Source organism: Heptranchias perlo, chromosome 17 (genome assembly GCF_035084215.1).
Source record: "Heptranchias perlo isolate sHepPer1 chromosome 17, sHepPer1.hap1, whole genome shotgun sequence".
Classification (NCBI taxonomy): domain Eukaryota; kingdom Metazoa; phylum Chordata; class Chondrichthyes; order Hexanchiformes; family Hexanchidae; genus Heptranchias; species Heptranchias perlo.
This window is the reverse complement of record NC_090341.1, coordinates 1842894-2098639: the sequence shown is the minus strand read 5'-3', so window position 1 is coordinate 2098639 and position 255746 is coordinate 1842894. Positions and strand designations below refer to the sequence as shown.

The window sequence follows — 255746 nt, the reverse complement described above, 5'->3', positions numbered from 1 at the left end:
GTTTTCGTATTGTCTCTGTTCTCATTTCCTGCGTTCGCAGTCTCTCTCTCTTCCCTCGCAGTCTCACTCTCTCCCTCGCATTCTCTCTCTCTCTCTCGCAGTCTCTCTCTCTCCCTCGCAGTCTCTCTCTCTCGCAGTCTCTCTCTCTCTTCGCAGTCTCTCTCTCTCTCGCAGTCTCCTCTCTCTCTCGCAGTCTCTCTCTCTCTCTCGCAGTCTCTCTCTCTCTCTAGCAGTCTTCTCTCTCTCGCAGTCTCTCTCTCTCTTCGCTAGTCTCTCTCTCTCTCTCGCTCGTCTCTCCTCTCTCTCCTCGCTGTCTCTCTCTCTCTCTCGCAGTCTCTCTCTCTCGCTCGCAGTCACTCTCTCGCAGTCCTCTCTCGCAGTCACTCTCTCGCAGTCACTCTCTCGCAGTCCTCTCTCGCTGTCACTCTCTCGCTGTCACTCTCTCGCTGTCCTCTCTCGCTGTCACTCTCTCGCTGTCACTCTCTCGCTGTCACTCTCTCTCTCTCTCTCCCTCTCTCACAGTCTCCTCTCTCCCTCTCTCCCTCTTCCCTCTCCCTCTCTCCTCTCTCTCTCGCAGTCTCTCTCTCTCTCTCCCTCTCTCTCTCGCAGACTCCCTCTCCCTCTCCCTCTCCCTCTCCCTCTCCCTCTCTCTCTCTCCGTCCCTCTCTCTCTCTCTCTCTCGCTGTCTCTCTCTCTCTCCCTCTCTCTCTCCCTCTCTCACAGTCTCTCTCTCTCCCTCTCTCTCTCTCCCTCTCTCCCTCTCTCTCTCTCCCTCTCTCTCTCGCAGTCTCTCTCTCTCTCTCCCTCTCTCTCTCGCAGTCTCCCTCTCCCTCTCACTCTCCCTCTCTCTCTCTCCCTCTCCTCCCTCCTCTCTCTCTCTCTCTCTCTTCCTCTCTCTCCTCGCATCTCCCTCTCCTCTCCCTCTCCCTCTCCCTCTCCTCTCTCTCTCCCTCTCCCTCCTCTCTCTCTCCGCAGTCTCTCTCTCTCGCAGTCTCTCTCTCCGTCTCTCGCAGTCTCTCTCTCTCTCGCAGTCTCTCTCCTCTCGCAGTCTCTCTCTCTCTCGCAGTCTCTCTCTCTCTCGCAGTCTCTCTTCTCTCTCGCAGTCTCTCTCTCTCTCTCGCAGTCTCTCTCTCTCTCTCGCAGTCTCTCTCTCTCTCGCAGTCTCTCTCTCTCCTCGCAGTCTCTCTCTCCCTCTCCCTCTCCTCTCCCTCTCCCTCTCCCTCTCCCTCTCCTCTCCCTCTCTCTCTCCTCATCCTCCCTCTCTCTCTCGCAGTCTCTCTCTCTCTCGCAGTCTCTCTCTCTCTCGCTGTCTCTCTCTCTCTCGCAGTCTCTCTCTCTCTCGCAGTCTCTCTCTCTCTCGCAGTCTCTCTCTCTCGCAGTCTCTCTCTCTCTCTCGCAGTCTCTCTCTCTCTCTCGCAGTCTCTCTCTCTCTCGCAGTCTCTCTCTCTCTCGCAGTCTCTCTCTCTCTCGCAGTCTCTCTCTCTCTCGCAAGTCTCTCTCTCTCTCTCCTCTCTCCCTCTCCCCCTCCCCTCCTCCCTCTCCCCTCCCTCCTCTCTCTCCTCTCTCTCCTCCCTCTCTCTCCCTCTCTCTCTCTCGCAGTCTCTCTCTCTCCCTCTCTCTTGCAGTCTCTCTCTCTCTCTCTTGCAGTCTCTCTCTCTCTCTCTTGCCAGTCTCTCTCTCTCTCTCTTGCAGTCTCTCTCTCTCTCGCAGTCTCTCTCTCTCTCGCAGTCTCTCTCTCTCTCGCAGTCTCTCTCTCTCTCGCAGTCTCTCTCTCTCTCGCAGTCTCTCTCTCTCTCTCGCAGTCTCTCTCTCTCGCAGTCTCTCTCTCTCGCAGTCTCTCTCTCTCTCGCAGTCTCTCTCTCGCAGTCTCTCTCTCTCTCGCAGTCTCTCTCTCGCAGTCTCTCTCTCTCTCGCAGTCTCTCTCTCTCTCGCAGTCTCTCTCTCGCAGTCTCTCTCTCTCTCTTGCAGTCTCTCTCTCTCTCTCTCTCTTGCAGTCTCTCTCTCTCTCTCTTGCAGTCTCTCTCTCTCTCTCTCTTGCAGTCTCTCTCTCTCTCTCTTGCAGTCTCTCTCTCTCTCTCTTGCAGTCTCTCTCCCTCTCTCGCAGTCTCTCTCTCTCTCGCAGTCTCTCTCTCTCTCGCAGTCTCTCTCTCGCAGTCTCTCTCTCGCAGTCTCTCTCTCGCAGTCTCTCTCTTCGCAGTCTCTCTCTCGCAGTCTCTCTCTCGCAGTCTCTCTCTCAGTCTCTCTCTCGCAGTCTCTCTCTCGCAGTCTCGCAGTCTCTCTCTCTCTCTCGCAGTCTCTCTCTCTCTCGCAGTCTCTCTCTCTCTCGCAGTCTCTCTCTCTCTCGCAGTCTCTCTCTCTCTCTCTCGCAGTCTCTCTCTCTCTCTCGCTCTCTCTCTCTCTCTCGCAGTCTCTCTCTCTCTCTCTCGCAGTCTCTCTCTCTCTCTCTCGCAGTCTCTCTCTCTCTCTCTCGCAGTCTCTCTCTCTCTCTCCTCGCAGTCTCTCTCTCTCTCTCTCTCGCAGTCTCTCTCTCTCTCGCAGTCTCTCTCTCTCTCTCTCGCAGTCTCTCTCTCTCTCTCTCGCAGTCTCTCTCTCTCTCTCTCGCACTCTCTCTCTCCCTCTCTCGCACTCTCTCTCTCTCTCTCTCGCAGTCTCTCCTCTCTCGCAGTCTCTCTCTCTCGCAGTCTCTCTCTCTCGCAGTCTCTCTCGCTCTCTCTCTCGCTCTCTCTCTCGCTCTCTCTCTCGCTCTCTCTCTCGCTCTCTCTCTCTCTCGCAGTCTCTCTCTCTCTCTCTCGCTGTCTCTCTCTCTCGCTGTCTCTCTCTCTCGCTGTCTCTCTCTCTCGCTGTCTCTCTCTCTCGCAGTCTCTCTCTCTCGCAGTCTCTCTCTCTCTCTCTCTCGCAGTCTCTCTCTCTCTCTCTCTCGCAGTCTCTCTCTCTCTCGCACTCTCTCTCGCACTCTCTCTCGCACTCTCTCTCGCTCTCTCTCTCGCTCTCTCTCTCGCTCTCTCTCGCAGTCTCTCTCGCAGTCTCTCTCTCTCTCTCTCGCAGTCTCTCTCTCTCTCTCTCTCGCAGTCTCTCTCTCTCTCTCTCTCGCAGTCTCTCTCTCTCTCTCTCGCAGTCTCTCTCTCTCTCTCTTTCGCAGTCTCTCTCTCTCTCTCTCTCTCTCGCAGTCTCTCTCTCTCTCTCTCTCTCTGACTCACTGGGGGTAAAATCCATCTTGGGTGATAATGGAAAGGGAATCGGGCGAGTTATATAAGGTATTGGTGAGACCGCACCTGGAATACTGCATACAGTTTTGGTCTCCATACTTAAGAAAAGACATACTTGCTCTCGAGGCAGTACAAAGAAGGTTCACTCGGTTAATCCGGGGATGAGGGGGCGGACATATGAGGAGAGGTTGAGTAGATTGGGACTCTACTCATTGGAGTTCAGAAGAATGAGAGGCGATCTTATTGAAACATATAAGATTGTGAAGGGGCTTGATCGGGTGGATGCAGTAAGGATGTTCCCAAAGATGGGTGAAACTAGAACTAGGGGCATAATCTTAGAATAAGGGGCTGCTCTTTCAAAACTGAGATGAGGAGAAACTTCTTCACTCAGAGGGTGGTAGGTCTGTGGAATTTGCTGCCCCAGGAAGCTGTGGAAGCTACATCATTGAATAAATTTAAAACAGAAATAGACAGTTTCCTAGAAGTAAAGGGAATTAGGGGTTATGGGGAGCGGGCAGGAAATTGGACATGAAGCTGAGTTCGGATCGGTCAATGCCCTATGGGTGGCGGAGAGGGCCAGGGGCTATGTGGCCGGGTCCTGCTCCGACTTCTTGTGTTCTTTAGATTTGTGGTTGGGATCAGATCAGCCATGATCTTATTGAATGGCGGAGCAGGCTCGAGGGGCCGATTGGCCTACTCCTGCTCCAATTTCTTATGTTCTTATGTAGGTGTGGAACGGCCGGTCGATTTGCTATCACCTGTTCTGCACTATTGCCTGAGACCAATTTCACCCTGCTGTCTCTGTTTCTCTGGCTCTGTTCTCTGTCTGTCTGTCTCTCTCTCTCTATCTCTTTCTGCTCTTGCTGTCTGTCTCTCTTCTCCTCCTCCCTCCCTCTTGCTCTTGTGTATTCTTCATTAAAGTTCTGCTCTCGTATTGCTGACTCTTCCTGGGCTGTGATTCTATGGCGACTCATCACTCTCCAGCATCTGTTTGCCAGCTGTGAACCAGGGCAGTGAGTGTGGAAGACTATTTGACTATAGGAGACCTCACCTGCAGGATCTGATCCTGCTCTCGCCTGTTATCCCATGCAACCACCTCTTAGTAGGTGCCCTTGGACAGAGGCCAGTTGCAGGAACCCTGACTGATCTCACCCTTCACCCCTACCAAGGGTTCGAGCGACCCAGCTGAGTGGAGAGACGGGAGAAGCTGGGATTGTTCTCCTTAGAGCAGAGAAGGTCAAGGAGAGATTTAATAGAGGTGTTCAAAATCATGAGGGTTTTGATAGAGTAAATAAGGAGAAACTGTTTCCAGTGGTGGAGGGTCGGTAACCAGAGGACACAGATTTAAGGCGATTGGCAAAAGAAGCAGAGGGAGAAATGAAGAGAATTTGTTTTTATGCAGCGAGTTGTTATGATCTGGAATGCGCTGCCTGAAAGGGCGGTGGAAGCAGATTCAATAATAACTTTCAAAAGAGAATTGGATAAATACTTGAAAAGGAAAAAATTTACAGGGCCATGGGGAGAGAACGGAGAGTGGGAATAATTGGATAGCACTTTCAAAGAGCCGGAAAAGTTACAATGGGCCGAATGGCCTCCTGCGCTCCATGATGCTATGTCGTCTTATCCCACTGCACCTCCTGAATGAGACACCAGAGCACGAGGAAATTCAGGGATGAGAAAAGGCACAGGCACGATGGGCCGAATGGCAGCCTCCTGTGCTGTAAGATTCTATGATCAGCTAAATCAGAACAGATCAGGAACCTGGGACTTTCTTGGACTGGTGGCTCATTACCACACCGTGCAGGGCCTCTGCCAATCACGCCATTGAAGATTTAAAGTACTGTGGGCCTATTAGAGACCAAAAAGGTAACCTGTGTGTGGAGGTGGAAGATGTGGGGATGGTTCTTAATGAATACTTTGCGTCTGTCTTCACAAAAGAGGGGGAACGATGCAGAGATTGTCGTTAAGGAGGAGGAGTGTGAAATATTGGATGGATAAACATAGTGAGAGAGGAAATATTAAGGGGTTTAGCATCTTTGAAAGTAGATAAATCGCCAGGCCCGGATGAAATGTATCCCAGGTTGTTAAGAGAAGCAAGGGAGGAAATAGCGGAGGCTCTGACCACCATTTTCCAATCCTCCCTGGCTACAGGCATGGTGCCGGAGGATTGGAGGACTGCTAACGTTGTACCATTGTTTAAAAAGGGAGTGAGGGATAGACCGAGTAATTATAGGCCGGTCAGTCTAACCTCGGTGGTGGGCAAATTATTGGAATCAATTCTGAGGGTCAGGATAAATCGTCACTTGGAAAGGCACAGGTTAATCAAGGACAGTCAGCGTGGATTTGTTAAGGGAAGGTCGTGTCTGACTAACATGATTGAATTTTTTGAGGAAGTGACAAGGAGGGTCGATGAGGGTAGTGCATTTGATGTATTCTACATGGATTTTAGCAAGGCTTTTGACAATGTTCCACATGGCAGACTGGTCAGAAAAGTACAAGCCCATGGGATCCAAGGGAAAGTGGCAAGTTGGATCCAAAATTGGCTCAGTGGCAGGAAGCAAAGGGTAATGGTCGACGGGTGTTTTTGTGACTAGAAGGCTGTTTCCAGTGGGGTTCCGCAGGGCTCAGTACTAGGCCCTTTGCTTTTTGTGATATATATTAATGATTAGGATGTAAATGTAGGGGGCATGATCAAGATGTTTGCAGGTGATACAAAAATTGTCCGTGTGGTTGATAGTGAGGAGGAAAGCTGTAGACTGCAGGAAGATATCAATGGACTGGTCAGGTGGGCAGAAAAGTGGCAAATGGAATTCAATCCGGAGAGGTGTGAGGTCATGCATTTGGGGAGGGCAAACAAGGCAAGGGAATACACAATAAATGGGAGGATACTGAGAGGTGTAGAGGAAGTGAGGGACCTTGGAGTGCATGTCCACAGATCCCTGAAGGTAGCAGGACAGGTAGATAAGGTGGTTAAGAAGGCATACGGGATACTTTCCTTTATTAGCTGAGGCATAGAATAAAAGAGCAGTGAGGTTATGCTGGAACTGTATAAAACATTGGTTGGGCCACAGCTTGAGTACTGTGTACAGTTCTGGTCACCACATTACAGGAAAGATGTGATTGCACTAGAGAGGGTACAGAGGAGATTTACGAGGATGTTGCCAGGACTGGAGAATTTTAGTTATGAGAAAAGATTGGATAGGCTGGGGTTGTTCTCTTTGGAACAGAGGGGGCTGAGGGGAGATTTAATTGAGGTGTATAAAATTATGAGGGGCCTAGATAGAGTGGATAGGGAGGACCTATTTCCCTTAGCAGAGGGGTCAATAACCAGGGGGCATAGATTTAAAGTAATTGATAGAAGGATCAGAGGGGAGCTGAGGAAAAACTTTTTTCACCCAGAGGGTGGTGGGGGTCTGGAGCTCACTGCCTGAGAGGGTGGTAGAGGAAGAAACCCTCAACTCATTTAAGAAGTACCTGGATGTGCTCTTGAAGTGCCGTAACCTACAGGGCTACGGACCAAGTGCTGGAAAGCGGGATTGGGCTGGGGAGCTCTTTTTAGGCCGAATGGCCTCCTCCTGGGCTGTAAATTTTCTATGATTCAAAGTGCCAGCACAGGCATGATGGGCCGAATGGCCTCTTTCTGTGCTGTATGAGTCTATGATCTGACTGGAGTAGACTGCTGTACATCCCCTTGAGTACCAGGAGATTTTTAGCACAGTTAATACCTTTGGGTCTGTCAGTCACAAGATGTCTCCTTCAGGAGGCCGATGTTTTTTTTTTGAATGACTTGGTTTGTGTTTAAGAACTGACTGGAGTTAATAAACAGCATCAGCAGCTCCACATGTTCCACTGGATGACGGCCCGATATAACGGCCCCCTCTGGACAAGGTGGCCTAGTTCCTGCGAGGCCTTGTGCAGCTCCTACCCTCCCCCGTTACCATGGCAGCCCGTACGGCTGTCCCAGCAGTTGTGTTGTGCCTGAGGGAACGAAGATCTAATCACGAACTGCAGCTGGTTTTTGTAATTCATTCTCGGGATGTGGGCGTCGCAGGCAAGGCCGGCATTTAATGTCCATCTCCTAGTCACCCTGAGCAGGTGGATTTGATGCAACTGAGGGGCCACTTCAGAGGCCAGTTAAGAGTCAATCACATATAGGCCCAGAGTGGGTAAGGACGGCAGGTTTCCTTCCCTAAAGGGCATTAATGAACCAGTGGGGGTTTTACGACAATCTGACAGCTTCATGGTCACTTTTACTGATGCAAAGTTTTTATTTCCAGATTTTATTTAAACTGAATCCAAATTCTCAAACGGTCCTGGTGGTGATTTGAACTCATGTTCCCTGGATTATTAGTCCAGTAATAGAACCCCATACAATACTGCGCTTCAGTGTAAAATTCCATAAAATAATTCAGGGGAAAGCTCACTCTGAGTTCAGGGGAAATCAGACTCTTCACTCAACTGGAGATTGCACTGGTCGGGTCGGAGGAGCAAGTTGCTGAATCTTCGCGAAATCCTCGCTTGGAGATTAACTAGTTTCTTTCTGCGCCCTGTTTTCCCCTCTCTCCTGAAGACTGGTGGTGTGAGGGGTGGAGGGAGGGGGCTGAAGGTTTAACCCCTCCCGCCGGTCTCTGCTCGTTCTGTGCCTCGAGTGAAACTTGATTGGTTTTCACTGAGGCCCACTGGAAGGAGGGCGACCCAATGAATCTTCTTTCTCTTTCCCATTTACTGCCTTGTCGTCGGGACGTTTGTGGTTGGAAGCCTCCTTTTCGCTCTTCTCTGCCGCACTCCATAGAATCATAGATAGGTTACAGCACGGACGGAGGCCATTCGGCCCATCGAGTCCACGCCGGCATTATGCAAGAGCAATCCAGCTAGACCCACTCCCCTCCAATCTTTCACTCCCTCCACCAAAGCCTTGCTCTTTGCACACACTCACTCATCACAGGTCCCATTCACAAATGAATCTTCTCAGCCACTGGGGGCTTGTCTTCACTGACACTTTCTTGCCTAAATTTGCAGATAAATGCCCCTTGTTGATTCTATTTCAATGAATTAGCTGCTTCCTTTGCACCTTTTACTTAATGAGCTGAACTTGGTCTAATAGTCCCTGCTTCCATTCAATCATCTGATTGACTAATTATTTCCTTGGTTTCTGTTTGACCCTCGTGTGATTCCTCTTCACAAACTCGTTCTGGTTCTCCCCCCACACACTGTCCTGCTACTGGTCTTCCCTTTCCCCGGTGGTCACACGATCCCAGTCTTGCCGAGGATGGGCAGATTGTTTTTTTTATATATATATATATATATATATATATTTATATAATTGTTGATATACTGAGGCCCAGAGGGCTGGACACCAGCACAAGGTAAAGAGAGATGAAGAGGTAAACCATCAGGTTCTGGTTAGAGGGAATGCGAGTGTTTAAAATCATAAACTGTGTGGATCAGGGGATGATTGTGGGAGGGAGTCCACAGTTTTTGATGTCTTGGAAAGAACCTCCCTTTCACCACCTCAGGACGTCCCAAAGCGCTTTACAGACAATGAAGTACTTTTTGAAGTGTAGTCACTATTGTAATGTAGGAAACACGGCAGCCAATGTGCGCACAGCAAGATCCCACAAACAGCAATGAGGTAAATGACCAGATCATCTGTTTTAGTGATGTTGGTTGAGGGATAAATATTGACGAGAACACTGGGAGAAATGCTGTTCTTCGAACACTGGCTGTGGGATCTTTTACTTCCATCGAGAGGGCAGGCCGGACCTTGGGTTTAATGTCTCATCTGAAAGATGGCACCATGGACAGTGCAGCACTCAGTGCTGACCCTCCGACAGTGCGGCGCTCCCTCAGTACTGACCCTCCGACAGTGCGGCGCTCCCTCAGTGCTGACCCTCCGACAGTGCGGCGCTCCCTCAGTGCTGACCCTCCGACAGTGCGGCGCTCCCTCAGTGCTGACCCTCCGACAGTGCGGCGCTCCCTCAGTGCTGACCCTCCGACAGTGCGGCGCTCCCTCAGTGCTGACCCTCCGACAGTGCGGCGCTCCCTCAGTGCCGACCCTCCAACAGTGCGGCGCTCCCTCACTGCTGACCCTCCGACAGTGCGGCGCTCCCTCACTGCTGACCCTCCGACAGTGCGGCGCTCCCTCAGTGCTGACCCTCCGACAGTGCGGCGCTCCCTCATTGCTGACCCTCCGACAGTGCGGCGCTCCCTCAGTGCTGACCCTCCGACAGTGCGGCGCTCCCTCAGTACTGCACTGGAGCACTGAGTTTGATACTAGTCCTACATAAAAAGAATATGACAGAGCTCCAGTCACAGGGTCTGTGTATACTGGAGATAGTGGACTCTCCGAGCTCAGGAAATACAGATCAGGTCAGTCCGGATCCTCCCCAAGGCATTGGATGTATTTCTGGGAGGTTTCATCACATTACCTAAAGTAGACAGGGGAATGTCAATGACTGTTGGTTTATATGGATTTCCAAACGGCATTCGATAAAGTCCCTCATAAGAGACTGTTAGCTAAAGTTGAAGCTCATGGAGTTGAGGGCAAATTATTGACCTGGTTAGGAAATTGGCTGAGCGGCAGGAGACAGAGAGTAGGGATAATGGGTGGGTACTCAAATTGGCAGGGTGTGACTAGTGGAGTCCCACAGGGATCTGTGTTGGGGCCTCAACTATTCACTGTATTTATTAACGAATTAGATGACGGGCTAGAGAGCCACATATCCAAGTTTGCCAATGACACAAAGATAGGCAACATTGTAAACAGTGTAGATGGAAACATAAAATTACAGAGAGATATTAATAGATTAAGTGAATGGGTAAAACTGTGGCAAATGGATTTCAATGTAGGCAAGTGTGAGGTCATCCACTTTGGACCTAAAAAAGTTAGATCAGAGTACTTTCTAAATGGTGAAAAGCTCGAAACAGTGGAGGTCCAAAGAGACTTAGGGGTCCGTGTACATAGATCATTAAAATGTCATGGATTGGTACAGAAAATAATCAAAAAGGCTAATGGAATGCTGGTCTTTATATCTAGAGGACTAGAATACAAGGGGGTAGAAGTTATGCTACAGTTAGACCACACCTGGAGTACTGTGTTCAGTTCTGCGCACCGCACCTTAGGAAGGATATATTGGCCTTGGAGGGAGTGCAAATTCTCTAGTAAAATTGAAGTCAATGGGAATCAGGGGGAAAACTCTCCAGTGGCTGGAGTCATACCGAGCACAAAGGAAGATGGTAGTGGTTGTTGGAGGCCAATCATCTCAGCCCCACGACATTGCTGCAGGAGTTCCTCAGGGCAGTGTCCTAGGCCCAACCATCTTCAGCTGCTTCATCACTGACCTTCCCTCCATCATAAGGTCAGAAATGGGGATGTTTGCTGATGATTGCACAGTGTTCAGTTCCATTCGCAACCCCTCAGATAATGAAGCAGTCCGTGCCCGCATGCAGCAAGACCTGGACAACATCCAGGCTTGGGCTCATAAGTGGCAAGTAACATTCGCGTCAGACAAGAGCCAGACAATGACCATCTCCAGCAAGAGAGAGTCTAACCACCTCCCCTTGACATTCAACAGCATTACCATCGCCGAATCCCCCACAATCAACATCCTGGGGGTCACCATTGACCAGAAACTTAACTGAACCAGCCATATAAATACTGTGGCTACAAGAGCAGGTCAGAGGCTGGGTATTCTGCAGCGAGTGACTCACCTCCTGACTCCCCAAAGCCTTTCCACCATCTACAAGGCACAAGTCAAGAGTGTGATGGAAAACTCTCCACTTGCCTGGATGAGTGCAGCTCCAACAACACTCAAGAAGCTCGACATCATCCAGGACAAAGCAGCCTGCTTGATTGGCACCCCATCCACCACCCTAAACATTCACTCCCTTCACCACCACGCACTGTGGCTGCAGTGTGTACCATCCACAGGATGCACTGCAGCAACTCGCCAAGGCTTCTTCGACAGCACCTCCCAAACCCGTGACCTCTACCACCTAGAAGGACAAGAGCAGCAGGTACATGGGAACAACACCACCTACACGTTCCCCTCCAAGTCACACACCATCCCGACTTGGAAATATATCGCCATTCCTTCATCGTCACTGGGTCAAAATCCTGGAACTCCCTCCCTAACAGCACTGTGGGAGAACCTTCACCACACGGACTGCAGCGGCTCAAGAAGGCGGCTCACCACCACCTTCTCAAGGGAAATTAGGGATGGGCAATAAATGCCGGCCTCGCCAGCGACGCCCACATCCCATGAACGAATAAAAAAAAATGTCAATTTACTGGAATGATACCTGGACTCCAAGGATCGTAACAGACTTCAGGAGGACATAGACTGGTGAAATGGGCAGACACGTGGGGGATGAAATTTAACGCAGAGAAGTGTGAAGTGATGCATTTTGGTAGGAAGAATGAGGAGAGGCAATATAAACAAAATGGTACAATTTTAAAGGGGGTGCAGGAACAGGGAGGCTTTTGAAGGTGGCAGGACAAGTTGGGAAGGCTGTTAAAAAGGCATTCGGGATCCTTGGTTTTATAAATGGAAGCATAAAGTACAAAAGCAAGGAAATTATGCTGAACCTTTATAAATCACTGATTAGGCCTCAGCTGGTGTGCTGTATCCAACTCTGGGCACCACAATTTAGGAAGGATGTGAAGGCCTTAGAGAGGGTGCAGAAGAGATTTACTAGATTGGTGCCAGGGATGAGGGAATTCAGTTACGTGGATAAACTAGAGTGTTCATGAAGTGTTTTGATACAGTAAATAAGGAGAAACTGTTTCCAGTGGCACGAGGGTCGGTGACCAGAGGGCACAGATTTAAGATAATTGGCAAAAGAACCAGAGGGGCGATGAGGAGAATTTTTTTACGCAGTGAGTTGTTCTGATCTGGAATGCGCTGCCTGAAAGGGCGGTGGAAGCAGATTCAATAATAACTTTCAAAAGGGAATTGGATAAATACTTAAAGGGGGAAAATTTGCAGGGCTATGGGGTAAGAGCAGGGGAGTGGGACTAATTGGATAGCTCTTTCAAAGAGCTGGCACAGGCACGGTGGGCCGAATGGCCTCCTCCTGTGATATAAGATTCTATTATCCTATGAAATTCTATGTAATATTTCTGTATCAGACACTGATGTACCTGCTGAGCATTCCTGCCATCGAGTGTTTTTATTGCGTGTATTGTACTCTGGAATGAGGACATACCAAACCATCAATTCAACTGTGATCTTAAATTTCAAGTTTAAAAAAAAATCTTATTTTATTATTTTAGACTTGATCTTAAAGATGTGAAGCATTTATCTTGTGTGTTGCAGCACTGATTATGGTCTAATCCCTTCTCTCTGCAATCTAATCGTCCTGCCTTTGCTGCTTTTATTGTTGCAGTATTAGGCCTGTAGGTTACGCATTATTTTCTGTCTTTGTTGGGGAGCTTGGAGCTTGTGGTTTCAGTGTAAGGTCTCTGTAATCACAGATCTGCAAAAACAGCCACAGACTACAAGTTCCAGAGCGCAGCAGGAGCCAATGAGGAGGCTGGTGGGTGTTTCCCCAGCCTGAGCTGCTGTATGAAAGGCTAGTTGAGTGTTGTGTGAATGTGAGACAGTGTCTGATGGAGGACAGCGAAGGAGGCAGTACCAGATCCAGCAGCAGGACCAGCACCAACAGCACCTCTCGCTCGGCTCCGCAGTCTCTCGGTGTCACTCTTGCTGAGACGAGCATTCCCCCTCACCCCAGACTCCAGCTTCGATGAGATTCTTCAGGCTTACCTTCAAGTGTTTCGTCGATTGCTTCTGAAATCTTCCAACCCGCTGCCTTTGTGTTTAAATCATCTCAGACCCATTTTTGCACCATGTTATCAGCCCCAGACCAGCTTCATTCAGGTACGTGCTGTGCACAGGCTGTCTGTCCACAGCAATCACACCAGCACATTCTCACTGTCACGGATTGTAACTGAACAATATTTTTATGCTGACTCTCTAAATATATCTGGGTTTAATTTCCATGTAATTAATTAACAGCATTGTTTTAAATCAGAGGGAGTGGGAGAGCTGTTGTTTGGATTATTTGATTGATGCCAAGGGAAATTCCAGGGGAAATTAAGTCCCCCTTTTTTTTAAATATATGGTGTGGTTCTGTAGACGGTGCACTCACTGAGAAATAGGAGTCGAGTGAGTGTGATGGGCTGTTAAATACTCACAGCATTCTCACCTTTTGTGAGAGATCCATAAATACACCACAACACAGGTGCATCTCAAATCTGTCAGTTGGTGAATTAAAAAAAAACAGCATAAATATGAATTTCACTTGTCTGGAAATGATTGCACCCTTATTAGTATTTATACGGCAAATTCGCAAGGCTTGCCTGTTTAATGGTTTGAATGTTGCAGCAATTTCTCCTTGTCTGAATCGCTCGTGTGATGATCCTGAACCACTTTATAATCTCTGATTTTGTGGGCAGTTTTTGCACTCTGGCCTGTCTCCCTGCACCCTCCGTTAATGCAGTGCATCCTGATTTCACCTTCATACCGAGCACAGTCTAAAACCCAGTGGCAGCTTCAAAGTATTGTCAGTGCCTGCAGTCCGGTAACTGCCGGAGTTCCATTCATTACCTTCTCTCCTTTCCCCCCATTTTCCTCGTCCCCTCTGCCATTCCCAGCTCTGACTATACCCACCGAGCTAACCTCGACCTGTATCTCAACTCCATTTACCCTCCTTGATTCCGTAACCCTTAATCCCCTTACCCAACAAAAATTTATCAATCTCAGTTTTGAAATTTTCAATTGACCCCCAGCCTCAACAGCGTTTTGGGGGAGAGAGTTCCAGATTCCCACTCCCCTTTGTGTGAAGAAATGCTTCCTGACATCACCCCTGAATGGCCTGGCTCTAATTTTAAGATTATTCCCCCTTGTTCTGGACTCCCCCCACCAGAGGAAATAGTTTCTCTCTATCTCCCCTATCGAATCCTTTAATCATCATAAAAACCTCAATTAGATCACCCCTTAATCTTCTATACTCGAGGGAACACAAGCCCAGTCTCTGCAAACTGTCCTCATAATTTAACCCTTTAAGCCCCGGTATCATTGTGGTGAAGCTGCATTGCACCTCTTCCAAAGCCAGTATGTCCTTCCGGAGGTGCGGTGCCCAGAACAGAACACGGTATCTCCAGATGGGGTCTGACCAGAGCTCTGTACAACTGTTAGCTATAAGAGAGAGATCAGGGGACCAAGGTTCAAATCCAGCTCAGGATAAATGGGTGAAACTCTCTTCTGATGTTGGACTGCGATGGCCCAACATGACATGAGTTTAGCCAACTTCCATCCTGATCTTACTGGGCAGAGGCGCACAGCACAAAATGATCCCAAATTTACCATTAATTGGGAATGAATTTGGCAAACTTATCCAGAAAGGTCACAGGGTGTCGAGTGTGGAAGGGAGAAATTTGGAGCAATTGGGGAGGTCTTCTGAGTTTGAGATGAGATACAATGTTAGGCCAGCAGGAATGAAGTTTTCTTCTGCAGTTAATCTGTGATGTACCTGCCCTGGGAGTGTTTGATGGGACAGTATAGAGGGAGCTTTACTCTGTATCTAACCCGTGCTGTACCTACCCTGGGAGTGTTTGATGGGACATTGTAGAGGGAGCTTTACTCTGTATCTAACCCTATACCTGCCCTGGGAGTGTTTGATGGGACAGTGTAGAGGGAGCTTTACTCTGTATCTAACCCTGTACCTGCCCTGGGAGTGTGTGATGGGACAGTGTAGAGGGAGCTTTACTCTGTATCTAACCCTGTAGCTGCCCTGGGAGTGTTTGATGGGACAGTGTAGAGGGAGCTTTACTCTGTATCTAACCCTGTACCTGCCCTGAGAGTGTTTGATGGGACAGTGTAGAGGGAGCTTTACTCTATATCTAACCCTGTACCTGCCCTGGGAGTGTTTGATGGGACAGTGTAGAGGGAGCTTTACTCTGTATCTAACCCTGTAGCTGCCCTGGGAGTGTTTGATGGGACAGTGGATATCTGAAGTGGGAACGTGTTTGATTCCCTCACTTTAATAAACTTAGTGATTATCGCTCTAGTTGTAATTTTTCTTGGCTCTGCTGGTTGCTTCCCCTTAGATCAGGAGCTCAGCGCTGAGGAGACTCGAGGCACAAATCCCCAGCTCTGACTCACTGTACCTTGGTGGTATTGACAACACTTACACAGCTTTTTAATTCTCGTCATGATTTTCCAAGTAATGTCTGTTGGAGGAAAGACTTCCCAGTTTAGATGTCAGTGACGCAGTGGATGACGTGGATGGATGAGTGTTGGAGCATTTTCCCTTCCCTTCCAATGGTTTTGCACGGCTGATTTTGATTTCACGCAGTTCAAAGCTTTTATCTTCAAGGTCTCTCAGTCCCTCACCCACTGTCCACCATTTTCTTTCTCTCCCGATTTAATGCAGTTGAGTTTTGATATGGTGGATCAGTTCTGACGTGATTTTGGTAATAAGGACATCGACTGTAAAATTGTCAAGTTCCAGTGCAAAAATATAAAGCAGCAGTTACATTAGCAAGGGAAACGGGGCTGCCTGGATTGGGCCCTGGTTACAGGCTGTGGGCTCCGAAGAGTCGTAATCACTGCACACAAATAATCTCACAGGAGGTCCATAAATCAGGAGCTGGGACCTGCAGGGAGTTTCTCTGCTGCTCACTGGAACACACTCACTGCCTCTCACATCGAAACAGTGGGCTGTGACCCATTCCCAGTATCTCAACCCCAGCAGGGTACAGGCACTGCCAGATCCCTCAGTCAAAGCCCATCAAAGGGCTTCTTCAACCCTTGGCTGTTTCTGGGTTTTAGTTCCCATGAGGCGATGAGGTGTCCAAGCATCTCCGTTGGCACATACGCTGCCTGGTAAGGTCCTGAACCCTCCCACGCAGAGCAGGAGAGGTCCAGGCTGCATCCCCGGCCTGACCTGAGTGAGCTGATCTCAGTCAAGGCAGAAGTGGGAAGTCTACAATTGGTTTGGGAAACTGTGCATAATAGGGGAAAGACCAGCCAGGGTCCCTGCTCCTGATTCTTATCTGGTGACCCTCGCTGGAGAGGGCATGTACAGGCAAGGAAAGACTTGGCTGTGCTGCCTGCCATTGTTGGAAAGCCAGCCATCAGAGAGAGAGAGAGAGAGAGAGAAACAGAGAGACCGAGAGAGAGAGAGACTGAGACCAAGAGAGAGAGAGACTGAGACCGAGAGAGAGAGAGACTGAGACCGAGAGAGAGAGAGACTGAGACTGAGAGAGAGACACAGAGACAGAGAGAGAGAGACAGAAACAGAGAGACCGAGAGAGAGAGACTGAGACCGAGAGAGAGAGAGACTGAGACCGAGAGAGAGAGAGAGACTGAGACCGAGAGAGAGAGACTGAGACAGAGACAGAGAGAGAGAGACACACACAGAGAGACCGAGAGAGAGAGAGACTGAGACCGAGAGAGAGACTGAGACTGAGAGAGAGAGACACACACAGAGAGACCGAGAGAGAGAGACAGAGGGAGAGAGAGAGACAGAGACCGAGATAGAGAGGGAGAGGAAGAGAGAGAGATAGAGAAGTAAAGGAGGACTGAGAGACAGCCACAGAGAGAGAGGGGCACACAGAGACAAACAGACAGAGGCAGAGACACAGAGAGATAGAAATGAAGGAGGACAGAGACACAGAGAGTGAGAGAGAGAAGTGGAGAAAGAGAATTGAAGAAGAGAAGGAAAAGGACACAAGCAAAGAGGAGGGACAGAATTGAAGTAGGAGAGAGAAATGAAGGGCAGAGGAAAGTGGAGGTAGAGAGCGAGAGAGAGAAGCTGAAGAGAGAGAGAAATGAAGGAAGTGGATTTGGTCATGGTCCAAAGACTGCTGAGTAGATTGGGGCTGCCGTTTAATAATGATTCTGCCTGACGGGGAAATCACTCAATCAGTCGCAGCTCACTCACTATTTGAGACACAGCCCTCCTGCTCCGGGTTGCAGACTCCCGCTCTCCAATATCTACCTCCGTGATTGCCTTCCCGTTTAATAATACATTGAAAAGAATTAAAATGATGCAGCAATTCAGAGAGATTTGGTTGTGCTGCTTTCTGTCAGGCCGAGGTCTCCCATCACTCGGGTAAACATCTGGGAAATGAGCCTTACTAGACGGAGGATTTAGCATTCAAATCTCCAGAAAAGTCAGAGCTTTTGCAAAAAGTCATCCTGTTTACCATAAACCTGTCGACTCAAAGCTGTGGGGCTGAAACAACCAAATCTTCCAGCCTTATTTTAAAAAATTAATTCTGGGGATGTGGGCATCGCTGGCAAGGCTGGCATTTATTGCCCATCACCTAGTTACCCCTGAAAAGGTGGTGGTGGTGAGCTGCCTCCTTGCACCACTAGTAGCGGGTTTGATACAACTGAGGGGCCACTTCACAGGAGCAGTTAGGAATCAGCCATGTTGGGTCTGGGTCTGGAGTCACATAGAGGCCCAGACCGGGTAAGGACGGCAGGTTTCCTTCCCTAAAAGGGACATTAGTGAGCTTCTGACTCAGAGGCGAGAGTGCTACCACTGAGCCACTGTGTCACTGCCCAAGCTGAGAGCCAGTCGATGCTTTGCACCTAACGTTATGTGACAGACACTTAACATTGAAACTGTTCAACACAGCAACTCCTGCAGGCGGGACAGGCACTGCAGGGAAACGCTGACACTTTTCGAATGCAGTTTCCCACGGGGGCCGTCCGAGCTGGGAGTTTGCAATGTATTTTTAAATAGAACGTCACAACCCAATCAGAACTTTTAATATAGGGTAGAGGCCGAGAGGACGGTGAAGTGAATTTTCTTTCAGTGAGAAAGACGCATAATTGGAGATGTTCAGCAGGTCAGTCACATCTGGAAGGGAAGCCAGGAGTTGAGGTTTTGAATGGGACCCATTGTCAGAAACACTGATTGGGGAGGAAGGAGATTCAACCCCAAGCATTGATGGTGCTTCTCTCTCGGGCGCTGTGTATCTCCACCAGCCTGTAACCATTTACATCTGGTGCATGCGTCCTACTCCCCATCCCACCCTCCCCCTCAACCCCCCTCTCCCCACTCCCCCTCACCCTCCTCCCCTCACTCCCTCTGCCCCACTCCCTCTCCCTCACTCCCCCTCAACCCTCCTCTCCCCACTCCCCCTCACCCTCCTCCCCTCACTCCCTCTCCCTCACTCCCTCTCCCTCACTCCCCCTCCCCCACTCCCCCTCAACCCCCCTCTCCCCACTCCCCCTCACCCTCCTCCCCTCACTCCCTCTCCCCTCCCCCTCAACCCCCCTCTCCCCACTCCCCCTCTCCCCACTCCCCCTCACCCTCCTCCCCCACTCCCTCTGCCCCACTCCCTCTGCCCCACTCCCTCTGCCCCACTCCCTCTCCCCCACTCCCTCTCCCTCACTCCCTCTCCCTCACTCCCCCTCCCCCACTCCCCCTCCCCCTCAACCCCCCTCACCCTCCTCCCCTCACTCCCTCTCCCCCTCCCCCTCAACCCCCCTCTCCCCACTCCCCCTCCCCCTCCTCCCCCACTCCCTCTGCCCCACTCCCCCTCCCCCACTCCCCCTCCCCCACTCCCCCTCCCCCACTCCCCCTCAACCCCCCTCACCCTCAATCCCCCTCTCCCCACTCCCCCTCACCCTCGTCCCCTCACTCCCTTCTCCCCACACTCCCCCTCCACTCCATTCCCCCTCCACATTCACCCCCTCGCCCCCTCCCCTTCCCCATTCACCCCTCTCCTCCTCCCCCTCAACTCCTCTCCCTCCTCCAACCCTGCCCCCACTCCCTCTCCCCCACTCCCCCTCCCCCACTCCCACTCCCCCTACCGAACTCCCCTCCCCCACTGCCCCTCCTCCCACTGCCCCTCCTCCCACTCCCCCTCCTCCCACTCCTCCACCCCCACTCCCCCTCACTCCCTCCTCTCCCACTACCCCTGCCCTCACTTTCCCTCCCCTCACACCTCACCCCCACTCCCCCTTCCCCCCCACCCCATGAACCAATCAGGCTGTTGGTCCAGTCTAATCACAAATGAAGGTTTTTAAAGGGCGAGACGGTTCAGAGAATCTTTGTGGAATCTTAGTTTTTATCTGTCAAACGCCCTGTGGCCTAAATACAGCTGGAATGCAGCCTGAATCGTCTCAGGCCTATCAATATTGGTATTGAACGAATGGAGTCAGGGTTCAGGGCGGGCAGTCAGACATCTCTCTGGAGAATACTGGCAGCGGTGTTAACCCTTCAACAGCTGGTGTGGTACTGAGTTCCCCCAGACCAGAAGGTGCCTGGTCCAATCCCTGGTCTGGGAAGGTTGGCTGGTTGCAGCTAAGGTGGTAATAAGGCCGTGAGAACTCTCCAACCTCCAACCTCCACTCTCCACTCTACTCTCCACAGTCCTATCCACTCTCCACTCTCTACTCTCCACTCTCCACTCTCCTCTCTACACTCCACTCTCTATACTCCACTCTCTACACTCCACTCTCTACTCTCTACACTCCATTCTCTACTCTCCACTCCCCACTCTACACTCCGCTCTCTACACTCCACTGTCCACTCTCTACTGTCCACTCGCTACACTCCACTCTCCACTCGCGACACTCCACTCTCCACTCAACTCTCCACTCTCCTCTCCACTGTCCACTCTCTACTCTCTACTCTCCACTGTTCACTCTCCACTCTTTATTCTCCATTGTCCACTCTCCACTGTTCACTCTCTACTCTCTACTCTCCACATGCTAGAGATTGAATAATAATTTTCAAAAAGGGAATTGGATAAATACTTGAAAAGGAAAAATTTGCAGGGCTATGGGGAAAGAGCAGGGGAGTGGGACTAATTGGTTAGCTCTTTCAAAGAGCTGGCACAGGCACGATGGGCTGAATGGCCTCCCCCTGTGCTGTAAGATTCTATGATTCTACAAAATTCTAGGTATTATTTCTGCATCAGACACTGATTTACCTGCTGTGGATTTCTGGTATTTAGTGTTTTTAATATGTGTATTGTACTCTGAAATGAGGGTAGACCAGTCGAGGTGTATTGACTGTTGTTTTGTAGAAAGGAGGGAGAGAAAACAGGGAACTACAGGCCGGTTAGCCTGACATCAGTCGTTGGGAAAATGCTGGAATCCATTATTAAGGAAGTGGTAACAGGGCACTTCGAAAATCATAATATGATTAGGCAGAATCAACATGGTTTTATGAAAGGAAAATTGTGTTTAGAGTTTTTTTGAGGATGTAACTAGCAGGGTGGATAAAGGGGAACCAGTGGATGTCGTATATTTGGATTTCTAAAAGGCATTCGATAAAGTGCCACATAAAAGATTGTTACACAAGATAAGGGCTCATGGGGTTGAGGGTAATATATTAGCATGGATAGACAATTGGTTAACGGACAGAAAACAGAGAGTAGGGATAAATGGGTCATTTTCAGGTTGTCAGGCTGTAACTAGTGGGGTGCCGCAAGGATCAGTGCTTGGGCCTCAGCTATTTACAATCTATATTAATGACTTAGATGATGGGACCGAGTGTAATGTATCCAAGTTTGCTGACGATACAAAGCTAGGTGGGAAAGTAAGCTGTGAGGAGGACACAAAGAGTCTGCAAAGGGATATAGACAGGTTAAGTGAGTGGGCAAGAAGGTGGCAGATGGAGTATAATGTGGGGAAATGTGAGGTTATTCACTTTGGTAGGAAGAATAGAAAAACAGAATTTTTTTAAATGGTGAGAAACTATTAAATGTTGCTGTTCAAAGAGACTTGGGTATCCTCGTACAAGAAACACCAAAGTTAGCATGCAGATACATGCAAGCAATTAGGAAAGCAAATGGTATGTCGGCATTTATTGCAAGGGGCTGGAGTACAAGAGCAGGGAAGTCTTACTGCAATTGCACTGGGCTTTGGTGAGACCTCACCTGGGGTACTGTGTACAGTTTTGGTCTCCTTATCTAAGGCGGTGCAACGAAGGTTCACTAGATTGATTCCTGGGATGAGAGGATTGTCCTATAAGGAGAGATTGAGTAGAATGGGCCTATACTCTCTGGAGTTTAGAAGAATGAGAAGTGATGTCATTGAAACATATAAGATTCTGAGGGGGCTTGACAGGGTAGATGCTGAGAGGCTGTTTCCCCCGGCTGGAGAGTCTAGAACTAGGGGGCATAGTCTCAGGATAAGGGGTCGGACATTTAAGACTGAGATGAGTAGGAATTTCTTCACTCAGAGGGTTGTGAATATTTGGAATTCTCTACCCCAGAGGGCTGTGGATGCTGAGTCAGAGTATATTCAAGACTGAGATCGATTGATTTTTGGACTCTAAAGGAATCAGGGGATATGGGGATTGGACGGGAAAGTTGAGGTCAAAGATCAGCCATGATCTGATTGAATGGCGGAGCAGGCTCGAGGGGCCGTATGGCCTACTCCTGCTCCTATTTCTTATGTTTTATGTTCAAACATAGCAACCATTTTGCACACAACATCCCATAAACAGTCATTCTCCAGTTCTTGCTTCCTGTTTACTTGGGTCTATTTTTCTCATTGAAAGACAGAAAGACTTGCATTTTTATAGAGCCTTTCACGACCTCAGGACGTCCCAACACACTTCACAGCCAGTGAAGTACAGGCAAGAAGTGAGAGTGTGCAGTTTCCTTCAGTCTTGCCTAGAATTCCCCATCGTGTCGAAATGAGTAGCGAGGCTCGAGTTGAACAGAGTAAGTGTTTGCAATCGTTTGGTTTATTTTTCCAGCGCAGGCTGTTAACCAGTGGTTGGGAGTTCAGTTCCACGTCAAAGAGAACAAATCAGCTGATTAATTGAACTGAAAAATGAAGTGCAAGTAGAAGAATCCTGCAAAGACTGAGGAATAATGCTGGGAGAACAGAGGGGAAAATAGATGAAAACTTTCCCACAGAGGGTTATTAGAACAGGGGATGTTTTACCACAAAGGGGCTAGAGGGAGAATGAACCTCTACATCAGGGCATGAGACCTGACACCAGGTCTGTAACAACCTCTCTTGCCTCACTTTGCTTTGACCCCAGAATCAGCACAGAAGGAGGCCATTCAGCCCATCGTGCCTGTGCCAGCTCTTTGAAAGAGCTATCCAATTAGTCCCACTCCCACTAATAGAGTGTTGGCCTTTATCTCAAGAGGGGTGCAAGTGATGTTCCAGTTGTACAGAGCTCTGGTCAGACCCCTCCTGGAGACTGTGTTCAGTTCTGGGCACCGCCCCTCAGGAAGGATATATTGGCCTTGGAGGGGGTGCAGCGCAGATTCACCAGAATGATACCGGGGCTAAAAGGGTTAAATTACGAGGACAGGTTGCACAGACTGGGCTTGTATTCCCTCGAGTATAGAAGATTAAGGGGTGATCTAATTGAGGTGGTTAAGATGATTAAAGGATTTGATAGGGTAGATAGAGAGAAACTATTTCCTCTGGTGGGGGGAGTCCAGAACAAGGGGGCGTAACCTTAAAATTAGAGCCAGGCCGTTCAGGGGTGATGTCAGGAAGCACTTCTTCACACAAAGGGGAGTGGGAATCTGGAACTCTCTCCCCCAAAAAGCTGTTGAGGCTGGGGGGGGTCAATTGAAAATTTCAACACTGAGATGGATTGATTTTTGTTGGGTAAGGGGGATTAAGGGTTATGGAACCAAGGCGGGTAAATGGAGTTAAGATACAGATCAGCCATGATCTAACTGAATGACAGAACAGGCTCGAGGGGCTGAATGGCCTCCTCCTGCTCTTGTGTTCCTATGAGGAGGAGAAACAGAGAAGAGAAAGTTGGAGAGGAGAGAGACAGGGGAAGAGAGAGAGAGAGGGAGATATCCTGGAACATACGGCAAACTCTGCCTCCCAGTAGAATCTTTGCCCTGATTTAAAATTTTTTTGAAAGTCTAACCTAACTAGAAAGCTTTTTTAAAACTAAAACTGCTCCCGTCAGGGGAATAGTATTCCATCAGTTTCTGTGCTTTTGACTGAATGAGTTCAGGAACCCAATCCTTTTCAGACATACTGGATATGCTGCCCAGTCAGATGCTGAGACAATAAACCGCCTTGTTTCTGCTCTGTGCTATTTTCTGCCGTGTAACCTCAAACCTCCTGGAAATTAGTACCTGTACTCGGTCTAGAAACACTTTCGAATCAGATTCCTTTGACTCGGGGATTGGCTGCGTGAGCTGTTAAACAACGGGACAGAGGGGCAGTGAGAAGGTTTGCATTATCCCCACAATTACACATCGCCTTGTGACTGCACTGCAGATTATTGTGAGACTCACAGCCGCCTGTCTTGTGTGAGATTAGCAGAGGTGAGGAGGACGTCACAATGACTCGTGACCCACACTGCAGAGCTGTTCTACCTCCTGATTTATTTGGCTTTTATCTCTCAGTAAGTGACTGGGGAACGAGCAGTCTCCACACAGACTGAGCCTGTGATACCTCGCCCTGCGATTCCAGACACAGAATACAGTCAGAAACATCCTGCAAAATACTCACAGCGCCCGTCTGATTCACAAACACTCGACCTGTTTTATAAACAGACCAGGATCGAAATAATTTCTACATTTGTACTCATCACAGTTTAGAAAAACAGTACAACTAATTCCTTAAACTGTGTGGGGGAATCCCAGACACAGACCCCCGTCCCATCACTGGGGGAATCCCAGACACAGACCCCCGTCTCATCACTGTGTGTGGGGGAATCCCAGACACAGACCCCCATCCCATCACTGGGGGAATCCCAGACACAGACCCCCGTCTCATCACTGTGTGGGGGAATCACAGACACAGACTCCCGTCCCATCACTGAGGGAATCCCAGACACAGACCCCCATCCCATCACTGGGGGAATCCCAGACACAGACCCCCGTCCCATCACTGGGGGAATCCCAGACACAGACCCCCGTCCCATCACTGTGTGTGGGGGAATCCCAGACACAGACCCCCATCCCATCACTGGGGGAATCCCAGACACAGACCCCCGTCCCATCACTGGGGGAATCCCAGACACAGACCCCCGTCCCATCACTGGGGGAATCCCAGACACAGACCCCCGTCCCATCACTGGGGGAATCCCAGACACAGACCCCCGTCCCATCACTGGGGGAATCCCAGACACAGACCCCCGTCCCATCACTGGGGGAATCCCAGACACAGACCCCTGTCCCATCACTGGGGGAATCATGGACACATGGACTAATAGTCATGTACAATTGTTACAAGATCAAACCAAACATACTTTGCCTGAGTGTGTGTTGTTACCAAGGAATAACTCTTTCGAGGTACGTGCCCTGTGTCCTATGTGTAGCTCGACACCATCCAAGATAAAGCAGCCTGCTTGATAGGCACCCCATCCACCACCCTAAACATTCACTCCCTTCACCACCGGCGCACTGTGGCTGCAGTGTGTACCATCCACAGGATGCACTGCAGCAACTCGCCAAGGCTTCTTCGACAGCACCTCCCAAACCCACGACCTCCACCACCTAGAAGGACAAGAGCAGCAGGCACATGGGAACAACACCACCTGCACGTTCCCCTCCGAGTCACACACCATCCCGACTTGGAAATATATCGCCGTTCCTTCATCGTCGCTGGGTCAAAATCCTGGAACTCCCTTCCTAACAGCACTGTGGGAGAACCGTCACCACACGGACTGCAGCGGTTCAAGAAGGCGGCTCACCACCACCTTCTCAAGGGCAATTAGCGATGGGCAATAAATGCCGGCCTCGCCAGCGACGCCCACATCCCATGAACAAATAAAAAAAAAAAACTTGCCCCTGCGGTGCGAGGCAGCAACAAGTTTGAAAGGACGAGAAAAGGTGAAAAGGTACATCAGGAAATCACAGTCAGGCGACACCAAGTTTGGGTTTTAAGAACCTGGAGACTGCAGGGGGAGGGAAGGCTTTCAACAGGTTTGCAAAGCTGGGAAAGACCGAGTATAGGAGACAGTGCAACAAGTCTTGATTTCAACAGAGTGAAGGTAGGGAGTGAGGGTACGGAGTGAAGGTACAGAGCGACGATAGGGAGTGAGGGTATGGACTGAGGATAGGGAGTGAGGGTAGGGAGTGGCGGTAGGGAGTGAGGGTAGGGAGTGAGGGTACGAAGTGAGGGTGTGGAGCAAGGATACGGAGTGAGGATAGGGAGTCAGGGCGTGGAGTGAGGATAGGGAATGTGGATAGGGAATGCAGATACAGAGTGAGGATAGGGAGTTAGGACGTGGAGTGAGGACGTGGAGTGCAGATAGGGAGTGAGAATAGGGGGTGAGGAAAGGGATTGAGGATAGGGAGTGGGGTTGCGGAGTGAGGATAGGGAGTGAGGGTGCGGAGTGAGGGTACAGAGTGAGGGTGCGGAGTGAGAGTGAGGATAGGGAGTGAGGATAGGGAGTGGGGTGCAGAGTGAGGGTGCGGAGTGAGAGTGAGGATAGGGAGTGAGGATAGAGAGTGAGGGTAGGGAGTGGGGTGCAGAGTGAGGCTGTGGAGTGAGGATAGGGAGTGAGGGTATGGAGTGTGGATACAGGGTGAGCATAGGGAGTGAGGGTGGAGAGTAATGGTGCAGAGTGAGGACAGGGAGTGAGGGTGCAGAGTGAGGGAGTTAGGCTACGGAGTGAGGATAGGGAGTGAGGATAGGAACATAACATGAGAAATAGGAGCAGGAGTAGGCCATTCGGCCCCTCGAGCCTGCTCCGCCATTCAATCAGATCATGGCTGATCTTCAACCTCAACTCCACTTTCCCGCCCGATCCCCATATCCCTTGATTCCCCTCGAGTCCAAAAATCCATCGATCTCAGTCTTGAATATATTCAACAACTGAGTATCCACAGCCCTCTGGGGTAGAGAATTCCAAAGATTCACAACCCTCTGAGTGAAGAAATTCCTCCTCATCTCAGTCCTAAATGTCCGACCCCTTATCCTGAGACTACGCCCCCTGGTTCGAGACTCTCCAGCCAGGGGGAAACAGCCTCTCAGCATCTACCCTGTCAAGCCCCCTCAGAATCTTATATGTTTCAATGAGATCTGAGCTTGATATTCCTGTTTCCACACTGCCCTGTATCTAACGACACGATAGTATAACCCAGGGACACATCAACAGTTCCCGTTTTAAACTGAACTGGATATTCGTGTTTCTGGGCTGCCCTTTAACCTAACAATAAGAGAGAGTAAACCAGGGATACGACAATAATTCCCCTTATAATCTGAACTGGATTTTCATGTTTCTGCACCGTCCAATATCTAACAATACGACAGTGTAACCCAGGGGTGCAACAATAGTTCCCCCTTATAATCAGGGAGTGAGGACACGGAGGAAGATGGGGGTGAGGGTATGGAGCGAGGGTATGGAGCGAGGGTAGGGAGCGAGGGTATGGAGCGAGGGTATGGAGCGAGGGTAGGGAGCGAGGGTATGGAGCGAGGGTACAGAGCGAGGGGGGTAAGGAGCGAGGGTGCAGAGCGAGGGTAGGGAGCGAGGGTAGGGAGCGAGGGTAGGGAGCGAGGGTATGGAATGAGGGTGCAGAGCGAGGGTATGGAATGAGGGTGCGGAGCGAGGTTACGGAACGAGGGTGCGGAGCGAGGGTAGGGAACGAGGGTAGGGAACGAGAGAGCGGAGCGAGGGTATGGAACGAGGGTAGGGAGCGAGGGTGGGGAGCAAGGGTACAGAGCGAGGGTAGGGAGCGAGGGTAGGGAATGAGAGAGTGGAGCGAGGGTAGGGAGCGAGGGTACGGAGCGAGGGTGGGGAGCAAGGGTACGGAGCGAGGGTAGGGAGCGAGGGTACGGAGCGAGGGTGGGGAGCAAGGGTACGGAGCGAGGGTAGGGAGCGAGGGTAGGGAATGAGAGAGTGGAGCGAGGGTGGGGAGCGAGGGTGCGGTGCGAGGGTAGGGAGCGAGGGTAGGGAATGAGAGAGTGGAGCGAGGGTAGGGAGCGAGGGTAGGGAGCGAGGGTAAGGAATGAGAGAGTGGAGCGAGGGTAGGGAGCGAGGGTAGGGAGCGAGGGTAAGGAATGAGAGAGTGGAGCGAGGGTGGGGAGCAAGGGTGCGGTGCGAGGGTGGGGAGCGAGGGTGGGGAGCGAGGATGCGGAGCGAGGGTGCGGAGCGAGGGTGGGGAGCGAGGGTGCGGAGCGAGGGTGCGGAGCGAGGGTGCGGAGCGAGGGTGGGGAGCGAGGGTGCGGAGCGAGGGTGCGGAGCGAGGGTGGGGAGCGAGGGTGCGGAGCGAGGGTGGGGAGCGAGGGTACGGAACGAGGGTATAGAACGAGGGTATAGAACGAGGGTGGGGAGCGAAGGTGCGGAGCGAGGGTGGGGAGCGAGGGTGGGGAGCGAGGGTACGGAATGAGGGTGGGGAATGAGGGTGGGGAGCGAGGGTGGGGAGCGAGGGTGCGGAGCGAGGGTGGGGAGCAAGGGTGCGGAGCGAGGGTGGGGAGCGAGGGTACGGAGCGAGGGTACGGGGCGAGGGTACGGAGCGAGGGTGGGGGGCGAGGGTAGGGAGCGAGGGTGGGGAGCGAGGGTACGGAGCGAGGGTGGGGAGCGAGGGTACGGAGCGAGGGTGGGGAGCGAGGGTGCGGAGCGAGGGTGGGGAACGAGGGTACGGAACGAGGGTATAGAACGAGGGTATAGAACGAGGGTGGGGAGCGAAGGTACGGAACGAGGTGCGGAGCGAGGATATGAAACAAGGGTATGAAGCGAGGATAGGGAGTGAGGATAGGGAGTGAGGATAGGGAGTGAGGATAGGGAGTGAGGATGCAGATACGGAGTGAGGATACAGAGTGAGGATACGGAGTGAGGATATGGAGTGAGGAGGTCAGATATTGATCAAACAGAGAGCCAGCAATGGCTGCGATGGAGAGAGAGGCTGGAGACATGGGGTGAGAGTGTGATGGTCTATGAGATGTCGAGCTTCCTATATCCTGTCTAGAGGGGCAAGAGATACTAGAAGATCCTCATAGGAACAGGAAGAGGCCATTCAGCCCTTGTTCCGCCATTTAATTAGATCATGGCTGATCTGTATCTTATCTCCATTTACCGCCTTGGTTCCGTAACCCTTAATCCCCTTACCCAACAAAAATCGATCAATCTCAGTTTGGAAAATTTCAATTGACCCCCAGCCTCAACAGCTTTCTGGGGGAGAGAGTTCCAGATTCCCACTCCCCTTTGTGTGAGGAAGTGCTTCCTGACATCACCCCTGAACGGCCTGGCTCTAATTTTAAGGTTCTGCCCCCTTGTTCTGGACTCCCCCCACCAGAGGAAATAGTTTCTCTCTATCTACCCTATCAAATCCTTTAATCATTTTAAACACCTCGATTAGATCACCCCTTAATCTTCTATACTCGAGGGAATACAAGCCTCTTCTGTGGAACCTGTCCTCATAATTTAACCCTTTTAGCCCCCGATATGGGAGCAGAATTTAAGTTTTGGATGGTATCCGACTTTATGAAGAGTGAGCGAGAGGAAGAGAAACAGTTGGCACAAAAAAGGAAACCTGACATCTTGGAACGAGGCATTTAAGCAGCAATGACTGAGACATCGATGCTCGGCTGTGGGGCCCTCATTACTGAAAGAGCTGCAGGATTTCATTTTGACCTGACGTTTTCTAAACTAAAGCAACAGGACCCAATTTCTTCTCAATAATTTTAAAAATTATATAGTTGAAAAGAGATATATAGGTGCTGCAATACTAGAGGCCTGCTGGGAATTCTGGCCATTTAGAGGCCTGATTACAAAATGGCCGCCCTAGCAACGTCAAGGCAAATACATTGATTTGTGTTTTAGAAAGACTCACTGTGAGTAAGGATGATTCCTCTTAACACCAATTGTTCAGGCAGTGTCCAACATTGCAATAAGTTCCGGTTGTAGTGATTTTAATTAAATTGTATGACTGCTTCAGGCACATTTTAGTCAGGAGCACCTGCTGGTTTTAGCTGGTTTAACTAAACCAATCTGGGATTGATGCTGACGGGAGATAAGAGCCAGTAGCAGTGAGCGGCCTCTTGGTTGCTATGACTTTAATTATTGAGGCGTTTACTGATATTAACTTAAATAGCAGAAGAACTTGCTGTGTTTTGCATTCTGACACATCATGTGACACGCAGCCTTTAACAACATTTCCTCATCAATTATTCCCGCTCAGGTCACACACTGACTGTGCGTCGTCGGACGTCCAGCTCCCAGTCCTGACAGGGATGCTCTGAGCCGGAAGCCAGTGGGTTCCTCGAGCCCGACAATCCATCTTCCAGCTCTGGACTCTTGTGCATCACCAACTCCCTTTGCCCCACCATTGGCGGCCGTGCTTTCAGCCATCTAGGCCCCAAGCTCTGGAATTCCCTCCCTAAACCTCTCCACCACTCGACCTCTCTCTCCTCCTTTATGACCATCCTTAAAATTCATCTCTTTAACGAAGCTATCTCCTTCTTTGGCTCAATGTTGATTTTTTGTCTGATTACGCCTCTGTGAAGCACCTTGGGATGTTTTTCTAATTTAGAAGCACTATATAAATGCAAGTAGTTGTTCAGTATAGTGACAACTATCTCCAATTCCTCCACAATCCCTCGCCTCTATTCCCCCAACCCCCACAACATAAGTCGGTTCCTGACACATGCTTACACTCCCGCAGTAGAGGACTAGAGTACAAGGGGGTAGAAGTTATGCTACAGCTATACAAAGCCCTGGTTAGACCACACCTGGAGTACTGGGTTCAGTTCTGGGCACCGCATGATGGCACCTGGACTCTAAGCGTTAAATTACGAGGAGAGATTACACGAGCCTGAGTTGTATTCCCTGGAATTTAGAATCGTAGAATCATAGAATGGTTACAGCACGGAAGGAGGCCATTCAGCCCATCGAGCCTGCGTCGACTCTCTGCAAGAGCAATCCAGCTAGTCCCACTCCCCCGCCCTTTCCCCGTAGCCCTGCAAATTTTTGCCCCTCAAGTACTTATCCAGTTCCCTTTTGAAGGCCATGATTGAATCTGCCTCCACCACCCCCTCGGGCAGTGCATTCCAGATCCTAACCACTCACTGTGTGAAAAAGTTTTTCCTCATGTCACCTTTGGTTCTTTTGCCAATTACCTTAAATCTGTGTCCTCTGGTTCTTGACCCCTCCGCCAATGGGAACAGTTTCTCTCTATCTACTCTGCCTAGACCCTTCATGATTTTGAACACCTCGATCAAATCTCCTCTCAACCGTCTTTGTTCCAAGGAGAACAACCCCAGCTTCTCCAGTCTATCCACATAACTAAAGTCCCTCATCCCTGGAATCATTCCAGTAAATCTCTTCTGCACCCTCTCTAAGGCCTTCACATCTTTCCTAAAGTGTGGTGCCCAGAACTGGACACAATACTCCAGTTGTGGCCGAACCAGTGTTTTATGAAGGTTCATCATGACTTCCATACTTTTGTACTCTGTGCCTCTATTTATAAAGCCCAGGATCCCGTATGCTTTTCTAACCGCTTTCTCAACCTGCCCTGCCACTTTCAACAATTTGTGCACATATACTCCCAGATCTCTCTGTTCCTGTACCCCTTTTAGAATTGTGCCCTCTAGTTTATATTGCCTCTCCTCATTCTTCCTACCTGGAAGATTAGGCAGTGATTTGATCAAAGTTTTCAAGATATTAAGGGGAACTGATAGGGTAAATAGAGAGAAACTATTTCCGCTGGTTGAGGAGTCTAGGACTAGGCAACAGAGCCTGAAAATTAGAGCCAGGACTTTCTGGAGTGAAGTTAGGAAACACGCAAAGGGTGGGAGAAGTTTGGAACTCTCTTCTGCAAACGGCAGTTGATGCTCAATTGTTAATTTTAAAGCTGAGATTGATCGATTTTTGTTAACCAAAGGTATTAAAGGACATGGAGTTAGGTCACAGATCAGCCATGATCTCATTGAATGGTGGAACAGTCTCGAGGGGCCAAGTGGCCTCCTCCTGTTCCTATGTTCCTGTTCCTATTTTGCAGTCAAAACAGCAGACTGGAATGCTCATGCCTGCTCCACATAAACTTAGTACTGGTGCCCATTGCACTGCACCATCTGAAGACAGGTCCCTTCATATAGCAATGGATCTCAAAGTTCCATCACACACCCGTGCAGTGTGCAGCTCCTTATTGACTGAACCAGTCTGTCAGCAAGTGTCTGACGTGGTTATTCCTTCAGTTATTATTGAGCGTCTGGGGTGAGCTGTGGGCTCAGACATCACCCTGCTCGGTTCTTGATATCAGGTTAGGTTTGTCGTTTATTGAGACCTTGTAGATGGAGGACCAAGGCCCTAAGACACAGGAGATTGAAAAGTGTAGGAGGAAAGACAAGGAATAAGTAACAAGCAGGTGATGCAAGTTTGTTATTTTACCAGGAATGTTCAGGATGTGGGTGTCACTGGCAAGGCCCACATTTATTGTCCATCCCCAGTTACAACTGAGTCACTTGCTAGATCACTTCAGAGGGCAGTTAAGAGTCAACCAACCACATTGGTGCGGGGACTGGAGTCACATATAGGCCCAGACCGGGTAAGGACGGCAGGTTTCCTTTAGTGAATTAACATTGGTCAATGAGTTGGGTTTTTACAACAATCTGACAGCTTTTTATTTCCAGATTTTTTAAACTGAAGTCAAATTCTCAAACTGCCACTGGGTGGGATTTGAACTCATGTTCTCTGGATTATTAGTCCAGTAACATAATCACTACACCACCGTACACCATTATAAAATCACTGAGACTATAGGAGGAAAGCAGGACTGAGGGAGGAGAGGAGTTCCACAGTTCTGCTGTCCTGGGAAGGAACAAGTTAGGAACGGTGTGATGAACCTCGCTTGCACTGCAGGGCAGAGTGTGCAGGAGGAGGAAGATCGGCAGCTCAGAAGAAACCAGAGTGGAAAGTTCCAGAGGAGCAAACTGGGGCAAAGCCAGGATAGGTGGTGTGGGAGAGGCTGCAGGGAGAATCGGATGGGAATACCTGGCATTAAACCCTGGGGCCCCGTTAGTGCTGGTCGAATGGGTTGTGTTGACTACTCTTGAGTGGGTTGTCTCTTTCTCTCCTCAATCACTGACACGCAGCCTGGGAGTTGAGAGTTACGTGGGAGTGCTGCACTGTAGGAGGGTCAGTACTGAGGGAGCGCTGCACTGTCGGAGGGTCAGTACTGAGGGAGTGCTGCACTGTCGGAGGGTCAGTACTGAGGGAGTGCTGCACTGTCGGAGGGTCAGTACTGAGGGAGCGCTGCACTGTCGGAGGGTCAGTACTGAGGGAGCGCTGCACTGTCGGAGGGTCAGTACTGAGGGAGCGCTGCACTGCCGGAGGGTCAGTACTGAGGGAGCGCTGCACTGTCGGAGGGTCAGTACTGAGGGAGCGCTGCACTGTCGGAGGGTCAGTACTGAGGGAGCGCTGCACTGTCGGAGGGTCAGTACTGAGGGAGCGCTGCACTGTCGGAGGGTCAGTACTGAGGGAGCGCTGCACTGTCGGAGGGTCAGTACTGAGGGAGCGCTGCACTGTCGGAGGGTCAGTACTGAGGGAGCGCTGCACTGTCGGAGGGTCAGTACTGAGGGAGCGCTGCACTGTCGGAGGGTCAGTACGGAGGGAGCGCTGCACTGTCGGAGGGTCAGTACTGAGGGAGCGCTGCACTGTCGGAGGGTCAGTACTGAGGGAGCGCTGCACTGTCGGAGGGTCAGTACTGAGGGAGCGCTGCACTGTCGGAGGGTCAGTACTGAGGGAGCGCTGCACTGTCGGAGGGTCAGTACTGAGGGAGCGCTGCACTGTCGGAGGGTCAGTACTGAGGGAGCGCTGCACTGTCGGAGGGTCAGTACTGAGGGAGCGCTGCACTGTCGGAGGGTCAGTACTGAGGGAGCGCTGCACTGTCGGAGGGTCAGTACTGAGGGAGCGCTGCACTGTCGGAGGGTCAGTACTGAGGGAGCGCTGCACTGTCGGAGGGTCAGTACTGAGGGAGCGCTGCACTGTCGGAGGGTCAGTACTGAGGGAGCGCTGCACTGTCGGAGGGTCAGTACTGAGGGAGCGCCGCACTGTTGGAGGTGTCAGTACTGAGGGAGTGCAGCACTGTCGGAGGGTCAGTACTGAGGGAGTTCTGCACTGTCGGAGGGTCAGTACTGAGGGAGTGCTGCACCGTCGGAGGGTCAGTACTGAGGGAGTGCTGCACCGTCGGAGGGTCAGTACTGAGGGAGTGCTGCACTGTCGGAGGGTCAGTACTGAGGGAGCACTGCACTGTCGGAGGGTCAGTACTGAGGGAGTGCTGCACTGTCGGAGGGTCAGTATTGAGGGAGTGCTGCACTGTCGGAGGGTCAGTACTGAGGGAGTGCAGCACTGTCGGAGGGTCAGTACTGAGGGAGCGCTGCACTGTCGGAGGGTCAGTACTGAGGGAGCGCCGCACTGTCGGAGGGTCAGTACTGAGGGAGCGCTGCACTGTTGGAGGGTCAGTACTGAGGGAGGGCTGCACTGTCGGAGGGTCAGTACTGTGGGAGCGCTGCACTGTCGGAGGGTCAGTACTGAGGGAGGGCTGCACTGTCGGAGGGTCAGTACTGAGGGAGCGCTGCACTGTCGGAGGGTCAGTACTGAGGGAGTGCTGCACTGTCAAAGGTGGTTTCTTTCAGATGAGACATTAAACCAAGGCCCCCTGTCTGCCCCTCTCAGGTGGATGTAAAAGATCCCACGGCCATTATTCGAAGAAGAGCAGGGGAGTTCTCCCCGGTGTCCTGGGGCCAATATTTATCCCTCAACCAACATCACTAAAAACAGATTATCTGGTCATTATCACATTGCTGTTTGTGGGATCTTGCTGTGCACATATTTGGTTCCCGTATTTCCTACATTACAACAGTGACTACACTTCGAAAAGCCCTTCATTGGCTGAAAAGCGCTTCGGGGTATCCTGACGTCGTGAAAGGTGTTATAGAAATGGAAATCTTTCTTTGTTTCTTGATCACCTCTTTCATTGTCTCATGGTGTGTTCTTTTTTTGGGTCTAGGTGGAAATGGCTGTCCCAGTGTCCCTGAAGCAGAAAGCCTTGAACTGGTTGGAGATCCAGAGTCTGTTCATGAAGATAAATCTGTATTGACTCCTCTTGTTGTCACAAATGGTTGTGTCAAAGTTCCGGTCGTAGAACGTGAGACCTGGACCCGTCAGATGGACTTCATCATGTCCTGTGTGGGATTTGCAGTGGGATTGGGCAATGTCTGGCGATTCCCTTACCTATGTTATAAAAACGGAGGTGGTGAGTGCAATGTTAAAACTCTGACACTATCTGATTCCCCATTTTGTGGTGTAGGAATCCCATCTGTTCATTGTCCTCTGCTTTAATTCCACAAAGGCCCAGTGTGGAAATGAACTGCACAGTGTGTTACCAGGATATGTACATCGTCCCCCGGCTCCCAGCTCCAGTCTCCGCCCAAACACCAAACATTGAGCTCAAAGTCTCTCTGAATGTCATTCCATGATTGGTTCCCAACTTCTGCGTCTCGAGCTCCTATTCGGGGGGGATGGGTGCAGGGGTCAGGGTCAGCTTTGGCTGTAATGACTCTCCATGGTCAAAATATCCCGTCAACACCGTGATTATAATCCCCTCCCCCCACTCCCCCGAGCCTGACGAGAATGGGGAGTGGAGGGGGTTAAAATAGGGGGCAGAGTACTTACCTCCCGCTCTCCCGTCAGCTGCTATTTTAACCCCCGGGTTTCGGAAGGCGAGTGAGGCAATCGCCAGACAGTCGAGGGCCTTGCGAATATTCCAAAGTCGGGGTCTGATGCTGTCAATCAGACCTCAACGTGAATTGAACCCCTGTCTGTGGGACACTCACTGAACCCCTGTCTGCGGGACACTCACTGAACCCCTGTCTGCGGGACACTCACTGAACCCCTGTCTGCGGGACACTCACTGAACCCCTGTCTGCGGGACACTCACTGAACCCCTGTCTGCGGGACACTCACTGAACCCCTGTCTGCGGGACACTCACTGAACCCCTGTCTGCGGGACACTCACTGAACCCCTGTCTGCGGGACACTCACTGAACCCCTGTCTGTGGGACACTCACTGAACCCCTGTCTGCGGGACACTCACTGAACCCCTGTCTGCGGGACACTCACTGAACCCCCGTCTGCGGGACACTCACTGAACCCCTGTCTGCGGGACACTCACTGAACCCCTGTCTGCGGGACACTCACTGAACCCCTGTCTGCGGGACACTCACTGAACCCCTGTCTGCGGGACACTCACTGAACCCCTGTCTGCGGGACACTCACTGAACCCCGGACAGAAGAGGTCTGGTTTGTTCACATTTTTATTGTTTTCCTTGTGGGCCTAGAGAAGCAGATGGAGCTTCTCCAGACCCAGGGTTTAACCCCCTCCCCTGACCACACTTGCCTCCTGACCCTGTTCCCCCCCCTCCCCGATAAACATAGGAATGCCCGGACGGTGAAAGACCAAAGTCCATCTAGTTCACCTTCGACCACCAGGTAGTCTATGATATAACGATAATGGATTGTTGACCAATCCTAGCAATCAATCTCCATCAGTGAGTCTACAACAGACCCAGACATGAGGTGAGGAAAACCCCCAGTGGGGGAGAGCTTTGGGAACCAGAGGTCTAAAGTCACCTGTTCCTCCCGAGCCTGTTACACTCAACACACGTCATAAAGAAAGAAAGAACTTTCATTTCTATCGCACTTTTCACAATCTTAAGATGTCCCAAAGTGTTTTACAGCCAATGAAATACTTTTTGAAGTGTAGTCACTGTTGTAATGTTTGAAACGCGGCAGTCAATTTGTGCACAGCAAGATCCCACAAACAGCAATGAGATAAATGACCAGATAATCTGTTTTAGTGTTGTTAGTTGAGGGATAAATATTGGCCCCAGGACACCGGGGAGAACTCCCCTGCTCTTCTTTATATAGTGGCCGTGGGATCTTTTACATCCACCCGAGAGGGGCAGGCGGGGCCTCGGTTTAACGTCTCATCCAAAAGTCATGTCTCAAATTACTCATGTACTTATGACTTACCTTAGTGCCAGGCGGCGTTCCCTCAGGTCCCCTGTGACCTCCAGCTGCCTGGAATCCCGCTCCCGCTCCTGGCCTTCTGGTCATCTCCCCCTGGGATTGGGCGGGAGTCAGCTTCCACAAATCTCAGTCAGGCCCGGGGGTTTGAAAGCGGCCCAGGCCTCAGTCTGGTGTAAGCGCATCACTTGCTTCTGCCCAATTTGCACTGCACTTATACCCCAGTTACAGTCGGGCCTTTAATGTCCAGGCTCACAAATGAAGAACGGCCACTTGGGTGAGGGGCCAGAATACGGCCATAGGGCAGCACGGTGTCAAGGACAGGGAGAAAATAGAATAATAACCGGGAATTCTGACCATTGGAGGATGCAATGGATGCACACTGTGATTTGTGGCAGTTTTCTTGGTACCTGCCCTGGGATTCTGTATCTAACCCGTGCTGTACCTGACCTGAGAGTGTTTGATGGGACAGTGTAGAGGGAGCTTTACTCTGTATCTAACCCGTGCTGTACCTGTCCTGGGAGTGTTTGATGGGACAGTGTAGAGGGAGCTTTACTCTGTATCTAACCCGTGCTGTACCTGCCCTGCGAGTGTTTGATGGGACAGTGTAGAGGGAGCTTTACTCTGTATCTAACCCGTGCTGTACCTGCCCTGCGAGTGTTTGATGGGACAGTGTAGAGGGAGCTTTACTCTGTATCTAACCTGTGCTGTACCTGCCCTGGGAGTGTTTGATGGGACAGTGTAGAGGGAGCTTTACTCTGTATCTAACCTGTGCTGTACCTGCCCTGGGAGTGTTTGATGGGACAGTGTCGAGGGAGCTTTACTCTGTATCTAACCCGTGCTGTACCTACCCTGGGAGTGTTTGATGTTGAGGGTAAGTGTCTATGATGCAAAAGTGCCCCATCCCTCACCTTGATGTACAAGAGACTCATTAAGTGGTATAAATTTAAGGAAGAGCTGATGCAAGGCTGGCCTTGGGCTGGTAAAGTAAATGGTGCTATAGCCGGATGGACCTGTCCTAATTCAAACCTAACTGGACTCAGTCCCTGATCCACAGCTCGTTCCCTCAGTCCAGTTATACTGGTTGATTTTACTTTGGTTGCCAGTAATTTTCCATCAGGAGCATTAACTTCATTGAAAACACAAAAACATGAGTTAGGGATTGGTTGGGATCTGGCTCTCTATTGGATATAGTCTCCCTTTCTTATATTTGTTAGATATTGAAAGGATTTTATCCTTTTCTTTTTCAAAAAAGAGCAGGAATATTACAGACAATCATTCTTTGGTTTTATAATCTCATTTCCTTGTGATCATCTTTCTATTTATATATCATATACCATAAATCGCACAGTCCACGGACACTCTCCCCTATCACGAGTTCTACCCACCCATTTAATCTCCTCCCGCAGTCCATGTACACTCTCCCCTATCATGGGCTCTACCCACTCAATTAATATGTAAGTAAATATTTTATCAGCATTATAGACTTCAAGAGGATACAGACAGGCTGGTGGAATGGGCGGACACGTGGCAGATAAAATTTAACGCAGAAAAATGCGAAGTGCTGCATTTCGGTAGGAAGAACGAGGAGAGGCAATATAAACGAGAGGGCACAATTCTAAAAGGGGTACAGGAACAGAGAGATCGGGGGGTATATGTGCACAAATCATTGAAGGTGGCAGGGCAGGTTGAGAAAGCAGTTAAAAAAGCATACGGGATCCTGGGCTTTATAAATAGAGGCATAGAGTACAAAAGCAAGGAAGTCATGATGAAACTTTATACAACACTGGTTCGGCCACAACTGGAGTATTGTGTCCAGTTCTGGGGACTGCACTTTAGGAAAGATGTGAAGGCCTTAGAGAGGGTGCAGAAGAGATTTGCTAGAATGATTCCAGGGATCAGGGACTTTAGTTACGTGGATAGACTGGAGAAGCTGGGGTTGTTCTCCTTGGAACAGAGATGGTTGAGAGGAGATTTGATCGAGGTATTCAAAATCATGAAGGGTCTAGACAGAGTAGATAGAGAGAAACTGTTCCCATTGGTGGAAGGGTCAAGAACCAGAGGACACAGATTTAAGGTGATTGGCAAAAGAACCAAAGGTGACATGAGGAAAAACTTTTTTACACAGCGAGTGGTTAGGATCTGGAATGCACTGCCCGAGGGGGTGGTGGAGGCAGATTCAATCATGGCCTTCAAAAGGGAACTGGATAAGTACTTGAAAGGAAAAAATTTGCAGGGCTACGGGGAAAGAGTGGGGGAGTGGGACTAGCTGGATTGCTCTTGCATAGAGCCGGCACAGACTCGATGGGCTGAATGGCCTCCTTCAGTGCTGTAACCTTTCTATGATTCTATGATATTACTTTAGTTAATCGAGATGCTATCATGATGGCTTCCGGTCCGTGAGACAGTGGATAGTGAGTGTAATCCTATCCCTGAGCTTGTTCTTGCTCCGTCTACACAACGTAAAGCTGAAACAAACTGGCTCCGTGTCAGGAATTGGGGAAATTACAAATTTCCATTGACAATTGAATAACAGTGCAGCCAAGAACTGTGGCCGTGAGAGAGAGAGATTCAACCAGGATCCGGCCATTCAAACTTCAAGCCATGAACAGACCCCTAAAGGGACAGAATCTTTGTGAAAAAATGTATTTGGCAAATATTTTGTTTGGGGAGAGAGAGAAAAATGGTTGTAATTGCCTTGTGTCACCGAGGGATTAACTGGCAGTTGATGGAAGAGCTTGTTCCAGTACATTCTTTATTTCATATACACCAGGGAGAAGGTGAGTGAACGTGATCAGGATCATATTCCACTTCAACTGTGACCTTCCAAATTAATTCTTCCCTTCCTCTCATGATTAAATGCAGTGTTGTAGTTTGGCTGGTTCCTCACCATCCATGTTGTATAAGTTCCCAACACAGAGATTTCTGCCATGTTTAAGTTGTCGGCCGGGGCTCAGTGAGCAGCACTCTCACCTCTGAGTCAGAAAGTCGTGGGTTCAAGTCCCACTCCCGAGCCTTGAGCCCATAATCCAGGCTGACACTCCCAGTGCAGTACTGAGGGAGCACTGCACTGTCGGAGGGTCAGTACTGAGGGAGTGCTGCACTGTCGGAGGGTCAGTACTGAGGGAGTGCTGCACTGTCAGAGGGTCAGTACTGAGGGAGTGCTGCACTGTCAGAGGGTCAGTACTGAGGGAGTGCTGCACTGTCGGAGGGTCAGTACTGAGGGAGCGCTGCATTGTCGGAGGGTCAGTATTGAGGGAGCGCCGCACTGTCGGAGGGTCAGTACTGAGGGAGTGCTGCACTGTCGGAGGGTCAGTGCTGAGGGAGCGCCGCACTGTCGGAGGGTCAGTGCTGAGGGAGCGCCGCGCTGTCGGAGGGTCAGTGCTGAGGGAGCGCCGCGCTGTCGGAGGGTCAGTGCTGAGGGAGCGCTGCGCTGTCGGAGGGTCAGTACTGAGGGAGTGCTGCACTGTCGGAGGGTCAGTGCTGAGGGAGCGCTGCACTGTCGGAGGTGCTATCTTTCGTGCTGGGACATTAAACTGAGGGCCTGTCTGTCCTCTCAGGTGGATGTAAAAGATCCCATGCCACTATTTTGAAGAAGAGCAGGGAAGTTCTTCGAGGGGCCAATATTTATCCCTCAACCAACATCACTAAAAAAACAGATTATCTGGTCATTATCACATTGGGATCTTGCCTTGCACAAATTGGCTGCTGCGTTTCCTACATTACAAGAGTGACTACACTTCAAAAATACTTCATTGGCTGTGAAATGCTTTGGACCATCCTGAGGTCGGGAAGGGCTCTATATAAATACAAATCCTCTCCTTTTCCCACCTGCTCCTGGATTTGCACCAGGCATTTTCACACTGTCAGTTTGAAAGGAAAACAAATCGTCTTTTGACTTGCTGATGGATGTGACCACATCACCTTATGGAATGTCTCAATGCCAGATGTGGAGATGCCGGTGATGGACTGGGGTTGACAATTGTAAACAATTTTACAACACCAAGTTATAGTCCAGCAATTGTATTTTAAATTCACAATGCCAGAGATTGGGAACTTTCACAATCCACAATGCCAGAGATTGGGAACTTTCACAATCCCTCAATGCCAGAGATTGGGAACTTTCAAAAAGGGACGGGCTTTGTGGGGCCGAATGGCCTTTTCCTGTTCCTAATAATTCTTATAATGACAGTTCCACCCTGACTCAGTGATTGAAATGACGCTGTGGGATATTACCAACAAACACATGTTGTGTTTGCATGAAATTCTCTATCCATTATTTTAATAACAGTGAACCATTCGAGTGAACAGTTTGTGAACACAAGAAACACAGGAATTTATAAATAGCCCATTAACTGGTTTATTACTAATATTACACAGCATGATTTCAACCCCTTAACCTTCTTCGACGTGTATCAAAGCCACTGGTTTTAATATATTATATGTAGTACCGTTACCTCTGGAGTCCCCCAAGGATCTATCCTTGGTCCCCTCCTATTTCTTATCTGCATGCTGCCCCTTGGCGACATCATCCAAAAACACAATGTCAGGTTCCATGTGTACGCTGACGACAGCCAGCTCTCCCCACAAATACCTCCCTTGACCCCTAACTGTCTCTGATTTGTCACACTGCTTGTTCAACAGGCAGTACTGGATGAACAGAAATTTCCTCCAACTAAATATTGGAGGAACTGCCTCAAACTTCGTTCCGTAGCCACCGACTCCATCCCTCTCCCTGGCCACTGACTCCATCCCTCTCCCTGGCCACTGACTCCATCCCTCTCCCTGGCCACTGACTCCATCCCTCTCCCTGGCCACTGACTCCATCCCTCTCCCTGGCCACTGACTCCATCCCTCTCCCTGGCCACTGACTCCATCCCTCTCCCTGGCCACTGTGTGAGGCTGAACCAGACCGTTCGCAACCTTGGCGTCCTATTTGAACCTGTGATGAGCTTCTAACCCCATATCCGCTCCATCACCAAGACCGCCGACTTCCACCTCCATAACATCGCCCGTCTCCGCCTCTGCCTCAGCTCATCTGCTGCTGAAACACTCATCCATGTGATCTCATTAAAACATATCAGACTCTGAGAGCTCGCCAGGGTTCAAGAAGAAGGCTCACCAACACCTTCTCAGGGCAACTAGGGATGGGCAATAAATTCCGGCCACATCCCGAGAATGAATAAAGGTGATAAAGCCATGAACCATCACAACACATAGTAGAACAGGCTGGGGCTCGTTTCTCTGGAAAAGAGAAGGCTGATGGGTGACCTGATAGAGGTCTTTAAAATTATGAAAGGGTTTGATAGGGTAGATGGAGAGAAGATGTTTCCACTTGTGGGGGAGACCAGAACTAGGGGTCATAAATATAAGATAGTCACTAATAAATCCAATAGGGAATTCAGGACAAATTTCTTTACATAGAAACATAGAAAATAGGAGAAAGAGTAGGCCATTCGGCCCTTCGGGCCTGCTTCGCCATTGAAAATGATCATGGCTGATCGTCTAACTCAGTACCCTGTTCCCACTTTTTCCCCATATCCCTTGATCCCTTTAGCATTAAGAAATCTATCTACCTCCTTCTTGAATACATCTAATGACTTGGTCTCCACTGCCTTCTGTGGTAGAGAATTCCACAGGTTCACCACCCTCTGAGTGAAGAAATTTCTCCTCATCTCGGTTCTAAATGGCATACCCCGTATCCTGAGACTGTGACCCCTGGTTCTGGACTCCCCAGCCATCGGGAACATCCTCCCTGCATCTAGTCTGTCTAGTCCTGTTAGAATTTTATATGTTTCGATGAGATCACCTTTCATTCTTCTAAACTCTAGTGAATATAGGCCTAGTCGACCCAATCTCTCCTCATACGTCAGTCCTGCCATCCCAGGAATCAGTCTGGTAAACCTTCGTTGCACTCCCTCCATGGCAAGGACATCCTTCCTCAGATAAGGAGACCAAAACTGCACACAATACTCCAGATGTGGTCTCACCAAGGTCCCGTACAACTGCAGTAAGATATCCCTGCTCCTGCACTCAAATCCTCTTGCAATGAAGGCCAACATACCATTCGCCTTCCTAACTGCTTGCTGCACCTGAATGCTCGCTTTCAGCGACTGGTGTACAAGGACACCCAGGTCTCGTTGCACCTCCCCTTTTCCCAATCTATCACCATTCAGATAATGATCTGCCTTTCTGTTTTTACAACCAAAGTGAATAACCTCACATTTATCCACATTATACTGCATCTGCCATGTTCTTGCCCACTCACCCAATTTGTCTAAATCACATTGGAGCCTCTTTGCATCCTCCTCACAGCTCACATTCCACCCCAGCTTTGTGTCGTCTGCAAACTTGGAAATGTTACATCGGAACATAGGAACATAGGAACAGGAGTAGGCCATTCAGCCCCTCGTGCCTGCTCCGCCATTTGATAAGATCATGGCTGATCTGTGATCTAACTCCATATACCTGCCTTTGGCCCATATCCCTTAATACCTTTGGTTGCCAAAAAGCTATCTATCTCAGATTTAAATTTAGCAATTGAGCTAGTATCAATTGCCGTTTGCGGAAGAGAGTTCCAAACTTCTACCACCCTTTGTGTGTAGAAATGTTTTCTAATCTCACTCCTGAAAGGTCGGGCTCTAATTTTTAGACTGTGCCCCCTACTCCTAGAATCCCCAACCAGCGGAAATAGTTTCTCTCTATCCACCCTATCTGTTCCCCTTAATATCTTATAAACTTTGATCAGATCACCCCGTAACCTTCGAAACTCTAGAGAATACAACCCCAATTTGTGTAATCTCTCCTCGTAACTTAACCCTTGAAGTCCGGGTATCATTCTAGTAAACCTACGCTGCACTCCCTCCAAGGCCAATATGTCCTTCCGAAGGTGCGGTGCCCAGAACTGCTCTCAGTACTCCAGGTGCGGTCTAACCAGGGTTTTGTATAGCTGCAGCATAACTTCTGCCCCCTTGTACTCCAGTCCTCCAGATATAAAGGCCAGCATTCCATTAGCCTTATTGATTATTTTCTGCACCTGTTCATGACACTTCAATGATCTATGTACCTGAACCCCTAAGTCCCTTTGGACATCCACTGTTTTTAACTTTTTACCATTTAGAAAGTACCCTGTTCTATCCTTTTTTGATCCAAAGTGGATGACCTCACATTTGTCTACACTGAATTCCATTTGCCACAATTTTGCCCATTCACCTAATCTATCAATATCGCTTTGTAATTTTATGTTTTCATCTACACTGCTTACAATGCCACCAATCTTTGTGTCATCGGCAAACTTAGATATGAGACTTTCTATGCCTTCATCTAAGTCGTTAATAAATATTGTGAATAATTGAGGCCCCAAGACAAATCCCTGCGGGACTCCACTAGTCACATCCTGCCAATGTGAGTACCTTCCCATTATCCCTACTCTCTGTCGCCTTTCACTCAGCCAACTTCCTAACCAAGTCCGTACTTTTCCCTCGATTCCATGGGCTTCTATCTTAGCTAACAGTCTCTTATGTGGGACTTTATCAAATGCCTTCTGGAAGTCCATATAAATAACGTCCATTGACATGCCCCTGTCCACTACTTTAGTCACCTCTTCAAAAAATTCAATCAGGTTTGTCAGGCACGACCTACCTTTCATTTACATTCTGTTCCCGCATCAATATCATTGATATATATTGTGAATAGCTGGGGCCCAAGCACTGATCCCTGCAGTACCCCACTAGTCACTGCCTACCACCCCAAAAAAGACCCATTTATTCCTACTCTTTGTTTCCTGTCTGTCAACCAATTTTCAATCCATGCCAGTATATTCCCCCCAATCCCATGTGCTTTAATTTTGCACACTAACCTCTTGTGTGGGACCTTATCAAAAGCCTTCTGAAAATCCAAATACACCACATCCACTGGTTCTCCCCTATCTATTCTACTAATTACATCCTCAAAAAAACTCCAGCAGATTTGTTAAGCATGATTTCCCTTTCATAAACCCATGCTGACTTTGTCCAATTCCATTAATGCCCTCTAAGTGTTCTGTTATCACATCTTTTATGATAGACTCTAGCATTTTCCCCACTACTGATGTTAGGCTAACTGGTCTGTAATTCCCTGTTTTTTCTCTCCCTCCTTTTTTAAATAGTGGGGTTACATTTGCCACCCTCCAATCTGTAGGAACTGTTCCAGAGTCTATAGAATTTTGGAAGATGATCACCAATGCATCCACTATTTCCAGGGCCACTTCCTTCAGTACTCTGGGATGTAGATTATCAGGCCCTGGGGATTTGTCAGCTTTTAGCCCCATTAATTTCCCTGCACTATTTTTTTACTAATACTGGTTTCCTTCAGTTCCTCCCTCTCACTAGACCCTTGGTTCCCTAACATTTCCGGGAGGTTATTTGTGTCCTCCTTTGTGAAGACAGAACCAAAGTATGTGTTTAATTGTTCTGCCATTTCTTTGTTCCCCATTATAATTTCCCCCATTTCTGACTGTAAGGGACCGACATTTGTCTTCACTAATCTTTTTCTCTTGACATATTTATAGAAGCTTTTACAGTCAGTTTTTATGTTCCCTGCTAGTTTATTCTCATACTCTATTTTTCCCCTCTTAATCAATCTCTTTGTCCTCCTTTGCTGAATTCTGAACTGCTTCCAATCCTCAGGCTTGCCACCTTTTCTGGCAATTTTATGTCTCCTCTTTGGATCTAATACTATCCCTAATTTCTTTTGTAAGCCATGGTTGAGCCACCTTTCCTGTTTTATTTTTGCGCCAGACAGGAATGAATAATTGTTGTAATTCCTGCACACATTCTTTAAATATTAGCCATTGCCTATCCACCGTCATCCCTTTTAGTAAAGTTCCCCAATCTAGCCTAGCCCACTCACACCTCATACTTTCGTAATTTCCTTTATTTAGATTTACCCAGAGAGTGGTGAGAATGTGGAACTCACGAGCACAAGGAGTAGTTGAGGTGAATAGTGTAGATACATTTAAGGGGAAGCTGGATAAACACATGAGGGAGAAAGGAATAGAAGGATATGCTGATAGGGTGAGATGAAGTAGGGAGGGAGGAGGCTCATCTGGTGCATAAACACCAGCACAGACCAGTGGGGCCGAATGGCATGTTTCTGTGCTGTACATTCTGTGTAATTCTATGTAATATTTCAATGAAGAATTATTTAGAAAGTAAAGGCTAGCACAGGGGACAATATTTTAATCTACACAGGGATGTTTTGGTGATAGACTGATCAGTATATGGGGCTTATTCCAAGGAGATAGCGATTGATTCTAATGCAGCATTAATAGCGAGTTCACCACCTCAGTGTGCAAACAGAAAACAGCTCCAAAACCCACACACACAACACATCCCATCTGTCTCGAAACCCCATTGGTCAGTTAATATGCCAAGGTTGTGAGGCCAGCACACAAGGCAATGAAAACATCGGCAGATGGACTGGCTCACAAGGTGATCACAGAAAGAGGGGAAGTCATGTTAAAAACCAAAGCTTGGATCCGTAAACTGAATCTTAATCTTATTCAGCCCGAGTCCATCTCATCGGGAGCAGAGCCCGTCTCCAGACTCAGGTGTTCAAAGTCATTATTGAGGATAAAACTCTTGTATCAAATTTGAGGGACCTGACCCAAGTTTGAGGGGGGAGTGGAGAGTAAGTCCTTGACATCAAGGCAGCATTTGACCGAGTGTGGCACCAAGGAGCCCTAGTAAAATTGAAGTCAATGGGAATCAGGGGGTAAACTCTCCAGTGGCTGGAGTCATACCTAGCACAAAGGAAGATGGTAGTGGTTGTTGGAGGCCAATCATCTCAGCCCCACGACATTGCTGCAGGAGTTCCTCAGGGCAGTATCCTCGGCCCAACCATCTTCAGCTGCTTCGTCAATGACCTTCCCTCCATCATAAGGTCAGAAATGGGGATGTTCGCTGATGATTGCACAGTGTTCAGTTCCATTCGCAACCCCTCAAATAATGAAGCAGTCCGTGCCCGCATGCAACAAGACCTGGACAACATCCAGGCTTGGGCTCATAAGTGGCAAGTAACATTCGCGCCAGACAAGTGCCAGGCAATGACCATCTCCAACAAGAGAGAGTCTAACCACCTCCCCTTGACATTCAATGGCATTACCATCGCCGAATCCCCCACAATCAACATCCTGGGGGTCACCATTGACCAGAAACTTAACTGGACCAGCCACATAAATACTGTGGCTACAAGAGCAGGTCAGAGGCTGGGTATTCTGCGGCGAGTGACTCACCTCCTGGCTCCCCAAAGCCTTTCCACCATCTATAAGGCACAAGTCAGGAGTGTGATGGAATACTCTCCACTTGCCTCGATGAGTGCAGCTCCAACAACACTCAAGAAGCTCGACACCATCTAGGACAAAGTAGCCCGCTTGATTGGCACCCCATCCACCACCCTAAACATCCACTCCCTTCACCACCGGCGCACCGTGGCTGCAGTGTGTACCATCCACAGGATGCACTGCAGCAACTCGCCAAGGCTTCTTCGACAGCACCTCCCAAACCCGCGACCTCTACCACCTAGAAGGACAAGAGCAGCAGGCACATGGGAACAACACCACCTGCACGTTCCCCTCCAAGTCACACACCATCCCGACTTGGAAATATATCGCCGTTCCTTCATCGTCACTGGGTCAAAATCCTGGAACTCCCTTCCTAACAGCACTGTGGGAGAACCTTCACCACACGGACTGCAGCGGTTCAAGAAGGCGGCTCACCACCACCTTCTCAAGGGCAATTAGGGATGGGCAATAAATGCCGGCCTCGCCAGCGACGCCCACATCCCGTGAATGAATAAAAAAACCTGCCATCCTTACCTGGTCTGGGCCTATATGTGACTCCTGTCCCCACATCAACATGGTTAACTCTTAACTGCTCTCAGGGCAACTAGGGATGGGCAATCAATGTGGCCTTGCCAATGTCGCCCACATCCCAAGAATAAATAAATATAGAGAACATGTATAATTTATCAGTTAGATCGTGTAAAACGGGTGAGAGCGAGTCAGCAGTCCATTTTGTATTTTCAATGGAAATAAAAATCTGGAGATGTAAAACCAGCTGCCGACTCACTATCACTCGACTCACTATCACCCGACTCACTATCACTCGACTCACTATCACTCGACTCACTATCACCCGACTCACTATCACCCGTTTTACACTATCACCCAACTCACTATCACCCGACTCACTATCACCCGACTCACTATCACCCGACTCACTATCACCCGACTCACTATTACCCGTTTTACAGTACCACACAAAATCAAAATCAACCCCCAATGGCCTGAAATGGTGACTCTACCCCGAGAAAGTGGATTTAATAAACCTTAAACAGTATTGGTTTGGTTTTTATCTCTGTGTCTGAAGGTGTTATAACTTGACCTCGTTGTTGTACGAATTCAGATCTTGTGATTCACCATCACAGCTGTGGGACGCTGGGATGTTGTGATAGTCAGTGGACAAAGTCCCCCACAACCAGCACCGTGGCATCTCCGAAAGATGCAGAAAAATCTGGGGTTCTCCACAAACCCGTTTGGAATTTGCAGTGTGTGGGCACTGTGATCGGCCAATATCACAGTTTAGTTAATCGGTCATTGTCTGCTGCAACACCACTGAGATTTAAATCCACAAGACATTAAAGGCAAATCCTGCACATTGGTCGTTATCGGAACATTTCCATCTCCTTAGGATTGACTGGGTGGCATCAGTAATCTTTGTTTGTACCAATTTTCTCTCTCCAAAAGGCGCTGACTCTTGCTGGGATTCACTCCCATGTACACTCCCTGGCGGGGGGGGGGCCCTGGGGGTGGGGGGGTGAAGACTGAGCAGGGGTACAGGTCCATGGGCTCACACCCCCCCTCTCCTGATTGGTGCTGATTGAAGGGTCTGCAGGAGAGAGGGACATGGGACTGTACCCCCGAGAGAGTCAGCGTCAGCAGGAGAGAGGGACATGGGACTGTACCCCCGAGAGAGTCAGTGTCAGCAGGAGAGAGGGACATGGGACTGTACCCCCGAGAGAGTCAGCGTCAGCAGGAGAGAGGGACATGGGACTGTACCCCCGAGAGAGTCAGCGTCAGCAGGAGAGAGGGACATGGGACTGTACCCCCGAGAGAGTCAGCGTCAGCAGGAGAGGCGGAGAAAAAAGTGAGATAAAATAGTTACCCTCTATTCAGCCTTCCATTTCTAGCATATATATTTGAACCTGCTAAAATAATCTTCCCTTCATTATTGCTGTAATCTGTGTGGGTCCAAACCCCTCTGTGCTCACCTCGATCTACATTTCCATCAGTTTATGTCATGCTTAAAATATTAACACCTAATCTTTGCTGAAAGAATGAGTTTGTGTTTGATGAAAGGCCCTCAGGGTTGCTCTCAATAACATCTGTTCAATCACACCTTGTCTTTTATCACTTGACATCGTCACTCTGCCCTCAGATCAAAGACATGATGTGGAGATGCCGGTGATGGACTGGGGTGGACAAATGTAAGGAATCTTACAACACCAGGTTATAGTCCAACAGTTTTATTTGAAAATCACAAGCTTTCGGAGGCTTTCTCCTTCGTCAGGTGAGTGTCGAGATTCATTGAAAATCACCGCGTATATAGTCAGAGAACAATGCCTGGTGATTACAGATAATCTTTCCAACTGCCCGTTATCAAGGCCATCAAATTAATTGAATAATGTTCAGACAGAGAAACCTTAGATACCCCAGACAACTGAATATACAAACGGCCGGAACCAAAGAAAGAGAGGGAGAGAGAGAGAGAAACATCCGAAAGGAAGAGAAAGAGAGAGAATGTCCAGTTGTATTAAAAACAGATAACTTCTTTTTCCCGCTGGTGGGGTTACGTGTAGCGTGACATGAACCCAAGATCCCGGTTGAGGCCGTCCTCATGGGTGCGGAACTTGGCTATCAATTTCTGCTCGACGATTTTGCGTTGTCGTGTGTCTCGAAGGCCGCCTTGGAGAACGCTGACCCGAAGATCGGTGGCTGAATGTCCTTGACTGCTGAAGTGTTCCCCGACTGGGAGGGAACCCTCCTGTCTGGCGATTGTTACGCGGTGTCCGTTCATCCGTTGTCGCAGTGTTTGCATGGTCTCGCCAATGTACCATGCTCCGGGGCATCCTTTCCTGCAACGTATGGGGTAGCCAACGTTGGCCGAGTCACAGGAGTATGAACCATGTACCTGGTGGGTGGTGTCCTCTCGTGTGATGGTGGTATCCGTGTCGATGATCTGGCATGTCTTGCAGAGGTTGCCGTGGCAGGGTTGTGTGGTGTCGTGGACGCTGTTCTCCTGAAAGCTGGGTAATTTGCTGCGAACGATGGTCTGTTTGAGGTTGGGTGGCTGTTTGAAGGCGAGTAGTGGAGGCGTGGGGATGGCCTTAGCAAGGTGTTCGTCGTCATCGATGACATGTTGAAGGCATTGTTCTCTGACTATATATGCGGTGATTTTCAATGAATCTCAATCACTCACCTGACGAAGGAGAAAGCCTCCGAAAGCTTGTGATTTTCAAATAAAACTGTTGGACTATAACCTGGTGTTGTAAGATTCCTTACACTCAGATCAAACACTATCTGATCTTTTGCTTTTAACTGTGAAACACGAGCTTGTAGACTGTAGAGTGAGTGCGATCAGCTAACTACACTAACGCCAGTAATCTTCACCGGGATCTCCCCGTCTTCCGCCAAAATTACAGCGGAGGTTCTACCCCTTAATCTTCATCAATCTTAGAGACTCGATAATCAGATCATTAAGTACATTTCCTCCCCAATTTCCCCCCTCCCTCCCGCAGGCACTGGGGTCCAGTTCTGTGTCTCCCCCACTCTCCGGGAAGTGCTGACTCTTGTTGGGGTACAGTTCCATATCACAGTTTTCTGATTCCTGACATCACCCCTGAACGGCCTGGCTCTAATTTTAAGGTTCTGCCCCCTTGTTCTGGACTCCCCCCACCAGAGGAAATAGTTTCTCTCTATCCACCCTATCAAATCCCTTTATCATCTTAAACACCTCAATTAGATCTCCCCTCAACCTTCTATACTCGAGGGAATACAAGCCTAGTCTCTGCAACCTGTCCTCATAATTTAACCCTTTTAACCCCGGGTATCATTCTGGTGAATCTGCGCTGCACCCCCTCCAAAGTTAATATATCCTTCCTGAGGTGCGGTGCCCAAAATGGCCACAACACCACTGACCTTGGTTTATCAAACTGGAGGCGTACAGTAACACAATTATCCCTGGCCTTGTGGCAATCAAACCTGATACACTGAGAGGCAAAGTCTGAATCTGACCCACTTGGGACTTATTGCACTGAATCTGAATACTGCATTACTCGAGGTCAGTGTGTACTAAGCTGTTCCAGCTTGAATCTTATGAACTACAGCACAGAGATTTAAGGAGTGCGTGTGTGCACGTGTGCTTGTGAGTGAGTGAGTGTGTGTGTGTGTGAGTGAGTGTGAGTGTGTGTGCATGACTGAGACTGTGTGACTGAGTGAGTGTGTGTGTGAGTGTGTGAGTATGTGTGTGTGTGAGTGTGTGAGTGCATGTGAATGAGTCTGTGTGTGCATCTGTGAGTGTGAGTGAGTGTGTGTGAGTGAGTGAGTGAGTGTGTGTGTGTGAGTGCGTGTGCATGACTGAGACTGTGTGACTGAGTGTGTGTGTGAGTGAGTGTGTGAGTATGTGTGTGTGTGTGTGAGTGAGTGTGTGTGTGAGTGTGTGTGCATGACTGAGACTGTGTGACTGAGTGTGTGTGTGTGTGAGTGAGTGTGTGTGTGTGAGTGTGTGTGACTGAGTGTGTGTGTGTGAGTGAGTGTGTGTGTGAGTGAGTGTGAGTGTGTGTGCATGACTGAGACTGTGTGACTGAGTGAGTGTGTGTGTGAGTGTGTGTGCATGAGTGAGTGCATGTGAATGAGTCTGTGTGTGCATCTGTGAGTGTGAGTGAGTGTGTGTGAATGAGTCTGTGTGAGTGTGTGTATGTGTGTGCACGTGAGTGAGTGCGTGTGAGTGAGTGTGTGTGCACATGTGTGAGTGAGTGTGTGTGTGTGCATGTACGTTTGCACATACATAGAATTGCATCGAATTTACAGCACAGAAACAGGCCATTCGGCCCAACTGGTCTGTGCCGGTGTTTATGCTCCACACAATAAAGAATCACTGGATTGGGGGTAATATTCTGGCATGGGTAGAGGATTGGTTATCTAACAGGAAGCAGAGAGCTGGGATAAATGGTTCATTCTCGGACTGGCAACCAGTGGCCAGTGGTGTTCCGCAGGGGTCGGTGCTGGGTCCCCAACTCTTTACAATCTATATTAACGATTTGGAGGAGGGGACCAAGTGTAACATATCAAAGTTTGCAGATGATACAAAGATGGGAGGGAAAGTGGAGAGTGAGGAGGACATAAAAAACCTACAAGGGGATATAGACAGGCTGGGTGAGTGGGCGGAGATTTGGCAGATGCAATACAATGTTGGAAAATGTGAGGTTATGCACTTTGGCAGGAAAAATCAGAGAGCAAGTTATTATCTTAATGGCGAGAAACTGGAAAGTACTGCAGTGCAAAGGGATCTGGGGGTCCAAGTGCAAGAAAATCAAAAAGTTAGTATGCAGGTGCAGCAGGTGATCAAGAAGGCCAACGGAATGTTGGCTTTTATTGCTCGGGGGATAGAATATAAAAACAGGGGGGTATTGCTGCAGTTATATAAGGTATTGGTGAGACCGCACCTGGAATACTGCATACAGTTTTGGTGTCCATACTTAAGAAAAGACATACTTGCTCTCGAGGCAGTACAAAGAAGGTTCACTCGGTTAATCCCGGGGATGAGGGGGCAGACATATGAGGAGAGGTTGAGTAGATTGGGACTCTACTCATTGGAGTTCAGAAGAATGAGAGGCGATCTTATTGAAACATATAAGATTGTGAAGGGGCTTGATCGGGTGGATGCGGTAAGGATGTTCCCAAGGATGGGTGAAACTAGAACCAGAGGGCATAATCTTAGAATAAGGGGCTGCTCTTTCAAAACTGAGATGCGGAGAAACTTCTTCACTCAGAGGGTAGTAGGTCTGTGGAATTTGCTGCCCCAGGAAGCTGTGGAAGCTACATCATTAAATAAATTTAAAACAGAAATCGACAGTTTCCTAGAAGTAAAGGGAATTAGGGGTTACGGGGAGCGGGCAGGAAATTGGACATGAATTTAGATTTGAGGTTAGGATCAGATCAGCCATGATCTTATTGAATGGTGGAGCAGGCTCGAGGGGCCGATTGGCCGACTCCTGCTCCTATTTCTTATGTTCTTATGTTCACGAGCCTCCTCCCTCCCTACTTCATCTCACCCTATCCCCATATCCTTCTATTTCTTTCTCCCTCATGTGTTTATCGAGCTTCCCCTTAAATGTATCTATGCTGAGGACACAGGTTTAAGGTGATTGGCAAAAGAGCTAGAGGCAACATTTTTTACGCAGCGAGTTGTTCTGATCTGGAATTCACTGCCTGAAAGGGCGGTGGAAGCAGATTCAATAATAACTTTCAAAAGGGAATTGGATAAATACTTGAAGAGGAACAATTTGCTGGACTGTGGGGAAAGAGCAGGGGAGTGGGACTAATTGGATAGCTCTTTCAAAGAGCCAGCACAGGCACGATGGGCCGAATGACCTCCCGTTGTGCTGTACCGAATATGTATCTACACTAATCACCTCAACTACTCCATGTGGGAGTGAGTTCCACATTCTCACCACTCTCTGGGTAAAGAAGTTTCTCCTGAATTCCCCATTAGATTTATTAGTGACTGTCTTATATTTATGACCTCTAGTGCTGGTCTACCCCACAAGTGCAAACATCTTCTCTACGTCTACCCTATCAAACCCTTCCATAATCTTAAAGACTTCTATCGGGTCACCCCTCAGCCTTCTCTTTTCTAGAAAAAAGAGCCCCATCCTGAGGTTTGAGGGAAGTTCCCACTGGTCCAGCACTATGATGCACGTCAGCTGTTATATTTTGTGGGCTAGAATTTGCTTCGATTTTTGAGTTATAGAATCATAGAATCATAGAAGTTACAACATGGAAACAGGCCCTTCGGCCCAACATGTCCATGTCGCCCAGTTTATACCACTAAGCTAGTCCCAATTGCCTGCACTTGGCCCATATCCCTCTATACCCATCTTACCCATGTAACTGTCCAAATGCTTTTTAAAAGACAAAATTGTACCCGCCTCTACTACTGCCTCTGGCAGCTCGTTCCAGACACTCATCACCCTTTGAGTGAAAAAATTGCCCCTCTGGACCCTTTTGTATCTCTCCCCTCTCACCTTAAATCTATGCCCCCTCGTTATAGACTCCCCTACCTTTGGGAAAAGATTTTGACTATCGACCTTATCTATGCCCCTCATTATTTTATAGACTTCTATAAGATCACCCCTTAACCTCCTACTCTCCAGGGAAAAAAGTCCCAGTCTGTCTAACCTCTCCCTGTAAGTCAAACCATCAAGTCCCGGTAGCATCCTAGTAAATCTTTTCTGCACTCTTTCTAGTTTAATAATATCCTTTCTATAATAGGGTGACCAGAACTGTACACAGTATTCCAAGTGTGGCCTTACTAATGTCTTGTACAACTTCAACAAGACATCCCAACTCCTGCATTCAGTGTTCTGACCAATGAAACCAAGCATGCTGAATGCCTTCTTCACCACCCTATCCACCTGTGACTCCACTTTCAAGGAGCTATGAACCTGTACTCCCAGATCTCTTTGTTCTATAACTCTCCCCAACGCCCTACCATTAACGGAGTAGGTCCTGGCCCGATTCGATCTACCAAAATGCATCACCTCACATTTATCTAAATTAAACTCCATCTGCCATTCATCGGCCCACTGGCCCAATTTATCAAGATCCCGTTGCAATCCTAGATAACCTTCTTCACTGTCCACAATGCCACCAATCTTGGTGTCATCTGCAAACTTACTAACCATGCCTCCTAAATTCTCATCCAAATCATTAATATAAATAACAAATAACAGCGGACCCAGCACCGATCCCTGAGGCACACCGCTGGACACAGGCATCCAGTTTGAAAAACAACCCTCCACAACCACCCTCTGTCTTCTGTCGTCAAGCCAATTTTGTATCCAATTGGCTACCTCACCTTGGATCCCATGAGATTTAACCTTATGTAACAACCTACCATGCGGTACCTTGTCAAATGCTTTGCTGAAGTCCATGTAGACCACGTCTACTGCACAGCCCTCATCTATCTTCTTGGTTACCCCTTCAAAAAACTCAATCAAATTTGTGAGACATGATTTTCCTCTCACAAAACCATGCTGACTGTTCCTAATTAGTCCCTGCCTCTCCAAATGCCTGTAGATCCTGTCCCTCAGAATACCTTCTAACAACTTACCCACTACAGATGTCAGGCTCACTGGTCTGTAGTTCCCAGGCTTTTCCCTGCCGCCCTTCTTAAACAAAGGCACAACATTTGCTACCCTCCAATCTTCAGGCACCTCACCTGTAGCGGTGGATGATTCAAATATCTCTGCTAGGGGACCCGCAATTTCCTCCCTAACCTCCCATAACGTCCTGGGATACATTTCATCAGGTCCCGGAGATTTATCTACCTTGATGCGCGTTAAGACTTCCAGCACCTCCCTCTCTGTAATATGTACACTCCTCAAGACATCACTATTTATTTCCCCAAGTTCCCTAACATCCATGCCTTTCTCAACCATAAATACCGATGTGAAATATTCATTCAGGATCTCACCCATCTCTTGTGGTTCCGCACATAGATGACCTTGTTGATCCTTAAGAGGCCCTACTCTCTCCCTAGTTACCCTTTTGCCCTTTATGTATTTGTAGAAGCTCTTTGGATTCACCTTTGCCTGATCTGCCAAAGCAATCTCATATCCCCTTTTTGTCCTCCTGATTTCTCTCTTAACTCTACTCCGGCAATCTCTATACTCTTCAAGGGATCCACTTGATCCCAGCTGCCTATGCATGTCATATGCCTCCTTCTTCTTTTTGACTAGTGCCTCAATCTCCCGAGTCATCCAAGGTTCCCTACTTCTACCAGCCTTGCCCTTCACTTTATAAGGAATGTGCTTACCCTGAACCCTGGTTAACACACTTTTGAAAGCCTCCCACTTACCAGACGTCCCTTTGCCTGCCAACAGACTCTCCCAATCAACTTCTGAAAGTTCCTGTCTAATACCATCAAAATTGGCCTTTCCCCAATTTAGAATTTTAACTTTTGGGCCAGACCTATCCTTCTCCATAGCTATCTTAAAACTAATGGAATTATGATCACTGGTCCCAAAGTGATCCCTCACTAACACTTCTGTCACCTGCCCTTCCTTATTTCCCAAGAGGAGGTCAAGTTTTGCCCCCTCTCTAGTCGGGCCATCCACATACTGAATGAGAAATTCCTCCTGAATACACTCAACAAATTTCTCTCCATCCAAGCCCCTAATGCTATGGCTGTCTCAGTCAATGTTGGGAAAGTTAAAGTCCCCTACTATTACCACCCTATTTTTCTTGCAGCTGTCTGTAATCTCCTTACATATTTGCTCCTCAATTTCCCGTTGACTATTTGGGGGTCTGTAGTACAATCCTATCAAAGTGATCTCTCCCTTCTTATTTTTCAGTTCTACCCATATAGACTCAGTGGGCGAACCCTCGGATATATCCCCTCTCACTACTGCCATGATGTTCTCCCTAATCAAGAACGCAACTCCCCCTCCTCTCTTACCTCCTGCTCTATCTTTCCTATAGCATCTGTACCCTGGAACATTGAGCTGCCAGTCCTGCCCCTCCCTTAGCCATGTTTCAGTAATAGCTATAACATCCCAGTCCCATGTACCCATCCATGCCCTGAGTTCATCTGCCTTGCCCATCAGACTTCTTGCATTGAAATAAATGCAGTTTAATCTAGACTTCCCTTGGTCTTTGCCCTGCTTTCTCAGACCATCTGTCCGGTCATGTTCTGTACACTCTCCCTTACTGCCTTTTGTTTCTGTCACCACTTTATTTCCCACTGACTTCCTGCATCGGTTCCCATCCCCCTGCCACATTAGTTTAAACCCTCCCCAACAGCACTGGCAAACACTCCCCCTGGGACATTGGTTCCAGTCCTGCCCAGATGCAGACCGTCCAATTTGTACTGGTCCCACCTCCCCCAGAACCGGTTCCAATGGCCCAGGAATTTGAATCCCTCCCTCTTGCACCATCTCTCAAGCCACGTATTCATCCTAGCTATCCTGTCATTCCTACTCTGACTAACCTGTGGCACTGGTAGCAATCCTGAGATTACTACCTTTGAGGTCCTACTCTTTAGTTTAACTCCTAACTCCCTAAATTCAGCTTGTAGGACCTCATCCTGTTTTTTACCTATATCGTTGGTGCCTATATGCACCACGACAACTGGCTGTTCACCCTCCCCCTCCAGAATGTCCTGCAGCCGCTCCGAGACATCCTTGACCCTTGCACCAGGGAGGCAACATACCATCCTGGAGTCTCGGTTGCGTCCGCAGAAATGCCTGTCTATTCCCCTTACAATCGAGTCCCCTATCACTATAGCTCTGCCACTCTTTTTCCTGCCCTCCTGTGCAGCAGAGCCAGCCACGGTGCCATGAACCTGGCCGCTGTCACCTTCCCCTGGTGAGCCATCTCCCCCAACAGTATCCAAAACGGTATACCTGTTTTGGAGGGAGATGACCGCAGGGGACCCCTGCACTGCCTTCCTACTCTTCCTCTGTCTGTTGGTCACCCATTCACTATCTCCCTCAGTAATTTTTATCTGCGGTGTGACCAACTCACTGAACGTGCTATCCACGACTTTCTCAGCATCGCGGATGCTCCAAAGTGAGTCCATCCGCAGCTCCAGAGCCGTCAAGCGGTCAAACAATAGCTGCAGCTGGACACACTTCCCGCAGGTGAAGGAATCAGGGATACAGGAAGGAGCCCTGAATTCCCACATCCCACAAGAGGAACATGACACGGCCCTGGGATCTCCTGCCATGACTTAACCCTTAAATTAGCTTAAGAACAACTACAATGTCAAGAGAAAAAAAAGGAAAGAAAAACTACTTACCACTCCCTTTAAGGAGTTTACTCCTTTAAATTGTTCTTAATTTAGAGAATGTTAACTACACTAGGGACCTTGATTCACTAAAAAAAAACACTACTTGCTATAAGACCTGCAGACCTTCCCTTTCTTTTTACTTTAGTTACTGTAGATAAGGAGAAATACTCACCTGAACCTACTCACCAATCAGGTGCCTCCCCTGTGTCGCGTCCCGATCTGATTCCTGACGTCACTTCGAACTCGGTCGCAGCTCCGCTCGGCTCGGCTCCTCTCAGCACTCTGAAATCCCGCCTTTTATCAGACGCTCCCTCCGCTCGGCTCGGCTCCTCTCAGCTGTTCTCAGCACTCTGAAATCCCGCCTTTTATCGGACGCTCCCTCCGCTCGGCTCGGCTCCTCTCAGCTGTTCTCAGCGCTCTGAAATCCCGCCTTTTATCGGACGCTCCCTCCGCTCGGCTTGGCTCCTCTCAGCTGTAAAAGGTTTGTTGTTAAAATCCAAAGCATAAATATTGAAGAAAAGTTCTATAAACACTGGTTTATTGGTAGCACAGTGACCAATAAAGCTGCAGTTATTTTCCTACTGGGGAAATTAGCTGTCATATTTAAACCCTCAGATTTTCCTGTTTGCAAGAAAGAAATTCTTGTAGCCAGGCCTGGAGAGCCTGAGGATGCTTTGGGATTTAGGAGGAAGAAAAATTTTCATTTATATAGCAACTTTCACAACCTCAGGACATCCCAAAGCACTTTACAGCCAATGAAATACTTTTGAGGTTAAATTACTGTTGTAACGCAGTCAATCTGCCCACAACAAGATCCCACAAAAAGCAATGAGATAAATGACCAGATAGTCTGTTTTTTTAGTGATGTTGGTTGAGGGATAAATTATGGCCCAGGAGACCCCCCCCCTGCTCTTCGTTGAAATAGTGGCCATGGGATCTTTTACATCCACCCAAGAGGGCAGACAGGGCCTCAGTTTAATGTCTCATTCGAAAGATGGCACCTCCCCCTCAGTATCACACTGGGAGCGTTGGCCTGGATTATGTGTTTAAGTCCCATGGAGTGGAGCTTGGAACCCACGACCTTCTGAGTCAGGGGAGAGAGTGCTACCCACTGAGCCACACCTGACACCTAAAAGTAAAACACAATGTCTTCACCCAAATGTAACATGCGATGTGTCTTTTATAGACATGATAATGAGGAGACTGCATGCAGGCTTAAAATCATTGAATCATAAAAAGGTTACAGCTCAGAAGGAGGCCATTCAGCCCATCGAGTCCGTGCCAGCTCTATACAAGAGCAATCCAGCTAGTCCCACTCCCCCGCCCTATCCCTGTAGCCCTGCAATTTTTTTCCTTTCAAGTACTTATCCAGTTCCCTTTTGAAGACCATGATTGAATCTGCCTCCACCACCCCCTCGGGCAGTGCATTCCAGATCATAACCACTCGCTGTGTAAAAAGGTTTTTCCTCATGTCATCTTTAATTCTTTTGCCAATCACCTTAAATCTATGTCCTCTGGTTCTTGACCCTTCCACCAATGGGAACAGTTTCTCTCTATCTACTCTGTCTAGACCCTTCGTGATTTTGAATACCTCGATCAAATCTCCTCTCAACCTTCTCTGTTCCAAGGAGAACAACCCCAGCTTCTCCAGTCTCTCCACGTAACTGAAGTCCCTCATCCCTGGGATCATTCTAGTAAATCTCCTCTGCACCCTCTCTAAGGCCTTCACATCTTTCCTAGAGTGCGGTGCCCAGAACTGGACACAATACTCCAGTGTTTTATAAAGGTTCATCATGGCTTCCTTACTTTTGTACTCTATGCCTCTATTTATAAAGCCCAGGATCCTGTATGCTTTTCTAACCGCTTTCTCAACCTGCCCTGCCACCTTCAATGATTTGTGCACATATACCCCCAGATCTCTCTGTTCCTGTACCCCTTTTAGAATTGTGCCCTCTAGTTTATATTGCCTCTCCTCATTCTTCCTACCAAAATGTATCACCTCGCATTTTTCTGCGTTAAATTTCATCTGCCACGTGTCCGCCCATGCCACCAGCCTGTCTATATCCTCTTGAAGTCTATCATTATCCTTCTCACTGTACACCCAAGTCCAAGTCATTAATATATATCAAGAAAAGCAGTGGTCCCAGCACCGACCCCTGGGGAACACCACTGTACACCTCCCTCCAGTCCGAAAAACAACCATTCACCACTACTCTCTGTTTCCTGTCCCTTAGCCAATTCTGTATCCATGCTGCCACTGCCCCCTTTTATTCCACGGGCTTCAATCTTGATAATAAGCCTACCGTGCGGCACTTTATCAAACGCCTTTTGAAAGTCCATATAAACAACATCAACCGCACTGCCCTCATCGACTCTCTCCGTTACCTCATCAAAAAACTCTATCAAGTTAGGCTTGTTGTGGAGATTGCAAAGGATCTTTGAAGCCTCAATTTTAACCCCACGCGCCCGAAAGCAAGGGGTGGGGAGGAATGCAGGGGCGAGGGGAGGGGGTTTAAAACACATCCAACAACCTACTCACCCAATCTTCGCACCGCGCGCCCCTTCAACAGGCGCGTTCTGGTCACCAAGCAGGCGAGGGCCTCATTGAAATTCAAAAGTTGGTCTCTGATGACACCATTCAGACCCCAATGTTATTTTAACCCTCGGAGGCCTGATTTGACGCCCCGTCTGGGCCTCTCCAGGAGCACCGGGCGGGAAGAAGCAGCAGGCAGAGAAAGGGATGAAAAGGTAAGTCCATTTTGTTTTTCAACAGGTTTCCTTGTGAGGCTGGAGGAGCAGGAAAGCAGCTTCTGACACAGACGGGAAGGCTAGCACTAAGCCCAGGCTTATAGGAAGAGCAGGAGGCCATTCAGCCCCTCGAGCCTATTCCTCCATTCAATTAGATCATGGCTGATCTGTATCTTAACTCCATTTACCCGCCTTGGTTCCGTAACCCTTAATCCCCTTACCCAACAAAAATCGATCAATCTCAGCTTTGAAATTTTCAATTGACCCCCAGCCTCAACAGCTTTTTGGGGGAGAGAGTTCCAGATTTCCACTCCCCTTTGTGTGAAGAAGTGCTTCCTGACATCACCCCTGAACGGCCCGGCTCTAATTTTAAGGTTCTGCCCCCTTGTTCTGGACTCCCCCCACCAGCGGAAATAGTTTCTCTCTATCTACCCTATCAAATCCATCTTCCTGCCTCTTTGACCAAGCTTTTGGTCACCTGTCCTAATATCTCCTTATGTGGCTCAGTGTCAAATTTTGTTTGATAATCGCTCCTGTGAAGCGCCTTGGGACGTTTTACTACATTAAAGGCGCTATATAAATGCAAGTTGTTGTTGTTGTAAACTCAAGGGAACAGGAGCGTTATCACAAAAATTTGACACCGAGCCACGTAAGGAGATATTCGGTCAAATGAACAAAAGCTTGGGCAAATAGTTAGGTTTTAAGGACCATCTTAGATGGCCGCCAATGGTGGAGCGATTAAAATTGGGGATGTGCAAGAGGCCAGAATTGGAGGAGTGCAGAGATCTCGGAGGGTTGTAGGGCTGGAGGTGGTTAGAGAGATAGGGAGGGGCGAGGCCATGGATGGATTTGAAAACAAGGATGAGAATTTTAAAATCGAGGCGTTCCCGGACTGGGAGCCAATGTAGGTCAGCGAGCACGGGGGGTGATGGGTGAACGGGGCTTGGTGCGAGTTAGGATAGAGTTTTGGATGAGCTCAAGTTTATGGAGGGTGGAAAATGGGAGGCCGGCCAGGAGAGCATTGGAAGAGTTGAGTCTGAAGGTACCAAAGGCATGGATGAGGGTTTCAGCAGCAGATGAGCTGAGGCAGGGGCGGAGACGGGTGATGTTACAGAGGTGGAAGTAGGCGGTCTTGGTGATGGAGCGGATATGGGGTCGGAAGCTCAGCTCAGGGTCAAATAGGACGCCAAGGTTACGAACGGTCTGGTTCAAGCCTAGGTTATGCAACCTGTCCTGATAATTTAACCCTATCAGTCTCTGCTCGCTCCCCTGTGGCGCAGTGATTTTTTTTTTATCTTCTCTATGATGTGGAGAACAACTAAAAGGGTTTAAGAGCCAAACAAGAAACAAATCCTGTTGTGCTCGAGAACATTCTATGCCTGAATGTTTGAGGCAGTGGGTTAGAGAGGCCTCAGGCAGCCCTCAGCTCTGCAATAATTCAGCTCAGAGCAGCCTGAAGTCAGTTTAATCCCCGTTAGGTGAAGTCCTTGTGACAGTTGTCGGTTATGACGCACATTGAGCTCGAGAAACCTCTCAGGCGGTTAATCTTCCTCGACAGTTTAGTGCGAGTCCCTGAGTCGCAATGTGGATCCCCTCCAACATCCTGCTCCTTTATCAGCATCCATTACAGTCCTCAAATGGTTAGTGGCCCCTCGAAATCTCCAAAGTGCCTTCTGTACTTTAACATCAGCAGAATTTCTCCCCCCACCCACCCCACTGCCCCAAACACAACTCGCTTTACGTCAAGAAAAGATAAGTCATAATCCATCAGCTTCAGAAACACTCTCAGGGCAGGTACAGCACGGGTTAGATACAGAGTAAAGCTCCCTCTACACTGTCCCATCAAACACTCCCAGGGCAGGTACAGGATTAGATACAGAGTAAAGCTCCCTCTACACTGTCCCATCAAACACTCCCAGGGCAGGTACAGGGTTAGATACAGAGTAAAGCTCCCTCTACACTGTCCCATCAAACACTGACAGGGCAGGTACAGGGTTAGATACAGAGTAAAGCTCCCTCTACACTGTCCCAGATGAGTTCAACACTTATTGCCATTTGTTCCTTCGAACCCGAATTCTCTTGAGATCTCAAGGACACAGAGTGAGTCTGAGTTGCTTTGCGGCAGTAGAAAGGGTTATTGTCAAGGTGCCTGGGAAACTAATTTGATGGGTGTGCATCCTCGATCTGATGTAGTGGGAGGGGAAGAGTCAATATCTACATTTGCATTGTGTGATGGAATGAATCAGCATTCCGACTGGTAATTACTGCAGGTTGAAGCTGATATATTGGGGGGTAATTGTAATTCCAAAGAACGGGTTGTTTGGGGGTGGGTGGACAGTATAAACAGTTGATTTCTTGAGTGGGACCTCATCCAAAACCTCCACTTCAGGGTTCAACCCGGCATGTTCGGATGTGCACACGGGCAACAGAAATCCAGAAGTCCCGTTCCCACTTAAAGCCAGCAGGCTGATACTTAAAGGGGCAATGCACCTCATTACGATAGTTGAGGTACTTAACTTTTTGTGTATTAGAAATGTAAAACGAATTTAACCTTACCTGTTCAGGTTTCCCATCGCTTCTGATTCACATCAGCTGAAATCAGGCGAGAAGGTCCGCATCCATGAGGTGAGTGAGGGCCTTTATTGCACTGCTTGTGGGCCCAGGGGAGCAGGAGTGCTTCATCCAGGCTCAACAAGCTCACCTGGCTGACAGATCGGCGGACCCCCCCCCTCGATGCTGGACCCCTCCTTCCCCCTGATGCTGGACCCCCCGATCTCCAAGGCCCACCCGATGTCGTCCACGTCCCCCCACCTCCCCCAATTTGTTCCACGGCCCAGTCCCTCTCACCCTCCCTCTCCTCTCTCTAATTCGCGACTCCTTTTTCTTCCCTCAGGCGGCCAGCCTGGCGAGTTGGAAACCTGGAATCACAAATACTTTCCTTTAATTGAGTTGCGATCGCAGATTGCGACACACTCAATTCGGACGAGATGGGTTCCCGGCTCCCAGCTAAAATTAGACCCACCTTCACCAAACTTTGATGTGGCCCCAAATTGAGACTCTTCCCCCATTTTCACTGTTGGACCAGTCTGGCCACTTTTTTTGCTTGACTCTTCCTTTCTGTAGATCGAAACTCTCCCCAGCTCCTGGTGTTTCTCTCTGCAAGGATCATAAGACTCCCTCGAGTAAAGCAATGTATTACCACTCAACCCAACAGACGCTCTGAGCTATTCCTGCCCAATGAATATGGACCAATTGGCTCACAACAATTACGCATCAGAACCCACATCACTAAAGTTTTAGTCGCAGCTAGATAGTGATCAGAGATCTTGGCAAAGCCTCAGCTTTACTAGGATGGAGCGGTAATCCTGTGAAAGTGATTGGTAGAAAGACTCAGGGCTGTGTGAATAGTTACAGAGATAAATAGTTACAGAGATAGGGAGCCCAATTAGTTCTTATGAAGTAAAGTTGACCTATCATCTGAAGATGGCCTCCCCCCACCCCTATCTCTGGAACCTCCTCCAGCCCCTACAACCCTCCGAGATCTCTGCGCTCCTCCAATTCTGGCCTCTTGCGCATCACCGAGTTCCTTCGCCCCGCCATTGGCGGCCGTGCCTTCAGCTGCCTGAGCCCTAAGCTCTGGAATTCCCTCCCTAAACCCCTCCGCTTCTCTCTCCTCATTTAAGACACTTCTTAAAAACCACATCTTTGACCAAGCTTTTGGTCACCTGTCCTAATATCTCCTTATGTGGCTCGATGTCAAATTTTGTTTGATAATCGCTCCTGTGAAGCACCCTGGGACTTTTCACTACGTTAAAGGTGCTATATAAATGCGAGTTATAGAGTCATAGAGTCATAGAGTTATACAGCACGGATAGAGGCCCTTCGGCCCATCGTGTCCGCGCCGGCCATCAAGCCCAGTCTAATCTAATCCCATATTCCAGCATTTGGTCCGTAGCCTTGTATGCTATGGCATTTCAAGTGCTCATCCAAATGCTTCTTGTTGTTGTTGTTGTTGCTGCCCACCTCTACCTCAACCCACCTGCTGCTGAATCCCTGACCCACACCTTTAGGACCTCCAGACCCCTATTCCTATCCTCCATCCTCTGTAAATTTCAGATCATCCAAAACTCTGCTGCCCCGTATCCTAACTCGCACCAAGTCCCGTTCACCCATCACCCCTTGTGCTCGCTGACCTACATTGGCTCCCGGTCCCCCAGCATCTCATCCATGTATTTAAACCCCTCCCTACCTCTGTTACCTTCTCTGGTGCTGTAGCACCCCCCGCCCCCCCCATGAACTCTCTGCTCCTCTCACTCTGGCCTCCTTTGCCTCCCCTTTCCCTTCGTTCCACCAATGGCAGCCATATCTTTAGGCCCTAATCTCTGGAATTCCCTCCCTAAACCTCTCCACCTCTCTCTCCTCCTTTAAGACTCTCCTTAAAACCCACCTCTTTGACCGAGTTTTTGCTCGGAATTATCTCTCGATACCTCCTTTGGCTCAGCGTCCAATTATTCCTTGTTCCCGTGCCGAGCGCCTTGGGGCATTTTTCGATGTTGGAGGTGTTTTCTCGGTCCTTGTTGTGGGTATGTTGTGATTGGATTCAGAACGATGAACCTGTGCTGGTTTTCTCTCCATGTTTAGAGTTGATTGCTCCACAGATGAGATTCTCATCAGTCTCATCCTGTTGTGTTTTGAAGCGTGGACCCTATTGAGAGGCTGAGGCTCTCGTCTCCGATCACCTTGCAAATCCAAGCAGATGTGGGGGAGGGGAGGTCAGAAAGTTCACCGTCATTTCATTCACTGGGAAGAAACAACTTGTGGGCTGTGAGAGGGGACTGTGCGTGACAGGAATAACAATACCAGTTAAAGGAGCCGGGAGTCGGAATGAATAAATCATAGACAGACATGAGAAAGTGAAAGGATTTTAATGAGGACCTGCTCTCCAGTGGAACAAATCTGCCTTTTGCCAGTTGTATTGCCAGCCCTATCTCTATAACCTCCTCCAGACCAACACCCCTCCCTATCTCTGTAACCTCCTCCAGCCCAACACCCCTCCCTATCTCTGTAACCTCCTCCAGCCCTACACCCCTCCCTATCTCTGTAACCTCCTCCAGCCCTACACCCCTCCCTATCTCTGTAACCTCCTCCAGACCAACACCCCTCCCTATCTCTGTAACCTCCTCCAGCCCTACACCCCTCCCTATCTCTGTAACCTCCTCCAGCCCTACACCCCTCCCTATCTCTGTAACCTCCTCCAGACCAACACCCCTCCCTATCTCTGTAACCTCCTCCAGCCCTACACCCCTCCCTATCTCTGTAACCTCCTCCAGACCAACACCCCTCCCTATCTCTGTAACCTCCTCCAGCCCTACACCCCTCCCTATCTCTGTAACCTCCTCCAGCCCAACACCCCTCCCTATCTCTGTAACCTCCTCCAGCCCTACACCCCTCCCGATCTCTGTAACCTCCTCCAGCCCTACAACCCTCCGAGATCTCTGTGCTCCTCCAATTCTTTTTTTTTATTCATTCATGGGATGTGGGCGTCGCTGGCGAGGCGAGCATTTATTGCCCATCCCGAATTGCCCTTGAGAAGGTGGTGGTGAGCCGCCTTCTTGAACCGCTGCAGTCCGTGTGGTGACGGTTCTCCCACAGTGCTGTTCGGAAGGGAGTTCCAGGATTTTGACCCAGCGACGATGAAGGAACGGCGATATATTTCCAAGTCGGGATGGTTTGTGACTTGGAGGGGAACGTGCAGGTGGTGTTGTTCCCATGTGCCTGCTGCCCTTGTCCTTCTAGGTGGTAGAGGTCGCAGTTTTGGGAGGTGCTGTTGAAGAAACCTTGGCGAGTTGCTGCAGTGCATCCTGTGGATGGTGCACACTGCAGCCACGGTGCGCCGGTGGTGAAGGGAGTGAATGTTTAGGGTGGTGGATGGGGTGCCAATCAAGTGGGCTGCTTTGTCCTGGATGGTGTCAAGCTTCTTGAGTGTTGTTGGAGCTGCACTCATCCAGGCAAGTGGAGAGTATTCCATCACACTCCTGACTTGTGCCTTGTAGATGGTGGAAAGGCTTTGGGGAGTCAGGAGGTGAGTCACTCGCCGCAGAATACCCAGCCTCTGACCTGCTCTCGTAGCCACAGTATTTATATGGCTGGTCCAGTTAAGTTTCTAATCAATGGTGACCCCCAGGATTTTGATGGTGGGGGATTCGGCGATGGTAATGCTGTTGAATGTCAAGGGGAGGTGGTTAGACTCTCTCTTGTTGGAGATGGTCATTGCCTGGCACTTGTCTGGCGCAAATGTTACTTGCCACTTATCAGCCCAAGCCTGGATGTTGTCCAGGTCTTGCTGCATGCGGGCATGGACTACTTCATTTTTTGAGGGGTTGTGAATGCAACTGAATTCTGTGCAATCATCAGCGAACATCCCCATTTCTGACCTTATGATGGAGGGAAGGTCATTGACGAAGCAGCTGAAGATGGTTGGGCCTAGGACACTGCCCTGAGGAACTCTTGAAGCAATGCCCTGGGGCTGAGATGATTGGCCTCCAACAACCACTACCATCTTCCTTTGTGCTAGGTATGACTCCAGCCACTGGAGAGTTTTCCCCCTGATTCCCATTGACTTCAATTTTACTAGAGCTCCTTGGTGCCACACTCGATCAAATGCTGCCTCGATGTCAAGGGCAGTCACTCTCACCTCACCTCTGGAATTCAGCTCTTTTGTCCATGTTTGGACCAAGGCTGTGATGAGGTCTGGAGCCGAGTGGTCCTGGCAGAACCCAAACTGAGCATCGGTGAGCAGATTATTGGTGAGTAAGTGCCGCTTGATAGCACTGTCGACGACACCTTCCATCACTTTGTTGATGATTGAGAGTAGACTGATGGGGCGGTAATTGGCCGGATTGGATTTGTCCTGCTTTTTGTGGACAGGACATACCTGGGCAATTTTCCACGTTGTCGGGTGGATGCCAGTGTTGTAGCTGTACTGGAACAGTTTGGCTAGAGGCGCAGCTAGTTCTGGAGCACAAGTCCGGGACTACAGCTGGGATGTTGTCAGGGCCCATAGCTTTTGCTGTATCCAGTGCACTCAGCCGTTTCTTGATATCAGGTGGAGTGAATCGAATTGGCTGAAGGCTGGCTTCTGTGATGGTGGGGATATCGGGAGGAGGCCGAGATGGATCATCCACTCGGCACTTCTGGCTGAAGATGGTTGCAAACGCTTTAGCCTTGTCTTTTGCACTCACGTGCTGGACTCCGCCATCATTGAGGATGGGAATGTTTACAGAACCTCCTCCTCCCGTTAGTTGTTTAATTGTCTGCCACCATTCACGACTGGATGTGGCAGGACTGCAGAGCTTTGATCTGATCCGTTGGTTGTGGAATCGCTTAGCTCTGCAGATTTTAATCACTCCACCATTGGCGGCCGTGCCTTCAGCTGCCTCAGCCCTGAGCTCTGGAATTCCCTCCCTAAGCCTCTTTACCTCTCTCTCTTCCTTTAAGACGCTCCTTAAAACCTACCTCTTTGATCAAGCTTTTGATCACCTGTCCTAATATCTCCTTACTTGGCTCGGTGTCAAATTTTGTTTGATAATCGCTCCTGTGAAGCGCCTTGGGACATTTTACTACGTTAAAGGCGCTATATAAATGCAAATTGTTGTTGTTGATATGGGGGCAGGGTGGGAAGAGGTAATTAGGGAGGGAGGAGGCTCGTCTGCCGTACAAACACCAGCATGGACCAGTTGGGCAGAATGGCCTGTTTCTGCGCTGTAGATGCGATGTAACGAGTGTTAGGGCATCACATTCCTTGGAACAGTGTAACCAAGGTGTCAGCCATGTCTTGGTGGGTAAAACTCTTGCCTCTGAGTCCGAAGGCTTGTGGGTTCAAGTCCTGCTCCAGTGATGTAAGTATATATTTCTAGGCTGACACTCTCAGTACTGAGGGAGTGCTGCACTGCTGGAGGTGCCGCTTTTGGATGAGACGAGGCTCTGTCTCGGTTTAACATTTCATCCAGAAGCTCCCCTGACCACTATTTCAAAGAAGAGCAGGGGAGTTCTCCCCAGTGTCCTGGTTAACATTTATCCCTCAACCAACATCACTAAAAACCTTTTAATTGGTCATTTATCTCATTGCTGTTTGTGGGATCTTGCTGTGTGTAAATTGGCTGCCGCGTTTCCTACATTACAACAGTGACTACACTTCAAAAGCACTTCACGGGCTGTAAAACACTTTGGGACGTCCTGAGGTGGTGAAAAGTGCGATCGAAATGGGAGTTCTTTCTTTCTCCCACTTTTTCAAACAAAACATAATTATTGATTGGCTTTCAATAGAAGCCGTTTGTGGAGGTACAATGGGCAGACTGCTTCAGCTGGTGGATTGCTCCCTGCTGCCAAGTTGTCTGGTCCTGCACTCAAACAGGCCCTCGTTACAATCTCGTGACATTGAGCCATTGCCAAGTAAGCAAAGCGTTGGAAACAGGTCAAGTAGACACGGAGTCCGTTACTGGTCACTGCAGGGGCTGTGGGAAACTTGCCCAGTCCGAGAGGAGCTGGGAGATTAACAGGGATCAGGTTTTGTGAATGAGACGCAGCCAGTGACACGTGGGTTGGCTGCTTGCTCGTTCCCAAGGCAGAGCCAGACACCAAATGAAAGGGGAAGTATTGGCTGCTCGATAACAGAGTAGAGTCGAGCTTTGAGTAGCCATGGACCTGTACTGGATCAGTTTACACAGAGCCCGCACATGCTCAATATAATCGCCTCCCTTAATGCTAATCAGGCATCTTAAGCTTCAGAAATCTAGAAGAAAGTTACTGATTGTTAGACTTATGATGAGACATTAAAATCAAGGCCCCGCCAGCCATCTCAGTAAAATATCCCAGGGTGCTATTCGAAGAAGAGAGAGGGAGTCCTCCCCGGTGTCCTGGCCAATATTTACCCCTCAACCAACACCTCTAAAAACACAGTCTTTTATCGCATCGCGTTTCCTACATTACAACAGTGACTATACTTCAAAAAGTACTTCATTGGCTGTAAAGCGCTTTGGGACATCCTGAGGTCATGAAAGGTGCTGTAGAAATGCAAATCTTTCTTTTTTATTATGGTGCAGGTCAAAGGGGGATGTGAGAGGGAGTTTAAGAAAGTCAGAATGCAGTCAGGATATCGAGGGCAGAGTCACGCATAGGTTGTTGGGAACTATCTACCTGACAGGAACATCCTGTTAAGATTTTGGAAATGTACTCCCCTCTCCCATCCCCCATTGTAAGTGGCCTGGTGCTGAGACCCACAGTCTAGGGAGGTCCTGGGTTCCACTCCCCGTCTCTGACCTACGCCAGGATGGTGAAAGAGGGCTAGAATTGTCCCCCAGTTCCCCAGAGCTTGGTAAAGGAGCATCGAGGTCAGGATGGTTACTCCTAATTGCTCTCCAGTGCCTCAAGCTGGAAAGGGTCTGGACATCAGGCTGAGTTGTGAAGCCTCCATGGTCGAATAACCAGCCGGCACTGACTGTCTAGACTTGCAGGTTGCAGAATGGCCACTTGAGTCCAGTACCGGAGGATTGTTAGTGCCTGTGGAGATTACCCCAGAAAGAGTCTGTCCCTTCAGCTGAAGGGAGGACAAATCGCAAAGTCAGGCAGCTGCTCACTGCTTCTTAGTCACCGAGAGCTCTGGAATTGGGCGGCAGACCCGTCTGGAGGAGAACAGACCAGAGTCCGTCACTGAGCCGATCGACCCGTTCCCTTTCGGATGCTGATCGGCCTCTTTCTAATTTTATTCTGGGAGCTAATAGTGAGATACACACACTCACATTCACACACACACACACACACTCACACACATACACACACTCGCACACACACTCACACTCACACACGTACACGTACACACACAACCACACACACACTCACACACCTACACTCACACACACTCACACACACACTCACACTCACACACAAGTACACACACACTCACACACACTCACACTCACACTCACACACGTACACACTCACACACACGCTCACACACGCACACGCACACACTCACACACACACACACTCACACATGTACACACACACTCACACATGTACACACACTCACACTCTCACACACGCTCACACTCACACACGTACACACACTCACACTCACACACGTACACACACTCACACACACGTACACACACACACTCACACATGTACACACACTCACACACACACGTACACACACTCACACATGCACACACACACACGCACACACACTCACACTCACACACGTACACTCACACTCACACACGCACACACTCACACAAATACACACACACTCACAAATACACACACAATCACACTCACACACACAAATACACACTCACAGATACATACACGCACTCACAGATACACACTCACACTCTCACAGATACACACACACACAAATACACACACACGCTCACACACAAATACACACACACACAAATACACTCACACACACACTCACACACACAAGTACACACACACAAATACACACACACTCACACAAATACACACACACACACAAATACACACACAATCACACACACAAATACACACTCACAGATACACACTCACTCTCACAGATACACTCACACACACTCACAAAGACACACTCACACGCTCACTCACAGATACACACTCACACTCTCACAGATACACTCATACACGTGCATGCACACACTCACAGATACACACACATACACATTTACATATGCACATACTCACACACACATTCACATACACTCACACACAGGTATACACACACATACACACACACTCTCAGAAATGCACGCACACACCCACATACAAACACTCACACATAGAGACACACCCACTCACACACAAACTCACACGCGCACACACATATGCACAAACATGTGCACACAAACACATACTCACACACCTCCCCCACCCCACACACGCACACACACAGACTAACATACACACACGCACACAGTAAATCTCTGTGCTGTAGTTCATAAAATTCCAGCTGGAACAGGCTGAGCCCAGCAAATACTGACCTGGAGCAATACAGCAGTGAGCTGCAGTCGGACGTGAGCAGAAGTCCTGATTCGCATCTTGCCTGACCTCACTGTGGCTGCAGGGGACACAGATACCCTGGACTCTCTCCTTCACACGGCACTCCCAACAACTGACGCTACAGAGCGTCCGATTACAAAGTAGCACTCGCTCCAGGGTTTCTCTGAAGAGTGTTCTGTGTGTCCAATAAATTGGGCAGATGCATCTTTGTGTCTTGTAAGGAGCGTGGCAAACGGATATTTGATTATTGAAATAAGGAGAAATTTTTAAGTTACTTTTAAACCACTTTCTATATTTTATTCAGTTTACTCACTTCTTATGGAACTTGTCAAAAAAAAACAATCAGAAATCTCGAGTTCCCAAGTCTCAGCTGATACAAGCAGAGTGTGCTGTGGTACCCGGCATACAGAGCACAAGAGTCCAGTGTCTCTCTGTCTCTGTCTATCTGTCTGTCTCTCTCTCTGTCTGTATGTCTGTCTGTCTGTCTCTCTCTCTCTCCCCTTCTCTCTCTCCCTCTCTGTCTCTCTCCATCTCTCCCTGTCTCTGTCTGTCTGTCTGTCTCTCTCTCTCTCTCTGTCTCTCCCTGTCTCTGTCTGTCTGTCTGTCTGTCTCTCTCTGTGTCTAGGACTCTGTATCTGTTTCTGTCTCTGTGTTTGACTACTTACCTTCCTCTCTCAGCAATTAGTTAATAGTAAAAGAGATTGAAGTTTTGAGCACAACATATTGATACAATTTCTCCATAAATCAGTGAGGAAACGATCTCTCCAGGAGCCACATCACGTGATTTTAAGGAAATTAGACAATGACACAACTGAGTGCTCGACTCAAAATTTAGCCTCATGCATCACTTTCCATCTTTGCTGATCCAAGCAAGTTCTGGATTGCTTAAACATATCTCCACATCGATAAAAATAGTCTCAAAACACACACAAACACCATTAACTGAATAAAAATGCCGAGCAAACACTCCAAGGGCAGGTACAGCACGGGTGAGATACAGAGTAAAGCTCCCTCTACACTGTCCCATCAAACACTCCCAGGGCAGGTACAGGGTTAGATACAGAGTAAAGCTCCCTCTACACTGTCCCATCAAACACTCCCAGGGCAGGAACAGGGTTAGATACAGAGTAAAGCTCCCTCTACACTGTCCCAATAATGCGATTCATCCTCAACCTCAGAAATGTTACAGACTTATGATATTTCCATTTCTGATATCTGGCACTCAGAGTGAATACTGAAAAGTTTCTATAATTTTGCAAAAGTATGGAAATTTTTCTTTACAGCATTCACTTCAGTCCATTGAAACTTGGATTGAATCTGCCTGATCTCCTTTCACTTCTGTCCCCTGGACCTATTTGATTCGATGGAGTTGGATGTTGCTTTATTTATTGAGTTGCTTTCTTATCATTCCAGTGGGTTGCTGTCCAGGAGTGAGGAGATTAAGATGATACTTGGTTGCCTATTTTTGACATAATCCTGAGGGTATTTGGACGGTACAGTTAGGCTGATTGCCCCTGAGCTCGGGAGGAGGAAATATCAGCCACACACCCTGAATCTGACTGCTGTCTGTCCTGTCCGGCTGGGACCAGTGCATGTCCCGAGATTTGGTACAAACACAACCAGGCTCAGCAGCGACATCCCCCAAGGTCAGATGGCCGACTAACACTCAGTGTCCAGGCTGCCGATGTCTGTGGATCTGTGCCCCAGTGTGAGGAACTACCTTCAGGGAAGATTGAAGAGAGAGACGAAGGGGGAGTAAAGCAATGTGGGACTGGTGACTATATTCAGCTGAGGTTTGATAATCTTGTATTCTCGCCATTTTAGTGTAAAAGAAAGATGGAACTTGCATTTATAAAACACCTTTCATGGCCTCAGACGTCCCAAAGTGCATTCCAGCCAATGAAGTGGTTTTGAAGTGCAGTCACTGTTGTAATGTAGGAAACACGGCAGCCAGTTTGCGCACAGCAAGATCCCACAAACAGCAATGTGATAATGACCAGATAATCTGTTTTAATGATGTTGGTTGAGGGATAAATATTGCCGGGACACCGGGGAGAACTCCCCTGCTCTTCTTCCAATAGTGCCATGGGGAGTTTTACATCAACCCAAGAGGGCAGACGGGACCTCGGTATAATGTCTGATCTGAAAGACGGCACCTCCAACAGTGCAGCACTCCCTCAGTCCTGCCCCTCCGACAGTGCAGACTCTCTCAGTACTGACCCTCCGACAGTGAAGCACTCCCTCAGTACTGACCCTCCGACAGTGCAGCGCTCCCTCAGTACTGACCCTCCGACAGTGCAGCACTCCCTCAGTACTGCCCCTCCGACAGTGAAGCACTCCCTCAGTACTGACCCTCCGACAGTGCAGCTCTCCCTCAGTACTGACCCTCCGACAGTGCGGCGCTCCCTCAGTACTGACCCTCCGACAGTGCAGACTCTCTCAGTACTGACCCTCCGACAGTGAAGCACTCCCTCAGTACTGACCCTCCGACAGTGCAGCGCTCCCTCAGTACTGACCCTCCGACAGCGCAGCACTCCCTCAGTCCTGCCCCTCCGACAGTGCAGACTCTCTCAGTACTGACCCTCCGACAGTGAAGCACTCCCTCAGTACTGACCCTCCGACAGTGCAGCGCTCCCTCAGTACTGACCCTCCGACAGCGCAGCACTCCCTCAGTACTGACCCTCCGACAGTGCGGCGCTCCCTCAGTACTGACCCTCCGACAGTGCAGACTCTCTCAGTACTGACCCTCCGACAGTGAAGCACTCCCTCAGTACTGACCCTCCGACAGTGCAGCGCTCCCTCAGTACTGACCCTCCGACAGCGCAGCACTCCCTCAGTCCTGCCCCTCCGACAGTGCAGACTCTCTCAGTACTGACCCTCCGACAGTGCAGCGCTCCCTCAGTACTGACCCTCCGACAGTGCAGACTCCCTCAGTACTGACCCTCCGACAGTGCAGCACTCCCTCAGTACTGACCCTCCGACAGTGCAGCGCTCCCTCAGTACTGACCCTCCGACAGCGCAGCACTCCCTCAGTACTGACCCTCCGACAGTGCGGCGCTCCCTCAGTACTGACCCTCCGACAGTGCAGCGCTCCCTCAGTACTGACCCTCCGACAGTGCAGACTCCCTCAGTACTGACCCTCCGACAGTGCAGCACTCCCTCAGTACTGACCCTCCGACAGTGCTGCACTCCCTCAGTACTGACCCTCCGACAGTGCAGACTCCCTCAGTACTGACCCTCCGACAGTGCTGCACTCCCTCAGTACTGACCTTCAGACAGTGCAGCGCTCCCTCAGTACTGACCCTCCGACAGTGCAGCACTCCCTCAGTACTGACCCTCCCACAGTGCAGCGCTCCCTCAGTACTGACCCTCCGACAGTGCAGCACTCCCTCAGTACTGACCCTCCGACAGTGCTGCATTCCCTCAGTACTGACCCTCCGACAGTGCTGCTCTCCCTCAGTACTGACCCTCCGACAGTGCTGCATTCCCTCAGTACTGACCCTCCGACAGTGCTGCTCTCCCTCAGTACTGCGCTGGGAGCGTCGGCCTGGATTATATCCTCGGATGAGACTTTCGAACGTTGTGATACATGCCTTGTGTTTTCAGGATTGACACCAATGAGAGTACAGCAGGCAGGCAGCAGGCCATTAACACGGTGCACGGGCTGTCGAGGGACACTTTGTGCTTAATGGCTGAGTTTGGGAACAGGCTGCAGGTGGAGTCTTTTCCAAATTATTGCTTTACATTTAGGCTTCCAGATCAATTGAACGACAGAGGCATCTCGCTGGGTGCATGGGGCTTCTCATGGATGCATTTCACACAGAAAGCAAACCCCTGCGGTGAGTTCACGGCAAATATCCCATTGGACTTACTTTTGCAGTTTGCCGATTTTGTTGGATTATAACTGAAGGTAAATCCTCTGAGACGATTATTTGCAGATTTAGTAAATTAAAAATCAAATGAAAGGAGGAGATTTAACAAGAATTTAAATTTTCCCCTCAAATATTTGGCAGAAAAGATATTAACCCTTTAGAGACTGTGATAGGGTCCGTGCATTAATATGTAAACAGAGTGAAGATTATTCATTAAGGATAGCTGTAAACAATTTTACAACACCAAGTTATAGTCCAGCAATTTTATTTTAAATTCACAAGCTTTCGGAGATTTTCTCCTTCCTCAGGCAAATGTTTCAAGATCTCCTTGAAGCCTACGCATTTATACATATTGAACAATAAAACATGGTGTTTACAGACTGCCCCTGCAACTGCCCGTTGCCAAGGCAATCACCGTGTTCAGACAGAGAGGTGTTACCTGCAGAACCTCCGAATACACATTCAACAAAAAAACAAACAGGGAAAAAAAACAGAGAAAAAAAAACACAGAGAGAGGCAGAAACATCCGGAAGGCAGAGAGAGCCAGCAAATGACCCATTATATTAAAAACAGATAACATTTGTTCGCTGGTGGGGTAACGTGTAGCGTGACATGAACCCAAGATCCCGGTTGAGGCCGTCCTCATGGGTGCGGAACTTGGCTATCAATTTCTGCTCGACAATTTTGCGTTGTCGTGTGTCTCGAAGGCCGCCTTGGAGTACGCTTACCCGAAGGTCGGTGGATGAATGTCCATGACTGCTGAAGTGTTCCCCGACTGGGAGGGAACCCTCCTGTTTGGCGATTGTTGCGCGGTGTCCGTTCATCCGTTGTCGCAGCGTCTGCATGGTCTCGCCAATGTACCATGCTCTGGGGCATCCTTTCCTGCAACGTATGAGGTAGACAACGTTGGCTGAGTCACAGGAGTATGAACCATGCACCTGGTGGGTGGTGTCATCTCGTGTGATGGTGGTATCTGTGTCGATGATCTGGCATGTCTTGCAGAGGTTACCGTGGCAGGGTTGTGTGGCGTCGTGGACGCTGTTCTCTTGAAAGCTAGGTAGTTTGCTGCGAACGATGGTCTGTTTGAGGTTGGGTGGCTGTTTAAAGGCGAGTAGTGGAGGTGTGGGGATGGCCATAGCGAGGTGTTTGTCCTCATTGATGACATGTTGAAGGCTGCGGAGAACATGGCGTAGTTTCTCCGCTCCGGGGAAGTACTGGACGACAAAGGGTACTCTGTTGGTTGCGTCCCGTGTTAGTCTCCTGAGGAGGTCTATGCGATTTTTTGCTGTGGCCCGTCGGAACTGTCGATCGATGAGTCGAGCGTCATATCCCGTTCTTACTAGGGCGTCTTTCAGCGTCTGTAGGTGTCCATCGCGTTCCTCCTCGTCTGAGCAGACCCTGTGTATTCGCAGGGCCTGTCCATAGGGGATGGCCTCTTTGACGTGGTTAGGGTGGAAGCTGGAAAAGTGGAGCATCGTGAGGTTGTCCGTGGGCTTGCGGTAGAGTGAGGTGCTGAGGTGCCCGTCTTTGATGGAGATTCGTGTGTCCAAGAAAGAAACTGATTCTGAGGAGTAGTCCATGGTGAGCTTGATGGTGGGATGGAACTTGTTGATGTTATCGTGTAGTCTCTTTAGTGATTCCTTGCCGTGGGTCCATAGAAAGAAAATGTCGTCGATGTATCTGGTGTATAGTGTTGGTTGGAGGTCTTGTGCAGTGAAGAAGTCCTGCTCGAACTTGTGCATGAAAATGTTGGCGTATTGGGGTGCGAATTTGGTCCCCATGGCTGTTCCGTGTGTTTGGGTAAAGAACTGGTTATCGAAGGTGAAGACATTGTGATCCAGGATGAAGCGGATGAACTCATACAACTCATCCGCTTCATCCTGGATACAACTCATCCGCTTCATCCTGGATCACAATGTCTTCACCTTCGATAACCAGTTCTTTACCCAAACACACGGAACAGCCATGGGGACCAAATTCGCACCCCAATACGCCAACATTTTCATGCACAAGTTCGAGCAGGACTTCTTCACTGCACAAGACCTCCAACCAACACTATACACCAGATACATCGACGACATTTTCTTTCTATGGACCCACGGCAAGGAATCACTAAAGAGACTACACGATAACATCAACAAGTTCCATCCCACCATCAAGCTCACCATGGACTACTCCTCAGAATCAGTTTCTTTCTTGGACACACGAATCTCCATCAAAGACGGGCACCTCAGCACCTCACTCTACCGCAAGCCCACGGACAACCTCACGATGCTCCACTTTTCCAGCTTCCACCCTAACCACGTCAAAGAGGCCATCCCCTATGGACAGGCCCTGCGAATACACAGGGTCTGCTCAGACGAGGAGGAACGCGATGGACACCTACAGACGCTGAAAGACGCCCTAGTAAGAACGGGATATGACGCTCGACTCATCGATCGACAGTTCCGACGGGCCACAGCAAAAAATCGCATAGACCTCCTCAGGAGACTAACACGGGACGCAACCAACAGAGTACCCTTTGTCGTCCAGTACTTCCCCGGAGCGGAGAAACTACGCCATGTTCTCCGCAGCCTTCAACATGTCATCAATGAGGACAAACACCTCGCTATGGCCATCCCCACACCTCCACTACTCGCCTTTAAACAGCCACCCAACCTCAAACAGACCATCGTTCGCAGCAAACTACCTAGCTTTCAAGAGAACAGCGTCCACGACGCCACACAACCCTGCCACGGTAACCTCTGCAAGACATGCCAGATCATCGACACAGATACCACCATCACACGAGATGACACCACCCACCAGGTGCATGGTTCATACTCCTGTGACTCAGCCAACGTTGTCTACCTCATACGTTGCAGGAAAGGATGCCCCAGAGCATGGTACATTGGCGAGACCATGCAGACGCTGCGACAACGGATGAACGGACACCGCGCAACAATCGCCAAACAGGAGGGTTCCCTCCCAGTCGGGGAACACTTCAGCAGTCATGGACATTCATCCACCGACCTTCGGGTAAGCGTACTCCAAGGCGGCCTTCGAGACACACGACAACGCAAAATTGTCGAGCAGAAATTGATAGCCAAGTTCCGCACCCATGAGGACGGCCTCAACCGGGATCTTGGGTTCATGTCACGCTACACGTTACCCCACCAGCGAACAAATGTTATCTGTTTTTAATATAATGGGTCATTTGCTGGCTCTCTCTGCCTTCCGGATGTTTCTGCCTCTCTCTGTGTTTTTTTTTCTCTGTTTTTTTTCCCTGTTTGTTTTTTTGTTGAATGTGTATTCGGAGGTTCTGCAGGTAACACCTCTCTGTCTGAACACGGTGATTGCCTTGGCAACGGGCAGTTGCAGGGGCAGTCTGTAAACACCATGTTTTATTGTTCAATATGTATAAATGCGTAGGCTTCAAGGAGATCTTGAAACATTTGCCTGAGGAAGGAGAAAATCTCCGAAAGCTTGTGAATTTAAAATAAAATTGCTGGACTATAACTTGGTGTTGTAAAATTGTTTACAATTGTCAACCCCAGTCCATCACCGGCATCTCCACATCATTAAGGATAGCAACAGAGGACGGGAGTGGGTGGTGCAGTGGGTCAGACTCTGGTCTTTCACCGATAGAACCTAGAGGAGACTTCAGATTCTGGGATATCTCCATTGGAGCAGGGAAAGCTAAAAGGAGATCTAATCGAGGTTTTCTTCAATTACGTAGGGTTTTGATACAGTGACTAGAGAAAGATAATTTCCTCTGGTTGGACAAGGGGTCATCAAATTAAAATTGTCATTTAAGAATATAAGGACATAAGAAATAGGAGCAGGAGTAGGCCATTCGGCCCCTCGAGCCTGCTCCGCCATTCAATCAGATCATGGCTGATCTTCGACCTCAACTCCACTTTCCCGCCCGATCCCCATATCCCTCAGTTCCCCTAGAGTCCAAAAATCTATTGCTCTCAGCCTTGAATATACTCAACAACTGAGCATCCACAGCCCTCTGGGGTAGAGAATTCCAAAGATTCACAACCCTCTACGTGAAAAAATTCCTCCTCATCTCAGTCTTGAATGGCCGACCCCTTATCCTGAGTCTATGCCCCCGAGTTCTACACTCTTCAACCAGGGGAAACAATCTCTCAGCATCTACCCTGTCAAGCCCTAATGTGGAGATGCCGGTGATGGACTGGGGTTGACAATTGGAAACAATTTTACAACACCAAGTTATAGTCCAGCAATTATATTTTAAATTCACAAGCTTTCGGAGGCTTCCTCCTTCCTCAGGTGAACATTGTTGGAAATGTTCCAACATCGTTCACCTGACGAAGGAGGAAGCCTCCGAAAGCTTGTGAATTTAAAATAAAATTGCTGGACTATAACTTGGTGTTGTAAAAAAGCCCTAATGTGTTATCTTATATGTTAAACACATCGTACATGTTTCAATTAGATCACCTCTCATTCTTCTAAACTCCAGAGAGTATCGGCCCATTCTACTCAATCTCTCCTCACAGGACAACCCTCTCATCCCAGGAATTAATCCAGTGAACCTTTGTTGTACCGCCTCTAAGGCAAGTATATCCTTCCTTAGTTAAGGAGACCAAAACTGTATAAAGTACTCCAGGTGAGGCCTCACCAAAGCCCTGTACAATAGTAAGACTTCCTTACTCTTGTACTCCACACCCATACAATAAAGGCCAACATACCATTTGCTTTCCTAATTGCTTGCTGTACCTGCACACTAACTTTTTGTGTTTCTTATATGAGGACACCAAGTCTCTTTGAACACCAACATTTAATAGTTTCTCACCATTTAAAAAATATTCTGTTTTTCTATTCTTCCGACCAAAGTGAATAACCTCACATTTCCCCACATTATACTCCATCTGCCACCTTCTTGCCCACTCACTTAACCTGTCTATATCCCTTTGCAGACTCTTTGTATCCTCCTCACAGCTTACTTTCCCACCTAGCTTTGTATTGTCAGCAAACTTGGATACATTACACTCGGTCCCTTCATCTAAGTCGTTAATATAGATTGTAAATAGCTGAGGCCCAAGCACTGATCCTTGTGGCACCCCACTAGTTACAGCCTGACAACCTGAGAATGATCCGTTTATCCCTACTCTATGTTTTCTGTCCATTAACCAATCCTCTATCCATGCTGATATATTACCCCCAACCCCATGAGCCCTTACCTTGTGTAACAACCTTTTATGTGGCACTTTATCGAATGTCTTTTGAAAATCCAAATATACTACATCCACTGGTTCCCCTTTATCCACCCTGCTAGTTACATCCTCAAAAAACTCTAATAAATTTGTCAAACATGATTTCCCTTTCATAAAACCATGTTGACTCTGCCTAATCATATTATATTAATCACCTTAATAATGGATTCCAGTATTTTCCCGACGACCGATGTCAGGCTAACTGGCCTGTAGTTCCCTGTTTTCTCTCCCTCCTTTCTTCAATAGCGGGGTTACATTTGCTATCCTCCAGTCCACTGGGACCGTTCCAGAATCTAGAGAATTTTGGAAGATCACAACCAATGCATCCACTATCTCTGCAGCCACCTCTTTTAGAACCCTAGGATGTAGGTCATCAGGTCCTGGGGATTTGTCGGCTTTTAGTCCTATTTGAGAGTCTAGTACTTTTTCTCGAGTGATATTTATTGTGTTAAGTTCCTCACTCTCATTTACCCCTTGGTTACCCACTATTTCTGGTTTGCTTTTTGTGTCTTCTACTGTGAAGACAGATACAAAATATTTGTTTAACATATCTGCCATTTCCTGATTCCCCATTATAATTTCTCCTGTCTCAGCCTCTAAGGGACCCATGTTTACTTTTTCTACTCTCTTCTTTTTCACATACTTGTAGAAGCTCTGATCCCACAGCCCTACTCTCTCCCCATAGCCCTGAATCAAACCCAAACTTTTAAAAATTTGTTTATGGGATGTTGGTGTCGCTGGCAAGGCCAGCATTTATTGCCCATCCCTAATTGCCCTTGAGAAGGTGGTGGTGAGCCGCCTTCTTGAACCGCTGCAGTCCGTGTGGTGAAGGTTCTCCCACAGTGCTGTTAGGAAGGGAGTTCCAGGATTTTGACCCAGTGACGATGAAGGAATGGCGATATATTTCCAAGTCGGGATGGTGTGTGACTTGGAGGGGAACGTGCAGGTGGTGTTGTTCCCATGTGCCTGCGAGTTGCTGCAGTGCATCCTGTGGATGGTACACACTGCAGCCATGGTGCGTGGTGGTGAAGGGAGTGAATGTTTAGGGTGGTGGATGGGGTGCCTATCAAGCGGGCTGCTTTATCTTGGATGGTGTCGAGCTTCTTGAGTGTTGTTGGAGCTGCACTCATCCAGGCAAGTGGAGAGTATTCCATCACACTCCTGACTTGTGCCTTGTAGATGGTGGAAAGGCTTTGGGGAGTCAGGAGGTGAGTCACTCGCCGCAGAATACCCAGCCTCTGACCTGCTCTTGTAACCACCATATTTATTTGGCTGGTCCAGTTATGTTTCTGGTCAATGATGACCCCCAAGATGTTGATGGTGGGGGATTCGGCAATGGTAATGCCGTTGAATGTCAAGGGGAGGTGGTTAGACTCTCTCTTGTTGGAGATGGTCATTGCCTGGCACTTGTCTGGCGCAAATGTTACTTGCCACTTATGAGCCCAAGCCTGGATGTTGTCCAGGTCTTGCTGCATGTGGGCGCGGACTGCTTCATTATCTGAGGGATTGCGAATGGAACTGAACACTGTGCAATCATCAGCGAACATCCCCATTTCTGACCTTATGATGGAGGGAAGGTCATTGATGAAGCAGCTGAAGATGGTTGGGCCTAGGACACTGCCCTGAGGAACTCTTGAAGCAATGCCCTGGGGCTGAGATGATTGGCCTCCAACAACCACTACCATCTTCCTTTGTGCTAGGTATGACTCCAGCCACTGGAGAGTTTTCCCCCTGATTTCCATTGACGTCAATTTTACTAGGGCTCCTTGGTGCCATACTCGGTCAAATGCTGCCTTGATGTCAAGGGCAGTCACTCTCACCTCACCTCTGGAATTCAGCTCTTTTGTCCATGTTTGAACCAAGGCTGTAATGAGGTTTGGAGCCGAGTGGTCCTGGCGGAACCCAAACTGAGCATCGGTGAGCAGGTTATTGGTGAGTAAGTGCCGCTCGATAGCACTGTCGACGACACCTACTATCACTTTGCTGATGATTGAGAGTAGACTGATGGGGCGGTAATTGGCCAGATTGGATTTATCCTGCTTTTTGTGGAAAGGACATACCTGGGCAATTTTCCACATTGTCGGGTAGATGCCAGTGTTGTAGCTGTACTGGAACAGCTTGGCTAGAGGCATGGCTAATCTCTTCAGAGAGAGACAAGAGAAAGGTTTAGAGAAATTTCTTTACACACAGTGTTGTTGGGGCAGGGAATGCTTTGCCACAGTGAGTGGTTAAGGCAGAGATCATTGCTTCTTTTCAGGGACAATTGGAGAAAAAATTGAAGCAGAGAAAGATACAGGACTTTGGGAAAGAGCGGGGCAGTGGGATTAGTTTGGTATTGATACAGGGCTATGGGGAGAGAGTGGGGCAGTGGGATTAGTTTGGGATTGATACAGGGATATGGGGAGAGAGTGGGGCAGTGGGATTAGTTTGGGATTTATACAGGGCTATGGGGATAGGGCGGGACAGTGGGATTAGTTTGGGATTGATACAGGGCTATGGGGAGAGAGTGGGGCAGTGGGATTAGTTTGGGATTGATACAGGGATATGGGGAGAGAGTGGGGCAGTGGGATTAGTTTGGGATTTATACAGGGCTACGGGGATAGGGCGGGACAGTGGGATTAGTTTGGGATTGATACAGGGCTATGGGGAGAGAGTGGGGCAGTGGGATTAGTTTGGGATTGATACAGGGATATGGGGAGAGAGTGGGGCAGTGTCATAGAGTCATAGAGTTATACAGCACGGATAGAGGCCCTTCGGCCCATCGTGTCCGCGCCGGCCATCAAGCCCTGTCTACTCTAATCCCATATTCCAGCATTTGGTCCGTAGCCTTGTATGCTATGGTATTTCAAGTGCTCATCCAAATGCTTCTTGAATGTTGTGAGGGTTCCTGCCTCCACAACCCTCTCAGGCAGTGAGTTCCAGACTCCAACCACCCTCTGGGTGAAAAAGTTCTTTCTCAAATCCCCTCTAAACCTCCCGCCTTTTACCTTGAATCTATGCCCCCTTGTTATAGAACCCTCAACGAAGGGAAAAAGCTCCTTAGTATCCATCCTATCTATGCCCCTCATAATTTTGTACACCTCAATCATGTCCCCCCTCAGCCTCCTCTGCTCCAAGGAAAACAAACCCAATCTTCCCAGTCTCTCTTCATAGCTGAAGCGCTCCAGCCCTGGTAACATCCTGGTGAATCTCCTCTGCACCCTCTCCAAAGCGATCACATCCTTCCTGTAGTGCGGCGACCAGAACTGCACACAGTACTCCAGCTGTGGCCTAACCAGTGTTTTATACAGCTCCATCATAACCTCCTTGCTCTTATATTCTATGCCTCGGCTAATAAAGGCAAGTATCCCATATGCCTTCTTTACCACCTTATCGACCTGTTCCGCCGCCTTCAGGGATCTGTGAACTTGCACACCAAGATCCCTCTGACCCTCTGTCTTGCATAGGGTCTTCTCATTCATTGTGTATTCCCTTGCCTTGTTAGTCCCTCCAAAGTGCATCACCTCGCACTTTTTCGGGTTAAATTCCATTTGCCACTGTTCCGCCCATCTGACCAACCCATCTATATCGTCCTGCAGACTGAGGCTATCGCCCTCGCTATTTACCACCCTACCAATTTTTGTATCATCAGCGAACTTACTGATCATACCTTTTACATTCATATCCAAGTCGTTAATGTAGACCACAAAGAGCAAGGGCCCCAGCACAGGTCCCTGTGGTACCCCACTGGCCACAGGCTTCCAGTCACAAAAACAACCTTCGACCATCACCCTCTGCCTTCTGCCACTAAGCCAGTTTTGTATCCAAAGTGCCAAGGCACCCTGGACTCCATGGGCTCGTACCTTCTTGACCAGTCTCCTGTGCGGGACTTTATCGAAGGCCTTACTGAAATCCATGTATACCACATCCACTGCGTTACCCTCATCCACACGCCTAGTCACCCCCTCAAAAAATTCAATCAAATTAGTCAGACATGATCTTCCCTTGACAAAGCCATGTTGACTATCCCTGATTAATCCTTGCTTCTCCAAGTGGAGACTAATTTTGTCCTGCAGAATTTTTTCCAATAATTTTCCTACCACTGATGTTAGGCTCACTGGTCTGTAGTTCCCCGGTTTTTCTCTACTCCCCTTCTTGAGTAATGGTACTACATTAGCGGTTCTCCAGTCCTCTGGCACATCCCCTGTGGCCAGAGAGGTTCTGAATATATGTGTCAGAGCCCCCGCAATCTCCTCCTTTGCCTCACACAGTAGCCTGGGATACATTTCGTCCGGGCCTGGGGATTTATCCATTTTTAGGCCTGCTAAAACCGCCAATACCTCCTCCTGCTCGATGTTAATATGTTTGAGCATATCACAGTCCCCCTGTCGTATTTCTATGTCTACATCGTCCTTCTCCATAGTGAAAACAGATGCAAAAAATTCATTTAGAACCCCTCCTACATCTTCCGGCTCCACACACAGATTGCCATTTTTGACCCTAATGGGCCCTATTTTTTCCCTAGTCATCCTCTTACCCTTAATATACTTATAAAATATCTTAGGATTTTCCTTTATTTTGCTCGCCAGTGTTATTTCATGGCCCCTCCTTGATCTCCTAATTTCTTTTTTAAGTATCCCCCTGCACTTTTTGTACTCCTCTAGGGCTTCCTCCGTCTTTAGCCTTTTGTATCTGCCAAAAGCCCTCCTTTTTTTCCTAATCCATTCTCGTATATCCCCTGACATCCAAGGTTCCCTGGAGTTCTTGGAACCACCCTTGACCTTTACGGGAACATGTTGCCATTGTATGGTCTCAATCTCCCTTCTGAAAGACTCCCATTGCTCCGATGCGGATTTTCCTACAAGCAGCTGATCCCAGTCCATTTTGGCCAGATCATGCCTTATCCTATTAAAATCGGCCTTCCCCCAATTTAGAACCTTTATTTCCGGCCCCTCCCTGTCCCTTTCCATGACCACCTTAAATCTCACCGAATTATGGTCACTGTCACCAAAGTGCTGACCTACTAGCACTTCTTCCACTTGGCCGGCCACATTCCCTAGAATTAGGTCCAGTACCGCCCCCTCTCTTGTAGGACTTTCTACATGCTGGCTCAAAAAGCTCTCCTGGATGCACGTTAAGAATTTTGTACCCTCTAAGCCTTTTACACTCTGAGTCTCCCAGTTAATATTGGGGAAGTTGAAATCCCCCACTATTATTACCCTATTATTTGCACAATTTTCTGAGATTTGCCTACATATCTGTTCCTCTATCTCCCCCTGACTGTTTGGGGGCCTATAGTACACTCCCATCAAAGTGCTTGCCCCCTTTTTGTTTTTAAGCTCCACCCATATGGCCTCATTAGAGGAACCTGCTAATATATCATCCCTCCTTATGGCAGTAATTGATTCTTTAATTAATATTGCGACCCCCCCTCCTCTTATACCTCCCCCTCTGTCTCGCCTGAAGATTCTGTACCCCGGAATATTGAGCTGCCAGTCTTGCCCCTCCCTCAACCATGTCTCTGTGACAGCAACAATATCATACTCCCAGTGGGATTAGTTTGGGATTGATACAGGCCCATGGGGAGAGAGTGGGGCAGTGGGATTAGTTTGGGATTGATACAGGGCTATGGGGAGAGAGTGGGGCAGTGGGATTAGTTTGGGATTGATACAGGACTATGGGGAGAGAGTGAGGCAGTGGGATTAGTTTGGGGATTGATACAGGGCTCTGGGGAGAAAGTGGGGCAGTGGGATTAGTTTGGGATTGATACAGGGCTATGGGGAGAGAATGGGATTAGTTTGGGATTGATACAGGGCTATGGGGAGAGAGCGGGGCAGTGGGATTAGTTTGGGATTGATACAGTGCTATGGGGAGAGGGCGGGGCAGTGGGATTCGTTTGGGATTCATACAGGGCTATGGGGGAGAGAATGGGGCAGTGGGATTAGTTTGGGATTCATACAGGGCTATGGGGGAGAGAATGGGGCAGTGGGATTAGTTTGGGATTGATACAGGGCTATGGGGAGAGAGTGGGGCAGTGGGATTAGTTTGGGATTGATACAGGGCTATGGGGAGAGAGTGGGGCATTGGGATTAGTTTTGGATTGATACAGAGATATGGGGAGAGAGTGGGGCAGTGGGATTAGTTTGGGATTGATACAGGGCTATGGGGGGAGAGCGGGGCAGTGGGATTAGTTTGGGATTGATACAGGGCTATGGGGAGAGAGTGGGGCAGTGGTATTAGATTGGAATTGATACAGGGATATGGGGAGAGAGCGGGGCAGTGGGATTAGTTTGGGATTGATACAGGGCTATGGGGAGAGAGCGGGGCAGTGGGATTAGTTTGGGGATTGATACAGGGCTATGGGGAGAGAGCGGGGCAGTGGGATTAGTTTGGGATTGATACAGGGCTATGGGGAGAGAGTGGGGCAGTGGGATTAGTTTGGGATTGATACAGGGCTATGGGGAGAGAGCGGGGCAGTGGGATTGGTTTGGGGATTGATACAGGGCTATGGGGAGAGAGTGGGGCAGTGGGATTAGTTTGGGATTGATACAGGGCTATGGGGAGAGAGTGAGGCAGTGGGATTAGTTTGGGATTGATTCAGGGCTATGGGGAGAGGGCAGGGCAGTGGGATTAGTTTGGGGATTGATACAGGGCTATGGGGAGAGAGTGGGGCAGTGGGATTAGTTTGGGATTGATACAGGGCTATGGGGAGAGAGTGGGGCAGTGGGATTAGTTTGGGATTGATACAGGGCTATGGGGGAGAGAGTGGGGAAGTGGGATTAGTTTGGGTTTGATGCAGGGGTTTGGGGAGAGGACGGGGCATTGGGATTAGTTTGGGGATTGATGCGGGGCTATGGGGAGAGAATGGGGCAGTGGGATTAGTTTGGGGATTGATACAGGGCTATGGCGAGAGAGTGGGGCAGTGGGATTAGTTTGGGGATTGATACAGGGCTATGGGGAGAGAGTGGGGCAGTGGGATTAGTTTGGGATTGATACAGGGCTATGGGGAGAGAGTGGGGCAGTGGGATTAGTTTGGGGATTGATACAGGGCTATGGGGAGAGAGTGAGGCAGTGGGGTTAGTTTGGGGACTGATACAGGGCTGTGGGGAGAGAGTAGGGCAGTGGGATTAGTTTGGGGATTGATGCAGGGCTATGGGGAGAGAGTGGGGCAGTGGGATTAGTTTGGGGATTGAAACAGGGCTATGGGGAGAGGGTGGGGCAGTGAGATTAGTTTGGGGATTAAAGCAGGGCTATGTGGAGAGAGTGGGGCAGTGGGATTAGTTTGGGATTGATACAGGGCTATGGGGAGAGGGCGGGGCAGTGGGATTAGTTTGGGGATTGAAACAGGGCTTTGGGGAGAGAGTGGGGCAATGGGATTAGTTTGGGCTTGATACAAGGCTATGGGTAGAGAGTGAGGCAGTGGGATTAGTTTGGGATTGATACAGGGCTATGGGGAGAGAGTGGGGCAGTGTGATTAGTTTGGGATTGAAACAGGGCTATGGGGAGAGAGTGAAGCAGTGGGATTAGTTTGGGATTGATACAGGGCTATGGGGAGAGAGTGGGGCAGTGGGATTGGTTTGGGATTGATACAGGGCTATGGGGAGGGGGCGGGCCAGTGGGATTAGTTTGGGGATTGGTACAGGGATATGGGGAGAGAGTTGAGCAGTGGGATTAGTTTGAGATTGATATTGGGCTATGTGGAGAGAGTGGGGCAGTGGGATTAGTTTGGGGATTGATACTGGGCTATGGGAAGAGAGTGGGGCAGTGGGATTAGTTTGGGGATTGATACTGGGCTATGGGGAGAGAGTGGGGCAGTGGGATTAGTTTGGCATTGATACAGGGCTATGTGGAGAGAGTGGGGCAGTGGGATTAGTTTGGGGATTGATACTGGGCTATTGGAAAAGAGTGGGGCAGTGGGATTAGTTTGGGATTGATGCAGGGTTCTGGGGAGAGAGTGGGGCAGTGGGATTAGTTTGGGGATTGATACTGGGCTATTGGAAGAGAGTGGGGCAGTGGGATTAGTTTGGGGATTGATACAGGGCTATGGGGAGAGGGTGGGGCAGTGGGATTAGTTTGGGGATTGATACAGGGCTATGGGGTGAGGGCGGGGCAGTGGGATTAGTTTGGGGATTGATACAGGGCTATGGGGAGAGAGTGAGGCAGTGGGATTAGTTTGGGGATTGATACAGTGCTATGGGGAGAGAGTGAGGCAGTGGGATTAGTTTGGGGATTGATACAGGGCTGTGGGGAGAGAGTAGGGCAGTGGGATTAGTTTGGGGATTGATGCAGGGCTATGGGGAGAGACTGGGGCAGTGGGATTAGTTTGGCATTGATACAGGGCTATGGGGAGAGGGCGGGGCAGTGGGATTAGTTTGGGGATTGAAACAGGGCTATGGGGAGAGGGTGGGGCAGTGAGATTAGTTTGGGGATTAAAGCAGGGCTATGTGGAGAGAGTGGGGCAGTGGGATTAGTTTGGGATTGATACAGGGCTGTGGGGAGAGGGCGGGGCAGTGGGATTAGTTTGGGGATTGAAACAGGGCTTTGGGGAGAGAGTGGGGCAATGGGATTAGTTTGGGCTTGATACAGGGCTATGGGGAGAGAGTGAGGCAGTGGGATTAGTTTGGGGATTGATACAGGGCTATGGGGAGAGAGCGGGGCAGTGGGATTAGTTTGGGGATTGATACAGGGCTATGGAGAGAGAGTGAAGCAGTGGGATTAGTTTGGGATTGATACAGGGCTATGGGGAGAGAGTGGGGCAGTGGGATTGGTTTGGGATTTATACAGGGATATGGGGAGAGGGCGGGGCAGTGGGATTAATTTGGGATTGATACAGGGCTATGGGGGGAGAGCGGGGCAGTGGGATTAGTTTGGGGATTGATACAGGACTGTGGGGAGGGGGCGGGCCAGTGGGTTTAGTTTGGGGATTGATACAGGGCTATGGGGAGAGAGTGGGGCAGTGGGATTAGTTTGAGATTGATATTGGGCTATGGGGAGAGAGTGGGGCAGTGGGATTAGTTTGGGATTGATACAGGGCTATGGGGAGAGAGTGGGGCAGTGGGATTAGTTTGGGATTGATACATGGCTATGTGGAGAGAGTGGGGCAGTGGGATTAGTTTGGGGATTGATACTGGGCTTTTGGGAGAGAGTGGGGCAGTGGGATTAGTTTGGGATTGATACAGGGCTATGTGGAGAGAGTGGGGCAGTGGGATTAGTTTGGGGATTGATACTGGGCTATTGGAAGAGAGTGGGGCAGTGGGATTAGTTTGGGGATTGATACAGGGCTATGGGGAGAGGGTGGGGCAGTGGGATTAGTTTGGGGATTGATACAGGGCTATGGGGTGAGGGCGGGGCAGTGGGATTAGTTTGGGGATTGATACAGGGCTATGGGGAGAGAGTGAGGCAGTGGGATTAGTTTGGGGATTGATACAGTGCTATGGGGAGAGAGTGAGGCAGTGGGATTAGTTTGGGGATTGATACAGGGCTGTGGGGAGAGAGTAGGGCAGTGGGATTAGTTTGGGGATTGATGCAGGGCTATGGGGAGAGAGTGGGGCAGTGGGATTAGTTTGGCATTGATACAGGGCTATGGGGAGAGGGCGGGGCAGTGGGATTAGTTTGGGGATTGAAACAGGGCTATGGGGAGAGGGTGGGGCAGTGAGATTAGTTTGGGGATTAAAGCAGGGCTATGTGGAGAGAGTGGGGCAGTGGGATTAGTTTGGGATTGATACAGGGCTGTGGGGAGAGGGCGGGGCAGTGGGATTAGTTTGGGGATTGAAACAGGGCTTTGGGGAGAGAGTGGGGCAATGGGATTAGTTTGGGCTTGATACAGGGCTATGGGGAGAGAGTGAGGCAGTGGGATTAGTTTGGGGATTGATACAGGGCTATGGAGAGAGAGTGAAGCAGTGGGATTAGTTTGGTATTGATACAGGGCTATGGAGAGAGAGTGAAGCAGTGGGATTAGTTTGGGATTGATACAGGGCTATGGGGAGAGAGTGGGGCAGTGGGATTGGTTTGGGATTTATACAGGGATATGGGGAGAGGGCGGGGCAGTGGGATTAATTTGGGATTGATACAGGGCTATGGGGGGAGAGCGGGGCAGTGGGATTAGTTTGGGGATTGATACAGGGCTATGGGGAGAGAGTGGGGCAGTTGGATTAGTTTGGGAATTGATACAGGGCTGTGGGGAGGGGGCGGGCCAGTGGGTTTAGTTTGGGGATTGATACAGGGCTATGGGGAGAGAGTGGGGCAGTGGGATTCGTTTTGGATTGATACAGGGCTATGGGGAGAGAGTGGGGCAGTGGGATTAGTTTGGGATTGATACTGGGCTATGGGGTGAGAGTGGGGCAGTGGGATTAGTTTGGGATTGATACAGGGCTGTGGGGAGAGAGTGGGGCAGTGGGATTAGTTTGGGGATTGATACAGGGCTGTGGGGAGAGAGTGGGGCAGTGGGATTAGTTTGGGATTGATACAGGACTATGGGGTGAGAGTGGGGCAGTGGGATTAGTTTGGGATTGATACAGGGCTATGGGGAGAGAGTGGGGCAGTGGGATTAGTTTGGGATTGATACAGGGCTGTGGGGAGAGAGTGGGGCAGTGGGATTCGTTTGGGGATTGATACTGGGCTATGGGGAGAGAGTGGGGCAGTGGGATTAGATTGGGGATTGATACAGGACTATGGGGTGAGAGTGGGGCAGTGGGATTAGTTTGGGATTGATACAGGCTACGGGGAGAGAGTGGGGCATTGGGATTAGTTTGGGATTGATACAGGCTATGGGGAGAGAGTGGGGCAGTGGGATTAGTTTGGGATTGATACAGGGCTGTGGGGAGAGAGTGGGGCAGTGGGATTAGTTTGGGATTGATACAGGGCTATGGGGAGAGAGTGGGGCAGTGGGATTAGATTGGGGATTGATACAGGACTATGGGGTGAGAGTGGGGCAGTGGGATTAGTTTGGGATTGATACAGGCTACGGGGAGAGAGTGGGGCAGTGGGATTCGTTTGGGATTGATACAGGGCTGTGGGGAGAGAGTGGGGCAGTGGGATTAGATTGGGGATTGATACAGGGCTATGGGGAGAGAGCGGGGCAGTGGGATTCGTTTGGGATTGATACAGGCTATGAGGAGAGAGTGGGGCAGTGGGATTAGTTTGGGATTGATACAGGGCTATGGGGAGAGTGTGGGGCAGTGGGATTAGTTTGGGATTGCGCTGGTAATGAACAGGTAGAAACGCGATAGTCTGAATGTCCTTCCTCTGTGCAGGAATATTCTGTGGTTCTTTGGATCTATTGGTTTAAATCCAGCCCAGAGCAATGGAGTGAAAGTAATCGTTGATTTAATAAATGTGAGGATTCTTTGTGAAATATGTCTGGTCAGTTCCAGCCTACTGAACACACACATTGAGCACAAAACTCTCCCGAGTTCCACATTACACTGGCAATGTCAATCAGACAGGCAATAGAATGGTTGGCACGGGAATGAAAAACTATCACACTGGTGCAGTGGAGGGAGCTTTACTCGGCATCTACTACTGCTACAACAACAACAACCTGCATTTATATAGCAACTTTAACATAGTAAAACGGCCAGAGGCACTTCACATGAGCCTAAATCAGACACCGAGCCACATAAGGAGATAGTTGGACCGGCGGTCAAAATCTTGCTCAAAGAGGCAGATTTTAAGGAATGTCTTTAGGGCGGAGAGAGAGAGAGAGAGAGAGGCTGAGAGGACAAATTCCACCAATCCAAATGGAATGATCCATTCCGTCCAAGTTGATTTTTTATCCAATTCCCATTGGTAATTGTCTGGTTCCCAGTTCAATCAACATCAAAGAAATAACTCCCATTTCTACATCGCCTTTCACCACCTCAGGACGTCCCAAAGTGCTTCACAGCCAATGAGGTACTTTTGTAGAGTAGTCACTGTTGTAATGTAGGGAAACACAGCACCAATTCACACACAGCAAGATCCCATGAACAGCAATGAGTTTTAGTGATGTTGGTTGAGGGATAAATATTGGCCCAGGACACCGAGGAGAACTCACTTTGCTTTGATCATAGAATCGTACAGCACAGGGGGAGGCCATTCAGCCCATTGTGCCTGTGCTGGCTCTTTGAACGAGCTATCCAATCAGTCCCACTCCCCTGCTCTTTCCCCATAGCCCAGCAAATTTTTCCTTTTCAAGTATTTATCCAATTCCCTTTTGAAAGTTATTATTGAATCTGCTTCCACCGCCCTTTCAGGCAGCGCATTCCAGATCAGAACAACTCGCTGCGTAAAAAAATTTCTCATCTCCCCCCTGTCTCCTCTGGTTACCAACCCTCCTGCCACTGGAAAAAGTTTCTCCCCATCTACTCTATCAAAACCCTTCATGATTTTGAACACCTCTATTAAATCTCCCCTTAACCTTCTCTGCACTAAGGAGAACAATCCCAGCTTCTCCAGACTCTCCACATAACTGAAGTCCCTCATCCCTGGTACCATTCTCGTAAATCTCCCCTTATGTATGGGTTAGTCAGGGGAAGGTCAGACAAGGCTGAAGGGGCTGGACAGGGTAGATGCTGAGAGGTTGTTTCCCCTGTCTGGAGAGTCTAGAACTAGAGGACGTAGTCTCAGATAAGGGGTCGGCCATTTAAGACTGATGAGAAGGAATTTCTTCACTCGGAGGGTTGTGAATCTTTGGAATTCTCCACCCCAGAGGGCTGTGGATGCTGAGTCATTGAATATATTCAAGGCTGAGATAGATAGATTTTCGGACTTTAGGGGAATCAATGGATATGGGGATCAGGCAGGAAAGTGGAGTTGAGGTCAAAGATCAGCTATGATCTGATTGAATGGCAGAGCAGGCTCAAGGGGCCGTACGGCCCACTCCTGCTCCTATTTCTTCTGTTCTTATGTTCTTATTAAGGCTCCTGTGTGTGATCACCATCCAGCCATTCCTCCTGGGCATTGGGTGGGAAGATGATGGGTTTGGCTGTGTTGCCCACCATGAATGATTAAGCCTAATGATAGAATAAAGAAAGAACTCCCATTTATATATTGCCTTTCACATTCTCAGGATGTCCCATTCATGGCCATTGAAGTAATCTTGACTTTTGCAATGTAGGAAAATGCAGCAGTCAATTTGCACACAGCAAGATCCCACAAACAGCAATGAGATAAATGACCAGATAATCTGCTTTAGTGATGTTGGTTAAGGGATTAATGTTGGCCCAGGACAATTCCCCTGCTCTTCTTCAAATGGGTACAGCAGTGTCGTGATTATGTTCCTGGACTAATAATCCACAGAATGTGAGAATTTGAATTCAGTTTATAGAACAGCTGGTCTCAGTAAAAGTGACCGTGAAGCTGTTGTTTTGTCGTAAAATCCCAACTGGTTCACTAATGTCCCTTTAGGGAAGGAAACCTGCCGTCCTTACCCGGTCTGGGCCGATATGTGACTCCAGTCCCCACACCAACATGATTGACTCTTAACTGCCCTCTTACCTGGCCCAACAAACCCCTCAGTTGAATCACCACCTTCTTAAGGGCAACTGGGGGGGAGGCAAAAAATGCAGAGAATGAGTAAAAATAAAACCCTTCCGGATTGGCCCGGAGTCTCCAGGAATTGAAGATTAATCTCCAGGACACTGCTGGGAGCAAAAACCCAGGAGAAAAATCATGGCAGCATTTAAAAAAAAATTCTTTCAACACTTTTGTTTATTATTATAAAAATGCTGGAGCTGAGCTAGAAAAGGCTGTTTTACTGAGAGTCAAGAATCATCCAATCGGATGACAAAGAGTCTATTCGCTTTCCGATTGGCTGTGGTAAGGCAGGGCACTGCCTGGATGGAGGTGTCAGGTGACCAATGTGGGGGAGCATGGGAGCGGGGCAATTGGAGGGAGGTGGTCTTGTGATGAAAGCTCCAGGATTACATCCAGCCAGAGTTGGCAACCCCAATACAGCACTGGGAGTGTGAGCCTGGATTCTGTGTTCAAGTCTCTGGAGTGGGGACTTGAACCGAGGACCTTCTGACTCCGAGGCGAGTGAGCTACCCACCGTACGTTGGTGTAGCAGCACGAGCTCCTGTACTATAGAGAGACCTCCCATGGCACTGAAGGTCAGCGAGTGCCTCTCGTTAGAAGCCAAGCATTAGACGGCCTACCCTCCTGCACCTTTGTGAGCCCAAACAAAGCAGCTATTTATAAAACCGCCCGTCAATGATTTCACTCAGCTAATTGACCAATTTAATTGGGCTATGCTTAGCATATGAATGAATAAAGAGCTTCAGACAGCTTTCCCACGAAATTAAACCTTTTAACCCACAAAAACCTAATTTTACTATTAATTGCTTAATTGATTTTCTAAATTGAAAAAATACATATATTTTAGGTGCCAGTGAAGCGATGGTTCGAACATGTGCAAGGAGTTTTAACCCAATGGGACGCAGTAAATCGCAAAACTTCTTTGCCATCAATTCAGTACTGGGCAGGCATTTTGTTTTAGCTGCGATGTTGCTAATGAGGATCGGCCTCTGCTGGCCTGCTGCTCATTCTTTCTTGCGCCCTGATTTAACATTAATAGCCGCTGGAAACTGTCACATCGCAGTGGTTGCCGTGGCAACTGTCAGTAACCTGGAGCTTTATTCAACTTGGCTCTTTTCAATTGGATTGAAGTCCAAAGGGGCCAGCCAGGCATTCATTCTTCTCCGGCTGTTTGATGGGCTGATTCCAACTGCTCAAGTCCCAAAATAAAACATTCAAACTAAACGCTGAGGGAGAAAACCGTTTCTGGGCTCGGCAGGCTTTCTGCTGGACTTTTCTCCGTATCGTTTCTGACAGGTTATTTGACTTTTTGAAAGTCAAACCTTTGATTTTTTTTTCTCCCTCGAACAAACTAGCTACAGAGGACAAACATCCTCACAAGTTAATGTCTCCAGCAGTCAGTGGAGATAATTCTTCCCACTCATTAACACCAGTCAATTCCAACAGCCCAAGGTGAATAAGACAAGAGAAAATATGATTTCCATTGGGACTCCAATCCGTTGGCTCTCACAAAGCATAGAATCATACAGCACAGACAGAGGCCAATCGGCCCATCGTGCCTGTGCCGGCTCTTTGAAAGAGCTCTCCAATCAGACCCACCCCCCTGCTCTTTCCGCATAACCCCTTCGAGTATATATCCAATTCCCTTGTGTCAGCTTGGCTCAGTTGGTAGCACTCTTGCCTCTAAATCAGAAAGCACACAATGTCAACTGACACTCCAGTGTAAAGCGGAAGGAATGCGGTGATGTTGAAAATCCTCTTTGGGTAAGATGTCCAAGGGATGATATCGGTCTCTGCTGGAAGGGTGAAACAAAATAGTTGTGCTGAAATAGTCCCGCCACTTTATAAATCATTGGTGCGACCGCACATGGAATATTGTGTACAGATCTGGTCTCCACAGTACAGAAAGGATATTGCAGCTATTGAAAGGGTACAGAAGAGAGAAACCAGAATGATTGAGGGGATGGAGGGATTGGATTATGAGGAGCGATTATGTAAATTGGGTATGTTCTCACTGGTTGAAAGGTGATATAATTGCTGTTTATATGATTCTAAAGGGACTAGATACTGTCGACCATGACAAGCTGTTTCACCTTGTCCAGAACGGTGGAACCAGGGGACACGGCCTGTGCTTAAAGGGGGTAAATTCAAAACTAATCTGCGAGTCAGTATTTCAGTGAGTGAGTGGTCAATCAATGGAACAGGATCCCTGGGGAGATGGTGGGAGCAGTTCGGATTGACTCATTCAAATGCAAATAAGATCGATTACTTTCAGAAAATAATATTTTGGGATCCAGTATGTGAGTAATTTGAGACATGACGTGTGTTGAGTGTAACAGGCTCGGGAGGAACAGGTGACTTTGGACCTATGGTTTCCAAAGCTCTCCCCCACTGGGGGTTTCCCTCACCTCATGTCTGGGTCTGTTGTAGACTCATTGATGGAGATTGATTGCTAGGATTGGCCATTATCGTTGTATCAGGATGGTGGAAGGTGAACTTTCTAGAAGTAACAGAATGAGTAAACAAGTAGTAGATGTAATATATTTGGATTTTCAAAAGACCTTCGATAAGGTACTGCACCGTAGACTCATGACTAAGGTCAGAGCATGTGGAGTCAGGGGACAGGTAGCAGAATGGATAGTTAATACAAAGGAAGAATGCATCAAAGTGCAAGAAAACATTAATAAACTTGCAGAATGGGCATGTAATTGGCAAATGAATTTCAATGTAGATAAGTGAGAGGTGGCGCATTTTGGTAGGAAGAATAAGGAGGCCACATACTGCTTGGAAAATAAGAGTCTAAATGGGGTTGAGGGGGTGACTAGGCGTGTGGATGAGGGTAACGCAGTGGATGTGGTATACATGGATTTCAGTAAGGCCTTCGATAAAGTCCCCCACAGGAGACTGGTCAAGAAGGTACGAGCCCATGGAATCCAGGGTGCCTTGGCACTTTGGATACAAAACTGGCTTAGTGGCAGAAGGCAGAGGGTGATGGTCGAAGGTTGTTTTTGTGACTGGAAGCCTGTGGCCAGTGGGGTACCACAGGGATCGGTGCTGGGTCCCTTGCTGTTTGTGGTCTACATTAATGACTTGGATATGAATGTAAAAGGTATGATCAGTAAGTTCGCTGATGATACAAAAATTGGTAGGGTGGTAAATAGCGAGGAGGATAGCCTCAGTCTGCAGGACGATATAGATGGGTTGGTCAGATGGGCGGAACAGTGGCAAATGGAATTTAACCCGGAAAAGTGCGAGGTGATGCACTTTGGAGGGACTAACAAGGCAAGGGAATACACAATGAATGGGAGGACCCTAGGCAAGACAGAGGGTCAGAGGGATCTTGGTGTGCAAGTTCACAGATCCCTGAAGGCGGCGGAACAGGTAGATAAGGTGGTAAAGAAGGCATATGGGATACTTGCCTTTATTAGCCGAGGCATAGAATATAAGAGCAAGGAGGTTATGATGGAGCTGTATAAAACACTGGTTAGGCCACAGCTGGAGTACTGTGTGCAGTTCTGGTCGCCACACTACAGGAAGGATGTGATCGCTTTGGAGAGGGTGCAGAGGAGATTCACCAGGATGTTACCAGGGCTGGAGCGCTTCAGCTATGAAGAGAGACTGGGAAGATTGGGTTTGTTTTCCTTGGAGCAGAGGAGGCTGAGGGGGGACATGATTGAGGTGTACAAAATTATGAGGGGCACAGATAGGATGGATACTAAGGAGCTTTTTCCCTTCGTTGAGGGTTCTATAACAAGGGGACATAGATTCAAGGTAAAAGGCGGGAGGTTTAGAGGGGATTTGAGAAAGAACTTTTTCACCCAGAGGGTGGTTGGAGTCTGGAACTCACTGCCTGAAAGGGTTGTGGAGGCAGGAACCCTCACAACATTCAAGAAGCATTTGGATGAGCACTTGAAATGCCATAGCATACAAGGCTACGGACCAAATGCTGGAATATGGGATTAGAGTAGACAGGGCTGATGGCCGGCGCGGACACGATGGGCCGAAGGGCCTCTATCCGTGCTTTATAACTCTATGACTCTATGACTCTATGAAAGAGATCTGGGGGTACAGATCACAAATCATTAAAAGTAACAATGCAGGTTAATAAGGCCATAAAAAAGGCAAATCAAGCACTGGTGTTCATTTCTAGAGGGATAGAATTGAAAAGCAGAGAAGTTACGTTAAACTTGTACAGAAGCTTGGTTAGACCACACTTGGAGTATTGTGCACAGTTCTGGTTTCCATATTATAGAAAGGACATAGAGGCATTGGAGAAGGTACAAAAAAGATTCACAAGGATGATACCAGAACTGAGAGGATATACTTATCAGGAAAAGCTGAACAGGCTGGGGCTCTTTTCTCTAGAAAAGGGAAGGCTGAGGGGTGACCTGATAGAGATCTTTAAGATAATGAAAGGGTTTGATAGGGTAGATGTTGGAAAAAAATGTTTCCACTTGTGGGGGAGTCCAAAACTAGAGGTCATAAATATAAAATAGTCACTAATAAATCTAATAGGGAATTCAGGAGAAACTTCTTTACCTGAGAGTGGTGAGGCAAGTAGCATAGATGCATGTTAAGGGGAAGCTAGATAAACACATGAGCAAGAAAGGAATAGAAAGATATGCTGATAAGTTGAAATGAAGTAGGGAGGGAGGAGGCTCGTGTGGAGCATAAACACCGGCATAGACCAGTTGGGCCGAATGGCCTGTTCCTGTGTTGTAGTTTCGAGGTAACTCGATGTAACTCGGCCTTGTGCTTTTATTGTCTAGCAGTTCCTATAAGAGTGTGTGTACTCCCTATCGGACAAACAAAAACTTTCCAGCCTTGTCTCTAACCTAACCCACCTGGCAGAGTTCGGATGAGACGCCTGATTTACACCCTGTCCAATTTTACTCACCGTGGATTCCAATGGAGCATAAAAGCAGGGTTTAAATCAAACATCCAACTTGAACTCACCCCATTTCCACTGGTTTGGTCAGGTGAAAATCAGAGAGTCCGCATGGGGCTTCTAATTGGTTTGGTTTTAGAGACTTTAGCAGGGTGACAGGTTCCTGTGCATCTCAGATACTAAAAGAAACTCTGAAAATGGCTTCCAAAGATGGCAACAGAAAGAGTAAATAATGGTCCATGTACATCCTACATGGTACTAGGTAGTGAGGAGCAGGTCACTTGTAAAACCTGCCACTAACCTTTTCTAGCTCTTCTAATCTCTGATTTTCCGCAGTGAGCATGTGGAGACTGTGAGACCTGTGATCGGTGCAACCTGCAAATCTACGATTTAAAGAATGACTCACATTTCTATCCGTTTCTTATGTCTTTGCAGGAGTCTTCCTTATCCCTTATTTGCTGATTGTTTTGGTGGGAGGAATTCCTGTTTTTTTCTTGGAGATTGCGCTGGGGCAGTTCATGAAACAGGGAGGTATTGGTGCATGGAACATCGTGCCTCTCTTCAAAGGTGAGAAACAAATTGGATACAAATGTGTGTTTTATTCCAGTCCAAGTTTTTATTTTGTGCGCGAGAGAGAAACAGAAAGAGAGAAAGAGGGAGATAGAGAGAGAGAGAGACAAACAGACAAAAAGAAAGAGAAAGGGAGAGGAAGAGTGAGGGTGATGGAGAGAGACAGAGACAAACAGACAAAAAAGAGAGAGGAAGGGAGAGAGGGAGGGAAAGACAGACAGAAAAAGAAAATTTTTCACAAAGAGACAGACAGATATAAAGAGAGAGAAAATATTGTTGTATGTTCCCATTCTTTCAATTCCAGCCCTAAATTCATCTCCCTGTTCTTCCTTACCACTTGGTGTCCAGTTATTTCTTCTCTGCTCTGCGGAACATTCTGAGATGTCTTTCTAATGTGAGGAATTCGAATAAATGCAGCTTGTCGTGGTTTGTATGTCTGTCCATTAAGATGATGGGATGGGGCGGGGGATATCTTACAATGGGACATTCTAACATTTTGTACTCAATCCAGTTGTGTGAAAGTACAGACCTATTTTGGCCCATGTGATTTCATGTCTGGACCTGGTGTGTGTTCACACTCCATGCTGGAAGATGGCGGATTCACAATGGAGATGGGTGACCAAGGCCAGACTAACAGCAATTTATTCCCGGGTTGCCTTTCCATTATTGCTCATTCTGTCCCTGCAGAGTTCAGGAACCACAGGGCATGGATTTACATTAAAATGCCTGGATCTTGGATATTTGGTTGTCCTGGAGACAGTGTGTTTATGTGGGGTGTAGGCTGCCACACAATGATGTCCTGGTACCTCAGCCAGACCCAGGGTGAGATGCCAAGTGGAACTAAGCCACTTGCCAACAGGACAATGGGTCCACCTGGGTTCTTAACATGAACTGAACAGGGAGAGGGATTAAAACAACTACAAACGTCTGTTCAATCGACTGTAGAATCATAGAACCTACAGCAGAGAATGGAGCCATTTGGCCCATCATGCCTGAACTGGTGCTAGCTCGACAACAGTAGATGGTGGGGGTGTCCTCTGCACCCCTTCCCAATCTCCCGTCTGACACACTCTCCCTCCTCCCTGCATCCTCACTGTGTGGAAATCAAGACTCAATCACACTTTCTCCTACTCAAACTCATTCTTTCCCAGCCCCTCAAAACCGTAGGACTCCTCACCTCCCTCAGTCTCCCCTTCCTCCTACAGGCTTTGAAAAGCTTGGAGTCATTTAATAATGATATCCTGGTGCAAACCATCTTTGCTCCTACTCTTTCCAAGCGTGGTGTTGTCCTGTGCTGTGGGCCTTGAGCCAATACCTGGGTCTCTCAATCAAAAAATATAATTAGTCCACCGACCTATGTTCTCCTCTGACAGGCTTTTGACAAATCTCTGCACCTGTGTTTTACATTTTGCAGGTTTGGGTTTCGCCTCAATGGTGATAGTGTTTTTCTGTAACACGTATTATATCATGGTGCTTGCCTGGGGCCTGTATTATCTCATCCATTCCTTCACCAACAACCTTCCTTGGGCGACGTGTGGAAACGCATGGAACACTCCGGAATGCACCGAAGTCTTCCGGCGTGATCAGTGCTACAATGGGACGATCGTTAACTCGACTGCCTTCAACATTAGCTGCGATGAGTTGGTGGACAAACGCTCACCCATCATTGAATTCTGGGAGTAAGTTTGAGATCTCCAACAGATGTTTTACTCACATGTGGCGGATGCATCCTCTTGCAGCACCAAGACTTGCGGAAGTTTGCATCTCGCACGGAATGGTGGTAGGTGGTCCAACAGCTTCTGTTCGTACAATGTTTATTGTACAGCGTAGAATCATAGAATGTTCCAGGACATCAACAGACCATTCGGCCCATCAATTTAAGAACGTAAGAACATAAGAAATAGGAGCAGGAGTAGGCCAATCGGCCCCTCGAGCCTGCTCCACCATTCAATAAGATCATGGCTGATCTGATCCCAACCACAAATCTAAAGCCCCTGGGCCCTCTCCGCCACCCACAGGGCATTGACCGATCTGAACTCAGCTTCATGTCCAATTTCCTGCCCGCTCCCCGTAACCCCTAATTCCCTTTACTTCTAGGAAACTGTCTATTTCTGTTTTAAATTTATTTAATGATGTAGCTTCCACAGCTTCCTGGGGCAGCAAATTCCACAGACCTACCACCCTCTGAGTGAAGAAGTTTCTCCTCATCTCAGTTTTGAAAGAGCAGCCCCTTATTCTAAGATTATGCCCCCTAGTTCTAGTTTCACCCATCCTTGGGAACATCCTTACCGCATCCACCCGATCAAGCCCCTTCACAATCTTATATGTTTCAATAAGATCGCCTCTCATTCTTCTGAACTCCAATAAGTAGAGTCCCAATCTACTCAACCTCTCCTCATATGTCCACCCCCTCATCCCCGGGATTAACCGAGTGAACCTTCTTTGTACTGCCTCGAGAGCAAGTATGTCTTTTCTTAAGTGTGGACACCAAAACTGTATGCAGTATTCCAGGTGCGGTCTCACCAATACCTTATATAACTGCAGCAATACCTCCCTGTTTTTATATTCTATCCCTCTAGCAATAAAAGCCAACATTCCGTTGGCTTTCTTGATCACCTGCTGCACCTGCATACCAACTTTTTGATTTTCTTGCACTAGGACCCCCAGATCCCTTTGTACTGCAGTACTTTCCAGTTTCTCGCCATTAAGATAATAACTTGCTCTCTGATTTTTCCTGCCAAAGTGCATAACCTCACATTTTCCAATATTATATTGCATCTGCCAAATCTCCGCCCACTCACCCAGCCTGTCTATATCCCCTTGCAGGTTTTTTATGTCCTCCTCACTCTCTACTTTCCCTCCCATCTTTGTATCATCTGCAAACTTTGATATGTTGCACTCGGTCCCCTCCTCCAAATCGTTAATATAGATTGTAAAGAGTTGGGGACCCAGCACCGACCCCTGTGGAACACCACTGGTTACTGGTTGCCAGTCCGAGAATGAACCATTTATCCCAACTCTCTGCTTCCTGTTCGATAACCAATCCTCCACCCATGCCAGAATATTACCCCCAATCCCATGATTTTTTATCTTAAGTAATAATCTTTTATGTGGCACCTTGTCGAATGCCTTCTGGAAGTCTAAATACACTACGTCCACTGGTTCCCCTTTATCCACCCTATACGTTATATCCTCGAAGAACTCAAGCAAATTTGTCAGACATGACTTCCCCTTCATAAAGCCATGCTGACTTTGTCCTATTAAATTATGCTTATCTAAATGTTCCGTTACTGTCTCCTTAATAATAGACTCCAAAATTTTACCCACCACAGATGTTAGGCTAACTGGCCTATAATTTCCAGCCTTCTGCCGACTACCCTTTTTAAATAACGGTGTTACATTAGCAGTTTTCCAATCTGCCGGGACCTCTCCTGAGTCCAGGGAATTTTGGAAAACTATCAACAAAGCATCCACAATCCCTACTGCCACTTCCCTCAAGACCCTGGGATGTAAGCCATCAGGTCCAGGGGATTTATCCGCTTTGAGTCCCATTATTTTACTGAGTACCATCTCCTGAGTGATTTTAATCGTATTTAGCTCCTCCCCCCGTAGAGCCCCCCTGTTTGTCCAGTGTTGGGATATTCTTAGTGTCCTCTACCGTAAAGACTGAAACAAAATATTTGTTCAGCATTTTTGCCATCTCCATGTTTCCCACTATTAATTTCACGGTCTCATCCTCTAAGGGACCTACGTTTGCCTTAGGCACCCTTTTTCTTTTTATACAACTATAGAAACTCTTGCTATCTGTTTTTATATTTTTTGCTAATTTCTTTTCATAATCTATCTTCCCTTTCTTAATCAATCCTTTCGTTACTTTTTGCTGTCTTTTGAAGACTTCCCAATCTTCTATCCTCCCACTAAGTTTGGCTACCTTATATGTCCTTGTTTTTGTGCTGATGTTTGTCTTCATTTAAATTTAACTCCCTCCTTTAATATCCCACCAGTCTAATCCCACTCTCCCCTCACTCCCCATACCCTTTGATAGGTTTAGTGGGATGTTTCTTTAACGACTGCATTAACCCTTTCAGGAGGAAAGTGCTGCATATCTCGGGTGGAATCGATCACCTCGGATCAATCAACTGGCAGATGCTGCTGTGTGTCCTGGCGACCTGGATCATTGTCTACTTCTGTATCTGGAAAGGGGTGAAGTCAACAGGGAAGGTATGATCCACCTCCTCGATCCACCTCCTCGATCCAACTCCTCGATCCATCTCCTCGATCCATCTCCTCGATCCACCTCCTCGATCCATCTCCTCGATCCATCTCCTCGATCCATCTCCTCGATCCATCTCCTCGATCCACCTCCTCGATCCATCTCCTCGATCCATCTCCTCGATCCATCTCCTCGATCCATCTCCTCGATCCATCTCCTCGATCCATCTCCTCGATCCATCTCCTCGATCCACCTCCTCGATCCACCTCCTCGATCCATCTCCTCGATCCATCTCCTCGATCCATCTCCTCGATCCACCTCCTCGATCCACCTCCTCGATCCATCTCCTCGATCCAACTCCTCGATCCATCTCCTCGATCCAACTCCTCGATCCATCTCCTCGATCCAACTCCTCGATCCATCTCCTCGATCCAACTCCTCGATCCAACTCCTCGATCCACCTCCTCGATCCAACTCCTCGATCCACCTCCTCGATCCATCTCCTCGATCCACCTCCTCGATCCACCTCCTCGATCCAACTCCTCGATCCATCTCCTCGATCCAACTCCTCGATCCATCTCCTCGATCCAACTCCTCGATCCAACTCCTCGATCCACCTCCTCGATCCAACTCCTCGATCCACCTCCTCGATCCAACTCCTCGATCCACCTCCTCGATCCATCTCCTCGATCCACCTCCTCGATCCACCTCCTCGATCCATCTCCTCGATCCACCTCCTCGATCCACCTCCTCGATCCAACTCCTCGATCCATCTCCTCGATCCAACTGCTCGGCCCCGCTGTAATCCCACTGACCGGTTCCTTTGCCCAAATGTGAGCAGCTGTATTGTGGAACTGTCCCCCAGTGAGAGTCAGTGTCTGTGGAACTGTCCCCCAGTGAGAGTCAGTGTCTGTGGAACTGTCCCCCAGTGAGAGTCAGTGTCTGTGAAACTGTCCCCCAGTGAGAGTCAGTGCCTGTGGAACTGTCCCCCAGTGAGAGTCAGTGCCTCTGGAACTGTCCCCCAGTGAGAGTCAGTGTCTGTGGGACTGTCCCCCAGTGAGAGTCAGTGTCTGTGAAACTGTCCCCCAGTGAGAGTCAGTGCCTGTGGAACTGTCCCCCAGTGAGAGTCAGTGCCTCTGGAACTGTCCCCCAGTGAGAGTCAGTGCCTGTGGGACTGTCCCCCAGTGAGAGTCAGTGCCTCTGGAACTGTCCCCCAGTGAGAGTCAGTGCCTCTGGAACTGTCCCCCAGTGAGAGTCAGTGCCTCTGGAACTGTCCCCCAGTGAGAGTCAGTGCCTCTGGAACTGTCCCCCAGTGAGAGTCAGTGCCTCTGGAACTGTACCCGAGTGAGAGTCAGTGGAATCTGGAGAGGATTCCTATAGAAAAAAATTAACAAAAGAAAGCTGGCCCTGGGGGGTGCAGTAATAACAGAATGAGTTCACACTGTACACGCGGTTATTGAAATGGCCGATTGCAACTGTCACTCTGACTGCTCGACCTCACCCATTGGTTCAGTAAACCACCCACACACATTCCCCTTTCCCCCATCAGCCACCGCAGGGAGTCTCCGAGTGTGACAGTGGAATTCTGAGTGGATTTAGGCCGTGGATTTGCACTTCGAACGAGACTGCCTTTCCGTGGAAACCTTGTATCGGGCGGAGAATGGATTGAGAGACGGTCTGGGCCACAGTGTGAGTTGTGCGTCCTATCCCACGGATGTGGATGTTGGATGAGAGTGAGCACTCCTGTACTCGGGAGTCAGAGCCACATGACCCTCGCCTTCTCCCTGACCCATTCCTTGTTCAGGCTCGGCTCCATGCTGCACGTCCCCAGGAGCCCATCGTTAGACATTCCCTTTTCACCTTAAGGATCTGAATTGAAATCCATTCTGATGGATTTCATCAGGGAAAATTTGCAGGTCTATGGGGAACGAGCAGAGGAGTGGGACTAAATGGATAGCTCTTTCAAAGGGCCGGCATAGGCACAATGGGCTGAATGGCCTCCTACTGTGCGGTGTGATTCTATGACAAAATGGAAGTTCCCCCTCTGTTTGCTGTAAGGGGTAAATGTGAAATGACTTAAGCAGTTTTGATGCTGAATCCGGAAGACAAAAAGAAGAAAATATTAATATTTAATTCTCCCATCACTGACATCCCTCACCTGGATAAGGATATTTGCAAACCGGGAACTTACATTGAATTTACAGCACAGGCCAATCGGCCCAACTGGTCTATGCCGGTGTTTATGCTCCACACGAGCCTCCTCCCTCCCTACTTCATCTCACCCTATCCCCCTATCCTTCTATTCCTTTCTCCCTCATGTGTTTATCCAGCTTCCCCTTAAATGTATCTACACTATTCACCTCAACTACTCCTTGTGGGAGTGAGTTCCACATTCTCACCACTCTCTGGGGAAAGAAGTTTCTCCTGAATTCCCTATTAGATTTATTAGTGACTATCTTATATCTATGACCTCTAGTTCTGGTCTCCCCCACAAGTGGAAACATCTTCTCTACGTCCACCCTATCAAACCCTTTCATTATTTTAAAGACCTCGATCAGCCTTCTATGTGAATTGTTAATTCGGGTTCCGTGCTGTTTCTCCAAAGTGTGGATTTAAACCTCCCTGGCTCTGGTTTGGGATCATGAACCCAGCTCGGTTCGGGAAACGGCACACGGGATGTGGGACACGGGACACGGGACAGACAGGGTCAGCCAGCCCATTGAGTGACGGGGTCCTGTCCTTGTCCCTGGAGAGCAGCTGCTGAATAACCCAGTCCCAGGGTTACACTTGTGCTGCTGCTAATCTTTTATTCGCCCACAGCCTCCACAAGGGATGCTGCTCAGCAGCTCAAGGTCACTTCTCAACACAACCCCTGAACAGTGCTGACTTGTTCTGTTGGCCTCTCAGTGAGGCTGCCACACTCCAACACAATCTCATTCTTGCCATTTTGGCTTTTTGTATCTGGCTCAGTTTTCTTTTCTTTTGCCCTGAATCAAAAAGTGGTTGGAAAATAGCCATCAGCAGTCTCACTAAGAGTAGAGAGAGAGAGAGGACCAAGTCACCTCCTGCTGGGACAGTGTAGAGGGAGCTTTACTCTGTATCTAACCCGTGCTGTACCTGCCCTGGGAGTGTTTGATGGGACAGTGTAGTGCATCTCATCTGAAAGACAACACCTCTTCAGTGACCCTCCGACAGTGCAGCGCTCCCTCAGTACTGACCCTCCGACAGTGCAGCGCTCCCTCAGTACTGACCCTCCGACAGTGCAGCGCTCCCTCAGTACTGACCCTCCGACAGTGCAGCGCTCCCTCAGTACTGACCCTCCGACAGTGCAGCGCTCCCTCAGTACTGACCCTCCGACACTGGAGTGCTCCCTCAGTACTGACCCTCCGACAGTGCAGCGCTCCCTCAGTACTGACCCTCCGACAGTGCAGCGCTCCCTCAGTACTGACCCTCCGACAGTGCAGCGCTCCCTCAGTACTGACCCTCCGACAGTGCAGCGCTCCCTCAGTACTGACCCTCCGACAGTGCAGCTCTCCCTCAGTACTGACCCTCCGACAGTGCAGCGCTCCCTCAGTACTGACCCTCCGACAGTGCAGCGCTCCCTCAGTACTGACCCTCCGACAGTGCAGCACTCCCTCAGTACTGACCCTCCGACAGTGCAACACTCCCTCAGTACTGACCCTCCGACAGTGCAACACTCCCTCAGTACTGACCCTCCGACAGTGCAACGCTCCCTCAGTACTGACCCTCCGACAGTGCAGCGCTCCCTCAGTACTGACCCTCCGACAGTGCAGCCCTCCCTCAGTACTGACCCTCTGACAGTGCAGCACTCCCTCAGTACTGACCCTCCGACAGTGCAACACTCCCTCAGTACTGACCCTCCGACAGTGCAACACTCCCTCAGTACTGACCCTCCGACAGTGCAACGCTCCCTCAGTACTGACCCTCCGACAGTGCAGCGCTCCCTCAGTACTGACCCTCCGACAGTGCAGCGCTCCCTCAGTACTGACCCTCCGACAGTGCAGCGCTCCCTCAGTACTGACCCTCCGACAGTGCAGCGCTCCCTCAGTACTGACCCTCCGACAGTGCAGCGCTCCCTCAGTACTGACCCTCCGACAGTGCAGCGCTCCCTCAGTACTGACCCTCCGACAGTGCAACTCTCCCTCAGTACTGACCCTCCGACAGTGCAGCGCTCCCTCAGTACTGACCCTCCGACAGTGCAACACTCCCTCAGTACTGACCCTCCGACAGTGCAGCGCTCCCTCAGTACTGACCCTCCGACAGTGCAACACTCCCTCAGTACTGACCCTCCGACAGTGCAGCGCTCCCTCAGTACTGGGAGTGTCGGCCTGGATTTTGTGCTCAAGTCTCTGGAGTGGGGCTTGAATCCATGACCTTCTGACTTTGAGGCGAGAGTGCTGCTCACTGAGCCAAGGCCGGCATCCCCCCCAAATGTTCTCTCCTGTGACCATTCTTCCTAGACAGTGATCATTGGGCAGGGGAACGTGGAGGGAGGATTAAAGCCGAGATTGATCCACTCCTCACCCAACCCCCACACGCACACGCACACACTCGCACACGCACACCCACACGCACACCCACACGCACACCCACACGCACACCCACACACACACACTCGCACACGCACACCCACACGCACACGCACACGCACACACTCGCACACGCACACCCACACGCACACACTCGCACACGCACACCCACACGCACACACTCGCACACGCACACCCACACGCACACCCACATGCACGCGCAACGCACACCCACATGCACGCGCACACACTCGCACACCCACACACACACTCGCACACGCACACCCACACGCACACGCACACCCACACGCACACACTCGCACACGCACACCCACACGCACACACTCGCACACGCACACCCACACGCACACCCACATGCACGCGCACACACTCGCACACCCACACGCACACACTCGCACACGCACACCCATGCGCACACTCACACACGCACACCCACACGCACACCCACACGCACACCCACTCGCACACGCACACCCACACGCACACACTCGCACGCAAACACTCGCACACGCACATGCACACCCACTAAGAATTGTACACGCACTCACACACGTACACGCACACACACTCACACATGCACTCACACGTGTACTCACACACACACTCACACTCACATGCACACTCACACACACACACACACTCACACACACGAGCACTTTGCTGCAAGTGTCACTGCATTGTGATCAGTACTGGGGACACAGGCTGACTGCCTCTCTCTACCCGAGCATCACTCAGCGACCTGAGCTGACGTCAGTGAACTGGGCCCAGAGGTGAATCAAAGCCAGTCAGTGCCTCGCCTGGCAGCACATTCCCCCCTGATGAGCGACCATTGACTTTAATCCAGTTTGCTGTCTCTTTGCTTGGTAGAAGGTGCAGTCCCAGCCAGTCGTGTCCTTGACATTTTCATTTTTATGTAAATTGATTTTCACTCAGTCTCCTTCAGTGATTCACTTGTGTCACGACATGCTGAGGTCTGTTGCCGAGCTCCCTGCTCCACCACAGTTAATCATGTCTGGTGCTAAACGCCATTACAGGGCACGTCCAGACCTAGTCTCAAAGACCGATCTCTATAACGCCGAGGTTCAGATTTCTAATCCCACCTTGATTTGATTTCAGTTTTTAAAAATCTGGAAATAAAAAGCTGGGTTCAGTAAAAGTGACCGTGAAGCTGTTGGATTGTCGTAAAAACCCAATTGGTTTAAATAATGTCCTTTAGGGAAGGAAACCTGCCGTCCTTACCCGGTCTGGGCCTCCATGTGGCTCCAGTCCCACACCAACGTGGTTGACTCATAACTGCCCTCCGAAGTGACCCAGCGAGACACTTTCAAGGAGAAGGCCCACCACCACCTTCTCGAGGGTAACTGGGGATGGACAATGATTTCCAGCCTTGCCAGCGATGCCCACATCCTGAGAATCATCCTCTGGTTCTTACTGTTTTAGCCCTCTGTGCATCTCGGCACTCTCCTATCAATGACAGAGAGACAGCTTGAATACAAAGGAGCATCTTTTCGAAAGAAAACTGTCCCGCGAAAGTATAATCAATAATTCTCTGTCTCTGACGATTAACCAGGAACATAAATTGAACCTAATTTCTGTTCTGGGAGGAATTAAATGTTATAATCGGATAGTCAGGAGGTGAAGGATGGAATACTGGAGCCTGGTCTTCAGTTGCTTCCAAGCCTTTATTCACAGAGATTCCCCCAACACACACACACCACACCCGAGATAAGCACTCCAATAAAAAGGGATACAGAGATTCCCCGACTGATACCCACCACCTGAATATAATTAACACTCATTGATATAAATCATACAATTAACATAAAAGAACATAGTATAAGAACATAAGAATTAGGAGCAGGAGTAGCCCCTCGAGCCTGCTCCGCCATTCAATCAGATCATGGCTGATCATAGTATCACAGCACAGGGGAAGGCCATTCGGCCCATCATGCCTGTGCCGGCTCTTTGAAAGAGCTATTCAATTAGTCCCACTCCCCTGCTCTTTCCCCATAGCCCCTGCAAATTTTTTCCCTTCAAGTATTTATCCAATTCACTTTTGAAAGTTATTATTGAATCTGCTTCCACCGCCCTTTCAGGCAACACATTCCAGATTATAACAACTCGCTGCGTAAAAATGTTTCCTCATGTCGCCTCTGGCTCTTTTGCCGATCACCTTAAATCTGTGTCCTCTGGTTACCGACCCTCCTGCCACTGGAAACAGTTTCTCCTTATTTACTCTATCAAAACCATTCATGATTTTGAACACCTCGATCAAATCTTCCCTTAACCTTCTCTGCTCTAAGGAGAACAATCTCAGCTTCTCCAGTCTCTCCACATAACTGAAGTCCCTCATCCCTGGAACCATTCTAGTAAATCTCCTCTGCACCCTCTCTAAGGCCTTGACATCCTTCCTAAAGTGTGATGCCCAGAATTGAACACAATACTCCATCTGGGGGTACCAGTGATTTATAAAGGTTTTGCACAACTGCCTTGCTTTTGTACTCTGTGCCACTATTTACAAAGCCCAGGGTCCCATATGCTTTCTTCAACAGCCTTCTCAACTTGTCCTGCCACCTTCAAAGATTTGTGTACCCACACCCCCAGGTCTCTCTTTTCCTGCACCCCCTTTAAAATTGTACCATTTAGTTTATATTGCCTCTCCTCATTCTTCCTACCAAAATGCATTACTTCACACTTCTCCACATTAAATTTCATCTGCCATGTGTCTGCCCATTTCACCAGTCTGTCTTTGTCCTCCTGAAGTCTGTTACTATCCTCCACATTGTTTACTACATTTCCGTGTTTTGTGTCTTCTGCATTTTGAAATTATACCCTCTATACCCCAGTCCAGGTCATTAATATATATCAAACAGAGCAGTGGTCCTAATACTGGGGAACACCACTGTATACTCTCCTCCAGTCTGAAAAACAACCGTTCATCACTACTCTCCGCTTTCTGTCCCCGAGCCAATTTTGTATCCATGCTGTCACTGTCCCTTTAATCCCATAGGCTTCAATTTTGCGAACAAGTCTTTTATGTGGTACTTTATCAAATGCCTTTTGAAAGTTCATATACACAACATCAACCGCACTCCCCTCATCAACCCTCTCCGTTACTTCATCAAAGAACTCAATCAAGTTCGTCAAACACGATTTTCCTTTAACAAATCCGTGCTGACTTTCATTTATTAGCCCAAGTGCCAATTCATTTTGTCCTGGATTATTGTCTCTAAAAGTTTCCCCATCACTGACGTTAGACTGACTGGCCTGTAATTGCTGGGTTTATCACTCTCCCCTTTTTTGAACAAGGTTATAATATTTACAATCCTCCAGTCCTCTGGCATCACCCCCATGTCTAAAAAGGATTGGCAGATTGTGGTCAGAGCCTCCATAATTTCCACCCTTACTTCCCTCAGTAACCGAGGATGCATCCCATCTGGACCGGGTGACTTTTCTACTTTGAGTCCTGCCAATCTTTTAAGTACCTCCTCTTTATCAATTTTTATCCTATCCAATATTGCTTCCACCTCCTCCTTTACTGTGACATTGGCAGCATCCTCTTCTCTAGTGAAGATCGATGCAAAGTATTCATTTAGTACCTCAACCATACTCTCTGCCTCCACTGATTTGTGTCGAATTGGCCTCACCCTTCCTTTGACTACCTGTTTACTATTTGTATGTTTATAAAAGAGCTTTGCGTTCCCTTTCGTGTTAGCTGCTAATCTATTCTCATTCTCTCTCGTTGCCCCTCTTATTTCTTTTTTAGATCTCCTCTGTACTTTCTGTATTCAGCCTGGTTCTCTACTATATTATGAATCCTACATTCATCATAAGCCTCCCTTTTTTTGTTTCATTTTAATCTCTATATCTTTAGTCATCCAGGGAGCTCTAGCTTTGATTATCCTTCCTTTCCCCCTAGTGGGAATGTTTCTATCCTGAACCCGAACCATCTCCTCCTTGATGGTCTCCCATTATTCAATTGCTGTTTTGCCTAAAAATTTCTGATACCAATCCACCTGGGCAAGATCCCTTTTTAACTCACTAAAATTAGCCCTCCTCCAGTTAAGTATTTTTATGCTTGATGGTTCCTTGTCTTTTTCCTTAACTATTCTAAACCTGATGATATTGTGATCACTGTTTCCCAAATGCTCCCCCACTGAAACATGCTCCACCTGTCCTGTTTCATTCCCCAGAACTAGATCCAGCACTGCTTCCTTCCTCGTTGGGTACACTGGTCAAGAAAGTTCTCTTGTACACATTTCAGGAATTCCTTCCCCTCTTTGCCCTTTACATGGTTGAAAAATATCCGACAGTTTGATAGACTGGTATTGCAGACATCTAATTTTTTTCTGCCTATCGGTAATACTTGTCCTCAGGCCACCATGTGTCTATTAAAAGATATATTGTTATTGGTTTAAGTTCCATTTAATGGTTATCTTGCACCTGGCCCAAATAGCTCAGTTGGTAAATGCAGTGCATCGTCTGGTACAGAGTCACACAAAGCAGGAAGGTCCCCATTCTGTGCTGATCTGAGCTGAGGTGTATTGCAACATCCCCGATTTTCATCGCTCCACCATTGGCGGCCGTGCTTTCATTGGCTACCTAGGCTCTAAGTTCTGGAATTCCCTCTCCAATTCTCTCCGCCACTCTCTCCTCCCTTAAGATGCTCCTTAAAATCAACCAATTTGACCAAGCTTTTGGTCACCTGTCCTAATGTCTCATGAGGCTCGGTGTCAAATTTTGTCTAGTTCCGCTCCTGTGAAGCGCCTTGGGACATTTTACTACATTAAAGGTGCTGTAGAACAAAGAGATTGATTAAGAGGGGAAAATCGAGTATGAGAGTAAACTAGCAGGGAACATAAAAACTGACTGTAAAAGCTTCTATAAATATGTCAAGAGAAAAAGATTAATGAAGACAAATGTAGGTCCCTTACAGTCAGAAATGGGGGAAATTATAATGGGGAACAAAGAAATGGCAGAACAATTAAACACATACTTTGGTTCTGTCTTCACAAAGGAGGACACAAATAACCTGCCAGAAATGTTAGGGAACCAAGGGTCTAGTGAGAGGGAGGAACTGAAGGAAACCAGTATTAGTAAAAAGTAGTTCTAGGGAAATTAATGGGGCTAAAGGCTGACAAATCCCCAGGGCCTGATAATCTACATCCCAGAGTACTAAAGGAAGTGGCCCTGGAAATAGTGGATGCATTGGTGATCATCTTCCAAAATTCTATAGACTCTGGAACAGTTCCTACAGATTGGAGGGTGACAAATGTAACCCCACATAGGAACATAGGAACAGGAGTAGGCCATTCAGCCCCTCGTGCCTGCTCCACCATTTGATAAGATCATGGCTGATCTGTGATCTAACTCCATATATCTGCCTTTGGCCCATATCCCTTAATACCTTTGGTTGCCAAAAAGCTATCTATCTCACATTTAAATTTAGCAATTGAGCTAGTATCAATTGCCGTTTGCGGAAGAGAGTTCCAAACTTCTACCACTCTTTGTGTGTAGAAATGTTTTCTAATCTCACTCCTGAAAGGTCTGGCTCTAATTTTTAGACTGTGCCCCCTACTCCTAAAATCCCCAACCAGTGGAAATAGTTTCTCTCTATCCACCCTATCTGTTCCCCTTAATATCTTATAAACTTCGATCAGATCACCCCGTAACCTTCTAAATTCTAGAGAATACAACCCCAATTTGTGCAATCTCTCCTCGTAACTTAACCCTTAAAAAAGGAGGGAGAGAAAAAACAGGGAATTACAGACATAAGAACATAAGAACATAAGAAATAGGAGCAGGAGTAGGCCAATCGGCCCCTCGAGCCTGCTCCGCCATTCAATAAGATCATGGCTGATCTGATCCTAACCTCAAATCTAAATTCATGTCCAATTTCCTGCCCGCTCCCCGTAACCCCTAATTCCCTTTACTTCTAGGAAACTGTCTATTTCTGTTTTAAATTTATTTAATGATGTAGCTTCCACAGCTTCCTGGGGCAGCAAATTCCACAGACCTACTACCCTCTGAGTGAAGAAGTTTCTCCTCATCTCAGTTTTGAAAGAGCAGCCCCTTATTCTAAGATTATGCCCCCTAGTTCTAGTTTCACCCATCCTTGGGAACATCCTTACCGCATCCACCCGATCAAGCCCCTTCACAATCTTATATGTTTCAATAAGATCGCCTCTCATTCTTCTGAACTCCAATGAGTAGAGTCCCAATCTACTCAACCTCTCCTCATATGTCCGCCCCCTCATCCCCGGGATTAACCGAGTGAACCTTCTTTGTACTGCCTCGAGAGCAAGTATGTCTTTTCTTAAGTATGGACACCAAAACTGTATGCAGTATTCCAGGTGCGGTCTCACCAATACCTTATATAACTGCAGCAATACCTCCCTGTTTTTATATTCTATCCCCCGAGCAATAAAAGCCAACATTCCGTTGGCCTTCTTGATCACCTGCCGCACCTGCATACTAACCTTTTGATTTTCTTGCACTAGGACCCCCAGATCCCTTTGTACTGCAGTACTTTCCAGTTTCTCGCCATTAAGATAATAACTTGCTCTCTGATTTTTCCTGCCAAAGTGCATAACCTCACATTTTCCAATATTGTATTGCATCTGCCAAATCTCCGCCCACTCACCCAGCCTGTCCATATCCCCCTGTAGGTTTTTTATGTCCTCCTCACTCTCCACTTTCCCTCCCATCTTTGTATCATCTGCAAACTTTGATATGTTACATTCGGTCCCCTCCTCCAAATCGTTAATATAGATTGTAAAGAGTTGGGGACCCAGCACCGACCCCTGCGGAACACCACTGGCTACTGGTTGCCAGTCCGAGAATGTACCATTTATCCCAACTCTCTGCTTCCTGTTAGATAACCAATCCTCCACCCATGCCAGAATATTACCCCCAATCCAGTGATTCTTTATCTTGAGCAATAATCTTTTATGCGACCAGTAGTGGGGAAAATGCTGGAGTCTATTATAAAAGATGTGATAACAGAACACTTGGAAGGCATTAACGGGATTGGACAAAGTCAGCGTGGGTTTATGAAAGGGAAATCATGCTTAACAAATCTACTGGAGTTTTTTGAGGATGTAACTAGTAGAATAGATAGGGGAGAACCAGTGGATGTGGTGTATTTGGATTTTCAGAAGGCTTTTGATAAGGTCCCACACAAGAGGTTAGTGTGCAAAATTAAAGCACGTGGGATTGGTGGGAATATACTGGCATGGATTGAGAATTGGTTGACAGACAGGAAACAGAGAGTAGGAATAAACGGGTCTTTTTCCGGGTGGCAGGCAGTGACTAGTGGGGTACCGCAGGGATCAGTGCTTGGGCCCCAGCTATTCACAATATATATCAATGATTTGGATGAGGGAACTAAATGTAACATTTCCAAGTTTGCAGACGACACAAAGCTGGGGTGGAATGTGAGCTGTGAGGAGGATGCAAAGAGACTCCAATGTGATTTAGACAAGTTGGGTGGGTGGGCAAGAACATGGCAGATGCAGTATAACGTGGATAAATGTGAGGTTATCCACTTTGGTTGTAAAAACAGAAAAGCAGATTATTATCTGAATGGTGATAGATTGGGAAAAGGGGAGGTGCAACGAGACCTGGGTGTCCTTGTACACCAGTCGCTGAAAGCGAGCATTCAGGTGCAGCAAGCAGTTAGGAAGGCGAATGGTATGTTGGCCTTCATTGCAAGAGGATTTGAGTACAGGAGTAGGGATGTCTTACTGCAGTTATACAGGGCCTTGGTGAGACCAACTCTGGAGTATTGCGTGCAGTTTTGGTCTCCTTCTCTGAGGAAGGATGTCCTTGCCATGGAGGGAGTGCAACAAAGGTTTACCAGACTGATTCCTGGGATGGCAGGACTGACGTATGAGGAGAGATTGGATCGACTAGGCCTATATTCACTAGAGCTTAGAAGAATGAGAGGTGATCTCATCGAAACATATAAAATTCTAACAGGACTAGACAGACTAGATGCAGGGAGGATGGTCCCGATGGCTGGGGAGTCCAGAACCAGGGGTCACAGTCTCAGGATACGGAAGAATAGATAGGGGAGAACCAGTGGATGTGGTGTGTTTGGATTTGCAGAAGGCTTTTGATAAGGTCCCACCCAAGAGGTTAGTGTGCAAAATTAAAGCACATGGGATTGGGATTGGCCATTTAGAACCGAGATGATGAGAAATTTCTTCACTCAGAGGGTGGTGAACCTGTGGAATTCTCTACCACAGAAGGCAGTGGAGGCCAAGTCATTAGATGTATTCAAGAAGGAGATAGATATATTTCTTAATGCTAAAAGGATCAAGGGATATGGGGAAAAAGCGGGAATAGGGTACTGAGTTAGACGATCAGCCATGATCATTTTGGATGGCGGAGCAGGCCCGAAGGGCCGAATGGCCTACTCTTGCTCCTATTTTCTCTGTTTCTATATAAATGCAAGTTGTTGTTGAGTGCTGCAATCTCTGGGCTAGAGAGGGGGGAAATGACCCAGGGCTGAACTAAAGCCTACCTGAGATCAGCTGCTTGGACATTCCTGGTCTGTTCAGCTCAGGTCTACGGTCGAGATACCGAGGGAGCTTCTATGGGAATCTTTTTGTCTGAATCGGTGGGAAAGGGGCAGAAAATTTGGTTTGAAATTTAAGGAAGAAAGAAAGAAAGAACTTGCATTTATATAGTGCCTTTCACGACCTCAGGATGTCCCAAAGTGCTTCACAGCCAATGAAGTACTTTTGAAGTGTAGTTACTGTTGTAATGTAGGAAACGCAGCAGCCAATTTGCTCACAGCAAGATCCCGCAAACAGCAAATAGATAATGACCAGTGATGTTGGTTGAGGGATAAATATTGGCCCAGGACACTGGGAGGACTCCCCTGCTCGTCTTCGAAATAGTGCCTTCTGTTTCAGAGGCGAGAGTGCTACTGACTGAGCTGGGGCTGCCACCTGTTGAGTTTAACAATAAACTGAACAGCTGCACTCTCAAACACAGCAATTGTTCATTACTTGAGTTTTTAATGTGTTCTGTGATATGTTTTGTTGAGCATCAGTTACGATATACTGTTCCACATCTCAGTATTAATATCAGGTTCCTGCCTGTAAGCAACCTGCGAAATTCAACACTCACAAGGTCAAAGCAGACTTATATTGAAAGGATCCCTCTCTGTGCTGATTGTCAAGGGTGGAAGTTGTGAATTCTGTGGCCTCACTGTGTACGAGTGTGTGATAAATAATGTCTTATCCTTGTCTCTAACCTGCGCTCACATCTAGCGAGGCTCTGCTTACTGAACGATTTCTCCCCTATCATCTCTCAAAAATTGGTCTCTGTTTAAAATTCAGGAACAGGGAGCAGATCAAGAACAGCAGAAACTCTTTTAAATCAATCTCCCCCTCCCCATGTTTACTCCCTTCCTCCCCCAGGTTTCCACAGGCTCCTGCCGCCCTCTGGTGTCTTACCCGAGTGGCCATTTTCCACGTGAGGGCTGGCAAGCAATTTGACTGTGTAGGGCATCACAGCTGAGGTCGATCCTGGATATCCACTTGGACGCACAATTTCCATTGAGGGTCACTGGATTGGGATCAGGAGCAGACTCACTGCCTGATACAATGCTATCACTGAATAACACTCCCATTGCCCTGTTGGCTGTAATCAGCTGTCCGGATCCACCAAGCCCAGGGATGGCGCTCGGACCCCTCCTCGTCTGTATGGTCTGTTATCCCAAGGGATAGTAGTTTCCTTGAGCTGACAGAAAAAAGCTGTCTGATTGGCACACTGGGTGGGTGACGGCAATTTCCCTCATTGTGAGGTAAAGCTGTCTCTTGGTTTATTCTCTCCACCCCCTCCCCACCCCCTCCCGCCCCCCCTCCCGCCCCCCTCCCCGCCCACTCCCGCCCCCACCCGCCCCCCACCTTAGAAGGCCCAGGATTCCACCCTACTGTGGTATATCATCGAATAGACTAATAAAGAACCAATTAAATTGGACTCAGGTTAGTGTTGGTGAATGGTAACCTAGTTATGGTACTGGACTAATAATCTAGAGGTCATGCAAGCTATGAAACTGAATTCAATAAAGCTGGGCTGGCACCAGAAGAATGACCATAAAGCTGTCGGATTTTCCTAAAATTCCAACTGGTTAACTAATGTTCTTCAGGGGAGGGAATCTTCCATCCATTCCAGGGATGAGGGACTTCAGTCATGTGGAGAGACTGGAGAAGCTGGGATTGTTCTCCTTGGAGCAAAGAAGGTTAAGGAGAGATTTGATAGAGGTGTTCAAAATAATGAGGGGTTTTGATAGAGTAAATGGAGAGAAACTGTTTCCAGTGGCAGGAGGGTCGGTAACCAGAGGACACAGATTTAAGGTATTTGGCAAAAGAACCAGAGGGGGAGATGAGGAGAATTTTTTTACACAGCAAGTTGTGATGATCTGGAATGCGCTGCCTGAAAGGGCGGTGGAAGCAGATTCAATAATAACTTTCAAAAGGGAAAAAAATTGCAGGGCTATGGGAAAAGAGCAGGGGAATGGGACTAATTGGATAGCTCTTTCAAAAAGCCAGCACAGGCACGATGAGCCAGATGGCCTCCTTCTGTGCTGTATGATTCAATTATTCAATGATATCTGGTCTGGCCTCCATGTGACTCTAGCCTCACACCAAGTGCTTGACCCAATGCCCTCCGGGCAGTTAGGGATGGACAATAAAGCTCGGGTTGCTCAAATACCAAGAACATTTTTTTTTAGAAACTCCTGACTATCTTTTTTTAAGTGGAAACCCCAGGTGAAGTGCTCGGGCCACAATGTGGGGACATCAGCAAACCTGAATACAGTGGGCGCGAAGACAAGGCAAATCAAGGAATAATGACATAAAAACAGAAAATGCTGGAGCAGCTCAGCAAGTGAGGCAGTGGGGAAAGAAACAGAGTTAACGTTTCAGGTCGATGACAATGAAACTTCGCCAGAACTGGAAGAAGTTGAAGATTAAACCGTTTTTAAGCAAATACCAGAGCCAGTGAAAGGGGTGGGGAAGGAGGGGAGGGGTGGGGGGAAAGAACAAAAGGGAAGGTCTGTGATAGGGCGGAGGGCAGGAGTGATTAAATGACAAAAGGGATGATGGTGCGAGGCGAGGAGGGTGGGAATGGGACAGGGTAAGAGACATAAGGTTGGTCAGGACTAGCTGTAAATGGCAGCAGCAGAACCATTCCCAGCACTGGCTGACCGGAGAAACGGGAGCAGTGGTTCTGATCTGAAGTTATTGAAATCAGTGTTGAGTCCAGAAGATTGTAAAGTGTCTAAAGGAAAGATGAGGTGCTGATCCTCGAGCTTCCGTTGAGCTTCATTGGGACAGTGTAAACACCCCATCTTTGCTCCACATCATTGATATCCTCACCCAACAAACATCTATTGATCTCAGGCTTCAAAATTTCAATTGGCCCCCAGCATCCACAGGCTTTAGGGAGAGAGAGTTAACTTGATACTCTCTCTTACCTCATTTGTTGACCATGGTTTCCTTAACTACACAAGTGGAGCCTTTGTCTTCGAGGAGAATGTATTGGTTTTTGCATCATACCAAATACTCCCCACTGTTTGTCTGCAGGTTTACCCATTAACAGCTCAGCCCAGTTTACTGCGATTGATTCATTCCTCATCCCTTTGAACTTTGCCTTACTTAAATTTAAAACCTTGGTTTATGACTCTTCTTTCTCCCTCGCAAACTTAATATGAAATTCAATCAATAAATGATTACATTCTAAATGGACTCACCATACAGGTCAGTCAATGTGCTGAGGGCATGTTTGGACTTGCACTGCTCCATTTTTCTAGTCTTATGTCTTTATAATTTACTAACGCTATTAAAGTCCACACAGTGACGTTTTCAATTACCTCACTCATTATACAAAAGTTATGCTATAAATTGTCTGAGAGCAGCCACCGTATTAGTGATTGGCCCAGTCGCCATTTTCCCTTTCGTGGTAGCCAATGGATTTATAGTTCCACATATGAAGCTTTTAAAGAATTAGTGGGATTAATAAGTATTCCATAGAGAGGAGTAGTACAGTACGTCTGGTCCCAGACAAGCAACCCAGAGGTTGAGAGTTCAAATCCCACAGTGCAAGTTGGGAAATTCAGTTTAATAAATCTGATAATTTGTCGGCTAGCACCAGATAAAAGCTGCTGGATTGTGGGGGAGTCCAAAACTAGAGGTCATAAATATAATATTAGTTGCTCATAAAATCCAATTCAGGAGAAACGTCTTTACCCAGAGAGTGGTGAGAATGTGGAACTCACTCCCACAAGGAGTAGTTGAGGTGAATAGTGTAGATGGATTTAAGGGGAAGCTGGATAAACACATGAGGGAGAAAGGAATAGAAGGATATGCTGATAGGGTGAGATGAAGTAGGGAGGGAGGAGGCTCGTGTGGAGCATAAACACCGGCATAGACCAGTGGGCCGAATGGCCTGTTTCTGAGCTGTAGTTTTGATGTAACTCAGTGGTTCACTAATGTCCCCCAGGGAAGGGACCCTACACATGACTCCAGTCCCAAACTATGTAGTTGACTTTTAATGCTCTCAGGGCTACATGGTGTGAGTAATTAATGTGTTGCGTACATCCCAAGAAGAAATACAAAAAAAGCCCAGTTAGATTGAAGATTGGCAAAGCAAGGCACTGTGGCCAGTTGTGTTGCACTAGGGTCTATTCCAGGCTCCCTCCTGTTCAAACTATTTATAAGTGATATGCCTCAAATTTAAAATTCCCATCCTCGTGTTAAAATCCCTCCATGGCTTCGCCACCCCCAGCCCCCGCCTCCCTGTCTCTGTAACCTCCTCCAGCCCTACAACCCTCCGAGATCTCTGCGCTCCTCCAATTCTGGCCTCTTGCGCATCCCTGATTTTAATTACTCCACCATTGGCGGCCGTGCCTTCAGCTGCCTAGGCCCTAAGCTCTGGAATTCCCTCCCTAAACCTCTCCGCCTCTCTCTCCTCCTTTAAGATGCTCCTGAAAACCTACCACTTTGACCAAACTTTTTGTCACCTGTCCTAACATCTCCTTATGTGGCTTAATGTCAAATTTTTCTGATTTACGCTCCTGTGAAGAGCCTTGGGATGTTTTAAAGGCACCAGAGAAATGCAAGCTGATGTTGTATATGGAGGTGTTCCTCATACTTATACTGTAGCATTTGCCGATGATGTCAATCTGGTTTGCTGCTGTATTCAAAGTGATCTGGACCTGATTGATTTCAGTGTAAATAAGTGTACGGCTTTAGAACAGGAGGGTGACAACTAACCATTCCCCTCACTTCAGGTAACCCTGCAAACCAACGCTGCAATGGGTAGTGAGTCCTAAGTGGTCAAGCAGTGGGAATCTCACTAGTGCTCTGTGCAGGTAATCTGGCAGCTCTTAGCTGGTTAAACCCCTACAGTACCCCTGCCCACAGATGTGGGGAGAGAGTCTTGAAGTTTCTGCTCTTAGCCATCTGTATCTAAATTCTCTGGGTTGCATAAATGGGGTGTGTCCATACATGGTGAGAGTGTGTACTCAATATTGAGCAGAGACTCTGTGTGGAGTATATGGGTTTGGAGAGTCTTAATCATGATGATAGATTTCCGTTTGAATTAGACTTCCAACTAACCAAAAAAACCTTTGTTAATGAATTACTGGGGCGACATTTGGGAAATCAACATCAGCACCTGACCTTCAAAAGGACCTTCATTTGAGAGGATTCAGAGAGAGTGACAGAGAGACAGAGAGAGAGATAGAATTAATTGAGAATGTAGATTTGTGGAGTGGAACTGGTTTTAGTTGGATTAATATTCTAGACTTGAATTGATTGCCTTCAGAGATCAGGGAAAATCATAGAATATTCCAGCACAGAACCAGGCCATTCGGCCCATCAAGTCTGTGCCAATGTTTCTCTCCACATGAACCACCCAGTCTAATCCCACTCTCCCCCTCACTCCCCATACCCTTTAATATCCCACCCAGTCTAATCCCACTCTCCCCTTCACTCCCCATACCCATTAATATCCCACCCCGTCTAATCCCATTCTCCCCTTCACTCCCCATACCCATTAATATCCCACCCCGTCTAATCCCATTCTCCCCTTCACTCCCCATACCCGTTAATATCCCACCCAGTCTAATCCCACTCTCCCCCTCACTCCCCATACCCTTTAATATCCCACCCAGTCTAATCCCACTCTCCCCTTCACTCCCCATACCCATTAATATCCCACCCAGTCTAATCCCACTCTCCCCTTCACTCCCCATACCCGTTAATATCCCACCCAGTCTAATCCCACTCCCCATATTTAATTTTCCACTATCTAATTCACTTTTAAAAGAATTTAGAGACTCTGCTTCAATAATGAGTTTGTAACTGAGAATTCTAAGTTCTCTCCGTCCTCTGTGCTGAGACCTATTTTCTAACCTCCCCTTCAATTCGCACATTATTGTGCTGGTTCTGGTATTGGCCCCTCTTTCAGGAGGTTGAGTGAGTGATGGGTGGGACTATTTTTGTACAGCGATCACTCGACGAGGTCAGGAGCTGGAGTCCCCGCTAATGCTTGATCTCCCTTCGGCCTATTGCTACCAGCCCAGCTGGGCTAACGCAGCACGGAGCAGGGATTGATCCTGGCACCTCACTGGTTAATTGCCCAAATTATATGGTAGAGGCTCCACCTGCAGCTGGGTATCCGGCATTGTACCGTCTGGGACCACAACTGTAGCAGACTGATAGCATCACTGGGAATGTGGGAGCGAGCCTTGAGCTCAGTGGTAACCATTCCCGGATCGGGGTCAGAAGGAGCAGGGTTCCACTACAGACAGTCCCGGGGAGCGGAGACCGGAGCTCCAGACGGTCCCGGGGAGCGGAGATCGGAGCTCCAGACAGTCCCGGGAGCGGAGACCGGAGCTCCAGACAGTCCCGGGGAGCGGAGACCGGAGCTCCAGACAGTCCCGGGGAGCGGAGACCGGAGCTCCAGACAGTCCCGGGAGCGGAGACCGGAGCTCCAGACAGTCCCGGGGAGCGGAGACCGGAGCTCCAGACAGTCCCGGGGAGTGGAGACCGGAGCTCCAGACGGTCCCGGGGAGGGGAGACCGGAGCTCCAGACAGTCCCGGGAGCGGAGACCGGAGCTCCAGACCGTCCCGGGGAGCGGAGACCGGAGCTCCAGACGGTCCCGGGGAGCGGAGACCGGAGCTCCAGACGGTCCCGGGGAGCGGAGACCGGAGCTCCAGACGGTCCCGGGGAGCGGAGACCGGAGCTCCAGACGGTCCCGGGGAGCGGAGACCGGAGCTCCAGACGGTCCCGGGGAGCGGAGACCGGAGCTCCAGACGGTCCCGGGGAGCGGAGACCGGAGCTCCAGACGGTCCCGGGGAGCGCAGACCGGAGCTCCAGACGGTCCCGGGGAGCGCAGACCGGAGCTCCAGACGGTCCCGGGGAGTGGAGACCGGAGCTCCAGACGGTCCCGGGGAGCGGAGACCGGAGCTCCAGACGGTCTCGGGGAGCGGAGACCGGAGCTCCAGACGGACCCGGGGAGCGGAGACCGGAGCTCCAGACAGTCCCGGGGAGCGGAGACCGGAGCTCCAGACAGTCCCGGGGAGCGGAGACCGGAGCTCCAGACTGTCTCGGGGAGCGGAGACCGGAGCTCCAGACAGTCCCGGGGAGTGGAGACCGGAGCTCCAGACAGTCCCGGGGAGCGGAGACCGGAGCTCCAGACAGTCCCGGGGAGCGGAGACCGGAGCTCCAGACTGTCTCGGGGAGCGGAGACCGGAGCTCCAGACAGTCCCGGGGAGTGGAGACCGGAGCTCCAGACAGTCCCGGGGAGCGGAGACCGGAGCTCCAGACAGTCCCGGGGAGCGGAGACCGGAGCTGCGGCTCTGAATTCTGGGCTGACATCCACCATGAGAGGGCAGATGGGGCCTCAGTTTAATGTCTCATCCGACAGCGCAGCGCTCCCTCAGTACTGACCCTCCAACAGTGCAGCGCTCCCTCAATACTGACCCTCCGACAGTGCAGCGCTCCCTCAGTACTGACCCTCTGACAGGGCGGCGCTCCCTCAGTGCTGACCCTCCGACAGTGCGGCGCTCCCTCAGTACTGACCCTCAGTACTGACCCTCTGACAGTGCAGCGCTCCCTCAGTACTGACCCTCCGACAGTGCAGCGCTCCCTCAGTACTGACCCTCTGACAGGGCGGCGCTCCCTCAGTGCTGACCCTCCGACAGTGCGGCGCTCCCTCAGTACTGACCCTCAGTACTGACCCTCCGACAGTGCAGCGCTCCCTCAGTACTGACCCTCCGACAGTGCAGTGCTCCCTCAGTACTGACCCTCCGACAGCGCAGCGCTCCCTCAGTACTGACCCTCCGACAGTGCAGTGCTCCCTCAGTACTGACCCTCCGACAGGGCGGCGCTCCCTCAGTGCTGACCCTCCAACAGTGCAGTGCTCCCTCAGTGCTGACCCTCCCTCAGTACTGACCCTCCCTCAGTACTGCCCTGGGAGTGTGGGCCTGGATTATTGGCTCTAGTCTCTCGAGTGTGGATTGAACCCATGACCTTCATGACTTAGAGATGAGAGTGCTGCCCACTGAGCCATGGCTGGCACCAATAATACCAGCGCTTAACGGGTTAAACTTGAAGGCCAGGTTGCATAAAGCTGCCTTGTATGTCCTTGAGTTTCGATGGTTGAGCCGAGATCTCGGCTGTTTAAATTGATAAAAGGATTCGGTAGGGTAGATACAGAGAAACTATTTCCTCTGGTGAGGGAATGGTAAGAAGGTGAGATAGATTTAAGACAAATGGGACGGGTTTGTTGGGTCTAAAGTTCATTTGTTGTCTCTAAACCATCTTATGTTTTTGGAGGCCAATCGGAATGACACCAGCCTTCTCTTCAACCCTCTCTGTAGGTTGTTTACTTCACAGCCTTATTCCCGTACCTGGTCCTGATTATCCTTCTGGCACATGGAGTATCTCTTCCGGGGGCTCTGGATGGCATCATTTACTACCTGAAACCTGATTGGTCCAAACTTGGTGAAGCTCAGGTAAAAGATCATTACATTTCCCCCCCAACCCGTGTTATTTTTTTTTTGTTTCTGTTTGTTTCCTCTTCTAATTCTTGGAGAATTTCCTGTAAGACATTGGACTGGGCTGAAGGCTATTCCTCTTTTGTTTTTTGTTATTGGCCAGTTTCCTATTGGTGGAGTTGTGGAAGACACGAGCTCTTGAGGGAGTAAACTAGGAGCAAAAATGTCAAAGCTTCTACCTTCTAATTTAATCGAGTTCTTCGGGAAAAATCCGGGTTTTATTTTTTGTTGTTGGATTCTTTAGGTTTCTGTGTAATCTGAACCCTTCAATCCAGTATCTCAAAAGGATGGTCCTCCCATTTGCTTCCAAGCATTCTGCTGTTGCCTTTATAGAATGTTTTATTTTACTTGATTTCTCTTGAAGGTTTGGATTGATGCAGGAACCCAGATCTTTTTCTCATATGCGATTGGATTAGGAGCACTTACAGCACTAGGCAGCTACAATCGTTTTCACAACAACTGCTACAGGTAACCTAGCAACGCAGGAGCTACACTTTATTCATTTCCGTACTTTTTTTTTCCTCCAAACTACCATTTTGGGTATTTTCACAAGTGGAAGAAAAGGCCTGTTGAAGGACGGGATGCTTCCCTGACATCAACAGTTCCATTCTTATATCTGCGATGTGTGCCATTCACAGAGTGACCTATGGTAAACCTTTGACCCCTCACCCCCCCTACCCCAGCCAACTAACAGGTTCTATCACCCACTTATGGCCGTGACCTACGCAACGCTCCCTCGTCCCCCCTACCCCGGCATGCTATAAATTGGTGATTGACAGCTACAGATACCTGGCCTGTGGTATTGTGAGGGAGGAGGGAGCGGGGGGGGGGGTTTTTCAGGGGGGTCCCGAACGCACCAGTCGTCTGCCGTAGGGGTCTACACCGAACGCCACGTGGAATCCAATCTCTGGCACCAACGGCCGCGAAGCTGAAGATCGCTCGGACCCAGGACGCAGAGATACACCACCACGGGTTTGGATCGGCAGCGGAGCCAACCATTACAACCCGTGAGCCAGCATCCCCTCTTCAAGCACGAGTCAGTGCTGCTCTCCCCCGCCCCCCACCTCACCCTCCCGACGGTTCGGGCCAGATTACACGGGGTGTCCCTGAGCTGCACCGATGCCAGGCTGGAGCTGACTTGGCTTTGACCACCGGCTGGCGCAGCGGTCAGAGATCCAGCTTACACACGTGGATAATCGCCACCTGGGGTCGAGATACCGGAGGGCCAACCGACCCCTGTGGAACCCAAACCCCCTCAAAGTTGGGGGAGGGGAGGTCAGCGTCCTGAGGAAGGGGAGAAAAAATTGGATACAAATGAGAGAAAGAAGAAAAAAGTAAAGCGCGCATGGGTAATAATCTTTCACTCGTGAGTATAGGAGTGCCAGGTATCACTGCTGTAGCTGCCAATCACTGCCTGAGATGGACGTGGTACTAGTTTACCGATATACCAGGAAGTGCTCACTGTCCTACACAACCTTAAACCAAGCGACTACCACTAAAAAATCTGGGACATGCGCATCTCGTCTGATCATGTCCGCCAGGACCTACCCATGGCTGACCGGAGCGATGCTGACCGTTGACCGTTAACAGTGACCACAAAGAGGAAGATGACCTCTTTTCCTTTCTCTGTGGGTTGGACTTGATCCCAGGTCTCTCAACATCAAAGAGCAGCAACTAAGACTGGCATCGTAGCCAACCACGCCTCCTAGGTTACGGCACAATTCATCAGCAACCATTATTGACACGTTCCAGCAGCGCATGTGGGCCTAAACCAAGGAGGGGCGCATTAACACACGGGAATCTGCTCACCCACCCATCAGGCGCACACCTCACAAATACTGGTACAGCAGCAATGGCCGTACATTCTTAAGTGAGTGACAGGCATCTGGCAAAATTCATTTGTAATTTGCCTTAGAATCAGACAGCACAAAAGGAGGCCATTCAGCCCATCGTGCCTGTGCCAGCTCTATGAAAGAGCTATCCAATTAGTCCCACTCCCCCTGCTCTTTCCCCATAGCCCTGCACATTCTTCCTTTTCAAATATTTATCCAATTCCCTTTTGAAAGTTATTATTGAATCTGCTCCCACGACAACAAAAATATGAGGACTAGTAAGAAATCCATTGTTTGTGGATCATTCTTTCCTGTGCTGAGAGTGAGCGACACTGAGTGAGAATCACAGACTGATCGCACCGCAGGCTCATGCTTTAGATTATCTGATATTTGAAATGTTACAGTAGAGCTTTTTATTGTCTCCCACAACATTTAGAGTTTAATATCAACAGCTGGCTCTCACACCAGCCCACACATCCATCAATACTCCCATTCACCATTTGGAGGTTTCTAATGAGTTACACAACCCTACGCAATCGAATAAGCATTCCCCCTCACTCACTCCCCCCTCACTCACTCCCCCTCACTCACTCCCTCCCTCACTTGCGGGGAGGTTTGCTAGCACTGTTGGGGGGGGTTTAAACTAACTTGGCAGGGGGATGGGATACAGAGTGGAGCTACAATAGGGGGTGATGTGCAGCCAAATATAGAGAAAAAAACAAGTCAGCTTGGGAGACAGGGCAAATATGTGAGGGCAAGGCTGGATGGCATCTATTTTAATGCAAGGATTCTTGCGAATAAGGTGGATGAACTGAAGGTGTTGATAAACACATGGGAGTATGATGTTGTTGCTGTCACAGAGACATGGTTGAGGGAGGGGCAAGACTGGCAGCTCAATATTCCGGGGTACAGAATCTTCAGGCGAGACAGAGGGGGAGGTATAAGAGGAGGGGGGGTCGCAATATTAATTAAAGAATCAATTACTGCCATAAGGAGGGATGATATATTAGCAGGTTCCTCTAATGAGGCCATATGGGTGGAGCTTAAAAACAAAAAGGGGGCAAGCACTTTGATGGGAGTGTACTATAGGCCCCCAAACAGTCAGGGGGAGATAGAGGAACAGATATGTAGGCAAATCTCAGAAAATTGTGCAAATAATAGGGTAATAATAGTGGGGGATTTCAACTTCCCCAATATTAACTGGGAGACTCAGAGTGTAAAAGGCTTAGAGGGTACAAAATTCTTAACGTGCATCCAGGAGAGCTTTTTGAGCCAGCATGTAGAAAGTCCTACAAGAGAGGGGGCGGTACTGGACCTAATTCTAGGGAATGTGGCCGGCCAAGTGGAAGAAGTGCTAGTAGGTGAGCACTTTGGTGACAGTGACCATAATTCGGTGAGATTTAAGGTGGTCATGGAAAAGGACAGGGAGGGGCCGGAAATAAAGGTTCTAAATTGGGGGAAGGCCGATTTTAATAGGATAAGGCAGGATCTGGCCAAAATGGACTGGGATCAGCTGCTTGTAGGAAAATCCGCATCGGAGCAATGGGAGTCTTTCAGAAGGGAGATTGAGACCATACAATGGCAACATGTTCCCGTAAAGGTCAAGGGTGGTTCCAAGAACTCCAGGGAACCTTGGATGTCAGAGGATATACGAGAATGGATTAGGAAAAAAAGGAGGGCTTTTGGCAGATACAAAAGGCTAAAGACGGATGAAGCCCTAGAGGAGTACAAAAAGTGCAGGGGGATACTTAAAAAAGAAATTAGGAGATCAAGGAGGGGCCATGAAATAACACTGGCGAGCAAAATAAAGGAAAATCCTAAGATGTTTTATAAGTATATTAAGGGTAAGAGGATGACTAGGGAAAAAATAGGGCCCATTAGGGACAAAAATGGCAATCTGTGTGTGGAGCCGGCAGATGTAGGAGGGGTTCTAAATGAATTTTTTGCATCTGTTTTCACGATGGAGAAGGACGATGTAGACATAGAAATACGGCAGGGGGACTGTGATATACTCGAACATATTATCATCGAGCGGGAAGAGGTATTGGCGGTTTTAGCAGGCCTAAAAATGGATAAATCCCCAGGCCCGGACGAAATGTATCCCAGGCTACTGTGTGAGGCAAAGGAGGAGATTGCGGGGGCTCTGACACATATATTCAGAACCTCTCTGGCCACAGGGGATGTGCCAGAGGACTGGAGAACCGCTAATGTAGTACCATTATTCAAGAAGGGGAGTAGGGAAAAACCGGGGAACTACAGGCCAGTGAGCCTAACATCAGTGGTAGGAAAATTATTGGAAAAAATTCTGGAGGACAAAATTAGTCTCCACTTGGAGAAGCAAGGATTAATCAGGGATAGTCAACATGGCTTTGTCAAGGGAAGATCATGTCTGACTAATTTGATTGAATTTTTTGAGGGGGTGACTAGGCGTGTGGATGAGGGTAACGCAGTGGATGTGGTTTACATGGATTTCAGTAAGGCCTTCGATAAAGTCCCCCACAGGAGACTGGTCAAGAAGGTACGAGCCCATGGAATCCAGGGTGCCTTGGCACTTTGAATACAAAACTGGCTTAGTGGCAGAAGGCAGAGGGTGATGGTCGAAGGTTGTTTTTGTGACTGGAAGCCTGTGGCCAGTGGGGTACCACAGGGATCGGTGCTGGGTCCCTTGCTGTTTGTGGTCTACATTAATGACTTGGATATGAATGTAAAAGGTATGATCAGTAAGTTCGCTGATGATACAAAAATTGGTAGGGTGGTAAATAGCGAGGAGGATAGCCTCAGTCTGCAGGACGATATAGATGGGTTGGTCAGATGGGCGGAACAGTGGCAAATGGAATTTAACCCGGAAAAGTGCGAGGTGATGCACTTTGGAGGGACTAACAAGGCAAGTGAATACACAATGAATGGGAGGACCCTAGGCAAGACAGAGGGTCAGAGGGATCTTGGTGTGCAAGTTCACAGATCCCTGAAGGCGGCGGAACAGGTAGATAAGGTGGTAAAGAAGGCAAATGGGATACTTGCCTTTATTAGCCGAGGCATAGAATATAAGAGCAAGGAGGTTATGATGGAGCTGTATAAAACACTGGTTAGGCCACAGCTGGAGTACTGTGTGCAGTTCTGGTCGCCACACTGCAGGAAGGATGTGATCGCTTTGGAGAGGGTGCAGAGGAGATTCACCAGGATGTTACCAGGGCTGGAGCGCTTCAGCTATGAAGAGAGACTGGGAAGATTGGGTTTGTTTTCCTTGGAGCAGAGGAGGCTGAGGGGGGACATGATTGAGGTGTACAAAATTATGAGGGGCACAGATAGGATGGATACTAAGGAGCTTTTTCCCTTCGTTGAGGGTTCTATAACAAGGGGACATAGATTCAAGGTAAAAGGCGGGAGGTTTAGAGGGGATTTGAGAAAGAACTTTTTCACCCAGAGGGTGGTTGGAGTCTGGAACTCACTGCCTGAAAGGGTTGTGGAGGCAGGAACCCTCACAACATTCAAGAAGCATTTGGATGAGCACTTGAAATGCCATAGCATACAAGGCTACGGACCAAATGCTGGAATATGGGATTAGAGTAGACAGGGCTTGATGGCCGGCGCGGACACGATGGGCCGAAGGGCCTCTATCCGTGCTGTATAACTCTATGACTCTATAACTCACTCCCTCCCTCTTTCACTCACTCCCTCACTCACTCCCCCCTCACTCTGTCTCTCCCTCACTTACTCCCCCTTCACTCCATTCCTCCCTCATCCCTCCCTCACTCCCTCCCTCACTCACTCCCCCCTCATGCACTCCCTCACTCATTCCCTCACTCACTCCCCCCTCACTCACTCTATCCCTCCCTCACTATTCCCTCACTCACTCCACCCTCACTCCGTCCCTCACTCACGCACCCCCTCACTCCCTCACTCATTCACTCTATCCCTCCCTCACTCATTCCCTCACTCACTCCCCTCACTCCGTCCCTCCCTCACTCATTCCCTCACTCACTCCCTTCCTCCCTTCCTCCCTCCCTCACTCCCTCCCTCCACTGACTCACTCCCTCCCTCACTCACTCACGCACCCCTTCACTCACTCACGCACACACTCCCTCACTCACTCCCTCATGCACTCACGCACTGCCTCACTCACTCCCTCTCTCACTCATGCACTCACTCACTCACTCACATCATGCTCTGGCGCTAAAAGTACATTCCTTCCCCTGGATTTGAAGTGGGCTTCCTTTCTGTGGTCCTGTGACTGTCTCTTGCAATCCCCCCGACTGGTGACGCATGCTCCTCAGGTACATCATTGCTGCCGTAGTGTCATGGTTATCATCAATTATCACTTCAGTATGAGAAAGCAGCTTTTCCAGCCAGACCAGCCTTATCTGTCATTATAGACCTGTTCAGGTCATAGGCCCTGATGTGTTACGCTTTCCTGTTGGGTTCTGCACCGTCACACTATAGAGGTTGTCAGTTATTCTCAGCAGAAGACCACACTGCGGTTATACAGGTGCTCAGCTTCAGTAGACGCCAACTTGTCCCTTGTATCTTCCTGGCTCTCTTCCTCCAGTTCCAGGGAATGAAGGGGTGGCCATGATTGGTAATCAGGTATGATCTTTCGGCTCTCCTATAGATCTTCACCACAAGTCTGATGTTCTACCCTTACCGACCTACCTACCTGCTGTACTTTACTAGCCTTTTTATAGCTAGGATCTAGTGCAAGAACCTGGGGTTTGAGGAACATGCTCTTCACCTTCAGGTAAGCTTATGAGGTGATGGAGGAAGATGTGGTCTTCCCGCCCATTTCCCATTCTTGCTCACTTCCCATTCCTTCCCACCCACTTCCTCCTCCTTCCTGCCCACTTCCTCCTCTTTCCCACTCACTTCCCATCCCTTCCCATCCTCATCCCTCTCCTTCCCAAGAGGTGCAGACTCAAGGAGAAGTTTCATCTTCAGTTTTTGGGCTGCCTCTTCACATCCGAATCCAACTTTAACTCTTCCCTTCCTTTCTCAGGCCGTTCCTAACTTCTGGACCTTTTATGATGAATAACGACTATTGTTTATGTGCGGCCAAGGAGGTTCAGTATGCCTTTTCTCAGAGAACTTCTCTTTATCCCTATAATGCAAAATAAAATGTTGGCCCAGGTCTCCTCCTCAGATCCCATTCCAATGAGCCTCGTAGTGGATATTTTTCCTGATTGGATCATCATTGGAAATAGTGAATCCTTATTGGTTCAGTTAAGGTTCAATCCATCTAGGATTGATTTCATTTGCTCCATCTACAATGCAGTCTAACTCCTGAGAGGCTTTTCCATGTAGCTGAAGTTGGGGAGGAGACAGTCTGTGAAACAAAGCCTTAGTTTCGACACCACACAGTAACAGCCATGATTAATCTCCACCCGTTCCCCCATTTAACATGCATGAATGCTGTTTGTCTAATTAACCAATTATTACTGGCTATTTTTCTTCCACTTAACAGTCTGCCTAGTAACACATTCATGATCAGAATAACCAAGAATCACCGGGTCCCTCCCATGGCTAAGCTCCATTGCTGCTCCAGTGTATGTGCACCACATATTAATCTTTATCTCTTTACATTTTCCCTTCAATTTATGTCCCTCCTCAGCCATCCTCTGGTACTTCACCAAGTGGCCACTCTTAATGTGAGAGGTGAGACGGTGAGTGTATGAACCATGGAGGAGATTGTTGAAGCTCAGTCCAATTCTCTCACCACTTGATGTCCACAATGGTGGCGGTCACTAGATATCAATCAGGACCAGTCCAGGGGCACAAAGGGCAAATACAGCTTCGTACCGGCTGTTCAAGCCGATATCACCTCCGCACCTTTCTGCTCTGTACGATTTAGCCCCACTCTGGGTGGGTACAGTAGTGTAATGGTTCTGTTACTGGATTAGCGTTCCAGAGGCCTGGACTAATAATCCAGAGGACGTGAGTTCAAATCCTCTTCATGGCAGTTTGAGAATTTAAATCAGTGTAAAAAAAACAACTCTGGAGTAAATGTCCTTACCCAGTCTGGGCCTATATGTGACTCCAGTCCCCACACCAATGTGGTTGACTCTGAAGTGACCCAGCAAGCCCCTCAGTTGTGTCAAACCACTAGCGGTTCAAGAGGGCGACTCACCACCACCTTCTCAGGGCAGCTAGTGATGGGCAATTAATGCTGGCCTTGGCACATCCTGGGAATGAATAGTTTTTAAAAACTGGGCAGTGCTCGTTGAGGCACTGGCAAAGGCCACGTTGTCACATTTTAATTATACTGGCCTGTAGTCCACAAGATGTCAGTGATCTGTACACCCAAGATTTCCTTGTGTCATTGTTAAAATCAACGAAATTCTGCCTCATGATTAGCTGGGCCTTTACTTGGCATTGAAACCACCCAACATAAATTAGTTGCAACACTTGATTCATTTTACTGCACTAGTGTAAAAACCCAGCCATTGCTGGAGAGCTGGTAACTGTCTGCTTACCTAGCTGGCACTTCACACACCTCACTATTCCTAGCCTCCCAACACAGTGCTAACAGTCAGGAGTGTGTGCCCAGTGGTTTCCCTGTGGAGGGGACAGTTCCAAAGCACAACCAGCCGTCCCCTGATGCTACGTCTCCTGTGGACTGGGGACTGAGTGGAGTTCACCCAATGCTGGTATTGCACCTTAGCCCCACGTCATTACACAAAATGACCACTCAAACAACATTGGGTATGTCCAGCATTGCCTCACAAAGGACCTTGAGGTTGGTATAAAAGTTGGTGCTGAACTGCCACCATGAGTTGGCTGGGTGATATTACCTTTGTTGATATTGAGAATCTGCAGACAGTGGCATTGCTGCCATTCACCTATTGGGTCAACATCTGGAGTTTTCCCAACATTAGATGGTCCAGACTCCTTTGCATAAAAAACAAATCCTTTGTCCATCTTCAGACCTCATCTAATGCTGGTCTGCTAGACCATAAACAACGATGAATACTGAACTACCTGGCACCAATGTTTCTATACGAAAATCACGCACAACTCACCATCAGTAATTCCTGGCTAAATTTGCAGTTTCCAAGGCCTCTAAACCTTTCCTGAACCTCAATGCCTGGCACTCTCTAGCCCAAAGAATCAACCCCACTCCCCACTTGGTCTCTAGCTCTTCCTCGCTGCAGGATGGTCTTCGGAGAAGTTTATGGTCTTTGGAAATTTCAGGCGGCATCACTCACTTCACTCCAGCCTGGCACTTACATGCTTGAACCATTCAAGAACATTCATTACACACCATTGTAGATAAAGTCACCAGGTGTCCTTATACAGACTTGCTCAACGAGTCTATTGGGGCAACAATGCACCTTCATAAGGCCTGCAACCTTCCATCCTGTCTCTCACTAAGAGTGAGACCTAACCTGTTTTCCCCACATCTCACTCTTAACCTCTATGCTATATTGTGCTGTGTTTGCAATCTATCTCTCGATCAATCACCTCACCCATGCAGGCCTGACGCCTGACAAGAGCGTAATGAGCAGCCCGAGTGCCAGGCATCTCCAAGGTGCATTAAGTCAGATTAATTTCTGGAGTTAAAGTGGTCTGAATTACTGAACAGCCAGTGTGTACTGACACAGGGCAGCTGTGTGTACAAATCGGCCAGTTCTGACCTTACAGGAGAGGGAGACTCGCTCACTAATATTTATATCTGGTAACAATTTATTTTGTTTAAGTTTAGGTTGGGCAGGGTCGGAACATTTAACAGTAATATTTACCGATGACACAATTCTGAAAAGGTTTACTCTTCCTTGAACTGTTCATGTTCGGAGGATATGGTGAAGGTCAGGATTTAGTGACTGGGATCAACTGCGTATTCCTAGTTATTAAGTGATTGGAGCAGTAAAAATCACCTTTATTTTAATATAAACTGTCTTCTGTTCCTTCCTCTGCTTCTAGTGGACAATGACTGTCCAATCAGAATCTGGAATGAAGTGAATTTCAATACTGGGCGATCGAGTACTCAGCCCATGTACCAGTGTGGGGTATATGTAGACAGGGATATACCAGTGTGGGGTATATGTAGACAGGGATATACCAGTGTGGGGTATATGTAGACAGGGATATACCAGTGTTGGGTATCTGCAGACAGGGATATACCAGTGTTGTGTATATGTAGACATGGCTATACCAGTGTGGGGTATCTGCAGACAGGGATATACCAGCGTGGGGTATCTGTAGACAGGGATATACCAGTGTGGGGTATCTGTAGACAGGGATATACCAGTGTGGGATATCTGTAGACAGGGATATAACAGTGTGGGGTATCTGTAGACAGGGATATACCAGTGTTGGGTATCTGTAGACAGGGATATACCAGTGTGGGGTATCTGTAGACGTGGATATACCAGTGTGGGGTATCTGTAGACAGGGATATACTAGTGTGGGGTATCTGTAGACGTGGATATACCAGTGTGGGGTATCTGTAGACAGGGATATACCAGTGTGGGGTATATTTAGACAGGGATATACCAGTGTGGGGTATCTGTAGATGGGGATATACCAGTGTGGGGTATCTGTGGACAGGGATATACCAGTGTGGGGTATCTGTAGATGGAGATATACCAGTGTGGGGTATATGTAGATGGGGATATACCAGTGTGGGGTATCTGTAGATAGGGATGTGCCAGTATGGGGTATCTGTAGATGGGGATGTGCTAGTGTGGGGTATCTGTAGATGGGGATATACCAGTGTGGGGTATCTGTAGATAGGGATGTGCCAGTATGGGGTATCTGTAGATGGGGATGTGCCAGTGTGGGGTATCTGTAGATGGGGATGTGCCAGTGTGGGGTATCTATAGACAGGGATGTGCCAGTGTGGGGTATCTGTAGACAGGGATGTGCCAGTGTTGGGTATCTGTAGATGGGGATGTGCCAGTGTGGGGTATCTGTAGACAGGGATGTGCCAGTGTGGGGATATCTATAGACAGGGATGTGCCAGTGTGGGGATATCTGTAGACGGGATGTGCCAGTGTTGGGGTATTTGTAGACGGGGATGTGCCAGGAGTTATCTGTAGACAGGGATGTGCCAGTATGGGTGTATCTGTAGACACAGATGTGCCAGTGTGGGGTTATCTGTAGATGGGGATGTGCCAGTGTGGGTGTATCTGTAGATGGGGATGTACCAGTTTTGGGGTATCTGTAGATGGGGATATACCAGTGTGGGGTATCTGTAGACAGGGATGTGCCAGTGTGGGGTATCTGTAGACAGGGATGTGTCAGTGTGGGGTATCTGTAGACAGGGATGTGCCAGTGTAAGGATCTGTAGACATGGATGTGCCAGTGTGGGGTATCTGTAGACAGGGATATACCAGTGTGGGGTATCTGTAGACAGGGATGTGCCAGTGTGGGGTATCTGTAGACAGGGATGTGCCAGTGTTGGGGTATTTGTAGACGGGGATGTGCCAGGAGTTATCTGTAGACAGGGATGTGCCAGTATGGGTGTATCTGTAGACACAGATGTGCCAGTGTGGGGTTATCTGTAGACGGGGATGTGCCAGTGTGGGTGTATCTGTAGATGGGGATGTACCAGTTTTGGGGTATCTGTAGATGGGGATTTGCCAGTGTGGGGTTTCTGTAGACAGGGATATACCAGTGTGGGGTATCTGTAGACAGGGATGTGCCAGTGTGGGGTATCTGTAGACAGGGATGTGCCAGTGTGGGGATATCTATAGACAGGGATGTGCCAGTGTGGGGATATCTATAGACAGGGATGTGCCAGTGTGGGGATATCTGTAGACGGGATGTGCCAGTGTTGGGGTATCTGTAGACGGGATGTGCCAGTGTTGGGGTATTTGTAGACGGGGATGTGCCAGGAGTTATCTGTAGACAGGGATGTGCCAGTATGGGTGTATCTGTAGACACAGATGTGCCAGTGTGGGGTTATCTGTAGACGGGGATGTGCCAGTGTGGGTGTATCTGTAGATGGGGATGTACCAGTTTTGGGGTATCTGTAGATGGGGATTTGCCAGTGTGGGGTATCTGTAGACAGGGATGTGCCAGGAGTTATCTGTAGTCAGGGATGTGCCAGTGTGGGGTATCTGTAGACAGGGATGTGCCAGTGTTGGGGTATCTGTAGACAGGGGATGTGCCAGGAGTTATCTGTAGTCAGGGATGTGCCAGTGTGGGGATATCTATAGACAGGGATGTGCCAGTGTGGGGATATCTGTAGACGGGATGTGCCAGTGTTGGGGTATTTGTAGACGGGGATGTGCCAGGAGTTATCTGTAGACAGGGATGTGCCAGTGTGGGGTTATCTGTAGATGGGGATGTGCCAGTGTCAGGGTATCTGTAGATGGGGATGTACCAGTTTTGGGGTATCTGTAGATGGGGTTTTGCCAGTGTGGGGTTTCTGTAGACGGGGATGTGCCAGTGTGGGTGTATCTGTAGATGGGGATGTACCAGTTTTGGGGTATCTGTAGATGGGGATGTGCCAGTGTGGGGTATCTGTAGACAGGGATATACCAGTGTGGGGTATCTGTAGACAGGGATGTGCCAGTGTGGGGTATCTGTAGACAGGGATGTGTCAGTGTGGGGTATCTGTAGACAGGGATGTGCCAGTGTGAGGATCTGTAGACATGGATGTGCCAGTGTGGGGTATCTGTAGACAGGGATATACCAGTGTGGGGTATCTGTAGACAGGGATGTGCCAGTGTGGGGTATCTGTAGATGGGGATGTGCCAGTGTGGGGTATCTGTAGACAGGGATGTGCCAGTGTTGGGGTATCTGTAGATGGGGATGTGCCAGTGTGGGGATATCTATAGACGGGGATGTGCCAGTGTGGGGTATCTGTAGACGGGGATGTGCCAGTGTGGGGTATCTGTAGACGGGATGTGCCAGTGTGGGGTATCTGTAGACGGGATGTGCCAGTGTGGGGTATCTGTAGACGGGGATGTGCCAGTGTGGGGTATCTGTAGACGGGATGTGCCAGTGTGGGGTATCTGTAGACGGGGATGTGCCAGTGTGGGGTATCTGTAGACGGGGATGTGCCAGTGTGGGGTATCTGTAGACGGGATGTGCCAATGTGGGGTATCTGTAGACGGGATGTGCCAGTGTGGGGTATCTGTAGACGGGATGTGCCAGTGTGGGGTATCTGTAGACGGGATGTGCCAGTGTGGGGTATCTGTAGACGGGATGTGCCAGTGTGGGGTATCTGTAGACGGGATGTGCCAGTGTGGGGTATCTGTAGACGGGATGTGCCAGTATGGGGTATCTGTAGACGGGATGTGCCAGTGTGGGGTATCTGTAGACGGGATGTGCCAGTGTGGGGTATCTGTAGACGGGATGTGCCAGTGTGGGGTATCTGTAGACGGGATGTGCCAGTGTGGGGTATCTGTAGACAGGGATGTGCCAGTGTGGGGTATCTGTAGACGGGATGTGCCAGTGTGGGGTATCTGTAGACGGGATGTGCCAGTGTGGGGTATCTGTAGACAGGGATGTGCCAGTGTGGGGTATCTGTAGACGGGATGTGCCAGTGTGGGGTATCTGTAGACGGGATGTGCCAGTGTGGGGTATCTGTAGACGGGATGTGCCAGTGTGGGGTATCTGTAGACGGGGATGTGCCAGTGTTGGGGTATCTGTAGACGGGATGTGCCAGTGTGGGTTTGGGACGGTTAGGTGGAATCTCTACCTCTTTTTCCCAACAACAGGAGGATCGAACGAATGGCGTCCATCTTAGCAGTAGCGTTACCCATCCAACGAGATCGAGTCCTGGGACAGGTGGATTTCTTTGACTGTGACTCCTCAGTTCTAGTTCCTCGGCAGAGCTTAGAATATGACCTTCCTTCAATATCCCTTCAGTAGCTTTAGTGTCCGTACAGTAGCCAGTTCTATATAGAGCAGCCACACAAAAGGGAATTCAATTTAGCCCCAAGTATTTCTGTGCCTCTATTTGTCGCTGCTTTGGTATCAGCAGTCGGTGGTGTCAAATGATCTGTCTGTTAATAATTTGCTCATGTATGTATCCAATCCTTCCTGTGTCCTTGACTATTTAGTGCCTTTGCATCCAGAGTATGTATTCTGCGACCAGATGTGAACCGGTAATTACTTCACTTCTGATTTTTGACTTGGGTTGTGATGAAGTGTGGAAGAGCCGATCGTTCATGTTGAAGAGGTTATGTACTGATGGGGGGATATCCTGTGCTTCGCTGGGCTAAGTATTTAATACAGTGTTGAGTTTGGAGCTTGATTTGTACTTTGGCGTGACGGGCCGACAGGAATCTGCTATAACTCGCCCTCTCTCTGCGTGTTTTTTTACAGAGATGCCTATCTCTTGGCACTGATTAACAGCACCACCAGCTTCTTCTCTGGGTTCGTCGTATTCTCCGTGCTCGGATTCATGGCCTCGGAACAAGGGGTGGACATATCAAGGGTCGCAGAATCTGGTGAGAATTTAGTCATCCAACAAAAATCTGCTCCTCACAAAAATAAAGATTAATAGAAATGGGGAAGGACGGTTGACCCATTTTAACTCACCCATCCAGAAAGACCCTCATCGTGATACCCAACCGGGGAAGCCAAATAAACACAGGAGGGAGAAAGGAATAGAAGGATATGCTGATAGGGTGAGATGAAGTAGGGTGGGAGGAGGCTCGTGTGGAGCATAAACACCAGCAAGGACCCGTTGGGCCGAATGGCCTGTTTCTGTGCTGTAAATTCTATGTAATTCACCCTACTGCCAGTGGGGAGCTACACTTGAAGAGAGCTCGACGTGAGATGATGCTACAACACTGTAACCCGTTTCCCCATCCCACAATCCCTTTGATCACTGCTCCCTTCTTGGGGCTTGAGATCGATGATTTATCTTTTGACCTTTGAAGGTCTGACATTGAAGTCCCTCCAGAGTTTCTTTCCTCTGGTGTGTTTTGAGGACTTGTTCCAGCCTGGTTTATCCTACCTTCAGGGTTTGGCGTTCATTCGTTTATACCAGAGCACTTAACAAGCTGGCCCCTTTATACTATTGATCGGGAGATTTAATAGAAGTGTTCAAAATTATTAGGTGTTTTGATAGTGTAGATAGGGAGGAAATTATTTCCAGTGGCAGGAGGGTCGGTATTCGGAGGACACTGATTTAAGATAATCGGCAAAAGAACCAGAGGGGAGATGAGGAGAATTTTTTTTTACACAGTGAGTTCTTCCGATCTGGAATGCGCTGCCTGAAAGGACGGTGGAAGCAGATTCAATAATAACTTTCAAAAGGGAATTGGATAAATACTTGAAAAGGAAAAATTTGCAGGGCTATGGGGAAAGAGCAGGGGGGAGTGGGACTAATTGGATAGCTCTTTCAAAGAGCCAGCACAGGCACAATGGGCCGAATGGCCTCCTGTGCTGTAAGATTCTATGATTCCATCATTGCAACCAGTAACCAGTGGTGTTCCACAGGGGTCGGTGCTGGGTCCCCAACTCTTTACAATCTATATTAACGATTTGGAGGAGGGGACCGAGTGCAACATATCAAAATTTGCAGATGATACAAAGATGGGAGGGAAAGTAGAGAGTGAGGAGGACATAAAAAACCTGCAAGGGGATATAGACAGGCTGGGTGAGTGGGCGGAGATTTGGCAGATGCAATATAATATTGGAAAATGTGAGGTTATGCACTTTGGCAGGAAAAATCAGAGAGCAAGTTATTTTCTTAATGGCGAGAGACTGGAAAGTACTGCAGTACAAAGGGATCTGGGGGTCCTAGTGCAAGAAAATCAAAAAGTTGGTATGCAGGTGCAGCAGGTGATCAAGAAAGCCAACGGAATGTTGGCTTTTATTGCTAGGGGGATAGAATATAAAAACAAGGAGGTATTGCTGCAGTTATATAAGGTATTGGTGAGACCGCACCTGGAATACTGCATACAGTTTTGGTCTCCATACTTAAGAAAAGACATACTTGCTCTCGAGGCAGTACAAAGAAGGTTCACTCGGTTAATCCCGGGGATGAGGGGGCGGACATATGAGGAGAGGTTGAGTAGATTGGGACTCTACTCATTGGAGTTCAGAAGAATGAGAGGCGATCTTATTGAAACATATAAGATTGTGAAGGGTCTTGATCGGGTGGATGCAGTAAGGATGTTCCCAAAGATGGGTGAAACTAGAACTAGGGGGCATAATCTTAGAATAAGGGGCTGCTCTTTCAAAACTGAGATGAGGAGAAACTTCTTCACTCAGAGGGTGGTAGGTCTGTGGAATTTGCTGCCCCAGGAAGCTGTGGAAGCTACATCATTAGATAAATTTAAAACAGAAATAGACAGTTTCCTAGAAGTAAAGGGAATTAGGGGTTATGGGGAGCGGGCAGGAAATTGGACATGAAGCTGAGTTCGGATCGGTCAATGCCCTGTGGGTGGCGGAGAGGGCCCAGGGGCTATGTGGCCGGGTCCTGCTCCGACTTCTTGTGTTCTTTAGATTTGTGGTTGGGATCAGATCAGCCATGATCTTATTGAATGGCGGAGCAGGCTCGAGGGGCCGATTGGCCTACTCCTGCTCCAATTTCTTATGTTCTTATGTTCTTATTTCTTGGTAATGTGGTGCTGGTTCTGTCAGGGAAGATGGGATTTCTTTATTGCAATACCCAGACTCCACCTTCTGTAAGGAAAGCACCTCTGGTCTGTCTGCGGGTTTATTCACCCTGCACTAAGTTACCTGCCTGACTACAGCACAGTTGCTCTGTTAAAGTTTGTGTTCTTCCTTCTGTGTCAGTTCCCTCGTGGCCTCGGCCCATCTGACCTCATTGGTCTCCTCCTGCCATACCGCCCCCTTCCCCCATAAGTCTCTAAAATAAATGTGCCTGAGACCCAGAGTCTTTGGTCTCACCTTGGTGATTCTGAACTTGGACTCAGTTTCTCCCGTTGTCTCTCCCGGTTCCTCACCTTTGTATTCAAGATCACTTCCAGTTCTTCCTACTTTGAATCTGCAGGAAAGTTTCTCCTCCCTTCACTCCAGTTTTGTGTCTTTCCATCTGAGCTCAGTTTCTCTTTGTGTTAATTTGGGGTTTTATTTCTTTGCCTTTTGCCTCTTTCAGCCCAAGTTTTGTACTTAATTTTGGGGTTTTGGGAAGTAACCCAATCAGTGTGGTGTCCATGGCTACTCATTGACTGCCCAGTCCTTTCATTTCTAGACTCTCTGAGTGTATCGTATTGTGTTTTAACGGAGTGCTGACTCAACCTCAGCCACTCGCCTATTGTGACATTCCTCCCCCTTAATACATTCAGCAGACTAAAAATGTCAACTAGGCAGCCATTAGCAATTCAAAACAACGGCCATTTTCTGGGCTCTGGATCGTCTTGATTTCCTCATTTTGGGTCCATGCATTTGGGAGTGAAGGGGGAGGAGACTAGAGCAGACATCATATAAAACAGCCTCACCAACAGACACTCTTATTTTCCTCCTTTAGGACCTGGCCTCGCGTTCATCGCCTACCCAAAGGCAGTGACACTGATGCCAATCGCCCCACTCTGGGCCGCCCTGTTTTTCTTCATGCTTCTGGTTCTCGGGTTGGACAGTCAGGTACGCGATTAATTTCATTGCAAGATATTTTTTTTATCATTCCCAGGACGGTGGGTGTAGCTGGCGAGGTCGGCATTTATCGCCCATCCCTGCTTGACCTGAGAAGGTGGTGGTGGGCCTTCTACTCGAACTGCTGGTAGCAGTTGTTTGATTCAGATGAGTGTCTCGCTGGGTCATTTCAGAGGGCAGTTAAGAGTCAGCCACGTTGGTGTGGGACTGGAGTCACATATAGGCCCAGACCGGGTAAGGACGTTAGTGAACCAGTTGGGTTTTTATGACAATCCGACTGCTTCATGGTCACTTTCACCAGATTTTTATTTCAAGATATCTGAAATTGAATTCAAATTCTCAAACTGCTGTGATGGGAATGGAACACGAGAATCCTGCAGAATGTCAACCCAGAATTCAGAGCTGGAGCTCCAGGGCTAAACTTTCCGGGACTGTCTGTAGTTCTGCTCTCCACTCCCTGGGACAGTCTGGAGCTCCGGTCTCCACTCCCTGGGACAGTCTGGAGCTCTGGTCTCCGCTCCCCGGGACTGTCTGTAGTTCTGCTCTCCACTCCCCGGGACTGTCTGTAGTTCTGGCCTCCGCTCCCCAGGACTGTCTGGAGCTCCGGTCTCCGCCCACCGGGACTGTCTGGAAGTCTGGTCTCCACTCGCCAGGACTGTCTGGAAGTCTGGTCTCCACTCGCCAGGACTGTCTGGAGCGAGGGTTTGAACCCTGCACCTTCTGACTCAGAGACGGGAATGCTCCCATTGAGCCTAAGACTCTCTCTGAGGCATCTGTTAATATCTCTCCAACCCACAGTCTCCTTCCCAGCTTCTTTTATAAAAGTGGCCATTGACTTGGAATCCACTCCCTTCTCTGGGAGTCTGTCCACATCCACTATTCTGTAACCGTTAACCTTGCTGTTAATGTCCTTCTCGTGCCCTCTAGTGCTAAACTCACTGCCCGAATTAAGGAACGTGTTGACTTCCACCAAACACCTGCCATTATTTGGATGGAAGAGGGGATACTCGTCTCCCTCAATCAGTTTCATTGTTTGAATTTACTGCATTCTATCCACAGCAGTGTTAGATTCAATACTGGCCTCGTCCAGCTCCACACTGGCCTCGTCCAGCTCCACACTGGCCTCGTCCAGCTCCACACTGGCCTCGTCCAGCTCCACACTGGCCTCGTCCAGCTCCACACTGGCCTCGTCCAGCTCCACACTGGCCTCGTCCAGCTCCACACTGGCCTCGTCAATGTTATGAACTATTTGTAGGGTATGGGGAAAGAGCAGTGGAGGAGTGGGACTAATTGGATAGCTCTTTCAAAGAGCCAGCACTGGCATGATGGGCCGAATGGCTTCCTTCTGTGCTGTAAAATTCTCTGATCCAGTCAGACATTGGTTAATTTGGTTTTCCTTGTTTTCAGTTTGTGGGAGTGGAGGGGCTGATCACAGGGATCATGGACCTGTTCCCCACCTCTGTCTCTGGGGGTCTCCGACGAGAGGTGGTTGTTGCTGTGTGTTGTTTGATCTGTTTCATCATCGACCTGTCCATGGTGACAGACGTAAGTAAAACATCATTGTGGGGCAATGGGGGTAAATCCAAGTAATACCACATTGTGGGGCAATGGGGGTAAATCCAAGTAATACCACATTGTGGGGCAATGGGGGGTGGGTGGGTAAATGTAAACAATATAGCCAATGGGACCTGGGGGGGGCGGGTGGGTGAGGAGATAAATCCAAATGCTTTGGCCCTGAAATTGCTGGGCCTGGAGAGAGGGTAAATAGAAGTTACGCCCTAGGGTGGGTGGGGGGGGGCGGGGAGGATAATGGGCTGGATCCTGGTGCTGTTGGAATTCCGCCTCATTTCGACCTGACGTTTAAATTCCAGTGCGGGGGGCTGCAGATTGCGGGTGTTTCTTCGCATGCCCCGAGCGGTCCCCGCCCCCACATTAAGGGTGGATGTCGAGGTGGGGGGAGTTTCCAGGCTTCCATGAGGAAATTCCTCCCTTTACGTCATTGGAAGGTGGGAACTAGACTCAGTGCAAACAATTTTCTTATTGTTACAGTTCCAAGGACCCTCCGAGGATCCGGATACCAGAGCATTTAAACCAAAATGGCAGCTATTAACGGCAAATAATGTCGAGCTCAGGCTGAAAGCAAAGTTGCTGGACGCAGGTCTGGGCAGATCTGATCTTAAGGGAGATTAATCGGGGTATTTCAAAAGGGAATTAGATAAATACTGGAATGGGAGAAAATTTGCAGGGTTATGGGGAAAGAGCACGGGAGTGGGACTAATTGGATAGCTCTTTCAAAGAGCCGGCACAGGCACGATGGGCCGAACAGCCTCCTTCTGTGCTGTAAGATTCTATGATTTCCGTGAGGCATCAGATGTAATTTTCTTTCATGTAATGTTTCCACATCAATGCTTCGAAGCTCTGAGGGGCCCAAGCTGTTCAGGAACACATGATTGCAAAGTGTCCAATTCAGCTCAGGGGGAAAGGAGAGACTGAGAAAAACAGAGACAGACGGAGAAAAAAGAACGAGATACAGAACACAGAGAGAGAAAAAGAGATAGAAGAGAATAAAATAATGCACTGGAACCAGAGAGAGAGAGAGAGAGAGGAGAAAGATAGATAGAGATGAAAGGATGATATAGAGACTATGTTCCTATGTAATCACCTGGATTGCAACATTATTTCCTGGAACTAGGAAAGGGATGATCCTGAAGGAAAATGGGGCATTGAAGGAAGGGCCAGCGCTGGGTGGGCAGTTGGGAAGTGGCTGAAAGGGGAAAAGGAAAATCTTGGCGGGGTTTTTAGGGGCTGGGTTTTGCCCGAGTTAGAATGCAGACATTGGATGGTAAACCACAGGAACATCGCCCTCACCCAAATCCTAGTCTCATTTCTGGATATACTAGTTATCATCACTTGTCTGAATTACCATTCTAAACCCGGCCTTTTGCTAGGGTTTGAAGTGGCATCAGTTTAGAGGATCTGAACTGTGATAGGCTCAGGCCCACGACACAGAACAGCTCCAGATTGGTATCCTCAAGCAAGATGGACACAAGGAAAGGATGGAGAGGCAGTGGGAATTTCACTGGTGCTGCACAGGGGGCACATAGACCATTTCATCAAGTAATATCGTTGCGACAGTGTAGAAGGAGCTTTACTCTGTATCTAACCCGTGCTGTACCTGCCCTGGGAGTGTTTGATGGGACAGTGTAGAGGGAGCTTTACTCTGTATCTAACCCGTGCTGTACCTGCCCTGGGAGTGTTTGATGGGATGGTGTAGAGGGAGCTTTACTCTGTATCTAACCCATGCTGTACCTGCTCTGGGAGTGTTTGATGGGACGGTGTAGAGGGAGCTTTACTCTGTATCTAACCCGTGCTGTACCTGCCCTGGGAGTGTTTGATGGGACAGTGTAGAGGGAGCTTTACTCTCTATCTAACCCGTGCTGTACCTGTCCATTCCATTCCTCATCACTGATACTTGAGTCTGTGAGAAACAGAAAACCTTTTTTTTACTGTCCTCGTTAATCATTGTGACCATTAGTCCCAGTCTGAAGACTTGAAGCAATTATAAAATTCTGCCCAGAAACATTGGTCCAATTTCAGTGTTCCAACATGACTGATGGGCCTCAGGCCTACAATGACAACTGGGATATTAAATTAAAGATTCCACTGGTGGAATTATTTATAATCTCAGCCACAGAAGAAGGATGGACAGGCCGGAATACAGGGTTTGAATTGTGACTCTTAGTTGTACGTGCAGTTCTGTGTCTGTGCTGCTGGTTGACATTTTCTGCACTGAAAACACCTCTTTAAAGAGGGATGGAGTCTGGAGAGGGACTGATATCTGGGGAGAGGGGTTGATATCTGGGGAGATGGGCTGATATCTGGAGAGAGGGGCTGGTATCTGGGGAGACTCACCTCCTGACTCCCCAAAGCCTTTCCACCATCTACAAGGCACAAGTCAGGAGTGTGATGGAATACTCTCCACTACCTGGATGAGTGCAGCTCCAACAACACTCAAGAAGCTCGACACCATCCAAGACAAAGCAGTCCGCTTGATTGGCACCCCATCCACCACCCTAAACATTCACTCCCTTCACCACCGGCGCACCGTGGCTGCAGTGTGCACCATCCACAGGATGCACTGCAGCAACTCGCCAAGGCTTCTTCGACGGCACCTCCCAAACCCGCGACCTCTACCACCTAGAAGGACAAGGGCAGCAGATACATGGGAACAACACCACCTGCACGTTCCCCTCCAAGTCACACACCATCCCGACTTGGAAATAGATCGCCGTTCCTTCATCGTCACTGGATCAAAATCCTGGAACTCCCTTCCTAACAGCACTGTGGGAGAACCGTCACCACACGGACTGCAGCGGTTCAAGAAGGCGGCTCACCACCACCTTCTCAAGGGCAATTAGGGATGGGCAATAAATGCCGGCCTTGCCAGCAATGCCCACATCCCATGAACGAATAAAAAAAATATCGGGGGAAACGGGCTGATATCTGAGGTACTAGGCCCCTTGCTTTTTGTGATATATATTAATGATTTGGATTTAAATGTAGGGGGCATGATGAAGAAGTTTGCAGATGATACAAAAATTGTCCGTGTGGTTGATAGTAAGGAGGAAAGCTGTAGACTGCAGGAAGATATCAATGGACTGGTCAGGTGGGCAGAAAAGTGGCAAATGGAATTCAATCCGGAGAAGTGTGAGGTAATGCATTTGGGGAGGGCAAACAAGGCAAGGGAATACACAATAAATGGGAGGATACTGAGAGGTGTAGAGGAAGTGAGGGACCTTGGAGTGCATGTCCACAGATCCCTGAAGGTCACAGGACAGGTAGATAAGGTGGTTAAAAAGGCATATGGAATGCTTTCCTTTATTAGCCGAGGATTAGAATATAAGAGCAGGGAGGTTATGCTGGAACTGTATAAAACATTGGTTAGGCCACAGCTTGAGTACTGGGTACAGTTCTGGTCACCACATTACAGGAAAGATGTGATTGTACTAGAGAGGGTACAGAGGAGATTTACGAGGATGTTGCCAGGACTGAGAATTTTAGCTATGAGGAAAGATTGGATAGGCTGGGGTTGTTTTCTTTGGAACAGAGGAGGCTGAGGGGAGATTTAATTGAGGTGTATAAAATTATGAGGGGCCTCGATAGAGTGGATAGGGAGGACCTATTTCCCTTAGCAGAGGGGTCAGTGACCAGGGGGCAGTAATTGGTAGAAGGATTAGAGGGGAGCTGAGGAGAAATGTTTTCACCCAGAGGGTGGTGGGGGTCTGGAACTCACTGCCTGAGAGGGTGGGTGAGGCAGAAACCCTCAACTCATTTAAAAAGTACCTGGATGTGCACCTGAAGTGCTGTAACCTACAGGGCTACGGACCAAGTGCTGGAAAGTGGGATTAGGCTGGGTGGCTCTTTTTCGGCCGGCACAGACACGATGGACTGAATGGCCTCCTTCTGCACCGTAAATTTTCTATGATTCTATCTGAGGCGAGGGGCTGGTATTCGAGGAGAGGGGCTGGTATCTGGGGTGAGGGGCTGGTATCTGGGGTGAGGGGCTGGTATTCGGGGAGAGGGGCTGGTATCTGGGAGAGGGGCTGGGGAAGGGAGCGGGGCTGGTATCTGGGCGAGGGGCTGGTATTCGGGATGAGGGGCTAGTATTCGGGGAGAGGGGCTGGTATTCGGGGAGAGGGGCTGGTATTCGGGATGAGGGGCTAGTATTCGGGGAGAGGGGCTGGTATTCGGGGAGAGGGGCTGGTATTCGGGGAGAGGGGCTGGTATTCGGGACGAGGGGCTAGTATTCGGGGAGAGGGGCTGGTATTCGGGACGAGGGGCTGGTATTCGGGACGAGGGGCTGGTATTTGGGGAGAGGGGCTGGGGAAGGGAGCGGGCCTTTGAGAGGGGGTGTCCGTGCTCCAAACCACAACCCCCTATAAAGTGGGTTTTATCTGGGATTTTCTCCACAGGCTGAGACTTTGCTTGTTTAACGCCCGGTCTGTATTCGGGAATAGAACGGTCAGAGTTCATTAGCTGACCAGACACCATGGTTACATTTCATTTAATTTCATTCAGTCATTTTACAGCTAAGGTGGGCGATGATCGATGTCTTACTGTACACGAAAGATTCAGAAAATACTGGAGAAGGTGCAAAAAAAGATTCACAAGGTCGATACGAGAACTGAGAGGTTATAACTATCAGGGCAGGCTGAACAGGCTGGGGGTCTTTACTCCAGAAAAGACAAGGCTGAGGGGTGACCTGATCGAAGTCTTTAAAATAATGAAAGGGTTTGATAGGGTAGACATAGAGAAGATGTTTCCACTTGTGGGGGAGACCAGAACTAGGGGTCATAAATATAAGATAGTCACTAATAAATCCAATAGGGAATTCAGGAGAAACTTCTTTCCCCAGAGAGTGGTGAGAATGTGGAACTCACTCCCACAAGGAGTAGTTGAGGTGAATAGTGTAGATACATTTAAGGGGAAACTAGATAAACACATGAGGGAGAAAGGAATAGAAGGATATGCTGATAAGGTGAGATGAAGTAGGGAGGGAGGAGGCTCGTGTGGAGCATAAACACCGGCATAGACCAGTTGGGCCGAATGGCCTGTTTCTGTGCTGTTAATTCTTCGTAATAGAGCACCTTTCATGACCTCACGATGTCCCAAAGCACTTTACAGCCAATGAAGAACTTTTGAAGTGTAGTCACTGTTGTAATGTAGGAATCGCAGCAGCCAATTTGTGCACAGCAAGATCCCACAAACAGCAATGTGATAATGACCAGATAATTTGTTTTTGTCAGTGATGTTGGTTTAGGGGTAAATATTGACCCAGGACCCCAGGGAGAACTCCCCTGCTCTTCTTTGAAATAGTGCCATGGGATCTTTTACATCCACCAGAGAGGGCAGACAGAGCCTCGGTTTAACATCTCATCCAAAAGACAGCACCTCCACACACTGCAGCACTCCCTCAGTACTGGCACTGGGTGTGCTAGCCCGGATTATGGAGTGGGGCCTGAATCCACACCTTCTAACACAGAGGCAAGAGTGCAACTCGCTGAGCCACGGCTGACAGAATCGAAGTGAAGGACTGGCTGAACGCTGTGGGCCCCAGGCCAGCCGGAAACCAGCCAATTCCACAACAACATGACGTCACATTCTCCACTGGCAATTTTGAGTGGACCTGCTATTGGATTTAGGGCTCCTGAGACCCCGAAATTAAGGGGTGATCTAATTGAGGTGTTTAAGGTGATCAAAGGATTCGATAGGGTAGGTAGAGAGAAACTATTTCCTCTGGTGGGGGGAGTCCAGAACAAGGGTGATGGTGAACATGGCAGATAGAGTATAATGTGGGAAAATGTGAACTTGTCCACTTTGGCAGGAGGAATAGAAAAGCAGTATATTATTTAAATGTAGAGAGATTGCAGAACTCTGAGGTACAGAGGGATCTGGGTGTCCTAGTACATGAATCACAAAAAGTTAGTATGCAGGTACAGCAAGTGATTAGGAAGGCAAATGCAATGTTGTCATTTATTGCAAGGGGAATGGAATATAAAAGTCGAGATGTTTTGCTACAGTTGTACAGGGCATTGGTGAGACCACATCTAGAATACTGTGTGCAGTTTTGGTCTCCTTATTTAGGAAAGGACATAATTGCTTTAGAGGCGGTTCAGAGAAGGTTCACTCGACTGATTCCTGGGATGAGGGGTTATCTTATGAGGAAAGGTTGGACAAGTTGGGCCTGTATACACTGGAGTTTAGAAGAATGAGAGGTGATCTTATTGAAACATATAAGATCCTGAGGGGACTAGAGGGGGTCGATACTGAGGGGATGTTTCCCCTTGTGGGAGAGACTAGAACTAGGAGCCACAGTTTAAAAATAAGGAGTCTCCCATTTAAGACGGAGATGAGGAGAAATTTTTACTCAGAGGGTGGTGAGTCTGTGGAACTCCCTTCCCCAGAGAGCGGTGGAGGCAGGGTCACTGAATATTTTTAAGGCTGAGTTAGATAGATTCCTGATTAACAAGGGAGTCAAAGGTTATAGTAGGTAGACGGGAAAGTAGGGTTGAGGTCACAATCAGATCAGCCATGATCTTATCAAATGGCAGAACTGGCTCGAGGGGCCGAATGGCCTACTCCTGTTCCTATGTTCCTCACACCAGCTGATGTCTCATTCTTCCTTTGCTGTGTGACAGGGTGGGATGTACATCTTCCAGCTGTTTGACTACTACTCTGCCAGTGGGATCACCCTGCTGTGGCAGGCGTTCTGGGAGTGTGTCGTTGTTGCCTGGGTCTATGGTAAGTCTTTGCTACGTTGAATTTTGGGCCCTAAATGATATGAACCAGGGCTTTGCAGCAGGAGGAAATCTCTCTTCAACTCCTTTGGTTCTGAGTTCACGGTTTAAAATCATAGAATCTTACAGCACAGGAGGAGGCCATTCGGCCCATTCTGCCTGTGCCGGCTCTTTGAAAGAGCTGTCCAATTAGTCCCACTCCCCCCCGCTCTTTCCCCATAGCCCTGCAAATTTTTTCCTTTTCAAGTATTTATCCAATTCCCTTTTGAAAGTTATTATTGAATCTGCTTCCACCGCCCTTTCAGGCAGCGCATTCCAGATCAGAACAACTCGCTGCGTAAAAAAATTTCTCCTCATCTCCCCTCTGGTTCTTTTGCCGATCACCTTAAATCCGTGTCCTCTGGTTACACAGAAAACAGTTTCTCCCTGTTTACTCTATCAAAGCCGCTCGTGATTTTGAAAACCCCTGAAAATGGCTTCAGACCCCTTTCCTTTGGAAGATGCTACGAAGAAGCCAATGCTTCCTCATAACGGGGAGGAGGGAGGGGGTAGTAAATTAGATGAAGAGTCCCCCCGGGGCTGCTCTTGGTGCCCACAGTGGCTGTGAGTTTGACAAGGTTTAACCTCAAATAACTGCCCAAAAAGGCAGAGACAACGGGGTAGAAATCGGATCTCATTCCACCCATTTTACGGACATAGAACGGGCTGAACGAGGCCCAATATCAGGGGCAAATGTTCTGCGCCCCAGGGACGGCTGAAAATCGTCCCACGTGAAATTGGCTTGGGCCCTTTTTTATCGGGCGCCTGAGGCTAAATTTTGGGCCTCCCGGTTGGACTGCACCGCTGCCTAGGCCCCGAAAACATGCCCAGACCAATTAAACCGGCCTGAAAATCTGCGGAGTCCTTGGGCCTGCTTAGGGAGTGTCCACCAGTGACCTCTGCTCCTGACCCGGACTGGGGTCAGGGGGGAGGTCACTTGGTCAACATATGGTTGGCGGTGTGCCATTTTCTCAGCCGGGGATCTTCCCCTCTCCGGCCCCGATGGGTGGACAGGGACCTGGCATCCCATCCAGATCCCAGCCAATTCCCTGAGCTCCCCCCCCTCCCTCGGCTGGACTAACCCTGGGACCACACCCCTAGGCCCCGTGGAATATTGGGGCTGATTTACTGGCTGCGTAAATTAAGAAACAAATCCGACATTTCTTGTTTCTCCGTCAACCAGGTGCCGACCGTTTCATCAACGATATCACGCGAATGATTGGCTATCGGCCCTTACCCTGGATCAAGTGGTGTTGGTTATTTATCACACCGTGTGTCTGCGTGGTAAGTGGAACCAGGAGCTGCAAAGCTTCCGTCCGCCAGCTCTTTTTTAAATCAGGGGGCATTCTTGTGCTGGGGGTGGCTGCTGACCGCCCGCACCTCACCAAACGGGCCACACTTCCTGTGTCAGCCTACACAGTTAGGTTATTCAACCCTAGAGGGCATCACCCCAGAGCACACTCCATTTACACACACACTCACACTCACACACTCTCACACACACGCTCACACTCACACATTCACTCACTCACACACACTCACACACACACTCATGCACATACACACTCACACTCACTCGCATACACTCGCACACTCACCCTCACAATCATGCTCACTCACACACACACACACACACACACACTTGCACATACTCAAGCACCACTCGTGCGCACACACTCACACTCTCACACTCATACTCTCACACTCACAATCTCACGCCCCTCTCTCTAACTACAGGGACTCTGAGACCAATCACACTTGGAGAATTGTGAACAGTTCTGATCTCCATATTGTAGAAAGGATATTGAGGCACTGGAGAAGGTGCAAAAAAGAGTCACAAGGATGATACCAGAACTGAGAGGTTAAAACTGCCACAGTGGGATTCTCTGGATTATTAGTCCAGTAACATAGCAACTGAACTACCCTTGCCTTGAAATTTGGTTCTTCAAATATTAGGGAACGAACTCTTTGCAAATTTGCATAAAATCCCCTTACGGACTATTTTAGTGGAGAGATTAACCCATTTACTTTAAACCAGTTACTGAATCCAGTCAGTTAGCAGAAAAAATAATTTAATCACTAATTCCTTTATCGGTATTACGAAGGTTACTGCACCTTGACCTTTCCCCTCTTGTTCCTCTCCACCTCCAATTACTCCATCCCCCACTGTTTCTTTTCCTTGTATGGTGACTGTGTTGATTCATCACAATCTCTCCTATTCCTGATCTCCCTCTCCTTCTATCCATGGTGCTACCCTGCTCTGTAGGCCTTAGGCTCATCACCTCAGTTTCTCAATAACACAAAAGTTGTTAAATACAAATAAACTGTCAGCAAAAGAACTTGCAATCACGGGGGGTGTTGGCATGGCTCAGTGTTAACACTCTCGCTTCTGAGCATTGTGGGTTCAAGTCCCACTCCAGGACTTGAACACGTAATCCAGGCTGTCAGTCCCAGTGCAGTACTGAGGGAGCGCTGCACTGTCGGAGGGTCAGTACTGAGGGAGCGCTGCACTGTCGGAGGGTCAGTACTGAGGGAGCGCTGCACTGTCGGAGGGTCAGTACTGAGGGAGCGCCGCACTGTCGGGGGGTCAGTACTGAGGGAGTGCTGCACTGTCGGAGGGTCAGTACTGAGGGAGCGCTGCACTGTCGGAGGGTCAGTACTGAGGGAGCGCTGCACTGTCGGAGGGTCAGTACTGAGGGAGCGCTGCACTGTCGGAGGGTCAGTACTGAGGGAGCGCTGCACTGTCGGAGGGTCAGTACTGAGGGAGCGCTGCACTGTCGGAGGGTCAGTACTGAGGGAGCGCTGCACTGTCGGAGGGTCAGTACTGAGGGAGCGCTGCACTGTCGGAGGGTCAGTACTGAGGGAGCGCTGCACTGTCGGAGGGTCAGTACTGAGGGAGCGCTGCACTGTCGGAGGGTCAGTACTGAGGGAGCGCTGCACTGTCGGAGGGTCAGTACTGAGGGAGCGCTGCACTGTCGGAGGGTCAGTACTGAGGGAGCGCTGCACTGTCGGAGGGTCAGTACTGAGGGAGCGCTGCACTGCCGGAGGGTCAGTACTGAGGGAGTGCTGCACTGTCGGAGGGTCAGTACTGAGGGAGTGCTGCACTGTCGGAGATACTGTCCTTTAGATGTGATGCCCCAAGATGAGATAACCCAAGGCCCCATCTACCCTCTCAGGTGCCTGTTAAAATGTGGCACTATTTGAAGAGTGGGGAATTCCCCTCATGGTCCGGCCAATATTCCCTCAACCACTGCCACCATAAGCAGATTCACTGGTTATTCAACGCTTGCTGTGCGCAGATAGGCTGCTCGGTTTGCCCACATAACAGCAGTAACTGCACTTCATCCTGAGACTGTGACAGGAGGTTTGTAAATACACGTCGTTTCAGTTTGTTGTCGATGAAGAGATGATAATCTGCTCCCTTTCTGTCTTTGTTTCCAGGGGATCTTTCTGTTCCATGTTGTAAACTACAAACCACTGACTTACAACAAGACGTATGTGTACCCATGGTGGGGCGAGACGATTGGCTGGGCCCTGGCCATTGCCTCCATGGTCTGCATCCCCCTGACTGTGATCATTAAAATGATTCTATGTGAAGGGTCACTGAGAGAGGTCAGTGCGGGCCTGGAGTCACCACAATTCCTCTTCAACACTCACCAATCAGTGGGATTCTTTGGGGGGAGAGGGGAAGGAGGGAAGAGGGGGGAAGAGGAGGGTGGAGGGGAGGGGGAGAGGAAGGTGGCAGGGAGGGGGAGGGAAGACGGGAAGGGTAGTGGCACAGGGAGGGTGGAGGGCGTAGGAGGGTGAGGGGGAGAGGAGGGTGGAGGGGGAGAGGAGGATGGAAGGGGGGAAGAGGAGGATGGAGCAGAGGGGGAGGGGGAGAGGAGGCTGGAGGGCAGAGGGGGAGACGGGAAGGGTCGGGGGGAGGAGGGTGATGGGGAGAGGAGGGTGGAGGGGGAGGGGAGACGGGAAGGGTCAAGGGGAGGAGGGGGAGGGGAGAGGAGGGTGGAGGGGGAGAGGAGGGGGGAGGGGGAGGGAGAGGAGAGACAGGAAGGGTCGAGGGGAGGAGGGTGAGGGGGAGAGGAGGGTGGAGGGAGAGGAGAGACAGGAAGGGTCGAGGGGAGGAGGGGGAGAGGAGGGTGGAGGGGGAGGGGAGACGGGAAGGGTCATGGGGAGGAGGGGGAGGGGAGAGGAGGGTGGAGGGGGAGGGAGAGGAGAGACAGGAAGGGTCGAGGGGAGGAGGGTGAGGGGGAGAGGAGGGTGGAGGGGAGAGGGGGGGAGGAGGGTGATGGGGAGAGGAGGGTGGAGGGGGAGGGGAGACGGGAAGGGTCAAGGGGAGGAGGGGGAGGGGAGAGGAGGGTGGAGGGGGAGAGGAGGGGAAGGGTGCTGGGCCTGGGGAGGGGAGGGGAGGGGGTCTTTCTCTTGTTTTACTCCTCACTGTGTCGCTGTAGTTTGTAGCCGTTCCCCCCTTCTAGGGGCGAGGAAGTGTGAACCAATTACGAGGTTGATTAGGGGTGTAGGTTCCTTCCTGTTGGGACCGTTCCTGTTTACAGTCTGTCGGGGGAATTTTAACACCCTGTGTCTATGGGCTGTGGGAGGAGATTAATTGGTGGGCAGAGTCCATGATAGGGTTGAGGGTACATGGGATTGGTGGTTTGAATGATATTCACTTGTTCTTTGCTTTCTTACGTTCTTTCAGTGAGTCTTCAAAGTCTGATATACATTTTGGGGCCTAAAAACAACCATATTTTATGTATTTGTCGATATATTTGTTGAAAATTGTTCCATTATCAGAGTGGTGTTAAAATTAGGGAGATTTCCCACTGCTGGGGAGGGAGATCTCTAGATCTCTGTCTAATTACAAGGACAAAGAGGTGAGTCAGTGTGTAATGGCACCACCCAGTGTGTTAATGAGCTGTACAGATGAGGCAGGACCCAGGGTCTATCCCTGTTCTGTGCTAAGGGTAGATCCCAGGATTTGTGCTTTTAATATTGGCCTCAAGACCCCGGGATAAGAAGGGAAAAATCACCAAAGGTTCCTGCTCCTGACCATTATCCAGTAACTCCTGCTGGGAAGTGTGTGAGAGGGGCAGGTTCTGGCTCAGCAATATATAAGAACATAGGAACAGGAGGAGGCCATTCAGCCCCTTGAGCCTGTTCTGCCATTCAATTGGATTGTGGCTGATCTGTGACTTAGCTCCATCCACCCGCCTTAGCTCCATATCCCATAATACCCTTGGCTAGCAAAAATCTATCGCTCTCAGCTTTAATATTATTAATTGAGCGAGCACCTATAGCTCTCTGTGGGAGAGAGTTCTACACTTCTACCACCCTTTGTGTGAAGAAGTGTTTCCTGACTTCTCTCCTGAATGGCCTGGCTCTGATTTTAAGGTTCTGACCCTTGTCCCAGATTCCCCCACCAGCGGAAAAAGTTTCTCTCTATCTACCCTATCAATTCCTTTCAAAATCCTAAAATCTTCCCTTAACCTTCTATATCCCAGACAATACAAACCTAGTTTATGTAATTGCTCCTCATAATCTAACCCTTGGAGCCCTGGAAACATCATGGCCAAATGTGCTGCCAACAAACATTGTCGAGCCTCAAACATCCATAGACTTGGATGAGGCACTACAGGATTGTCACAGCCTTACCCCAGTGAGAGTCCACACGTCCAACTGAAAGGAGGAACGAAAGAGACTACCATTGATTTGGACTCGGGAATCGGAAATACAATTTCAAAATTTACGGATGACACTAAATTGGGAGGTGTAGTTAATACCGAGCAAGACTGGAAGACATTAATAATCTTGCAGAATGGGCGTGTAAATGACAAACGAATATTAATGTAGATAAGTGTGAGATGGTGCATTTTGGTAGGAAGAATAAGGAGGTCACATACTGCTTGGAAAATAAGAGTCTAAATGGGGTAGAGGAGCAGAGGGATCTGGAGGTACAGATAATAAATCAATAAAAGTAGCGACGCAGGTTAATAAGGCCATAAAAAAGGCAAATCAAGCACTGGGGTTCATTTCTAGAGGGATAGAATTGAAAAGCAGAGAAGTTATGTTAAACTTGTACAGAACCTAACCTTGATTAGACCACACATGAAGCATTGTGCACAGTTCTGGTCTCCCATATTATAAAAAGGATATAGAGGCACTGGAGAAGGTGCAAAAAAGATTTACAAGAATGATACCAGAACTGTTCAGCCTATCAGGACAGGCTGAACAGGCTGGGGCTCTTTTCTCTAGAAAAGAGAAGGCTGAGGGGTGACCTGATCGAGGCCTTTAAGATTATGAAAGGGTTTGATAGGGTAGACGCAGACTAAATGTTTCCACTTGTGGGGAGACCAAAACCAGGGACCATAAATATAGAATAGTCACGAATAAATCCAATAGGGAATTCAGGAGAAACTTCTTTACCCAGAGAGTGGTGAGAATGTGGAACTCGCTCCCACAAGGAGTAGTTGAGGTGAATAGTGTAGATACATTTAAGGGGAAGCTCGATAAACACATGAGGGAGAAAGGAATAGAAGGATATGCTGATAGGGTGAGATGAAGTAGGGAGGGAGGAGGCTCGTGTGGAGCATAAACACCAGCATGGACCAGTTGGGTTGAATGGCCTGTTTCTGTGCTGTACATTCTATGTAATTCTGTGACTGATGGGCAGAAGGGCACAGTTCTCACAGTGTTACTATTTGCCCACAGCGCTGGCAGCACCTCACCACTCCTGTGTGGGGATCTCATCACCTACAGTACATGGCGATGGAGGCAGCTTCGAAATGTCTGCCGTCAGATGGTCTGACCCAGGGGCATAAGGAGAAGGAGACTGTCATCTAGCTGCCGCCTGGAGCAGGCCTGTTCTACAACCTTCAACCCTGAATACCTTCCCAGCTCTGCCAAGTTCTGTGTGTGATTTTCACATATCATCTATTCCCATTCAGATTTTACGTGCAGATTTTGAAGTGTTTTTGTACATAATGTGACTGTGAATCTTCAGTATGTGGATATAATGATTCTGTCTTTTTTTTTGGACATTTTTTTTGCTTTGTGAATACGCAGTGATTAGAAAACAGCACTCATGCCTTGTAACTTCATCAGATGTTAGACAAGCCTGAGGTAAAGATCCCACTGCCCTGTAGGGTAGACTTAACCAGACTAATTATTTTCTTATTGGTCTGTAGTGGGCAAAGCAAACAAAGCTTGAACCAGGGAGGTACCAACAAAACCATCTCAGGAGGAGCTCATCGAGGTATATAAGGTTCTTTAAAGGGATAGATATATCCAGAACAATTCTTTCACATGCACCAGGCCAGGAGAGCAAAGGGTCAGGATGTGAAGGGTAGGTTTAGGACTCATGTCGGGAAGTATTTCTTTGCATAGAGGATGAGTGTACCAGCTGGAATAGGTTGAGGCCAGGAAAGGTGGTTGAGGCCAGGACACTGGACTCATTTAAGTAACAACAGGAAGTAACGGGGAGATGTCAGGGTCAGCGTTCGGGGTGATGAGGTCAGATGGACCAAAGGGAAAGGTTATCTTTCGATCTTGTGATTTGCCGGTTGGCTCCAGAATATCTCAATTCTAATTTTCCACAGGAGCTGAAATGTCTATAATGTTTGGTGCTGAATTTAGTCTTTAGTTGTATCACTTGCGTTCTCCCCTCGATACCTGGTTGACTTGTGGGGATGGAGAGAGGTGTTACAGATCTAAATGTGTCCTCTCAGTCTAGCTGGGCTCCAAGCATCATATTCTATTTATTTGGACTCAACCTAGTAGAGTTTTAAAGAAAGAACTTGCATTTATGTGGGGGCTTTTCATGATCTCAGGACACCCCAAAGCCACTTTACAGCCAATGAAGTACTTTTAAAATGTATCCACTGTTGTAATGTAGGAAACGTGGCAACTAATTTACACACAGCAAAATCCCATAAACAGCAATGTGATAATGACCAGGTAATCTGTTCTTAACTGATGGTTGAGGGATAAATATTGGCCAGAACACCAGGGAGAACTTCCCTGCTCTTCTTCAAATAGAGGCTGTGGGATCTTTTACATCTACCTGAGAGGGCAGTCGGGGCCTTGGTTTAACGTCATGTTCAAAAGACGCACCTCTGATAGCACAGCACTCCCTCAGTACTGACCCTCCGACAGTGCAGCACTCCCTCAGTACTGACCCTCCGACAGTGCAGCACTCCCTCAGCACTGACCCTCCGACAGTGCAGCGCTCCCTCAGTCCTGCACTGGGAGCATTGGCCTAGATTTTGTGCTCAAGTCTCTGGAGTGGGACTTGAAACATTCAATCTTCTGCCTCAGAGGGGAGAGAGCTACCCACTGAGCCAACGCTGACACCTTACTTTTTCACCTTTAGACCTAACACAAGTTCCCATTTGAGTCAAGTGGCCTTTATGGTTCTAGGTTGGCTCCCTTTAAAGGAAAGTCTTCTATTATTGATCGATTTACCTCTCAGGAGCCTGAGTCAATTCCATTCCTTCTGCTAACCACTCAGACACTCCTTCACACTGTCAAATGGGCAGTAAAACAGTGTACAGTTTTGCAGTGTTGGTTGTGCTGCAGATGATGTGGATTAGTGGTTGGAACACGACCCAGGTACCCAAATTCCACATAACCACAATTGGAAAACTCAAAGGGGCCCCAGGTGAGGGGTGATGGATTAGAACCATAGAACCATAGAAAAGATACAGCACAGAAGGGGGCCATTCGGCCCATCGTGTCCGCGCCGGCTCGAAGAACAACCAGGTGCCCATTCCGATTGTATCGGAAACAGTTGTGGTCGCAGTTGAACCCGACGGAGTGATTTCCAAGAGTATATCACACTGGAAATCTTCATATCAGCCAAGAGTGGATATTTTGGGATGATCTTTTGATGATGCCAGCTGTGTAGGATAAACGAGAAGGTTTAGATTCCTTTAAGGAGCTTTAACTCTTTTGCATTTTCACATATCTGCAGGTCATTAACTGAACAGAACAAACTTGCTCGAGCTTACACAATGCAATAAATTTTAGAACTATTGATGTGAATTTGTTTTTTATTGTGTTCTTGGGATGTGGGCGTCGCTGGCGAGGCCGGCATTTATTGCCCATCCCCTAGTTACCCTGAGAAGGTGGTGGTGAGCTGCCTTCTTGAACCGCTGCAGTCCGTGTGGTGAAGGTTCTCCCACAGTGCTGTTAGGAAGGGAGTTCCAGGATTTTGACCCAGCGATGATGAAGGAACGTCCGATATATTTCCAAGTCGGGATGGTGTGTGACTCGGAGGGGAACTTGGAGGTGATGGGGCTGTTCCTGGTGGTAGAGGTTGCAGGGGAAGCAGGTGCTATAGTGACTTCATAGAATCATAGAGCACAGAAAGAGGCCATTCGACCTATCGTGCCTGTGCTGGCTCTTTGAAAGAGCTATCCAATTTTACCCACTCCCCTGCTCTTTCCCCGTAGCCCCGCAAATCTTTCATGACAGCGCGTAACATTTTAGAATTGTTGAGTTGTTTGTTCAAATTAATGGGAGGCCCGAGAGGGATAAACTTGGGAAAGATTTACCAATTAGTCCCACTCCCCCTGCTCTTTCCCCGTAGCCCTGCACATTTTTCCTTTTCAAGTATTTATCCAATTCCCTTTTGAAAGTTATTATTGAATCTGCTTCCACCGCCCTTTCAGGCAGCGCATTCCAGATCAGAACAACTCGCTGCGTAAAAAAATTCTCCTCATCTCCCCTCTGGTTCTTTTGCCGATCACCTTAAATCCGTGTCCTCTGGTCACTGACCCTCCCGCCATTGGAAACAGTTTCTCTTTATTTGTACCCCTCATGATTTTGAACACCTCTATCAAATCTCCCCTTAACCTTCTCTGTTCTAAGGAGAACAATCCCAGCTTCTCCAGTCTCTCCACATAACTGAAGTCCCTCATCCCTGATACCATTTTGCATCCTTTCCAAGTTGTTGCAGTACATCCTGTAGCGAGCACACACTGCAGCCACGGTGCACTGGTGAGAGAGAGAGAGTGGGCATTGCGTTCCATGGCAGAGTCATCAATCATGCGAGCTGCTCTGTCCTGGATGGTGACACCTCCCCCACTCTCTGTTCAAGGCTCTGATTGGAGGTGATGAAACCAGTTTGTGGACCAATGCTTAGTGTGTTCTTATGATATTCCTCTGTTAAGATAACAGGTGTAGGAACATCGTGAGAAACCACGAGGAGTTCATACATTAACATGGACTGTAATTTCCAGGCTTGTTCTATGTCACTTCTTGTGACTTATTGTTCTATTAAATGGAATCTTCGCTGTTGGAAGCTCATTGGCCCCACTCTCCAGCTGCGTTTTCCAGCATGTGATGCAGTTGGCGTTGCATTAATCAATGTGAGGCATGAATGTAACATCACTCTGACGACAGTGAATGTCGACACTCCTCCTCTTCACTCCCAAAATAAACTGAGACAGGAAGTCAAGTTTGTGGACAGGAATTGCATGTCCTAGACTGAAATTTTCAAAATATCTCGGAATGTTCCTCCTAATCCGAACAGGACGCGGTGTTGGAATTGGTGATGATGCTCATTGGGTCAGGGTTTAACGTCTGTAACTACCAATAGACTCAGCCAAAATAAAATGATAGGGCACCATGTTGTAGGATGTCCTGTTGTTGGTGAAAGTTCCCGCCAGAGTGTGGATCACACAGCAACATCGCCCAACACTGGCAATTCCAGGAATGATTCTGGCTCAGAAACTCCCCAAAATTGTCTCTCTGATATTCGATTTGGTCAAAATTTGACCTGAAGACGTCTCATTGTGTCTTAGTGTCAGTCGTGGCTCAGTGGGCAGCCTCTCCCCTCACATTCAGAAGGTCGTGGGTTCAATCCTCATTCCGCAGACTTGAGCCAATAATCTAGGCCGACACTCCCAGTACAGTACTGAGGGAGCGCCGCACTGTCGGAGGGTCAGTACTGAGGGAGCGCCGCGCTGTCGGAGGGTCAGTACTGAGGGAGCGCTGCACTGTCGGAGGGTCAGTACTGAGGGAGCGCTGCACTGTCGGAGGGTCAGTACTGAGGGAGCGCTGCACTGTCGGAGGGTCAGTACTGAGGGAGCGCCATGCTGTCGGAGGGTCAGTACTGAGGGAGCGCCGCGCTGTCGGAGGGTCAGTACCGAGGAAGTGCTGCACTGTCGGAGGGTCAGTACTGAGGGAGCGCTGCACTGTCGGAGGGTCAGTACTGAGGGAGGGCTGCACTGTCGGAGGGGCAGTATGAGGGAGTGCTGCACTGTCGGAGGGTCATTACTGAGGGAGGGCTGCACTGTCGGAGGGTCAGTATTGAAGGAGTGCTGCGCTGTCAGAGGGTCAGTATTGAAGGAGTGCTGCATTATCGGAGGGGCAGTAGTGAGGGAGCACTGCTCTGCCGGAGGCGCCATCATTCGGATGAGATGTTAAACCGAGGCCCGTCTGCCCTCTCTGGTGGATGTAAAAGATCCCACAGCCACTTTTCCAAGAAGAGCAGGGGAGTTCTCCCCAGTGTCCTGAACAAAATTTATCCCTCAACCAACATCACAAAAAAAACAGATTATCTGGTCATTATCACATTACTGTTTTTGGGATCTTGCTGTGCGCAAATTTGCTGTTGTGTTTCCTACATTACAACAGTGACTACACTTCAAAAGTCCTTCATTGGCTGTGAAACGCTTTGGGACATCCTGAGGTTGTGAAAGACGCTATAGAAATGCAAGTCTGCCTTTGTTTAATAGATTGCTGGAATAGATTAACGCACCTGAGATTGGTTAATTTGCTTTGCATTGAATTGGATTTTGATGTTTTCAATACTTAAATCCACAAACACTTACATGACGGCTACATTTAAGGAATATGTCCAGCCCCCCACCCCCCGGTCTTGCATGTCTCTGCAGCCAGTAAGTCACTGGCTCTAACCTTCTGCAATTAGCTTGACCCTTATAAATATCCAACAGGTGTTGGGCGAGAGGGGCAATCTTCCAGTACCCCTCCTCCTGTCTTGAAGTTGGCTCTGAGCTCCACTCGGTACCTCCCCCCTGGCAATGCAGGGGCACTCGGGGAGAATGGAACTCTAAATTCCCCCCTTACTCCCTGGGGCATTATTGGGGTCTCCAGCCCATCCTCACTGTGTTACCACAGTGATCGACTGTAATCTGCTCTCTGCCTCAGCACAAAGGTGATTGAGCCTCTCAGTAGAAACAAAGAGTTCAGTTTACCACTTCTGAGCCCTAACGATGATTTCTTTCCTCACCCTGTGCCTTGTTTTGAATTGATCAAGTGACCTCCCCATGATTTATGTAAATGGTGTGACCCTCGAACTGGTTGAATGAGTGAAATCTGCTCACCAATTCCATCCGTCTGGAAATGAGGGAGAGGGAAGGGGGAGAGAGAATATTTAACCTCCACTGGCTTTTATTTTTTGACAGTTCTAGAATCTTTCTCACATCAGCATTTTGGAAATGGTTTTGAAATATCACGAGGATAAATTATATTCAGAGTGTAGAATGATCAATATAACGGCTCGCGTGGAGCGAAAGGGTCAGCATAGACCAGTTGGGCCGAATGGCCTTTTTCTGTGCTGTAGTTTCGATGTAACTCGATGACGGGGAAGTGAAGGATGATTGAACTGAAGCTCCTAATATTGTGCTGACAATGACCTGCCTGAACTGAAGCCTGGACCGTGCGGGGAGATGGTCTCACCCTGGGCACCGGGTCCGTCTCCTTGTTCCCGTTTTCTGTCCGTGTTGTCAATTCTCCATCAGTGTTCACCCCCACAACACACCCCGATACTGGACCGGGGTGGGGGGGGGGAGACTGGACCGGGGGGTGGGGGGAGACTGGACCGGGGGGTGGGGGGAGACTGGACCGGGGGGTGGGGGGGCAGGAGACTGGACCGGGGGGTGGGGGGGGAGGAGACTGGACCGGGGGGTGGGGGGGAGACTGGACCGGGGGGTGGGGGGGGAGGAGACTGGACCGGGGGGTGGGGGGAGACTGGACCGGGGGGTGGGGGGGGAGGAGACTGGACCGGGGGGTGGAGGGGGAGACTGGACCGGGGGGTGGAGGGGGAGACTGGACCGGGGGGTGGGGGGAGGAGACTGGACCGGGGGGTGGGGGGAGGAGACTGGACCGGGGGGTGGGGGGAGACTGGACCGGGGGGTGGGGGGGGAGGAGACTGGACCGGGGGGTGGGGGGGGAGGAGACTGGACCGGGGGGTGGGGGGAGGAGACTGGACCGGGGGGTGGGGGGAGGAGACTGGACCGGGGGGTGGGGGGAGGAGACTGGACCGGGGGAGGGGGGGGGGAGACTGGACCGGGGGGTGGGGGGAGACTGGACCGGGGGGGGGGAGACTGGACTGGGGGGTGGGGGGAGACTGGACCGAGGTGGTGGGGGAGACTGGACCGAGGGAGGGGGGGGGTGGGGAGAAGACTCGACCACCTCCCCATTCCTCCCTGTGTTTCCAGCAACGTTCCCTCCTATCCTGTGGGATTCGGGTGGTGTCAGTGCGGATCCAGCCTGACGGTGTTTCTGCTAAATTTTAGCACAACCAGCAGATTGTCCCGTCAGTGTGAGACTTAACCCAGGACTGGGGTGAATAAAACATGAATGAGTTGGATGGAGCCGCCTTTCAGCAGCTGCTATCCCCGAGTTCAACTTAGGATAACTCTCATGTACCACTCGGCCCCTCTGATGTGACTTAATATTTACACCAATAGAAGGAGGGAGCCGGAGCCAGAGGGAGTGCCCAGGCACTAAATCTCCCGTCATCTCTGCAATCTGGGCTCAAGTCCACGAAACCGATGGGATCAAAGTCTCCTCGGCCCGAGAACAGTCGGAGTTTTGGGCAGACACCATCCAGTGCCCAATGGGAACGGGTCACAGCACAGAACTGCTATAGTTTACCGAACATTGGCACTAAATTGGCAAACCCATTGGAGACTGCTGGTGAAGGAAATGGAAAAAAGTGTCAAATACGTAGGGCTGAGACACATTGATTGGGACAGTGTAGAGGGAGCTTTACTCTGTATCTAACCCGTGCTGTACCTGCCCTGGGAGTGTTTGATGGGACAGTGTAGAGGGAGCTTTACTCTGTATCTAACCCGTGCTGTACCTGCCCTGGGAGTGTTTGATGGGACAGTGGGTGTCAGCTCTGTCTATCACCTTGAAGGGCACAAAATTCACCAGATAAATTGAACTCACTCCTCTTGCCAGTGTGACACCAATATTGACTGTCTGTGGATGAACCCAGGATGCCCCTGTGCTGCCCGTTTCAGGCCACTGATTCCAAATTATTAATGTTGATCACAGAGTCTAAACTCCATCTGTAGCTCAGTCACTGACTGCAGGTCTGCTGCTCAGGAGCTATTCTCCCTCGATGGTCCTCACTGAACGTACCCCTTGTGTAACCGTGTAATTGCTTTGCTCCTAATATAGTGTATGTCTGTGTTCTACATATTCTTTCCCAAGTCTTGTATCAGTTTCACAAGGAGATGATCAAAGTGTTTGTTTATACCAGAAGCTGCTGGGGTCTGAGGAGAATGGGCCGATATATTTTTTGGAATGACTGACTGTAACGGAGACTGAACGAGCAATAAATGGTGCCTGTACTCGATGCACTCCTCGTCTGGGCTCTGATTTGAAATTAAAATCTGTCACAAACTCAATTCCAAGATTAGATTCAAGCAAAGGGCTTATTTTTCTGAATGGCCTTCACTGTTCCTATTGACTCTTCTGTCCTTAAATAATTCATGGGACTCTGTAATGCTGCTTATAATCTGCTCAGGACAAACAGAAAACCTGCAGTTACACAGGATTATTACAGAGTCAGCTCAGAGGGCAATTAGGGATGGGCAATAAATGCCGGCCTCGCCAGTGATACCCACATCCCATGAACAAATAAAAATAAAGCTTGGCCCAGTGAGCAGCACTCTCGCCTCTGAGTCAGAAGGTCATGAGTTCAAGTCCCCACTCCAGGACAGAGCCCCACAATCTGAGGCTGAAACTCCAGGTCAGTACTGAGGGAGCGCTGCCCTGTCGGAGGGTCAGTACTGAGGGAGCGCTGCCCTGTCGGAGGGTCAGTACTGAGGGAGCGCTGCCCTGTCGGAGGGTCAGTACTGAGGGAGCGCCGCACTGTCGGAGGGTCAGTACTGAGGGAGCGCTGCCCTGTCGGAGGGTCAGTACTGAGGGAGCGCCGCACTGTCGGAGGGTCAGTACTGAGGGAGCGCCGCACTGTCGGAGGGTCAGTACTGAGGGAGCGCCGCCCTGTCGGAGGGTCAGTACTGAGGGAGCGCTGCCCTGTCGGAGGGTCAGTACTGAGGGAGCGCTGCCCTGTCGGAGGGTCAGTACTGAGGGAGCGCCGCACTGTCGGAGGGTCAGTACTGAGGGAGCGCTGCCCTGTCGGAGGGTCAGTACTGAGGGAGCGCCGCACTGTCGGAGGGTCAGTACTGAGGGAGCGCCGCACTGTCGGAGGGTCAGTACTGAGGGAGCGCCGCCCTGTCGGAGGGTCAGTACTGAGGGAGCGCCGCACTGTCGGAGGGTCAGTACTGAGGGAGCGCCGCACTGTCGGAGGGTCAGTACTGAGGGAGCGCCGCACTGTCGGAGGGTCAGTACTGAGGGAGCGCCGCACTGTCGGAGGGTCAGTACTGAGGGAGCGCCGCACTGTCGGAGGGTCAGTACTGAGGGAACGCCGCACTGTCGGAGGGTCAGTACTGAGGGAACGCCGCACTGTCGGAGGGTCAGTACTGAGGGAGCGCCGCACTGTCGGAGGGTCAGTACTGAGGGAGCGCTGCACTGTCGGAGGGTCAGTACTGAGGGAGCGCTGCACTGTCGGAGGGTCAGTACTGAGGGAGCGCCGCACTGTCGGAGGGTCAGTACTGAGGGAGTGCTGCACTGTCGGAGGGTCAGTACTGAGGGAGTGTTGCACTGTCGGAGGGTCAGTACTGAGGGAGCGCCGCACTGTCGGAGGGTCAGTACTGAGGGAGCGCTGCACTGTCGGAGGGTCAGTACTGAGGGAGCGCCGCACTGTCGGAGGGTCAGTACTGAGGGAGCGCTGCACTGTCGGAGGGTCAGTACTGAGGGAGCGCCGCACTGTCGGAGGGTCAGTACTGAGGGAGCGCTGCACTGTCGGAGGGTCAGTACTGAGGGAGCGCTGCACTGTCGGAGGGTCAGTACTGAGGGAGCGCTGCACTGTCGGAGGGTCAGTACTGAGGGAGCGCTGCACTGTCGGAGGGTCAGTACTGAGGGAGTGCTGCACTGTCGGAGGGTCAGTACTGAGGGAGCACTGCACTGTCAGAGGGTCAGTACTGAGGGAGCGCCGCACTGTCGGAGGGTCAGTACTGAGGGAGCGCTGCACTGTCGGAGGGTCAGTACTGAGGGAGCGCTGCACTGTCGGAGGGTCAGTACTGAGGGAGCGCTGCACTGTCGGAGGGTCAGTACTGAGGGAGCGCTGCACTGTTGGAGGGTCAGTACTGAGGGAGCGCTGCACTGTCGGAGGGTCAGTACTGAGGGAGCGCTGCACTGTTGGAGGGTCAGTACTGAGGGAGCGCTGCACTGTCGGAGGGTCAGTACTGAGGGAGCGCTGCAGAGTGGAGGCTGATTCGGAGCCGAGGATTCTGTTTGACGGTCTATGTACAGCCTGTCAATCAGTCACAGGAGATTCTGAACACCTCAGCCCCAGGCTCCTGACCAGAGAGACAAGAAATAGAGGATTACAGTATTGGAAAAGGGAGGCTGAGCACTGAAACCGCGGCTGCGAACTGACTCATGGAGCAGGATCTCCCGGCTTAGGAACGCTCCTCCCCTGCCCACTCCCCCTCCCCTCCTCCCTCTCCCTTCCCCTCCTTCACCCCTCCCCTCCTCCCCTTACACCCCTCTCCCCTCCCTCCCCCACCCCGCCCTCCCCTCCATCTCCTTCCCCCTGTCCTCTTCCCCCAGTCAGGAACCAGTCCAGCTCCCTCTGGGAGGCAGAGAGTCGGCTCCCACCACACCAGCCGGCAACACATTCCAGAGACTCACTGCTCTCTGGGAAAAGAGGAACCGCCCAATATCCAGTCTATTCCCACTCTCCCATAGTTTAAACTCGTGTCCCTGGTCCTCCGGGATGATCTATCATTCGGGACACTATCCAGCCCTTTAATTATTTTATAGACCTCCACAAACCTACAGACCATTTATAGACCAAACTCACACCAAGCCCCGTTCTCCCATCACCCCCTGTGCTCGCTGACCTACATTGGCTCTCGGTCTGGGAACGCCTCGATTTTAAAATTCTCATCCTTGTGTTCAAATCCCTCCATGGCCTCGCCCCTCCCTATCTCTGTAACCTCCTCCAGCCCTACAACCCTCCGAGACCTCTGCGCTCCTCCAATTCTGGCCTCTTGCGCATCCCCGATTTTCACCGCTCCACCATTGGCGGCCGTGCCTACAGCTGCCTGAGCCCTAAGCTCTGGAATTCCCTCCCTAAACCTCTCCGCCTCTCTCTCCTCCTTTAAGACACTCCTTAAAACCTACCTCTTTGACTGAGCTTTTGGTCACCTGTCCTAATATCTCTTTATGTGGCTCGGTGTCTGACTTACGCTCCTGTGAAGAGCCTTGGGACGTTTTACGACGTTAGAAGCGCTATATAAATGCAAGTTGCTGTTATTTTAACACCACATCTTCGCTGCTCGACAGTAAATAGGCCAAGGCCCTTGACCCGATCCAAGTAGCTGAGGTTCTTTAAGTGAGGAATCATTCTGTAGCTCTCCTCTGGACCTTTTCCAAGGTCAATGTATCACCACCACATGGGGGGACAAATTCTGTGCCCAGTACTCCAGATACAGCGACCTGCAAAAGAGTTTCAAAAGAGATTCGGGCGGGGTGTATAACGGGCGGGTGTATAATGGGCGGGTGTATAATGGGCGGGTGTATAACGGGCGGGTGTATAACGGGCAGGGTGTATAATGGGTGGGTATAGAACGGGCGGGGTGTATAATGGGCGGGTGTATAATGGGTGGGTGTATAACGGGCGGGGTGTATAATGGGTGGGTGTATAACGGGCGGGGTGTATAATAGGTGGGTGTATAATGGGCGGGGTGTATAATGGGTGGGTGTATAACGGGCGGGGTGTATAACGGGCGGGTGTATAATGGGCGGGTGTATAACGGGCGGGTGTCTAACGGGCGTGTGTATCACGTGCAGGGTGTGTAACGGGCGGGTGTATAATGGGCGGGTGTATAATGGGCGGGTGTATAACGAGCGGGTGTATAATGGGCGGGTGTATAACGGGCGGGTGTATAACGGGCAGGTGTATAACGGGCAGGTGTATAACAGGCGGGTGTATAACGGGCGGGTTTATAACGGGCGGGTGTATAACGGGCGGGTTTATAACGGGCGGGTGTATAACGGGCGGGTGTATAATGGGCGGGGTGTATAAAGGGTGGGTGTGTAACGGGCGGGTGTATAACGGGCGGGTGTATAACGGGCGGGGTGTATAACGGGCGTGTTTATAACGGGCGGGTGTATAACGGGCGGGTTTATAACGGGCGGGTGTATAAAGGGCGGGTGTGTAACGGGCGGGTGTATAACGGGCGGGTGTATAACGGGCGGGGTGTATAATGGGCGTGTTTATAACGGGCGGGTGTATAACGGGCGGGTTTATAACGGGCGGGTGTATAAAGGGCGGGTGTATAATTGGCGTTTGTATAACGGGCGGGGTGTATAACGGGCGTGTTTATAACGGGCGGGTGTATAACGGGCGGGTTTATAACTGGCGGGTGTATAAAGGGCGGGTGTGTAACGGGCGGGTGTATAACGGATGGGTGTATAACGGGCGGGTTTATAACGGGCGGGTGTATAACGGGCGGGTGTATAACGGGCGGGTTTATAACGGGCGGGTGTATAAAGGGCGGGTGTGTAACGGGCGGGTGTATAACGGATGGGTGTATAAAGGGCGGGTTTATAACGGGCGGGTGTATAACGGGCGGGTTTATAACGGGCGGGTGTATAAAGGGCGGGTGTGTAACGGGCGGGTGTATAAAGGGCAGGGTGTATAACGGGCGGGGTGTATAACGGGCGGGTGTATAATGGGCGGGTGTATAACGGGCAGGGTGTATAACGGGCGGGTGTATAATGGGCGGGTGTATAACGGGCGGGTTTATAACGGGCGGGTGTATAAAGGGCGGGTGTGTAACGGGCGGGTGTATAAAGGGCAGGGTGTATAACGGGCGGGGTGTATAACGGGCGGGTGTATAATGGGCGGGTGTATAACGGGCGGGGTGTATAACGGGCGTGTTTATAACGGGCGGGTGTATAACGGGCGGGTTTATAACGGGCGGGTGTATAAAGGGCGGGTGTGTAACGGGCGGGTGTATAACGGGCGGGTGTATAACGGGCGGGGTGTATAACGGGCGTGTTTATAACGGGCGGGTGTATAACGGGCGGGTTTATAACGGGCGGGTGTATAAAGGGCGGGTGTATAACGGGCGGGTGTATAACGGGCGGGGTGTATAACGGGCGTGTTTATAACGGGTGGGTGTATAACGGGCGGGTTTATAACTGGCGGGTGTATAAAGGGCGGGTGTGTAACGGGCGGGTGTATAACGGATGGGTGTATAACGGGCGGGTTTATAACGGGCGGGTGTATAACGGGCGGGTGTATAACGGGCGGGTTTATAACGGGCGGGTGTATAAAGGGCGGGTGTGTAACGGGCGGGTGTATAACGGATGGGTGTATAAAGGGCGGGTTTATAACGGGCGGGTGTATAACGGGCGGGTTTATAACGGGCGGGTGTATAAAGGGCGGGTGTGTAACGGGCGGGTGTATAAAGGGCAGGGTGTATAACGGGCGGGGTGTATAACGGGCGGGTGTATAATGGACGGGTGTATAACGGGCAGGGTGTATAACGGGCGGGTGTATAATGGGCGGGTGTATAACGGGCGGGTGTCTAACGGGCGTGTGTATCACGTGCAGGGTGTGTAACGGGCGGGTGTATAATGGGCGGGTGTATAACGGGCGGGTGTATAACGGGCAGGTGTATAATGGGCGGGTTTATAACGGGCGGGTGTATAACGGGCGGGTTTATAACGGGCGGGTGTATAACGGGCGGGTGTATAACGGGCGGGGTGTATAAAGGGTGGGTGTGTAACGGGCGGGTGTATAACGGGCGGGTGTATAACGGGCTGGGTGTATAACGGGCGTGTTTATAACGGGCGGGTGTATAACGGGCGGGTTTATAACGGGCGGGTGTATAAAGGGCGGGTGTGTAACGGGCGGGTGTATAACGGGCGGGGTGTATAACGGGCGGGGTGTATAACGGGCGTGTTTATAACGGGCGGGTGTATAACGGGCGGGTTGTATAACGGGCGTGTTTATAACGGGCGGGTGTATAAAGGGCGGGGTGTATAACGGGCGGGTGTATAAAGGGCGGGTGTGTAACGGGCGGGTGTATAAAGGGCGGGTTTATAACGGGCGGGTGTATAAAGGGCGGGTGTGTAACGGGCGGGTGTATAACGGGCGGGGTGTATAACGGGCGGGTGTATAACGGGCGTGTTTATAACGGGCGGGTGTATAACGGGCGGGTTTATAACAGGCGGGTGTATAAAGGGCGGGTGTATAACGGGCGGGTGTATAACGGGCGGGGTGTATAACGGGCGGGTGTATAACGGGTGGGTGTATAAAGGGCGGGTGTGTAACGGGCGGGTTTATAAAGGGCGGGTTTATAACGGGCGGGTGTATAACGGGCGGGTGTATAAAGGGCGGGTTTATAACGGGCGGGTGTATAACGGGCGGGTGTATAACGGGCGGGTGTGTAACGGGCGGGTGTATAACGGATGGGTGTATAAAGGGTGGGTTTATAACGGGCGGGTGTATAACGGGGCGGGTGTATAACGGGCGGGTTTATAACGGGCGGGTGTATAAAGGGCGGGTGTGTAACGGGCGGGTGTATAAAGGGCAGGGTGTATAACGGGCGGGTTTATAACGGGCGGGTGTATAACGGGCGGGGTGTATAACGGGCGGGTGTATAACGGGCGGGGGTGTATAATGGGCGGGTGTGTAACGGGCGGGTGTATAACGGGCGGGTGTATAACGGGCGGGGTGTATAACGGGCGGGTGTATAACGGGCGGGGTGTATAACGGGCGGGTGTATAACGGGCGGGGTGTATAATGGGCGGGTGTGGTAACGGGCGGGTGTATAACGGGCAGGTTTATAGCGGGCGGGTGTGTAACGGGCGGGTGTGTAACGGGCGGGTGTGTAACGGGCGGGTGTGTAACGGGCGGGTGTGTTATGAGCTGCCGATTCTGCCCAAGAACAATTTTATCCCCATTGAGAGGTGGATACAAAAAGGCAGATTGATGGATTGATCCACAGATAAAGAGAGAGAGTGAGAGAGAGATAAACTCATGGACTGTCGATAGAAAGATCAGCAAATTGATTGTTGATGGATGGACAGAAAGAGAGAGACGGAGAGAGAGAGAGAGAGAGCCCCAGAGAGAGAGAAAGGGACAGAGAGAGAGGGGGAGAGAGAGAGAGAGAGGGGGGGAGAGGGGGGAGAGAGAGAGTCAGAGAGAGAGGGAGAGAGAGGGGGGAGAGAGAGAGAGAGAGGGGGAGAGAGAGAGGGGGAGAGAGAGAGGGAGAGAGAGAGAGAGAGAGGGGGGGAGAGACAGGAGGGAGAGAAAGGGACAGAGAGGGAGAGGGGGAGAGAGAGAGAGAGAGGGGGGGGAGAGGGGGGAGAGAGAGAGTCAGAGAGAGAGGGAGAGAGAGGGGGGGGAGAGGGGGGAGAGAGAGAGTCAGAGAGAGAGGGAGAGAGAGAGAGGGAGGGGAGAGAGAGAGGGGGAGTGAGAGAGAGAGAGGGGGAGAGAGAGAGTCAGAGAGAGAGAGTCAGAGAGAGAGAGTCAGAGAGAGAGGGAGAGAGAGAGAGGGGGAGAGACAGGGGGGAGAGAGAGGGGGAGAGGGAGAGGGGGAGAGAGGGAGAGGGGGAGGGAGAGGGGGAGAGAGAGGGGGAGAGGGGGAGAGAGGGAGGGGGAGAGAGAGAGTCAGAGAGAGAGGGAGAGAGACAGAGAGAGAGAGGGGGGGAGAGGGGGAGAGAGGGGGAGAGGGGGAGAGAGGGAGGGGGAGAGGGGGAGAGAGGGAGGGGGAGAGAGGGAGGGGGAGAGGGGGTGGGGGCGAGGGAGAGGGGGCGAGGGAGAGGGGGAGAGGGGGAGGGGGAGAGGGGGAGAGAGGGAGGGGGAGAGGGGGAGAGAGAGGGGGAGAGAGGGAGGGGGAGAGAGGGGGAGAGAGGGGGAGAGAGAGGGGGAGAGGGGGAGAGAGGGAGGGGGAGAGAGGGGGAGAGGGGGAGAGAGGGGGAGGGGGAGAGAGGGGAGAGAGGGGGAGGGGGAGAGGGGGAGAGAGGGGGAGGGGAGAGGGGGAGTGTGTAAACGGGACAGTGAAGGAGGCTTTTGACGATGCAGTCGATGATGCCACCTACTGGTAATTGAAGGAATGGAACTCCATCCCATCCCAGGAATATTTGGGATTCGATCATCACAGGATTTCTCCTGTCCCTGACCCACATCTTCAATTCACAAGGTATTTCCAGTTGAGGGAGGCCACAAGGTCCATCTTAGTTCATTCATAAAAGATCCCATAACACAATTTTAATGAAGAGCAGGGGAGTTCTCCCCGGTGTCCTGGGGCCAATATTCAACCTTCAACCAACATCATTAAAAAAAAGATCATTATAAGAACATAAGAACATAAGAAATAGGAGCAGGAGTAGGCCAATCGGCCCCTCGAGCCTGCTCCGCCATTCAATAAGATCATGGCTGATCTGATCCTAACCTCAAATCTAAAGAACACAAGAAGTCGGAGCAGGACCCGGCCACATAGCCCCTGGGCCCTCTCCGCCACCCACAGGGCATTGACCGATCCGAACTCAGCTTCATGTCCAATTTCCTGCCCGCTCCCCATAACCCCTAATTCCCTTTACTTCTAGGAAACTGTCTATTTCTGTTTTAAATTTATTTAATGATGTAGCTTCCACAGCTTCCTGGGGCAGCAAATTCCACAGACCTACCACCCTCTGAGTGAAGAAGTTTCTCCTCATCTCAGTTTTGAAAGAGCAGCCCCTTATTCTAAGATTATGCCCCCTAGTTCTAGTTTCACCCATCCTTGGGAACATCCTTACCGCATCCACCCGATCAAGCCCCTTCACAATCTTATATGTTTCAATAAGATCGCCTCTCATTCTTCTGAACTCCAATGAGTAGAGTCCCAATCTACTCAACCTCTCCTCATATGTCCGCCCCCTCATCCCCGGGATTAGCCGAGTGAACCTTCTTTGTACTGCCTCGAGAGCAAGTATGTCTTTTCTTAAGTATGGAGACCAAAACTGTATGCAGTATTCCAGGTGCGGTCTCACCAATACCTTATATAACTGCAGCAATACCTCCGTGTTTTTATATTCTATCCCCCTAGCAATAAAAGCCAATATTCCGTTGGCCTTCTTGATCACCTGCTGCACCCGCATACTAACTTTTTGATTTTCTTGCACTAGGACCCCCAGATCCCTTTGTACTGCAGTACTTTCCAGTTTCTCGCCTTTAAGATAATAACTTGCTCTCTGATTTTTCCTGCCAAAGTGCATAACCTCACATTTTCCAATATTGTATTGCATCTGCCAAATCTCCGCCCACTCACCCAGCCTGTCTATATCCCCTTGTAGGTTTTTTATGTCCTCCTCACTCTCTACTTTCCCTCCTATCTTTGTATCATCTGCAAACTTTGATATGTTGCACTCGGTCCCCTCCTCCAAATTGTTAATATAGATTGTAAAGAGTTGGGGACCCAGCACCGACCCCTGTGGAACACCACTGGTTACTGGTTGCCAGTCCAAGAATGAACCATTTATCCCAACTCTCTGCTTCCTGTTAGATAACCAATCCTCCACCCATGCCAGAATATTACCCCCAATCCAGTGATTCTTTATCTTGAGCAATAATCTTTTATGTGGCACCTTGTCGAATGCCTTCTGGAAGTCTAAATACACTACGTCCACTGGTTCCCCTTTATCCACCCTGCACGTTATGTCCTCAAAGAACTCAAGCAAATTTGTCAGACATGACTTCCCCTTCGTAAAGCCATGCTGACTTTGTCCTATTAAATTATGCTTATCCAAATGTTCCGTTACTGTCTCCTTAATAATAGACTCCAAAATTTTACCCACCACAGATGTTAGGCTATCTCATTGCTGTTTGTGGGATCTTGCTGTGTGCAAATTGGCTGCCACGTTTCCGACATTATAACAATGACTACACTTCAAAAAGTACTTCATTGACTGGAAAATGCTTTAATTCCTGTACTAATATCTCCTTATGTGGCTCGGTGTCAAATTTTGTTTGATAATCGCTCCTGTGAAGCACCTTGGGACGTTCTGCGACGTTAAAGGGGATATATAAATACAAGTTCTTTCTTTCTTTCTTTCCTTCCTTCCTGTCACCTCCTGCCTCGGCTGAATAGTCCGGGTTTCTCCAGTCTTTCCTCATAACTCAGACCGCGGACCTTGGCGATGTGACCGGCCCTGCGCTGCCTCCATGGTTTGATGGTCTCTCCTGTTTCTCTGTTTCTCGGTCCTCAGTCGAGGGTGCGCCTTGCTCTGTTTCCATAGGGGAACAGCGCTCGCCCTCTCCTCCACTCCCAGCGCCTCATTCCCGACGGTGCTCCGTGCTTCACCCGGGAACGAACCCTCAGACTCACGAACCAGAGTGCGTGAAGTGGCAACAGTTGAAGATCTGGAGACACGGAGCAGAGGAGCAGGGCGTTGATTAGAGAGAAGGAAGGTGAAGCATCAATAAGATTGCAGCAAAATTGTGTAAAATTAGTCAAACACCATGAGGAGGGTTTCAAGACTCCCTCGAAGCTGGGACAAAACATCCGAAGTCATACCGCTCAACATCCACCAGAGGGGAACATTGAGCTACGAGATCCAATTACCCAGGATTGCTCAATTCAATGCGGCCCCAGAGAGAGTCAGTGTCTGTGGGACTGTCCCCCAGTGAGAGTCAGTGTCTGTGGAACTGTCCCCCAGTGAGAGTCAGTGTCTGTGGAACTGTCCCCCAGTGAGAGTCAGTGTCTGTGGAACTGTCCCCCAGTGAGAGTCAGTGTCTGTGGAACTGTCCCCCAGTGAGAGTCAGTGTCTGTGGAACTGTCCCCCAGTGAGAGTCAGTGCCAGTGGGACTGTCCCCCAGTGAAAGTCAATGTCTGTGGAACTGTCCCCCAGTGAGAGTCAGTGTCTGTGGGACTGTCCCCCAGTGAGAGTCAGTGTCTGTGGAACTGTCCCCCAGTGAAAGTCAATGTCTGTGGAACTGTCCCCCAGTGAGAGTCAGTGTCTGTGGGACTGTCCCCCAGTGAGAGTCAGTGTCTGTGGAACTGTCCCCCAGTGAAAGTCAATGTCCGTGGAACTGTCCCCCAGTGAGAGTCAGTGTCTGTGGGACTGTCCCCCAGTGAGAGTCAGTGTCTGTGGAACTGTCCCCCAGTGAGAGTCAGTGTCTGTGGAACTGTCCCCCAGTGAGAGTCAGTGTCTGTGGAATTGTCCCCCAGTGAGAGTCAGTGTCTGTGGGACTGTCCCCCAGTGAAAGTCAATGTCTGTGGAACTGTCCCCCAGTGAGAGTCAGTGCCAGTGGGACTGTCCCCCAGTAAAAGTCAATGTCTGTGGAACTGTCCCCCAGTGAGAGTCAGTGCCTGTGGAACTGTACCCCAGTGAAAGTCAATGTCTGTGGAACTGTCCCCCAGTGAGAGTCAGTGTCTGTGGGACTGTCCCCCAGTGAGAGTCAGTGTCTGCGGAACTGTCCCCCAGTGAAAGTCAATGTCTGTGGAACTGTCCCCCAGTGAGAGTCAGTGCCTGTGGAACTGTACCCCAGTGAAAGTCAATGTCTGTGGAACTGTCCCCCAGTGAGAGTCAGTGTCTGTGGGACTGTCCCCCAGTGAGAGTCAGTGTCTGTGGGACTGTCCCCCAGTGAGAGTCAGTGTCTGTGGAACTGTCCCCCAGTGAGAGTCAGTGCCAGTGGGACTGTCCCACAGTGAGAGTCAGTGCCGGTGGAACTGTCCCCCAGTGAGAGTCAGTGTCTGTGGAACTGTCCCCCAGTGAGAGTCAGTGTCTGTGGGACTGTCCCCCAATGAGAGTCAGTGTCTGTTCGACTGTACCCCAGTGAGAATCAGTGTCTGTGTAACTGTCCCCCAGTGAGAATCAGTGTCTGTGGGACTGTCCCCCAGTGAGAGTCAGTGTCTGTGGAACTGTCCCCCAGTGAGAGTCAGTGCCTGCGGAACTGTCCCCCAGTGAGAGTCAGTGCCTGTGGAACTGTCCCCCAGTGAGAGTCAGTGTCTGCGGAACTGTCCCCCAGTGAGAGTCAGTGTCTGTGGGACTGTCCCCCAGTGAGAGTCAGTGTCTGTGGGACTGTCCCCCAGTGAGACTCAGTGTCTGTGGAACTGTCCCCCGGTGAGAGTCAGTGTCTGTGGGACTGTCCCCCAGTGAGAGTCAGTGTCTGTGGAACTGTCCCCCACTGAGAGTCAGTGTCTGTGGGACTGTCCCCCAGTGAAAGTCAATGTCTGTGGAACTGTCCCCCAGTGAGAGTCAGTGCCAGTGGGACTGTCCCCCAGTGAAAGTCAATGTCTGTGGAACTGTCCCCCAGTGAGAGTCAGTGCCTGTGGAACTGTACCCCAGTGAAAGTCAATGTCTGTGGAACTGTCCCCCAGTGAGAGTCAGTGTCTGTGGGACTGTCCCCCAGTGAGAGTCAGTGTCTGTGGAACTGTCCCCCAGTGAAAGTCAATGTCTGTGGAACTGTCCCCCAGTGAGAGTCAGTGCCTGTGGAACTGTACCCCAGTGAAAGTCAATGTCTGTGGAACTGTCCCCCAGTGAGAGTCAGTGTCTGTGGGACTGTCCCCCAGTGAGAGTCAGTGTCTGTGGGACTGTCCCCCAGTGAGAGTCAGTGTCTGTGGAACTGTCCCCCAGTGAGAGTCAGTGCCAGTGGGACTGTCCCACAGTGAGAGTCAGTGCCGGTGGAACTGTCCCCCAGTGAGAGTCAGTGTCTGTGGAACTGTCCCCCAGTGAGAGTCAGTGTCTGTGGGACTGTCCCCCAATGAGAGTCAGTGTCTGTTCGACTGTACCCCAGTGAGAATCAGTGTCTGTGTAACTGTCCCCCAGTGAGAATCAGTGTCTGTGGGACTGTCCCCCAGTGAGAGTCAGTGTCTGTGGAACTGTCCCCCAGTGAGAGTCAGTGCCTGCGGAACTGTCCCCCAGTGAGAGTCAGTGCCTGTGGAACTGTCCCCCAGTGAGAGTCAGTGTCTGCGGAACTGTCCCCCAGTGAGAGTCAGTGTCTGTGGGACTGTCCCCCAGTGAGAGTCAGTGTCTGTGGGACTGTCCCCCAGTGAGAGTCAGTGTCTGTGGAACTGTCCCCCGGTGAGAGTCAGTGTCTGTGGGACTGTCCCCCAGTGAGAGTCAGTGTCTGTGGGACTGTCCCCCAGTGAGAGTAAGTGTCTGTGGGACTGTCCCCCAGTGAGAGTCAGTGCCTGTGGGACTGTCCCCCAGTGAGAGTAAGTGTCTGTGGAACTGTCCCCCAGTGAGAGTCAGTGCCTGTGGGACTTTCCCCCAGTGAGAGTCAGTGTCTGTGGAACTGTACCCCAGAGAGAGTCAGTGTCTGTGGGACTGTCCCCCAGTGAGAGTAAGTGTCTGTGGGACTGTCCCCCAGTGACAGCAAGTGTCTGTGGGACTGTCCCACAATAAGAGTCAGTGTCTGTGGAACTGTCCCCCAGTGAGAGTCAGTGTCTGTGGGACTGTCCCCCAATGAGAGTCAGTGTCTGTTCGACTGTACCCCAGTGAGAATCAGTGTCTGTGTAACTGTCCCCCAGTGAGAATCAGTGTCTGTGGGACTGTCCCCCAGTGAGAGTCAGTGTCTGTGGAACTGTCCCCCAGTGAGAGTCAGTGCCTGTGGAACTGTCCCCCAGTGAGAGTCAGTGCCTGTGGAACTGTCCCCCAGTGAGAGTCAGTGTCTGCGGAACTGTCCCCCAGTGAGAGTCAGTGTCTGTGGGACTGTCCCCCAGTGAGAGTCAGTGTCTGTGGGACTGTCCCCCAGTGAGAGTCAGTGTCTGTGGAACTGTCCCCCGGTGAGAGTCAGTGTCTGTGGGACTGTCCCCCAGTGAGAGTCAGTGTCTGTGGGACTGTCCCCCAGTGAGAGTAAGTGTCTGTGGGACTGTCCCCCAGTGAGAGTCAGTGCCTGTGGGACTGTCCCCCAGTGAGAGTAAGTGTCTGTGGAACTGTCCCCCAGTGAGAGTCAGTGCCTGTGGGACTGTCCCCCAGTGAGAGTCAGTGTCTGTGGAACTGTACCCCAGAGAGAGTCAGTGTCTGTGGGACTGTCCCCCAGTGAGAGTAAGTGTCTGTGGGACTGTCCCCCAGTGACAGCAAGTGTCTGTGGGACTGTCCCACAATAAGAGTCAGTGTCTGTGGAACTGTCCCCCAGTGAGAGACAGTGTCTGTGGGACTGTCCCCCAGTGACAGCAAGTGTCTGTGGGACTGTCCCCCAGTGAGAGCCAGTGTCTGTGGGACTGTCCCACAATAAGAGTCAGTGTCTGTGGAACTGTCCCCCAGTGAGTGACAGTGTCTGTGGGACTGTCCCCCAGTGACAGCAAGTGTCTGTGGAACTGTCCCCCAGTGAGTCAGTGTCTGTGGAACTGGCCCCCAGTGAGAGTCAGTGTCTGTGGAACTGTCCCCCAGTGAGAGTCGGTTTCTTTGAACTGTCCCCCAGTGAGAGTCAGTGTCTGTGGAACTGACCCCAGTGAGAGTCAGTGTCTGTGGAACTGACCCCCAGTGAGAGTCAGTGTCTGTGGGACTGTCCCCCAGTGAGAGTCAGTGTCTTTGGAACTGTAACCCCAGTGAGAGCCAGTGTGGGTGAAACTGTACCCCAGTGAGAGTCAGTGCCTGTGGGACTGTCCCCCAGTGAGAGTCAGTGTCTGTGGGACTGTCCCCCAGTGAGAGTCAGTGTCTGTGGGACTGTCCCCCAGTGAGAGTCAGTGTCTGTGGAACTGACCCCAGTGAGAGTCAGTGTCTGTGGAACTGTCCCCCAGTGAGAGTCAGTGTCTGTCGAACTGTCCCCCAGTGAGAGTCAGTGTCATAGAAGTTACAACATGGAAACAGGCCCTTCGGCCCAACATGTCCATGTCGCCCAGTTTATACCACTAAGCTAGTCCCAATTGCCTGCACTTGGCCCATATCCCTCGATACCCATCTTCCCCATGTAACTGTCCAAATGCTTTTTAAAAGACAAAATTGTACCCGCCTCTACTACTGCCTCTGGCAGCTCGTTCCAGACACTCACCACCCTTTGAGTGAAAAAATTGCCCCTCTGGATCCTTTTGTATCTCTCCCCTCTCACCTTAAATCTGTGCCCCCTCGTTATAGACTCCCCTACCTTTGGGAAAAGATTTTGACTATCGACCTTATCTATGCCCCTCATTATTTTATAGACTTCTATAAGATCACCCCTTAACCTCCTACTCTCCAGGGAATAAAGTCCCAGTCTGTCTAACCTCTCCCTGTAAGTCAAACCATCAAGTCCCGGTAGCATCCGAGTAAATCTTTTCTGCACTCTTTCTAGTTTAATAATATCCTTTCTATAATAGGGTGACCAGAACTGAACACAGTACTCCAAGTGTGGCCTCACCAATGCCCTGTACAACTTCAACAAGACATCCCAACTCCTGCATTCAATGTTCTGACCAATGAAACCAAGCATGCTGAATGCCTTCTTCACCACCCTATCCACCTGTGACTCCACTTTCAAGGAGCTATGAACCTGTACTCCCAGATCTCTTTGTTCTATAACTCTCCCCAACGCCCTACCATTAACGGAGTAGGTCCTGGCCCGATTCGATCTACCAAAATGCATCACCTCACATTTATCTAAATTAAACTCCATCTGCCATTCATCGGCCCACTGGCCCAATTTATCAAGATCCCGTTGCAATCCTAGATAACCTTCTTCACTGTCCACAATGCCACCAATCTTGGTGTCATCTGCAAACTTACTAACCATGCCTCCTAAATTCTCATCCAAATCATTAATATAAATAACAAATAACAGCGGACCCAGCACCGATCCCTGAGGCACACCGCTGGACACAGGCATCCAGTTTGAAAAACAACCCTCGACAACCACCCTCTGTCTTCTGTCGTCAAGCCAATTTTGTATCCAATTGGCTACCTCACCTTGGATCCCATGAGATTTAACCTTATGTAACAACCTACCATGCGGTACCTTGTCAAATGCTTTGCTGAAGTCCATGTAGACCACGTCTACTGCACAGCCCTCATCTATCTTCTTGGTTACCCCTTCAAAAAACTCAATCAAATTCGTGAGACATGATTTTCCTCTCACAAAACCATGCTGACTGTTCCTAATTAGTCCCTGCCTCTCCAAATGCCTGTAGATCCTGTCCCTCAGAATACCCTCTAACAACTTACCCACTACAGATGTCAGGCTCACTGGTCTGTAGTTCCCAGGCTTTTCCCTGCCGCCCTTCTTAAACAAAGGCACAACATTTGCTACCCTCCAATCTTCAGGCACCTCACCTGTAGCGGTGGATGATTCAAATATCTCTGCTAGGGGACCCGCAATTTCCTCCCTAACCTCCCATAACGTCCTGGGATACATTTCATCAGGTCCCGGAGATTTATCTACCTTGATGCGCGTTAAGACTTCCAGCACCTCCCTCTCTGTAATATGTACACTCCTCAAGACATCACTATTTATTTCCCCAAGTTCCCTAACATCCATGCCTTTCTCAACCGTAAATACCGATGTGAAATATTCATTCAGGATCTCACCCATCTCTTGTGGTTCCGCACATAGATGACCTTGTTGATCCTTAAGAGGCCCTACTCTCTCCCTAGTTACCCTTTTGCCCTTTATGTATTTGTAGAAGCTCTTTGGATTCACCTTTGCCTGATCTGCCAAAGCAATCTCATATCCCCTTTTTGCCCTCCTGATTTCTCTCTTAACTCTACTCCGGCAATCTCTATACTCTTCAAGGGATCCACTTGATCCCAGCTGCCTATGCATGTCATTTGCCTCCTTCTTCTTTTTGACTAGTGCCTCAATCTCCCGAGTCATCCAAGGTTCCCTACTTCTACCAGCCTTGCCCTTCACTTTATAAGGAATGTGCTTACCCTGAACCCTGGTTAACACACTTTTGAAAGCCTCCCACTTAGCAGACGTCCCTTTGCCTGCCAACAGACTCTCCCAATCAACTTCTGAAAGTTCCTGTCCAATACCATCAAAATTGGCCTTTCCCCAATTTAGAATTTTAACTTTTGGGCCAGACCTATCCTTCTCCATAGCTATCTTAAAACTAATGGAATTATGATCACTGGTCCCAAAGTGATCCCTCACTAACACTTCTGTCACCTGCCCTTCCTTATTTCCCAAGAGGAGGTCAAGTTTTGCCCCCTCTCTCGTCGGGCCATCCACATACTGAATGAGAAATTCAGTATGTGGATGGCCCGACGAGAGAGGGGGCAAAACTTTGGATCTGTAACCCCAGTGAGAGCCAGTGTGGGTGAAACTGTACCCCAGTGAGAGTCAGTGCCTGTGGGACTGTCCCCCAGTGAGAGTCAGTGTCTGTGGGACTGTCCCCCAGTGAGAGCCAGTGTCGGTGGAACTGTCCCCCATTGAGAGTCAGTTTCTGTGGAACTGTCCCCCAGTGAGAGTCAGTGTCTGTGGAACTGGCCCCCAGTGAGTGTCAGTGTCTGTGGAACTGTCCCCCAGTGAGAGTCAGTGTCTGTGGAACTGGCCCCCAGTGAGTGTCAGTGTCTGTGGAACTGTACCCCAGTGACAGTCAGTGTCTGTGGGACTGTCCCCCAGTGAGAGTCAGTGTCTGTGGGACTGTCCCCCAGTGAGAGTCAGTGTCTGTGGGACTGTCCCCCAGTGAGAGTCAGTGTGTGTGGAACTGTCCCCCATTGAGAGTCAGTTTCTGTGGAACTGTCCCCCAGTGAGAGTCAGTGTCTGTGGAACTGTACCCCACTGAGAGTCAGTGTCTTTGGATCTGTAACCCCAGTGAGAGCCAGTGTGGGTGAAACTGTACCCCAGTGAGAGTCAGTGCCTGTGGGATAGTACCCCAGTGAGAGTCAGTGTCTGTGGAACTGTACCCCAGTGAGAGCCAGTGTCGGTGGAACTGTCCCCCAGTGAGAGTCAGTGCCTGTGGGAACTGTCCCCCATTGAGAGTCAGTGTCTGTGCAACTGCACCCCAGTGAGAGTCAGTGTCTGTGGAACTGGCCCCCAGTGAAAGTCAATGTCCGTGGAACTGGACCCCAGTGAGAGTCAGTGCCTGTGGAAATGTCCCCCAGTAAGAGTCAGTGTCTGTGGGACTGTCCCCCAGTGAGAGTCAGTGTCTGTGGAACTATACCCCAGTGAGAGTGTGTGCCCGTGGAACTGTACCCCAGTGAGAGTCAGTGTCTGTTCGACTGCACCCCAGTGAGAGTCAGTGTCTGTGGAACTGTCCCCCAGTGAGAGTCAGTGTCTGTGCAACTGCACCCCAGTGAGAGTCAATATCCGTGGAACTGGACCCCAGTGAGAGTCAGTGTCTGTGGAACTGTCCCCCAGTGAGAGTCAGTGCCTGTTGAACAGTCCCCCAGTGAGAGTCAGTGCCTGTGGAACTGTCCCCCAGTGAAAGTCAGTGTCTGTGGAACTGTCCCCCAGTGAGAGTCAGTGTCTGTGGGACTGTACCCCAGTGAGAGTCAGTGTCTGTGGAACTGTCCCCCTGTGAAAGTCAATGTCTGCGGAACTGTCCGAAGTGAGAGTCAGTGTGTGTGGAACTGTCCCCCAGTGAGAGTCAGTGTCTGTGGGACTGTCCCCCAGTGAGAGTAAGTGTCTGTGGGACTGTCCCCCAGTGAGAGTCAGTGCCTGTGGAACTGTCCCCCAGTGAGAGTCAGTGTCTGTGGAACTGTCCCCCAGTGAGAGTCAGTGTCTGTGGGACTGTCCCCCAGTGAGAGCCAGTGTCTGTGGGACTGTCCCACAATAAGAGTCATGTCTGTGGAACTGTCCCCCAGTGAGAGTCAGTGTCTGTGGAACTGGCCCCCAGTGAGTGTCAGTGTCTGTGCAACTGCACCCCAGTGAGAGTCAGTGTCTGTGGAACTGTCCCCCAGTGAGAGTCTGTTTCTTCGAACTGTCCCCCAGTGAGAGTCAGTGTCTGTGGAACTGACCCCAGTGAGAGTCAGTGTCTGTGGAACTGACCCCAGTGAGAGTCAGTGCCTGTGGAACTGTCCCCCAGTGAGAGTCAGTGTCTGTGGGACTGTCCCCCAGTGAGAGTCAGTGTCTGTGGGACTGTCCCCCAGTGAGAGTCAGTGTCTGTGGGACTGTCCCCCAGTGAGAGCCAGTGTCGGTGGAACTGGCCCCCAGTGAGTGTCAGTGTCTGTGGAACTGTCCCCCAGTGAAATTCAATGTCTGTGGAACTGTCCCCCAGTGAGTGTCAGTGTCTGTGGAACTGTTCCCCAGTGAGAGTCAGTGTGTGTGGGACTGTACCCCATTGAGAGTCAGTGTGTGTGGGACTGTCCCCCAGTGAGAGTCAGTGTCTGTGGGACTGTCCCCTAGTGAGAGTCAGTGTCTGTGGGACTGTCCCCCAGTGAGAGCCAGTGTCGGTGGAACTGTCCCCCAGTGAGTTTCAGTGTCTGTGGAACTGTTCCCCAGTGACAGTCAGTGTCTGTCGAACTGTCCCCCAGTGAGAGTCAGTGTGTGTGGGACTGTCCCCCAGTGAGTTTCAGTGTCTGTGGAACTGTTCCCCAGTGACAGTCAGTGTCTGTCGAACTGTCCCCCAGTGAGAGTCAGTGCCAGTGGGACTGTCCCCCAGTGAGTTTCAGTGTCTGTGGAACTGTTCCCCAGTGACAGTCAGTGTCTGTCGAACTGTACCCCAGTGAGAGTCACTGCCTGTGGAACTGTCCCCCAGTGAGTTTCAGTGCCTGTGGAACTGTACCCCAGTGAGAGTCAGTGCCTGTGGAACTGTCCCCCAGTGAGTTTCAGTGTCTGTGGAACTGTCCCCCAGTGAGAGTCAGTGCCTGTGGAACTGTCCCCCAGTGAGAGTCAGTGTGTGTGGGACTGTCCCCCAGTGAGAGTCAGTGTCTGTGGGACTGTCCCCCAGTGAGAGTCAGTGCCTGTGGGACTGTCCCCCAGTGAGAGTCAGTGTGTGGGGGACTGTCCCCCAGTGAGAGTCAGTGTCTGTGGGACTGTCCCCCAGTGAGAGTCAGTGTCTGTGGAACTGTCCCCCAGTGAGAGTCAGTGTGTGTGGGACTGTACCCCAGTGAGAGTCAGTGTCTGTGGAACTGTCCCCCAGTGAGAGTCAGTGTCTGTGGAACTGTCCCCCAGTGAGAGTCAGTGCCTGTGGGACTGTCCCACAGTGAGAGTCAGTGTCTGTGGGACTGTCCCACAGTGAGAGTCAGTGCCGGTGGAACTGTCCCCCAGTGAGAGTCAGTGTCTGTGGAACTGTCCCCCAGTGAGAGTCAGTGTCTGTGGAACTGTCCCCCAGTGAGAGTCAGTGTCTGCGGAACTGTCCCCCAATGAGAGTCAGTGTCTGTTCGACTGTACCCCAGTGAGAGTCAGTGTCTGTGGGACTGTCCCCCAGTGAGAGTCAGGGTCTGTGGAACTGTCCCCCGGTGAGAGTCAGTGTCTGTGGGACTGTCCCCCAGTGAGAGTAAGTGTCTGTGGGACTGTCCCCCAGTGAGAGACATTGCCTGTGGGACTGTCCCCCAGTGAGAGTAAGTGTCTGTGGGACTGTCCCCCAGTGAGAGACATTGCCTGTGGGACTGTCCCCCAGTGAGAGTAAGTGTCTGTGGAACTGTCCCCCAGTGAGAGTCAGTGCCTGTGGGACTGTCCCCCAGTGAGAGTCAGTGTCTGTGGAACTGTACCCCAGAGAGAGTCAGTGTCTGTGGGACTGTCCCCCAGTGAGAGTAAGTGTCTGTGGGACTGTCCCCCAGTGACAGCAAGTGTCTGTGGGACTGTCCCACAATAAGAGTCAGTGTCTGTGGAACTGTCCCCCAGTGAGAGACAGTGTCTGTGGGACTGTCCCCCAGTGACAGCAAGTGTCTGTGGGACTGTCCCCCAGTGAGAGCCAGTGTCTGTGGGACTGTCCCACAATAAGAGTCATGTCTGTGGAACTGTCCCCCAGTGAGAGTCAGTGTCTGTGGAACTGGCCCCAATGAGAGTCAGTGTCTGTGGAACTGTCCCCCAGTGAGAGTCGGTTTCTTTGAACTGTCCCCCAGTGAGAGTCAGTGTCTGTGGAACTGTCCCCCAGTGAGAGTCAGTGTCTGTGGGACTGTCCCCCAGTGAGAGTCAGTATCTTTGGATCTGTAACCCCAGTGAGAGCCAGTGTGGGTGAAACTGTACCCCAGTGAGAGTCAGTGCCTGTGGGACAGTCCCCCAGTGTGAGTCAGTGTCTGTGGAACAGTCCCCCATTGAGAGTCAGTGTCTGTGCAACTGCACCCCAGTGAGAGTCAGTGTCTGTGGAACTGGCCCCCAGTGAAAGTCAATGTCCGTGGAACTGGCCCCCAGTGAGAGTCAGTGTCTGTGGAAATGTCCCCCAGTGAGAGTCAGTGTCTGTGGAACTGGACCCCAGTGAGAGTCAGTGTCTGTGGAACTGTACCCCAGTGAAAGTCAATGTCCGTGGAACTGGACCCCAGTGAGATTCAGTGTCTGTGGAACTGTACCCCAGTGAGAGCCAGTGTGTGTGAAAATGTCCCCCAATGAGAGTCAGTGTCTGTGGGACTGTCCCCCAGTGAGAGTCAGTGTCTGTGGGACTGTCCCCCAGTGAGAGTCAGTGTCTGTGGAACTATACCCCAGTGAGAGTGTGTGCCCGTGGAACTGTACCCCAGTGAGAGTCAGTGTCTGTTCGACTGTACCCCAGTGAGAGTCAGTGTCTGTGGAACAGTCGCCCAGTGAGAGTCAGTGTCTGTGCAACTGCACCCCAGTGAGAGTCAGTGCCTGTGGAACTGTCCCCCAGTGAGAGTCAGTGTCTGTGGAACTGTCCCCCAGTGAGAGTCAGTGTCTGTGGAACTGTCCCCCAGTGAGAGTCAGTGCCTGTGGGACTGTCCCCCAGTGAGAGTCAGTGCCTGTGGAACTGTCCCCCAGTGAAAGTCAGTGTCTGTGGAACTGTCCCCCAGTGAGAGTCAGTGTCTGTGGAACTGACCCCAGTGAGAGTCAGTGTCTGTGGAACTGTCCCCCAGTGAGAGTCAGTGTCTGTCAAACTGTCCCCCAGTGAGAGTCAGTGTCTTTGGATCTGTAACCCCAGTGAGAGCCAGTGTGGGTGAAACTGTACCCCAGTGAGAGTCAGTGCCTGTGGGACTGTCCCCCAGTGAGAGTCAGTGTCTGTGGGACTGTCCCCCAGTGAGAGTCAGTGTCTGTGGGACTGTCCCCCGGTGAGAGTCAGTGTCGGTGGAACTGTCCCCCATTGAGAGTCAGTGTCTGTGGAACTGTCCCCCAGTGAGAGTCAGTGTCTGTGGAACTGTCCCCCAGTGAGAGTCAGTGTCGGTGGAACTGTCCCCCATTGAGAGTCAGTTTCTGTGGAACTGTCCCCCAGTGAGAGTCAGTGTCTGTGGAACTGGCCCCCAGTGAGTGTCAGTGTCTGTGGAACTGTCCCCCAGTGAGAGTCAGTGTCTGTGGAACTGGCCCCCAGTGAGTGTCAGTGTCTGTGGAATTGTACCCCAGTGAGAGTCAGTGTCTGTGGGACTGTCCCCCAGTGAGAGTCAGTGTCTGTGGGACTGTCCCCCAGTGAGAGTCAGTGTCTGTGGGACTGTCCCCCAGTGAGAGTCAGTGTCTGTGGAACTGTCCCCCAGTGAGAGTCAGTGTCGGTGGAACTGTCCCCCATTGAGAGTCAGTTTCTGTGGAACTGTCCCCCAGTGAGAGTCAGTGTCTGTGGAACTGGCCCCCAGTGAGTGTCAGTGTCTGTGGAACTGTCCCCCAGTGAGAGTCAGTGTCTGTGGAACTGGCCCCCAGTGAGTGTCAGTGTCTGTGGAATTGTACCCCAGTGAGAGTCAGTGTCTGTGGGACTGTCCCCCAGTGAGAGTCAGTGTCTGTGGGACTGTCCCCCAGTGAGAGTCAGTGTCTGTGGGACTGTCCCCCAGTGAGAGCCAGTGTCGGTGGAACAGTCCCCCATTGAGAGTCAGTGTCTGTGCAACTGCACCCCAGTGAGAGTCAGTGTCTGTGGAAATGGCCCCCAGTGAGAGTCAGTGTCTGTGGGACTGTCCCCCAGTGAGAGTCAGTGCCTGTGGAACTGTCCCCCAGTGAGAGTCAGTGTCTGTGGAACTGTCCCCCAGTGAGAGTCAGTGTCTGTGGGACTGTCCCCCAGTGACAGCAAGTGTCTGTGGGACTGTCCCCCAGTGAGAGCCAGTGTCTGTGGGACTGTCCCACAACAAGAGTCATGTCTGTGGAACTGTCCCCCAGTGAGAGTCATGTCTGTGGGAACTGTCCCCCAGTGAGAGTCAGTGTCTGTGGAACTGGCCCCCAGTGAGTGTCAGTGTCTGTGCAACTGCACCCCAGTGAGAGTCAGTGTCTGTGGAACTGTCCCCCAGTGAGAGTCGGTTTCTTTGAACTGTCCCCCAGTGAGAGTCAGTGTCTGTGGAACTGACCCCAGTGAGAGTCAGTGTCTGTGGGACTGTCCCCCAGTGAGAGTCAGTGTCTGTGGAACTGACCCCAGTGAGAGTCAGTGTCTGTGGGACTGTCCCCGAGTGAGAGTCAGTGTCTGTGGGACTGTCCCCCAGTGAGAGCCAGTGTCGGTGGAACTGGCCCCCAGTGAGTGTCAGTGTCTGTGGAACTGTCCCCCAGTGAGAGTCGGTTTCTTTAAACTGTCCCCCAGTGAGAGTCAGTGTCTGTGGAACTGACCCCAGTGAGAGTCAGTGTCTGTGGGACTATCCCCCAGTGAGAGTCAGTGTGTGTGGGACTGTACCCCAGTGAGAGTCAGTGTGTGTGGGACTGTCCCCTAGTGAGAGTCAGTGTCTGTGGGACTGTCCCCCAGTGAGTTTCAGTGTCTGTGGAACTGTTCCCCAGTGACAGTCAGTGTCTGTCGAACTGTCCCCCAGTGAGAGTCAGTGTGTGTGGGACTGTCCCCCAGTGAGTTTCAGTGTCTGTGGAACTGTTCCCCAGTGAGAGTCAGTGTCTGTCGAACTGTACCCCAGTGAGAGTCAGTGCCTGTGGAACTGTTCCCCAGTGAGTTTCAGTGTCAGTGGAACTGTCCCCCAGTGAGAGTCAGTGCCTGTGGAACTGTCCCCCAGTGAGAGTCAGTGTGTGTGGGACTGTCCCCCAGTGAGAGTCAGTGTCTGTGGAACTGTCCCCCAGTGAGAGTCAGTGCCTGTGGAACTGTCCCCCAGTGAAAGTCAGTGTCTGTGGAACTGTCCCCCAGTGACAGTCAGTGTCTGTCGAACAGTCCCCCAGTGAGAGTCAGTGTCTGTGGAACTGTCCCCCAGTGAGAGTCAGTGTCTGTGGAACTGTCCCCCAGTGAGAGGCAGTGTCTGTGGAACTGTCCCCCAGTGATAGCCAGTGTGTGTGGAACTGTCCCCCAGTGAGAGTCAGTGTCTTTGGATCTGTAACGCCAGTGAGAGTCAGTGTGGGTGAAACTGTACCCCAGTGAGAGTCATTGCCTGTGAGACTGTCCCCCAGTGAGAGTCAGTGTCTGTGGGACTGTCCCCCAGTGAGAGTCAGTGTCTGTGGAACTGGCACCCAGTGAGAGTCAGTGTCTGTGGAACTGTCCCCCAGTGAGAGTCAGTGTCTGTGGAACTGTCCCCCAGTGAGAGTCAGTGTCTGTGGGACTGTCCCCCAGTGAGAGTCAGTGTCTGTGGAACTGTACCCCAGTGAGAGTCAGTGCCTGTGGGACTGTCCCCCAGTGAGAGTCAGTGTCTGTGGAACTGTACCCCAGTGAGAGTCAGTGCCTGTGGGACTGACCCCCAGTGAGAGTCAGTGTCTGTGGAACTGTCCCCCAGTGAGAGTCAGTGTCTGTGGAACTGTCCCCCAGTGAGAGTCAATGTCTGTGGAACTTTCCCCCAGTGAGAGTCAGTGCCTGTGGAACTGTCCCCCAGTGAGAGTCAGTGTCTGTGGAACTGTCCCCCAGTGAGAGTCAGTGTCTGTGGGACTGTCCCCCAGTGACAGCAAGTGTCTGTGGGACTGTCCCCCAGTGAGAGCCAGTGTCTGTGGGACTGTCCCACAATAAGAGTCATGTCTGTGGAACTGTCCCCCAGTGAGAGTCATGTCTGTGGGAACTGTCCCCCAGTGAGAGTCAGTGTCTGTGGAACTGGCCCCCAGTGAGTGTCAGTGTCTGTGCAACTGCACCCCAGTGAGAGTCAGTGTCTGTGGAACTGTCCCCCAGTGAGAGTCAGTGTCTGTGGAACTGACCCCAGTGAGAGTCAGTGTCTGTGGGACTGTCCCCTAGTGAGAGTCAGTGTCTGTGGAACTGACCCCAGTGAGAGTCAGTGTCTGTGGGACTGTCCCCCAGTGAGAGTCAGTGTCTGTGGAACTGACCCCAGTGAGAGTCAGTGTCTGTGGGACTGTCCCCCAGTGAGAGTCAGTGTCTGTGGAACTGACCCCAGTTAGAGTCAGTGTCTGTGGGACTGTCCCCGAGTGAGAGTCAGTGTCTGTGGGACTGTCCCCCAGTGAGAGCCAGTGTCGGTGGAACTGGCCCCCAGTGAGTGTCAGTGTCTGTGGAACTGTCCCCCAGTGAAATTCAATGTCTGTGGAACTGTCCCCCAGTGAGTGTCAGTGTCTGTGGAACTGTTCCCCAGTGAGAGTCAGTGTGTGTGGGACTGTACCCCAGTGAGAGTCAGTGTGTGTGGGACTGTCCCCTAGTGAGAGTCAGTGTCTGTGGGACTGTCCCCCAGTGAGAGCCAGTGTCGGTGGAACTGTCCCTCAGTGAGTTTCAGTGTCTGTGGAACTGTTCCCCAGTGACAGTCAGTGTCTGTCGAACTGTCCCCCAGTGAGAGTCAGTGTGTGTGGGACTGTCCCCCAGTGAGTTTCAGTGTCTGTGGAACTGTTCCCCAGTGACAGTCAGTGTCTGTCGAACTGTACCCCAGTGAGAGTCAGTGCCTGTGGAACTGTCCCCCAGTGAGTTTCAGTGTCAGTGGAACTGTCCCCCAGTGAGTGTCAGTGCCTGTGGAACTGTCCCCCAGTGAGAGTCAGTGTGTGTGGGACTGTCCCCCAGTGAGAGTCAGTGTCTGTGGAACTGTCCCCCAGTGAGAGTCAGTGCCTGTGGAACTGTCCCCCAGTGAGAGTCAGTGTCTGTGGAACTGTCCCCCAGTGACAGTCAGTGTCTGTCGAACAGTCCCCCAGTGAGAGTCAGTGTCTGTGGAACTGTCCCCCAGTGAGAGTCAGTGTCTTTGGAACTGTCCCCCAGTGAGAGTCAGTGTCTGTGGAACTGTCCCCCAGTGATAGCCAGTGTGTGTGGAACTGTCCCCCAGTGAGAGTCAGTGTCTGTGGAACTTTCCCCCAGTGAGAGTCAGTGTCTGTGGAACTGTCCCCAAGTGAGAGTCAGTGTCTGTGGAACTGTACCCCAGTGAGAGTAAGTGTCTGTGGGACTGTCCCCCAGTGAGAGTCAGTGCCTGTGGAACTGTCCCCCAGTGAGAGTCAGTGTCTGTGGAACTGTCCCCCAGTGAGAGTCAGTGTCTGTGGGACTGTCCCCCAGTGACAGCAAGTGTCTGTGGGACTGTCCCCCAGTGAGAGCCAGTGTCTGTGGGACTGTCCCACAATAAGAGTCATGTCTGTGGAACTGTCCCCCAGTGAGAGTCATGTCTGTGGGAACTGTCCCCCAGTGAGAGTCAGTGTCTGTGGAACTGGCCCCCAGTGAGTGTCAGTGTCTGTGCAACTGCACCCCAGTGAGAGTCAGTGTCTGTGGAACTGTCCCCCAGTGAGAGTCAGTGTCTGTGGAACTGACCCCAGTGAGAGTCAGTGTCTGTGGGACTGTCCCCCAGTGAGAGTCAGTGTCTGTGGAACTGACCCCAGTGAGAGTCAGTGTCTGTGGGACTGTCCCCCAGTGAGAGTCAGTGTCTGTGGAACTGACCCCAGTGAGAGTCAGTGTCTGTGGGACTGTCCCCGAGTGAGAGTCAGTGTCTGTGGGACTGTCCCCCAGTGAGAGCCAGTGTCGGTGGAACTGGCCCCCAGTGAGTGTCAGTGTCTGTGGAACTGTCCTCCAGTGAAATTCAATGTCTGTGGAACTGTCCCCCAGTGAGTGTCAGTGTCTGTGGAACTGTTCCCCAGTGAGAGTCAGTGTGTGTGGGACTGTACCCCAGTGAGAGTCAGTGTGTGTGGGACTGTCCCCTAGTGAGAGTCAGTGTCTGTGGGACTGTCCCCCAGTGAGAGCCAGTGTCGGTGGAACTGTCCCCCAGTGAGTTTCAGTGTCTGTGGAACTGTTCCCCAGTGACAGTCAGTGTCTGTCGAACTGTCCCCCAGTGAGAGTCAGTGTGTGTGGGACTGTCCCCCAGTGAGTTTCAGTGTCTGTGGAACTGTTCCCCAGTGACAGTCAGTGTCTGTCGAACTGTACCCCAGTGAGAGTCAGTGCCTGTGGAACTGTCCCCCAGTGAGTTTCAGTGTCAGTGGAACAGTCCCCCAGTGAGAGTCAGTGCCTGTGGAACTGTCCCCCAGTGAGAGTCAGTGTGTGTGGGACTGTCCCCCAGTGAGAGTCAGTGTCTGTGGAACTGTCCCCCAGTGAGAGTCAGTGCCTGTGGAACTGTCCCCCAGTGAGAGTCAGTGTCTGTGGAACTGTCCCCCAGTGACAGTCAGTGTCTGTCGAACAGTCCCCCAGTGAGAGTCAGTGTCTGTGGAACTGTCCCCCAGTGAGAGTCAGTGTCTGTGGAACTGTCCCCCAGTGAGAGTCAGTGTCTGTGGAACTGTCCCCCAGTGATAGCCAGTGTGTGTGGAACTGTCCCCCAGTGAGAGTCAGTGTCTTTGGATCTGTAACGCCAGTGAGAGGCAGTGTGGGTGAAACTGGACCCCAGTGAGAGTCAGTGCCTGTGGGACTGTCCCCCAGTGAGAGTCAGTGTCTGTGGAACTGTCCCCCAATGAGAGTCAGTGTCTGTGGAACTGACCCCAGTGAGAGTCAGTGTCTGTGGAACTGTCCCCCAGTGAGAGTCAGTGTCTGTCAAACTGTCCCCCAGTGAGAGTCAGTGTCTTTGGATCTGTAACCCCAGTGAGAGCCAGTGTGGGTGAAACTGTACCCCAGTGAGAGTCAGTGCCTGTGGGACTGTCCCCCAGTGAGAGTCAGTGTCTGTGGGACTGTCCCCCATTGAGAGTCAGTTTCTGTGGAACTGTCCCCCAGTGAGAGTCAGTGTCTGTGGAACTGGCCCCCAGTGAGTGTCAGTGTCTGTGGAACTGTCCCCCAGTGAGAGTCAGTGTCTGTGGAACTGGCCCCCAGTGAGCGTCAGTGTCTGTGGAATTGTACCCCAGTGAGAGTCAGTGTCTGTGGGACTGTCCCCCAGTGAGAGTCAGTGTCTGTGGGACTGTCCCCCAGTGAGAGTCAGTGTGTGTGGAACTGTCCCCCAGTGAGAGCCAGTGTCGGTGGAACAGTCCCCCATTGAGAGTCAGTGTCTGTGCAACTGCACCCCAGTGAGAGTCAGTGTCTGTGGAACTGGCCCCCAGTGAGAGTCAGTGTCTGTGGGACTGTCCCCCGTGAGAGTAAGTGTCTGTGGGACTGTCCCCCAGTGAGAGTCAGTGCCTGTGGAACTGTCCCCCAGTGAGAGTCAGTGTCTGTGGAACTGTCCCCCAGTGAGAGTCAGTGTCTGTGGGACTGTCCCCCAGTGACAGCAAGTGTCTGTGGGACTGTCCCCCAGTGAGAGCCAGTGTCTGTGGGACTATCCCACAATAAGAGTCATGTCTGTGGAACTGTCCCCCAGTGAGAGTCATGTCTGTGGGAACTGTCCCCCAGTGAGAGTCAGTGTCTGTGGAAGTGGCCCCCAGTGAGTGTCAGTGTCTGTGCAACTGCACCCCAGTGAGAGTCAGTGTCTGTGGAACTGTCCCCCAGTGAGAGTCGGTTTCTTTGAACTGTCCCCCAGTGAGAGTCAGTGTCTGTGGAACTGACCCCAGTGAGAGTCAGTGTCTGTGGGACTGTCCCCCAGTGAGAGTCAGTGTCTGTGGAACTGACCCCAGTGAGAGTCAGTGTCTGTGGGACTGTCCCCTTGTGAGAGTCAGTGTCTGTGGGACTGTCCCCCAGTGAGAGCCAGTGTCGGTGGAACTGGCCACCAGTGAGTGTCAGTGTCTGTGGAACTGTCCCCCAGTGAAATTCAATGTCTGTGGAACTGTCCCCCAGTGAGTGTCAGTGTCTGTGGAACTGATCCCCAGTGAGAGTCAGTGTGTGTGGGACTGTACCCCAGTGAGAGTCAGTGTGTGTGGGACTGTCCCCTAGTGAGAGTCAGTGTCTGTGGGACTGTCCCCCAGTGAGTTTCAGTGTCTGTGGAACTGTTCCCCAGTGACAGTCAGTGTCTGTCGAACTGTCCCCCAGTGAGAGTCAGTGTGTGTGGGACTGTCCCCCAGTGAGTTTCAGTGTCTGTGGAACTGTTCCCCAGTGACAGTCATTGTCTGTCGAACTGTACCCCAGTGAGAGTCAGTGTCTGTGGAACTGTCACCCAGTGAGAGTCAGTGTCTGTGGAACTGTCCCCCAGTGAGAGTCAGTGTCTGTGGAACTGTCCCCCAGTGAGAGTCAGTGTCTTTGGATCTGTAACGCCAGTGAGAGGCAGTGTGGGTGAAACTGTACCCCAGTGAGAGTCAGTGCCTGTGGGACTGTCCCCCAGTGAGAGTCAGTGTCTGTGGGACTGTCCCCCAGTGAGAGTCAGTGTCTGTGGAACTGGCCCCCAGTGAGAGTCAGTGTCTGTGGAACTGTCCCCCAATAAGAGTCATGTCTGTGGAACTGTCCCCCAGTGAGAGTCAGTGTCTGTGGAACTGTCCCCCAGTGAGAGTCAGTGTCTGTGAGACTGTCCCCCAGTGAGAGTCAGTGTCTGTGGAACTGTACCCCAGTGAGAGTCAGTGCCTGTGGGACTGTCCCCCAGTGAGAGTCAGTGTCTGTGGAACTGTACCCCAGTGAGAGTCAGTGCCTGTGGGACTGACCCCCAGTGAGAGTCAGTGTCTGTGGAACTGTCCCCCATTGAGAGTCAGTTTCTGTGCAACTGCACCCCAGTGAGAGTCAGTGCCTGTGGGACTGACCCCCAGTGAGAGTCAGTGTCTGTGGAACTGTCCCCCAGTGAGAGCAAGTGGCTGTGGAACTGTCCCCCAGTGAGAGCAAGTGTCTGTGGAACTGTCACCCAGTGAGAGTCAGTGTCTGTGGAACTGTCCCCCAGTGAGAGTCAGTGTCTGTGGAACTTTCCCCCAGTGAGAGTCAGTGTCTGTGGAACTGTCCCCCAGTGAGAGCCAGTGTCGGTGGAACTGTCCCCCATTGAGAGTCAGTTTGAGTGCAACTGCACCCCAGTGAGAGTCAGTGTCTGTGGGACTGTCCCACAGTGACAGCCAGTGTCTGTGCAACTGTCCCCCAGTGAGAGTCAGTGTCTGTGGAACTGTCCCCCAGTGACAGCCAGTGTCTGTGGGACTGTTCCCCAGTGAGAGTCAGTGTCTGTGGAACTGTCCCCCAGTGACAGCCAGTGTCTGTGGGACTGTCCCCCATTGAAAGTCAATGTCCGTGGAACTGGACCCCAGTGAGAGTCAGTGTCTGTGGAACTGTCCCCCAGTGATAGCCAGTGTGTGTGGAACTGTCCCCCAGTGAGAGTCAGTGTCTTTGGATCTGTAACGCCAGTGAGAGGCAGTGTGGGTGAAACTGTACCCCAGTGAGAGTCAGTGCCTGTGGGACTGTCCCCCAGTGAGAGTCAGTGTCTGTGGGACTGTCCCCCAGTGAGAGTCAGTGTCTGTGGAACTGGCCCCCAGTGAGAGTCAGTGTCTGTGGAACTGTCCCCCAATAAGAGTCATGTCTGTGGAACTGTCCCCCAGTGAGAGTCAGTGTCTGTGGAACTGTCCCCCAGTGAGAGTCAGTGTCTGTGGGACTGTCCCCCAGTGAGAGTCAGTGTCTGTGGAACTGTACCCCAGTGAGAGTCAGTGCCTGTGGGACTGTCCCCCAGTGAGAGTCAGTGTCTGTGGAACTGTACCCCAGTGAGAGTCAGTGCCTGTGGGACTGACCCCCAGTGAGAGTCAGTGTCTGTGGAACTGTCCCCCATTGAGAGTCAGTTTCTGTGCAACTGCACCCCAGTGAGAGTCAGTGCCTGTGGGACTGACCCCCAGTGAGAGTCAGTGTCTGTGGAACTGTCCCCCAGTGAGAGCAAGTGGCTGTGGAACTGTCCCCCAGTGAGAGTCAGTGTCTGTGGAACTGTCCCCCAGTGAGAGTCAGTGTCTGTGGAACTGTCCCCCAGTGAGAGTCAGTGTCTGTGGAACTGTCCCCCAGTGAGAGTCAGTGTCTGTGGAACTGTCACCCAGTGAGAGTCAGTGTCTGTGGAACTGTCCCCCAGTGAGAGTCAGTGTCTGTGGAACTGTCCCCCAGTGAGAGTCAGTGTCTGTGGAACTGTCCCCCAGTGAGAGTCAGTGTCTGTGGAACTGTCCCCAAGTGAGAGTAAGTGTCTGTGGAACTGTCCCCCAGTGAGAGTCAGTTTGTGTGCAACTGCACCCCAGTGAGAGTCAGTGTCTGTGGGACTGTCCCCAAGTGACAGCCAGTGTCTGTGCAACTGTCCCCCAGTGAGAGTCAGTGTCTGTGGAACTGTCCCCCAGTGACAGCCAGTGTCTGTGGGACTGTCCCCCAGTGAGAGTCAGTGTCTGTGGAACTGTCCCCCAGTGACAGCCAGTGCCTGTGGGACTGTCCCCCATTGAAAGTCAATGTCCGTGGAACTGGACCCCAGTGAGAGTCAGTGTCTGTGGAACTGTCCCCCAGTGAGAGTCAGTGTCTGTGGGACTGTCCCCCAGTGAGAGTCAGTGTCTGTGGAACTGTCCCCCAGTGAGAGTCAGTGTCTGTGGAACTGTCCCCCAGTGAGAGTCGGTTTCTTTGAACTGTCCCCCAGTGAGAGTCGGTGTCTGTGGAACTGTCCCCCAGTGAGAGTCAGTGCCTGTGGAGCTGTCCCCCAGTGAGAGCCAGTGTGGGTGAAACTGTACCCCAGTGAGAGTCAGTGTCTGTGGGACTGGCCCCCAATGAGAGTCAGTGTCTGTGGGACTGTACCCCATTGAGAGTCAGTGTCTGTGCAACTGTCCCCCAGTGAGAGCCAGTGTCGGTGGAACTGTCCCCCATTGAGAGTCAGTGTCTGTGCAACTGCACCCCAGTGAGAGTCAGTGTCTGTGGAACTGTCCCCCAGTGAGAGTCAATGTCTGCGGAACTGTACCCCAGTGATAGTCAGTGTCTGTGGAACTGTACCCCAGTGAGAGTCAGTGTCTGTGGAACTGCACCCCAGTGAGAGTCAGTGTCTGTGGAACTGTCCCCCAGTGAGAGTCAATGTCTGCGGAACTGTACCCCAGTGAGTGTCAGTGTCTGTGGAACTGTACCCCAGTTAGAGTCAGTGTCTGTGGAACTGTCCCCCAGTGAGAGTCAATGTCTGCGGAACTGTACCCCAGTGAGAGTCAATGTCTGTGGAACTGTCCCGCAGTGAGAGTCAGTGTCTGTGGAACTGTACCCCAGTGAGAGTCAGTTTCTGTGCAACTGTCCCCCAGTGAGAGCCAGTGTCTGTGGAACTGTACCCCAGTGAGAGTCAGTTTCGGTGCAACTGTCCCCCAGTGAGAGTCAGTGCCTGTGGGACTGTACCCCAGTGAGAGCCAGTGTCTGTGGAACTGTCCCCCAGTGAGAGTCAGTGCCTGTGGGACTGTACCCCAGTGAGAGGCAGTGTCTGTGGGACTGTCCCCCAGTGAGAGTCAGTGTCTGTGGGACTGTCCCCCAGTGAGAGTCAGTGTCTGTGGGACTGTACTCCATTGAGAGTCAGTGTCTGTGCAACTGTCCCCCAGTGAGAGCCAGTGTCGGTGGAACTGTCCCCCATTGAGAGTCAGTGTCTGTGCAACTGCACCCCAGTGAGAGTCAGTGTCTGTGGAACTGTCCCCCAGTGAGAGTCAATGTCTGCGGAACTGTACCCCAGTGATAGTCAGTGTCTGTGGAACTGTACCCCAGTGAGAGTCAGTGTCTGTGGAACTGCACCCCAGTGAGAGTCAGTGTCTGTGGAACTGTCCCCCAGTGTGAGTCAATGTCTGCGGAACTGTACCCCAGTGAGAGTCAGTGTCTGTGGAACTGTCCCCCAGTGAGAGTCAGTGTCTGTGGAACTGTCCCCCAGTGAGAGTCAGTGTCTGTGGGACTGTCCCCCAGTTAGAGTCAGTGTCTGTGGAACTGTCCCCCAGTGAGAGTCAGTGTCTGTGGGACTGTACCCCATTGAGAGTAAGTGTCTGCGCAACTGTCCCCCAGTGAGAGCCAGTGTCGGTGGAACTGTCCCCCATTGAGAGTCAGTGTCTGTGCAACTGCACCCCAGTGAGAGTCAGTGTCTGTGGAACTGTCCCCCAGTGTGAGTCAATGTCTGCGGAACTGTACCCCAGTGATAGTCAGTGTCTGTGGAACTGTACCCCAGTGAGAGTCAGTGTCTGTGGAACTGCACCCCAGTCAGAGTCAGTGTCTGTGGAACTGTCCCCCAGTGAGAGTCAATGTCTGCGGAACTGTACCCCAGTGAGAGTCAGTGTCTGTGGAACTGTACCCCAGTTAGAGTCAGTGTCTGTGGAACTGTCCCCCAGTGAGAGTCAATGTCTGCGGAACTGTACCCCAGTGAGAGTCAATGTCTGTGGAACTGTCCCGCAGTGAGAGTCAGTGTCTGTGGAACTGTACCCCAGTGAGAGTCAGGTTCTGTGCAACTGTCCCCCAGTGAGAGCCAGTGTCTGTGGAACTGTACCCCAGTGAGAGTCAGTTTCTGTGCAACTGTCCCCCAGTGAGAGTCAGTGCCTGTGGGACTGTAACCCAGTGAGAGCCAGTGTCTGTGGAACTGTCCCCCAGTGAGAGTCAGTGCCTGTGGGACTGTACCCCAGTGAGAGGCAGTGTCTGTGGGACTGTCCCCCAGTGAGAGTCAGTGTCTGTGGGACTGTCCCCCAGTGAGAGTCAGTGTCTGTGGAACTGTCCCCCATTGAGAGTCAGTTTCTGTGGAACTGTCCCCCAGTAAGAGTCATATCTATGGAACTGTCCCCCAGTGAGTGTCAGTGTCTGTGGAACTGTACCCCACTGAGAGTCAGTGTCTTTGGATCTGTAACCCCAGTGAGAGCCAGTGTGGGTGAAACTGTACCCCAGTGAGAGTCAGTGCCTGTGGGACAGTCCCCCAGTGAGAGTCAGTGTCTGTGGGACTGTCCCCCAGTGAGAGCCAGTGTCGGTGGAACTGTCCCCCATTGAGAGTCAGTTTCTGTGCAACTGCACCCCAGTGAGAGTCAGTGTCTGTGGAACTGGCCCCCAGTGAGAGTCAGTGCCTGTGGAACTGTCCCCCAGTAAGAGTCAGTGTCTCTGGAACTGTACCCCAGTGAAAGTCAATGTCCGTGGAACTGGACCCCAGTGAGAGTCAGTGTCTGTGGAACTGTACCCCAGTGAGAGCCAGTGTGTGTGAAAATGTCCCCCAGTGAGAGCCAGTGTGTGTGGAACTGTCCCCCAGTGAGAGTCAGTGTCTGTGGGACTGTCCCCCAGTGAGAGTCAGTGTCTGTGGAACTGTACCCCAGTGAGAGTCAGTGTCTGTTCGACTGTACCCCAGTGAGAGCCAGTGTCGGTGGAACTGTCCCCCATTGAGAGTCAGTGTCTGTGCAACTGCACCCCAGTTAGTGTCAACATCCGTGGAACTGTCCCCCAGTGAGAGTCAGTGTCTGTGGGACTGTCCCCCAGTGGGAGCCAGTGTCTGTGGGACTGTCCCCCAGTGAGAGTCAGTGCCTGTGGAACTGTCCCCCAGTGAGAGCCAGTGTCTGTGGGACTGTCCCCCAGTGAGAGTCAGTGCCTGTGGAACTGTCCCCCAGTGAGAGTCAGTGTCTGTCGAACTGTCCCCCAGTGAGAGTCAGTGCCTGTGGAACTGTCCCCCAGTGAGAGTCAGTGTCTGTGGGACTGTCCCCCAGTGAGAGCCAGTGTCTGTGGAACTGTCCCCCAGTGAGAGTCAGTGTCTGTGGGACTGTCCCCCAGTGAGAGTCAGTGTCTGTGGGACTGTCCCCCAGTGAGAGTCAGTGTCTGTGGGACTGTCCCCCAGTGAGAGTCAGTGTCTGTGGGACTGTACCCCAGTGAGAGTCAGTGTCTGTGGGACTGTACCCCAGTGAGAGTCAGTGTCTGTGGAACTGTCCCCCAGTGAGAGTCAGTGCCCGTGGAACTGTCCCCCAGTGAAAGTCAGTGTCTGTGGGACTGTCCCCCAGTGAGAGTCAGTCCTTGTGGGACTGTCCCCCAGTGAGAGTCAGTCCTTGTGGGACTGTCCCCGAGTGAGAGTCAGTGTCTTTGGAACTGTCCCCCAGTGACAGTCAGTGTCTGTCGAACAGTCCCCCAGTGAGAGTCAGTGTGTGTGGGACTGTACCCCAGTGAGAGGCAGTGTCTGTGGAACTGTCCCCCAGTGAGAGTCAGTGTCTGTGGAACTGTCCCCCAGTGAGAGTCAGTGTCTTTGGAACTGTCCCCCAGTGAGAGTCAGTGTCTGTGGAACTGTCCCCCAGTGAGAGTCAGTGTCTGTGGAACTGTACCCCAGTGAGAGCCAGTGTCGGTGGAACTGTCCCCCATTGAGAGTCAGTGTCTGTGGAACTGTCCCCCAGTGAGAGTCAGTGTCTGTGGAACTGTCCCCCAGTGAGAGTCAGTGTCTTTGGAACTGTCCCCCTGTGAGAATCAGTGTCTGTTGAACTGTCCCCCAGTGAGAGTCAGTGTCTGTGGGACTGTCCCCCAGTGAGAGTCAGTGTCTGTGGAACTGTCCCCCAGTGAAAGTCAGTGTCTGTTCGACTGTACCCCAGTGAGAGTCAGTGTCTGTGGAACTGTACCCCAGTAAGAGTCATGTCTGTGAAACTGTACCCCAGTGAGAGTCAGTGTCTGTGGAACTGGACCCCAGTGAGAGTCAGTGTCTGTGGAACTGGACCCCAGTGAGAGTCAGTGCCTGTGAAACTGTACCCCAGTGAGAGTCAGTGTCGGTGGAACTGTCCCCCATTGAGAGTCAGTGTCTGTGCAACTGCACCCCAGTGAGAGTCATTGTCTGTGGAACTGTCCCCCAGTGAGAGTCAGTGTCTGTGGAACTGTCCCCCAGTGAGAGTCAGTGCCTGTGGAACTGTCCCCCAGTGAGAGCCAGTGCCTGTGGAACTGTCCCCCAGTGAGAGTCAGTCCTTGTGGGACTGTACCCCAGTGAGAGTCAGTGTCTGTGGGACTGTCCCCCAGTGAGAGTCAGTGTCTGTGGAACTGTCCCGCAGTGAGAGTCAGTGCCTGTGGAACTGTCCCCCAGTGAGAGCCAGTGTCTGTGGGACTGTCCCCCAGTGAGAGTCAGTGTCTGTGGGACTGTCCCCCAGTGAGAGTCAGTGCCCGTGGAACTGTCCCCCAGTGAAAGTCAGTGTCTGTGGCACTGTCCCCCAGTGAGAGTCAGTCCTTGTGGGACTGTACCCCAGTGAGAGTCAGTGTCTGTGGAACTGTCCCCCAGTGAGAGTCAGTGCCTGTGGAACTGTCCCCCAGTGAGAGTCAGTGTCTGTGGGACTGTCCCCCAGAGAGAGTCAGTGCCTGTGGAACTGTCCCCCAGTGACAGTCAGTGCCTGTGGAACTGTCCCCCAGTGAGAGTCAGTGTCTGTGGGACTGTCCCCCAGTGAGAGTCAGTGTCTGTGGGACTGTCCCCCAGTGAGAGTCAGTGTCTGTGGAACTGCACCCCAGTGAGAGTCAGTGTCTGTGGAACTGTCCCCCAGTGAGAGTCAGTGTCTGTGGGACTGTCCCCCAGTGAGAGTCAGTGCCTGTGGGACTGTCCCCCAGTGAGAGTCAGTGCCTGTGGGACTGTCCCCCAGTGAGAGTCAGTGTCTGTGGGACTGTCCCCCAGTGAGAGTCAGTGTCTGTGGGACTGTCCCCCAGTGAGAGTCAGTGTCTGTGGAACTGCACCCCAGTGAGAGTCAGTGTCTGTGGAACTGTCCCCCGGTGAGAGTCAGTGCCTGTGGGACTGTCCCCCAGTGAGAGTCAGTGTCTGTGGGACTGTCCCCCAGTGACAGTCAGTGTCTGTCGAACAGTCCCCCAGTGAGAGTCAGTGTGTGTGGGACTGTACCCCAGTGAGAGGCAGTGTCTGTGGAACTGTCCCCCAGTGAGAGTCAGTGTCTGTGGAACTGTCCCCCAGTGAGAGTCAGTGTCTTTGGAACTGTCCCCCAGTGAGAGTCAGTGTCTGTGGAACTGTCCCCCAGTGAGAGTCAGTGTCTGTGGAACTGTACCCCAGTGAGAGCCAGTGTCGGTGGAACTGTCCCCCATTGAGAGTCAGTGTCTGTGGAACTGTCCCCCAGTGAGAGTCAGTGTCTGTGGAACTGTCCCCCAGTGAGAGTCAGTGTCTTTGGAACTGTCCCCCTGTGAGAATCAGTGTCTGTTGAACTGTCCCCCAGTGAGAGTCAGTGTCTGTGGGACTGTCCCCCAGTGAGAGTCAGTGTCTGTGGAACTGTCCCCCAGTGAAAGTCAGTGTCTGTTCGACTGTACCCCAGTGAGAGTCAGTGTCTGTGGAACTGTACCCCAGTAAGAGTCATGTCTGTGAAACTGTACCCCAGTGAGAGTCAGTGTCTGTGGAACTGGACCCCAGTGAGAGTCAGTGTCTGTGGAACTGGACCCCAGTGAGAGTCAGTGCCTGTGAAACTGTACCCCAGTGAGAGTCAGTGTCGGTGGAACTGTCCCCCATTGAGAGTCAGTGTCTGTGCAACTGCACCCCAGTGAGAGTCATTGTCTGTGGAACTGTCCCCCAGTGAGAGTCAGTGTCTGTGGAACTGTCCCCCAGTGAGAGTCAGTGCCTGTGGAACTGTCCCCCAGTGAGAGCCAGTCCTTGTGGGACTGTACCCCAGTGAGAGTCAGTGTCTGTGGGACTGTCCCCCAGTGAGAGTCAGTGTCTGTGGAACTGTCCCGCAGTGAGAGTCAGTGCCTGTGGAACTGTCCCCCAGTGAGAGCCAGTGTCTGTGGGACTGTCCCCCAGTGAGAGTCAGTGTCTGTGGGACTGTCCCCCAGTGAGAGTCAGTGCCCGTGGAACTGTCCCCCAGTGAAAGTCAGTGTCTGTGGCACTGTCCCCCAGTGAGAGTCAGTCCTTGTGGGACTGTACCCCAGTGAGAGTCAGTGTCTGTGGAACTGTCCCCCAGTGAGAGTCAGTGCCTGTGGAACTGTCCCCCAGTGAGAGTCAGTGTCTGTGGGACTGTCCCCCAGAGAGAGTCAGTGCCTGTGGAACTGTCCCCCAGTGACAGTCAGTGCCTGTGGAACTGTCCCCCAGTGAGAGTCAGTGTCTGTGGGACTGTCCCCCAGTGAGAGTCAGTGTCTGTGGGACTGTCCCCCAGTGAGAGTCAGTGTCTGTGGAACTGCACCCCAGTGAGAGTCAGTGTCTGTGGAACTGTCCCCCAGTGAGAGTCAGTGTCTGTGGGACTGTCCCCCAGTGAGAGTCAGTGCCTGTGGGACTGTCCCCCAGTGAGAGTCAGTGCCTGTGGGACTGTCCCCCAGTGGGAGTCAGTGTCTGTGGGACTGTCCCCCAGTGAGAGTCAGTGTCTGTGGGACTGTCCCCCAGTGAGAGTCAGTGTCTGTGGAACTGCACCCCAGTGAGAGTCAGTGTCTGTGGAACTGTCCCCCGGTGAGAGTCAGTGCCTGTGGGACTGTCCCCCAGTGAGAGTCAGTGTCTGTGGAACTGTCCCCCAATGAGAGTCAGTGCATGTGGGACTGTCCCCCAGTGAGAGTCAGTGTCTGTGGAACTGTCCCCCAGTGAGAGTCAGTGCCTGTGGGACTGTCCCCCAGTGAGAGTCAGTGCCTGTGGGACTGTCCCCCAATGAGAGTCAGTGCATGTGGGACTGTCCCCCAGTGAGAGTCAATTGCTGTGGGATTGTCCCCCAGTGAGAGTCAGTGTCTTTGGAACTGTCCCCCAGTGAGAGTCAGAGTCTGTGGAACTGTACTTCAGTGAGAGTCAGTGTCTGTGGAACTGTCCCCTGGTCAGAGTCAGTGTCTGTGGAACTGTCCCCCAGTGAGAGTCAGTGTCTGTGGAACTGTCCCCCAGAGAGAGTCAGTGTCTGTGGAACTGTCCCCCAGTGAGAGTCAGTGCCTGTGGGACTGTCCCCCAGTGAGAGTCAGTGTCTGTGGAACTGTCCCCCAGTGAGAGTCAGTGTCTGTGGAACTGTCCCCCAGTGAGAGTCAGTGTCTGTGGAACTGTCCCCCAGTGAGAGTCAGTGTCTTTGGAACTGTCCCCCAGTGAGAGGGAGGAGACACAATTTGGGAAATCCAGGAAATATGTTAAAAGAAATGAGGAATTTCAGTTCCAAGTTTTGTTTCTGCGACCCACCTGATTTATTAAACAGATGAACGGCCTGACACATGTTTGGCTGATTCATTGTGTCTTTATCACGTTCTGACTGTAATGAGTTCTGGGGGGCACATTATTGCAACATAATTGCTGAAGGAAGATTCCTCCTTAATCTGAACCTTTGGGATATTATTTCCTTTCATAACAATTAGCCAATTCAGATGGCGTCAATTAATGTAGAAATGAATCGGAAATTTAGATATTCTAAATGAGAGCAGCTGCTCACCAGATCTGAGGGTAATTGTCCAGGAATTTAAGAATTGCAAACTTTCCCAAACTACCAGGAGTGTGTGTCCCCTCCACCACTCTCTGATCACTCACTGGCGGGGAGCTCATTTCGTAAAGTAGCAGAGCTGCATTGAGTATATTCCACATTGGCATCAGTCGCAACTCAATCCACCACAGTTTGTAATGATTTTCACACCACAGTGTCCCCATGTGGGTCTCACACTGTGGAGGGTCTCACAGATAAAAGAACAAATTGTCACGGACTGAGATTATCGGTCCCCCACAACATCAAGGCAACTCATTAAACAACCCCTAGCTCTTTTTGCTGCTCTCACAGCCCCCCTAGCAAGCGGGAGAGCAACCTTCCAGCCTCTGATTTTAGACCCCTGGGTTGAGGCCTGAGATTCTGTGGAGGGCTTTGCTTGGTCGAATGGCCTCTCCTCACTCCATGTTCGCTCAGTTCCAGGGTCAACATTCCCGGAACTCCCGACCGAACAGCACTGTGGGAGCACCTTCACCACACAGACTGCAGCGGTTCAAGCAGAAGGCCCATCACCACCTTCTCAAGGGGCAGCGCACCTCAGGAAGGATATATTGGCCTTGGAGGGGGTGCAGCGCAGATTCACCAGAACGATACCAGGGCTAAAAGGGTTAAATTACGAGGACAGGTTGCAGAGACGAGGCTTGTATTCCCTCGAGTTTAGAAGATTAAGGGGTGATCTAATCGAGGGGTTTAAGGTGATTAAAGGATTTGATAGGGTCGATAGAGAGAAACTATTTCCTCTGATGGGGGGAGTCCAGAACAAGGGGGCAGAACCTTAAAATTAGAGCCAGGCCGTTCAGGGGTGATGTCAGGAAGCACTTCTTCACACAAAGGGGAGTGGGAATCTGGAACTCTCTCCCCCAAAAAGCTGGGGGTCAATTGAAAATTTCAAGACTGAGATTGATAGATTTTTGTTGGGGAAGGGGATTAAGGGTTACGGAACCAAGGCGACTTGAGGGGCTGAATGGCCTCCTCCTGCCCCAGTGTTCCTAACTGGGGATGGGCAATAATTGCTGACCTTACCAGTGATGCCCACAAGCCGAGAATGAATTAAAGAAACATAAGTTTTAGGGCGGGGTCGGGTGCCCGGGAATGTAGCTTTGTGTTGCTGAGATTGTTAGAGGGTATTCTGAGAGACAGGATCTACAGGCATTTGGAGAGGCAGGGACTGATTAGGAACAGTCAGCATGGTTTTGTGAGAGGAAAATCATGTCTCACGAATTTGATTGAGTTTTTTGAAGGGGTAACCAAGAAGATAGATGAGGGCTGTGCAGTAGACGTGGTCTACATGGACTTTAGCAAAGCCTTTGACAAGGTACCGCATGGTAGGTTGTTACATAAGGTTAAATCTCACGGGATCCAAGGTGAGGTAGTCAATTGGATACAAAATTGGCTTGACGACAGAAGACAGAGGGTGGTTGTAGAGGGTTGTTTTTCAAACTGGAGGCCTGTGACCAGCGGTGTGCCTCAGGGATCGGTGCTGGGTCCGCTGTTATTTGTTGTTTATATTAATGATTTGGATGAGAATTTAGGAGGCATGGTTAGTAAGTTTGCAGATGACACCAAGATTGGTGGCATTGTGGACAGTGAAGAAGGTTATCTAGGATTGCAACGGGATCTTGATAAATTGGGCCAGTGGGCCGATGAATGACAGATGGAGTTTAATTTAGATAAATGTGAGGTGATGCATTTTGGTAGATCGAATCGGGCCAGGACCTACTCTGTTAATGGTAGGGCGTTGGGGAGAGTTATAGAACAAAGAGATCTAGGAGTACAGGTTCATAGCTCCTTGAAAGTGGAGTCACAGGTGGATAGGGTGGTGAAGAAGGCATTCAGCTTGCTTGGTTTCATTGGTCAGAACATTGAATACAGGAGTTGGGATGTCTTGTTGAAGTTGTACAAGACATTAGTAAGGCCACACTTGGAATACTGTGTACAGTTCTGGTCACCCTATTATAGAAAGGATATTATTAAACTAGAAAGAGTGCAGAAAAGATTTACTAGGATGCTACCGGGACTTGATGGTTTGACTTATAGGGAGAGGTTGGATAGACTGAGACTTTTTTCCCTGGAGAGTAGGAGGTTAAGGGGTGATCTTATAGAAGTCTATAAAATAATGAGGGGCATAGATAAGGTATAGTCAAAATCTTTTCCCAAAGGTAGGGGAGTCTATAACGAGGGGGCATAGATTTAAGGTGAGAGGGGAGAGATACAAAAGGGTCCAGAGGGGCAATTTTTTCACTCAAAGGGTGGTGAGTGTCTGGAACGAGCTGCCAGAGGCAGGAGGAGAGGCGGGTATAATTTTGTCTTTTAAAAAGCATTTGGACAGTTACATGGGTAAGATGGGTATAGAGGGATATGGGCCAAGTGCAGGCAATTGGGACTAGCTTAGTGGTATAAACTGGGCGACATGGACATGTTGGGCCGAAGGGCCTGTTTCCATGTTGTAAACTTCTATGATTCTATGATTCTAAACACCTTGCTCTTCGAGCAGCCAAAACCAGCTACAGATCATCAATTAGATTCTCTGCAGTCAAGTACTCTCACTGCCCACACACACCAAACTCCACCAGCTCACTGCCCACACACCAAACTCCACCGACTCACTGCCCACACACCAAACTCCACCAGCTCACTGCCCACACACCAAACTCCACCGACTCACTGCCCACACACCAAACTCCACCGGCTCACTGCCCACACACCAAACTCCACCGACTCACTGCCCACACACCAAACTCCACCGACTCACTGCCCACACACCAAACTCCACCGACTCACTGCCCACACACCAAACTCCACCAGCTCACTGCCCACACACCGAACTCCACCCACTCACTGCCCACACACCAAACTCCACCGGCTCACTGTCCACACACCAAACTCCACCGACTCACTGCCCACACACCAAACTCCACCGACTCACTGCCCACACACCAAACTCCACCGACTCACTGCCCACACACCAAACTCCACCGACTCACTGTCCACACACCAAACTCCACCGACTCACTGCCCACACACCAAACTCCACCGACTCACTGCCCACACACCAAACTCCACCGACTCACTGCCCACACACCGAACTCCACCGACTCACTGCCCACACACCAAACTCCACCGGCTCACTGTCCACACACCAAACTCCACCGACTCACTGCCCACACACCAAACTCCACCGACTCACTGCCCACACACCAAACTCCACCGACTCACTGTCCACACACCAAACTCCACCGACTCACTGCCCACACACCAAACTCCACCGACTCACTGCCCACACACCAAACTCCACCGACTCACTGCCCACACACCAAACTCCACCGACTCACTGCCCACACACCAAACTCCACCAGCTCACTGCCCACACACCAAACTCCACCGACTCACTGCCCACACACCAAACTTCACCAGCTCACTGTCCACACACCAAACTCCACCGACTCACTGCCCACACACCGAACTCAACCGGCTCACTGCCCACACACCAAACTCCACCAGCTCACTGCCCACACACCAAACTCCACCGGCTCACTGTCCACACACCAAACTCCACCGACTCACTGCCCACACACCAAACTCCACCAGCTCACTGTCCACACACCAAACTCCACCAACTCACTGTCCACACACCAAACTCCACCGACTCACTGTCCACACACCAAACTCCACCGACTCACTGCCCACACACCAAACTCCACCGGCTCACTGCCCACACACCAAACTCCACCGACTCACTGCCCACTCACCAAACTCCACCGACTCACTGCCCACACACCAAACTCCACCGACTCACTGCCCACACACCAAACTCCACCAGCTCACTGCCCACACACCGAACTCCACCGACTCACTGCCCACACACCAAACTCCACCAACTCACTGCCCACACACCAAACTCCACCGACTCACTGCCCACACACCAAACTCCACCAACTCACTGCCCACACACCAAACTCCACCGGCTCACTGCCCACACACCAAACTCCACCGACTCACTGCCCACACACCAAACTCCACCGACTCACTGCCCACACACCAAACTCCACCGACTCACTGTCCACACACCAAACTCCACCGACTCACTGCCCACACACCAAACTCCACCGACTCACTGCCCACACACCAAACTCCACCGACTCACTGCCCACACACCAAACTCCACCGACTCACTGTCCACACACCAAACTCCACCGACTCACTGCCCACACACCAAACTCCACCAGCTCACTGCCCACACACCAAACTTCACCAGCTCACTGTCCACACACCAAACTCCACCGACTCACTGCCCACACACCAAACTCCACCAGCTCACTGCCCACACACCAAACTCCACCAGCTCACTGCCCACACACCAAACTCCACCAGCTCACTGCCCACACACCAAACTTCACCAGCTCACTGTCCACACACCAAACTCCACCGACTCACTGCCCACACACCAAACTCCACCGACTCACTGTCCACACACCAAACTTCACCAGCTCACTGTCCACACACCAAACTCCACCGACTCACTGCCCACACACCAAACTCCACCGACTCACTGTCCACACACCAAACTCCACCAGCTCACTGTCCACACACCAAACTCCACCGACTCACTGCCCACACACCAAACTCCACCGACTCACTGTCCACACACCAAACTCCACCAGCTCACTGCCCACACACCAAACTCCACCAGCTCACTGTCCACACACCAAACTTCACCGACTCACTGCCCACACACCAAACTCCACCGACTCACTGTCCACACACCAAACTCCACCGGCTCACTGTCCACACACCAAACTCCACCAGCTCACTGTCCACACACCAAACTCCACCAGCTCACTGTCCACACACCAAACTCCACCGACTCACTGCCCACACACCAAACTCCACCGACTCACCCACCACACACCAAACTCCACCAGCTCACTGCCCACACACCAAACTCCACCGGCTCCCTGCCTCCTGTCCCAGCAATGAGCTGATTGTTGGCCCACTGCTCTGTCTATCTCAATGTAAGTCAAAATGAAGTGTGATTTGTTTCATTTGTGTGTTTGACGAACCTTTCATTCCCCAGTTTTCTCCCTTGCTGGGGTAAAGTTACATTGAATGTACAGCATAGAAACAGGCCATTCGGCCCACTGGTCAATGCCGGTTTTTATACTCCACTCCAGCCTCCTCCCTCCCTACTTCATCTCACCCTATCAGCATATCCTTCTATTCCTTTCTCCCTCATGTGTTTATCGAGCTTCCCCTTAAATGTATCTACACTATTCACCTCAACTACTCCTTGTGGGAGCGAGTTCCACATTCTCACCACTCTCTGGACAAAGTGGTGTCTCCTGAATTCCCTATTGGATTTATTAGTAACTATTTTATGTTTATGGCCCCTAGTTCTGGTCTCCCCCACAGGTGGAAATGTCTACCCTATCAAACCCTTTTACAATTTTAAAGACCTCTATCAGGTCACCCCTCAGTCTTCTCTTTTTCTAGAGAAAAGAGTCCCAGCCTGTTCAGTCTTTCCTGATAGTTATAACCTCTCAGTTCTGGTATTATCATAATAAATCTTTTTTGCACCTTCTCCAGTGTCTCAATATCCTTTTTGTAACATTAGCAGTGACCGGGACTACAGAAGGACACATCACATTGTGAACTAGTCACACATGCTTCAAACTTCAGCAGCCTTCAACCTTCCTTTGACGTAGACATAGAGTGTGGGCTCATAATGACACAGTGGGACATTAATTCAAAATACTGAGCTGCTTCTTCAAATCAAATGTCAACTTGGGTCACTGCCAGTGTTAGAATGTGAAGGATATTATATCACCCCAGATTGGGAGGGTATCCATGAATAACTCGTGCAATTTCCGGGAGTATCTAATCCCTTCAGGGATCATGAAAGCATAGAATGATACAGCACAGAAGGAGGCCATTTGGCCCATTCTGCCTGTGCCAGCTCTTTGAAAGAGCTATCCAATTAGTCCCACTCCGCTGCTCTTTCCCCATAAACCTGTAAATTTTTCCTTTTCAAATATTTACCCAATTCCCTTTTGAAAGTTATTATTGAATTCGCCCACAACCGTGAGAACTGAAGATGGCCAGGAATTGCCCCTCGGGCCTCTCATACATACTCGAGTGGAACGGCCAGTACCCCCACACACAGCTCTCCCCCACCCACAGAAACCATCGTCAGGCAGCCGTCCTCAGGTCATTTCCAGAAGGTACAGTAGTTGGATCGGGAAACAGGGGTTGGGGGGGGAGGAGAAGGTAGTGGGGGAGGGGGAGAGAGCAGGGAGCAGGGAGAGGAGGAAGCAGGGAGAGGGGGAGCAGGGGAGCAGGGAGAGGGGGAAGCGGGGTAACGGGGGAGTGGAGAGAGGGGAAGCGGGGAGTGGGGGAAGCGGGGGAGGGGGAAGCAGGGGGTGCAGGGGAGAGAGGGGGAGCGGGGAGAGGGAGAGAGGCGGAGCAGGGAGAGGGGGGGATCTAATTTTACATTAATTAATTAATTTATTAATCCGTCTTTTGGATGAGACGATAAACTGAGGCCCTGTCTGCCCTCTCAGATGGATGTAAAAGATCCCATGGTCATTATTTTGAAGAGCAGGGAGTTCTCCCCGGTGTCCTGGGCCAATATTTATCCCTCAACCAACATCACCTCCTTGGGATCCAGCCAATCAGAATGAAGCCTAAATCTTTAACCCTTTACTGACGGGTAAACTTTGAACTTAAAATCAATTTCAAGAATATAATTAAAATCCAATTCATGAAATATTGCTTTTAAAGTCACGTCTTATCATTTGAAACAACCTTGGAGAAAACTATTAGATCCTGGCACTTTACAAGACAGATTTTCAAAATGATGCATTTCTGCGTTATCATTAAATGAGGTTCAGATCTTGTATCGGTGTCGGAAAAAATTCTGACATGCACAAGGGGATCTGTGAGTCTGAATATACACAGGGACCTGCTCTTCTTCAAAATAATGCCATAGGATCTGTTACATCCACCTGAGGGGGCAGACGGGGTCTCGGTTTAACATCTCACCCGAAACACGACACCTCCAACAGTTCAGCACTCCCTCAGTACCGACCCTCCGACAGTGCGGCGCTCCCTCAGTACCGACCCTCCGACAGTGCGGCGCTCCCTCAGTACTGACCCTCCGACAGTGCGGCGCTCCCTCAGTACCGACCCTCCGACAGTGCGGCGCTCCCTCAGTACTGACCCTCCGACAGTGCGGCGCTCCCGCAGTACCGACCCTCCGACAGTGCGGCGCTCCCTCAGTACCGACCCTCCGACAGTGCGGCGCTCCCTCAGTACTGACCCTCCGACAGTGCGGCGCTCCCTCAGTACCGACCCTCCGACAGTGCGGCACTCCCTCAGTACCGACCCTCCGACAGTGCGGCGCTCCCTCAGTACCGACCCTCCGACAGTGCGGCACTCCCTCAGTACCGACCCTCCGACAGTGCGGCGCTCCCTCAGTACTGCACTGGGAGTGTTAGCCTAGATTTTGTGCTCAAGTCTCTGGAGTGGGACTTGAACCCATGACCTTCTGACTCAGCAGTGAGAGTGCTGCTCACTGAGACACATCTGATCTGAAAATCTGTGAATGTAAATATGTAAGGAGCCTTACAACACCAGGTTATAGTCCAACAGCTTTATTTAAAATCACAAGTGTGACTCACCTGACGCAGGAGGTAGCCTCCGAAAGCTTGTGATTTTAAATAAAGCTGTTGGACTATAACCTGGTGTTGTAAGACACCTTACATTTGTCCACCCCAGTCCATCACTGGCATCTCCACATCAATGTAAATATGGACAGGGATCTGTGAGTGTGAATACACACCGGGATCCGTGAGTGTGAATACACACCGGGATCCGTGAGTGTGAATACACACCGGGATCCGTGAGTGTGAATACACACCGGGATCCGTGAGTGTGAATACACACCGGGATCTGTTAATCGAAAGTCAGTTCTTTCTGTTTGTGGCGAATGGTGTTTGTGGTCGAAGAAAATGACATGAAGCCAGTGTGAGGACTATAAAGATGTTGGGAGAAAGAAACAGCCCATAATACTGACGGGAAAGTGTCTGAGAGGCTGAATGCAGCTCAGTATAACTGTGTGTATTCGGTGGTTTTATGTCCTCTCTTGGTGATGGATTTCAGACAAGAAAATAATCTCTTAAATTTAAGTTACAATAACAACATGAAAGATCCTGATTTATGTCTTTGTGAAAACAGGAGGTGCTGAATGAAACTTCAGATAACACCCTGCCTGTTGTGTGATCTCACCAGACAACACCTTGCATTTACAAAATGCTCTTAATGTCGAAATATGTCCCAAAGTGTGAGGAAGTGGGCTCCACGCCAAAGGAAATCTTAGGAGGTGTGATGGGAAGCCTAGTTAAAGAGATGGACTTTGAGGAGGATCTTAAAGGGGGAGTGGGAGGTGGAGGGGTTTAGGGAGGGAATTCCAGTGTGTAGGGGCTCGATGGCTGAAGGCACGGCCGTCAATGGTGGGGTGAAGGGGCGGGGAGATACACAAGAGGCCGGAGTTAGGAGAATGAAGAGTTCGGTGAGTGGGTTGTTGGGCTGGACGTTTGATCCATTCTGTGTCCCATTGATTTCTTGAATTTAAGGAAACACAGAAGACGACTATTCAGCCAATCAAGCACCTCCCAAAGTTCATGGACACTCCACCCTATCATGGACTGTACCCCCCAAATCACTTTACAGCCAATGTACTTTTGAAGTGTGGTCACTGTTGTAGTGTAGGAAACACGCACAGCAAGATCCCACAAAAAGCAATGTGATAATGACCAGGTAATCCCCTGCTCTGCTTCGAATAGTGGCCGTGGGATCTTTTACGTCCACCTGAGAGGATAGATGGGACCTCGGTTTAACGTCTCATCTGAGAGACGGCATCTCCGACAGTGCAACAACAACAACAACTTGCATTTATATAGCGCCTTTAACGTAGTAAAATGTCCCAAGGTGCTTCACAGGAGCGATTATCAAACAGAATTTGACATCCAGCCACATAAGGAGATATTAGGACAGGTGACCAAAAGCTTGGTCAAAGAGGTAGGTTTTAAGGAGCGTCTTTAAGGAGGCGAGAGGGAGGCGGAGAGGTTTAGGGAGGCAATTCCAGAGCTTAGGGCCGAGGCAGCTGAAGGAACGGCCACCAATGGTGGAGCGATTAAAATCAGGGAATGCGCAAGAGGCAAGAAATAGAGGAGCGCAGAGATCTTGGAAGGTTCTGGGCTGGAGGAGGTTAGATAGATAGGGAGGGGCGAGGCCATGGAGGGATTTGAAAACAAGGATGAGAATTTTAAAATCGAGGTGTTCCTGGACCGGGAGCCAATGTAGGTCAGCGAGCACAGAAGATGAGTGAACGAGACTTGGTGCGAGTTAGAATACGGGAAGCAGGGCTTTGGATGAGCTGAAATTTACGGAGGGTGGGAGATGGAAGGCCGGCCAGGAGAGCATTGGAATAGTTGAGTCTGGAGGTAACAAAGGCATAGATGAGGGATTCAGCAACAGTTGCTGTGAGGCAGGGGTGGAGACGGGCGATGTTACGGAGGTGGAGGTAGGTGGTCTTGGTGATGGAGGGGATATGTGGTCAGCAGCTCATCTCAGGGTCAAATAGGACGCCAAGGTTGCGAGTGTTCTGGTTCAAGCTCAGACAGTAGCCGGGGAGTGGATGGAGTCGGAGGCGAGGGAACGGCAGGGACCAAACACAATGGCTTCGGTCTTCCCAATATTTAGTTGGAGGAAACTTTTGCTCATCCAGTACTGGATGTCAAACAAGCAGTGTGACAAATGAGAGACAGTGGAGAGCTTAACAGAGGTGGTGGTGAGGTAGAGCTGGGTGTCATCAGCGTTCTGTTTTTGGATGATGTTGTCAATGGGCAGCATGTAGATGAGAAATAGGAGGGGACCAAGGATAGATCCTTGGGGGACTCCAGGGGTTACGGTGCGGGAGCGGGAAGAGAAGCCGTTGCAGGTGATTCTCTGGCTACGACTGGATAGATAAGAATAGAAACATAGAAACATAGAAAACAGGAGCAGGAGTAGGCCATTCAGCCCTTCGAGCCAGCTCCACCATTCAATATGATCATGGCTGATCCTCTATCTCAATACCATATTCCCGCTCTCTCCCCAGACCCCTTGATGCCTTTTGTGTCTAGAAATCTATCCAGCACCTTCTTAAATATATTCAGTGACTTGGCCTCCACAGCCTTCTGTGGTAGAGAATTCCACAGGTTCACCACCCTCTGAGTGAAGAAATTTCTCCTCATCTCAGTCCTAAATGTCCTACCCCGTATCCTGAGACTGTGACCCCTCGATCTGGACCCCTCAGCCAGGGGAAACATCCTCCCTGCATCCAGTCTGTCTAGCCCTGTCAGAATTTTATATGTTTCAATGAGATCCCCTCTCATTCTTCTAAACTCGAGTGAATACAGGCCGAGTCGACCCAATCTCTCCCCATACGACAGTCCTGCCATCCCAGGAATCAGTCTGGTGAACCTTCGCTGCACTCCCTCGATGGCAAGTATATCCTTTCTTTGGTAAGGAGACCAAAACTGCACACAATATTCCAGGTGTGGTCTCACCAAGGCCCTGTATAACTGCAGTAAGACATCCTTGCTCCTGTACTCAAATCCTCTTGCAATGAAGGCCAACATACCATTTGCCTTCCTAACTGCTTGCTGCACCTGCATGTTTGCTTTCAGTGACTGGTGTACAAGGACACCCAGGTCCCTTTGTACATCAACATTTCCCAATCTATCACCATTTAAATAATACTCTGCCTTTCTGTTTTTCCTTCTGAAGTGGATAACTTCACATTTATCCACATTATACTGCATCTGCCATGTATTTGCCCACTCACTCAACTTGTCTAAATCGCCTTGAAGCCTCTTTGCATCCTCCTCACAACTCACAATCCCACCGAGTTTTGTGTCGTCAGCAAACTTGGAAATATTACATTTAGTTCCCTCGTCCAAATCATTGATATATATTGTGAACAGCTGGGGCCCAAGCACTGATCCCTGCGGTACCCCACTAGTCACTGCCTGCCACCCCGAAAAAGACCCATTTATTCCTACTCTCTGTTTCCTGTCTGTTAACCAATTCTCAATCCATGCCAGTATATTCCCCCCAATCCCATGTGCTTTAATTTTGCACACTAACCTCTTATGTGGGACTTTATCAAAAGCCTTCTGAAAATCCAAATAAACCACATCCACTGGTTCTCCCTTATCTATTCTACCAGTTACATCCTCAAAAAACTCCAGTAGGTTTGTCAAACATGATCTTCCTTTCATAAATCCATGTTGACTTTGTTTAATCCCATTGATATTTTCTAAGTGTCCTGTTATCACATCCTTTATAACAGACTCTAGCATTTTCCCTACTACTGATGTTCGGCTAACTGGTCTGTAGTTCCCTGTTTTCTCTCTCCCTCCTTTTTTAAATAGTGGGGTTACATTTGCCACCCTCCAATCTGCAGGAACTGTTCCATAATCTATAGAATTTTGGAAGATGACAACTAATGCATCCACTATTTCCACGGCTACCTCTTTTAGTACTCTGGGATGCAGATTATCAGACCCTGGGGATTTATCGGCTTTCAGTCCCATTAATTTCTCCAGCACTATTTTTTTACGAATACTAATTTCCTTTAATTTCTCCTTCTCACTAGTCCCTTGGTTCCCTAGCATTTCTGGGAAGTTATTTGTGTTCTCTTCCGTGAAGACAGAACCAAAGTATTTGTTTAATTGCTCTGCCATTTCCCTGTTCCCCATTATAAATTCTCCTGTTTCTGACTGTAAGGGACCTACATTTGTCTTCACTAATCTTTTTCTTTTTACATACTTGTGGAAGCTTTTACAGTCCACTTTTATGTTCCTTGCAAGTTTACTCTCATACTCTATTTTTCCCCTCTTAATTAATCTCTTGGTCCTTTTTGGCTGAATTTGCTGGACCCAGGCGAGAGCAGTCCCACCCAGCTGGAGGACGGAGGAGAGGCGATGGAGGAGGATGGTGTGGTCAACCGTGTCAAAGGTTGCAGACAGGTGGAGAAGGATGAGGAGGGATAGTTTACCATCATCACTGTCACATAGAAACATAGGAACAGGAGTAGGCCATTCAGCCCCTCGTGCCTGCTCCGCCATTTGATAAGATCATGGCTGATCTGTGATCTAACTCCATATACCTGCCTTTGGCCCATATCCCTTAATACCTTTGGTTGCCAAAAAGCTATCAATCTCAGATTTAAATTTAGCAATTGAGCTAGTATCAATTGCCGTTTGCGGAAGAGAGTTCCAAACTTCTACCACCCTTTGTGTGTAGAAATGTTTTCTAATCTCACTCCTGAAAGGTCTAATTTTTAGACTGTGCCCCCTACTCCTAGAATCCCCAACCAGCGGAAATAGTTTCTCTCTATCCACCCTATCTGTTCCCCTTAATATCTTATAAACTTCGATCAGATCACCCCGTAACCTTCAAAACTCCAGAGAATACAACCCCAATTTGTGTAATCTCTCCTCGTAACTTAACCTTTGAAGTCCGGGTATCATTCCAGTAAACCTACGCTGCACTCCCTCCAAGGCCAATATGTCCTTCCGAAGGTGCGGTGCCCAGAACTGCTCACAGTACTCCAGGTGCGGTCTAACCAGGGTTTTGTATAGCTGCAGCATAACTTCTGCCCCCTTGTACTCTAGTCCTCCAGATATAAAGGCCAGCATTCCATTAGCCTTATTGATTATTTTCTGCACCTGTTCATGACACTTCAATGATCGATGTACCTGAACCCTTAAGTCCCTTTGGACATTCACTGTTTTTAACTTTTTACCATTTAGAAAGTACCCTGTTCTATCCTTTTTTGATCCAAAGTGGATAACCTCACATTTGTCTACATTGAATTCCATTTGCCACAGTTTTGCCCATTCACCTAATCTATCAATATCGCTTTGTAATTTTATGTTTTCATCTACACTGCTTACAATGCCACCAATCTTTGTGTCATCGGCAAACTTAGATATGAGACTTTCTATGCCTCAAACTGAGTCGTTAATAAATATTGTGAATAATTGAGGCCCCAAGACAAATCCCTGCGGGACTCCACTAGTCACATCCTGCCAATGTGAGTACCTTCCCATTATCCCTACTCTCTGTCGCCTTTTGCTCAGCCAACTTCCTAACCAAATCCGTACTTTTCCCTCAATTCCATGGGCTTCTATCTTAGCTAACAGTCTCTTATGTGGGACCTTATCAAATGCCTTCTGGAAGTCCATATAAATAACATCCATTGACATTCCCCTGTCCACTACTTTAGTCACCTCTTCAAAAAATTCAATCAGGTTTGTCAGGCACGACCTACCTTTCACAAATCCATGCTGGCTCTCTCTGATTAACTGAAAATTCTCGAGGTGTTCAGTCACCCTATCCTTAATTATAGACTCCAGCATTTTCCCCACAACAGATGTTAGGCTAACTGGTCTATAATTCCCTGGTTTCCCTCTCTCTCCTTTCTTAAAAAGCGGAGTGACATGTGCAATTTTCCAATCTGGAGGGACAGTTCCTGAATCTAGAGGACTTTGAAAGATTATAGTTAGGTTATAGTTACATAGGATGTCATTTGTGAGATTAAGGGCCATTTCAGGGCTGTGGCAGGGCCAGAAATCTGATTGGAGAGATTTAAACATGGAATTGGTGGAAGGATGAGTACGGATTTGGGAGGCGACAACACGTTCGAGGACTTTGGAGAAGAAAGGGAGGTTGGAGATGGGGTGGTAATGTGCAAGGACAGAGGGGTCAAGAGTGGGTTTTTTGAGGAGGGGGGTGATGACGGCAGATTATAGGGGAGGGGGACCATACCTGAGGAGAGGGAACCATTAACAATATCAGCTAACACGGGGGCCAGGAAGGGAAGTTGGGTGGTCATCAGTTTGGTGGGAATAGGGTCGAGGGAGCAGGAGGTGGGTCTCATGGTCAAGATGAGCTCAGCGAGGGCATGAGGGGAGATAGGAGAGAAACTAGAGAAAGACGCGAGTTCAGGGATGGACCGTAGGGGAAGTTTGGCTCGGTGGACTGGGGGAAGGGAGGGAAGTGGCAGAGGCAGCTGAACGGATGGTCTCAATCTTAGTGACAAAGTAACCCATGAGCTCCTCCCTTGTTGTTGGAGGTGGGAGTGGATGGGGGAGGAAAGAGGGGTTTAAGAAGACGGTTTGTAGTGGGGAAGAGAAGCCGGGGGTTATCTTTGCATTGCAGGATGATCCTGGAATAGTGAGCAGTTTGGGCAGAGGAGAGCAGGACCCGATAGTGCTTTGTGATCCAGCCAGGTCTGGCGATGAATGGCTAAACCAGTTGTCCACCATAAGTGTTCTAGTCTACGTCCCGTGGAATTAAGGGAGCCGAGACGAGGGCCGTGCGAGGGGGAATGACCAGGGTGAGAGAGAGTAACGGTTTTAGTGGGGACATGGGCATCAAAGGTGGAGGTGAGGGTGTGATTGAGGAGATCGGTAGCTGCGGAAATATTGTGGCGAATGGAGGGCCAAAGGCTAGAGAGTTGGGAATTTGAAAGAGCCGTTGTAAGTGACTTAGGGGAGCGTCTTTTCCCCTCAGTATTACACTGGAGTGTCAGTCTGGAGTGGGACTTTGAACTCATGACCTTCTGACTCAGAGGCGAGAATGCTACCAACTGAGCCACATAAAGGCAATCACTAGCTAGGTCACACAGATAGAACCTTCATTTGTAGGTGGGGAGAAGGAGGAGGTCTGAGGAGGGCTCGAAGGAGCTGACCATCTCATTTGTGAAAGCATTTTGGGCGTAACTGGTAGAGTTTCACCCTGAATGTGAGTTTAGTACAAGACTCCTGCAGACAGGAGTCTCTCAGTTTAAAGACAGACCTCACTGTCTGAGTTCTATTAATAGTATTCGGAAGCAGGTTCCAGGGATGAAAAGTTAGATCAGTCCACGTGTGATTCAAACGCATTAACCAAGCACATGGAGCCACAGGCAGCTCACTGGGTAACTGAACACCTCAGATATCGAATCAAAATCAAACTTTCTCTGAATAAATCCATACAGCACAAATTCTGATTTATAGAGCTTATTCTTATAGAGCTGCAGGCACTGGAGAAGGTGCAAAAAAGATTTACAAGGATATTACCAGAACTGAGAGGTTACACCTATCAAGAAAGACTGATCAGGCTGAGGCTCTTTTCTCTGGAAAAGAGAAGACTGAGGGGTGACCCGATAGAGGTTTTTAAGATAATGAAGAGATTTGCGAGGGTAGATGCAGAGAAGATATTTCCACCTGTGGGTCATAAATATAAGATAGTCACTAATAAATACAATCAGGAATTGAGGAGAAACTTCTTTACCCAGAGAGTGGTGAGAATGTGGAACTCGCTCCCATAAGGAGTAGTCGAGGTGAATAGTGTAGATGGATTTAAAGGGAAGCTGGATAAACACATGAGGGAGAAAGGAATAGAAGGATATGCTGATAGGGTGAGATGAAGTAGGGGAGGGAGGAGGCTCGTCTGGAGCAGAAACCAGCATAGACCAGTTGGGCCGAATGGCCTGTTTCTGTGCTGTACATTCAATGTGGGTGAGTTCTGGCTGCCTGGCTGTTGGTTCTCATTAATCCCCTGGTGACCCTGGTCCGTCCTTCAGTCACTGGCTCCGAATGTACGATAAAGATTTCATCAAATCAAGTATTGAGAGATAGAGGCATTCCGGGCCCTGCTAAAGATAAGCCAAGGAACACCGTGCATCAACACACACATTACATCAATCAACAGAAAACATTGCTTCATAGAGTCATAGAGTCATAGAGTCATAGAGTTATACAGCACGGATAGAGGCCCTTCGGCCCATCGTGTCCGCGCCGGCCATCAGCCCTGTCTACTCTAATCCCATATTCCAGCATTTGGTCCGTAGCCTTGTATGCTATGGCATTTCAAGTGCTCATCCAAATGCTTCTTGAATGTTGTGAGGGTTCCTGCCTCCACAACCCTTTCAGGCAGTGAGTTCCAGACTCCAACCACCCTCTGGGTGAAAAAGTTCTTTCTCAAATCCCCTCTAAACCTCCCGCCTTTTACCTTGAATCTATGTCCCCTTGTTATAGAACCCTCAACGAGGGGAAAAAGCTCCTTAGTATCCATCCTATCTGTGCCCCTCATAATTTTGTACACCTCAATCATGTCCCCCCTCAGCCTCCTCTGCTCCAAGGAAAACAAACCCAATCTTCCCAGTCTCTCTTCATAGCTGAAGCGCTCCAGCCCTGGTAACATCCTGGTGAATCTCCTCTGCACCCTCTCCAAAGCGATCACATCCTTCCTGTAGTGTGGCGACCAGAACTGCACACAGTACTCCAGCTGTGGCCTAACCAGTGTTTTATACAGCTCCATCATAACCTCCTTGCTCTTATATTCTATGCCTCGGCTAATAAAGGCAAGTATCCCATATGCCTTCTTTACCACCTTATCTACCTGTTCCGCCGCCTTCAGGGATCTGTGAACTTGCACACCAAGATCCCTCTGACCCTCTGTCTTGCCTAGGGTCCTCCCATTCATTGTGTATTCCCTTGCCTTGTTAGTCCCTCCAAAGTGCATCACCTCGCACTTTTCCGGGTTAAATTCCATTTGCCACTGTTCCGCCCATCTGACCAACCCATCTATATCGTCCTGCAGACTGAGGCTATCCTCCTCGCTATTTACCACCCTACCAATCTTTGTATCATCAGCGAACTTACTGATCATACCTTTTACATTCATATCCAAGTCATTAATGTAGACCACAAACAGCAAGGGACCCAGCACCGATCCCTGTGGTACCCCACTGGCCACAGGCTTCCAGTCACAAAAACAACCTTCGACCATCACCCTCTGCCTTCTGCCACTAAGCCAGTTTTGTATCCAAAGTGCCAAGGCACCCTGGATTCCATGGGCTCGTACCTTCTTGACCAGTCTCCTGTGCGGGACTTTATCGAAGGCCTTACTGAAATCCATGTATACCACATCCACTGCGTTACCCTCATCCACACGCCTAGTCACCCCCTCAAAAAATTCAATCAAATTAGTCAGACATGATCTTCCCTTGACAAAGCCATGTTGACTATCCCTGATTAATCCTTGCTTCTCCAAGTGGAGACTAATTTTGTCCTTCAGAATTTTTTCCAATAATTTTCCTACCACTGATGTTAGGCTCACTGGCCTGTAGTTCCCCGGTTTTTCCCTACTCCCCTTCTTGAATAATGGTACTACATTAGCGGTTCTCCAGTCCTCTGGCACATCCCCTGTGGCCAGAGAGGTTCTGAATATATGTGTCAGAGCCCCCGCAATCTCCTCCTTTGCCTCACACAGTAGCCTGGGATACATTTCGTCCGGGCCTGGGGATTTATCCATTTTTAGGCCTGCTAAAACCGCCAATACCTCCTCCCGCTCGATGTTAATATGTTCGAGTATATCACAGTCCCCCTGCCGTATTTCTATGTCTACATCGTCCTTCTCCATCGTGAAAACAGATGCAAAAAATTCATTTAGAACCCCTCCTACATCTGCCGGCTCCACACACAGATTGCCATTTTTGTCCCTAATGGGCCCTATTTTTTCCCTAGTCATCCTCTTACCCTTAATATACTTATAAAACATCTTAGGATTTTCCTTTATTTTGCTCGCCAGTGTTATTTCATGGCCCCTCCTTGATCTCCTAATTTCCTTTTTAAGTATCCCCCTGCACTTTTTGTACTCCTCTAGGGCTTCCTCCGTCTTTAGCCTTTTGTATCTGCCAAAAGCCCTCCTTTTTTTCCTAATCCATTCTCGTATATCCCCTGACATCCAAGGTTCCCTGGAGTTCTTGGAACCACCCTTGACCTTTACGGGAACATGTTGCCATTGTATGGTCTCAATCTCCCTTCTGAAAGACTCCCATTGCTCCGATGCGGATTTTCCTACAAGCAGCTGATCCCAGTCTTCCCAAATTTTACCCAGGCTTCCGAGGCAGATGGAGGATTATTCTGCATGGAATCAAAATAAAAGACACTCCTCCTTCACCACCTCCATACCTCAAACACTCCTCCTTCACCACCTCCATACCTCAAACACTCCTCCTTCACCACCTCCATACCTCAAACACTCCTCCTACATCACCTCCATACCTCAAACACTCCTCCTTCATCACCTCCACACCTCAAACACTCCTCCTTCACCACCTCCATACCTCAAACACTCCTCCTTCACCACCTCCATACCTCAAACACACCTCCTTCACCACCTCCATACCTCAAACACACCTCCTTCATCACCTCCATACCTCAAACACACCTCCTTCATCATTAGCACTTTAATCGGTCATTGAGTGCTTGATAATCTATCATGATTCCCTCGCATAGTCTATTGGTTCAAAACAAGCTCAGCGAGCGAGGCAACCAGCCTGAGGGGAGGAGGCAGGGAGCTCGAGGGGACGAGGTCAGAGACCGAGGGGGAGGAGGCAGGGAGCCCGAAGGAAAAGAGGTCATCGGTCACAGCTCGAGGGGAAGAGTTCAGAGATCGAGGGTTAGAGGTCAGGAGCTGCCCTGTCAGACGCCGACTTCTTCTGGGAATCAGTGTTTGGTACCTTTTTCGAGTGCTGTCAGAAGACGTGGAGAAAAGTCAGCCGTGGCTCTGTGGGCGGCACATTCGCCTCTGAGTCAGAACCTCGTGGGTTTGAGTCCCACTCCAGAGACTTGAGTCCATAATCCAGGCCGACACTCCCAGTGCAGTACTGAGGAAGCGCTGCACTGTCGGGGGGTCAGTACTGAGGGAGCGCCGCACTGTCGGAGGGTCAGTACTGAGGGAGCGCTGCACTGTCGGAGGGTCAGTACTGAGGAAGCGCTGCACTGTCGGAGGGTCAGTACTGAGGGAGTGCTGCACTGTCGGAGGGTCAGTACTGAGGAAGCGCTGCACTGTCGGAGGGTCAGTACTGAGGAAGCGTTGCACTGTCGGAGGGTCAGTACTGAGGAAGCGCTGCACTGTCGGAGGCGCCGTCTTTCGCATGAGATGTTTAACTGAGACCCCGTCTGCCCTCTCAGGTGGATGTAAATGATCCTATGGCACTATTTCGAAGAAGAGCAGGGGAGTTCCCTCCGGTGTCCTGGGCCAATATTTATCTCTCAACCAGCATCACTGATTATCTGGTCACTTATCACCTTGCTGTTTGTGGGATCTTGCTGTGTGTAAATTGGCTGCCGCGTTTCTACACTTTTGAAGTGACTACACTTCAAAAAAATACTTAATTGGCTGTAAAGCGCTTTGGGACGTCCTGAGGTTGTGAAAGGCGATGGAGAAATCCAAGTCTTTCTATTTCTTGGTAAGCCTGGCCCACTTGCTCAAGTTCTGGAGCATGACAGATCACCTTGAGGGTCAGCGAGATCGTGTTTATTGCGGTTTTCCATCTCCTTTAGGAAGATTAAGCTCATCGGCTTGGACTGATACCTTGGAATAAGTTTGGTAAACCAAGTGGCCATTTCTCATTCTCCTGTATTTTTCATCTGCCAAATGGCTGGCTCCTGTCTCAATCTCGTCAGCACTGGCATTGACTTATCTTGGCACTGCTTTCAGCTTACACCAGCTGGACACATTAGTGTTTGAGTCCTAGCCTGCGTGTGTTGAGATTGTCGCCAGGTTTCAGTCAGGGTCCTTTCACTGACACCTCTCACCGGGAGTTACACTGATGTCGACTGCCAAGGAATCTGGGCCTCTTGTACCTGCTGCTTGTTCTCCTTTCCAGGACCACGATATCTGCAGGCTGCCTACATTCATCCTTTTCTCCAAAGGAACCATCGTTCTCTGACGAGGCTCTTGGGTCCCGGGGGAATTTCTAGCATCTGACGCCTAAACTGTAGCGAATAAAATGGGACACAGGCCAAAGAGCCAGGAGAAAAATGGCTTTAAAAATGAGGGCCTGAAATACACATTTTTGGGGGGAAATTCGAGGAATCTCATTGAAACATATACGATTCTGAGGGGGCTTGACAGGGTAGATGCCGAGAGGTTGTTTCCCCTGGCTGGAGAGTCTAGAACTAGGGGTCATAGTCTCAGGATAAGGGGTCGGCCATTTAGGACTGAAATGAGGAGGAATTTCTTCACTCCGAGGGTTGTGAATCTTTGGAATTCTTTACCCCAGAGGGCTGTGGATGCTCAGTCGTTGAGTATATTCAAGGCTGAGATAGAAAGATTTTCGGACTCTCGGGGAATCGAGGGATATGGGGATCGGGCGGGAAAGTGGAGTTGAGGTCGAAGATAGAATCATAGAATCATAGAAGTTCACAACATGGAAACAGGCCCTTCAGCCCAACATGTCCATGTCGCCCAGTTTATACCACTAAGCTAGTCCCAATTGCCTGCACTTGGCCCATATCCCTCCATGATCTGATTGAATGGCGAAGCAGGCTCGAGGGGCCGTATGGCCTACTCCTGCTCCTATTTCTTATGTTCTTATGTTCTTACGAACAGCATCTCATCTTTCGATGAGGCAATTCACAGCCTTGCGGTCTCAACATCGAATTCAACAACTTTAGAGCACAGTTCAGTTTTACAGACTGTAGGGAATGGCTCTGCTGTTGCCAATTGCACCTCCTCTGGATCCATCTTTTGTTTCTTTACTTGTCCCATTCCCACCCTCCTCACCTTGCACCATCATCCCTTTTGTCATTTAATCACTGCTGCCCTCCATCTTCTCTTTTGTTCTTCCTCCCCTTTTCCCTGGCCCTGTACTTGCTTAAAAACTGTTAAATCTTCACTTCTTCCAGTTCTGATGAAAGGTCATCGACCTGAAACGTTAACTCTGTTTCTCTCTCCACAGATGCTGCCTGACCCGCTGAGTGTTTCCAGCATTTTCTGCTTTTATTTCATTTTTGTTGTTCTTGAGTTGCCCAGGCAAAGGACCGAGCACGAGGGTCAAGGACCGAGCACGAGGGTCAAGGACCGAGCACGAGGGTCAAGGGTCAAGGACCGAGCATGAGGGTCAAAGACCGAGCCTGTGGGTCAAGGGTCAAGGAACAAGCCCAAGGGTTAAGGCCCGAGCTCGTGGGTCAAGGGTTAAAGACCGAGCTCGTGGGTCAAGGGTTAAGGACCGAGCCCATGTTGGACACCAGCAAAGATTGAAAAGAATAGGAGAGAAGATGGGCGTAAATCATGACATATTAATCAGGTGACAAAAAGCTTGGGTTTTGAAAGCCTGAGATTGTAGGAAGGAGGGGAGAGGGAGAGGGAGAGGGAGGGAGACGGAGGGAGAAGGAGAGGGAAGGAGACAGAGGGAGAGGGAGGGGGAGGGAGAAGAAGGGAGAGAGAGGGAGATGGAGGGAGAGGGAGGGAGACGGAGGGAGATGGAAAGAATGAGTTAGAGTAGGAGATGGTGCGATGAGCCTTGTCTCCAACACAGTGAGGGATTTAGGGAGGAGGGGCGGAGTATCCAGAGCTCAGGAAGAATGTGGGACGGACACTGGTCCATTGTGGTGGTGAGAAAGTAGAGAAAGATGAGAAAGGGAGATGGAGAGGCTGGAGCCTAGAGTGAGAGAAGGATTGTCCATCAGGTGACAACCTTGTGCCAGTCAGAGCCTCAGTAAGGTAAGGCTCCTTACATCACTGACCGACACTCTCACTCTATCCACTAGGTCCTGATGTACAGACTTTGCTCTTTGTAGAGCCTGGGGATCACTCCGTTCCTCCCACTCCGGTCTCTGCCCTCCCTAAGCTGTCCCGGGTTTCTGGGGCATTCCGGAACGGGCAAACAAGGCCCTGCAACTACAATTGGTGCAGGCTGAGGTGTTGCTGGGGAAACAAGGCAGGAGAGGGGGCCTTGGAACTGCCTGTCCCAACTCGCTCCACATCAGCCCACAGGTTGCCCAAAGGCAGTGAGGTTTGTGCAAGGACCCTCTTCAGATTGGAGGGTTGGGTGGGGGCTGTAGAGGGGGTGGGGGCGGTGCAGGGTGAGATGCGGGAGGGGGTGAGGGGTGAAGTGGGGGTTGCAGGGGTTGGGGGGTGAGGGGGTGGGGAGTAGGGGGTGCAGGAGAAGTGGGGAGATGGGTGTGGGGTGAGGGAGTGGAGAGGGCAGTGTAGGGGGTGCAGGGGAGGGGGAAGGGGTGTGGGGGTGCGGGGGAGAGGGGTTGCAGGGGTGGGGGCAGTGCAGGGAGTGTGGGGGGATGGGGTGGGGTGTGGGGGGGTGCGGGGAGAGGGACTGCTCCCCAGCACAGGCCGAGGACTTGATCTCCAACAGCCAGAAGGCTGTGAAGCCTTGCGGGGGGGGGGGGGGGTCAGGCCTGCAGCTGTGTTGGTGTTTCTGCCCCCAGTTACCTGCCTGAGGCTTTGCCAGGGGATGCCCAGGACAGGCAAATGGTCAGCAACGGCCAAATCAGGCAAGGAGGGTCCTCCAGAGAAGCAGCAGACTCTGGGGCCCGGGCACAGGCTAAGGGGGGCACCAGAGCCAGCAAATCAGCTCTTAGATATTAATTTTGGCCAGAGGGTTCTCAGGGTTCATTAATGTGCACACATTGAGGCAAATCGTTCACCCTTTTCAATTACTTGCACAAATATATCATGTGAAGAGTTGCACTCAGAAAGATATCATAACTCGGGGCTAGAATTGCCAAGAACATTCTAGAACTGAATAAAAGAAACACTCATTTTTACCAGAATAACAACAACAACAGCTTGTATTTATACATCACCTTTAACATAGTAAAACATCCCAAGGTGCTTCACAGGAGCGATTATCAAACAAAATTTGACCCCGATCCACATAAGGAGATATTAGGACAGGTGACCAAAAACTTGGTCAAAGAGGTGAGTTTGAAGGAGCATCTTAAAGGAGGAGAGAGAGACGGAGAGGTTTGGGGAGGGAATTCCAGAGCTTAGGGCCGAGGCAGCTGAAGGCACGGCCGCCAATGGTGGAGCGATTAAAATCGGGGATGTGCAAGAGGCCAGAATTGGAGGAGCGCAGAGATCTCGGAGGGTTGTAGGGCTGGAGGAGGTTACAGAGATAGGGAGGGGGCGAGGGCCATGGAGGGATTTGAAAACCTTAAATGCAACACACCATTAATGTTAAGAGAAAGAACCTTTGCATTAATACAGCACCTCTCACATCTCTCAGCATGACATACAATGAATTACTTTGAAGTACATTGATCAGCAAGATCAATAACCAATCAATTTATTCCCAGTGCTGTTGATTAGTTGAGGACATGAGGAGATTTCCCTGCTCTTAAAAATAGGACCAGGAAATCTTCAACTTCAATCCGACCAGATTCACGGGGCCTCGGTTTAACATCTCATCCGAAGGAAGGCACCTCCGACAGTGCGGCGCTCCCTCAGTACTGACCCTCTGACAGTGCAGCACTCCCTCAGTACTGACCCTCCGACAGTGCGGCGCTCCCTCAGTACCGACCCTCCGACAGTGCGGCGCTCCCTCAGTACTGACCCTCTGACAGTGCAGCGCTCCCTCAGTACTGACCCTCTGACAGTGCAGCGCTCCCTCAGTACTGACCCTCCGACAGTGCAGCGCTCCCTCAGTACTGACCCTCTGACAGTGCAGCGCTCCCTCAGTACTGACCCTCCGACAGTGCAGCACTCCCTCAGTACTGACCCTCCGACAGTGCAGCGCTCCCTCAGTACTGACCCTCCGACAGTGCAGCGCTCCCTCAGTACTGACCCTCCGACAGTGCAGCACTCCCTCAGTACTGACCCTCCGACAGTGCAGCGCTCCCTCAGTACTGACCCTCCGACAGTGCAGCGCTCCCTCAGTACTGACCCTCCGACAGTGCAGCGCTCCCTCAGTACTGACCCTCCGACAGTGCAGCGCTCCCTCAGTACTGACCCTCCGACAGTGCAGTGCTCCCTCAGTACTGACCCTCCGACAGTGCAGCGCTCCCTCAGTACTGACCCTCCGACAGTGCGGCGCTCCCTCAGTACTGACTCTCCGACAGTGCGGCGCTCCCTCAGTACTGACCCTCCGGCAGTGCAGCACTCCCTCAGTACTGACTCTCCGACAGTGCGGCGCTCCCTCAGTACTGACCCTCCGGCAGTGTACCAGTTATATTACTGGACCAATAATCTAGGGAACATGAGTTCAAATCCTACCCAGGGCAGTTCGAGAATTTGAATTCAGTTTAAAAAATCTGGAAATAAAAATCTGGTCTCAGTAAAAGTGACCGTGAAACTGTCGGATTGTCGTAAAAACCCAACTGGTTCAATAATGTCCTTTAGGGAAGGAAACCTGCCGTCCTTACCCGATCTGGGCCTATATGTGACTCCAGTCCCCACACCAATGTGATTGACTCTTAACTGCCCTCTGAAGTGGTCCAGCAAGCCCCTCATTTGTATCAAATCCACCTTCTCTGGGCAATTAGGGATGCAGAATAAATGCCGGCCTTGCCAGCAACGCCCACATCCTGAGAATGAATAAAACAAGAGTGATCTCATTTACATTTACTAACTCCCACTGTCATGTTCTCTTGCAAAACTTTGCCAAACCTTTGGGGTTCAAAATTCATTTAAAAAACCATTCAGGGCGGCAAGAATTAAGGAAGAGGAAATGTCTGTTTCTCACTGTGAGCTCACTTGAGCCTCACACTTCATCCAGGGAACAGAAAAACAAGAATCCCATCCCCCAACACCTCCCCCCACCCCCCTCCAACCCCCTGCAAACACCCTCCAGCTCAGGAATCTGATTGTATTTTCTGTTTCACTCTCCCCAGTTTATTTTCTGCCATTTCTCCTCACCCTCTCTCACTGTTACACTCAGGTGTTCCCTTGTGGTTCTGGTATGTTGATAGATTTTGCCCTCTGCCCGATTGACCCAGTGAATGCCTGACACAGATCTATGTGTGGGGTACCATACCCCGGAGACTCCTATCCCTCATCTCAAAGAGTGTGCACTGACAATGGACGGCAGGCGTCTGGACAGGAAAGAAAACAAATCAGAATATCTAGAATGGTACCAGGGACTTCAGTTATGTGGAGAGACTGGAGAAGCTGGGGTTGTTCTCCTTAGAGCAGAGAAGGTTAAGGGGAGATTTAATAGAGGTGTTCAAAATCATGAAGGGTTTTGAGAGAGTAAATAAGGAGAAACTGTTTCCAATGGCAAAAAGGCCGATAACCAGAGGACACAGATTTAAGGTGATTGCCAAAAAGACCAGAGGCGACATGAGGAAATAAAAAATTATGCAGTGAGTTGTTCTGATCTGGAATTCACTGCCTGAAAGGGCGGTGGAAGCAGATTCAATAATAACTTTCAAAAGGGAATTAGAGGAATACTTGAAGGGAAAAAATTTACAGGGCACTGGGGAATGGGATTAATTGGATAGCTCTTTCAAAACGGGCAAGATGGGCCGAATGGCCTCCTCCTGTGCTTGTACCCACTATATTATATTTAAGTGTAGTCACTGTTGTAATGTAAGAAACACAGCAGCCAATTTGTGCACAGCAAGATCCCACAAACAGCAATGTGATAATGACCAGATAATCTGTTTTATTGATATTGGTTGAGGGATAAATATTGGCCTCAGGACACTGGGGAGAACTCCCCCCTGCTCTTCTTCAAAATAGTGTCCGTGGTCTTTTACGTCAACCTTAGAGGGCAGACATGGCCTCAGTTTAACGCCTCATCCGGAGGACGGCACCTCTGACAGTGCAGCACTCCCTCAGTACTGCCAGCCTAGATTTTGTGCTCAAGTCTCTGGAGTGGGACTTGACCCCATGACCTTCTGACTCAGCGGCGAGAGAGATACCCACTGAACCAAAGCTGACATCTGCACAGTTCCAGAGAATGTGGACAGCTGAAGGTCCTCAGACTCTGATGCTGATTTTCCTATTTCTGACCCGCAGTGTTTCTGATCCCCGAGTGCTGAAACCAGACAGGCATTTTTCACATTCTCGCTGACTGTCCGATTTTTGGTGATAAAGTGAGTTTGACTTATGGAGGAGTGTGCGGGCTGGGGGAGGGGTGATTAGTCGCCTCAGTGTTGGCATTTCCCATAATATTACTTAGAATTACATAGCTCAGAAACAGGCCATTCGGCCCAACTGGTCTATTCCGGTGTTTATGCTCCACACGAGCCTCCTCCCTCCCTACTTCATCTCATCCTATCAGCATATCCTTCTATTCCTTTCTCCCTCATGTGTTTATCCAGCTTCCCCTTAAATGTATCTACACCATTCACCTCAACTACTCCTTGTGGGAGCGAGTTCCACATTCTCACCACTCTCTGGGGAAAGAAGTTTCTCCTGAATTCCCGATTGGATTTATTAGTGACTATCTTATATTTATGACCTCTAGTTCTGGTCTCCCCCACAAGTGGAAATATCTTCTCTCCGTCTACCCTATCAAACCCTTTCATAATTTTAAAGGCCTCTATCAGGTCACCCCTCAGCCTTCTCTTTTCACCACATTCTGCTCATGACACACATTCCCAAATCCTCACACAATTGACAAGAGGATGAGCGCGGAATCTGATTGTCTAAAAAAAACCGTCAGATTCTTTGACACATAAAATCTGATGAAAACCAGTGACACGGTTCCTGAAATATCAAGGCAAATATTATTTAAAAATTGATGTTTTCCATCGGTCCTTGGAGATCTCGTGTATCTGGGCTGAAACGCTGAGTGATGTGAGCTGTCTTTCTTCATGAATATGAATGATGTTAGTGCGAGTCAAAAATAATAGGAATATTTTTCCCTTTAACCCTGACAACTCCCAGCATCTCTGGGGAGTTCTGTCCCCCACTCCCCCACGCTCTCAGCTGGCCATTTAAAAAAATATATTACAGCTCCCGTTGTATTAATATTAATCTATATTTAATACTAAGTGGGAATTGTCACAGAACCACTATCTATCCTTTCGTTCCCTAATCTTTTACTGCTATTTTCTCGATTTCATCTTTTATTTCCTATTATTTTTGAGCTGTGTTACGCAGTGATGTTTTGTGTAGGGGAAACCTTGTGTCCATCTTATTGGCCAGTGCTCTCCTGACCGACCTCCCACCTTTCACCTTCCATAAACCTCAGCTCATCCAAAACTCTGCTGCCCTGTATCCTAACTCGCACCGAGTCCCGTTCACCCATCACCCCTACATTCGCTCCCGGTCCGGCAACGCCTCGATTTTAAAATTCTCATTCTTATGTTCAAGCCCCTCCATGGCCTCGCCCCCTCCCTATCTCTGTAACCTCCTCCAGCCCTACAACCCTCCGAGATCTCTGCGCTCCTCCAATTCTGGCCTCTTGCACATTCCCAATTTTAATCGCTCCACCATTGGCGGCCGTGCCTTCAGTTGTCTAGGCCCTAAGCTCCGGAATTCCCTCCCTAAACCTCTCTACCCCTCCAACTCTTTCTCCTCCTTTAAGACGCTCCTTAAAATCTACCTCTTTGACCAAGAGTTTGGTCGCCTGTCCTAGATAGGATTAGGTGAAGTAGGGAGAGAGGAGGCTTGTGTGGAGCATAAACACCAGCATAGACCGGTTAAGTCAAATGGCCTGTTTCTGTGCTGTACATTCTATGTAATAATGTCTCCTTATTTGGCTCGATATCAATTTTTGCCTGATTACTCTCCTGTGAAGCGCCTTGGAATGTTTTACTACATTAAATGCAAGCTGCTATTATTCTAACCCTCCCATTAGTTTCCTTACCGTGACTCTGGAACTAACAGCCCTGTGTCCACTGTCCTAACAGAAATTCATCCAAAATCTGTCAAGGGTCTCTGCTGCACAATGCCCTCTGATAATGTCCTACAATTCTACCCACCTCTCACTAAAAACTGATACTCTTAACTTTAAACTGAGTCCGGCTCAAACCTTAATCAATAGAAAAACTTTCTGGGATGGAATTTCCTTTAGGCCCATTTTAAGGCCTAATTGGGAGGCCCGGCCCTAAGTTGGTCCTTGGCAACGGCTTTGCGCCCGTTTTAGGCGTAGGGCGATGGTCGCCCTCTTAAATCCCCACTCCCAAAATTTTCATGCACCCTCACCTCTGAGTCAGAAGGTCATGGGTTCAAGCCCCGCTCCAGACACTCGAGCCCCATAATCCAGGCCGACACTCCCGGTGCAGTACTGAGGGTTGTTGATGTCGTTATCCGAAGGCCGGAAAGTTCTCGGTTCCGGCCTCATTTAAATGTCGGCAACAAGCAGCAGGCATCAAACAGTTGTAGGAGAGCGAGAAATCGGCCAGCGGGTCCAGCACGGAGACTGGGGCAAAGGACGGAGTGTCCCTTTTGTGCCCCCGAAATTGTTCCTCTCCTGGCAGGAGGGGGCGGGTCGGGGCCTGCTCGGAGTCGCAGCCTGACGCAAGAACCAGTTAGAATCAGAGGGTGAAGGTCCGAGGAATGTAAAGGCACTGTGAGAAATTCCACATCTCCAGCCCATGGATGCCTGACCTTATACCTTCAACAATGGACTGGGGATACGGTCCTTTTTAAATCAAGAGACCAAAATTGTTCCCCCAACTCCACAGTACCTGTGATCGCGCCCTTCCCACCACTCTTCCGCTCGCCCCCTCCCCCACTCCCCCCCCCCAACCACTGCTCACCACTCCTCCGCTTGCCCCGTCCCCACTCGCCCCCCTCCCGGGCTCGCTCCCTTCCCCCGCTCACCCCCTCCCCCTCGACCCCTCATTCGCCCCCTCCCCCGCCCGACCCCCCTCTCCTGCTCATCCGCCCCCCTCCCGGGACTTATCTTTGAGCCGCTGTCAGCGAGGAAACTGAGCGGACATTGATCTTCTTCAAACGGGCGAGCTGCTCGTGGAGGAGCGACAAAGCAGGTCACCCAAATAATGATAACGAAGGGGCCGAGTGTAATGTATCCACGTTTGCTGACGATACAAAGCTAGGTGGGAAATTAAGCAGTGAGGAGGACACAAAGAGTCTGCAAAGGGATATAGACAGGTTAAGTGAGTGAGCAAGAAAGTGGCAGATGGAGTATAATGTGGGGAAATGTGAGGTTATTCACTTTGGTCGGAAAAGTAGAAAAACAGAATATTTTTTAAAAGGTGAGAGACTAAGAAATGTTGGTATTCAGAGAGATTGAGGTGTCCTCATACATGAATCACAGAAAGTTACCATGTAGGTACAGCAAACAATTAGGAAAGCAAATGGTACGTTAGCCTAAAGGGGGTTGGAGTGCAAGAGTAAGGAAGTCTTACTGCAATTGTACAGGGCTTTGGTGAGACCTCACCTGGAGTACTGTGTACAGTTTTGGTCTCCTTATCTAAGGAAGGATATACTTGACTTAGAGGCGGTGCAATGAAGGTTCACTAGATTGATTCCTGGGATAAGAGAGTTGTCCTATGAGGACAGATTGAGTAGAATTGGCCTACACTCTCTGGAGTTTAGAAGAACGAGAGGTGATCTCATTAAAACATATAAAATTCTTAGAGGGCTTGATGAGGTAGATGCTGAGAGGCTGTTTCCCCTGGCTGGAGAGTCTAGAACTAGGGGACATAGTCTCAGGATAAGGGGTCGGACATTTAAGACTGAGATGAGGAAAGATTTCTTCACTCAGAGGGTTGTGAATCTTTGGAATTCTCCACCCCAGAGGGCTGTGGATGCTCAGTTGTTGAGTATATTCAAGGATGAGATCGATGGATATTTGGACTCTCGGGGAATCAAGGGATACGGGGATCGGGCGGGAAAATGGAGTTGAGGTTGAAGATCAGCCATGATCTGATTGAATGGCGGAGCAGGCTCAAGGGGCCGTATGGCCTACTCCTGCTCCCATTTCTTATGTTCTTATGTTCTTATGAGGGAGTGCTGCACTGTCGGAGGGGCAGTACTGAGGGAGTGCTGCACTGTCGGAGGGGCAGTACTGAGGGAGTGCTGCACTGTCGGAGGGGCAGTATTGAGGGAGTGCTGCACTGTCGGAGGGGCAGTACTGAGGGAGTGCTGCACTGTCGGAGGGGCAGTACTGAGGGAGTGCTGTACTGTCGGAGGGGCAGTATTGAGGGAGTGCTGTACTGTCGGAGGTACCGCCTTTCAGATGAGACGTTAAACATAGGCCCCGTCTGCCCTCTCAGGTGGACACAAAAGATCCTATGGCCACTATTTCGAAGAAGAGCAGGGGAGTTCACCCCAGTGTCCTGGGGCCAATATTTATCCCTGAACCAAAATCACTAAAACAGATTATCTGGTCATTCATCGCATTGTTGTTTGTGGGATCTTGCTGTGTGCAAATTGGCTGCCGAGTTTCCTACATTGACTACACTTCAAAAGTACTGCATTGGTTGTGAAGCCCTTTGAAGTGTCCTGAGGTTGTGAAAGGTGCTATAGAAATGCAAATCTCTTTCCTTTAACAGGCAAGAAAATTCACAACAGGACAGAACCTTTATAAAATGATAACAAATATGTGGGTGAAACTGATCTTGGGCAGTAGTGTAAAATGGGTGATTGTGACTTTGGACCCCAGTGTGCATTCTGCCCAATCGGACTGGGTGTAAAACGAGCTTTCCATTCGCTGTGGCCCGTTCTACGGCAATGACCAAGAGCAATTTCACCCCCGTGATCTCTCTGATGAAGCACAACATCTCGGGGGTGGGTGTTGGGGGGACCAACTGATGTTACACAAGAGGGGAAAAGACATGAATCAGTAAAATATTGCTTGAGGCAGCTGACAGCTGGGAAAGAATCACAATCCAGAGAGTCCAGAGAGTCCGAATCATCTCACCATCAATTAACAGGAATTAACAGAAGTCCAGGACGGAATATCAATGAGTTCCCAGAACATAACCCATGTCAGACCAGCTCCAGGCATCTCCAGCTCTGTCAGTGCTGATGTTACCGTGGCCCCCCAGATGGAGATTAGCATAAGTCAATCCTGAGACACAGTTTTGTTTGAACGTCATCAGCCGAGACCCAAAAAGAATCGGATCTGAAGACAGAAGCAGTTTTAAATCGGAAGACGATTACTTGTCAAACGCCAGGTTTTGTTTCGAACATCAGTTGCTGCTGGGCGTCGAATGAAAGGCTGGCTTGGTCCCACAGATGTTCTGGTTTGTCTTCCAGTTGTTTGAGTTGATTAATGATGGTTACAGGCCTGTCAGCTCAGAGTTTTCACAGCTCTGGCATTAATGCAAATAACAAGACAAAAATAAAAACAGACGGTGCTGGCAGAACACAGCATCTGAGAGAGATGACAGGTAATCCCTCCTCACAACTGAGAACTAAACAGTAAGCCCAGAATTTCCCAGGCCAAAAGCATCTGTTATTTCTTTGAAGAACTCCCATAAATTTATTCGTCCAGGCTGCTCTCCAATAAATACATGCTAATTCCCTCTTGCCCTATCCTGGGAGATCATTATCCCATCCCTATCCTGGGAGATCATTATCCCCTCTCCCCATCCCATCCCTATCCTGGGAGATCATTATCCCCTCTCCCCATCCCATCTCTATCCTGGGAGATCATTATCCCCTCTCCCATCCCATCCCTATCCTGGGAGATCATTATCCCCTCTCCCATCCCATCCCTATCCTGGGAGACCTTTATCCCCTCTCCCAAATCCCATCCCTATCCTGGGAGATCATTATCCCCACTCCCATCCCATCCCTATCCTGGGAGATCATTATCCCCACTCCCATCCCATCCCTATCCTGGGAGATCATGATCCCCACTCCCATCCCATCCCTATCCTGGGAGATCATTATCCCCTCTCCCATCCCATCCCTATCCTGGGAGATCATTATCCCCACTCCCATCCCATCCCTATCCTGGGAGATCATGATCCCCACTCCCATCCCATCCCTATCCTGGGAGATCATTATCCCCTCTCCCATCCCATCCCTATCCTGGGAGATCATTATCCCCACTCCCATCCCATCCCTATCCTGGGAGATCATTATCCCCTCTCCCATCCCATCCCTATCCTGGGAGATCATTATCCCCACTCCCATCCCATCCCTATCCTGGGAGATCATTATCCCCTCTCCCATCCCATCCCTATCCTGGGAGATCATTATCCCCACTCCCATCCCATCCCTATCCTGGAAGATCATTATCCCCCTCCCCATCCCATTCTTATCGGGAGATCTAGATTTAACATCAGTTTTATGGGCCTACAACGGGTGCAATGATAACCAGTTTGATCTGCACAGACGTTCGGGCCTCTGCTAAATTAGTCGGGGCCTATTTTTGGGCAGACCTGACAGCTCCTGCGCTCATTTCTGGTAAATCCGTTTGCACCAGTCAGAGTTTGCCATGTGCAAGTTTCGGACAATTTCAGGTTGAAAGTTTTTCAGGCATCGTTGGGACACAGTTCCCCGAAACTGGGCCTCATTGCGCCTATTTTGCAGCCATTAAACAAGGTGCAACAGGGTCCAATTTATACCCCGTTGTTTATTCAAATTAGGGGGTGGACTCCTGCCGGAAAATTCAGTGTTGCCGACCCTATGAGCTGCCAGTCCGAGGAACTCTCCGTATTATCAGAATATTGGGGCTTGTGTGTACTCGCTGACCGTTTGGTGACACCTCACTTGGCGTCTTTCCACAGTCTCAGAGTTTCCTGTTCCTACTGTTTGCTGTGAGTATATTTATAGACTCGCCTGGTGTTTTAATATTCCCTGCTCTCCTAACCCATTTTCTATTTTCGTTCTCCTGACCAATTTCTAACCTCTTTTACCTGTTTTTGGGATTCATCTCGGTTACCATAGTACCTGGAACTTTTATACTCCAGGAAAAAAAGAAAGAACTTGCATTTCTATAGCGCCCTTCATGACCACAGGATGGCCCAAAGGGCTTTACAGCCAATGAGGCGACGTCTGCCCTCTCAGGTGGACATAAAAGATCCCAAGTAACTATTCGAAGAAGAGCAGGGGAGTTCTCCCCGGTGTCCTGGGCCAATATTTATCCCTCAACCAATATCGAAAGCAGATTATCTGGTCATTTATCTCATTGCTGTCGCGTTTCCTACATTACAACAGTGACTACACTTCAGAAGTACTTCATTGGCTGTAAAGTGCTTTGGGATGTCCTGAGGTCATGAAAGGCGCGATAGAAATGCAAATCTTTCTTTTTTTTCTCCTGATTTGCTTACCCCGGCAGGAAAGTCACAGCGGCTTCCCCACTCTGGCCTGAGTTAAAACCTAGTTTGGTCGGATTGGCGTCATTGCACTGCGATCTACACATTTACAGAAGGATCCCACCAGCTTTAGGTGGAATATGGACAGCTTTCTGGCAGGCTAATAACCTGGGTCATTTTAACTGCCTGTAGAGTTACAATTGCCGCTTTAAATTGCCTGCTGCATTGTAGGGGGTGGTGGTGTGTGTCAGCTTCACCTCTGACTTCTGAGCGGTCCGAATTGCTCCCACTCCCTGGGTTCTAGACCTTGGACTTATTTGGGGGTTGTGACAAAGTGCAGCAGACAACTGGTTTTGGTGCAAGAAAAGAAACTGGGTTTATTGAAGTCACAAATGAACTTATAACATTAGGATAACACTGAGATTATACAGACCGACAAAGTACACTTAGTTAAGAATGGGGAACACACGGCATAACGAGGGAAAATCACCCTACTAATCCCCTTACCCTTGTCCCACCCCAAAACTTAACTAAATTGAACTAGGAGAGGTCAGGGATCATGCTCACCAACCAGGGTTCCTTGACAGTTCGAAATCCAGCCAGGTAAGCCGGTTGCAGTTTTGGGGTACGATCTTTGTGTCCTCTGGGCCCTGGCGTCCCCACGTGGTCCTGGTCTGTGGAATCTGTGAAGGTTCTTCAGTTGGATAGAGTCTGTTGGTGCGGTAAGGCGCAGTTGTGGGTGGGCGATCTTCGTGGAGGGCTGCGGTTGCCTTGTTGCTGCTCCAAAACTGTTAAAAACCTGTTCCAAAACCAACCCAAAACCTGCTCCAAAACTGAACTGCTTAGAACCTGCTCCAAAACAAAACCCCCCTGTGCTTCGTAACTGGTGGCCCAGTTATAGTGTTTTTTGAATTTCTTATCTGAATCCAAAACAAGGTTAGTTCTTTGTCTGATTATGGTGGGCTTCTTCAGGTGATTGTTGGCTTCCTGTCCCCGTAACTAGTCTTGAACTGAAAGCCATTGTATTGATGGGTTTGCATAATTGCATTGATTGCTACCTTCCTGCTTTTAGTAGTTAGTAGCGATAATTTATGCAAGGTTTTGATGGGCTTTAGTTTCGTGTAAGCTGAAGTTTTTCTCTGGGTAGATTGTTTTAAAGGGAAGAATGCGTATTCTGTCTCCTCTCGTTGTCTCGTTTCAGGCTACAATCCACACTGCACCCAACAAGCCCGGGCATGTCCAGTCCCAGGCCCTCATGGGCCTAATCTCCTGTCTGCAGGGATCCACATTTAACCCAGCAGTTGAGTCCTCTGCCATAAAAGTCCAAAAGTCATATCCTCGTTGATGATATGAAAAATGTGCGAATTTTGAGAACCCTTCAGTCCCCCCTGTGATACTTAAACCTTGCTTCAAGTATCATACTGGAAAAAGGTGAGCAAAATTCCTGACCCTCCATAGTCAATCTTCCCCTGTAATTGCCTATCTAAGATCTCATGACACATACATTCCCCATTCTATAAAAATGTTGGGTACGTAAACATGCAAAGGCAAAATACAGTTATTTACATACATCCAAACATGGAGGGGGTCCAACACCCGACTTGGTGCACAGACATCTTTATTAAAAGAAAACAACACGTAAAAGTCTTTCTTAAAAATAACCGAACACAAAAAAACAACAATCTTTATTCAGGAACACAAAAAAAAGTTCAAACAGGTGTGTCTCTCTCCACCTTAGCATAATGCTTCTTCCAGGGCCTTTCGTTTTGGAACTCTAGGATTTTGCCTTTTCCCTTGCACTGAGAGCACAACAGGTACAACACTATTCCCAGCTGGCAAACCACGAGGATGTGGGAAGCCATTCTGACCCATGAAGGGACCTCTATGTTTTTGAAAATGTCCCACCAGGGCGGGACTGTGATATCTTGAATCTCTCCCTCTATCTCGTGTGTTTTCTGTTCCAAAGTATAGAAATGCTTTTGTGATAACTCTACAGCTTTTAGTAGTTTAGTAAGATGTTCTGGTAGAGGGGGAATTTCGTAACCGAAATGTGTGACATAGTTCTGCAGGTTGGTAATGTTTTCCCGAACAGTGAGGTGAACAGTGGAGGGTTCAGGAATGGGGACAATCCGTTCCTGGGCCACTTGAACTTCTGCCTCGGGTTTAAAACAAAAACTGCTGTCACTCACCGGACACCAGGTGTACTGTCCAAGCTGGTAGGAGGGCGCACTTGTGGTGACACAATATGTCCCACCCCCTGTATATGCTCCCTGTGGGGGAACATGGCCTTGTGGCATTACCTCCATGGTACAGTTTATAGGTCGTGCACCAGCAGTTTTAAACCCGCACTGTGGTCTAGAATAGGCATTCAAGTGCTGAGGACACAGTACTACGTGTGAACCCCAGCTCCGGCACCCAGAGAGGTCTGGACCTGTCATCATGTGCTCCCACTTTATGACGTAAGGTGGGACCGCTGTGAAACGGACGTGTGCACCCCCTTGAATGACTCCAATGTTCTCCACCCTATATATCGGTGCAGGTCGGGCTGTCCCACCCATGACCGGCATCCTCACTACGATACCCATGATGGTGTGGTTGGAGCGCCCACAATCTACTGGGACAGGGTCTGCTTCAGAGGCTAGGCGGAACTGACACGGGCTGAGTGAATTCTCAAATGGGTGGAGGGCTGCGAGGTGCTTGTTGCTGATCCAGGAGGGGACTAAACCCTGCTTTAAATCCTCCAGGTTGCTGCGGCCCTCGCCCAGCAACCATGCCCCGTACAGCACGCACACCTCATTCTGTGCAGCCTGATCTGATGCATTCCTATCCTCTCGAATGAGTGCATTCACTGTTTTGGCGTGCCTTTCCAACTCAGCAATAATCTCCTTTAAATGGAGCGTCATGGCCTGGTCCTCGTGTAGCTCTGAGCCGACCACTGCGTTTTCCTCTGTTAAGATTTTACGTAATTGTGTTTTTAAACCGTTTATTTGTGTCTGCAATTCTATGTCATCCAGACTGTTTATCACAGAGGATCCTGTATTATACGCTGTGAGAACATCATTCCAGGTTCCCCTTCTTTGTCTCCCTGCATTGCTAAAGTACTCAGTGTAGGTAGTGTACAATTCTGTTTTGTCCACATTGACAAAATCGAACTCGTAGAATTTCCTGAACATTTCTCTTAACAGGGCCTGGTAAAGCTGTTCTGTCTCCTTGGGGTACCACTCAGGTAAATGTACCTCTGTGAGGTTTAGAATCACGGAAGCTACCGCGTCGTGTACTCCCTGGTATAGCACCTTTTCGGTCGGCACTAGTACCAGCCCATTCCCTGGTCCCTTGGTGGTGGCAGGGCACTTCTCCATATGTGTCCTTACTGTCGGAACCGTGGGCAGGGCCTTTCGGACGCGTGCCACGAGTTCAGTGGCCTGAACTGAGGCTGGAGAGGATGGGGTTATGCAAGTGTGTAGGTGGGAATCCCATTCCACCCCCTTCCCCTTGTCCAGCCATGCTGCAGAAAAGAGAATGGATATGCCCATGGGGCAGATCTTCCGCGACCCCCACATGCAGACACAGATACCCTGTTCCGATTTCCACCACTTGTCCCAGCACACGCTCACCCCCCCCATGGTTCCCTGTAATGGTTCGATGGGTGTCGTTCCCCAGTCGCTCCCAGTCAGCTGTACGGTCCCCCATGTCTCTGCTCAGCTTCCTGAGCCACCACCACCTTCCCAGGGGAATCTGTCCTCTGCAGGTCAGGCACACACGTTTCCCCTCAGTGACCCCGACCTGTGAGGCCACAACCTGTACACTGGGGCAGGGGAGGGAGGCCTCCCCGTAGGTGAACCCGGTCTGACTGGAGTATCGGGTGGAGTTCGATCCCAGCCACCCTGCCCATCGTCCCACATGGGAATAGGTGGTGATCTCCTCCACGTTACCTCCGCTGCCCCCCGCAGTCACAACCGGTGCTCTCTCCCCTGAGTTCTGGTCGCCGCACTACAGGAAGGATGTGATCGCTTTGGAGAGGGTGCAGAGGAGATTCACCAGGATGTTACCAGGGCTGGAGCGCTTCAGCTATGAAGAGAGACTGGGAAGATTGGGTTTGTTTTCCTTGGAGCAGAGGAGGCTGAGTGGGGACATGATTGAGGTGTACAAAATTATGAGGGGCACAGATAGGATGGATACTAAGGAGCTTTTTCCCTTCGTTGAGGGTTCTATAACAAGGGGACATAGATTGAGGGTAAAAGGCGGGAGGTTTAGAGGGGATTTGAGAAAGAACTTTTTCACCCAGAGGGTGGTTGGAGTCTGGAACTCACTGCCTGAAAGGGTTGTGGAGGCAGGAACCCTCACAACATTCAAGAAGCATTTGGATGAGCACTTGAAATGCCATAGCATACAAGGCTACGGACCAAATGCTGGAATATGGGATTAGAGTAGACAGGGCTGATGGCCGGCGCGGACACGATGGGCCGAAGGGCCTCTATCCGTGCTGTATAACTCTATGACTCTATGACTCTATGACACCCAAAAATGTGGGAGTCCTCCACGTCACCTCGTCTCCCAGCGGCCATTCCTATCAGGGTGAGGAGGAGTATGCCCCCCATCCTATCGAAATCCCTTCTGTAGGGAGACATAAGAGCATATAGCCAGGTCCCGAACAGATTCGCTGGCTTGGGTAAAGCATAGTCGAGTCTTGTGACCTCGACTCTTAAACAATAATACTTAAACTACCAACCACCTTATTTAAAATTTAACTAAAACACCCAAACTTAACAATCTCAAAATTAAATAACAGAAGCTATGTACATCCGCCGCCCGTCCCCGGGCGGCCAGGCTAATCCCTGTTCGGGTAATAGCACTCTACTCCCTTCGGTGTGGCCGCCCTGTCCTGTACCTTTGGTCCCTCGCAGCCTGCCTCAGATCGATCCCTGACTTGAGGGGCTGCCCTTTTAAACTGGGGAGCCGGGGACCACGGTTTCTTTGGCCGTGGCGTTCGTGGGGACCGTCTAGGGACTCTGGCTGGTGGGGGTTTTCTGGCTGGTGAGTCTTTAACTCGAGCCACTGTCCCCTCTTGTGCGGTCTGTGGAATCTCCACTGCCGCTGGCTGGGGATTTCTATCCTCAGGCTGTACCTCTTCTAAACCTGTGTCAGGGGCAGGTAACTCTCTGCCCTCAGGTCCCACCTCGTCTGAGTCCCAGATGAGTGGGGGAGTGTCCCAAACGGTGGGTGGGATGGCCCTTCCCTTAAAACAAGCCACTGCACCTGCTTGTGCAGTCTGTGAGTTTGCTCCTGCTGCAGGCTGAGGATTTTTATCCTCAGACCTTGCCCCAACTGGCTGTTCCCTTCTCTCCAATTTGAACAACTTACATTGGTTAATGTGGAACCATTTGGTGTGCCGAGGCAGCTTTATGGCGTATCCCATGGGGCTTGCCTTATCTACAATGCTGTAGGGCCCCATGTATAATGGTTCTAGACTGCCTACCTGAGCAAAATTCCTAACCATAACCTGATCCCCTATCTCCCACTCGTGGTGCGTACGGGGTTCTAACAGCAGTCGGTTACTCCGATGCTGTTTTCCCATGTTGCTGGCACCCTGCCAGTGAACCTGTTTAAGGTGTTCAAACAGATTCCTGACGAAGCTGTCCCGGTTCACCTCTCTGAGCTGACCCTCCGTGAGCACCGGGGCTAGCACATGGGTGGGGGTCCGCATAACCCTACCAGTCATGAGCTCGTGTGGGGAATACCCCGTGCCTTTTGACTGGCTGGCTCGGATCCCCATTAGGACCAACGGTAAGACTTCTACCCACTTTCTAGGTGAGTCTACCGTCTCTTTCCTCAGCCTTTCTTTCAAGGTTCTGTTCATCCTCTCTACAATCCCTGAGGACTGTGGGTTGTGTGCAACGTGCCATTTCCCCTCTATGCCGAGTACCATAAGGGTATTCTGCATGACCTGCCCGGTAAAGTGGCTCCCTTGGTCGGACTCTACGTACTGTGGTAGCCCCCATCGTGAGAACACCTCCCTGACCAGGATCCTGGCTGTACTCATAGCCGTGGCTGTTCGACAGGGGAAGGCTTCTACCCACTTTGTGAACACATCCACCAGGACTAGGCAGTACTTATAGCCTCCCTGGGCGGTGGGTAGGGGCCTGATGTAATCGACCTGGATCGACTGCCATGGTCCCTCTACCCTCCTGATGTGTCCCATAGGTACTTTCCTTTTGTGGGGGTCAGGGTTGTTAGCAGCACACACCAGACAGCTGGCACAGAACTCGCGGACATCTTCCTTGAGTCCTGGCCACCATCCTGCCTGTTCCACCCGCTGCCAGGTGGTCTCAGGCCCGGGATGCCCCGCTCCTGGACCCTCATGGGTCAGTTGAAGGAATTCCCTCCTGTGCTGCTGCGGTACGACCCATTGCTCTCCCTTAAACAGCATGTCCTCCTTTACAGAGAGGGCTGCTGTGCTGGAAGGGCCGTCCACCCTTTTCCCTTCTGCCACTGCACTGAGGACTGCCTTGAGGACGGGGTCTTGGGTTTGGACCGTCTTAAGGTCCGGGGTTAAAGCTACCCCTGCACTCCCCTGTGTCCCATTCCTACCCGTGACTGCTGCTATAGGACGGGACCCATATGGGTCCCAGAAAGTGCCTGTGCGGGCACCCTCCTGAGCTAGCACGTCGGCCTGCCGGTTGCCCTCACTCCGGGGTTCTGTGGAGGAATGGGCTTTCACCTTATGGATGAAAACCTCCCCTTCCTCCCCCACTGCTGCTAAGATTTTCTCCAGCAAGGGTTTCACTGTGAGGGGTCTCCCGTCAGCGGAGGTGTATCCGCGGCGGGACCAGATGGCCAGGTACTCCGTACACGAATTGCATGTGAACATGCTGTCCGAGCAAATCGTGTATGGGGTGGGGAAGATCTCGGGGTGTGTAACCACGTACACTACCGCGGACAGTTCAGCCTGCTGGGCGCTCATGGTGCTGGGGAGCTTAATTGCCAGGGCAAGGTCTGCCGCTGGGTCATAAACTCCACACCCCGTGAGTCACTCACCAGCAGATACTGTGCTGGAGCCATCCACAGAGATTTCACGGCCTGTGGGGTGTATCCCGGCCCGTAAACCTATGTTTACTTCCCAAACCCCTTCTATGGAACACCGGTGGGCTGTTCCAGGATATACCAGGTTAGCTGCGAGCTTTGGCTCGCAGAGCCCTTTTACTTTCAGGTCCATCTGTGAGAGAAGCAGGGTCCAGCGAGCAATGCGGGCACTGCTCACTGTCCCATCCTTGATTCTCCCGTCCAGGAGCATCTGGGTGGGCGTGTGATGGGTGAGGAGGGTGATGGGAGAGGTGCCTGTGAAGATCAGTGATCTTTTCACAGCCCAATATGTGGCCAAGAGGTGCCTTTCACAATTGGAGTAGCTCTTCTCCACATCTGTGAGTATCCTGGAGGAGTAGACCACCGGTCTCAGCTTGCCATGCCGCTCTTGGAGCAGCACAGCACTCAGGCTGTCCCCGCTGGCTGCTACCTCCAGAAAGAACTCTTTCGCTCCATCTATGGCCCCGAGAGCTGGTGCAGTCTGCAGATCTTTCTTGAGCCTGACAAATGCTGCCTGGCAACCCTCATCCCAAACCCACTCCACTCCCTTATGCAGGAGTCGGAGCAGAGGGGCTGCTGTGGCCGCATAGTCCTCAATGAAGTCTCTGCAGTACCCGGTTAGCCCTAGAAACGATCTCACTCCCGTGACTGTGTGGGGGACTGGTAACTCCTGTCCTGCTTCCCTTCTAGCTTTATCTATGGCCCTTTCCCCAGCGCGTATTGTCAGGCCCAGGAATTTCACCTCCTGCTGGCCGATCTGTGCTTTCTTTGGGTTCACTTTAAAACCTTCCTGCCCGAGCAGTTCCAGCAGTTCGGCCAGAAGTGGGCCATGCTCCTCTCTCGAATCGGTGAATAGGAGCAGGTCATCCACGTATTGTACCAGCTGCCTTGGGCTGGCTGAAGCCCTTTAAACTGTTTGCCATGCATTGGTGGAAAATGCTGGGGCTATTGTGGAAGCCCTGAGGCAGACAGTTCCAGGTGTACTGTTGCTCTTTAAAGGTAAAGGCAAACTTGTACTGATCCTCTCTCCTTAAAGGGATGGACCAAAACCCGTTGGAGATATCCAGCACCGTGAAAGTGGTCGCGGATGCTGGGATACTTCCTATCAGGTCGGCAACTGCTGCTACCGTGGGTGCACAGGCTGGGATGTTACTGTTGAGCACCCGATAGTCCACTGTGGCCCTCCAGGAGTTGTCCGGTTTTCTAACCGGCCACAGTGGAGAGTTCACGTGGGTGGCTATCGGTCTCAGGACCCCCTGTTGCACTAAAGAGGACATGGCTGCTTCCATGTCTGGCTCCGCTTCCCTGGGGAAGTTATATTGCTTTTGTGGTCGGGCCATAGGGTCCCCGTCTACACTGACCCCAAACCCATTGACCCTCCCACAGTCGTGTTTGTGTGTGGCAAATGTGGCTAGGTGGGCTCGCACAAATGCCTGGAACTCCCTTGGGGTATTGCTGACCATGAGTTCGAGGTTATAACCCTCTTTAGGCTTCATGGTGCACAGGGTCCCCTTCCCCTGTTTCCCTGGGATGACGACTACTCCGCCTTCCTTTCCTGTATTTACCCCCACAGGCAGTGATTCCTCAAATCCACTAGGATCCCGTGGCCTACAATAAAGTCGGCTCCCAGGATCCCTTTTCTGCCCTCCACTTCCCACTTCATTAGGACACAGGTCCACTGAGAGCGGAGTGTTCCTAAACGAATGGTCAGCGGGATGGAAAATGAGCCAGCCTGTTCTTTACCTGTGAATCCCGACAGACTGTCTGGGACCCCGCTAGATAGAGGTGAGGTGGTGGGGTGAGCTGAATGGATCACGGTACATGATGCTCCCGTGTCCAACAGATAGGTCCCCTTTACCTCTTCTACCTCCATCTCAACGAGGGGTCTCTTCCATAAGTCGTAGGTAAGGGAACACAGGTAAACAGGCTGCGCTGGCTCGAGTCAGGGTTGTGGGTTAGATGGGGCTGATGGGGTCAGAGCGCCGGTGGTGGCTGCTACCTTCCCTGGGCCAGTCAATAGGGTTCTCATGGCGTCCAAAAATGACTCGACCGTGGTGGGAGGGATTCCTGTCTCTGCCTTTTGGGCTGGGGTTGAGGAATTCTTTCCCTTGTTATCTTTCCAAGGATTCTTACACTCCTTCCTCCAGTGTCCATCCTTCCCACACCCATAACAGTTGATCTTTGTGCTAGAAGGGTTATTCCCTTCCTGATGCCACTCCTTCCTACCCTGGCCGGGTTTCATTTCATGCACTTTCCCTTTCGGTGGGTGTGCATCGGTTCCTTTACCATTACGGTAAGCTATGGTCAATTGTCTGACCACTGTGAGTTCGGTAGTCAGGGGATTCTTTGGGTCAAACCACATTCCTGCCGCAGCCCTGACCTGTGGCAAGCTGTTTGCCACCAGGCAACGGAGCCAGTGGGCCCGCTGATCCTGGTCCAGGTGAGCTCGGTTAGGCGTCCCACTGCATGCGCTCCTATACACCGGCCACAACCTGTCTGCAAAAGCCTGCGGGGTTTCTCCTACGAGCTGCACTGTTTTTTCCACCCGGGAGAAAGGACTTCCCTCATTCATCCCCATGGCCTCAAGAACTTCCTCCTTGAGCTCCCCATAATCACACTGTCCCCTCTTACATTGGTCAGAGAGGGACTGGAAGAGCTTCCTCTCCAGGGAGAATAGCAGCATTTTGGCCTGTTCAGCATCATTGCACTCGTTGATGCTGCTTGTTCCACTTCCCTGAAGTGGACCGAGGGATCCCCATTTGCAGCAAGTTTAGTTAAATGGCTTACCATGGCCCTAAGCTGTTGGGTGCCGTGGGGAACTACGAACTGGTTTTGGAGGGGTCCCTCATCCCCGTTATCAGCGGGCGGGCCGAACCTTTGCTGCTGGGCCGGGCACATCGGCCCCGGTCCCAGCCTCTCTTGCTGGGGGTTTTCCTCCTCAGCTTCTGCCCCTAATTCCACCCCCACCTCCTGCCAGCTTTCGCTAAAACTTGGCGCTACGGGTGGTGGTCGTGGGCCCTCCTGCTCCTCAACCGGGTCGTCCCTTGGCACTACCTGTGGTGTCTGAACCGTTCTCCCCAGGTTCCCTGTGACGTCGACCTGGGCTGCACTCGGGCTTATGAGGCACACCAGGCCTTTTGCCGTCCTTAGAGCAAGGTTCAGACTCTCTATCTGCTTCTGACAGGGGCCATGGTCTGAATCCTCAAACCCCTGTGTGCTCACTATCTTATAGGCTGCCTGTAAGCCTTTTACTTTCTCCTCCTGCTCTCTTACTTGACTCGCCAGGCGGGCATTCTTTTCCCGCAACCTCAGCTCGTTGTTCTTGGCCTCAGTGACCTGACACTGTAAATATTCCTGCTGGGTCTTATGCTCCCCCACTAACTGCACCCTTTCCTGGTTCAGAGTCTGCAATGCTAACAGTAACTTCTCCCCTGCTAGGGCCGTCGTTTGGACTTCCAGGGCTGACTGCCGAATCTCAGCTGCCTGTGCTTCAACGAGCCTGTCCAAAAGCTGGATCTGTTGCTTGAAGCACATCAGCCAGACTGCCTTTTCTATGGATTTTTTATGATCCTTCCCTTCTGTCCATTTAGCTGCAGCATCTACCGGGCGCCCAGCCTTTAACAGATCAGTGACCCATTGTTTTTCCATATTCACCTTACTGAACACATAATCTGAAATCCTTTCTTCCATTACAGTTCTCTCTTCCAAATCAGTGTCCACTGTGTCACATCCCTTTTGCCAAGGTCCCATCTGGGTCGCCATCCTGTAGGGGGTGGTGGTCTGTGTCAGCTTCACCTCTGACTTCTGAGCGGTCCGAATCGCTCCCACTCCCTGGGTTCTAGACCTTGGACTTATTTGGGGGTTGTGACAAAGTGCAGCAGACAAACTGGTTTTGGTGCAAGAAAAGAAACTGGGTTTATTGAAGTCACAAATGAACTTATAACATTAGGATAACACTGAGATTATACAGACCGACAAAGTACACTTAGTTAAGAATGGGGAACACACGGCATAACGAGGGAAAATCACCCTACTAATCCCCTTACCCTTGTCCCACCCCCAAAACTTAACTAAATTGAACTAGGAGAGGTCAGGGATCATGCTCACCAAACCAGGGTTCCTTGACAGTTCGAAATCCAGCCAGGTAAGCCGGTTGCAGTTTTGGGGTACGCTCTTTGTGTCCTCTGGGCCCTGCCGTCCCCACGTGGTCCTGGTCTGTGGAATCTGCGACGGTCCTTCAGTTGGATAGAGTCTGTTGGTGCGGTGAGGCGCAGTTGTGGGTGGGCGATCTTCGTGGAGGGCTGCGGTTGCCTTGTTGCTGCTCCAAAACTGCTGTTAAAAACCTGTTCCAAAACCAACCCAAAACCTGCTCCAAAACTGAACTGTTTAGAACCTGCTCCAAAACAAAACCCCCCTGTGCTTCGTAACTGGTGGCCCAGTTATAGTGTTTTTTGAATTTCTTATCTGAATCCAAAACAAGGTTAGTTCTTTGTCTGATTATGGTGGGCTTCTTCAGGTGATTGTTGGCTTCCTGTCCCCGTAACTAGTCTTGAACTGAAAGCCATTGTATTGATGGGTTTGCATAATTGCATTGATTGCTACCTTCCTGCTTTTAGTAGTTAGTAGCGATAATTTATGCAAGGTTTTGATGGGCTTTAGTTTTGTGTAAGCTGAAGTCTTTCTCTGGGTTGATTGTTTTAAAGGGAAGAATGCGTATTCTGTCTCCTCTTGTTGTCTCGTTTCAGGCTACAATCCACACTGCACCCAACAAGCCCGGGCATGTCCAGTCCCAGGCCCTCATGGGCCTAATCTCCTGTCTGCAGGGATCCACATTTAACCCAACAGTTGGGTCCTCTGCCATAAAAGTCCAAAAGTCATATCCTCGTTGATGATATGAAAAATGTGCGAATTTTGAGAACCCTTCATGCATCCCTTTAATTTGCCTGCTGCGTCCCTTTAATTTGCCTGCTGCATCCCTTTAATTTGCCTGCTGCGTCCCTTTAATTTGCCTGCTGCGTCCCTTTAATTTGCCTGCTGCGTCCCTTTAATTTGCCTGCTGCGTCCCTTTAATTTGCCTGCTGCGTCCCTTTAAATTGCGTTCCACCTTTTCTGTTCCTGGCAATGCCGGATGCCCATTTTATATCGGTGTTAATAATGTCAACCATAAACAGGGTCTCAATGACGGAAAGCGGGACATCTGGCATCACCAGGTATCACTGCCGCTGCACATCTGGCAACAGGTGATGCTGGAAAATAAATTGGATGCAAATGGGTGGGGATCTGGTGAAATGGGGATCTGGTGAAATGGGGATCTGGTGTAATGGGGATCTGGTGAAATGGGGATCTGGTGTAATGGGGATCTGGTGAAATGGGGATCTGGTGAAATGGGGATCTAGAATATTGGGGATCTGGTGTAAAAACAATTTAGGATAGTAGGGATCTGGTGTATTCAGGAACTGGCGTAATAGGAATCCAGTGTAATAAGACAGCAGTTCAAAGGGAGAGCTGACCATCTCCTTCTCAAGGATGGATAATACAGCTTTGTCAACATTGACCACTTCTTGAGCACAGATAAAAATCTATTCACCCAAATGTCTGTTGACTTGACATGGGACCCTTTAGACACGTTCATTCTGCTAACCTCAGGCCTTCTCCGAACACATACACTTGGAACTCTCTCCTCCAACATGGACTTGTGCAGGTTCCTTTAATTGGAGGACAAAGTTCAAGCAGACAAAAGTGTAAGTCCAACTAATTATCCTCGCCACTCAGACACGCTGCTCCTGCCTTGGAGGCACTAAAGGCACTTTCGAGCAAGCAGGATTCTGATACAAAGAACTTAAACGGAGATGAATCACGGTCCCAACACAGAACCATCTGTTCTCTCAGAATAGTGAGGCCCTGTGGCTACAATTCTATTAATCTCGTACACACACACACACACTGAACGTGAGCAGAGGAATGTAACAGGCCGAGTACCTGTCTCAGATCGAGGGCAACATTCAACATTAGACTGGATAGATAGATGGCATACTGGCATAATTTTTTAAAAATTCATTCTCGGGATGTGGGCGTCGCTGGCGAGGCCGGCATTTATTGCCCATCCCTAGTTGCCCCTTGAGAAGGTGGTGGTGAGCCGCCTTCTTGAACCGCTGCAGTCCGTGTGGTGAAGGTTCTCCCACAGTTCTGTTAGGAAGGGAATTAATAAGAACATAAGAAATAGGAGCAGGAGTCGGCCAATCGGCCCCTCGAGCCTGCTCCGCCATTCAATAAGATCATGGCTGATCTGATCCTAACCTCAAATCTAAATTCATGTCCAATTTCCTGCCCGCTCCCCGTAACCCCCAATTCCCTTTACTTCTAGGAAACTGTCTATTTCTGTTTTAAATTTATTTAATGATGTAGCTTCCACAGCTTCCTGGGGCAGCAAATTCCACAGACCTACTACCCTCTGAGTGAAGAAGTTTCTCCTCATCTCAGTTTTGAAAGAGCAGCCCCTTATTCTAAGATTATGCCCCCTAGTTCTAGTTTCACCCATCCTTGGGAACATCCTTACCGCATCCACCCGATCAAGCCCCTTCACAATCTTATATGTTTCAATAAGATCGCCTCTCATTCTTCTGAACTCCAATGAGTAGAGTCCCAATCTACTCAACCTCTCCTCATATGTCCACCCCCTCATCCCCGGGATTAACCGAGTGAACCTTCTTTGTACTGCCTCGATTTTGACCCAGTGACGATGAAGGAACGGCGATATATTTCCAAGTCGGGATGGTGTGTGACTTGGAGGGGTACGTGCAGGTGGTGTTATTCCCATGTGCCTGCTGCCCTTGTCCTTCTAGGTGGTGGAGGTCGCGGGTTTGGGGGGTGTTGTCGAAGAAGCCTTGGCGAGTTGCTGCAGTGCATCCTGTGGATGGTACACACTGCAGCCACAGTGCGTCGATGGTGGAGGGAGTGAATGTTTAGGGTGGTGGATGGGGTGCCAATCAAGCGGGCTGCTTTGTCCTGGATGGTGTCGAGCTTTTTGAGTGTTTTGGAGCTGCACTCATCCAGGCAAGTGGAGAGTATTCCATCACACTCCTGACTTGTGCCTTGTAGATGGAGGAAAGGCTTTGGGGAGTCAGGAGGTGAGTCACTCGCCGCAGAATACCCAGCCTCTGACCTGCTCTTGTAGCCACAGTATTTATGTGGATGGTCCAGTTAAGTTTCTGGTCAATGGTGACCCCCCAGGATGTTGATGGTGGGGGATTCGGCGATGGTAATGCCGTTGAATGTCAAGGGGAGGTGGTTAGGCTCTCTGTTGTTGGAGATGGTCATTGCCTGGCACTTGTCTGGCGCGAATGTTACTTGCCACTTATGAGCCTAAGCCTGGATGTTGTCCAGGTCTTGCTGCATGCGGGCTCGGACTGCTTCGTTATCTGAGGGGTTGCGAATGGAACTGAACACTGTGCAGTCATCAGCGAACATCCCCATTTCTGACCTTATGATGGAGGGAAAGTCATTGATGAAGCAGCTGAAGATGGTTGGGCCTAGGACACTGCCCTGAGGAACTCCTGCAGCAATGCCCTGGGGCTGAGATGATTGGCCTCCAACAACCACCGGTATCTTCCTTTGTGCTAGGTATTACTCCAGCCACTGGAGAGTTTTCCCCCTGATTCCCATTGACTTGAATTTTACTAGGGCTCCTTGGTGCTGCACTCGGTCAAATGTTGCCTTGATGTCAAGGGCAGTCACTCTCACCTCACCTCTGGAATTCAGCTCTTTTGTCCATGTTTGGACCAAGGCTGTAATGAGGTCTGGAGCCGAGTGGTCCTGGCGGAACCCAAACTGAGCATCGGTGAGCAGGTTATTGGTGAGTAAGTGCCGCTTGATAGCACTGTCGACGACACCTTCCATCACTTTGCTGATGATTGAGAGCAGATTGATGGGACAGTAATTGGCCGGATTGGATTTGTCCTGCTTTTTGTGGACAGGACATACCTGGGCAATTTTGCACATTATCGGGTAGATGCCAGTGTTGTAGCTGTACTGGAACAGCTTGGCTAGAGGCGCAGCTAGTTCTGGAGCACAACTCTTCAGCACTACAGCTGGGATGTCGTCGGGGCCCATAGCCTTTGCTGTATCCAGTGCACTCATGTGGAGTGAATCGAATTGGCTGAAGACTGGGTTCTGTGATGGTGTGGATATCGGGAGGAGGCCGAGACGGATCATCCACTCGGCACTTCTGGCTGAAGATGGTTGCAAACGCTTCAGCCTTGTCTTTTGCACTCACGTGCTGGACTCTGCCATCATTGAGGATGGGGATGTTCACGGAGCCTCCTCCTCCCGTTAGTTGTTTAATTGTCCACCATCATTCACAACTGGATGTGGCAGGACTGCAGAGCTTTGATCTGATCCGTTGGTTGTGGGATCGCTTAGCTCTGTCTATAGCATGTTGCTTCCGCTGTTTAGCATGCATGTAGTCCTGAGTTGTAGATTCACCAGGTTGGCACCTCATTTTTAGGTATGCCTGGTGCTGCTCCTGGCATGCTCTTCTACACTCCTCATTGAACCAGGGTTGATCCCCTGGCTTGTTGGTAATGGTAGAGTGAGGAATATGCCGGGCCATGAGGTTACAGATTGTGCTGGAATACAATTCTGCTGCTGCTGATGGCCCACAGTGCCTCATGGATGCCCAGTTTTGAGCTGCTAGATCTGTTCTGAATCTATCCCATTTGGCATGGTGGTAGTGCCACACAACATGATGGACGGTGTCCTCAGTGCGAAGACGGGACTTCGTCTCCACAAGGACTGTGTGGTGGTCACTCCTACCAATACTGTCATGGACAGATGCATCTGCGACAGGTAGATTGGTGAGGACGGGGTCAAGTAAGTTTTTCCCTCGTGTTGGTTCGCTCACCACCTGCCGAAGGCCCAGTCTGGCAGGTATGTCCTTCAGGACTCGGCAGCTCAGTCAGTAATGTTGCTACCGAGCCACTCTTGGTGATGGACATTGAAGTCCCCCACCCAGAGTACATTCTGTGCCCTTGCTACCCTCAGTGCTTCCTCCAAGTGGTGCTCAACATGGAGGAGGACTGATTCATCAGCTGAGGGAGGGCGGTAGTTGGTAATCAGCAGGAGGTTTCCTTGCCCGTGTTTGACCTGATGCCATGAGATTTCATGGGGTCCAGAGTCAATGTTGAGGACTCCCAGGGCCACTCCCTCCTGACTGTGTATCACTGTACCGCCACCTCTGGTGGGTCTGTCCTGCCGGTGGGACAGGACATACCCAGGGATGGTGATGGAGGAGTCTGGGACATTGGCTGAAAGATATGATTCTGTGAGTGTGGCTATGTCAGGCTGTTGCTTGTCTAGTCTGTGGGACAGCTCTCCCAATTTTGGCACAAGTCCCCAGATGTTAGTGAGGAGGACTTTGCAGGGTCGACTGGGCTTGGTTTGCCTTTGTCGTGCCTGGTGGTCTGATGCCAGGTGGTCCATCCGGTTTTACTCTTATTGTGACTTTCTGTGGCGAGAATGGACAACTGAGTGGCTTGCTCGGCCAGAGACTCATGCTATCATACAGCACGGAATGAGGCCATTTGGTCCGTCGAGCTTGTGCAGACTCATTGAAAGAGATGTCCAATTAGTCAGCTCTTTACACACAGCCCTGCAATTTTTTCCTTTTCAAGTATTTATCCAACTTCCTTTTGAAAGTTATGATTAAATCTGCTTTCACCGCCCTGTCAGGTAGCGCAAGTAATGCCTTGCTGCACAAAAAAAATCTCCTCAACTCCCATCTGGTTCTTTTGCCAATCATCTTAAATCTGTCTCCTCTGCTTATCGATACTGTTAAGTTGAAAGAAAAGTGAGTGAGGTGCAGAGCATTCTGTAGTTACCATTCCAGTCATGCGCTGAGCTCCAGGGAGCAGGGCGGAGGTTACAATGGCTGGATCTCCAATGGTGGAGTCTCTGTGAACTGGATCACATAATCGCTTCGGAACATAGAAGCATAGGAACAGGAGTAGGCCATTCAGCCCCTCGTGCCTGCTCCGCCATTTGATAAGATCATGGCTGATCTGTGATCTAACTCCATATACCCGCCTTTGGCCCATATCCCTTAATACCTTTGGTTGCCAAAAAGCTATCTATCTCACATTTAAATTTAGCAATTGAGCTAGTATCAATTGTCATTTGCGGAAGAGAGTTCCAAACTTCTACCACCCTTTGTGTGTAGAAATGTTTTCTAATCTCACTCCTGAAAGGTCTGGCTCTAATTTTTAGACTGTGCCCCTACTCCTAAAATCCCCAACCAGCGGAAATAGTTTCTCTCTATCCACCCTATCTGTTCCCCTTAATATCTCATAAACTTCGATCAGATCACCACTTAACCTTCGAAACTCGAAAGAATACAACCCCAATTTGTGTAATCTCTCCTCGTAACTTAAACCTTGAAGTCCGGGTATCATTCTAGTAAACCTACGCTGCACTCCCTCCAAGGCTAATATGTCCTTCCGAAGGTGCGGTGCCCAGAACTGCTCACAGTACTCCAGGTGCGGTCTAACCAGGGTTTTGTATAGCTGCAGCATAACTTCTGCCCCCTTGTACTCCAGTCCTCTAGATATAAAGGCCAGCATTCCATTAGCCTTCTTGATTATTTTCTGCACCTGTTCATGACACTTCAATGATCTATGTACCTGAACCCCTACGTCCCTTTGGACATCCACTGTTTTTAACTTTTTACCATTTAGAAAGTACCCTGTTCTATCCTATTTTGATCCAAAGTGGATGACCTCACATTTGTCTACATTGAATTCCATTTGCCGCAGTTTTGCCCATTCACCTAATCTATCAATATCACTTTGTAATTTTATGTTTTCATCTACACTGCTTACAATGCCACCAATCTTTGTGTCATCGGCAAACTTAGATATGAGACTTTCTATGCCTCCAACTGAGTCGTTAATATGTATTGTGAATAATTGAGGCCCCAAGACAGATCCCTGCGGGACTCCACTAGTCACATCCTGCCAATGTGAGTACCTACCCATTATCCCTACGCTCTGTCGCCTTTCGATCAGCCAACTTCCTAACCAAGTCTGTACTTTTCGGACGATAGTGACTGTATCAACACACACAGTTTATAGTGACTGTATCAACACACACAGTTTATAGTGACTGCATCAACACACACAGTTTATATTGACTGTCTCAACACACACAGTTTATATTGACTGTCTCAACACACACAGTTTATAGTAACTGTGTCAACACACACAGTTTATATTGACTGTCTCAACACACACAGTTTATAT

At 50.0% G+C, this 255746-nt stretch overlaps 1 protein-coding gene across 1 annotated transcript; it reads left to right on the top strand.

Moving 5' to 3' along the window:
• The first annotated feature begins 12821 nt into the window (after nucleotides 1–12821).
• Nucleotides 12822–159682, top strand: LOC137333964 (sodium- and chloride-dependent creatine transporter 1-like). Its single transcript, XM_067998335.1, has 14 exons — nucleotides 12822–13087; nucleotides 34132–34377; nucleotides 98971–99102; nucleotides 100520–100784; nucleotides 103194–103326; nucleotides 124794–124928; nucleotides 125335–125438; nucleotides 139073–139197; nucleotides 142194–142306; nucleotides 143723–143860; nucleotides 150514–150616; nucleotides 151835–151935; nucleotides 154093–154263; nucleotides 157360–159682. Exons 1-14 carry the CDS (start codon nucleotides 13057–13059, stop codon nucleotides 157489–157491), a joined length of 1929 nt encoding a protein of 642 aa, XP_067854436.1. The 5' UTR covers nucleotides 12822–13056; the 3' UTR covers nucleotides 157492–159682.
• Nucleotides 159683–255746: the final 96064 nt, after the last annotated feature.

Coding starts and splice junctions, on each gene's coding strand:
- LOC137333964 (XM_067998335.1), top strand. CDS start 13,057: ATGTTATCAGCCCCAGACCAGCTTCATTCAG. Junction 125,439..139,072: donor TTTCACAACAACTGCTACAG/GTAACCTAGCAA, acceptor GTTTTTTTACAG/AGATGCCTATCTCTTGGCAC. Junction 154,264..157,359: donor GTGAAGGGTCACTGAGAGAG/GTCAGTGCGGGC, acceptor ATTTGCCCACAG/CGCTGGCAGCACCTCACCAC.